Source organism: Lissotriton vulgaris, chromosome 3_1 (genome assembly GCF_964263255.1).
Source record: "Lissotriton vulgaris chromosome 3_1, aLisVul1.2, whole genome shotgun sequence".
Lineage (NCBI taxonomy): Eukaryota > Metazoa > Chordata > Amphibia > Caudata > Salamandridae > Lissotriton > Lissotriton vulgaris.
Genome location: NC_141689.1, coordinates 1,612,134,473 through 1,612,422,830, shown reverse-complemented (window position 1 = coordinate 1,612,422,830; position 288,358 = coordinate 1,612,134,473). Strand labels below are relative to the sequence as shown.

At 43.1% G+C, this 288,358-nt stretch overlaps 1 protein-coding gene across 1 annotated transcript; it reads left to right on the top strand.

Annotated features, from left to right (window-relative positions):
* Positions 1-129,615: 129,615 nt before the first annotated feature.
* LOC147728245 (caspase-6-like) lies at positions 129,616-285,278 on the top strand. The gene is made up of 8 exons (XM_086962092.1): positions 129,616-129,737; positions 184,330-184,371; positions 190,607-190,643; positions 206,738-206,887; positions 226,985-227,061; positions 231,749-231,924; positions 255,749-255,902; positions 283,647-285,278. The coding sequence occupies exons 1-8, from the start codon at positions 129,704-129,706 to the stop codon at positions 283,877-283,879; spliced, it is 903 nt and encodes a 300-aa protein (XP_086818218.1). The 5' UTR covers positions 129,616-129,703; the 3' UTR covers positions 283,880-285,278.
* Positions 285,279-288,358: the final 3,080 nt, after the last annotated feature.

The following is a 288,358-nucleotide window of genomic DNA, read 5'->3' as shown; positions in this document are numbered from 1 at the left end:
GGATTGATCAAGCAATCCTCAAAGCAGATCAAAAGAAATGAGAAGATATCTTATTTGAGAAAAAAGTTACTAAAAAGAATAATGATTCCCCAAGAAAGCCAGATTTGTGACCACATATAGTGTTCAACATGAGAAATTGAGAGGCACTCTGAATAAACACTGGCAAGTGATCAAAAAAGAACCTATTCTAGGAAAATCAGTCCCCTGGAGACCACAAATTACTTTCAGGAAGGTAAAATCATTTAAATAAGCCCTAGTCAGAAATATCTTAAAGAAACCTCGCCCGAAAAGCGCTTGGTTAACTATATGCCAAGGCTTTGTGAAGTGTGTCAAGTGTAAAGCTTGTAAACACGGCATTAACACTGAGACATACCAGACAGGCTTAATTAAGCATCCCAAAAAGATTAGAGGCAAATATAACTGCAAAACAGATTTTGCTGTCTACGTGCTCTGGTGCCCTTGTGGTCTTGAGTACGTAGGCAGCACAATCTTGGAGGTACATAAAAGAGTCCTCCAACACCTGAGAGCTGTAAAAAATGGTGATAGAACGTATCCCGTTGCCCGTCATTTTGAAAAAGTTCCATGACAAAAGTGTACAAGGGTTAACGTACTATGTGATTGATGCGGTAGAAAAGAATCCGAGGGGTGGAAATCGAGAAAAAAAGTTGAGGAGACTTGAGTCACGTTACACCATAGAACTGAACACGAAACAGTCAGGAGGTTTGAGCATGGAAGAAGACCTGTATACACATTTATAGAGTAGTAATAGGTTCTAGTTGGTAAAATATGAGAATATTTAGAACATGAGCAATGAAATGTTTTTAATTCACGTACTATGTTGTTTGTTTGTTAGTTTGAAGCTCCTTTAATTGATATATTAGAAAAGAATGCCATGAGCCCACTTGGGCTATATTGACGTATATGTAACGTATATGGACATAATGCCCATTGGGGCTAAATCATGTATAACATGTATTGGCATTATGCAAAAAATGCACAATAAAAGGTTAAATATGTTATTTGCATTTAAGCACCAATCAATGACATATAAAATCAAATTATGGAGTCACATTAGATATAGTGATTCATATGCCTATTAGAAACCAGAAAAAATGGTACAAACTACGAGTCTTTTCACTAATGCACTGATGTTGTAGTGTGTTTTAATGAAATCACGTGTGAATTGTATTTAAAATAGCCGCAAATTTTTAAAATCTCTTTGTCGGTGAATAAGGGTGCAACGCACTTGAAACGCATCTGACAGCGGCTGAGGAATACATTTCTCAAAGAAAACCACACACGGCTTAATTTCCTTTCTTGGATTTAAATGGAAGGTTTGGTGTTTTGATAATTATATAAATAAATATATATATAAATATATATATATATATATATATATATATATATATATATATATATATATATATATATATATATATATATATATATATATATATATTACCTACTGGCGGTCGCCAGTAGGTAAATATAGTTAGGATTTTTTCCCTATGGGATTTCTGAAAATTCTATGCCTAATAACTTTGGCGTTTGTGGACGGAATTGGCTGAAATTTTCAGGAAAATGGCACATTTTGTTTCTGAGCAGCCCCTGAAAATTTGGGGGGGGTTCGGCAAGGGGGGCCGAGAAAAAAGGGGGTCCCAAAACGCGTTTTTCCCATGTTAATTTCCATAGGGCGGTTGGCCTCACTTTTAGCCCGAACGGCTGAATGGATTTGCACGAAACTTGGCAAAATTGTAGGGACTGTTAGCCCGATGTGCCTTTGCTAGGTCTCAATATATGTGCTCCAGTGGATTTTGAGAAATTAACGTTCAAAAAAAGATATATATCTGTAACAGCGCTCCGGGTAGCGCTCCGGTTCGCGTACTTTTCGCGTAACGGAACTTTGCGATGCGAAGCTGATTGGCTCTCTGGTGTCTGTCAACATTCTAAACAGTCCGGAGCGGCCGCCATCTTGTCTCTCGGTAGGATCGAGAGACAAGAGGAGGCCAAAACAAAGGGGGAAATTACCATAAGGGGGCATAGTAGATCCTCGTTGACCCCCTAGGTTTTATGTGGAGGTTTTAAAAGGGCCCAGCAGGGCAAAAAATATATATATTTTTTTTTTGCGTGGTGAGCGCCTAGTCCGCGAACCGGAAAGCGTTCTGGGCAGCGTACTATAAGGATAAAAGAATGATAGACTTTTCAAATACTGTATGTTAATTGTTTGTTGTTTTTGTTGATTTTTTTTTGTTTTCTTTATTTTTAAAGCATTTTTTTTTATTTTGATTGTGTTTCATAATTCATTAAACTTTCTAACATCTCATTGTCAGAAATTTCAAAATTGTCATTGAATATATTTTGTAGTCTATGAGGGTGTAAAATGTCCTCATTTTTAAGCAGGTTATCCACTGCTTCCACACATTGTAGTAGTTCCTGGTCCCTACTTTCATCCATAAATTCATTTTGATTTTCATCAATGTTTCCTTGGCTGCTCTCTTGCAGTACAATTTTAAATTGAACTTGCTGCTCGCCTTCCATTTTGCCTGAAATTTGGATTAAAAAAGTATATATTAGTAGAGATAGGGCACTGTTGGGATTATTTTAGATAGGCAGTTTTTATCAGTGAATTTATCTTTTGGCAGTGTATAGTATCAGAGTGGAAATAGGACTATAAAAAAGTGTATGTGATTTAACCAAGAGAAGCCTAACTCCATCCATAACTATAACAGAGAAGTCTATCTAAATCTATAACTACTACAGAGGGATAGTATATAACTATCAGAAAAAGTCTACCATATTAAGTTATAGTGCACAATATACTTCAGTTTTAAAAATAACAACTTACCTTCACAAACAAGTTGAAGTGTTTAGTAACTATTCAAATGTAATGTACAACAAGAAGTAGCAGTCAAAATGGCTGTGTTTTCTTCTCTTCCTTTATATATATTCAGGTATATAACCAATCAAATGTCAGGTAATAAAAGTAGAAAATGAAAGTAACATTTTCATTGGTTGTCAATTCCAACACTTCAGATGTGTTTTGTGAAGTAATTTACCTCACGGTATTTAGAGAGGTCTACAGGCTTAATGGCTAAATGGAATTTCAATCAAATTTGTGAAAATGAAAGGGATTGTTATGTAGTATGAGCTAATGTATATTTGGTGAGAGTGTCTCCAGTCGTTTTTCTGTGAATTACTTTCCCACCTTTTTTATTGGACCGCTTCCCGGTATGCGTCCCGGTCCGCGAACCAGCAGCGTAACGGGAGTCCACCATTTTGTGTTTCGGTCGAATTAAGATACAAGATGGAGGGCAAATAATGTTCAGAATGGGTAGAAGGGGGCACGGCAGATGTATCTTGACCCCCTAGGTTTTCTGAGGGTGGCTGAGGAGGACCATATGTGCGGGGAAAAAACATTTTTTTTAGAAATTTTGCGCGGATAGCTTCCAGTTCGCGTACCGGGTAGCGCTCTTTGAGCGAAGTTTGTTGAAAATTAGAGAAAAAAGTTAGAGAAAAATAATAATTGTGAGTGATCAGATGTAGGGTAGCTCTGAGAAGAGCTTTTGGGTTTATGGTACATTTTGGTACTTATAAGTAGGTACCAATGCACAGTCTTAAATTCAAAATGAAAATTCTGTTGCCCTCATCTGAGAAGTGAACTCCATCTCCTCTGTAGATATCTTGCATGTAGTAACGCAAGTTATTGTTGTACAAGGAGCCCATTCCATGGTCTCTCATGTAAGCTGAAACAGATTTGTTTACATGCTTCCTCGCTTTCTCAATTTGTGGACAAAATTGGTTGGACCACCTCCATTTCTGTCTTTGGCATATATTGGAATATACCAAGGCAGTTTGAGGAAAAAGTGCCATTAATTGCTCAAAGGTGTCCTTTAAAAGCATTTCCAGACCTACCCCAGTCAAAGTGCCCAAATCATTACCTCCACAGTGCACAATTAACAGGTCAGGTTTTGGCAAATGCATAAAGGTTTTCACCAATGGTATCAATTGGTGACATTTTAATACTCTTTGGCCCAGCCACTTAATTTCCACATCTTATAAATTGAGGTTAGGTAAATTTCTGTTCTCAGCATACCTTTGAGCCCAGTAGATGTAACTATGTCCAACAATCCAGACATTAAACATGGTGAGAGAAGGTTGGGCTGCAGTCAGATGAAGTGTGGTAATGAAAGGGCAGTTGAAACAGTAGGAGTTTGTAAAGAAAAAAAACTGTGGATTTCCAGTTCTAATGATTCATTAGCAGTGATTGGTGCATTTCCATTTCTGAAAACAGAAAGTTAGGGTGCATGGATGTGTTCTTTGAAAGATGTAATTTGAATGGTCAAGGAAAAAACATTTAATGAAAGATTGCACTGGATACGCAGGTGCACTGAGAGTTCAGAGTTCAATTGAAACATTGTTGTGTGAACTTGCAAACATGAGAGGTCTTTCAAGAGGTGGTTGCTAAGCAAAAAAGGCAGAGAGGGTAGAGGGGGGAAGGGTTTGATTTGAAAAAAGTGAGGGAAGAGTTATGATTGGCTAACATGAGAGATATGTGTAATGAATATCAGCATTTCTGTGCTTTCTATAGCTGCAGACTCTGGAGTGCATCCTCTCTGTTCTGCTGAAGACAATTTGGAGTATTTCTGAGACTGTTTTGAAACTCAAAAAGTATTTGCTAAGGTGAGAAAAGATTTATTTATTTTAGATAGAGAATAGTATGATTTAAGGAGAAAATGATAAAGAAAGCTGTGTTTTTAAAATGTGGCTTTGTCTCAAGTGATATACAAATAGATTTTGTTTCTTTGAGAAATTGTAATTGCATATTCGGTGTAGCATTCTGGCATGCAGTAACACAAGTTATTGTTGTACATGGAGCCCATTCCATGGTCTCTCATGTAAGCTGAAACAGATATGTTGTGTTTAAAAACGATTTTTGAAAACAATTACATTTCTGGATATGTACTGCTAGAGCTTCATAGGTTGTTTGGGTCATATTTATAAGGCATTTGAGTGTCTATGATGTTATTTTTCCCTTTTTAAATGGAAAGCGTTCTTCATGGGGCAAGTTTCTTGTAAATACGCTCCCACCTGTGCTTGGCAAATTTAGATTTTGATTATGGGAGTTACATAGCCATGTTAAAAATGTCCCAAAAATGGTGCAAGGGCATTCAAAAAAACGCTTTCATGTGTCTCAAGGACATTTTTAGTCATTTCCTCTTGAATGTAGGTATACAATTGATTTATATGCTGTGTTTAAAAACGATTTTTTGAAATCAATTACATTTCTGGATATGTACTGCTAGAGCTTCGTAGGTTGTTTGGGTCATATTTATAAGGCATTTGAGTGTCTATGATGTTATTTTTCCCTTTTTAAATGGAAAGCGTTCTTCATGGGGCAAGTTTCTTGTAAATACGCTCCCACCTGTGCTTGGCAAATTTAGATTTTGATTATGGGAGTTACATAGCCATGTTAATAATGTCCCAAAAATGGTGCAAGGGCATTCAAAAAAACGCTTTCATGTGTCTCAAGGACATTTTCAGTCATTTCCTCTTGAATGTAGGTATACAATTGATTTATATGCTGTGTTTAAAAATGATTTTTTGAAATCAATTACATTTCTGGATATGTACTGCTAGAGTTTCATAGGTTGTTTGGGCCATATTTATAAAGCATTTGAGTGTCTATGATGTTATTTTTCCCTTTTTAAATGGAAAGCGTTCTTCATGGGGCAAGTTTCTTGTAAATACGCTCCCACCTGTGCTTGGCAAATTTAGATTTTGATTATGGGAGTTACATAGCCATGTTAAAAATGTCCCAAAAATTGTGCAAGGGCATTCAAAAAAACGCTTTCATGTGTCTCAAGGACATTTACAGTCATTTCCAACTGAATGTAGGTATACAATTGATTTATATGTTGTGTTTAAAAACGATTTTTGAAATCAATTACATTTCTGGATATGTACTGCTAGAGCTTTATAGGTTGTTTGGGCCATATTTATAAGGCATTTGAGTGTCTATGATGTTATTTTTCCCTTTTTAAATGGAAAGCGTTCTTCATGGGGCAAGTTTCTTGTAAATACGCTCCCACCTGTGCTTGGCAAATTTAGATTTTGATTATGGGAGTTACATAGCCATGTTAATAATGTCCCAAAAATGGTGCAAGGGCATTCAAAAAAACGCTTTCATGTGTCTCAAGGACATTTTCAGTCATTTCCTCTTGAATGTAGGTATACAATTGATTTATATGCTGTGTTTAAAAACGATTTTTTGAAATCAATTACATTTCTGGATATGTACTGCTAGAGTTTCATAGGTTGTTTGGGCCATATTTATAAAGCATTTGAGTGTCTATGATGTTATTTTTCCCTTTTTAAATGGAAAGCGTTCTTCATGGGGCAAGTTTCTTGTAAATACGCTCCCACCTGTGCTTGGCAAATTTAGATTTTGATTATGGGAGTTACATAGCCATGTTAAAAATGTCCCAAAAATTGTGCAAGGGCATTCAAAAAAACGCTTTCATGTGTCTCAAGGACATTTACAGTCATTTCCAACTGAATGTAGGTATACAATTGATTTATATGTTGTGTTTAAAAACGATTTTTGAAATCAATTACATTTCTGGATATGTACTGCTAGAGCTTTATAGGTTGTTTGGGCCATATTTATAAGGCATTTGAGTGTCTATGATGTTATTTTTCCCTTTTTAAATGGAAAGCGTTCTTCATGGGGCAAGTTTCTTGTAAATACGCTCCCACCTGTGCTTGGCAAATTTAGATTTTGATTATGGGAGTAACATAGCCATGTTCAAAATGACCCAAAAATGGTGCAAGGGCAATCAAAAAAGCGCTTTCATGTGTATTAAGGACATTTTAAGTCAATGAGGAAACACAGGTGATGTAATTCTGAAATGAGGAAAAGAAACTTCACATTTTTCAATTACATCACTAGTGTTTCCTAAGTTTATGAATGACATTGTGCAGATGAAGTTTAGGTGTGACCACAGATTCAAAAGAGGTCTGCCCTTTGTTCAAGAGTGAAGTGGACATGACTTTCTTCATTGGTAGGCCTTCACATGTATTATCTCCTTTGTTTTCTTCAACAAACGAAAATCTCATCTGCAACCATGTGTTGGCCTCACCTCAAACAAACAAAACAGGTGATGGACCGAATGTGGATCAATGACACACATTCACCCCAGTCCAAAGATCTGGGCCCAAACAAACCTCTAGATAGGCCACACCTTATCGTCATCCTGAATCAATCATTTAAAATGTTAGGGAGAGATTTATGATAGGTGTATGCCTGTTTTGTACCACTGTGTGTCACTTTTGTGACGCAGTGGTGGTGCAAAAGATTTGCTATGTTAAATAATAAGTAGGGTGTTAAGTTTTTGATGACTGTTATTCATTTACTGTTTGGTAATAGTGGTTAATAACATTTTTTATTATATTTTTCCACAGATTCAACTGCAGATCATTTCAAAATTTGAAAAATGCCAACTAAGAATCGAATTAGAAAGGCTAGAAAACGTCAAAGACAGCAAGATCATCTATTATTGCAGCAGTCCTCTCCCCAAAAAACTTGTGAAATCACCAAGAAAGCTCCGGGTAAGAGCACGAAATCATTCATAAGAAATATTTGTAGTAAAAAAAGTATTTCTCCCAAAAATGTTTCAGTCCAGAAAAAGAAAAGCAATTTAAATGGAAAGGAAAGACCAATCAAAAATGTTACTGCTAGAGCAAGAGATAACTCTGTGCATGATAGTAGAAGGAAACAACAGTTTAGGGACATTCGAAAATGAATGTTCCGCAACAGGATAATAGTTAATTTATTAAAAAATATTAAGAAAGGCCAACAGAAAGTGCCATTTTAGAAGAAGAAGAAAAATGTAGAGAAAATTATTGATCATGCTTTCGAAATTAAGCGAAAGTTGTTTATTTTGATAATCAATAGAATTAGGAAACTAAACAAGGTAATTTCTGATTTCAAATCAAATAGTAGATGGAAGAGAGTAGTAAATCATAGTAACTTTTGTGAAGTTTTTTCCGGAGAATGGATGCATAGTTCAAGTTGTGAGGCATTTTTTAATGAGGAGAGTTATTTTCAGGATAATGATTTGGTGTTTGCAGTTGACACCAGTGGTCGAGCTTATGAAGTGAAGGATGGTTGTCCAGTTGAAAAAGAAAAACTTGTGACAACAGAGACAGACGAGGTGTTAGGTAATGAGGTTTTAGGAAGACGTCCTAAGGGTCCTGTGTACATTTGGAAGTGTAGTTCTATTTGCAGTGTGCGACAGGTTTCCATCAATTTGTTTTGTGATTTTATACGGACATTTAATAAGAAAAGTTTGAAGCAGGAAATGAAGTTGTTGCAAGATTTAGATCCTTGCAGAGTAAGACAAATGACAGGTTTGCGTGGTCATTCACTGGCTTGTCTTTCCAGGAGAGTATGCCAGAGTGTTTTTCATCATTTCAGGATGCTAGCAGTGCATCATAATAAAGTGAGAAAATTAGTGAGAATGTTGTATTATGCTAAGAATCCAGCAATTATGCTTAAACAATTATGTGCTGCTCTTTTGCATGGTTCTGAAATAGATGTCAAGAATATTTGTGAAGAAATTGAGTTTTCTTACTTTGGAAGTAAAGATGAGAATGTTCAAATTGACCCAGAAGTAGAGGGTAATGTTGAAGATAATGTACAGGTTTCTAGTACAGATAAATTTCAGAAGGAAATTGCCACGTTTCAGATGAAATCAAGTGAGAGGCCTAATTTCACTTGTGTGTGTTGTCGACGCACTTATTATAAGAATCAGACTTAGTTAGTGGATTTATATGCAAAAAGTGAAAGGGAAAATAATAGTGAATGGAAGGATTTTGCCACATACTTGATGGTAGAAAATTATTTTGATTTGGGATCGGATCAACGTGTGTGTACTTATTGTTGTAACAAATTAAACCAAAACCAGATGCCTGCTAGGGCGGTTCATAATAATCTGGAATTGGTTGAGGTTCCTTCTGAATTGAAGGATTTAAATACTTATGAATCTATTTTGATTCAAAGTATCCATCCCTTTCAGGCTATTGTAAGAATGGAGCCAAAGACAGGGAAGTTGCCTCCATCAGATTTACAGAGAGGATTAAAGGGAAGAGTTGTTTATTTGCCTCTAGATTTGAACAAAAACATTAACACAATTGGAGTAGAAAAAGTGGAAGAGGAACCTCTGGTTATCTTGGTTAATGGGGTTCCGACAAAGAATAAGAAAATATGGCAAGATTTAGTGGATGTTAGGAAAGTCAAAAAGGCAACATTGTATTTGAAGAAAAATAATAAGTACTATAAGAATGTATATGTTGCAGAAGAGGAAGTAAGTGATGAAGAGGATAGCGATTTGTGTGCTGGCCAAATTGAGAAAGTAGAGGCCTCTAAAAGTGAAGAAATATATGAACATTATAGTGTTCATCCTTTGCATTCCAAGGAAGTCATGGGGAATGCAATCGAGTTGTTTCAAATGAAACAAGCCAAAGGGAGTCCCATTAGTGTTTGGGAGGAAAGTTTGGAAGCTCGGTGTTTCCCACAGCTATTTCCAACAGGTCAAGGAGGAAGATATGATGAGCGACCTCATCAAATTCCTGCGTCTGAATACCGGACTTTACGATTGTATGCAGAAGATCCTAGGTTTTGTCAATGCATTCCCTATTTTTTTCATCTCCTGTTTGAAAGCGATCTGTCTGGACTGTCATATGCAGTGAACCACATCTTAAAAAGTGGTATACAGATGCGAAACATCTCGGCAAGTGACTTTATGCATAAAGTCAATGTCCAAGACAGTATTTTGGATTCTCACATAATTAATCTCATGGCGTGTCAGCGTGGTACTAATGAGTACTGGTACCGTCGTCATGGTGATTTAAAATGTATGCTGAGGAACTTAGGAACTCCAACATGGTTCCTCACTCTGAGCTGTGCCGAGTATGGCTGGGAAGACTTACTTGAATTTCTACGAGAGGCAAATGGAAATATTGAAAACATTGAATTCAAGACACCTGGAGAACTGGGTTCTTTGGATCCAGTGAATGTATGCAGGTACTTCAATCATAGATTTGAAGCTATGTTGTCTTTCATCACAAATAGGAAGAATCCACCTCTTGGAGAGGTGTTGGATTTCTTCTGGAGAAAGGAGTACCAAGCAAGAGGTGCTCCTCATATACATATGTTGCTGTGGATCAAGGATGCACCTAAATTTGGAACAGATCCGGATGACTTAGTGATGAATTTCATAGAACAGTATTCTACGTGTGCTGTTCCAAATGCAACGGAGAAGAAAAGCCTAAGAGAACAAGTTCTACGTTTCCAAAGCCATCGTTGTGGAAAGTACTGTCGTCGTAAATTCAGAAACAAGGACAAGTTCTACACCAAATGTCGTTTCAACTTTCCACGACCGGTGATTTCTAAAGGAAGAGTGAACAGTTTGATGTCTTCGCTGCGACATAATGTGACGAGGAAATCACCCAAAAATACATACAATTTGAAAAGGAATGAAGAGTCCAAGTACATCAACGACTACAACCCAGTGATTTTGTCCATGTGGAATGCTAACATGGATATACAGTTTGTGGCTGACAACTGTATGGCTGTGGCTCGGTATGTGACATCTTACATCACCAAAAAAGAAAAGACAGAATTGAAGGATATGTGGGAGGACATTTCCCATGAAAAGAGCCTCAGCAAGAAGTTGTACAGTTTCAGTCTGAAGATGTTGTCGCATCGAGAAATCGGAGCTTACGAATGTTCTGACCGGTTGTCTTCAGCAAGTCTCTATGCCAAATCCAGGAGTATCGTTTGGGCGAATCTTGGTCTTGCTGCAACGCAAAATCGAGTTCTAAAACCTGTCCGGGAAATTGAGTATTTGGCAGAAAAGGAACCAAACAGTACCGACATTTTGAAGACCAACATGTTGTATACATATTATCCAAATCGAAGCAGTCACCTTGAGAATGTTTGTCTATATGAGGTTCTACAAAATTATATATTCAAGAGGAACATCAAAGAAGATATTGAGAAAGGAGTGTATGCTGTAATTGGAAGTGAGGGATGTCTGGTCAAGCAAAGAAAATGCCAATTAGTAAACCATCAGAAATTGAGTGGCGAATCTCCAGAAAAAAAGGAGTTTTTCTATTTAGCACTTTTGCAACTTTTCAAGCCTTGGCGTGCAGAAGAGGAACTGCTTGGAGATTTCCTCTGTTACGAAGACTCTTTCACTGCTGCTAAGGAGACCATAGAATGTCCTGCTTTTCCCAAATATCAAGAAATGTTGACTTTGGAAATTGAGCAGGAAGCAACGATTGCAGCCGAGATTGCCAGAGACAGTTCTCAGGACAGTCAGAGTTCTGTTTCATTGAGTCAGGATCCACTAGGAGGACCTATTATCGAAAATGAAGCTGCCACTGCTATGAATGAAGTGGAAAGAGCCATGGCACATGCTCAGGAGGATGCGGTTAACTTAGAAGACTTGGAAAAACAACTCAACGTTGAGCAGAGGAAAATATATGATGAAGTTACCAAGCAAATTGATCATGGATTAAGTCATGAGAAGAAAGAGTGCTCATGTACGTCGTTGAAGCCTGTCCGACTGTACGTGAGTGGAGAAGCGGGAACTGGAAAAAGTTTCCTTATTAAAGCAATTTCTTGTTATTTGCAGGAAAGGACTGAGTCATCGCTGTCTTGTGTTTTTACCGCTCCTACTGGACTGGCAGCACATAACATTAAAGGTATTACTTTGCATCGTCTACTGATGCTGCCAGTGGAGCATGACAACAAATTACAATACCACAAGTTATCTGGGGATGCTTGTTGTGAAGTTTCAAGAGTCTTGAGGAAAATGAAACTTCTTATCATTGACGAAGTAAGCATGGTTTCCAATGTCATGCTTGCCTTTGTGCATTTGAGAATGCAAGAAGTTCTTAAAACTGAGTATGATGTGTTATTTGGTGGCAAACACATCATTGTTTTCGGAGATCTTCTGCAGCTGACACCAGTAAAAGGACAACCTGTGTTCAAAATACTCACGCATGAAGATACCAGGAAGTGCCTAGGGAGCATTGGCAACGTCAATATATGGTTAAACTTCAATTATGCTGAACTGCATGAAAATATGCGTCAGGCAAAGGATGAAGATTACAAGAATATTCTACAAGATATTAGAATTGGAAAAGTGACCGAGCATGAGAAGGAAGCTTTAAATGCACGATTACTGTCAAATTTATATCCAGAACAAGACATTGTGCCTGAGAATATTTTTCAGAAAATTACTGAGAAGAAATCCGGAATATGTTTGATGCCAACTCTTGCAGAATGTGCCATCTTCAACAACAAAATGTTGAATTTAGAAAAGCAAGAGATTGTGAAACTTGAAGCTATTGACAGAATAGAGCATATGGGATCAACAATTATTTTGTCTGAGAATTTGAAATCAAAATTGGATTCATTAGAGAAGACTATATCTAAAACTGCGGGTTTTGAAAAGACTTTGAATGTGTGTTTAAATTGCTGAATCATTTTGAGAAGGAATTTACATGTTGAAAGAGGTCTGGTAAATGGATCAATGGGTAATGTTGTTGATTTTGAGAAATACAGAAGTAGAGATGGTATTGAATTTTTAAAAATTAAATTTGATGGCATTGAGGAAGTACAGCTAATTGGTCGTTGTTCTGCTAGGTTTTTGCTTGTTAAAGACTTAAACAGTTCGCCGTAAACAGTTTCCTGTTTGCTTGGCATATGCGGTGACAATCCATAAATCGCAAGGTTTAAGTGTAGATAGTGCATTGGTGAATATTGGCAGTTCTGTGTTCAAAGAGGGTATGGCATATGTGGCATTGTCATGAGTTAGAACTTTATCGGGATTGTACTTGATTGATTGTGATGTCACAAACATTTGTGCGGATCTAGATTGTGTTAAGGAATACAATAGGTTAAGAAGAGAGTATGCGCCACATTTGCCTCAATATCCTTTGTTTGAGAAACGTGTGGTAGGCCGTAAACGAAGAAATATCACTAATAGTAGGGAGGTTGTAGCAAAAAGCCGAAAAGTCGATGAACCGAAAATTGTAAGCAGAAAGAAAACGTATTCTGTTGAAGATGTTGTCGGTTTTCAATTTGAAAACAGTTCTGGTGTCAATTGCAATGCAAATGTAGTGGTTAATGTTCTCTTTTCACTAGAGACTTTAAAAGAACAGATTGTGTTCAATTCGGAACAAAGTTTATGCTGTTTGTTGAATTCTGTGTTAGAGAAATGTAGCACTGATCGAACAAAAGTAGAAAGTGTGTCTGAAGTTCGTTATCTGTTAGATGAATGTTCAGGTCAAACAGACTTCTCTGAAAATAATCAGCAGGATTGTCAGGAGTTTTTAATGTATATGCTTGATGTTTTGCAAGATGAGGGTGTAGATGTAGATCACCTGTTTGGGCTTTCTTATCAATGGCAGCATGACTGCGAGAACTGTATGGTATCAAGTACTACTAGTGTAGACTCAGAAAGATTTATATATTTAACTTTGCCAGACAGTAAATCAGTCTCCTTTAATAAGCTAGTAAATGCAGCGGATCACAACATGGAGTGTAGCCAATGTAAATCTGAAATGATGTCAACATTATTTATACGAAGATATGGCCAGTATGTCATTTTAATGATCCAACGATGTAGGCCTGATGGATCAAAATTGTCAACTTTAATAAAAAATGTTGTTGCTTCTCAGCTGTCAATATCAGGAAGGACTTTTGTAACTGTAGCAATTATCTATCACGATGGTCCTTCAACAACATCAGGACATTACACAGCTTATTTAAAGTCTAGAAACGGCTGGTCATTCTGCAACGATTCTGTTGTAACTTAAAAAAAAAAATTGCCGTTTGACCTTAAAAATTCTTACCTGGTGTTTTTAAAACCAAAATTTTAAGGAAAGAATCTCGGGATTTCCTCTGAGGAATTGCAAAAGGTTCATGAAGTAGAGGGAATGTAAGTCTGCAATGCTGTCTAGATTATTGGTCCAAAACTTTTAATTATAATGTCAATTTAAAAATCCAACTATATAAACCTGATGCAAGTAAGTCTTCTTCATAGTAAGCAGTATCAGTGTCATAGGAAAAGTAGAACATGAGTGAGAAAGAAGGGTAAGATATTAGTAGTCCAGGATTGTGAAAGTAATCTTAAATGTTTTCTTTTTGAAAGTTGCGAAAATAGAAAATGACGGGATTTCATTATAAGAATTACAAGAGTTGTAAAACGCTGCAACATGATTTGGCCAAGTGGAAACATGTGGTAGAATGTGAGAAGTCTTTTATTGTATGTAACATATTTTTCAAAACGATGGAGGTTTTCTTTCAGAAAGTGGCGGGCTGAAAATATTTATAGCACAACAGAGTGTACGCTGTTCATAGGACATCCTTCGACGTTATGGAAAGTAAGTTAATTTTAAGGAGTTTTGAATTCAGATTTCTTAGGTTGTATGGGTTTTTTAAACACAATCATTTTGATTGTGTTTTTTTTCCCCCCGCTGTTACATGATGAATACCTTCAAGTCACTGATTTAAGTGAAATTTGATACATTCTGAGAACAGCAAAAATAAACCATTTAACATGTATAATTAATGTTCTACTTTTTGTACTTATGATATACATTTAGAAATGTGAGGTAGATATGGAGAAACTGAGGCTTCTGTAAGTGTCAAAGTTAATGCTTACAGTGCTGCACTTCTGGGTACTGTTTTTTTTGAAAACTGAATAGGCCTCACCTCAAAGAAACCTCTGGAAAGGACACATCTTATTTGCATCCTGAAACAATCATTTAAAATGTTAGACACAATTTTATGAAGGCTTTACATCTCTTTTGCGCTGCTATTGCATCACTATTGTGAGACATCAGCAGTGCAAAAGATGCACCATGTTCCAAAATAGGCCTCACTTTTTCAGCATCAAGATACTGTTTGTTTAAAATATATATCTTTAGGATTGTGTAGGGGACGTAGAGAAGCAGAGGCTTCTGTAAATGTCAAAGTTGTTGAAAAACTGTTTGTTCTTGAACCTTTTCCCTTGTCTTTTCTAATTTTTAAATACATGTTTTAATATTTTTGAAATGTTTGTTCTCTCTTTTACAGATTGAAAGTATGAAAAAAGAATTGAAAAAGTTAGCAAGAATTATAAGGTAAATGTTTTCTACTCTTTCTACCCGCAATCCACTGCTGATGATGTCACTGACCATGTCATGAATGATGTAATAAGTGGACATGACTTACTTCATTGGTAGGCCTTCACATGTATTAATGCATACACTGCTGCACTTCTGGGTACTGTTTCATATGCTGGACTACATCTGCACTATGAGATACCTAAGCAAAGGCAACACAGGTGATGTGATTGTGAAATGAGCAAAAGAAACTCCACGTTTTTCAATTACATTACTTGTGTTTTCTAAGTTTACGAATGACATTGTGCAGATGAAGTTTAGGTCTGTCTATGGACACAGAAGAGGTCTGGCCGTTGTTCAAGAGTGAAGTGGACATGTTTTACTTCAATGGTAGGCCTTCACATGTATTATCTCCTCTGTATTCTTCAACAAGCATAAATTTGATATGCAACCCTGAGTAGGCCTCACCTTAAACAAACTTTTGGAGAGGCCACACCTTATCGTCATCCTGAATCAATCATTTAATCTATCACATTTAACATCTATTAGTTCTACTGCTTCATTTCTTTAATCCTTACTTTCCTGCGTTTGCTACTTCCCTCATTCCTTTCTCTATTACTTAATTATTCTACTCCTTCCAGTATTTTTCTCAGTCCCTCTCTTCTCATACTTCTTCATTCTTATTCACTCATTCTGTCTCTATTAATGTTACTGTTTCTGAATGATCTCCAAAAAACTTTTAAAACAAGAACAGTAAGTATAAGGGAAGGAAACAGACAGTTATGTTACAAGAAAGTCAGCTATAGGGAGTAAACAAAAGATACTGTTACCCGCAATCCACTGCTGATCATGTCACATATTACATCATTCTTGACATGGTCAGTGACATCATCAGCAGTGGATTGCGAGTAACAGTATCTTTTGTTTACTCCCTATAGCTGTCTTTCTTGTAACATAACTGTCTGTTTCCTTCCCTTATACTTACTGTTCTTTTTTTAAAAAAAAATTTTTGGTTCGCTCCCGGTTCGCGTACCGGAGTGCGAACCGGGAAGCGAACTAAAAGAAATAGAGGTTGGCAGAGTTTCAAAAATTCTACCAATTTTTTTATAATGGGGAGGTAGTTCTGAAAAGAACTTTTTTTTGTTTTTGTTGTTTTAAATTTTTTTTATTATTTTTCTGAACATTTTTTTTATTTTTTTTGTATTTTCTGAACATTTTGATATTTTTTTGTTTTTTTGGGGAGAGGGGTGAAACAAAAACGATTCATTGAAAAGGGCTCAACAGGAGCAACGAAAAAAAGAAGAATTTCTTGTTTGGGGCGTTTCGGGCAAACATGATTATTAATAGCTTTCATAATTAGAGTAATGCTACTTTCTCTGTAGCAAATGAGTTGGTTACAGCGCACGCACACTTGCTTCACTTCCCCAAAGTTCATTTGAATGTTTGGGACCATCTCCCTCGCCTCTGGTCCCGACACTTCTTGAAAAACCGATCTTCTTGCCATCGCAGGGGGATTTTGTTGCTCATCACGTAGCTGGGCAGCACTATAGTTGTTTGGGTGCCACCTACTCATATGCCTATGCATAGTGTAATTGCCGTAGCTGTATTTTTTATCAGTCCCCCTTGACAGTCTATCATCGCATATACGGCAAAACACATATCTTGCATTCACTTTTTTTTGCCCCTCAGGAAATTTAAAAAATTGCCAAATGTAGTTCTCTTTTCGATTATACCTCCTGGGCTCCTCTGGCAAAAACTCTGGCTCTTCCTGCTCTTCCTCCTCTTCCTGATCTTCCTCTTCTTGTTGTATGATTACTTCAGCAGGTGGTCCTCTCTTCCTTGGATCTGGTGGAGGTGGTGGGTTAGAACCAGCTGAAGCTACTAATGAAGCCATATCACAATGTTAATAAAGGGTCTTTCTCTCACCAAGATGAAAGTCAGAGTGAGGAAAGAAGGAGGGGTTTTCATCATTTGGGAAAAGTATAAGTTCTAAACCAATGAAAAGTGTTAATTTTAGATCACATGACCTAGTATTACATCATTCGGAAACTAAAAGTGAAATGAACCAATGAAAAGTGTTATTACCGAGTCACATGACCTGCTGTGTTTACGTTTCGCGCTTTGCTCCGCTTTCCGGTCCGCTTCCGGGTCCGCTAACTTGGCGCGTCAAATGACGTATTACGCGACAACGCAAAACGTCATTCTAACGTAACAGTTACGCTAAAGGAACGTTTACCGGTTCGCGGACCGAGTCACAGCTTTAAATTGAGCTAACGGGAAGCTGACCGGTTCGCGGACTGGGAGCGAAACAAAAAAAAAATTTAAAAAAATTGTATAAAAAACATGTAAAATATATTTTAAGATTTAAAGAAGAATACATTTTACAGCTACAGATATTAGCTTTTAAAAACAATTGAAATTCACTTAAAAAACCATAGGTTATAGACCATATATAGTTAGGAATTAGCATTTACAAAACCTTGAAAATTCACTGAAAAAACCATAGGTTATAGACCATATATAGTTAGGAATTAGCATTTACAAAACCTTATTTTACTCATACAAAACCATTGAAATTCCATATATAGTTAGTTGCACTAACTATATATCGCGCACCCGCAATCCACTGCTGATGATGTCACATATTACATCATTCATGACATGGTCAGTGACATCACTGATGACATCACTGATGACATCTCAAATGACATCACAGATGACATATCAAATGACATCACTGATGACATCACTGATGACATCTCAAATGACATCACTGGTGACATCACTGATGATATCATTCATGTGATAATACGATGAACCTCTTCCGACTCTAATATAACCTTAGATACAATCAGTGTAAACAGACACTCACAGACTGTCACTCATCCATGGAGTTACTCACACACCTAGTCAGTCATGCAAAGAATCAATCACACCTCCATTTCCTCAACTATACAGTTATACACACCCTACTTATTCAAACATATACTAACACATATTTACTCTCTTATACAATCCCTGATACAAGTTCACAATGATCCATACAGCCACTCACACATTCACTGGCTCTTATGCACAGTTATTTATATATGTCAACTCTCACATGTACTGTGTTTTACATATGTACTTACTTTGACATGTAGCACTGAGACATCCATTCACTCACCAATACACTCATGCACACAGTCAACCGCCCATACAGCTATTTCCACATGCTCTTTTGAACCCATACATCTAGTGAATCAACTGCTCACACATCTATGCACAGAGTCATACACCTCCCAGCCACCCACACACACACTCAGTCTCCCAAAGAAATACTTGGGCAACCTATCAATAACCCATATAGTTACTCATATAGCTACTTATCAACACATGCAGCAGTTTACAGAACAACAGACATAATGATGCACAAATTAAGACAGTTTAGTCACTAACCCATGCACTCAGTGGGACACATTTAATCACTCACTCATACAGTCAGTCATGCACCTACTAAATCCTTCATCCAGACACTTATACATCCACTCATTCTTCAATATGTAAGACATATTTTTACTTTACAGAAACATACAGTCACTGGATGTTGTCATCAGTGATGTCATCAGTGATGTCATTTGGGATGTCATCAGTGATGTCATCAGTGATGTCACTGACCATGTCATGAATGATGTAATATGTGACATCATCAGCAGTGGATTGCGGGTGCGCGATATATAGTTAGTGCAACTAACTATATATGGAATTTCAATGGTTTTGTGTGAGTAAAATAAGGTTTTGTAAATGCTAATTCCTAACTATATATGGTCTATAACCTATGGTTTTTTCAGTGAATTTTCAAGGTTTTGTAAATGCTAATTCCTAACTATATATGGTCTATAACCTATGGTTTTTTAAGTGAATATATATATATATATATATATATATATATATATATATATATATATATATATATATATATATATATATATATATATATATATATATATATATATATATATATATATATATTTTTTATATATTTACATATTTATATGCTAATCCCTAACTATATATGGTCTATAACCTATGGTTTTTTCAGTGAATATATATATATATATATATATATATATATATATATATATATATATATATATATTCACTGAAAAAACCATAGGTTTCACACCAGTTATAGTTAGGAATTAGCATTTAAAAAACCTATTAAATTCACTGACAAAACCAGTTATAGTTAGCTGGAAATTTTACTGACATAAAACCATTGAAATTCCCACGTTATAGTTAGTTGGACTCACTATAACTTGCGCGCCTGCAATGCACTGCTGATGACGTCACATATTACATCACTCATGACATGGTCAGTGACATCACTCATGACATCACTGATGACACCATCCAGTGAATGTGTGTCTTTCTGAAAAATAAATTTGTTTTATATATGTATTTGTAAAGGTCGATGGAAGAATAAATGTTTAAAAAAGTGTGTAAATGGATGTTTTTTTTAAAAAAAATTGGTTGGTTAACTGGCTTATTAAGTGTATCTTAGTGAATACATATATTAGCGAGTATTGTTTAAATATTTAAATGTTTGTATCAGTGTTTCTCTTTGTGTATAAGTGGCTGCAGGGGTTGGTGACTGACTCACTGTTTGTATGTGTTTTGAAGACAGCATATGTGCAGGACTGTATGGGTGGACGAGTGTGTATATGTGTGTGTTAGTGAGTGAATGACTGTCTCACTAGTGTCTTCATTAGTAACGACATATGTTTTAATCTAGTATATGTGAGTATTGATGTATATAAGTGAGTATAGTATATATAGTGAGAGATTGTAGGAGTTCCTGTTTAAATAAGTATGTGTTTCTATAAGTGATTGTTTAAGAGAGTAAGTATGTGTAAGTTTCCTTAGAAGTAAGGTGGTATTGTGTGTATAAATGTATATGCAAATAAATGGATGTTCAATAGTTTATGTGCATGTGTGAGTATGTGTGTGAGTAACTTTTGGATGACTGCTGATGTGTAACAGGATGTATAGGTGTATCACTACATATGATGAGTGAGTATATATATGAGTGACTATATAGAACTGTTGGTGAATGAGTGGATGAGTATATAGATGGTGGAATTACTGAATTGGTTGTTGTTACTGGTTTGGGTATCTCAATTTTTTTGAAAATGTTTGTTTCTATTTTTGAATATGTGTTTCAAGCGTTACATTACACTGAAATTAGGTCTGTCACTCTGTCACAAGGATGGTGTCATCAGTGATGTCATGAGTGATGTCACTGACCATGTCATGAGTGATGTAATATGTGACGTCATCAGCAGTGCATTGCAGGCGCGCAAGTTATAGTGAGTCCAACTAACTATAACGTGGGAATTTCAATGGTTTTATGTCAGTAAAATTTCCAGCTAACTATAACTGGTTTTGTCAGTGAATTTAATAGGTTTTTTAAATGCTAATTCCTAACTATAACTGGTGTGAAACCTATGGTTTTTTCAGTGAATTTCAAAGGTTTTTTAAATGCTAATTCCTAACTATAACTGGTGTGAAACCTATGGTTTTTTCAGTGAATTTCAAAGGTTTTTTTAATGCTAATTCCTAACTATATAAGACCTGAAAGCCCACCAGGAATCTCCAGTATGCGCCAGGGGACTGCATTGCAGAGAGGTGTAATGAAGCCACAACCCTTTTTACACCTCTCTGCAACGCAGCCCCCGTGCATGTTTGAAGAGGGGAAACTAATTCCCCTTGCATACTGGGGGCCCCTGGGGGCCAATTAGCCCACCTGGAACCTCCAGTATGCGCCTTGGGCTGCATTGCAGAGGTGTAATGAGACTATGCCCCTTGTTACAACTCTCTGCAACGCAGCCCACTGCCGCGTTTGCAGAGGGGGAACTAATTCCCCTTGCATACTGGGGGTCCCTGGGGTCAACTAGTCCACCAGGAGCCTCCAGTATGCGCGAGGGAGCTGCATTGCAGAGAAGTGTAATGAGGCCACACCCTTGTTACACCTCTCTGCAATGCAGGCCACTGGCGCGTTTGCAGAGGGGGGACTAATTCCCCTTGCATACTGGGGGTCCCTGGATCATATCTGCCCAAACACCGATATTCTGAACGATTGTAAATGACTTTTCTTGAGAAACATTTGGATTTGGATTATCATGTCCTATACTTTGGAATTTTTGAAAGACTGACTTTGAGGATGCTATAAATTACTCAAGTCTGCCCGAATTGTGTGGGTAAAATTGATACCTAGTCACTTTTAATAAGAATATACTTATGTCTCGTCTAACATTTGGAAGAAATATCTAGTTATATGACAACGGGATACCGACATAACTTGAAGGAAATAAGAACGCCCTGAAGAAGTTCTGTTGTACAGAACGAAACGTTTCGGCTGGCCGTGGTACATAAACTTAAGGAAAATAAAAGCATTTGAATATACACCAAGATTCAGCGCTTCAATAAGTACTCTAAGTGATATGATTTGATTGGACTCATTGTGAAAGTGGTGCTGTGCCAAACTTTGGAATATTCTCCACTACTCTCTACTACTTACTCTCTCCTACTCTCTACTACTCACTCTCTACTGCTCTCTACTACTCACTCTACTACTTACTCTCTACTACTCTCTACTACTCACTCTCTACTACTCACTCTCTACTACTCTCTACTACTCACTCTACTATTCACTCTACTACTCTCTACTACTCACTCTGCTACTCTCTCTACTGCTCTCTACTACTCTCTACTACTCACTCTCTACTCTCTATTACTCACTCTCTACTCTCTACCTCTCTCTTCTTCTCTCTCTACTAATCTCTACCTCTCTACCGCTACCTCTCTACCTCTTTACCTCTACACCTCTACCTCTCTACCTCTCTCTACACGCACACATATAGACATATATGCATATATATATGTGCATATGCATTTATATATATGTATGTGTATGTATAAAAAAAACAACTAAACATTTTTTTCTAAACAGCTACTTTTAAAACTGTCATTCTTTTTCCCCATGGTACGCTCCCCGGTACGCTCCCCGGTGCGCGTACCGGGCGCTCCCCCCGCGAAAATCAAAATTTTTTTTTTTATTTTTTTGCCCCGCGGGGCCCTTTTATGGCCCCCACATCAAACCTAGGGGGTCAAGGGGGGTCTACTCTGCCCCCTTATGGTCATTTCCCTCTTTGTTTTGGCCACCTCTCGTGTCTCGATCCTACCGAGACACAAGATGGCGGCCGCTCCGGACTGTTTAGAATGTTTACAGACACCCCAGAGCCAATCAGCTTTCTGCGCGCAAGTCGCGTGGCGCGCCCGGTGCGCGTACCGGTGCGCGTACCGGAGCGCTGCTATAGATATATATATTTTTTTGAACCTTAATTACTCAAAATCCACTGGAGCACATATCTTGAGACATAGCAAAGGCACATCGGGCTACCAGTCCCTACAATTTTGCCAAGTTTGGTGGAAATCCATTCAGCCGTTCGGGCTAAAAGTGAAATCGACCGCCCTATGGAAATTAACATGGGGAAAACGCGTTTTGGGACCCCCCTTTTATCTCGGCCCCCGCTTGACGAATCCCCCCCAAACTTTCAGGGAAGGACCGGAACGCCGCGAGGCCATTTTGAGGAAATTTTCAGGCAGATTCGTCAACCGGCGCCAAAGTTATTCCAAATAAAATTTTGAGATTTAACATTGAAAAAAATCCTAACTATAACTACCTACTGGCGACCGCCAGTAGGTAATATATATATATATATATATATATATATATATATTTATTAATGCTCCAAAACACCAGTAACACGAGTCATTCCAGCAGCGGGTGCTGTTTCCGCGGTGGTGCCCCGCGATAACAATGTTTGCTCCAAATTCCCCAAATAATACCCAGCCGGGTTAGAAGGGTTAGAAGAATACAGCACTCTCGGGGTTCCAGTTCTCAGCAAAAGTTTATTACCAAAACAAACGCGTTTTGGGAGGAACTCCCTTCGTCAGTGTTTACACACGAACGCGCTGCGCAGCGTCATTATGTTGGTTCACTGTGGGTGATGGAAACAAACATAGGACTACTATAAACATTCATGTTTACGCGCCATCTTAAATGTGCAAGTTATTGTTTCAAACGACTGTATAAATATTGTTCATTGTTCAGTCATATATCTCACCTCACCATAATCACGCCGCGTATCGGCTCCACGCACACAGATCATGCGTACAAATAAAACAATGTCCATATTGTGGTTGTTATCTTGCCGTGTATCGGCAATTGCAGCCAATTAGGCCGCCAAAAACCCAGGTTAATAGAATATGTCCAGATAGACCCATAATACTACATGATCTCAATACTATACTGACACTGTCTTATATCATTTCAAATAGTACCCTTAGAGACAATTTAAGATAACAACCACAATATGGACATTGTTTAATTTGCACGCATGATCTGTGTGCGTGGAGCGATGTCGTGAGGGTTTTCTCACATCGTTTCTCAGGAGAATTATGTCCATGCGACCTATATACACGAGACACTGTATATGTCAAAACAGAGTGCAAATTGTACTTTTGCCGATACACGGCGTGATTATGGTGGGGTGAGATATATGACTGAACAATGAACAATATTCATACAGTCATTTGAAACAATAACATGCACATTCAAAGATGGAGCATAAACATGAATGTTTATAGTAGTCCTATGTTTGTTTCCATCACCCACAGTGAACCAACATAATGGCGCCGCGCAGCGCGTTCGTGTGTAAACATTGATGAATGGAGTTCCTCCCGAAACGCGTTTGTTTTGGTAAGAAACTTTTGCTGAGAACTGGAACCCAGAGAGTGCTGTATTCTTCTAACCCGGCTGGCTATTATTTGGGGAATTTGGAGCAAACATTGTTATCGCGGGGCACCACCCCGGAAAGAGCACCCGCTGCTGGAGTGACTCGAGTTACTGGTGTTTTGGAGCATTAATAAATACGAACGAGTGAACCGTCGCCCACGTGGATGCCAAAGCAGGACGGAAGATCGTTCTTCTTCTCGGACCCACAGTCGATCGGACAGCTAGGAAGTGCAGGAGTTCGTAAAAGAGCCGCAAACAGCACGCAGTAAGCCTGCATCTCTATTCTACCTTCCTAGTGGTTCGGAGTTGATAACTGTTCAAGCGGCGCAGCAAGGGGCTTCCATAGTAATTCAGCATTATAAAGGAGTGGCATTCCGGGATCGGGAAGCCATAAGACAAACCATTACAACATGTTTAACATGTCAGAACGCAGAGACGCGGCTGGGGATATCTTTAAAAACAAGAATCCTGACATTTCTAAACCACCTCCAAAGGTCAACATGGAGTTAACGAATACATTGACCACCCAGTTTCAGAAATTGGAAAAACTTTATGAGAGAGAACTGCGCAAATGGTGGGAGGGGACATCTTTCCAAGGGTACATTGAGGTACAAAGGGTGCCTAGAGGACTACGGATTTTTACTGTCCCTGCATATGAAAATCCTGATCCCCTCCTGCTGGAAACATGGGCCACACACATAGCCCATTCATGCAAAGGGATGCTTGAAATCTTAGTCCAGTTTGCAGGGAGTGACCGGGACAAGGTGGTAAAGGAGATTGAGGAGATGGAAGAAGAACTCTCAAAGAATCCAGACAAAGATGAACAGGAACAACTAAGGGCAGTAATGAAAAAGAGATTACAGAAATATGAAATGAAGATCAAAATGAGGAAGCAAGAAAAATTTGACCGGGATGAACGGGATTATGCGTTGGGCAGGGTCTTGACCTTTTCCAAAAAATACAATCAGCCACGGAAAGATCTGGCAAAGAAAAATCAGATGCCGGGAGCAGTACCAGAATCAAGAGTCGAAACTTCTGACTCGGATGCTACCGCAAGTGAGGTGTCGGGTGATGAAACAACAGGCCCCTTGGCTGCGGCTACCAAGACTCCTTTTCAGCAGGAGCTCAAAGTAATCAGGGAGGCTGGCTGAGAGACGGCCGAAACAAACCCCCGGAAGGGGTAGGCAAGCCAGACGTGGCGGTTGGAAAGGGAAGAGGCAGCGGGCAAACCAATACGGCATCAAGAGTGACAAGAAGTCAGAGAAGAGGGCAGTGGTAACTCAACCTGACCACCTAACCATTGTAAATTTGTCCCGCAGACCGTTAACATCCACAGAAGAATCTGTTCTAAAACTGGGACTTACATTTTGTCCTAATGTGAACATGGAATATACCCAGACTAGGATTGATCTTTACAAATTTTTTCGTAAGATCAAACTACATAAATTCTTTAAGGTTAAACCTACTGCCAAAGAAGTTAAACATCTGAGAAACAACAAAAAGGATACTGACCTTTTAAACGTCAATGATTTGACCGCATGTGAAGTATTGCAAAATCTCCGATTAGAGAGTAACATGGAAACAAGTTGCTATAAACACTCTCAAACAGAGACTAGCCAACATTGAAATTGATCAGGAAGCACCCAAAAGTGGGTTGAAATTAACATCAACATTTGTCCCACAAATTACTATGGATGCTATTGATACGTTTTCTGAAGCAGTCATCAGGGATCTGATGAATATGAGAACAGAACAAACTTCCCAACGGAAATTTTCCAACATTTCAAAAGAACAGAGAATGGCTATAAAAAAACTATCGGAGGACAATTCCATCGTATGCAAACCCTCCGATAAAGGAGGAAACATTGTCATCATGTCAAGAAAACAATATGTGACAGAAGCCATGCGGCAACTACAGGACGGGACCTGCTATGCAATAATAACTAAGAAAGACTATCTTGAGAGCATTGATATGCTATATGACCTTTTGAAGAAATGGCATGGCAAGCAGATGATAGAACTGGAAGAATATTTATTTCTAAAAACTGTAAATCCAATTCTGCCCACTTTTTATCACCTGCCTAAGGTTCATAAAAACATTGACAATCCCCCAGGAAGACCAATCATTTCCTCTATTGGGGGATTAACTGAGAATCTTTTCACATTTTTGGACCAATACTGTTTTGAGTTTGTACTTTCATTGAAGTCGTACATTAGAGATACATCAGACTTCATTGAAAAAATTGAGAACTTAAACTGGCAACCTACTTATGTACTGCTGACTCTCGACATAACGAGTTTCTACACGTGCATTGAACACAAAAAGGGCCTACATGCCGTAAAATACTTCTTGAACAAAAAACCATTAAAATATGCCATTCACAATAAGATGTTGTTGGAACTAATTAATTTTTGTTTACATCATAACATCTTTCTTTTTCAGGATGATATATACAGGCAGTGGACTGGTACGGCGATGGGGTCCTGCTTCGCCCCCAGCTACGCGAACTTGTTCGTTGGCTGGTGGGAGGAGCAGGTAGCCTGGGCCCCTGAGAATGCCACATGGAACAACAAGGTGGTGGCTTGGTGCAGGTATATTGACGACCTGTTCCTAGTATGGGATGGGTCGGTGGCAGAGGCCAGTGAGTACATATGATTGCTAAATAACAACGACTGCAACCTAAGATTTACGGGGGAAGTTAGTCAAGAAAAGGTCAATTATCTAGACCTTCAAGTGAGCGCAAGGGCTGGTAAGATCCGTACCCTACTATATCGTAAGCCCACGGCAGGAAATAGCGTGTTACACGCTTCTAGCAGCCACCCCCGGAGACTCATAAAAAGCATCCCGTATGGGGAATTTCCTAGGTTAAGATACAATTGTACTCTAGAGGAAGACTTTGAAAAGGCAGCCAGTGAAAGTATGGATAGATTCTCTGACAGAGGATACAAACGGAATCTTCTGAATGATGCCTTGAACAGAGTGAGGAAATTGCCCCCTCTTTGCTCTCTTTGAGAAAAAGTCACGCCCAAATACTGATTGTAAATTCCGCATGATTACCCCCTATTCAGCCAACTCCTTCAGATTAAGATCTATCATGACCAAACACTGGCATATGTTAAAAACTGACCACATTGTTGGTCCCGATATACCGGTTGCCCCATTGATCACCTTTAAAAAGGCGAGATTTTTACGTGATTATATGGTTCAAAGCCATTTAAATCCTATACGTAAGATCAGGGAACATTGAAAGATGCCAAGGGCTTCTTCCCCTGTGGGAAGTGTAAAGCCTGTGCATCCAGTAAACGAACCTTAACATTTGATGTAAGGAGCTGTAAGGGTGGAAAGAGAATAAACAAATTCATGTCCTGCCACACAGACCATGTGGTTTACTGTTTGATGTGTCCTTGCCAATTAAAATATATTGGCAGCACCATCAATCCAGTTAAAACTGAGGGTGCTAGAACACATGCGAGCAATCTCAAACAGAGATTTTTCTTATCCGGTCGCTCAGCATTTTGCAATAAAGCATAACAGCAATAGGGATCTCCTGAGATTTTTCTGTTTGGACTTTGTCCCTGAAAGCCCACGAGGGGGTAATAAACTACAGACACTCAGGAGACTAGAGTCTCGATATATAATTGATTTAGAGACCAAAGCACCGGGAAGCCTGAATATGGGTGAGGAAATTTAATCTCACTTGGGATAATTTAGAAATTAACAATTGGAACGTGATGAACTCTGAAATGTGGTGATATATTTGTGACAAATCTTTTTGCAGCAGTGATTTATTCCTGAATAATGTTTGCTGAAGGAATAATTTGTATTTTTGAAAGATTGATGTATTCGATATGAAGGTTTAAATTGTCTCTAAGGGTACTATTTGAAATGATATAAGACAGTGTCAGTATAGTGTTGAGATCATGTAGTATTATGGGTCTATCTGGACATATTCTATTAACCTGGGTTTTTGGCGGCCTAATTGGCTGCAATTGCCGATACACGGCAAGATAACAACCACAATATGGACATTTTTTTATTTGTACGCATGATCTGTGTGCGTGGAGCGATGTCGTGAGGGTTTTCTGACATTGTTTCTCAGGAGAATTATGTCCATGTGACCTATATACACTAGACACTGTATATGTGAAAACAGAGTGCAAATTGTACTTTAGCCGATACACGGCGTGATTATGGTGGGGTGAGATATATGAACAATGAACAATATTCATACAGTCGTTTGAAACAATAACATGCACATTTAAAGATGGCGCGTAAACAAAAATGTTTATAGTAGTCCTATGTTTGTTTCCATCACCCACAGTGAACAAACATAAAGGCGCCGCGCAGCGTGTTCGTGTGTAAACACTGACGAAGGGAGTTCCTCCCAAAACGCGTTTGTTTTGGTAATAAACTTTTGCTGAGAACTGAAACCCCGAGAGTGCTGTATTCTTCTAACCCGGCTGGGTATTATTTGGGGAATTTGGAGCATTTTACTCATACAAAACCATTGAACTTCGCCCGTTATAGTTAGTTGTACTCACTATAACTTGCGCACCCGCAATCCACTGCTGATGATGTCACATATTACATCATTCATGACATGGTCAGTGACATCACTGATGACATCACTGATGACATCATCCAGTGAATGTGATTTGCTTTGATATTTAAATATGTATTATAAATACACTACTTTGCATTGAAGAATGAGTGGATATATAAATATAAATGTGTGGATGGTGGATTTAGTAACAGTGTCATTGATTGTTTCCTTGACTAATTTGTAGAGTCTCACTATATATAATGTGTAGTTACTAAGCTGTGTGAAAGTCTTTGTTGCTTTGTCTTAATTGCTATGTTAAAGACTATATTTGTTATTGGTTTCCTAACTGAGTATTTATATGGGTAAATGAACGTCTATGTGGTTTATTGGGGGGTGTGTGATTGCCAGAAAATGTGTGAATAGTTCATTCAGTAGGTATATGAGGTTAAGACTACATGTTATAACAGTTTTTTCAGTGAGTGTATATGTTTATGGGTGTGATGGTGATGAAATATTTCTCTCAATGGTACATCTCCATTAAACGTGAAAAAAGGCAGTGTATGTGACAGTCATATCTAATTAAGTGTGCCTAAGACTTAGTGATTGTATGAGTCACTATATGGATAACTGTATACTTGTACTAGTGATTTTATAACACACTAAGTGTGAGTTACTATCTATATAAATAGATGAAGTGGTGTTTGTATAAGTGTGTAGGTGAGTAAATGTAAGTATAATCAATTGTTTGCATAAGTCAGAAGGAAGTCTTTATAAGTGAATACAATGTGTGCTGGTGTGTAATGTTGAAATAAGCATATAAGTATATTTGATAGTGTTCTGTTGATTATTCACTGCATATAACACTGAATCTATAGGTAAGTGATTATATGTGTGTATAGTTCTATGAATAACTGAGTGGGTGTCTATTAGTGTGTCAATGGTTTCAAATATGGCACTTTCTTTTTTACAGTGAGTGATGAAAGATTATACTAGTGTGTGATGAGGTGATTTTGATTGTCACATGGCTGATGTCATCAGAGATGTCATCAGTGATGTCATTTGAGATGTCATCAGTGATGCCATCAGTGATGTCACTGACCATGTCATGAATGATGCACTTTTTGTGACGTTCCGGTGGCGCAGAAGACTGAGTGATATTTATCAGGCAGGACTAAGCCACTTATTGTGGCGTAATCCTGCCTGATAAATATCAGTCCCTTTAACGCAGTGTCCTGCATTAAAGGGGTGTGCAATGGGTGTTGCTGGGGGCGTTCCTAGCAGCATCCATGGACTTGAGTAATTTATAGCATCCTCAAAGTCAGTCTTTCAAAAATTCCAAAGTATAGGACATGATAATCAAAATCCAAATGTTTCTCAAGAAAAGTCATAAACCGTGTCCGTGGGTCATATCCACCCAAATGCCGATATTCCGAACGATTGAAAATGACTTTTCTTGAGAAACATTTGGATTTGGATTATCATGTCCTATACTTTGGAATTTTTGAAAGACTGACTTTGAGGATGCTATAAATTTCTCAAGTCTGCCCGAATTGTGTGGGTAAAATTGATACCTAGTCACTTTGAAAAAGAATGTACTTATGTCTCGTCTATCATTTGGAAAAATATCTAGTTATATGACAATAGGATACCGACATAACTTGAAGGAAATAAGAACGCCCTGAAGAAGTTCTGTTGTACAGAACGAAACGCGTCGGCTGGCTGTGGTACATACACTTAAGGAAAATAAAAGCATTTGAATATACACCAAGAATCAGCGCTTCAATAAGGCCTCTAAGTGATATGATTTGATTGGACTTGTTGTGCAAGTGGTGCTGTGCCAAACTTTGGATATTCTCCACCACTCTCTACTACTCAGTCTCTACTACTCCACTACTCTCTAATACTCACTCTCTACTATTCATTCTCTACTACTCTAGTACTCTCTACTACTATCTCTCTACTACTCACTCCCTACTACTCACTATCTACTACTCTCTACTACTCACTCTCTACTACTCTCTACTACTCACTCTCTACTACTCTCTCTCTACTACTCACTCTTTACTACTCACTCTCTACTACTCTCTACTACTCACTCTCTACTTCTCACTTTCGACTACTCTCTACTACTCAATCTCTACTACTCTCTCTCTACTACTCTCTACTACTCACTCTCTACTACTCACTCTACTACTCACTCTCTACTACTCTCTAATACTAACTCTCTACTACTTTCTCTCTACTACTCTCTACTACTCACTCTCTGCTACTCACTCTACTACTCACTCTCTACTACTCTCTACTACTCACTCTCTACTACTCTCTCTCTACTACTCTCTACTACTCACTCTACTACTCACTATCTACTACTCTCCACTATTCTCTCTCTCTCTGCTACTCACTCTCTACTACTCATTCTCTACTACTCTCTACTACTCACTCTCTACTACTCACTCTCTGCTACTCTCTACTACTCACTCTTTACTACTCTCTAATACTCACTCTCTGCTGCTCTCTACTACTCACTCTACTACATACTCTCTACTACTCTCTACTACACACTCTCTACTACTCTCTACTACTCACTCTACTACTCTCTACTACTCACTCTCTGCTACTCTCTCTACTGCTCTCCACTATTCTCTACTACTCACTCTCTACTCTCTATTACTTACTCTCTACCTCTCTCTACTAGTCTCTACCTCTCTACCTCTACCTCTCTACCTCTACCTCTCTCTACACGCACACATATACATATATATATATGCATATATATGCATATGCATTTATATATATGTATGTGTGTGTATATATATATATATATATATATATATATATATATATACATACTTATATAAACATATATAATCTGCATATCTATATAAATACAAATATAAATGCATGCATGCATATACATATATGCATACATATGCATGTTATTTACATGAAAGTTTGAAAAACATTAATAAAAGCAAAGCTAAAAAGCCACCTCATTACAAACAGAATGGCTTTAACTTAAACGAGGGCGAGATCTATTTCATTTTCAATGCTTGTTTACTTTGGTTCCATCAAGAAGGCATTCAGATGTGTCACACATTTGCCATAAATTCTGAATGTTAGCACTCTAGTTGCTCATTAGATCACTGTAGTAAAGCTACTGCTCATCAGGGAAGTCTGCTGCTGGTATTCGAAGTGCATATTACAGTCTGCATCTCAGAATTTGTTTAATGAAATAGAAGAGGATTTGATAAGTCACTCAAAATGTGCCCTAATTTTTCTTTCTGAAGCATTAATCATACTTTCTATTGCAAAATTAACCCCCTCATTTTGTTCCTTTTTAAATTAAATGTTTTCAGACTTACCACTTCATTCCAATCAAGATGGCTTCTGGTGTGCCATACTTTTGTCATAAGTAAGACAGTTAGTGCTCTAGTTGTTCTTTAGAACACTCTGGGACATTCTGTCATTGTACTTGGGCTACATCTGGGTGATATTTGGGCTCTATTGTCTCTGGTGGCCATCTTGGGAGACTGCATGTCAGAAGTTTTTAATGAAAGAGAAGGGGATTTGAGAAGTCACTCAAAATGTGCGCTAATTTTTCTTTCTGCAGCACTAATCATACTTTCTATGGCAAAATGAACCACCTCATTTTGTTCCTTTTTAAATGAAATGTTTTCAGACTTACCACTTCATTCCAACCAAGATGGCTTCTGGTGTGCCATACTTTTGTCATAAATAAGACTGTTAGCGCTCTAGTTGTTCTTTAGAACACTCTGGGACATTCTGTCATTGGGCTATACTTGGGCTACATCTGGGAGATATTTGGGCTACATTTGGGCTCTTTTGTCTCTGGTGGCCATCTTGGGAGACTGCATGTCAGAATATTTTAACGAAATAGAAGAGGATTTGAGAAGTCACTCAAAATGTGCCCTAATTTTTCTTTCTGCAGCACTAATCATACTTTCTATGGCAAAATATACCCCCTCATTTTGTTCCTTTTTAAATTAAATGTTTTAAGAGTTACCACTTTATTCCAATCAAGATGGCTTCAGGTGTGCCATACCTTTGTAATAAGTAGGACTGTAAGCGCTCTAGTTGTTCTTTAGAAAACTCTGGGAAGCTGCAGTAGAACACAAAGGAATCAACTGACAGTCTCTGTTCTTGTTGGATGTACATGTTTTACTGAGAATGTCAGACTTCATTCTCACATGACTGAGAAAGATAATGTGAATTTACAGAAAATATGCTTTCAATTTAGCTTATAGATCCCCTTCCAAACCAGTGTGGGAAAAGCATGAGATAATAGTTTTCTTTCAAACATGAGTCATGATATCCCAGCAGAAGGCTTTTTCACATGGTAAAATCACCTTAGAACACACTACAATTCCTAAAATGAGTATGGTACCATCAACAAATGATTTATAATGTAACTGAAGTCCTAAAAGCTTCTATTAACCGCAATGCTTTTTAATGAGGCGCTATCATGTATATTGGTCCCAAGATGGCTGCCAACACTTCTTGGATGAAGTGCTGACAGCCAATCAGATCTCACGATGAGATGTGTGGTTAGGCTCCGCCCAGATATATATTAAGGAAGGGCGTAGTTCGCGAAGTAGCGCTACGCGAAGCTACGCGAAGTGCACTTCGCACTACGGGAACTTCACGTAGCACTACAAGAGCTGCGTAGTAGCATGTTCGCAATGTGCAAGAAGTGTTTTCAATGATTGCACAGTGCGGACAAGCATCCGGCGCTGTGCAATCATTGAAAACGGCATCTTGCACAGTGCGAGCTGTAGTTTTCTGCTGATCGAGTAGATTATTACTCGAGCTGCAGCTTTCTCAACGCGAACTGGTAGTTTCTCATTGAGAGCGGTCGCGAGCCTGCGTAACCACTCACAATGAGAAACCTTACCTCCCCGCGTTGAGAATCTCGCCGGGATGTCATTTTGCTTGCTCGCAGTCGCAAACATGACGTTCAGGACCGCGAACAAGCAAAAAATGAGCTCTGCACTATGCTACGCTGCACTACGCGTGTTCGCACTGTGCTACGTGCAGCTCGCGTAGTGCGAAGTTGCGCAAACTTCGCAAACTCCGCGAGCGTAGGGTAGTACTTCGCCCAGGCCTAATATATATATATTTTTTCTTTCGATTTTTTCAGGAACTACTGGAGGGATTTTGTGGGAAAAGTGGGGCCCCTGCCTTATAGGATGAACCCTAGCAAGGTAAAGTAATTTTTTGGAAAACGGAAAGAGCACACCGGGTTATGTGTACTGGTAATTCATGAGTAAATTAGACATGTATTTTATAATAACTCATTTTCCACTCATAAAGATCTGATTGATGTTATTTATTCTTTATGCATCTTTTGATATATCTTCTTTTTAGTTATGTTTATAGTTTTTCTTATTTTCTTTCTTTTTTTCCTATTTTATCCTTTTCATATATATACTTTCACTTTTTTAGTTTACAAAAACATTTTTACATACAAAACCACATAAAATCTATATCCTTTAAAACAACATCATTCCTGTTTGAAACTTAATATAAACGCAGAAATAGTTCCTTCAACGCGTTTCGGCGGTCGCCTTCCTCAGGAAATCTGCCTTGTTCTTTGCTATACCCGTGGCTAAAATGATGAGAAAGCGATACTTTAGTATTCATCTTCTGTACAAATTTATTTTAATTTTCATGTCTAACTTTTACTTCATTGTGTTGTATCTCTATAAAACATTATATCCATATCATTTACATCTGTGCAAGTCCCTAAGCGATCAGTAAGCCTACTGTGGCTAGGTGCTGTCATATCTACATACTTATGCATTTTTATAGATGGTTTTCATATGCATAATAATCATCTACTTCATTTTCTTTGTATTATTCCATACAACAGATATATTTCTGTCTAATTTACATTTTTTTTGATTCATTACATCTCATAGTGTGGCCTATTGCTTGCAGATGGGAGCTTCTAGGATGAAAAGCAAGACTTATCTGGTGTCTAAGGAGCCCAGGGTTGGTTACCCCATTGGGAAAAAAATCCTTCCCTTAAAAGTGTGTCCCGTTTTACTAAACATAACGTTAGTAAAAATAGTAACATTTGCGCTACCTTTTTTATAAGGACGTCTTGGCTTCCAATAGATTTATTTGTGGCAATTATACGAGATTTAGCAAGGAACCGGGCCTTTGTATCTGAAAGAAGGTTGGATGCATCTGTCAATGCCTTTTTCTTTGCTAACAGTTTGTTATATTTCTATTTCGCTGCCTGAGTTACCTCGAGTCGGTTGTCATTGACTGTGAAAGGGTGTATCTCCGTCGTGTGTCCAAAGTGACAACACTACCTCTGTTTTATCCAATGGAGTGTTCTGGGTGTAAAGGTCACTTCCTGCATAGGAGGACACAAGGACATAGAGTTCTATTTGTTTTAGGGTATCCCATGACACATCATATCCCTTATTACAATCTGGCATGTTTTACCTTTATATAGTCAGATTAATCCGTCAGATATACTGCCTTTTTCTGTTATAGTCTGTTTTAATTTCCGGTTACCCATAAAGCTGTGAAGGTCTGTCTTCAGAATAACACTGCTATCTGACCTGTGAAAGGAGGCACAGTAAAGACTACTGGAGGGATTTACACCATTTAAACAAAAGGCACTTCTGCGTATCAGTCCCTACAATTTTGCCAAGTTTGGTGTAATTCCGTTCAGCGGTTCGGGCTGTAGCTGTGTCTAAACGTCCTATGGAAATTAACATGGGGAAAACACGTTTTGGGACCCCCCTTTTTTCTCAGCCCCTGCTTGACGAATCCCCCAAAACTTTCAGGGAAGGAGCAGAACTGAGCTGGCCAAAATTTTGGAAAATTGCACGCAAATTCCTAAATCGGCTCGATAGGTATTCCAAATAGAATGTTGCGGATTTCCTATGGAACTAGATACTAACTCTATACACCTACTGGCGATCGCCAGTAGGTAATAAATTTATATATATATATATATATATATATATATATATATATATATATATATATATATATATATATATATATATATATATATATATATATATATATATATATTACCTACTGGTGGTCGCCAGTAGGTAGTTACAGTTGGGACCTTTTTTCCCTAGGAAATCTGCAACATTCTATTTGGAATAACTTTGGCGCCGGTTGACGAATCTTAGCAAAATTTTCAAAACTGGTGAGGAGCTCCGGTCCGCTCCTATCCTGAAAGTCTCTGGGTGATTCTTCTAGCGGGGGCGTGAAAAAAGGGGGTCCCAAAATGTGTTTTCCCTATGCTATTTTCCATAGGAACCTTTAATCGCAGCTACAGCCGAACTGCTGAACGGAATTACACCAAATTTGGCAGAAAGGTAGACCTTGGTTCAGTGTCATGCCTTTTTGTTAAATGGTGTAAATCTGTTCAGTAGTTTTTTAGATATTAAAGGAAAAAATACATATATATCTGGGCGGAGCCTAACCACACATCTTATCGTGAGATCTGATTGGCTGTCAGCACTTCATCCAAGAAGTGTTGGCAGCCATCTTGGGACCAATATACATGATAGCATCTCATCAAAAAGCATTGCAGTTAATAGAAGGTTTTAAGACTTTAGTTACATTTTAAATCATTTGTTGATGGTCATACTCATTTTAGGAATTGTGGTGTGTTCTAAGGTGATTTTACCATGTGAAAAAGCCTTCTGCTGGGATTTCATGAATCATGTTTGAGAGAAAACTATTTTCTCATGCTTTTCCCACAGAGGTTTGGAAGGTGACATATAAGCTAAACTGAGAACATATTTTCTGTAAATTCACATTATCTTTCTCAGTCATGTGAGAATGAATTCTGACATTCTCAGTAAAACATATACATCCAACAAGGGCAGAGACTGTCAGCTGATTTCTTTGTGTTTTACTGCAGCTTCCCAGAGTGTTCTAAAGAACAACTAGAGCGCTAACAGTCCTACTTATGACAAACGTATGGCACCCCTGAAGCCATCTTGATTGGAATAAAGTGGTAACTCTTAAAACTTTTAATTTGCAAATCTGTGACACATCTGAATGCCTTCTTCATGGAATCAAAGTGAAAAAACTGAAAGTATTTCCTACTGAGGAGACTGTAGGAAATGAGGAAATTAGGAAACTTCATAACAAATACGTCTCCTAAGATAGCCACCAGAGACAAAAGAGCCCAAATGTAGCACAAATATCACCCAGATGTAGCCCAATGACAGAATGTCCCAGAGTGTTCTAAAGAACAACTAGAGCGCTAACAGTCTTACTTATGACAAAAGTATGGCACACCTGAAGCCATCTTGATTGGAATAAAGTGGTAACACTTAAAACATTTAATTTGCAAAGGAACAAAATGAGGGGGTTCATTTTGCCATAGAAATTATGATTGCAGAAAGAAAAATTAGGGCAAATTTTGACTTCTCAAATCCTCTTCTATTTCATTAAAGAATGCTGACATGCAGACTGAAACATTCACTTTGAATACCAGCAGCAGACTTCCCTGGTGAGCAGTAGCTTTACTACAGTGATCTAAGGAGCAACTAGAATGCTAACATTCAGAATTAATGGCAAATGTGTGACACATCTGAATATACACAAGAAAAGGTGTGGAGAGGGAAGAAAAACACATACGAAAGTGTACAAGCAGTGACACATTAGTGTATAGTGAAAAACTGCCCTCACTCACACACAATGTGTGTGACATGCTTCATCATCTGGTCTGCTGCGACGCCCAGGCGTAGCTACGCACCGGGCCGGTGCATAGGGCGGGGGAGCAGATAATACAAGAACAAAGTACAACACAAGACTGAAAGTGACGACAATGTTCACAATCAAAAAAAGACAATCCAAGACTGAGTACAGTGATAGAACAAAAAAATGCAGTAGGAAATAGTGAGATTAAAATTGGCTCCTGGTTACCAAGTATAACTTTAGTAATAGGTTCCAAGGTCAGGATTAAAACTAAACAACTGATGGTAGTGCTAAGGTAGGATATTAGGACCCCCTAACACCCCTCCTTTACTGCTACAGTCAACATGTTTCGACTTATGCGTGCCCTCAGATGATTGGTCACATCGGTCTTCTTCAGGAAGTCTGACTGTCCCAGGCTCATATAGTACTCCCCTTACCTTAGTTTGGTGCTACAAGGGTATTAGTCACTTTTGCCAATCAATTTGGGGCAATGTGGAGGGAGTTCGGCCAACACGGGTGACATAAACTGCAAAAAATCATAACAAATGGCATTCACAATTGTGGACAACACCAAATGTTACCTTTTACTCTAGTGTTACAAGGTGGCTAAATCCCTTGCATAATGCCCCTGTATCTTATGTATAATTCCTGGCCACAGCTGGACAGTTAGATAACCATGCCTAGAACCAATCGTTCCAATGCTTAATAAATAAATGTAGAGACGTCTGTCCCATCATTCAGTCTAGATACCGAATACCTTGTAAGCAAATTATTATCCATGAAAACCCTCAGTTTCACAAAATATAGAATCATGACCTTTTCATGATCCCGGGAGTATAACCATATGTAGCTTGACTACCCGTTCCTTACAAAACATTCGCATCTCACCGAGTTTATTAAAACATTAAACTCGACCTGGCGTCTGGAGGGTGGAGTTCCAGGGTACAAAACATGTGTTTCAAAATAGTAGAGGATCACATATGGGAAATGCCAAATCATGGTAAGTATCCGTTTTCACTTTCGTAAACGTCACATGAAGGACCCTAAAATGAGGCGGATCCACTCTCAATATAACACTCAAGGGGAGAAAAACAGGCCAATACTTGGAAATGCGAGTGCTGCCCATCGAGATGCTATAAAGAAGTATACCCCATAGTTACTCGTTTCTCTAATATCAGATTTCATATTATCGCAACACATCACAATACAAACTAGAGGAAATCCCCCTCGCACTTCATGCAGTACCCTTAAGTATGATACAAACATCCTCGTTTAAGGTATTTCGCATATCTGCCCATTCGGTATAATCGAACGGGGCGAACTCATTGCCCACGCACTCTCTCCATAGCTGTCCGCTCTTAGGGAGCGTCAGGCATGCATCTTACTGTTCCGGTGGATGACTCAAGCACCACTTGTGCCCTTCTCAGTGACGCAGCGGCGATACCAGCGAGATCTTTAGAGCACGCCTATATCGCTGATAGGAGAAGTTCTTGCGTGTTTCGGGCATCGCATGCGCAATGACGAAATCGTGCGCATGCGCGATATAATTGTATCTTGCCTGCAACCTGGGAAATGTAGTTTATGCCCGCATTTGCTCAATGCAGTCAATAAAACAAGGATTATACATGCATATTGTCACAAAACGAAGGGCCCGCAATACAATTATTTGATATGCCCATATCAGCGGGAAAGTCAGCATGTTGGTATAAATGCTATAGGGATAGTTGCCACTCGTACAGTTCCCATCATTCAAACTAGAGTGTACAAAAGATGCAAGCGTATCAGTATTTCTTCTCCTATTGAGGGTATCGTATGAAGTGCAGTTTACCCCAGATGTTAAAGCTACAGTGTGCATGTTATAATGTGAGCATATTAGTGTGATTGCTTCTCCATTTAAGATTATCCTATTAACCGCAATTCTCAATTTCTTCAGAAAGTTTGAGGCCACCGTGGCTAAATCCCTTCAGCACCCACTAGATGGTTAGGTATTAAGGTTTAGTAACATCAGTGTAGTTAAATTCATCTGCTCAGCAAGTACCAGGGTATGTCATTTTTGAGACCATATAGGTGGCTTTTCAGGCGGAACACCCATTTTTGTTCACATAAAAATAGTGCTCTATTTACGTCAGAAGTCTGAAAGTAAGGTTTTTCCTGTGAGTGACCCGCATCTCTGAAATGTGTTGTTAACTGCGTATTAGATCTGCCACATCTAATCGTACTGTGGTGTTTAGTGATGCGGGTTTTAACCCCTTCGATGCTCATGACGAGCTCAGCTCGTCATGAGGTATACCTCTCGCGTGCTCATGACGAGCTGAGCTCGTCATGACCACACCTGTTTACATTAGGGCCCAGCACAGGAGAAGGATACCATCAGCAGTGATGGTGTTAACTTTCCTGTTGGTCATTCCCACATACTGTTTTGAACAGGGGCAGGTAATCAAGTAAATCACTCCCTGTGAATTATAACTTGTATGTCCTCTCTGTTCCCAAGGAGTGGGTAGGCCGATGTCAATACTGTTAGTGTTGGAAGTGAGATGACATACACTTCATGATCCACACTTAAAATGGCCTACGACCGGAGGGAGCCCTGTTTAGGTGGTTCTCATCACTGATCTTTGTGGTACCCTGGGTTTTGTGTGGATCAAAAGGTCCTTTAGATTCTGGCTACGCCTGAAGGAAAACAAAGGTTTCTCCATCTTGAGACTACCTGAATTAAGAATCTTCCAATTCTTCAAAACTGTACGTCTTGTCTGTTGGGAAGAGGTGCTAAAGGTGGATACAGATACCGGTTTCTTAACTCCTGTTCTTATGGTTTTAGTAAGCAAAGACTTTCGATTTGCATTAAATGCCCTTTTCTTCGCCCTTTTGAATATCCGAGGTGGATAGCCTCTCTCAGGGACTTTCTGTGTTAGAAGCATAGCCTCTGTCATAAAATCATTAAGTTGTGAAAAAAACTGTCCTACGGGTAGGTTTTCCCGTAGTGATCGAGGGTGGAAGCTATTAAAAGCTAATAAGGCATTCTTGTCCGTTGGTTTGTGATGCACTTGCGTGTGGATCACCCCGTCCCTAGGTTCAATGTTCAAGTCCAGAAATGGAAGACTGGTTTGTGTAATTGTGGAAGTAAAGTGAAACAAAGGATTGATGGTATTCAACCACTCCAGGAAAGCTTCCACTGATAGTTTGTCCCCTCTCCAAATTATAAGCACGTCGTCGATATAACGACGCCACAGCTTCAGGTGGGTCCCACATGGGCATGCGTTGTCGTAGATGTATGTATGTTGGAAGGCCCCCACATAGAGGCCCGCCAAACTTGGCGCAAAACGCTGCCCATGGAGGTGATAGAATACTAAAAAAAAAAAATTGTAAGAGCTATTTTAGTGAGATGCAAACTAAAGGCCCTGGGTGTCTGGTAGTGCCATTCCTGCTGGAACAGGATATCCTCTAGGACCCGGAGAGTTTCCCTCTGGGGAATGTTGGTATACAAGGCCTCGATGTCGAGGCCAATGAGATATTCCAACTCCCGGTCAAAAGATAAATCCTTAAGGTGGTTAAGGATATCCAGGGTATACCTCAGGTAAGCTGGGAGCTTTTGAACCCAGCTTGAACACATCCAAATGCCTTCTTGATGGAACCAAAGTAAACAAGCATTGAAAATGCAATAGGTCTCGCCCTTGTTTAAATTAAAGCAATTTTGTTTGTAATTATGTGGCTTTTTAGATTTGCTTGTATTATTTTTCAAACTTTCATGTACATAACATGCATATGTATGCATATATGTATATGTATGCATGCATTTATATTTGTATTTATGTAGATATGCATTTTATACATATGTATGTATATATACATATATATACATGCAAATGCATATATATGTGCATATGTGTGTGTGTAGAGAGAGGTAGAGGTGTAGAGGTAGAGGTGTAGAGGTAGAGGGTAGAGAGGTAGAGACGCAGAGGTAAAGAGTTAGAGGTAGAGAGGTAGAGAGTAGTAGAGAGAGAGGTAGAGAGGTAGAGAGTAGAGAGTGAGTAATAGAGTAGAGAGTGAGTAGTAGAGAGTAGTAGAGAGAGTAGCAGAGAGTGAGTAATAGAGAGTAGTAGAGTGAGTAGTAGAGAGTAGTATAGAGTGAGTAGTAAAGAGTGAGTAGTAGAGAGTAGTAGAGAGTAGTAGAGAGTGAGTAGTAAAGTGAGTAGTAGAGAGTAGTATAGAGTGAGTAGTAGAGAGTAGTAGAGAGTGAGTAGTAGAGAGTGAGTAGTAGAGAGTGAGTAGCATAGAGAGAGTAGTAGAGAGTGAAGGTAGAATGAGTAGTAGAGTGAGTAGTAGAGAGTAGTAGAGAGTGAGTAGTAGAGTAGTACCAAGTGAGTAGTATAGAGTAAGTAGTAGAGTGAGTAGTATAGTGAGTAGTAAAGAGTGAGTAGTAGACAGTAGTAGAGAGTAGTAGAGAGAGCATAGTAGAGAGTGAGTAGTAGAGAGTGAGTAGTAGAGAGAGAGAGTAGTAGAGAGAGAGTAGTAGAAAGTAGTAGAGAGTGAGTAGTAGAGAGTGAGTAGTAGAGAGTATTAGAGTAGTAGATATTAGTAGAGTAGTAGAGAGTGAGTTGTAGAGAGTGAGTATTAGAGAGTAGTAGAGAGTGAGCAGTAGAGAGTAGTAGAGAGTGAGTAGTAGAGAGCAAGTAGTAGAGAGTGTGTAGTATAGAGTGAGTAGTAGCCAGTAGTAGAGAGTGAGTAGTAGAGAGAGTAGTAGAGAGTGAGAACTAGAGAGAGTAGTAGAGTATTATAGTAGTAGAGAGTGAGTAGTGGGGAGTGAGTAGTAGAGAGTAGTAGAGAGCAAGTAGTAGAGAGTGAGTAGTAGAGAGTGAGTAGTAGAGAGTAGTAGAGAGTGAAAAGTAGAGAGAGAGTAGTAGAGAGAGAGTAGTAGAGAGTTAGTAGTAGAGTAGTAGAGAGTAGTAGGGTGATTAGTAGAGAGTAGTAGAGAGTGAGTAGTAGAGAGAATATTAGAGAGTAGTAGAGTAGTAGAGAGTGAGTAGTAGAGAGAGTAGTAGAGAGTAGTAGAGTAGTAGAGAGTGAGTAGTAGAGAGAGTAGTAGAGTAGTAGAGAGTGTGTAGTAGAGCATGAGTAGTAGAGTAGTAGAGAGCAAGTAGTAGATAGTGAGTAGTGTAGAGTGAGTAGTAGAGAGTGAGTAGTAGAGAGTGAATAGTAGAGAGTGAGTAGTAGAGAGAGAGTATTAGAGAGTGAGTAGTAGAGAGTAATAGAGTGAGTAGGTGAGTAGTAGAGAGTAGTAGAGAATGAGTAGTAGAGAGTAGTAGTAGAGAGTCAGTAGTAGAGAGTGAGTAGTAGCGAGTGAGTAGTAGAGAGAGAGTAGTAGAGAGAGAGTAGTAGAGAGTAGTAGAGAGTGAGTAGTAGAGTGTGAATAGTAGAGAGTGAGTAGTGGAGAGAGAGCAGTAGAGAGTAGTAGAGAGTGAGTAGTAGAGCGTGAGTTATAGAGAGTGAGTAGTAGAGAGTGCATAGTAGAGAGTAGGAGAGAGTGAGTAGTAGAACATGAGTAGTAGAGAGAGAGTAGTAGAGAATGAGTTGTAGAGTAGTAGAGAGTAGTCAGTCAGTGTCAGTCAGTCAGTGTCAGTCAGTGTCAGTCAGTCAGTGTCAGTCAGACAGTCAGTGTCAGTCAATCAGTGTCAGCCAGTGTCAGTCAATCAGTGTCAGTCAGTATCAGTCAGTCAGTCAGTCAGTGTCAGTCAGTGTCAGTGGCAGTCAATCAGTGTCAGTTAGTGTCAGTCAGTGTCAGTGTCAGTCAGTGTCACTCAGTTAGTGTCACTCAGTCAGTGTCATTCAGTCAGTGTCAGCTAGAGCAGCTCTGCTGACCTGATTCTCTGGCTCTAAAGCAGCCCTGCTGACTTGGTTCTCTCCCTCTAAAGCAGCTCTGCTAACTTGGTTTCTCTGGCTCTACAGCAGCTCTGCTGACCTGATTCTCTGGCTCTAGAGCAGCTCTGCTGACCTAGTTCTTAATAATTAAACAACAGGGGGTGGTGATGGACAGAGTTTCTGAATTAGGCAGAATACTCTCACCCAGTCAAGAGATCAGGGCTTAATCCAACACCGTTTTTTTAGCTCACTGCACCATCCCAGTTCGGAACCTGGCTATATGCAAATTAGTCTGTCCCTGGCCCAGTGTATCATGGGAACAGGGCAAACCAAACTACCAAGCCAATTCTTTCACTGGGAAGGAAACAAGCAACCGGGGACCGGTTTCTGGCATTTCAGCCGTCTTCGGCCCGGCTTGCTTGAATCCTGATGGTGCAATGAGCTAGGGACTCACGTCTGAGTATACCCTTCCACGCTTATGGTGGACAAAATAATTAAACAACAGGGGGTGGTGATGGACAGAGTTTCTGAATTAAGCAGAATACTCTCACCCAGTCAAGAGATCAGGGCTTAATCCAACACCGTTTTTTAGCTCACTGCACCATCCCAGTTCAGAACCTGGCTATATGCAAATTAGTCTGTCCCTGGCCCAGTGTATCATGGGAACAGGGCAAACCAAACTACCAAGCCAATTCTTTCACTGGGAAGGAAACAAGCTACCGGGGACCGGTTTCTGGCATTTCAGCCGTCTTCGGCCCGGCTTGCTTGAATCCTGATGGTGCAATGAGCTAGGGACTCACGTCTGAGTATACCCTTCCACGCTTATGGTGGACAAAATAATTAAACAACAGGGGGTGGTGATGGACAGAGTTTCTAAATTAAGCAGAATACTCTCACCCAGTCAAGCGATCAGGGCTTAATCCAACACCGTTTTTTAGCTCACTGCACCATCCCAGTTCAGAACCTGGCTATATGCAAATTAGTCTGTCCCTGGCCCAGTGTATCATTGGAACAGGGCAAACCAAACTACCAAGCCAATTCTTTCACTGGGAAGGAAACAAGCTACCGGGGACCGGTTTCTGGCATTGCAGCCGTCTTCGGCCCGGCTTGCTTGAATCCTGGTGGTGCAATGAGCTAGGGACTCACGTCTGAGTATACCCTTCCACGCTTATGGTGGACAAAATAATTAAACAACAGGGGGTGGTGATGGACAGAGTTTCTGAATTAAGCAGAATACTCTCACCCAGTCAAGAGATCAGGGCTTAATCCAACACCGTTTTTTAGCTCACTGCACCATCCCAGTTCAGAACCTGGCTATATGCAAATTAGTCTGTCCCTGGCCCAGTGTATCATGGGAACAGGGCAAACCAAACTACCAAGCCAATTCTTTCACTGGGAAGGAAACAAGCTACCGGGGACCGGTTTCTGGCATTTCAGCCGTCTTCGGCCCGGCTTGCTTGAATCCTGATGGTGCAATGAGCTAGGGACTCACGTCTGAGTATACCCTTCCACGCTTATGGTGGACAAAATAATTAAACAACAGGGGGTGGTGATGGACAGAGTTTCGAATTAAGCAGAATATTCTCACCCAGTCAAGAGATCAGGGCTTAATCCAACACCGTTTTTTAGCTCACTGCACCATCCAAGTTCAGAACCCGGCTATATGCAATTTAGTCTGTCCCTGGCCCAGTGTATCATGGGAACAGGGCAAACCAAACTACCAAGCCAATTCTTTCACTGGGAAGGAAACAAGCAACCGGGGACCGGTTTCTGGCATTTCAGCCGTCTTCGGCCCGGCTTGCTTGAATCCTGATGGTGCAATGAGCTAGGGACTCACGTCTGAGTATACCCTTCCACGCTTATGGTGGACAAAATAATTAAACAACAGGGGGTGGTGATGGACAGAGTTTCTGAATTAAGCAGAATACTCTCACCCAGTCAAGAGATCAGGGCTTAATACAACACCGTTTTTTAGCTCACTGCACCATCCCAGTTCAGAACCTGGCTATATGCAAATTAGCCTGTCCCTGGCCCAGTGTATCATGGGAACAGGGCAAACCAAACTACCAAGCCAATTCTTTCACTGGGAAGGAAACAAGCTACCGGGGACCGGTTTCTGGCATTTCAGCCGTCTTTGGCCCGGCTTGCTTGAATCCTGATGGTGCAATGAGCTAGGGACTCACGTCTGAGTATACCCTTCCACGCTTATGGTGGACAAAATAATTAAACAACAGGGGGTGGTGATGGACAGAGTTTCTGAATTAAGCAGAATACTCTCACCCAGTCAAGAGATCAGGGCTTAATCCAACACCGTTTTTTAGCTCACTGCACCATCCCAGTTCAGAACCTGGCTATATGCAAATTAGTCTGTCCTTGGCCCAGTGTATCATGGGAACAGGGCAAACCAAACTACCAAGCCAATTCTTTCACTGGGAAGGAAACAAGCTACCGGGGACCGGTTTCTGGAATTTCAGCCGTCTTAGGCATTTTCCTCCTTCAATGTGTGCTGTGGAATGCAGCATGCATTGAAAGAGGAAAAAACGAGGAGAAATTAAAACATTTCTCCTTGTTGTGCCTCGCTACACCACTTCTAGGGTGGCGCACCATTCACACGTATCTACAGATTTACACTTTCTCGTAAGTCTTGAGATGTGTTATTCCACGGGTGTTGTGTGGGAACAGACACAGCAACACCCATGGAACGCCCCTTCAACGCAAAGTGCCACGTTTGAATGGGTCATATTTTCAAGGAGAGGAAAAGCCACGCAGGATGGCTTTTCCTCTTCTTGTAAATATGGAGGAGTCCCCAGTGCCATCACTACATTAAAAAAAGTGGCGTACTGGTGGCACAGAGGGCTTATAAATCTTCACCATAAGTGCTTAGGTATTGGCAGAATGATACAATAAGAACCTGGGGGCATATTATCAAGGGATTTATCTCCGCTTTTTTGGCTTTAAAAGCCAAGAAAGCGGAGATAAAATTATCTCCCTATAAGCAACAGGGTGCTAACATGCAAATTCGCATGTTAGCACCCTTTTTCTCTAAGCTTCCCCTTGCATCTCTAATGAGATGCAAGGGGGCGTTCCAGAGAAAAATAATAGGAGAAATGTTGTTAAGCGACATTTCTCCTATTATCAAGGATTTCGCTAACCCTGTTAGTGATAAAAAAAAGCAGCGCTAACCGCGGTTAGCACTGCTTTTTTTACACCTGGTATTTTCCTGACTTAGCCATGATATCCTATGGAAGGTGGATATCATGGCTAAGTTTGTGAGCCCTTATTATCAAGCTAACGCCAAACTTCGAGAGATTATCGTTGGTTTTCCAGAGATAATCTCTCAATTGGCAGTTAGCGTGAGGATTTTTATCACTACTGAGATAAACCTTGCTAATAGCAAGTTATCTCTGCGATAATTTCCGGCGATGCTTAGCGTTAAAAAATTCGTTGCTAAGCATCGTTAGCGGTAAACGTTGGTAATATGCCCCATAGTGCTGGATGGCTGATTGACGAACTGCATGAAACTGACAGGAGGTATCCTAGGCTGCATGAGTACTACTTCAGTATTTAGTGAAGTGTACCAATAGTATGTATCTGCTTAGAGGTTTGTAGGGATTGTGCACAGAATATTGTACGTGTACTTGTGTTGGTGCCTAGGTCATTTTTTAAGAATATCACTAGTAACTAGAATGATGACAGTGCTGCAAACAGAGTGCTGATTACATTTATAAGTTCTTAGGTATTGGCTCAATGCCTGAGTCATTCTGCAAGTGCATAGACAGTAACTGGGTTCCTAGAGTGCTAGTAGTTGACAGCAGAATACGTTTATAAGCACTTATGTTTCAGCAGAGTGATTAGATAAGGAAATGCTTCTGTCAGTATGATTGTAGGAGTAGACACAGACTCACAGTGTGATTCCAGACAAGCATGACTATTACCTAGACGTTTGCAGGACTGACTCAGTAGTCTGCAAGGGGTTAAGGGACCGCATACATTGTGCACATTTGACGGTAACACTGCTTGTCTCAATGCCTGATTCATTCTGCAAGTGCATAGACAGTGACTGGGTTCCTAGAGTGCTAGTAGTTGACAGCAGGATAAGTTTATAAGCGCTTATGTTTCAGCAGAGTGATTAGATAAGAACATGCTTCTGTCAGGATGATTGTAGGAGTGGACACAGACTCACAGTGTTATTCCAGAACCAGGTCAGCAGAGCTGTTGTAGAGCCAGAGAACCAGGTCAGCAGAGCTGCTCTAGAGCCTAAGTAGCAGGTCAGCAGCGCTGCTCTAGAACCAGAGACCCAGGTCAACAGAGCTGCTCTAGAGCCTGAGACCCAGTTCAGCACAGCTACACTAGAGGCTGAGAATCAGGTCAGCTGAGCTGCTGTGGAGCCAGAGAAACCAGGTCAGCAGAGAACCTTTAGAAGGAGAGATCCAGGTCAGAAGAACTGCTTTAGAGCCAGAGAACCAGGTGACCAGAGCTCTTTAGAGGGAGAGAACCAGGTCAGCAGAGCTGCTTTAGAGCCACAGAACCAGGTCAGCAGAGCTCTTTAGAGGGAGAGAACCAGGTCAACAGAGCTGCTTTAGAGCCAGGGAACGAGGTCAGCAGGGCAGCTCTAGAGCCAGAGAACCAGGTCAGCAGAGCTGCTTTAGAGCCAGAGAACCAGGTCAGCAGAGCTGCTCTAGAGGCAGAGAACCAGGTCAGCAGAGCGGCTTTAAAGGTAGAGAACCAAGTCAGTAGAGCTGCTTTAGAGCCAGAGAACCAGGTCAGCGGAGCTGCTCTGGAGCTAGAGAACCAGGTGAGCAGAGCTGCTCTAGAGCCGGAGAAACCAGGTCAACAGAGCTGCTCTAGAGCCAGAGAACAAGGTCAGCAGAGCTGCCTTGGAGCCATAGAACCAGGTCAGCAGACCTGATCTAGAGGCAGAAAACCAGATGAGCAGAGCTTATTTAGAGGGAGAGAACCAGGTCAGCAGAGCTGCTTTAGAGCCAGAGAACCAGGTCAGCAGAGCTGCTTTAGAGCCATAGAACCAGGTCAGCAGAGCTGATTTAGAGCCAGAGAACCAGGTCAGCAGAGCTGCTCTAGAGCCAGAGAACCAGGTCAGCAGAGATGCTGTAGAGCCAGAGAAACCAGGTCAGTAGAGCTGCTTTAGAGCAAGAGAACCAGATCAGCAGAGCTGCTTTAGAGGGAGAGAACCAGGTCAGCAGAGCTGCTTTAGAGCCCAGGGACCAGGTCAACAGAGCTGCTCTAGAGCCAGAGAACCAGGTCAGGAGAACTGCTTTAGAGCCATAGAACCGGGTCAGCAGAGCTGCTTTAGAGCCAGAGAACCAGGTCAGCAGAACTGTTGTAGAGCCAGAGAACCAGGTCAGCAGATCTGCTCTAGAGTCTAAGAACTAGGTCAGCAGAGCTGCTCTAGAACCAGAGAACCAGGTCAGCAGGGCTGCTGTAGAGCCAGAGAAAACAGGTCAGCAGAGCTGCTTTAGAGGAAGAGAACCAGGTCAGCAGAGCTGCTTTAGAGGGAGAGAACCAGGCCAGCAGAGCTGCTTTAGAGCCAGAGAACCAGGTCAGCAGAGCTGCTTTAGAGCCAGAGAACCAGGTCATCAGAGCTGCTCTAGAGCATTAGAACCAAGTCAGCAGAGCTGCTTTAGAGCCACAGAGCCTGGTCAGCAGAGCTGCTTTAGAGCCAGAGAACCAGGCCAGCAGAGCTGCTCTAGAGCCTAAGAACCAGGTCAGCAGAGCTGGTCTAGAGCCAGAGAACCAGGTCAGCAGATCTGCTGTAGAGCCAGAGAAACCAGGTCAGTAGAGCTGCTTTAGAGGGTGAAAAGCAGGTCAGCAGAGCTGCTCTAGAGCCAGAGAACCAGGCCAGCAGAGCTGCTCTAGAGCCAGAGAACCATGTCGGCAGAACTGCTTTAAAGTCATAGAACAGGGTCAGCAGAGCTGCTTTAGAGCCAGAGAACCAGGTCGTAAAAGCTGTTGTAGAGCCAGAGAAATCAGGTCAGCAGAGCTGCTCTTGAGGGAGAGAACCGGGTCAGCAGAGCTGCTTTAGAGCCAGAGAACCAGGTCAGCAGAGCTGCTTTAGAGCCAGAGAACCAGGTCAGCAGAGCTGCTTTAGAGCCAGAGAACCGGGTCAGCAGAGCTGCTCTAGCTGACACTGACTGTCTGACACTGAATGACTGACACTGACTGACTGACACTGACTGACACTGATTGACTGACACCTGACTGACTGACCCTGACTGACACTGATTGACTGACACTGACTGACTGACACTGACTCACACTGACTGACTATTCTACTACTCTACTACTCTCTCTCTACTACTCACTCTCTACTAGTCACTCTCTACTACTCTCTACTACTCACTCTCTACTACTCTCTACTACTCACTCTCTACTACTCACTCTCTACTACTCACTCTCTACTACTCACTCTCTACTACTGTCTACTACTCACTCTCCACTACTCACTCTCTACTACTCACTCTCTACTACTCTCTACTACTCACTCTACTATTCACCCTCCACTACTCTACTACTCTCTTCTACTCTCTCTACTATTCACTCTCTACTACTTTCTCTACTGCTCACTCTCTACTACTCTCTACTACTATCTACCACTCACTCTCTACTACTCTACTACTCACTCTCTACTACTCTCTACTACTCTCTCTCTACTATTCACTCTCTACTACTCTCTCTCTACTACTCACTCCCTACTATTCATTCTCTACTACTCACTCTCTACTACTCACTCTCTACTACTGGCTCTCTACTACTCTCTACTACTCACTCTCCACTAATCACTCTACTACTCGCTCTCTACTACTCTCTACTACTCACTCTGTACTACTCACTTTCTACTACTCTACTACTCTCTACTACTCTACTCTCTACTACTCTCTCTCTACTACTCACTCCCTACTATTCATTCTCTACTACTCACTCTCTACTACTCACTCTCTACTACTGGCTCTCCACTACTCTCTACTACTCACTCTCCACTAATCACTCTACTACTCGCTCTCTACTAGACTCTACTACTCACTCTGTACTACTCACTTTCTACTACTCTACTACTCTCTACTACTCTACTCTCTATTACTCTCTCTACTACTCACTCTCTACTTCTCACTTTCTACTACTCTACTGCTCTCTACAACTCTCTGTACTACTCACTTTCTACTACTCTCTACTACTCACTCTACTACTCTCTACTACTCTCTACCACTCACTCTCTACTACTCTACTACTCACTCTCTACTACTCTCTACTACTCTCTCTCTACTACTCACTCTCTGCTACTCACTCTACTACTCTCCACTACTCACTCTCTACTACTCACTCTCTACTACTCACTCTCTACTACACACTCTCCACTACTCACTCTGTACTACTCGCTCTACTACTCTCTACTACTCACTCTACTATTCACTTTCTACAGCTCTACTACTCTCTTCTACTCTCTCTACTATTCACTCTCTACTACTCTCTCTACTACTCCCTCTCTACTACTCTCTACTACTCACTCTCTACTACTCTCTCTTCTACTCTCTACTACTCACTCTCTACTACTCACTTTCTACTACTCACTCTCTACTACTCACTCTACTACTCACTATCTGCTACTCTCTCTACTACTCGCTACTACTCTCTACTACTCTCTATCACTCGCTCTCTACTCTCTACCGCTCTAATCTCTCTACCTCGCTCTACTACTCTCTACCTCTTCACCTCTCTACCTCTCTACCTCTACCTCTCTACCTCTACACCTCTACCTCTACACCTCTAGCCTCTCTACCTCTCTCTACACGCACACATATGCACATATATATATATATATATATATATATATATATATATATATATATATATATATATGTATATATATATGCATTAATATATATGTATGTGTATATATATACATACATATATAAACATATATATAATCTTTATTTCTATATAAATACAAAAATAAATGCACGCATACATATGCATGTTGTGTACATGAAAGTTTGAAAAACACTAATAAAAGCAATGCTAATAAGCCACCTAATTACAAACAGAATTGCTTTAACCCCTTCCATGCGGACGCGATTCCCCTGGTGTGCTGTAAACAACACGAACAGGGGCGGGCCGTGACGAACCTCAGCCGTCATCAGCACACGAGCACCGTAGTGCATGACGGCTGGGGTTCGTCATCAGCATGGAAGGGGTTAACTTAAACGAGGGCGAGACCTGTTGCATTTTCAATGCTTGTTTACTTTGGTTCCATCAAGAGGGCATTCAGATGTGTCACATGTTTGCCATGAATTCAAAATGTTAGCACTCTAGTTGCTCATTAGATCCCCGTAGTAAAGCTACTGATCACCAGGGAAGTCTGCTGCTGATATTCAAAGAGCATGTGTCAGTCTGCATGTTAGATTTTGTAAATGAAATAGAAGAGGATTTGAGAAGTAAAAATGTGCCCTAATTTTTCTTTTTGCAGCACTAATCATAATTTTTATGGCAACATGAAGCCCCTCATTTTGTTCCTCTGCAATTTAATTGTTTTGAGTGTTACCACTTTATTCCAATCAAGATGGCTTCAGGTTTTCCATACTTTTGTCATAAGTAAGACTGTTAGCGCTCTAGTTGTTCTTTAGAACACTCTAGGACATTCTGTCATTGGGCTATACTTGGGCTACATCTGGGTGATATTTGTGCTACAATCAGGCTCTTTTGTCTCTGGCGGCCATCTTGGGAAACCTATTTGTTCTAAAGTTTCCTAATTTCCTCATTTACTACAGTCTCCTCAGTAGGAAATACTTTCAGTTTGCTTACTTTGGTTCCATCAAGAAGGCATTCAGATGTGTCACGCATTTCTGAATGTTAGCACTCTAGTTGATCATTAGATCACTGTAGTAAAGCTACTGCTCACCAGGGAAGTCTGCTGCTGGTATTGAAAGTACATGTTTCAGTCTGCATGTCAGAATTTTTGTTAATGAAATAGAAGAGGATTTGAGAAGTCACTCAAAATGTGCCCTAATTTTTCTTTCTGCAGCACTAATTATACTTTCTATGGCAAAATGAACCCCCTCATTTTGTTCCTTTTTAAATTAACTGTTTTAAGAGTTACCACTTTATTCCAATCAAGATGGCTTCAGGCGTGCCATACTTTTGTCATAAGTAAGGCTGTTAGCACTCTAGAACACTCTGGGAAGCTGCAGCAGAACGCAAAGGAATCAACTGACAGCCTCTGCTCTTTTTGGATGTACATGTTTGACTGAGAATGTCAGTCTTCATTCTGGCATGACTGAGAAAGATAATGTGAATTTACAGAAAATATACTCTCAGTTTAGCTTATAGATCACATTCCAACCCTCTGTGGGAAAAGCATGAGAAAATAGTTTTCTCGCAAACATGATTCATGATATCCCAGCAGAAGGCTTTTTCACATGGTAAAATCACATTAGAACACACCACAATTCCTGAAATGAGTATGGTACCATTAACACATGATTTATAATGTAATTAAAGTCTTAAAACCTTCTTTTAACTGCAATGGTTTTTAATGAGGTGCTCTCATGTATATTGGTCCGAAAATGGCTGCCAACACTTCTTGGATGAAGTGCTGGCAGCCAATCAGATCTCACGATGAGATGTGTGGTTAGGCTCCGCCCAGATATGTATATATTTTTTTCCTTTAATATCTAAAAAAACTACTGTGTTTCGCACGTGTGCATGAGTTGGTTGTGAGAGTGGTGATGTGTGGGGTGGGACCCCTTTGGGCACGTGGTGGACGGGGGCCTACTTGGTCTTTGTATGTGTGCTGCAGTGTGCCACGTCGATCAGGGACATGATCCAGGGTCATTGTGGGTGTGCAGTGTACTAAACATGATTGTGCATGTGTACCATTGTGCCCATATCCCCCGTCCCCTTAGTCCCTGGTTGGTACTCACCCTGTTGATGTGGTGTCAGGTCATATAGAGCTGTGTCCAGACTCCAAACTCCTTGCAACGTCTCCACACTGATGACTGTGGCCACCATTTCCTCCAGCTCCTCCTGTGGCGCAGGACTCCCAGATCCAGTCGCCGAATTTCAAAGGTTTTTTAAATGCTAATTTCTAACTATAACGTCTCTGAAACCTATGGTTTTTTCAGTGAATTTCAAAGGTTTTTTAAATGCTAATTTTTAAGTGCAATAGTAGTTATACCTATTTTTTTTGTACTGAATTTCTACAGTTTTTCAACTGTTAATCTATAAATATTTTATTTAATAAACCACATTATATATTTTTCTGAAAATTGCAAAAAAATAATTTAATACATTTAAAACTGAAATATTTTTAATTCTTTCATTTTTTTGTACCTTAATATATTTATATAATTTTTGGGGGGGAATTGAGCACCCAAAGCGTACCTACCGCAGTGGGTCCGCGTATTCTAGCTGCCATTTTGGAAAGGTCGTGAAGGATCCGCGTATGGTGAGCGATGAGTGCGTGTTTTTTTTCAGGTACGTCATATACGAACAATGTTACGTGGTGTGCGTGACCGGTATGCGACCGGTCCGCGACTCCTGCTCCCATGCATTTGCAACACATGCGTATTACGGTACTCGATGCTTGCGCGGTGGCGGGCCCCACGTGACGTCATGTACGTGCTGGGACGCGCCGGGTGCGCGACTCCCGTGACATTTTTTATGATCTAAAATGATATGTAAGTGTCTTTAATGTATATATTAGGGCAAAAGATTATCTAAGGTATTCATAAAAATAATATATTCCTACTTGTAATAAACTTATATTATTTCTAAATATATTTTTGCGAAGTTGCGTCGGGTGCATGCTTCATGAGAAGAAAAAAAAGTTCAGAACTACCTTATCTGGTTTAAAAAAAGAGCTATAATTGCATGGTAATGTCTGAAAGTTTGGTTGAATGTATGTGTAGAGCATGATTGACTGAAAGAATGCATCAGTACTGTATGGTAAATTTATATGGGCAGATCTATAAGGAAGTGCTGCAGCGCGACACTGTAAGCCCTTTAGCTGCACCGCGCTGCGGCACTTCTGAAGCACAGGGATGTGACATATTTACATGAATATGTCGCAATTCTGTGATCCCTCTGCACTAGCACACAAACTGCAGCCATACAGTGACACAGTCTCCTTTGCACCATGATGCAAGGATATCTGTGTCGTGGGGAGATTGTTTTTGTGCAGGAAGGATATATTTCCTGCACAAAAACAATCACTAAAGGCTTTTTCCTCCTTCAATGTGTGCTGTGGAATGCAGCATGCATTGAAAGAGGAAAAAACGAGGAGAAATTAAAACATTTCTCCTTGTTGTGCCTCGCTACACCACCTCTAGGGTGGCGCACCATTCACACGTATCTACAGATTTACACTTTCTCGTAAGTCTTGAGATGTGTTATTCCACGGGTGTTGTGTGGGAACAGACACAGCAACACCCATGGAACGCCCCTTCAACGCAAAGTGCCACGTTTGAATGGGTCATATTTTCAAGGAGAGGAAAAGCCACGCAGGATGGCTTTTCCTCTTCTTGTAAATATGGCGGAGTCCCCAGTGCCATCACTACATTAAAAAAAGTGGCGTACTGGTGGCACAGAGGGCTTGTAAATCTTCACCATAAGTGCTTAGGTATTGGCAGAATGATACAATAAGAACCTGGGGGCATATTATCAAGGGATTTATCTCCGCTTTTTTGGCTTTAAAAGCCAAGAAAGCGGAGATAAAATGATCTCCCTATTAGCAACAGGGTGCTAACATGCAAATTCGCATGTTAGCACCCTTTTTCTCTAAGCTTCCCCTTGCATCTCTAATGACATTTCTCTAATGAGATGCAAGGGGGCGTTCCAGAGAAAAATAATAGGAGAAATGTTGTTAAGCGACATTTCTCCTATTATCAAGGATTTCGCTAACCCTGTAGTGATAAAAAAAAGCAGCGCTAACCGCGGTTAGCACTGCTTTTTTTACACCTGGTATTTTCCTGACTTAGCCATGATATCCATTGAAAGGTGGATATCATGGCTAAGTTTGTGAGCCCTTATTATCAAGCTAACGCCAAACTTCGAGAGATTATCGTTGGTTTTCCAGAGATAATCTCTCAATTGGCAGTTAGCGTGAGGATTTTTATCACTACTGAGATAAGCCTTGCTAATAGCAAGTTATCTCTGCGATAATTTCCGGCGATGCTTAGCGTTAAAAAATTCGTTGCTAAGCATCGTTAGCGGTGAATATCGCTAAACGTTGGTAATATGCCCCATAGTGCTGAATGGCTGATTGACGAACTGCATGAAACTGACAGGAGGTATCCTAGGCTGCATGAGTACTACTTCAGTATTTAGTGAAGTGTACCAATAGTATGTATCTGCTTAGAGGTTTGTAGGGATTGTGCACAGAATATTGTACGTGTACTTGTGTTGGTGCCTAGGTCATTTTTTAAGAATATCACTAGTAACTAGAATGATGACAGTGCTGCAAACAGAGTGCTAATTACATTTATAAGTTCTTAGGTATTGTCTCAATGCCTGAGTCATTCTGCAAGTGCATAGACAGTAACTGGGTTCCTAGAGTGCTAGTAGTTGACAGCAGAATACGTTTATAAGCACTTATGTTTCAGCAGAGTGATTAGATAAGGAAATGCTTCTGTCAGTATGATTGTAGGAGTAGACACAGACTCACAGTGTGATTCCAGACAAGCATGACTATTACCTAGACGTTTGCAGGACTGACTCAGTAGTCTGCAAGGGGTTAAGGGACCGCATACATTGTGCACATTTGACGGTAACACTGCTTGTCTCAATGCCTGATTCATTCTGCAAGTGCATAGACAGTGACTGGGTTCCTAGAGTGCTAGTAGTTGACAGCAGGATAAGTTTATAAGCGCTTATGTTTCAGCAGAGTGATTAGATAAGAACATGCTTCTGTCAGGATGATTGTAGGAGTCGACACAGACTCACAGTGTTATTCCAGAACCAGGTCAGCAGAGCTGTTGTAGAGCCAGAGAACCAGGTCAGCAGAGCTGCTCTAGAGCCTAAGTAGCAGGTCAGCAGCGCTGCTCTAGAACCAGAGACCCAGGTCAACAGAGCTGCTCTAGAGCCTGAGACCCAGTTCAGCACAGCTACACTAGAGGCTGAGAATTAGGTCAGCTGAGCTGCTGTGGAGCCAGAGAAACCAGGTCAGCAGATCACTTTTAGAAGGAGAGATCCAGGTCAGAAGAACTGCTTTAGAGCCAGAGAACCAGGTGACCAGAGTTCTTTAGAGGGAGAGAACCAGGTCAGCAGAGCTGCTTTAAAACCACAGAACCAGTTCAGCAGAGCTCTTTAGAGGGAGAGAACCAGGTCAGCAGAGCTGCTTTAGAGCCAGAGAACGAGGTCAGCAGGGCAGCTCTAGAGCCAGAGAACCAGGTCAGCAGAGCTGCTTTAGAGCCAGAGAACCAGGTCAGCAGAGCTGCTCTAGAGGCATAGAACCAGGTCAGCAGAGCGGCTTTAAAGGGAGAGAACCAAGTCAGTAGAGCTGCTTTAGAGCCAGAGAACCAGGTCAGCGGAGCTGCTCTGGAGCTAGAGAACCAGGTGAGCAGAGCCGGAGAAACCAGGTCAACAGAGCTGCTCTAGAGCCAGAGAACAAGGTCAGCAGAGCTGCCTTGGAGCCATAGAACCAGGTCAGCAGACCTGCTCTAGAGGCAGAAAACCAGATGAGCAGAGCTTATTTAGAGGGAGAGAACCAGGTCAGCAGAGCTGCCTTAGAGCCAGAGAACCAGGTCAGCAGAGCTGCTTTAGAGCCATAGAACTAGGTCAGCAGAGCTGCTTTAGAGCCAGAGAACCAGGTCAGCAGAGCTGCTCTAGAGCCAGAGAACCAGGTCAGCAGAGCTGCTGTAGAGCCAGAGAAACCAGGTCAGTAGAGCTGCTTTAGAGCGAGAGAACCAGGTCAGCAGAGCTGCTTTAGAGGGAGAGAACCAGGTCAGCAGAGCTGCTTTAGAGCCCAGGGACCAGGTCAACAGAGCTGCTCTAGAGCCAGAGAACCAGGTCAGCAGAACTGCTTTAGAGCCATAGAACCGGGTCAGCAGAGCTGCTTTAGAGCCAGAGAACCAGGTCAGCAGAACTGTTGTAGAGCCAGAGAACCAGGTCAGCAGATCTGCTCTAGAGCCTAAGAACTAGGTCAGCAGAGCTGCTCTAGAACCAGAGAACCAGGTCAGCAGAGCTGCTGTAGAGCCAGAGAAACCAGGTCAGCAGAGCTGCTTTAGAGGTAGAGTACCAGGTCAGCAGAGCTGCTTTAGAGGGAGAGAACCAGGCCAGCAGAACTGCTTTAGAGCCAGAGAACCAGGTCAGCAGAGCTGCTTTAGAGCCAGAGAACCAGGTCATCAGAGCTGCTCTAGAGCATTAGAAACAAGTCAGCAGAGCTGCTTTAGAGCCACAGAGCCTGGTCAGCAGAGCTGCTTTAGAGCCAGAGACCAGGCCAGCAGAGCTGCTCTAGAGCCTAAGAACCAGGTCAGCAGAGCTGGTCTAGACCCAGAGAACCAGGTCAGCAGATCTGCTGTAGAGCCAGAGAAACCAGGTCAGTAGAGCTGCTTTAGAGGGAGAAAAGCAGGTCAGCAGAGCTGCTCTAGAGCCAGAGAACCAGGTCAGCAGAGCTGCTCTAGAGCCAGAGAACCATGTTGGCAGAACTGCTTTAAAGTCATAGAACTGGGTCAGCAGAGCTGCTTTAGAGCCAGAGAACCAGGTCGTCAAAGCTGTGTAGAGCCAGAGAAATCAGGTCAGCAGAGCTGCTCTTGAGGGAGAGAACCGGGTCAGTAGAGCTGCTTTAGAGCCAGAGAACCAGGTCAGCAGAGCTTCTTTAGAGCCAGAGAACCAGGTCAGCAGAGCTGCTTTAGAGCCAGAGAACCGGGTCAGCAGAGCTGCTCTAGCTGACACTGACTGTCTGACACTGAATGACTGACACTGACTGATTGACACTGACTGACACTGATTGACTGACACCTGACTGACTGACCCTGACTGACACTGATTGACTGACACTGACTGACTGACACTGACACTGACTAACACTGACTGACTGACACTGACTGACTGACACTGACTCACACTGACTATTCTACTACTCTACTACTCTCTCTCTACTACTCACTCTCTACTAGTCACTCTCTACTACTCTCTACTACTCACTCTCTACTACTCTCTACTACTCAATCTCTACTACTCACTCTCTACTACTCACTCTCTACTACTCTCTACTACTCACTCTCCACTACTCACTCTCTACTACTCACTCTCTACTACTCTCTACTACTCACTCTACTATTCACCCTCCACTACTCTACTACTCTCTTCTACTCTCTCTACTATTCACTCTCTACTACTTTCTCTACTGCTCACTCTCTACTACTCTCTACTAATATCTACCACTCACTCTCTACTACTCTACTACTCACTCTCTACTACTCTCTACTACTCTCTCTCTACTACTCACTCTCTACTACTCTCTCTCTACTACTCACTCCCTACTATTCATTCTCTACTACTCACTCTCTACTACTCACTCTCTACTACTGGCTCTCTACTACTCTCTACTACTCAATCTCCACTAATCACTCTACTACTCGCTCTCTACTACTCTCTACTACTCACTCTGTACTACTCACTTTCTACTACTCTACTACTCTCTACTACTCTACTCTCTACTACTCTCTCTCTACTACTCACTCCCTACTATTCATTCTCTACTACTCACTCTCTACTACTCACTCTCTACTACTGGCTCTCTACTACTCTCTACTACTCACTCTCCACTAATCACTCTACTACTTGCTCTCTACTACTCTCTACTACTCACTCTGTACTACTCACTTTCTACTACTCTACTACTCTCTACTACTCTACTCTCTATTACTCTCTCTACTTCTCACTCTCTACTTCTCACTTTCTACTACTCTACTGCTCTCTACAACTCTCTGTACTACTCACTTTCTACTACTCTCTACTACTCACTCTACTACTCTCTACCACTGACTTTCTACTACTCTACTACTCACTCTCTACTACTCTCTACTACTCTCTCTCTACTACTCACTCTCTGCTACTCACTCTACTACTCTCCACTACTCACTCTCTACTACTCACTCTCTACTACTCACTCTCTACTACACACTCTCCACTCGTCACTCTCTACTACTTGCTCTACTACTCTCTACTACTCACTCTACTATTCACTTTCTACAGCTCTACTACTCTCTTCTACTCTCTCTACTATTCACTCTCTACTACTCTCTCTACTACTCCCTCTCTGCTACTCTCTACTACTCACTCTCTACTACTCTCTCTTCTACTCTCTACTACTCACTCTCTACTACTCACTTTCTACTACTCACTCTCTACTACTCACTCTACTACTCACTATCTGCTACTCTCTCTACTACTCGCTACTACTCTCTATCACTCGCTCTCTACTCTCTACCTCTCTACTTCTCTCTACCTCTCTCTACTACTCTCTACCTCTTCACCTATCTACCTCTCTACCTCTACCTCTCTACCTCTACACCTCTACCTCTACACCTCTAGCCTCTCTACCTCTCTCTACACGCACATATGCACATATATATATATATATATATATATATATATATATATATATATATATATATATATATATATATATATGTATATATATATATATATATATATATATATATATATGCATTAATATATATGTATGTGTATATATATATATATATACATACATATATAAACATATATATAATCTTTATTTCTATATAAATACAAAAATATATGCACGCATACATATGCATGTTGTGTACATGAAAGTTTGAAAAACACTAATAAAAACAAAGCTAATAAGCCACCTAATTACAAACAGAATTGCTTTAACCCCTTCCATGCGGCCGCGATTCCCCTGGTGTGCTGTAAACAACACGAACAGGGGCGGGCCGTGACGAACCTCAGCCGTCATCAGCACACGAGCGCAGTAGTGCATGACGGCTGGGGTTCGTCATCAGCATGGAAGGGGTTAACTTAAACGAGGGCGAGACCTGTTGCATTTTCAATGCTTGTTTACTTTGGTTCCATCAAGAGGGCATTCAGATGTGTCACACGTTTGCCTTGAATTCAAAATGTTAGCACTCTAGTTGCTCATTAGATCCCCGTAGTAAAGCTACTGATCACCAGGGAAGTCTGCTGCTGATATTCAAAGAGCATGTTTCAGTCTGCATGTTAGATTTTGTTAATGAAATAGAAGAGGATTTGAGAAGTAAAAATGTGCCCTAATTTTTCTTTTTGCAGCACTAATCATAATTTTTATGGCAACATGAAGCCCCTCATTTTGTTCCTCTGCAATTTAATTGTTTTGAGTGTTACCACTTTATTCCAATCAAGATGGCTTCAGGTTTTCCATACTTTTGTCATAAGTAAGACTGTTAGCGCTCTAGTTGTTCTTTAGAACACTCTAGGACATTCTGTCATTGGGCTATACTTGGGCTACATCTGGGTGATATTTGTGCTACAATCAGGCTCTTTTGTCTCTGGCGGCCATCTTGGGAAACCTATTTGTTCTAAAGTTTCCTAATTTCCTCATTTACTAGTCTCCTCAGTAGGAAATACTTTCAGTTTGCTTACTTTGGTTCCATCAAGAAGGCATTCAGATGTGTCACACATTTCTGAATGTTAGCACTCTAGTTGATCATTAGATCACTGTAGTAAAGCTACTGCTCACCAGGGAAGTCTGCTGCTGGTATTGAAAGTACATGTTTCAGTCTGCATGTCAGAATTTTCGTTAATGAAATAGAAGAGGATTTGAGAAGTCACTCAAAATGTGCCCTAATTTTTCTTTCTGCAGCACTAATTATACTTTCTATGGCAAAATGAACCCCGTCATTTTGTTCCTTTTTAAATTAACTGTTTTAAGAGTTACCACTTTATTCCAATCAAGATGGCTTCAGGCGTGCCATACTTTTGTCATAAGTAAGGCTGTTAGCACTCTAGAACACTCTGGGAAGCTGCAGCAGAACGCAAAGGAATCAACTGACAGCCTCTGCTCTTTTTGGATGTACATGTTTGACTGAGAATGTCAGTCTTCATTCTCGCATGACTGAGAAAGATATTATGAATTTACAGAAAATATACTCTCAGTTTAGCTTATAGATCACATTCAAAACCTCTGTGGGAAAAGCATGAGAAAATAGTTTTCTCGCAAACATGATTCATGATATCCCAGCAGAAGGCTTTTTCACATGGTAAAATCACCTTAGAACACACCACAATTCCTGAAATGAGTATGGTACCATCAACAAATGATTTATAATGTAATTAAAGTCTTAAAACCTTCTTTTAACTGCAATGGTTTTTAATGAGGTGCTCTCATGTATATTGGTCCGAAAATGGCTGCCAACACTTCTTGGATGAAGTGCTGGCAGCCAATCAGATCTCACGATGAGATGTGTGGTTAGGCTCCGCCCAGATATGTATATATTTTTTTCCTTTAATATCTAAAAAACTACTGTGTTTCGCACATGTGCATGAGTTGGTTGTGAGATTGGTGATGTGTGGGGTGGGACCCCTTTGGGCACGTGGTGGACGGGGGCCTACTTGGTCTTTGTATGTGTGCTGCAGTGTGCCACGTCGATCAGGGACATGATCCAGGGTCATTGTGGGTGTGCAGTGTACTAAACATGATTGTGCATGTGTACCATTGTGCCCATATCCCCCGTCCCCTCAGTCCCTGGTTGGTACTCACCCTGTTGATGTGGTGTCAGGTCATATAGAGCTGTGTCCAGACTCCAAACTCCTTGCAACGTCTCCACACTGATGACTGTGGCCACCATTTCCTCCAGCTCCTCCTGTGGTGCAGGACTCCCACATCCAGTCGCCGTGGCTGCCTTCCTGTTGGCAGCGGGTTTCTGCTTGGTATGGCTTTTCACATCATGCCACTGCCTCTTGCCCTCCTCCATTGACCTCCTCGACACTCCGACTGTATTCACGTTGTTCACAATGGACTGGCATGTGTCCGTTTGTGTTGCCAATGACACAGTGGAGGTGACAAACAGTTGTTGTTAGTGTTCTATCTCCTCTGTGGTGAATATCCATTTTTCCTGTGGACTGAAGCCGTCTTCCTCTTTCTTTTCTCCTTGGTTCCTTGCTGGTGGTCTGTGGGACTTGTGGGGTTCACGTTGGCCTCTACACTCGCTCCGGGTGCATCCATGGTGCTACGCAGTTAATTTTTTTCTCCCTTTTTTTGTTCTGCTTTAATAGTGCATTTTCCCTCATGATGCATAGGAAATGCAGGCCTGTCGCAGGTTATCGCTGATTTTTGTATCGCGATTGGCCTCATCGCTACTATTTCCGAGTTCATGTTTAGTGTTTTTTTGGCGTCACATTAATTTTTACATGGTCATTTGACACGTTAATGTGAGACTATCACATGGTTCCGCCATGTTGAGAATACAACGTTAACACAGCATTCTTTTCCTGTGATAGACTGCGATATGCAGAGTTGCGTTAAGCTAATTTTGCGATAATTATCACACGTTCTTGAGAATATCCTTCAAAGCTTTCTCTGGGTTGCTGATCTTGTGATGACAGTCACGTTATACTGCAGGAACACAACAGACGCAGACCCCACCCTCTCACTGGGAACCTGAGGCCTCCTCACATAGGAGACCTTAAAGGATTTATAATTTATGATTAAAAACAAGAACAAAAAGTTTTTAGAAACTCACAAAAGGTTGTGAACTACCTCTTTGAAAAAAACAAAACAGGCTCAAGGTTATATTTGAAAATGAAAATTATTCTAAAATTAGTCCTTGTGGAATATTCAGGAAAATGTTAGTTTATTGATCTAAGCTCTGCCCCTTCTTTCAAGTAACGTCAGGCCACATTTCTGCAGCTTATTGACCTCACGCAATGAACACCTGGGACCATATGTATGAAAAATACGTTTTGCGATTCTCAAATTGCGATTTTTAGGGAATCGCAATTAGAGAAGCACAACATTCTATGTTTGTGGGATTTGCTAAATATTTAGCGAATCCTACATATTCTTTATTTGCGAATCACGAATTGAGATTTGCAAATAAGGAATACCTTCCCATTCATCCCTATGGGCTAGAAGGTCCATAGGAATTGATGAGAAGACATTCTCAATTTGCGATTCCCAAATAGAGAATCCCAAATTGAGAATGCAATTTCAAAGTTACAAGGTGTCAATAGGACACCCTTCCCCCCCTGAAATAAGCATGTGTGCACATGTGGCGCACATATACGCCCTAAAGGCATGTATGTACGCCACATGACACTTTGAAAAATGCAAAAAAAGGTACTTTTTTCAAAGAAATGCAAATTACCACCAACCTGAAGTTAGTGGTAATTTGCGATTCCTTAAGCCAAAATTGCACAACTTAGGTGCTTCCTACATTGCATTTAAGCAATCCCAATTTTGAGATTCCTGAAATGCATTAGCAAAATAGGGAATCCAAAGTTTGCAATTCCTTATTTTGCAAGTGGGTTTTTGTGTGCTACATTGCACACTGCCTAAATTGCGATTTCAAACCTCCATACATATGGCCCCTGGTTCTTAACCTCCACTTCAACTCTGATTTTCGAAAGAGACATACATCATTATCCATTCTTCCTTGACGGCAGGAACTAACAATAAGTGGCGAGAATGGATATCTGAAATATTTTTGTTAACAGCAGGTTTAATTGTTCAATAAAATAAAATAATTTTTAAACAGTCTTTTATTGAAGCTGTCATATTCCATAAAGATGTAGTTATTTTCTGTGCATGTATCCTTTTGACTTACAACAGGGCCAGGAAAAATTGTTACTCTGTAATGCATCTACTTTAATAAATCTGTGACCTGGTGGTTCCCTTTGAATTTTTTCAACTTGTGTTGAACTACCACAAAATGAAATGGCACTTAACTGCTCACAAGGAGCCTGCGTCTCTCGCTTGAATCTTGATTACCTGTCGCAGTAGAAACCAGTAGCCCTCAATTCCATTCCTCCCAGAGCTGGGCCCCACTGAGTGAAGAATTCCAACCCCTATTGACACCCACACTGCTGCATTCCAGTCAGACATATACTTTCGTTTATGAAGTTGTCTTTTGAGTCCTGTTTTCTAAAAATATACTTGAGAGAACTCCGGGCTATTGTTCCTTCACTTACAGATGGATTTTTGCCTTTGTTCTACACCAGTTTCTACTGTGAGAGTTACTGGGAAATGTAGATAGGCAATCAGTCAAGATTCAAGTGACAGATGCAGGTTCCTTGTGAGCAGTTAAATGCCATTTTCTTGTGTCGTGGTTCAACAGAACATTTAAAAACTTCAAAGGGAATTACTGAGTCACTGATTCACTAAAGTAGATGCTCTAATTTATCTCACCTTTTTGTAGCTCCTAAATATGTGCTTAGTTTACTAAGCACCATACTCCTGATTTCATAGGTCTATGAACTTAGACCATCTAAACCGCGTTAGAGATATTTTATAGAGGAGCATTTGAGACATCCCTTCAAAATAGTGATTCCTATCCATATGTATGAATGGTTAAGGACTGAAAAATTGTCATTGATGTATGCTGCCCACATCAGACGAAGGCTGGGTGCATCTATATGTTTGAGGAAACCCAGATCGTAATCAACAGGTATGAGAACGGAGCCTATGACGCAATCTAGCAGGTCATGGAGAAGGTGCAAACAATTAGGTTACGATAATGACTTGTTTTTATATATAACGCTTCACAGCTCATTCTGATCCATTTCTAAAGATTGCTAAATAAAAGGCTTTACTATTCAAACTATGTGACACTCAATTCATCGACCTGGAAAGATGAAAGGTTAAATTGGCTTTGTCTCATTCAAAGTCGCGGATTGTAGATCATCACTAGACTTCATCAGTAAGGACTTAACTGACTGATCCATCTTGCTGCCTTCCCCAACAACGATATGGATAGGTTACAGAAAACATACAAGCTTTGGCAAAGTCAATAGGTCCATCCCATAAGAGCTATTGGCTTTGGCATTGTTCTGTAGCTTCGTTGTACAGTAGCTCAAGCAGATGGGCAATGGAGGGTGAGCAGAGAGGCTGATGGCCAGCAGATGGACAGTTGATGGTGGACAGGAGGGGCTGACGCAAGCACACAGACGACGCAGAGTCAGTGAGAGGGGCTGTTGCAAGCCCACAGACAACAGGTGGCGAGTGTGATGAGCTGGGAGCAAGCATACAGACAGACAATCAGGGTGGGCAGGAGCTCCTGAAGCAAGTACAAAGACAACGGAGAGTTGGGCGAGGAGCTGGGGCAAGCACACAGACAATGGAAAGAGATTGGGCAGTAGGGATTGGGGAAAGAACACTGAGGGGTAGAAGTACACAAGAGAGACCGCTGAAAAACACATTTTTGGGAACACAGGACACAGTTGATAGAAGAAAAAAGGTTTATTGTAGATATAATGTAACGGCCTCCAGAGACCAACCTCTCAGCTCCCAAGCCAAGCTTCTTCTGCTGGACTCTACAATCCAGATTCTAGCAGAAGAACCTTGTTGCTAGGAGATGATAGGATTACAGAAAGATGTGCTAGAACATAACACATCTCCCTTGCTAACAAGCAAAATAACATAAAAAACTAAATAATAACATGTGAACTCATTTATACAAATAATATTCCAATTTCTTTGGTCTCACCTTTAGACGTTCGCTTGGAATTCTTTTACAAACTTCTGTGGAATTGTTGATGTTTTCTGAACTATCTTTTAACGAATATTTTACTTCCACCTCATTACATTTCACAACTTTACAAATAGTCTACCATTTTCCATCGGATACTTTAAATTACCTTCAACCTTTAAGATTTTCTTTGGTTCTGATAAGTTAGAATTTCTTTTTTTTCACAATGTTGCCTGGACAAACTCTTACAAAATCTCCTTCGGCAAACACTCTATTACATTTTCCAGTTTTGTCGTTGTGTCTTAATTGATAGCTGTTTTGATATTTAGCAACTTTGGAACGTACATCTTCCTCTTTTATGGTAAACAGTCAAAATATCGACTACAAAATATCGAATGGACATAATATTGAGATTTAAATATAGAATGGACAAAATATCGAATGGACAGAATATAAACATCAAAAATATTGTTTTTAAGGTAAGTAATGTAATATCGAATGTTAAAAATATAGAAAGTTAAAATATCAAAGTATATAATATAGGTTATTAAAATTATCGAATTTTTAATAATATCACATTTTTTATAGTGTTTTTTTATGTTATTATATGTGTGAAAAGTGTGTATTTATGTTATAATTTATTGTAATTAATGAAATTTTTTTTTTAATTTTTGCGTAATTTAATTCTGTAGCGGGTTGTGGGTTTATGGGGGAATAGGGTGGGAAGTAATTTAATTATAATTAATTAAATATGTAAATTTATTTAATGATATTCATTTTTAATTAATTGTTAATTAATTTATATCTGGTAATTAATTACATTTTAATTGGCAATTAATTTTAATTAATTAATTAATTGCTAATTATGTTAATTTTACTAATTTATTTTCTGTAGCGGGTTGTGGGTGTATAGGGGAATAGGGTGGGAAGTAATTTAATTATACTTAATTAAATATGTACATTTATTTATTGGTATATTCCATTTTATAATCTAATGTTTCAGAACGTTCTAAATCAAATGTAGAGATTGCTTGGGAGACTGACCTTGATGTCTCCTTATGTATTGCATTGAAGGGTTTGTATATGGTCCAAACTTTTTAAAATATTTGTTGCTGCACGTATTACGCAATCTTTATTCTTTATTTATCATAGAGTGGTTATTACCCCGGTTAGTATCCATAAGTTTTCTCAAGTTTCCTCACCTTTATGTTGGTCATGTTCCAAGGAAACTGGTACTCTTAAACATCAACTATACAACTGTTCCCCTGTTTTATCATTTTGGACTGAAGTATGGAACATCTGCATGCCAATGTTTTCTTTTTCCTCCCCGTTATCTCTACTGAATGTGTTATTAGGATCCTTATCTGATGATATTGAGATCGTATCTTCTTCTGCTAAGTTATTAGACCTGTTTATTGCTCTTGCATTTAAAGTTATTTTATCGTGTTGGAAGGATAACTCTAAGCTTTCTGTCCATGCTTGGTGGAACTTTATCTGTGATGAACACAGAATCTCTATTGCATCCTCCACCTCTGCCCCTTTAAAAATAAAATCTGATCTACTCTGGCTTCCTTTCACCTCCTACCTTTCTTCCAATCCCCCACCCTTATTGCGTGCTACTAATGCCACGTAATAATTCTTGCTCTTCTTTTTCTTTTCTCTTTTTTCCTTTCTTCTCTTTTCTTTTTTTCTCTCTTTTCTTTTCCCCTTTCCTTATCTTCTCTTTCTTTCTTCTTTTTCTTTTTCGCCTCTAACCCTTTTTTATGATTATTTATGTCATTTAATTGCTATTTACCATTGTACTTTTTACTAATTATTCATGACTCATATTTTTTTTTGTATTACTTAATAAACGCTTAATAAAAATTTCCTAAACAAAAAACAAAAAAAAAGAATTATGTTAATTTTACTAAATTATTTTCTGTAGCGGGTTGTGGGTGTATAGGGGAATAGGGTGGGAAGTAATTTAATTATACCTAATTAAATATGTACATTTATTTATTGGTATTCATTTTTAAATAATTGTTAATTAATTTATATTTGGTAATTAATTACATTTTAATTGCCAGTTAATTGTATTTAAATGATTAATTGCTAATTATGTTATTTTAACTAATTTATTTTCTGTAGCGGGTTATGGGTTTATAGGGAAATAGGGTGGGAAGTAATTTATTTATAATTAATTAAATACATCAATTTATTTAATTGTATTTAATTTGAATTCATTGTTAATTAATTTTTATATGTTTAATTATTAATTGTTAATTTGTAATCAATTTGTATTAATAGGTAATTAATTGTAATAATTAATTTTTATTTGTTATTGATTAATTATTATATTAAATTGGTAATTACTTTTAATTAATTTTTTATAGATATGCATTTATATTTTTTTAAATAATATATGAAGTATTTACTTTCCCTACTGTTGCACTCTCTGGAGTGGGAATAGTTATTTTTACAACTATGCTATCCAACGCTTTCCCTACTGTTGCACTCTTTGGAGTGGGAATAGTAATTTTAACCGCTACGCTATCCAATGCTTTCTCTACTGTTGCAATCTTTGGAGTGGGAAAAGTATTTTTTACACTTCTGCTATCGTACGGTAATAATATTGGATATTATTTAATTATATTATGTTAATATATATATTTTTTTTAACAAATATGATTGTAAAACATTTTTTTATAACTTTCAATAATTATTTAATTATTATAAGTTCATTTAAGTATTTTTAAGTATATTTCAGTAATTCATTTTTAATATTAATTTAATTTAACACTGTTTTTAATAAATCGATATTTTTATAAACTATATTTTTGTAAACAATATTTTTTTCTCGATATTTTTGTACTTACCTGTTTGTATATAGAAACTTGATATTCTGTCTGTCGATATTTTGTCATCGATATTTTTGCTACTCGATATTCTGTCCCTCGATATTATGTCAGTGATCCCTCTTTTATATCCTTCCTACCACTCCTACCCATCCCTGCTGGTACAACTGCAGTACAGAGAACTGTACCTTTTAGTAGACAAAAATGAGTTTCCCCAGTTACAGAATTTGGAGTGGTTAGGTAGTTCCATAACATTGTTCTTACCTGTGCTCTCTAACACATATTTATTGATACAGCCAATTGAACGCTCTCGCCAAAAACACGGTTGAAGCGCTCAACCAAACCATTTCCCCTTGGATGATAAACCAGAGTTCTCAAATGTTTGACACCCCACTTCCTGATAAATTCGCTGAAATCTTGAGAAGTGAATTGTGGGCCTTTATCTGATAATATTTCTGCAGGGCATCCTTCCCTTCTAAAAGCTTTTTCACAAAATGCAATGACATTATTGGTTATAACTACGGTAGCAAATCCTACTTCTGGCCATTTTGAATAATAATCAACCATCACCAATGCATACTTTTCCAATGTTCCTAAACCTTCAAATGGTCCACATTTGTCAATGGCTGACGCATTCCCATGCTTTTCCAGGAAGTCTCATGGGTGTTTTGGGAGAATCTCTGAACACATCAGATTTATCACTACAAGTACAAGTTATGCATTCCCTCACAAACCTTTCTATACCTCTATCCATGTTTGGCCACCAAAAGTCCATTCTGGCCTTTTGTTTGACAGTAGACATTCCTCCACGACCTTCATGTAGCAATCCCATTAATTTTAGTCTCAACGAAACAGGTACAACCAACTTGTCACACCTTCTAATCCCACCAGTTACGAAAGAAAGTTCTTACCATACATCCTTTACATTAAAATTTAATTGCCCAACTGCCATCCAAATCACTTTAACTAAAGTAGGATCAGCAGAAATAGCCTCTTTCCAATCATCTTCACTAATGGCCTGACATACATCTACGATGTTATCTATCACCCATTCTTCATCTTCATTAGTATGTTCCATCTTTCATCTACTGGTAACCGCAACAAACAATCCACATTCACATTTTTCACTCCAGGTACATATTTTAAATCAAATGAGGATTCTTGCAAATGATATATCCATTTGGCTATGCGTGGGTTTGCTCTGCCTGCACCTGTGGTGGTGAAAATGTCTAGCAATGGCCTGTGATCAGTACGAAGTTGAAATACTGTACCCCACACATAAACACAGAAATGTTGTACGCCCCACTAACAGGCTAATGCTTCCTTCTCTATGGTGGAATATGACAATTCTGCACTTTTTAGAGTATGTGATGAGAAAGCGATAACCCTCTCTTTACCATCACACTCTTGCATCAACAGAGCTCCTAAACCGTAACCACTGGCGTCTGTCACAATAATGGACTTGTCTTGAGTATTGAATGACTTTAAAGCAGTAGCGTTTGCTACAGCCTGCTTCACATCTTCAAATGCTATTTGACATTCCTTTGACCATTGGAAATTTACTCCATCCTTCATGAGGTCACGTAACAGATGTACCATTTCAGAAAAATTATGTAAAAATTTAGCATAATACTCGGCTAAACCGAGAAACGATCTCAACTGATTCTTGTCTTGTGGTGAAAGAGCTTTTTCCAATTCCAAATCTTCTAGCAAATTTAATTTTGGTTTGATACCCTTGTAAGACAACGTATATCATAAATATTCTACTTCTCGCTGACAAAATTTATATTTTTGTAAGATGATGGTGAGACCAGCTGCCTTGAGTTTAGTCAGTACTTCGCTCAAAGCGTCATCATGTTGATCCTCACTCATACCCCATACTAAAACATCATATTGGAATACCAATGCATTCTTAACATCCTTCAATATTTTTTGCATAATCCTCTGAAACATGGCAGATGCTGAGGCTAGTCCAAAAGGCATTCTGATGAATGAAAATGCCCCTGTAGGTGTGATGAAAGACGTTAAGTGCTTCGATTCTGGTTGTAAACATACTTGATAATAAACACTAGATAGATCTAAAGTAGTGAAATACTTCCCACCAGCAACACTAGATAGCATTTCATTTATGCGAGGTAAGGGATACCTATCAACTCAAATACATTTATTCAAATCTCTCAAATCCACACACATGCTGATTTTGCCGTTGGGTTTGTGTGCGATAACAATTGGACTTAATCAATCTGATGCCGCTATGGGTTCAATTATTTTCTCCTTGGATAATCTCTGTAATACTTCATTCAACGTCCCTCCTAATGTCATGGGCACATTGCGTACCTTGCGTACCTTTGGTTTAACATCCTTCTTTACTATAATTTGATGCTCAAATCCTTTAAGACATCCCAGTTCTTCCTTAAATAAATTAGGATAATCCACTACCCATTTGTTGTCTTTATGAACATTTGTCAATCAAACTTGAAAAGGATGATTTGGGTTACAAAAAATGCCCAAATTGTTCTGCTCCTTCCACCCCAACAAACACGTTCCAGTTTCTACCACATATATCTTTGCTATGGTACTTCGAGTGTACATTGTCATTGAAATATCCCAACACTGGCAGTTTCATTCAGCAGTACCCTTGCGGTTCAACATCAGTAGGAATCAATTTAGTGGATCCCATCTTTTCCCAACTATACTTATCTATCAAGGTAAAAGGGGAACAAGAATCCGCCCACATTTGCACATCAGTATTATTTAGAGTTATTACACACTTGGGAGGTACATATATTTCTAATTTACTGTTTTGCAAGATATTGGTATTGTCTACCATAACTTCTATATCACAGTCATCCTCAACATTCACTTCGTCCCTCGAATTCCCTTCTCCTCCCTTTCTCACCTCCCCTGCTCCCTCCACTACTTTTCTCTCTCCTTTCTCTCCCCTCCTAATTGTATTGCCTATTTTTTGGGATTTATTGTGTAATTGTTGAACTTTTTATGTTACATTGTTGATTCTCATGTAAAGCGCTCTGATACCTCCGGGTCTAGCCAGCGCTATATAAAACTCTTTAAATAAATAAATAAATAAAAATCACTATGGAGCTATCTATCATATTTACCGTTTTCTTTTGTTTTGAGTAATCATTAGCTTTACACACTCTTGAAAAATGACGACTTTTCCTGCATTTATAACAACAACCTTTAGCTGTAGGACCATGAATGGCATCAGCATTGTGCCTATAGCTTCCACATCTATAACAAGACTTTTTATAATTCTCTTGCTGTTTACTCACAATGTTTTTGTTGCCCTCACTGTCTATTTGGGAGATTTTTTATATATGAATTCAACACACATACTTTAATCATACCTACTTTCCCTTTAGTGTTATTTTCAGCTACTTCTTTTTCATATTGTGAAGTATTTCCAGTGCGCCTAGCAATTTCTATAGACTTGTCTAAAGATAGATCTTTTAAATCTAATCATTTTTCTTGAACTTTTTTGTTATTAGTTCTATTTATAAGTTCATCTCTAATTATATTGTCTCTTAAATCTTTAAACTTGCATGTAATAGCTAACTTCCTTAGTGCAGACACGTACTGTTCATTTTTTTCTCCTTGTTTTTGGGAACGAGAAATAAACCTGTGTCTTTCTACGACTATACTTAACTTCTTTCCATAGTTATCAGCTAACGGTGCTAAGGCACTTTCGTATACTCTTCTCCATCGTCGTCTGAAGAATCATCAACATTTCTAACACTAGGATGAAAAGGTAACATGCTCAAAACATTTCTTCCTTCCACTCCTAGAAACAGTTTTAAAATAGCTAATTTCCTCCTAGCAATAAACACATCCTTACCTATTGCTTCCAAATATGTGGTGAAGGATTCTTTCCAATCTTCCCATTCCATGCACAGAGGACCCAGTTCTTGTAGGAATGTTGGTGCAGGAGGAATAGATTACGTAGCCATTAATTTTTATGATGTTAAAAATAACTTATTTCTAGGTTTTCTAGGATAACTTTTCAGAATGAATACTATACAACCGTTAACCTAAGTACAGCTTTACAAAATTGAAAATGAATTTTCTATTGACAATATCAAAGTTTGTTTATAACTTTAGGAAAATGTACTTTATCAAGAGTTCCCCATGCTCAGGTTTGAACAGTCACACCAAGGTTTCCAACTAGTGCCCTTGATCAACCCAATGCAGAAGTTGCATCTATATTCAACTGAATGTCACTTTCAGAAAAAATTCCTTATGTGCAAAGATGAACAGTCACCTACAAAGGTGTAACACACAAAGGTGTAACAACCGGAGTTTCCTTCTGTGGTAACACCACCCACAGGATAATTAACATTTCATTTTTCCTACGGCTTTCCAGTCAGCCTTCGCTACCAGATAATCTGCCTTTCCCAGTGAGCTTCCGTTACAGAAATTATTTGGACAGAAAACTGTATTATTGCTCATCCGGTTGAATAATCCTGAAAATAAATTGGAAATTACCAAACAAATACAAATAAAATGGTGGCACACACACTGTCTGGTCACGACGGTGCGTACGTTGTTAGATCACGATGTGATGCAAATTTTGCTTGTTTCGTTGCTTTGCAACTATGCTGTGACGTCCTCTCAAAGCGCATGCCCACGTCTTCTAACGTAAAACGCTTTGCATCTCACTTCTCCAAATCCAGGATACAGGGTTCCTCCATGCGGGGACCTTAAAGGATTTATAATTTATCATTAAAAAACAAGAACAAAAAGTTTTTAGTAACTCACAAAAGGTTGTGAACTACCTCTTTGAAAAAAAAGAAAAAAACAGGCTCAAGGTTATATTTGAAATAAAAATTATTCTAAAATCAGTCCTTGTGGAATATACAGAAAAAGGTTAGTTTATTGATCTTAGCTCTGCCCCTTCTTTCAAGTAATGTCAGGCCACATTCCTGCAGCTTATTGACCCCACGCAGTAAACACCTGGGGCCATATGTATGAAAAATACGTTTTGCGATTCTCAAATTGCGATTTTTAGGGAATCGCAATTAGAGAAGCACAAAATTCTATGTATGTGGGATTTGCTAAATATTTAGTGAATCCTACATATTCCTTATTTGCAAATCACGAATTAAGATTTGCAAATAAGGAATACCTTCCCATTCATCCCTATGGGCTAGAAGGTCCAAGGAATGAATGGGAAGATTTCTCAATTTGCGATTCCCAATTAGAGAATCGCAAATTGAGAATGCAATTTCAAAGATGCAAGGTGTCAATAGGACACACAGCACCCTTGAAATAAGCATGTGTGCACATGTGGCACACATATACGCCCTTAGGGCATGTATGCGCGCCCTAAGGCACTTTGAAAAATGCAAAAAAACATACTTTTTTCAAAGAAATCGCAAATTACCACCAACCTGAAGTTAGTGGTAATTTGCGATTCCTTAAGCAAAAATCGCACAACTTAGGTGTTTCCTACATTGCAATTTTGGGATTCCTGAAATGCATTAGCCAAATAAGGAATCCAAAGTTTGCAATTCCTTATTTTGCGAGTGGGTTTTTGTGTGCTACATTGCACACTGCCTAAATTGCAATTGCAAACCTTCATACATATGGCCCCTGGTTCTTAACCTCCACTTCAACTCTGATATTCGGAAGAGACATACATCATTATCCATTCTTCCTTGACGGCAGGAAATAACAATAAGCGGCGAGAATGGATATCTGAAATATTTTTGTTAACAGCAGGTTTAATTGTTCAATAAAATAAAATTATTTTTATCAGTCTTTTATTGAAGCTGTCATATTCCATAAAGATGTAGGTATTTTCTGTGCATGTATCCTTTTTACTCAAAACAGGGCCAGAAAAAAGTGTTACTATGTAATGCATCTACTTTAATAAATCTGTGACCTGGTGGTTCCCTTTGAAGTTTCTCAACTTGTGTTGAACTACCACAAAATGAAATGGCACTTAACTGCTCACAAAGAGCCTGTACCTCTCACTTGAATCTTGACTGATTGTCTACCTGTCGCAGTAGAAACCAGTAGCCCTCAATTCCATTCCACCCGGAGCTGGGCCCTACTGAGTGAAGAATTCCAACCCCTATTGACACCCATACTGCTGCATTCCAGTCAGACATATACTTTCGTTTATGAAGTTGTCTTTTGAGTCCTGTTTTCTAAAAATATTCATGAGAGAACTCCAGGCTATTGTTCCTTCACTTACTGATGGATTTTTGCCTTTGTTCTACACCAGTTTCTACTGTGAGAGTTAATGGGAAATGTAGGTAGGCAATCAGTCAAGATTCAAGTGACAGACGCAGGTTCCTTGTGAGCAGTTAAATGCCATTTTCTTGTGTCGCAGTTCAACAAAACATTTAAAAAATTCAAAGGGAATTACTGAGTCACTGATTCACTAAAGTAGATGCTCTAATTTATCTCACCTTTTTGTAGCTTAGTTTACTAAGCACCATACTCCTGATTTCATAGGTCTATTAACTTAGACCATCTAAACCGCGTTAGAGATATTTTATAGAGGAGCATTTGAGACATCCCTTCAAAATAGTGATTCCTATCCATATGTATGAATGGTTAAGGACTGAAAAATTGTCATTGATGTATGCTGCCCACATCAGACGAAGGCTGGGTGCATCTATATGTTTGAGGATACCCAGATCGTAATCAACAGGTATGAGAACGGAGCCTATGAAGCAATCTAGCAGGTCATGGAGAAGGTGCATTTAATTAGATTACGATAATGACTTGTTTTTTATATATAACGCTTCACAGCTCATTCTGATCCATTTCTAAAGATTGCTAAAAAAAAGGCTTTACTATTCAAACTCTGTGACACTCAATGCATCGACCTGGAAAGATAAAAGGTTAAATTGGCTTTGTCTCATTCAAAGTCGCGGATTGTAGATCATCACTAGACTTCATCAGTAAGGACTTAACTGACTGATCCATCTTGCTGCCTTCCCCAACAACGATATGGATAGGTTACAGAAAACATACAAGCTTTGGCAAAGTCAATAGGTCCATCCCATAAGAGCTATTGGCTTTGGCATTGTTCTGTAGCTTCGGTATACAGTAGCTCAAGCAGATGGACAATGGAGAGTGGGCAGAGAGGCTGATGGCCAGCAGATGGACAGTTGAGGGTGGACAGGAGGGGCTGACACAAGCACACAGACAACGCAGAGTCAGTGAGAGGGGCTGTTGCAAGCGCACAGACAACAGGTGGTGAGTGTGATGAGCTGGGAGCAAGCATACAGACAGACAATCAGGGCGGGCAGGAGCTCCTGAAGCAAGTACAAAGACAATGGAGAGTTGGGCGAGGAACTGGGGCAAGCACACAGACAATGGAAAGAGAGTGGGCAGTAGGGATTGGGGAAAGAACACTGAGGGGTAGAAGTACACAAGAGAGACAGCTGAAAAACACATTTTTGGGAGCACAGGACACAGTTGATAGAAGAAAAAAGGTTTATTGTAGATATAATGTAACGACCCCCAGAGACCAACCTCTCAGCTCCACAGCGAAGCTTCTCTGCTGGACTCTACAAGCCAGATTCTAGCAGAAGAACCTTGTTGCTAAAAGATGATAGGATTGCAGAAAGATGTACTAGAACATAACACATCTCCCTTGCTAACAAGCAAAATAACATAAAAAACTAAATAATAACATATGAACTCATTTATACAAATAATATTCTAATTTCTTTGGTCTCACTTTTAGACGTTCGCTTGGAATTCTTTTACAAACTTCTGTGGAATTGTTGATGTTTTTTGTTCTATCTTTTAACGAATATTTTACTTCCACCTCATTACATTTCACAACTTTACAAATAGTCTACCATTTTCCATCGGATACTTTAAATTACCTTCAACCTTTAAGATTTTCTTAGGTTCTGATAACTTAGAATTTCCTTTTTTCACAATGTTGCGTGGACAAACTCTTACAAAATCTCCTTCGGCAAACACTCTATTACATTTTCCAATTTTGTTGTTGTGTTTTAATTGATAGCTGTTTTGATATTTAGCAACTTTGGAACGTACATCTTCCTCTTTTATGGTAAACAGTCAAAATATCGACTACAAAATATCGAATGGACATAATATAGAGTTTTAAATATAGAATGGACAAAATATCGAATGGACCGAATATAGACATCAAAAATATCGTTTTTAAGGTCAGTAATGTAATATCGAATGTTAAAAATATAGAAAGGTAAAATATCAAAGTATATAATATAGGTTATTAAAATTATCGAATTTTTAATAATATCACATTTTTTATAGTGTTTTTTATGTTATATGAGTGAAAAGTGTGTATTTATGTTATAATTTATTTTAATTAATCAAATTTGTTTTTTTAATTGTTGCGTAATTTAATTCTGTAGCCGGTTGTGGGTTTATAGGGGAATAGGGTGGGAAGTAATTTACTTATAATTAATTAAATATGTAAATGTATTTATTGGTATTCATTTTTAATTAACTGTTAATTAATTTATTTCTTGAAATTAATTACATTTTAATTGGCAATTATTTTTAATTAATTAATTGTTAATTATGTTAATCTTACTAAATTGTTTTCTGTAGCGGGTTGTGGGTGTATAGGACAATAGGGTGGGAAGTAATTTAATTATAATTAATTAAATATGTACATTTATTTATTGGTATTCATTTTTAAATAATTGTTAATTAATTTATCATTTGGTAATTAATTACATTTTAATTGGCAATTAATTGATTAATTGTTAATTATGTTAATTTTACTAATTTATTTTCTGTAGCGGGTTGTGGGTTCATAGGGGAATTGGGTGGGAAGTAATTTATTTATAATTAATTAATTAATTAATTAATTAATTAAATATGTAAAATTATTTATTGGTATTTATTTAGAATTAATTGTTAATTAAGTTTTTATGGGTAATTAATTACATTTTAATTGCCAATTAATTGTATTTAATTGATTAATTGCGAAATATGTTAGTTTAACTAATTTATTTTCTGTAGCGGGTTGTGGGTTTATAGGGGAATAGGGTGGGAAGTAATTTATTCATAATTAATTAAATAAATCAATTCATTTAATTTTGTTTAATTTGAATTAATTGTTAATTAACTTTTTAAATGTTTAATTATTAATTGTTAATTTGTAATTAATTTGTATTAATAGGTAATTAATTGTAATAATTAATTTTAATTTGTAATTTTAATTGAATAATTATTATATTATATTAAATTGGTAATTACTTTTAATGATTTTTTTATAGATATGCATTTATATTTTTTTAATATTATACGAAGTATTTACTTTCCCTACTGTTGCACTCTCTGGAGTGGGAATAGTAATTTTTACCACTATGCTATCCAACGCTTTCCCTACTGTTGCAATCTTTGGAGTGGGAATAGTAATTTTAACCGCTACGCTATTGAAAGCTTTCTCTACTGTTGCACTCTTTGGAGTTGGAATACTAATTTTAACCCCTACGCTATCCAACGCTTTCCCTACTGTTGCACTCTTTGGAGTGGGAATAATAATTATTACCTCTACGCTATCCAATGTTTTTCCTACTGTTGCACTCACTGGAGTGGGAATAGTAATTTTTACCTCTACGCTATCCAACGCTTTCCTCACTGTTGCACCCACTGGAGTGGGAATAGTAATTTTTACCTCTACGCTATCCAACGCTTTCCCTCCTGTTGCACTCACTGGAGTGGGAATAGTAATGTTTACCCCTACACTATCCAAAGCTTTCCCTACTGTTGCACTCTTTGGAGTGGGAATAGTCATTTTAACCCCTACGCTATCCAACGTTTTCCCTACTGTTGCACTATTTAGAGTGGGAATAGTAATTTTTACCCCTACGCTATCCAATGCTTTCCCTACTGTTGCACTCTTTGGAGTTGGAATAGTAATTTTTACCCCTACGCTATCCAACGCTTTCCCTACTGTTGCACCCACTGGAGTGGGAATAGTAATTTTTACCCCTGCGCTATCCAACGCTTTCCCTACTGTTGCACCCACTGGAGTGGGAATAGTAATTTTAACCCCTACGCTATCCAACGCTTTCCCTACTGTTGCACTCTTTGGAGTGGGAATAGTAATTTTTACCCCTACGCTATCCAACGCTTTCCCCACTGTTGCACCCACTGGAGTGGGAATAGTAATTTTTACCTCTACGCTATCCAACGCTTTCCCTACTGTTGCACTCATTGGAGTGGGAATAGTAATTTTTACCCCTACGCTATCCAACGCTTTCCTTACTGTTGCACTCTCTGGAGTGGGAATAGTATTTTTTACACTTCTGCTATCGTACGGTAATAATATTGGATATTATTTAATCATATTATGTTAATATATATTTATTTTTTAACAAATATGATTGTAATTTTTTTTTATAACTTTCAATAATATTTAATTATTATAAGTTCATTTAAGTATTTTTAAGTATATTTTAGTAATTAATTTTTAATATTAATTTAATTTAACACTGTTTTTAATAAAGTCGATATTTTTATAAACTATATTTTTGTAAACGATATTTTTTACTCGATATTTTTGTACTTACCTGTTTGTTGATAGAAACTTGATATTCTGTCTGTCAATATTTTGTCATCGATATTTTTGCTACTCGATATTCTGTCCCTCGATATTATGTCAGTGATCCCTCTTTTCTATCCTTCCTACCACTCCAACCCATCCATGCTGGTACAGCTGCAGTACAGAGAACTCTACCTTTTAGTAGACAAAAATGAGTTTCCCCAGTTACAGAATTTGGAGTGGTTAGGTAGTTCCATAACATTTTTCTTACCTGTGCTCTCTAACACATATTTATTGATACAGCCAATTGAACGCTCTCGCCAAAAACACGGTTGAAGCGCTCAACCAAACCATTTCCCCTTGGATGATAAACCAGAGTTCTCAAATGTTTGACACCCCACTTCCTGATACATTCACTGAATTCTTGAGAAGTGAATTGTGGGCCTTTATTTGATAATATTTCTGCAGGGCATCCTTCCCTTCTAAAAGCTTTTTCACAAAATGCAATGACATTATTGGTTATAACTACGGTAGCAAATCCTACTTCTTGCCATTTTGAATAATAATCGACCATCACCAATGCATACTTTTCCAATGTTCCTAAACCTTCAAATGGTCCACATTTGTCAATGGCTGACGCATTCCCATGCTTTTCCAGGAAATCTCATGGGTGTTTTGGGAGAATCTCTGAACACATCAGATTTATCACTACAAGTACAAGTTATGCATTCCCTCACAAACCTTTCTATATCTCTATCCATGTCTGGCCACCAAAAGTCCTTTCTGGCCTTTCGTTTGACAGCAGACATTCCTCCATGACCTTCATGTAGCAATCCCATTAATTTTAGTCTCAACGAAACAGGTACAACCAACTTGTCACACCTTCTAATCCCACCAGTTATGAAAGAATGTTCTTCCCATACATCCTTGTACATTAAAATCTCATTGTCCAACTGCCATCCAAATCACTTTAACTAAAGTAGGAACAGCAGAAATAGCCTCTTTCCATTCATCTTCACTAATGGCCTGACATCTTATCATCTACTGGTAACCGCAACAAACAATCCGCATTCACATTTTTCGCTCCAGGTACATATTTTAAATCAATTGAGGATTCTTGCAAATGATATATCTATTTGGCTATGCGTGGGTTTGCTCTGCCTGCACCTGCGGTGGTGAAAATGTCTAGCAATGGCCTGTGATCAGTACGAAGTTGAAATGTTGTACCCCGCAAATAAACACAGAAATGTTGTACGCCCCACCAACAGGCTAATGCTTCCTTCTCTATGGTGGAGTATGACAATTCTGCACTTTTTAGAGTATGTGATGAGAAAGCGATAACCCTCTCTTTACCATCACACTCTTGCATCAACAGAGCTCCTAAACCGTGACCACTGGCGTCTGGACTTGTGTTGAGTATTGAATGACTTTAAAGCAGTAGCATTTGCTACAGCCTGCTTCACATCTTCAAAGGCTATTTGAAATTCCTTTGACCATTGGAAATTTACTCCATCCTTCATGAGGTCGCGTAACAGATGTACCATTTCAGAAAAATTATGTACAAATTTAGCATAATACTCGGCTAAACCGAGAAACGATCTCAACTGATCCTTGTCTTGTGGTGAAAGAGCTTTTTCCAATTCCAAATCTTCTACCAAATTTAATTTGGTTTGATACCCTTGTAAGACAAATTATATCCTAAATATTCTACTTCTCGCTGACAAAATTTACATTTTTGTAAACTGATGGTGAGACCAGCTGACTTGAGTTTAGTCAGTACTTCTCTCAAAGTGCCATCATGTTGATCCTCAATCATACCCCATACCAAAACATCATCTTGGAATACCAATGCATTCTTAACATCCTTCAATATTTTTTACATAATCCTCTGAAACAGGGCAGATGCTGAGGCTAGTCCAAAAGGCATTCTGATGAATGGAAATGCCCCTGTAGGTGTGATGAAAGATGTTAAGGGGTTTGATTCTGGTTGTAAACATACTTGATAATAAACACTAGATAGATCTAAAGTAGTGAAATACTTACCACCAGCAACACTAGATAGCATTTCATTTATGCGAGATAAGGGAGACCTATCAACTCAAATACAATCATTCAAATCTCTCAAATCCACACACATGCTGATTTTGCCATTGGGTTTGTGTGCGATAACAATTGGACTTAACCAATCTGATGCCGCAATGGTTACAATTATTTTCTCCTTGGATAATCTCTGTAATTCTTCATTCAACTTCCCTCCTAATGCCATGGGCACATTGCGTACCTTGTGTACCTTTGGTTTAACATCCTTCTTTACTATAATTTGATGCTCAAAGCCTTTAAGACATCCCAGTTCTTCCTTAAATAAATTAGGATAATCCTCCGCCCATTTGTTGTCTTTATGAACATTTGTCAATAAAACTTGTAAAGGATAATTTGGGTTAAGAAAAATGCCCAAATTGTTCTGCTCCTTTCAGCCCAACCAACACGTTCCAGTTTCTACCACATATATCTTTGCTATGGTACTTCGAGTGTACATTGTCATTGAAATATCCCAACACTGGCAGTTTTGTTCCGCAGTACCCATGCGGTTCAACATCAGTAGGAATCAATTTAGTGGATCCCATCTTTTCCCAACTATACTTATCTATCAAGGTAAAAGGGGAACAAGAATCCGCCCACATTTGCACATCAGTATTATTTAGAGTTATTACACACTTGGGAGGTACATATATTTCTAATTTACTGTTATGCAAGATATTGGTATTGTCTACAACCATAACTTCTATATCACAGTCATCCTCAACATTCACTTCGTCCCTCGAATTCCCTTCTCCTCCCTTTCTCACCTCCCCTGCTCCCTCCACTACTTTTCTCTCTCCTTTCTCTCCCCTCCTAATTGTATTGCCTATTTTTTGGGATTTATTGTGTAATTGTTGAACTTTTTATGTTACATTGTTGATTCTCATGTAAAGCGCTCTGATACCTCCGGGTCTAGCCAGCGCTATATAAAACTCTTTAAATAAATAAATAAATAAAAATCACTATGGAGCTATCTATCATATTTACCGTTTTCTTTTGTTTTGAGTAATCATTAGCTTTACACACTCTTGAAAAATGACGACTTTTCCTGCATTTATGACAACAACCTTTAGCTGTAGGACCATGAATGGCATCAGCATTGTGCCTATAGCTTCCACATCTATAACAAGACTTTTTATAATTCTCTTGCTGTTTCCTCACAATGTTTTTGTTGCCCTCACTGTCTATTTGGGAGATTTTTTAAATATGAATTCAACACACATACTTTAATCATACCTACTTCCCCTTTAGTGTTATTTTCAGCTACTTCTTTTATATATTGTGAAGTATTTCCAGTGCGCCTAGCAATATCTATAGACTTGTCTAAAGATAGATCTTTTAAATCTAATCATTTTTCTTGAACTTTTTTGTTATTAGTTCTATTTATAAGTTAATCTCTAATTATATTGTCTCTTAAATCTTTAAACTTGCATGTAATAGCTAACTTCCTTAGTGCAGACACGTACTGTTCATTTTTTTCTCCTTGTTTTTGGGAACGAGAAATAAACCTGTGTCTTTCTACGACTATACTTAACATCTTTCCATAGTTATCAGCTAACGGTGCTAAGGCACTTTCGTATACTCTTCTCCATCGTCGTCTGAAGAATCATCAACATTTCTAACACTAGGATGAAAAGGTAACATGCTCAAAACATTTCTTCCTTCCACTCCTAGAAACAGTTTTAAAATAGCTAATTTCCTCCTAGCAATAAACACATCCTTACCTATTGCTTCCAAATATGTGGTGAAGGATTCTTTCCAATCTTCCCATTCCATGCACAGAGGACCCAGTTCTTGTAGGAATGTTGGTGCAGGAGGAATAGATTACGTAGCCATTATTCTTTATGATGTTAAAAATAACTTATTTCTAGGTTTTCTAGGATAACTTTTCAGAATGAATACTATACAACCGTTAACCTAAGTACAGCTTTACAAAATTGAAAATGAATTTTCTATTGACAAAATCAAAGTTTGTTTATAACTTTAGGAAAATGTACTTTATCAAGAGTTCCCCATGCTCAGGTTTGAACAGTCACACCAAGGTTTCCAACTAGTGCCCTTGATCAACCCAATGCAGAAGTTGCATCTATATTCAACTGAATGTCACTTTCAGAAAAAATTCCTTATGTGCAAAGATGAACAGTCACCTACAAAGGTGTAACACACAAAGGTGTAACAACCGGAGTTTCCTTCTGTGGTAACACCACCCACAGGATAGTTAACATTTCATTTTTCCTACGGCTTTCCAGTCAGCCTTCGCTACCAGATAATCTGCCTTTCCCAGTGAGCTTCCGTTACAGAAATTATTTGGACAGAAAACTGTATTATTGCTCATCCGGTTGAATAATCCTGAAAATAAATTGGAAATTACCAAACAATGACAAATAAAATGGTGGCACACACACTGTCTGGTCACGACGGTGCGTACGTTGTTAGATCACGATGTGATGCAAATTTTGCTTGTTTCGTTGCTTTGCAACTATGCTGTGACATCCTCTCAAAGCGCATGCCCACGTCTTCTAACGTAAAACGCTTTGCATCTCACTTCTCCAAATCCAGGATACAGGGTTCCTCCATGCGGGGACCTTAAAGGATTTATAATTTATCATTAAAAAACAAGAACAAAAAGTTTTTAGTAACTCACAAAAGGTTGTGAACTACCTCTTTGAAAAAAAAGAAAAAAACAGGCTCAAGGTTATATTTGAAATGAAAATTATTCTAAAATCAGTCCTTGTGGAATATACAGAAAAAGGTTAGTTTATTGATCTTAGCTCTGCCCCTTCTTTCAAGTAATGTCAGGCCACATTCCTGCAGCTTATTGACCTTACGCAGTAAACACCTGGGGCCATATGTATGAAAAATACGTTTTGCGATTCTCAAATTGCGATTTTTAGGGAATCGCAATTAGAGAAGCACAAAATTCTATGTATGTGGGATTTGCTAAATATTTAGCGAATCCTACATATTCCTTATTTGCAAATCACGAATTGAGATTTGCAAATAAGGAATACCTTCCCATTCATCCCTATGGGCTAGAAGGTCCAAGGAATGAATGGGAAGATTTCTCAATTTGCGATTCCCAATTAGAGAATCGCAAATTGAGAATGCAATTTCAAAGATGCAAGGTGTCAATAGGACACCCAGCACCCTTGAAATAAGCATGTGTGCACATGTGGCGCACATATACACCCTAAGGGCATGCATGTGCGCCACAAGGCATTTTGAAAAATGCAAAAAAACGTACTTTTTTCTAAGAAATCGCAAATTACCACCAACCTGAAGTTAGTGGTAATTTGCGATTCCTTAAGCCAAAATTGCACAACTTAGGTGCTTCCTACATTGCATTTAAGCAATCCCAATTTTGAGATTCCTGAAATGCATTAGCAAAATAGGGAATGCAAAGTTTGCAATTCCTTATTTTGCAAGTGGGTTTTTGTGTGCTACATTGCACACTGCCTAAATTGCGATTGCAAACCTTCATACATATGGCCCCTGGTTCTTAACCTACACTTCAACTCTGATATTCGAAAGAGACATACATCATTATCCATTCTTCCTTGACGGCAGGAACTAACAATAAGTGGCGAGAATGGATATCTGAAATATTTTTGTTAACAGCAGGTTTAATTGTTCAATAAAATAAAATTATTTTTATCAGTCTTTTATTGAAGCTGTCATATTCCATAAAGATGTAGGTATTTTCTGTGCATGTATCCTTTTTACTCAAAACAGGGCCAGAAAAAAGTGTTACTATGTAATGCATCTACTTTAATAAATCTGTGACCTGGTGGTTCCCTTTGAATTTTTTCAACTTGTGTTGAACTACCACAAAATGAAATGGCACTTAACTGCTCACAAAGAGCCTGTGCCTCTCACTTGAATCTTGACTGATTGTCTACCTGTCGCAGTAGAAACCAGTAGCCCTCAATTCCATTCCACCCGGAGCTGGGCTCTACTGAGTGAAGAATTCCAACCCCTATTGACACCCACACTGCTGCATTCCAGTCAGACATATACTTTCGTTTATGAAGTTGTCTTTTGAGTCCTGTTTTCTAAAAATATTCATGAGAGAACTCCAGGCTATTGTTCCTTCACTTACTGATGGATTTTTGCCTTTGTTCTACACCAGTTTCTACTGTGCGAGTTAATGGGAAATGTAGGTAGGCAATCAGTCAAGATTCAAGTGACAGACGCAGGTTCCTTGTGAGCAGTTAAATGCCATTTTCTTGTGTCGCAGTTCAACAGAACATTTAAAAACTTCAAAGGGAATTACTGAGTCACTGATTCACTAAAGTAGATGCTCTAATTTATCTCACCTTTTTGTAGCTCCTAAATATGTGCTTAGTTTACTAAGCACCATACTCCTTATTTCATAGGTCTATTAACTTAGACCATCTAAACTGCGTTAGAGATATTTTATAGAGGAGCATTTGAGACATCCCTTCAAAATAGTGATTCCTATCCATATGTATGAATGGTTAAGGACTGAAAAATTGTCATTGATGTATGCTGCCTACATCAGACGAAGGCTGGGTGCATCTATATGTTTGAGGAAACCCAGATCGTAATCAACAGGTATGAGAACGGAGCCTATGACACAATCTCGCAGGTCATGGAGAAGGTGCAAAAATGTAGGTTACGATAATGACTTGTTTTTATATATAACGCTTCACAGCTCATTCTGATCCATTTCTAAAGATTGCTAAATAAAAGGCTTTACTATTCAAACTCTGTGACACTCTGTGACACTCAATTCATCGACCTGGATGGCTTTGTCTCATTCAAAGTCGCGGATTGTAGATCATCACTAGACTTCATCAGTAAGGACTTAACTGACTGATCCATCTTGCTGCCTTCCCCAACAACGATATGGATAGGTTACAGAAAACATACAAGCTTTGGCAAAGTCAATAGGTCCATCCCATAAGAGCTATTGGCGTTGGAATTGTTCTGTAGCTTCTGTGTACAGTTGCTCAAGCAGATGGACAATGGAGGGTGGGCAGAGAGGCTGATGGCCAGCAGATGGACAGTTGAGGGTGGACGCTGACGCAAGCACACAGACAACGCAGAGTCAGTGAGAGGGGCTGTTGCAAGCACACAGACAACAGGTGGTGAGTGGGATGAGCTGGGAGCAAGCATACAGACAGACAATCAGGGTGGGCAGGAGCTCCTGAAGCAAGTACAAAGACAACGGAGAGTTGGGCGAGGAGCTGGGGCAAGCACACAGACAATGGAAAGAGAGTGGGCAGTAGGGATTGGGGAAAGAACACTGAAGGGTAGAAGTACACAAGAGAGACAGCTGAAAAACACATTTTTGGGAACACAGGACACAGTTGATAGAAGAAAAAAGGTTTATTGTAGATATAATGTAACGACCCCCAGAGACCAACCTCTCAGCTCCACAGCCAAGCTTCTCTGCTTGACTCTACGATCCAGATTCCAGCAGAAGAACCTTGTTGCTAGGAGATGATAGGACTACAGAAAGATGTACTAGAACATAACACACATGTATTCTTGTAGAGTGCTCAAACAAAAGAACATATTAGAACCTGAAAAATGAATGCATTCATTCTCCAGGGAAGGGACAAGCACACGAAAAGGAAGGAAGAATATGGAAGCCGAAGAATAAGAATTAGGCAAATGAAAGTAAGAATAAATCCAACCAATAGTAAGTAATGGGTGGCTTCTTAGCCCCCTCTTAGGTAACAAAAAGTCTTGCAAGTGACAGCTCATCTCTGTGTTAGAACTGGAGGTCTCTAGTTGAGAGAGATATGTACCTTTGTCCAAGTAGGGACCCTTGCTTCTAATCAGGGTAAGGGGGGATACACACTGTAGATAACCCCTGCTCACCCCCTTTATAGCCTGGCACGAGCAGACAGGCGTCTCCCAAAGGCAATGTGTAAAGTAGTTGAACTCAAAACACCCAGTAATACAGTGACAACACCACAAATAGACAACACCCCAGTTTAGAAAAATAAAGTATCTTTATCTATACCAAACAAGACCAAAACAACAAAAACTCAACATACATATATCAAGAATATGACTTTAAAAAGGTTTCAAGAAACTTGGTCCATAGAAAACTATGGATGTGTGATTTTACACAAAGTACCTGTAGATACGGCAAAATTCACAAGACCAAACAGCCGAGACTTCTGAGATTGGTGCACAGGACTCGGTGTGCGGCGGGTTCTGCAGCAGCGGGCAGGCACAGCATCAATTCTTCAGCCGCTCAGCAGAGATGAGTGGAAATTCTTCCCGCACTGCGGTGCTGCGTCGGAAACAGGCGCTGGCAGGGCGATGCATCAATTTTCTTTGTTTCTTCAAGCTTTTTCAGCTTCCAGTGACAGGAACAACCTCCAAATGATTTGTAAAAATAGAGAGGGACCCCACTATCCAAGGGGATAAGGTACCACAATTAGACTATCCATCATGATGCAATATTTTAAACTAAATCTAAAAGGCACTGAGTGATACAGTTGATATCTTTGAATCACGGATACTCCGTACCTCAGACCATGACCGAATAGATTAATGATTCTATGACAAAAGTGCTTGTCTACTGTATTCTCCCGGTTTTGTCTGTATATGTGTACACTTTATCTAAAGAGAAATGTGATTGTCTACTGTATTTTTTATATTGTTGTTCAACTTTTTGTCTATGCATTCAGAGGATTCATTATTTTCTTAATTATATATGAATTACATTTTTAATTGTCACGGTGTGTTTTTTAAATAAGTTTTATATTTGGTGTATCAAAGGTTTTTATCCGGTACAGATACTGTTTCTTATAAATAAAGAAAAGAATTGTACAGTCACTGGGTCCTAAGTAGATGTCTCTAGGGTCTAGGGAAACATTTGGTATGATGACTGGAATTGGAAGTAAAGTATGAATTGGCTGTGAGATTGAGTGAGAGATACCAAAAGGGAGCTTTTTTATATGACTGGAGAACTTCCAGAGGCCCAGAAGTGGAACAGGCACCTTCTGTCAGGTCAGAACTCCCAGCAGTGGAGTTCACCAAGCTGATGGTCAAGTCTCAGTTCAGTTCAAGAGTTCTTTATTCTGTGATTAAAAACTGAACTGAACTGAACTGGTGGTCAAGCCTTTGTGTCCCTGAGATTTAAAATCAGGAAGGCATCACACACAAGCTCTTGAAGAGTCTGTTTCAAGCAGGGTCACAGAAAAGTTCCAGTCTTTGTCCTTTACGTGGCAGAAGCAGCAACTGCAGGCCAATCCCACACAGCACACAGCAAAGGGGCAGTACTACTCCTCACAGCTCTCCAGCTCTTCTGATTTACAGGCTTTGGGCAGACACAGTGCACAGTACTAGGGACTTACCAGTAATCAAATATGCCATTCATGGATAACCAATCAGAATAACAATGTACACAGAGAGCAAATGTACCTTAGCACTGATTAGCAGTGGTAAAGTGCCCGGGGTCCTAAGCCAACAAAAGCAGGTCAGGAATAATGGGAGGAAGAAGCAAAAAACTTGGAATAACCCTGCAAAAAGGCCATTTCCAACAACCTGTCTTAGGTGACACCTAAAAATGTTCACACAAATCATGAATTTTCTTATGTCACCGTGTAGAATAAAATAATGCTTTAATACATTTCAAAGCGTTGTGCTTCACCCACAAAACTTACCCAAGTTAAAAATCCACCTACTCAAATTTTGAGGTAGACATTTGGGAAATCATAGGCGTGGATCTATAAATATTTACACAAATCAGTCTATGGTCACAATTACTTTTTCATGAAACAGATAAACCGCTACCATTTTGTCAATCATACATGTTTATTTTCCTTGGAATATCAGCTCGTATATTTCTCTCTCCGGTGCTTTCAGTTTCCCCAGGAAGCATGCAAATAGTGAAATAAGAAGTGAAAGAATCAGAATGATTGACAGCTAACCTTTTCAAACAAAGCTGGTTGTGCTGGATTTACAGTCCCACAAGAAATTCCTCAAATGCAATTTGAGCTTCTGGAAACTCGTACAGCAACTTAGACAAGTTGTCAGGTTGCATAATAACAAGCATGTAGAGCTCTAACGCAAGCAAGGGTGCCCCACTTCTGGTTTGATAATAAAAGACAGCCAAAATAGGGTATAGTGAGCCCCTCAGACCTATGGGTCGCCGTGCCACTCACCGGACCACCATTAGATACACCCCTGAATCCGACACAGATGAAGATGTCTTTGTAAAAGTCTTTATGATGGCTAAAGTCCCCTTTTTCAAATGTGTCCTGTCTCTTCTTTCCTGGAAAGTATATTTTACTATTCGTTTTGTCATATTTTTCATTATGTTCTTGTGTAGAGGTCTCAAACAAAGTGGCTATTAGGAGTGTGACATAGTAGAACCTGTGGCAGTCGATTTTAGTAACAAGGGGAAGAAAAAGGGAATTCAAGAGTCAGGGCACCTGGAAGTGTAGGAATCTTTCCCTACATTGTTTGATTTTACCAGCCAATGAACACCATCTCTTTTCAGGCCATTCCTAGGTATCCAGAATCTGGGCCTGTTATATCCCACATATTGCTGCTGAATGGTCATTAATTAATACAATCAAAACAGAAGGGGTTAACTCCATGAAGCGAGATTAAACTAACTGCACATTCGAGCCTGTGGGCATGGGTAAAGTGTGCCATGCCTGTCATAGGTGTGGAAAGAAGATTTTATACATCTATTCAAAAGCTTTAGTTGTAAATATATATAAGGGGCGATTCAGCTGACATTTCCAATGAAAGAACTTTGAATTGTATAACTTTAGGTGATTTTAAACATGTGGCCTTGCACCAGGAGTAAGTAAGAACCACATTTTCAGCTGAGGGAAAGGAGCGCCTAATCAAAAGTAAGGATGAACAAATTACAGTACCAGACAGCAGTGGTGTAACGAAACTTGAGGGGGCCTCCCTGCAAGGTACACGGAGCCTCCCCCTCCCCCCCCCCTCCTCCAGACTCAATCAGGAGCTCTCCGGCCAGAGTACTGTGCTGAGGGGTCCGGCTGCAGCTGGGGCGGATCCCCCCCCCCCTGCCCCGCCGGGTGGGGGCTGGGGGCTGTGTTATGCCACTGCCAGAGAGAGGGGACAGCTGCAGGCTGCCAGGGCCTAGGAGGACACCATACCCAATCTTAGAAGTCACCTCTCCAGAAGCACAAGACTCAATGGAGGCAGCCACTGTCACGGCGCAGGGTTCCATCTCCAGGCCTCCCAGACACTTTACCGCTTCTGTCAGGCGGATTACATAATCACAGTTAGATGACCTTTTATATTTAGATTTCCATTGATGTTTGCAGTTGTTGAAAGGAGTGGGTGTGGGGTGACACCGCAGGCCCTGCAATGGGAGGTCTCAAAGCCCTGATTACGTCCAAGGCGCGGGACTTCGACGACAGAAAAGGAGAGAACACAGTTGGGGATGTCATTTCTGGCAGCATGGGGCTTCTTTTCAGATTCATGGCTGGATCGTTTTAGTGATAATAGCTTAATCCTATAAAAGAATCGGATGGTAGTTTTGCCAGATTCCCCTGTAAACATGGAAAACGTGGTTTCTCCCACGGTGGTGATACGATGACGTTGCAATGGCCATATTGTGACGTGCTCTTGGGATAAAAGGCTGGTAACCAGGGAGCCGCAGCAGTGCAGAGAAGGAACCCGACCGGGACTAACACTACTGGTGACGGGAGCTGGGTACACTGAGAAGCTGGAAGCTTCAGGGGCCGAGCAGGCTTAAAAAGTGGGAGCAGCACAGGGTGGGTGCAAGGGAACAAGGTGAGTACATGAACCAAGTGAAAACAACTGAAAACCAAAACCAAAACTAAATTGTAAACTTCCTTTAAATCCCCATTTACCTTAATCCATAATTTCTTCACTCCCATTCTTACAATCTCAGCCACTCCAACCTAATCCTTCTTTTTCTAAAACATTCCCTTCCTTTTTCTCCTTTACCTTTTATCACCACCAACCACATCCCCCCCCCCCCTGTCTCTCACACCAACCTTGACCTTTCCTGGTCTCATCTCCCAGTGCCTTCACTTTCCTTAACCAACCCAATACATTCCTATTATTCTCAACCACGTTTTTCTCCCATTTCTTCCCTCTACCTCTCCCTGTCCCTAATTTCACACGCCTTTCCTTTCCTTCACTTTCCATCCTTTCCTATCACTTCCTGTTCAGTTATCTCCGTTTCCTCTCATCTTCCTCATTCTCTTCTCTTCTCTTCTCTTCTCTTCTCTTCTCTTCTCTTCTCTTCTCTTCTCTTCTCTTCTCTTCTCTTCTCTTCTCTTCTCTTCTCTTCTCTTCTCTTCTCTTTCTTCTCTTCTCTTCTCTTCTCTTCTCTTCTCTTCTCTTCTCTTCTCTTCTCTTCTCCCCACTCCTCTTCTCTCCACACCACCTTCGCCACCCCTTCCCTCACCCCTGAACCTATTTCCTCTACTTTCCCTTCCCTCACCTTCTCCCTCCCTGCCCCTCTTCCTCTCTCTCCCTCGCCCACTCCCCATTGCCTTAATCGATCTCTCCCCTGACCCTCCCATCACATCTTCCCTCCAGGGACATCTAAGGATTTGAGGGGGCCTGGGCCTGGGAAAACCTATTTTGGACCCCTTTTTCAGACAACTTTGAAATTTAAAATCCATTTTCATCCAAATTACCCCGATTGAGTCATAACTTAAAATTAAAAAAACAGGAAAAAAATGAAGACACATATTAGGCAATTGATTATTTTGAATCCGCACCATCAACATACCTCCTTTTCTAGAGTTGCCCTTAGACTGCCTCGGTTCACATGCAGCACACAGATAGCATGGAAGCAGACCATGGGGCAGCCCTGAATGAGGCTGTGGTATACCTGCCAACATTCTATAACCAAAAGAGGTTGGATTTTTCAGATTTCTACCGTACTATTTTGCATAATGGTGACATCAAAGAAATGGCATCACATGACCTTTAACCAGACCATGAGATCACAGGAAATGACCACATAACACTTGTAGCACCCACAGGAAAATACTATGTGGCCTTTGATTCAGAGGACATCACCACGGGGTGGAAGAACTAGGCAAAATTTATAAAATGTTATTGTGCACCATAGAAACCCAAGTACACTAGCTCTATTGTCTTTTTCTGTGATTTCAAGAGTAAAGTGGAGGGAGAGAAAAAAGTAATCAGAAAGGAGATAGGGCTAGAAATATGAAGAGAGTTGTTAGACTTGGCTTTTTTAGTGGTATTACCCACAGCCTTTTTGCTTTTGGCCTCCTGTTTTTGACCATGTTTTCGTTGGTTTTAGGACTCTGGGAACTTTACCACTGCTATTCAGTGTTAAAGTGCACATGCTCTCCAGGTAAATTGTGTTTATGGATTGGTGATTCCATGATTGGCATATTTGATTTACTGGTAAATCCCTAGTGCAGTGTACTGTGGGTACCCAGGACCTGTAAATCAAATGCTGCTAGTGATCTGCAGCAATGAATATGCCACCCACATGAGTAGCCTATAAATGTAACTCAGACCTGCCACTGCAGTTTCTGCACGCAGTTTGTAACTGCCATGTCGATCTGGCAAGTGCACGCACTTGTCAGGCCCTAACCTTCCCTTTTCTTACATGTAAGTCACCCCTAAAGTAGGCCCAAGGTACAGGGCCTGCTTTAGTGCTGGTTGCGCACAGTGCAACAATGTTTGTTGGCACCCCCCCCAATGACCACCTCAGTCACAGACTCCATCACTACCACCCTTTAACAGCGCCCCTCGTCTCCATAACCACAATAAATTAGTTTTATAGTGCCACCCGTACCAGTGTAGGGTGTCATTTTACATCACTCACACACAAAGACAATCATACATGTGTAGAACAGTGTATAGGGAATGTTACATAAGGCGCAGTATTATGAGCTGTAGGAGCCACCTGTCATCCATACTGGTAGGCAGTACAGTTTAAGTGTGCTTGGTCTGCAGAAGCACAAACTAAGAATGAAAAACTTAACACCATGGTTGGGGGGTTCTTTTTAATAATAATAATTAATTTCTACTCTAATAAACCCAGCCAATCACAAGCCAGACAGTCAATTCACAGTCACTGCACAGACATGCCAATTTCTAGAAGTGGCACTTCCACACTAGACACAATTAATCCGCGCACATCATCACGCAGCATTTAATCACACATTTCGCACATACCAAACTCGCCCCTGCACTCCCCACACATCAGGAACTACCATGGACACACATATTCCCCATGCATTCCTATGGGAGGGCAGACCAGTCTCACCATACATGCACAGAGAGCGCACGCACTTTACACTGGACCACAGTGAAAAAGTGCACAGAGGCCTAAAATCACCAACACCAGGTTACAGAAACAGGCTAGGCAAATGCAAAAAGTTTCGGGGTGAACTTGCCAAAGGGACCAAGTTCAACACCTGGTCTCACCGCTGCATGACCGTCACCAAGCCGCTGCCTGCACCACGACTTGAGGGCACCGCACGCCGCACTGCTCCGCTTTACACTGCGGCGGTTGCCACGAATGGCCCGCACCAACGTGTCGGCCATAACACAAATGGTACTGTTTGCGAGTCTGTTGACATCCCCGACCAATGCTGTGGGATGGAACTGTTGGACTCTGTTGTTTACAACATTGTGGTAGCACCGGACGGAGCTACCGACTTCAAGGAACTGTGAGGCATATTATCAAGAACTGCGATAAAATTATCGCCGCTTTAGCGGCAGTTTAGCAATAATATGCCCTTGTGAATTTCCATAGCAGCCCAGGTTAACACCAGAACCTGGGCTGCTATGGGAATTCACAAGGACATATTATCAAGCCCATTATTGCCGTCTTAGAGCGGCGATAATTTTATCGCAGTTCTTGATAATATGCCCCTGTGTTTTTCAAGTATTCTTGCAAAGTGTATACTTTTAAAGTACTGTATGTTGGAGTTTTGTTATTTTGGTCATGTTTTGGATACATAAAAATATTGGATATTTTTGTACACTGCTGTGGTGTCCTTTGTGTTTTCACTTTTATTACTGTTGGTTATGTGTAAATGCATTATACACTGCCTCTTAGATAAGCCTAACTGCTCGTGCCAAGCTAAAAAGAGGATGAGCAGGGGTTATTTTAGGAGTGTAACTGCCTTGCCCTGACTAGGAAGAAGGGTCCCTACTTGGACAAAGGTACCTACATCTGCCAACTAGCCCCCTTTTCTAACGGGAGTGAAAAAAGGGGTAGGGCGAGAAAGGTGGTACAGGGCGGAAGAGATGAGAGGCAGAAAAGACAGAAGGGATGGAAGCAAATGAAAAGAGGAAAAGAAAAGAGGAGCAAGGATAAAGGACGGAGATAAAGACGATTTTATTTATTTATTTATTTATTTCATTTCTAAAGCGCTACAGCTACCCAACAAAGGGTTTCCCGGCGCTGATGATTCAGTGCATTAAGACAGTCAGGTTTCTAGATGTTAAACAGCCAGGTTTTTAAGGCCTTCCTGAATTTCAGGTGATTAGTTTCATGCCTAAGAGTCAATGGAAGAGTGTTCCAGAGGGAGGGTCCAAGGTATGAAAAAGATTTGCCGCCCATTCTCGCCAGCCTGATTTTAGGGATCACAAATTGGTTGGCTGTAGCTGAACGAAGGGTACGGGATGGACGGTAGGGCTGAACAAGGTTTTGTAGGTATTTGGGTGCCTTGTTGGTTGAAATCCTGTGCATAAGGCATAAGGATTTAAATTTTACCCGATTCTCGATTTTCAGCCAGTGCAATTCGCGGATATACTTGGTGGTAGGTGTGGAGATGGGGATTTTCCACAGCAATCTTGCGGCGGCATTTTGCACCGTCTGTAATCGTCGGGTAATGGCCTTGTTGGCCCCGAGATACAGCACATTGGCGTAATCGAGCCTGGAGGTTATCAATGCATTGATGACTGATTTTTGGGTATGTTTAGGCAACATCCAACAGATTTTCTTCAACCACTTTAGAATTGCAAAGCAAGTGGATGATGTCTTCGTAGCTTGTTGTTTAAGACTTAGTGATTCATCGATGATGACTCCGAGATTACGGGCTGATTTGACTGGGATCGGGGGTGTACCCATCACATCAGGCCAGTGCTGGGGTCCCCAGAGTTCCTTGTTTTTGCCCAAAACAAGTAACTCTGTTTTCTCGCCATTAAGTTTGAGAAAATTTTTTCTCATCCACTCAGCGATGTTAGTGAGGCCAGTTTTTAGTGACGAGGTGTTGTTGGGATCCGAAGATGATAAAGAGAAAATAAGCTGGGAATCGTCGGCATACGAGAACATGAGTAGACCAGACTTTTCTATCATTTTGGCCAGTGGACTCATGTAAACATTGAAAAGCAGTGGGCTCAATATAGAGCCCTGCGGAACTCCATGTTTAAGGGTCATAGTATCAGAGCATGCTGATTGGGAAAAAACTTGGACGATTAAACAGGGGAGGAATTTTGAAAGAAGAAATTACAAGTATAAATGAGAGTGGATATGTATATTAAGAAAAGGGGAGTCAAAAAATAGGGCAAGGAGGATAAGAACAGAGAGAAACAATGAGAGAACAGAATAAAGAGAGACATAAAAATAGGATGGAACAAGCAAGGCGTGGGACTGAAGAAGTTGATAAACGTGTAAAAGGTGTTGGAAGGGAGGTTGAAGAGAACAGAGAAGGAAAGGAGACCAAAGTGAGCGGAAGAATAGGGGTGTGAAGAGCACAAGTGGGAAGAAAGTTAAGAAAAGGTGAAGGATGGAGTGAGATATTGAGAGTAAGCCAAGGATGACCTATAGAGAAAAAATGAAGAATTAAGAGTAGGTGCAGGGAGGGGGAGAAACAGTGATACGTAAAGGAGTGGGCAGAGGAAAAAGAATACTGAGAATGAGGGGCCATTGTTTTAGATGAAGCCTCCAAATATTCTCAAACTTTATATCCCCTCATTAAGATGTTCAAACATTGATTAAATAGATTTGGACCAGTGCCTGGTCATTGCTTTGATCCAACAACTTTGAAATATGGCTGGGTTGAAGTCTGCGCATAACCATCATTATAACAAACTCCTCAATTTATCACATCAGCTGCTCAAATGAAAGAGAGGAAAATGGCCCCCACGTTTCTGAGAATTTCTGTGGACACAGGTGCACAGAAACTGAATTACAATAATTGGGTCTCAATCCTGAGCAAACATATGTAGTTAATTATCAAAAAATAAGTTCATATGGCCATATTAGTCCAAATTCAATCTTCTTCTTTATTTTCAAGAAGTCATCAGTTCCAAAAGACACAGGTGATTCACAGATGACTCATGTTATCACATTTATGTAGCCAACACGTGTTTCGTCTTGGGGGCATCACCCACCGACTTCCTCAGAGCAAATCGTCAAAAGCAGAATCCGTCACTTCCCATACAAAAGTATCATGGCCATATTCAACAAAAACCTGTATCCAATAGTATTCAGGATATCGGTTATAATGAATAAGCAAACCTCTATCCGCTAGCGTCCAGGATAACGGGTATGATAAAATTGTAAATCAGTTAGATGGAGAGTGCTACAATTAAGATGTCCTAATTGGGGCACTCTCCATCTAACTAATTTACAATTTTATCATACCCGTTATCCTGGACTCTAGCGCATACAGATGGATATCTTAATTGGAGCACTTTCCATCTGACTGATTTAAAATTTTATCATACCCGTTATCCTGGACACTAGCGGACTTACTTATTCATTATATCCGATAACCTGAATACTAATAGATACAGGCTTTTGTTGAATATGGCCATGATACTTTTGTCTGGAAAGAGACAGATTCTGCTTTTGATGATTTGCCCTGAGGAAGTCGGTGGGTGATGCCCCCAAGACGAAACACGTGTTGGCTACGTCAATGTGATTGACACCCAATTCTTGGCATTGCTTTGATCCTTCTAGACCTGTGCATGGTGGACCATTCCATTCTGTTATCCGTCTAACAACGGCAGAACTAGAGGGTAATGTGCTCAACTGGTCCCTGTCTTTTCTTTCCAGAGCCTTGCAAGCCTTAAAGTTGGATAATTTTATGGCCACAAGAATACCAATTTCCTGACAGGCACCGTAGGTCTTTGCTCTCTCATCCTACCGATTAAATATATATTTTGTACTCATTTGAAAAGCCCTTTCTAATTTGGAGTTTAAAATTATATGTAAGCTGAGGACACACAAATAAAGTGAACCTTCGGGGGACCTGTAGGGCTTTGCAGAGCTTGCCCAAAGATAAAGCATGACATCCCTTGGGATGTGTGAGGGCAACAAGAGGCATGACTTTTGACTGTCTCCTGTTGAACAAGCATAGTACCTAGTTACTCTTCTTTCTTCTCTTGACAGACACTTTTTGTGTCTCATGAGGAACAATAACCCTATTTTTGGATTGATCCTTTAGGCCCCCGGATTGTCTTCAGCTCGCCCATTTCAATCAATGCATTGGCTCCCCATCATGCAGAGGATCCATCTGAAATCTATCTGCACTACATTTAAAGCTGTTCATGGTGCAGCTCCTAAGTTCATCCCTGATCGCTTGACAAGGCATATCTCTAGGTGCACTATGCTCTCTTCATCTGACTTTAGTTGATTGTCACTACGATCATGAGGGCCAGGAGTGTAGGTTGTTTCTTTTTGTATGGTGCCCGGAAGCTCTGTAATCATCTGTCTCACTGGCTCCATATGGAATCTGATCAAGTTGTTAGATTCTGTTTGAAAGTTAGCCTCATTTAGTGTTCTGCACTTCAAAGTTCAACACATATTGTTTTACTCACCAGTGAGCACCAAGAACCCTGAAGGCAAATGTGCACTCTAAAAATACAATTAACACAACCTAACAAGACGATGTATAACAGGATGAGGAAAAAACTAGTCTAATTTAGTCTGATTGGGAATGGGAATAAACTACAATGGGATTGGTTTACTCACTGGGTGTCATTTCTTTCCTTCTGGAAGGTCAATGTTTACAACAATGAAACATCATTAAAGTGTTACCAAATGTGCTGGGTGTGGACACTGTTTTGCGGCTGGAAAGGGGGCTCTCCTGCTTTTACCTCCAGTCACTGATTTTCCACGGCAGGTGACAGCATGATTTGCTCCTTCCTCTCTTTCCTACACCATCAAGGTGTCATTGCAGAGGCCCGGTGAGCGTGCAGCACTGCCTTCTGAACAGTTTCCCTGAGCTCACTCCCATCTACTCTCACTTATGAGATTTTTAAAGGCTAGTAGAGATCCAGCCACCTAAGTGCACTGGGTCCCAGCAGACCTTGCTACTGCTGCAGGCAACAGGAGTGGGAGCAGTAAGACTTTACCTGATGCTGAAAGTGATTTAAATAGACAGGTACATTGAGCTGCTGATTAGCTGCACTTCTGCAATTTGATAGGTAGAGTACAATCATTTCTCATCAGGGACGCCCAATACCTGAAAGGTAGAGTACAAGCATTTCTCATCAGGGCCGGCCAATACATGTAATAGGAGAGTACCAAGACTTCTCATTAAAGGGCAGATGCTGTGGGATAGTGATCACCTGCAATTAATTACATTTCAATCACTCACTACTTATGTGGCCATTTCTTCTCACACCCTTTGTCTTAGTCCCACTCTGTAGTGCACAGATTGATATAAATATTTCTGAGGACCAGATGCCAGATGAGCTCTTGCACAGAACCCTTGAGCACCAAGGGGTGTTCGGAGAGAATAGTTTAAGTGTGAAAGCACTGGGTTGTGCAAAATTTGTGTAATTTGGTTTATAGTAATTTAAATATATTTCAAGAAAATTACTTGAAATTTTGGGTAATCACACAAAATGGCAAAAAGGCATTTTAGCACTATGTTTTATCAAAAATACATCCTCACATCCATTTTGGAATCAGGGACGCAATTAATGCTAAAAAACGGCACCAAAAACTACTGCGAATGACAGTCCCTCATATTCGGCTGTTCCTTCTTTGTAATTTTCCTACAAATTTAGGCGATAAAGCTTAATTGCGTAATTTCAGGAATTTTGCATTACAAACATAATGTGAAATTCCAAAAATTATGCAGGCTTAATTGACATTTTATCCAGACCTAGAAAACTGTTGCTTCACCTCTAGGAATTCTTAGTAACAACAGATCAGTTCAGGGGAAGGATGCTTAGCAGCCACAGACAAAAGAATACCCTCTTTAACATAACATGTGGGCCAGAGAGCCGCCCAGTGGACTTAACTACCTGGATTCCATGCCCACCTTACAGTAAGCCACAATTATTAGCTTAGTGAGCAGGGTCTAACAGACTTCTTAAACAATAAAAAATGAAAGAAGGAAGTAACTGTTTTTTAAAGTGGTTATTACACCTTGACTGTTGCGATAAAATTAATGAGGGGCGCTGTAGTGACCAATTAACAAGAGGCCGCCTTCAGAGGTGGGGCCCTGGGCCAGAGCCCACTTTGCACATGCCTACAAATATCTCTGGTGGGGTGCCATAGAGTGGAGTGTCATAGAGTAGAGCATCATAGAATGGACTGTCGTTGAGTGGACTGTCATAGCGTGAACTGGTGTTAAGTGAAGTGTCGTACAGTGGAGTGGAGTGGCTTAGACTGTTGTAGAGTGTTGTAGAGTGTTATAGAGTGGAGTGTCGCAGAGTGGAGTGTCATAGAGTGCAGAGACTGGAGTGGCATAGAGTGGAGTAAAGTGCAGTGGTACAGAGTGGGGTGGAGAGGAGTGCCGGAGAGTGGAGTCTTGTAGAGTGGCGTCTCATAAAGTGGAGTGGCGTGGAGAGCCACTGAGTGGAGTGTTGTAGAGTGTCATAGAGTGGAGGGGAGAAGAGTGTCATAGAGTGGAGTGACGATAAGTGGAGTATGCATGGTGTGGTAGCGCACTTCCATTAGACAACAATTTTCCATTGGAATGACCATTACATTTGCACATACAGTTTTTCTGATAGAACTATAAAGTGCACAAAGGATAATATGTGGAAATGGCATCACCTAGTGTATTGATTCGTTTTGATCGTATTAAAATATTTGTTTCCACCGCACTTCATAATTACAAAAAATGTGCTTCATTTGTGCTATGCTAATTCTGATATGGTCTGAAATATTTGCAGATTTCTTTTACATACATTAAAAACATGTGTGTGCTAGAAAAAAAGCTTTCCTGTCCAACTCTCAGTATTCAGCAAAATTGTCACATAAATCCTCTCACTTTGAAGTCAGTGAAAGAAAAGTAAATACCAAGCTCCCATAGAAGACAGGGCCTGACATTTGAACTCTGCCTGAATGCACCGCAAATATGAGAAGATACGAAGATAATTTAAAGGCCTGTTTACAGAAACAAGCACTTGTGGAAGATATAAGGAGTGGTGGTAAACAGGGTGTGATCCACAGGAGGGACAAATACATGCTGGACAGCCTAAAATAAATAAATCCAGCAACTAGAAAGAAAGTAAATGTGAGTTTCAAACCACAAAGCTAATGGTAACCAATGTGAGGTTCTTTGGTTTCCGACTTCGTCTCGTATTTGGCCGCCATTTTGTGTCCCGTCGCCATTTTGTGTTGCCCTCACTCAGGCAGCACGGCGAACGGAGTGGTTTTGCCTTTCCCAGCTGCTACATGTCTCTTCTGTCAAAAAGTAACCCCCTGCCCTTGTTTACGAAACCGATGTCAGGGTCTGGCCGAGTTCACGAATCCATGTCTAGGCTGATTGATCCATGTCTCGACTGACTGTTTGGGTCTCCCTATTCTTTCCTTACTTTATCTTATCCGACTGGCCTTCGCTATTCTCTCCTTGTATTCTCTTGTTACATAACTATCCTTTGAGGCACACCAATACGTCCTGCCACCCGCAAATTGGATTGTAGGCACTAGCACTGATTAACTTGAGGGGAGGGGTGAACACAGGGTCTGAAAGAAGGGCGTATTTGAGATACTTGATAGCTTGTTTTCTAACTTTTTCTATTGGTTAGCCTTGTATGCATTGGGGTCATACATTGTAAATATGTGTGCTATAATAGATTGTGCGCCACAGAATAAAGTGGCAGTCTCCTAAGACCCTACTCTGTACTTCTGGGACAACTGTGCTTAGCTGCAGCTAATAAACCTGATTTTCTACGCCTATCAGAGTGTCTTGTGTCTCTGTCCGACAAGGCAGGTGAACTCGGAGATTTAAGGCGTGCCCTTCGCCACCAGGCCCATAAGGCCCTGGTTCTCCAACTGGTGCCCAACGTGGGGCGGCTTCAGTGGTAGCGGTTCAGCCCGAGGGTCGTGAGGAGCCTCGCAAGAAAATTCCAGAGGATTCGCGAACCACGTCCAGCGACCCCTGTAGGTCGAAGTGGACCGAAGGTCTTTTACAGCACGGCTACTCCTTCCCGACGGCTGCTGACGACTGCTGCCCTGACTGCCGCCCTGCCTTTGGTGATGACTGGTATTGCGAGACGTTAGCCGGACGTCTGTTGGCGTGAGAGAACACTTAGTTTAGTATTCGTGGGTAGCGCCCACTTCTTTGTTTTGTTTTTGGGTTTGTTATTCGACCATTGCAATAGCCGAAGCCAAGGGGTGAGTACGTTTGTGCTGTGTTTATTGCTTTAACCCCTTGAAGTTTGTAAGCGGACCAGTGAATTAAAGATGCCTGGCCTTAGCAAGTTTAGGAAGTTTTGTTGTTTTGGTTGCAATAAGGATTCCCGGCTGGAGGACTCTTGTCCAATTCCTCCGGTTGGAACTCCCACTTATGAGCTTTATTCGAACCATGGTGTTGGCCCTATTGCCTTTAACGAAACATGGATCCGATACACAAAGAAAGATGGTGTTCTGCAGTGGCCACAAAATGGTAGCTTTGAGTCTGACATATTAGACAATCTAGAAGCAATTTTGTTCAAAAGAAAAGCCCGGCCGGCAATGTTTGACTCTTTCCGCCTCTGGCGTAAGGAAGCCAAACAGAGAGAAATTAAACAGGCAAAAAGAGATAAGAAAGCGCAAGGTATGACAATTATACAGGCTGCTCAGCAGTTTAAAGATAATGAGATTGATCAGGCGATTGAAGTTTCAGAATGACAGCATCGTATGGCAATAGATACATGTTATCCTGTGTTGCCTACTCCCCCACAGAGTAAGGATCTTGACGAAGATCCCTTAATGTCCCATTTGTTGAGATTGCCTCCGCCCTATGTACCAGGTGCTAATGCACCCCCATCGTTACCACTTGTCCAGCAACCTGTTGTTCAGCCTGTTGATCCAGCTCTTCCACAATTGCCCCTTCCAGTGTTGCCACCCCCACCTCCTTTGCCACCGACTTCTGTACCTCAGTCTCCTTTACCCTCGGTTCCTCTTGTAACTGTTAGCCCCTCTCCTGCGGTGCTTAACACCTTGTCTCCCGTTTTATTGTCAGATTCTCCCACAGTTCGTAAACGATTGGTCGATACTGTTTTTGGCCTTTTCTCCCCCTTCATTGAGTCTTTTAACATGACTCCTGCTCTTTCTCGAAGGCAATTCCGTAGTCAACTCCCAGGTTCCGACGAGCGAGTTATATTGGACTCTCTTGCTCACAAATGGATCAAGAGTGGTCCACAGTATAGCGTACACGATATCCTGAGCACCTTCCTCCATTGAAATGCGCCCACGCAGAGGTATGTTTTTAATGTTATGTGTGATACTCTTGTCAAAGGATGGGAGGATATGGATTTGGATTTAGCTCCCCAGGGTCTGTTAGACGTACAGGCTAAGTTTGATAAAGGACTTATTGTGGGTTCTGAAGTTGAAGATGCCGTAAAAACACTTGTCTCTTTCAGGTCTTTATTTTCTTCTCAGGCTTTTCTTGAACCTGATCCTGTGGTTAAACAGAAAGTGAAACATTATCCTATGAGAGAAGTTCCTCCGTTATGGAGAGAAGAGGTTCCACAGGCAGACGCTGTTCTGCGTGTCCCTGCTCATTTCCAGCGTATATGGGTACATGTCCCCTGGAAACGATCTGAAGTTTTGGCGCTTAAACAGTCTTTACCGGACCCTCGTAAAAATCCTGCTGGGTATTATAAAGAGCTGACCCAGACTGTTGATGCGTGTATTATGAATTTGGCCGATATTGATATGCTAATGGGAAATATAGTCCCACAAGCGTTATAGGCTCGGATTCGTAGGGAGGACCATGACCAAGCTTTAGGTGGTAATTTGGCTGCTATAACTGCCACGGATGCAGCACAAGTAGGTGGTGCTAAACCTGATGATTTGATTGCACAATTGTCTGGTAGGATCATCACTTTAATGAAAACAATGATGCCTGCCTTACGTGTTAATTAGGATAAGCTAGCTGCGTGTAAACAGAAGAAAGATGAGAGTATCTCCGATTTCTTTACTCGTTTTGAGGAGACGTTCATAGACCATAGTGGTCAAGATATGAGTATTGAGGGTGGACAGCGATTATTCATGGATAAAATGGTATTTAATTTACTTCCAGAATTATCGCATAAATTGAAAGACTCCGAAAGTTCGCGGGCCGTTTCTTCATCGATATTAGCCACTGCTCTGTATTACGAGAATAGGGATAAGGAGGACAAGGAGCTGAGTGGTCGCTCCCCTGTGGCTTTGGTATCGTTGTGCAGCGCATTGTACCGGAAACTGATTGAGATCTATTGCCTGCTGTGTGCTTTTGACTGCCGCTTTGTGTATTTGCATTTTAAAATTGCCAGCGTGACTTTGTTGCTGAATTTGCGTTTTCCCCCAAGCGCTCTTGCCGTGCTGACCCCTCCGCCTCCATTTTGTTGTTGTTGTCCTCCTCCGTAGCCCGCCCCGCCTCCCAGCTGAGCCGCCCTCCCACAGACAACAAACAGCGCTCCCTTACCTGGAAGCGCTGTGACTCGCTCTCCGCTTCTGAGCTGAGTGGTCGCTCCCCTGTGGCTTTGGTATCGTTGTGCAGCGCATTGTACCGGAAACTGATTGAGATCTATTGCCTGCTGTGTGCTTTTGACTGCCGCTTTGTGTATTTGCATTTTAAAATTGCCAGCGTGACTTTGTTGCTGAATTTGCGTTTTCCCCCAAGCGCTCTTGCTGTGCTGACCCCTCCGCCTCCATTTTGTTGTTGTTGTCCTCCTCCGTAGCCCGCCCCGCCTCCCAGCTGAGCCGCCCTCCCACAGACAACAAACAGCGCTCCCTTACCTGGAAGCGCTGTGACTCGCTCTCCGCTTCTGAGCTGAGTGGTCACTCCCCTGTGGCTTTGGTATCGTTGTGCAGCGCATTGTACCGGAAACTGATTGAGATCTATTGCCTGCTGTGTGCTTTTGACTGCCGCTTTGTGTATTTGCATTTTAAAATTGCCAGCGTGACTTTGTTGCTGAATTTGCGTTTTCCCCCAAGCGCTCTTGCCGTGCTGACCCCTCCGCCTCCATTTTGTTGTTGTTGTCCTCCTCCGTAGCCCGCCCCGCCTCCCAGCTGAGCCGCCCTCGCCCCTCCCCCTCCACCATCCATATATGACAGCTGTTCCCGCGTGCAGCGTTAACGGGCAGCGTTCGCGCCCCTTGCGCGCCGAAGGTGCGCCAAAGGTAAGCCCGTCTACGCCCGTCCGCGCCTGGACCGCGCCCAGCACCAGACCCCCTGGCCCTCGCATTGCCCAACCATCCCGCATTACCTACGATGCCACCACCCTCCTAGCCCTTAACCCCGGCCGTCCACCCAACTGCGTCCAAGCCGCTCCTGGACACACCCATGGACCTTTCTCATGCTACTCCTGCAAATTCATCGGCTCCGTCAACAACTCCGCTACGATCACACCTCAGATTCCCGACCCCAACCACCTACAATGCATCTTGCTCAACTCCCAATCGGTCCACAAGCACGCCATTGACCTCTGGAATCTACTAGACACCATCTCTCCGGACGTCGCCTTCCTTACAGAAACATGGATGAACGCCTCCTCCGCCCCTGACATCACCATTGCCATCCCAGAAGACTATAAGATCATACCCAAGGACCATACCGGCCACACAGGAGGAGGAATCGCTATCGTCCATAAGAAATCTATCCACATCTCAACCAGCTCTGATATCAATCTCGCCAACTCTGAACACCTTCACTTCCAGATCCACATCGACCCCAAGACCACACTCAGAGGCACCCTCCTTTACAGACCACCAGGACCCCACGCACAATTTAGTGAGGACATCACGGACTTCATCACTCCACACGCACTCCCCTCCAAAGATTACATCCTCCTGGGAGACCTCAACTTTCACCTTGAAAAGAACAACGACCGCAACTCCACCACCCTTCTGGACAACCTCGCCAACCTCGGACTTAGACAACTGGTCACTTCCCCCACCCACATCGCAGGTCACACTCTCGACCCTATCTTCACCTCCAGCAATCATGTCTCCTTCAGCCACACTACGGCTCTCCTCTGGACTGACCACAGCTGCGTTCACTTTACCTACAACAAGCCCAAACCCAACAACCACCCCCAACCAACTCTGCAAAGAAACTGGAACAAAATCACCATCGAACAGATCTCATCGCTTCTTCTAAACCCCCCAGCCCACTCCTCAAACCCCGACCAAGCCGCCTCCAACCTCTCCCTTTGGCTATCCAACAGCGCCGACATCCTAGCACCACTGAAAAAGCGACAAAGCAAACTTGGCAGCAAGAAGGCCTCATGGTTCAACGATGATCTTAAGAAATCCAAGAAACTCTGCCGCTCCCTTGAGAAGGCCTGGAAAAAAGACCCAACCACCAGCACCAAGGACGCCTTCAAAAACGCCACCCGCATACACCACCAACTGATCCGAAAGGCCAAGAAAACCGCCTTCAAGGAACGACTAGATAACAACGCCCACAACAGCAAGGAACTTTTCAACATCGTCAAGGAATTTACCAATCCCTCGGCCAACTCTAACGACATCACCCCCTCTCAAGCACTCTCCGACTCCCTAGTCTCATTCTTCCACAACAAAATTGCAGACATCCACAACAGCTTCGACAACCAACCCGGAGACCAACCCTCCCAACCATCTACTGGACCTGCACCCCCCTTGAACACCCTTAATGACTGGAACCCTATCTCCACTGAGGACACCATCCGCCTGATGAATTCCATCCACTCAGGATCCCCCACAGACCCTTGTCCTCACCACATCTTCAACAAAGCAGACTCCATCATAGCACCGCACCTCCGAGACGGCTCCTTCAAATCCGCCACCTTCCCAGAAAGCTGGAAACACGCAGAACTCAGCGCCCTTCTGAAAAAACCCACAGCGGAACCCACCAAACTCAAAAATTACCGCCCCATCTCGCTCCTTCCATTCCCGGCCAAAGTCATCGAGAAAGCAGTCAACAACCAGCTCGCCGCCTTCCTCGAAGCCAACAAATCCCTCGACTCCTCACAGTCCGGCTTCCGAGCAAAACACAGCACTGAGACCGCCCTCATCGCAGCAACAGACGACATTCGAACTCTACTGGACAATGGAGACACAGTCGCCCTCATCCTCCTCGACCTCTCCGCAGCCTTCGACACAGTCTGCCACAGCACCCTTCTACAGCGCCTCAGAAACATCGGAATCCAAGGAAAAGCACTGGAATGGATCACCTCGTTCCTCACCGGAAGAACACAGAGAGTCCGCCTTCCACCATTCAAGTCAGAGGCCACTGAAGTCATCTGCGGTGTGCCACAAGGATCTTCACTCAGCCCCACCCTTTTCAACGTATACATGAGCCCCCTCGCGGCCATCGCACGCCATCGCACGCCAACACAACCTCAACATCATCTCCTACGCGGATGACACTCAACTGATCCTATCACTCACCAATGACCCTAGCACCGCCAAAACGAACCTACACGAAGGAATGAAAGAAGTAGCCGAATGGATGAAACACAGCCGTCTAAAACTGAACTCAGATAAAACAGAAGTCCTTATCTTAGGTACCTCCCCCTCTGCATGGGACGACTCTTGGTGGCCACAAGCCCTTGGAAAAGCACCCATCCCGACAGACCACGCACGGAACCTGGGCGTCATCCTGGATTCCTCACTTTCGATGAACAGACAAGTCAACGCCGTCTCTTCATCTTGCTTCAACATTCTTCGCATGCTCAAAAAACATTTCGTTGGATCCCCACCGAAACTAGGAAAACGGTCACCCACACTCTGGTCACGAGCCGACTGGACTATGGAAACACCCTCTACGCCGGTACTACAGCTAAACTCCAGAAAAAACTCCAACGAATCCAAAACGCCTCAGCCAGGCTCATATTAGACATCCCCCGTAAAGAACATATCTCTGATCACCTGAAAAACCTCCACTGGCTTCCCGTCAATAAGAGGATCACTTTCCGGCTCCTAACCCACGCACACAAAGCACTCTACGAAATCGGACCAGAATGCCTCAACACACGACTGTCCTTCTACACCCCCTCCCGCCAGCTACGATCATCCAACCAAGCCCTTGCCACTGTACCCCGCATCAACAAAACCACCATGGGAGGTAGATCCTTCTCCTACCTGGCAGCTAAAACCTGGAACTCACTTCCCACTTACCTTCGCCTTACCCAGAACCACCTAGCATTCAGAAAGCAACTTAAAACGTGGATATTTGACAAGTAATTCCCCACCCCTCCTCAAGCGCCTTGAGACCCTCTGGGTATGTAGCGCGCTATATAAATTCTTTGACTTGACTTGACTTGACTTGACTTGAGAAAAAGACTAAAGAATTAAAAACGAAGGTTCTTTGGCAACAGGCTTATCTCCCTCGTTCTACTCAGCGCCAATTTCAACAGCCTCCACAGTTTCAGAGGTTGTTACAGAAACCTGAACCCTTTGTTCCGCGACCTTTGCTAGGTCCTAATCAATGTGCCTATTGTAAGGAGGGAGGTCATTTTAAGAATAGCTGTCCGGTTTTATTGCAGCGTAATGGTGGATTGTCAGGACCGCAAGGTTGTGGTGGTTTTCAATCAGCACCTAGAGGTAGAGGGCGAGGTGCGTTGTCTCAGGGACAGCGTTCTTTTCCCCCTCAGAATTCTGTGAATTATTTTGACCAGCAGAATACTTAGTCTGCACAATATTACAATGACGATTATGGTGTTGAAAGTGAGAATCAGGATTTTCACACTAGCTAGGACAGCCATGGGCAAAGCAAGGGAGTCGTATCAGTTCCAATGGATCAGAATGGGCCTTATGTTAATGTTGTTGCATTGGGTGTTTCAGAGCCATTTCTTTTGGATACTGGTGCAATGAGAAGTTCTATCATTCACTCCAAACTCCCTGGGGCACCTTTGTCTGGCTTAACAAATGTTTCTGTAGGATTCTCTGGCGCCCCAGTTAGCAACCCGGTTTCCTGCTTTTTGCCTATCTCCATTGGTCCTTATGATTTGGAGGCCCACTCATTTTAACGACTGGTTGCGGCGAGAATTGGCTGGGTTTGGATTTATTGAAATGTCTGCATGCAACATTGCAATAAATAATAATAATAATAAACCATTTTTAAAGCGCCTGGCTACACAAAAAGCAGTGTGTCCCCGCGCTAGATGCTGCTAATTCTCAGGAGGCACAAGTTAAGGAGAAAAGCCAGGGTCGGAGAGGAACGAGAGATTTAGATAAGAGGAAACAGAAGCGTTTTAAGTTTTCCACGGAATCTGGTTTCTGAGGGTTCATTCGGAGGTCAAGCGGAAGTTCATTCAAGTGTTTGGCAGCCAGATATCTGAAAGAACAACCACCCATCCTAGCTCTGGTAATACGAGGGGGTTTGAACAGCATCGCTCCGGTCGTTCTCAGATTCCGGGTGGGGCGGTGAACAGTGAGGAGCTTTTGCAGATAACCTGGGCCTTTGCCTTGGGCGATGCGGTGCGCGAAGCAAAGAGCTTTACATTCAATTTGTTCCTTGACTGGGAGCCATTGAAGCTTTGCTAGAGCAGTCTTCCCAGATGCTCTGCAAGGTAGGTTAAGTACTAGGCGCGCAGCAGCGTTCTAGACGCACTGAAGTTGATGTAGGCCTTTTTTACTCAAACCTAAGAGCAGAGCATTTCCATAGTCAAGGTGGGGAGTGACTAGGGCATGGACAATTGTCTTTCTAGCGCTAATGGGGAGGAGATCTAGAACCTTTCGAAGAATTTTCAGTATGCCGAAGCACTTGCCTGTCACTTTACTGACGTGAGACTTATAGGAGAGATCAGAGTCAAGCATTACTCCAAGATTCTTGACAGAATCTGCGGGAAGGGTAGTATTGCCCAGTTCAGTGGGCCACCACATGTGCGACCATGCTGAGGGAGATTTCCCAACAACCAGCAGTTCTGTTTTTCCGCCATTTAGGCGCAAACAGTTGTTCATCAATGTTGCCACTGATGACAGGCAGTTAGAAAAGTTAGTGGCATCTTCTCTGTGGTCGGGCGTAAGCTTGAACATCAGTTGGGTGTCATCAGCATAGCTGACCAAATCCACCCCAAACGCTTCCACTATGTGAGCCAGGGGTTGCATGTAAAGATTGAACAAAGTGGGGCTCAGACTCGAGCCCTGTGGTACCCCGTGGCTCAACTTCCTAGGGGAAGATTTAAAGGAGGGACAGTGCATCTGAAAGCTCCTATTAGCCAGGAAGGATTTTATCCAGGCATGTGCCGATCACTCCACTCCCATATCTGAAAGACGGGACAGCAGCGTTGTGTGCAGCACGGTGTCGAAGGCTGCACTAAGATCTAATAAAACCAACGCTGCTGTCTGTCCTTCATCCACCATCTGTCTAAGGCACTCAGTAGAATAGAGGATGGCTGACTCCGTAGAGTAGCCGGCTCTAAATCCCAATTGTGTGGGGTGGAGGAGGGATTCCTCCTCCAAATATTTCATGAGTTGCCCATTGACCACCTTTTCCACGATTTTCGAACAGAAGGGAAGAAGGGAGATGGGACGAAGATTTTGGAGTTGGGAAATATGGACATTAGGTTTTTTTTTTTTAAAGGGATGACCTGGGCTGTTTTCCACGCATCGAGCACCTTGCCTTCTTGGAGAGACAGAGCGACGCTATGAATCATCTGATCGATCATGCTCTCCATGACTCCTTTACAGCTTACAGGGGGACACACGTCACAGGGAGAGGCAGACTGTATGCTGTTAGCAATATTTAATAGTTCCTGCCTTTCAGGTACCTTAAAGCATGTAAGATGAGATTTCCCGATATAATTATCTCTTGCTTCTACCTGTTTACTCGAGAGATCAGCGTTGTCTGTGAAGGTGGCATGGATTTTGTCGACCTTGCCGACCAAAGAAATCAGCTATGGAGTCACATAGCTCGCTGGAGAAGGTGTCTTGGGCTTCGAGTCTAGACGGGACCGTAAGCTCTTTGTAGATGGCAAAGAGTTCTCTAGTGGGGTTGACTGCTGATTCTATTCTGCTCTTGAGGTGGGTACTTTTCTCTGATCTCACTAGTTTCTGATATTTTTTTAATTCTGTTCTATAATGTATTTTGCACTCTGGATTATAGCTTTTCCTCCAGCTCCGTTCCAAATTTTTACATTTGGCTTCGGCTACTTTGAGTTTTTCAGAGAACCAGGGGGCAGTTTTGGTTTGTCTTGCGGGAGATTTGAGTGTCCCGGGTGCTACTGTATCCAGCGTATTGGACACCCATTTTTCATAACTGCTCCACGCCTCCTGCAAGGTATTGCTAGGGGGCGGGGGATTCTCCAATAAGGCAAGTTTAAATGACTCTTGCTTGAATTTTCTCCAGTCTCTGCGCTTCTGAGGTAGGGGGTTGCAAAATCTAGTATCTGAAGGCATACCTTCTATTTCAAATGGGATAATAAAATGATCAGACCAGATAGTTCTGACCGGGGAGGAAACCTTAATACCCTCCCAATTAGCAAAAATGGGGTCCAAAAGATGGCCCAATTGGTGCGAGGGGGATCTGGATTGCAAGTTAACCCCAAGGGATTTCAGTGCTGCAGCCACAGCCTGTGCCTCCCCGCACTCCATATCTTCAAAGTGAAGGTTTAGGTCACCCAAAATGAGAATTTTTTTATATCGGAGTGCCGGTTGAGTTATCAGTTCCAGAAGCTGGTCGCCGAACTGTGCTGCCCCTCTGGGCGGGCGGTATATTAGCAGTCCGTTAATAACATTTGTATGTCCTGCTTTTATTGTAAAGAGACCACTCTCACTGTTAGGTAGCATGGCTTTCAGTAAGGTGCATTCTAGATCTGACGTATAGATGAGAGCTAACCCCCCACCTCGCTGCCTCTGTCTATCTAGTCTGAGTGGGCAGTAACCTGGAGGAATGGCTTCAAGAGCCTTAGGCGACGATGCTTCGTCTAGCCACGTCTCGGTAAGGAACAGCACATTAGGGCTGTTCTCCATCAATAATTCATATATCTCTAGTTTATGTTTTTTCATAGATCTGCAATTTATTAGCGACATTTTTAGCTTAGGTGTTTCCCGCTTGTCCCTCTTAGATAATTGAGAAGTGTAGTTGCAAGTCTCTCAGGAAAGAGGTAAAGAGTCAACCTGTAAAGTATGGTAACAACTATCTTCAAGTTTCGGACATAGAGATAGTAATTCTTGTCTGGTATAGTGTGAGCTGTGTTATCACAACAAATAATACCTGGGGGTCAAAAATAGTTAGTCAAACAGAGTGGATCACAACACCAATACTACACAAAAGACACCAGTGAGGACGTCATGCATGTTAGTGAATGCAGGCCAAGTAGAGGCTCAAGAGCATATGGAGAAATAGTTCCCATCAGAAGCCACACTGTACCGCCCTCTTTCTCATCATTTGGGTTCTTGTTACCCAGGAGACAAAACGGCCGGTCAGATGTTACCGTGACCGATAGATGTGGTAAGTGGGTGGTGTATTATGTACAAAGATTGAAGTGGCTACTGAAAAAGCAGTGTTGAGGTGATAGGAGTGAGAGAGTGAGGGAAATGAAAATAAAATTAGGTGAATCGGGTGGACAAACAAAATTTATTAGTGTCTCCCAATCCCTAAAGTTTAAAAAGCAAGTGTAAGTGCGGGTTTTAAATAATATCCGTACTTAATAGTGGTCAACATGTTTCTGCATTACATAGAACATAGTTTCAAATGCATTCTTCAGGACCTTATATAAAAACACTGCTGCTTGTAGTAATGAAAAATTAAGAACAATATCACCTGAACTTCAGGTACGTACTCAACCGTATACTGTTGCATCGCACGGTATTGGATCCACACAGAGAGACAAACAAACAAATAAAGAACATGAAGATATCATATTCCAATGGTTTATATACTGTAATGAGTACACATTCACATGTATTAGGACAAACATTCCGCTTCGCAGACTCACCCATATATGATGGTTGAGAGGCTTCACCCCACCTGGCTGCAGCGCAGGTATGAGGAGCACCGCTCTAAAAACAATTCACAAGTAACTTTTAGAGCTGAGGAGAGTAGGGATATTTTTGGCTTCTCTCTCGGAGGCCGAAGTTTCTGATTCAAACGTGCACCTCAAGGCTATTGTGAGAGTCCCTCCATTTATAGTCAAGCTTTGAGATCTCAGCTGGATGCTTTTACTTTGGTCCGAGGTGCCACTCTTATTCAGTACGTGGACGATTTGTTAGTTGCTGCTGATTGAGAGGATGTTTATAAGAATTTGACTGTTTCACTTTTGCGTCATTTGTCTGACCTACATCACAAGGTGTCACCCTCTAAATTACAATATTGCCGCCAAGAGGTTACCTATTTAGGTCATCTCTTGTCGAAGGAGGGAAGGCGATTGACCCCAGAATGTATTCAAGCAATCGCACAAATGTTTGTACCATCCACACAAAGGGCGGTGCGTGTCTTTCTGGCATTACCTCTTATTGCAGACAGTGGATTCCAAATTTTTCTTTGTTGGCTAAACCTCTGCTGGCACTTACTCTGAAAGACACACCCCAACCTCTTCCTTGGACTGACGAATGTCAGAAGAGTTTTTCTGACTTAGGCAGTGCCTTGTGTTCTGCCCCTGTGCTAGGTACTCCGGATTACAGTAAGCCTGTCACACTCTATGTGCATGAAAGAGAAGGTTGTGCGTTGTCAGTTTTAACGCAACAATTTGGAGACAAATAGCGGCCATGTGCCTATTTTTCGGCTACATTGGATCCAGTAGCCAAGGCACTGCCTAGTTGTCTTAGAACTACAGCAGCAGCAGTGATCTCCATTCGTCAATCTGCTGGATTGGTACTAGATAACACTCTTGTTGTTATGGTACCACATGCAGTGGATACTCTTTTGAACAGAACAAAAACACAACATCTCACGAGTGCCCGTTTGTCTGGGTATGAGCTGACGCTCTTGGCTAGTCATATACACATCAAGCGATGTAATACTTTGAATCCAGCAACACTGTTACCCATTCCAGAAGAGAAAGACACCCAAGAACAGCATGATTGTTTTCTCCGTACAGAGGAGGAAACGAAAGGCAGAATAGACTTAAAAGATAGACCACTCGTGGACCCGGATGGGATCCTATGAGTGGATGGGTCTTGTTTAAAGCTTCCTAATGGCGAGACGACTGCGGCCTATGCTGTTACCACCTTGTATACAGTAGTGGAGACAGCACGCATTACACAGAATTCAGCCCAAAAAGCTGAGCTGATTGCACTGACAAGAGCGTGTGTGTTGGCAAAGGGAAAGAGAGTGAATGTTTACACCGATAGCCAATACGCCTTTGGCGTGGCTCATAGTTTCGGTCACTTGTGGAAGGAAAGAGGATTCTTTACTTCCCATGGGACTAAGATACAGCATGGTCAGTTGGTAACTGACCTTCTTGAATCACTTGCTTTGCCTACGCAAATAACAATAGTGAAGTGTAGTGCACATAAAAGGATCACTGATTATGTGGGTCGCGGGAATGCTTTTGCAGACGAGGTAGCGAAAGAAACAGCGAGAGATGCTACAAGTCGCATGTATGTTGCAGGCCCTGCAAGATGGGTCAGAGAAGGAGGAATGTGTGAGGACACAATAGAAAGTGTGAGAATGATTTAAGAAGAGGCTACAGAGAAGGAATTGAGTAAGTGGAGAGAAAGTACGGGAATGTTGGACGCAATAGGGTGTTGGACGGAATTGTCAGAACACCAGCGTTGGCTGTTACCAGGCGCCTATGTACTGCCTGTAGTTACTATGGCGCATGGTCCAGCCCATATCAGTGCGAAAGGGATATGCAAACTTCTGGCTCCAGTATGGCAGAATGAAGGAATCCCTAAATGTGCGGAAAATGTGGTAAAACATGGTGTTGTTTGTTTGATGCATAATCCAGGAAAGGGAACCCCAACTCCGGCAGGTTATTTTGCTCCCCCTACGTATCCTTTTGAGGTATTACGAATTGATTACATTCATATGGAACATTGTACTAACCTTAAGTATGTTCTGGTGGTGGTGTGTGCCTTTTTCAGATGGATAGAGGCCTACCCCCTAAAGGATAATACTGCTTTGTCCACTGCCAAAGTCCTCTGAAAGGATTTCTTCCCGAGGTTTGGTTTGCCGCAAAATTGTCTGGAGTGACAATGGAAGTGAATTTGTAGGCCAAATTATGCAGAAGGTATGTGCGGGTCTTGGTATTAGGCAGAAATTCCATGCGGCAAAACCCTCAGTCAGCAGGTTTGGTAGAGTGCTATAATGGCACCCTCAAGCTCAAACTGGCAAAGATTCAGGCCAGCACGGGTCTTGCTTGGCCCGATGCTTTACCTTTGGCACTTTTATCTATGAGAACAGTTGTACATTCCCGTTTAGGACTCAGCCCATGCAAGGTCGTTTTTGGGCGCCCAGCTAACGTCTGGGGAGTCCCTCGACCTAAACAGTTCTCTGATATTCTGCATCCTAAGTTGATTGACTACTTACATGACCTCACCTCTAAATTGCATGTTCTTCACCAACAGGTTCAAAACGCTTTGCCGGAGGCCTCTACAGATCCAGGTCATTCCATCCAACCCGGAGACTGGGTCTGTCTGAAAAATTTTCAGAGGAAAAAGAATCTGGAACCTCGTTGGGGGCCGCCTCGGCAAGTTCTTCTAGCAACACGTATGGCAGTAAAGGTCGCCGGAAAGAAGAACTGGATCCATGGCGTGCATTGCAAAAGGGTACCTTTGCCTTTGCCTTTTGACCAGTGGGTCCGCAAGGGTGTAGGTGATAGTGAGGGTGAAAGGGTCCCTCGGTTGGTACCTTTCAGTAGTGCAAGTCTGGATCGGACAAGGTCTTAGAAAGAAGACGGCGACGTGTTGCAAGAAGCTTTACCATCACATTTGCGATTAAATACAACAAACTCAGAGACTTTGTTTCGAGAGCAAACGGTACCTGACAAGATCCGGTACAACCTAAGACCTAGTCTGATTAAGAACAATTGAACTTTTTCTCTTTTCTTTTTCTGGTTACACTTTTGAGAGACATTCTTTTTTCACTATCCATCAAGTTGCAGGGTTGCGGTAGGAGTCTTAGGCTGTGACCTGAGTAGTGACAGTAGGTCTGCAGGACTTGCAGTGTCATAGGATGGCTAATAATCACAACTAAGTGATCCAGGAAGATTACTGTGAGCCACGCTTTAGAGAATGGATATTAAAGTGGAAAAGAATGATAAAAAGCAAGAAATGAAAAGTAAATATAAGGAATTGTTGTTTAGCCCATGTGGCGTAACCTTGTGCATTTTAATATGTTCATGTATTTTATTGGCTTGTGTGGGTTGGGTTGTCCACACTGTGCAGCAAGCACCTGTTTCTACTTCTGTTTCTTTTCCTTTTTTTACTACTGCCTCTCCGCATCAGTTCCATACACTCTCAGAGCACAAGCAAATTAGGAGAAGAGAATACTTTAAAAATTCATTCATCCAGTTGTTACATCAGCATCAACTGGTAGTCAATACTAGTGACTGTTGGGTTTGTGGACTCATGCCCCATAACACAGAGAGAGGGATGCCATATTTAGTCCTTCCATTTTCCTACGAAGGTTCCGCTTGGGCTTATTTAGCCATGTTTTCTAATGCATACCAGAATCAACTTCGATATCCTCCTGGTGGTCCATATGGTGGTGGAGCAGATTTTAGTCATAGTTCTTTGATAAAGGGAATAGTGGCCATGGCTAGAATTGCCGAAATTGGTAAGATTCCCATTGATGAGAAACAAGTGTATGATGGTTGGAACGTGACTCGTTACATTACTAGCCTCACAGATAAGGCTAGACGAAGGAGTTCCCCACCAATATGGACCGTACCTCATCGAGGTAACTTATGTCTGCAGATAAATGGTCAAAATATTAAAAACCAACAGGAAAAGAGTGTTTGTTCTCATACATACATTTATTCACCCGATATTTCTTCACCGTTAGTGCCATCTCAAGGCACATATTTTGTTTGTCACGACAGAGTCTACACGTGGCTTCCCACCTATTTTTCAGGAACGTGTTATGTGGCTTTTCTTCTCTCTCTGACATACACTGCTCCTTCAGGTCATCACAGAAAAAGATATGGCAGAGAGGTTATCGATTCCGAAGACACAGCAGGACAAGAGGAAGAAGACTTTATCAAAGGGTTTCTTCCTTTCTGGGGCCCAATGGCCGATAGCAGAAACATTAGACAGTTCGTTCGTGTTGTTGAGGCTACAATAAATGTGACTTCTGGAGCCTTGAGTAATCTAACAGCCGAACTTCAGGCGGATCGCCTTATGACTTTCCAGAACCGAATGGTTCTAGACATTGTCCTTGCAGATCGTGGAGGAGTCTGTAAATTGATCGGGTCTAGTTGCTGCATTTATATTCCTGACAATGCCCCTACGGTATACCAAGCCATCTCTAAATTGCACGTAATTTCTGAGTTTATTCACCAGGACACAGGAGATTGGTCTGTGATGGGATGGTTTTGGGGACTACTGTCCACATGGGGATGGAAGGTATTAACCATCCTTGGAATGGTTTTGGCCATCATTTTTTCTTGTTGTCTTTGTTTACAGTGTGGCCCTGCCATCTGCGGTCTTGGTGCCACCATGTGTGTCCCAAGGCCGTGTGTCACAGAAAACAGAGAACATTAAAATGATGTAACAGCTTGACGACCTCATGACCATTGACATCGACTCAGACTAACTTGAGTCCTTTGTGTTTTGCCTGAGTAATGGCAAAAGGAGGGTCTGAGGTTCTTCGGTTTTCGGCTTCGTCCCGTATTTGGCCGCCATTTTGTGTCCTGTCGCCATTTTGTGTTGCCCTCACTCAGGCAGCTGGGCGAACTGAGTGTTTTTGCCTTTTCCAGCTGCTACGTGTCTCTTCTGTTAAAAAGTAACCCCCTGCCCTTGTTTACGAAACCAATGTCAGGGTCTGGCCGAGTTCACTAATCCATGGCTAGGCTGATTGATCCCTGTCTCGACTGACTGTTTGGTTCTCCCTATTCTTTCCTTACTTTATCTTATCCGACTGGCCTTCGCTATTCTTGCCTTGTATTCTCTTGTTTCATAACTATCCTTTGAGGCACACCAAATACGTCCTGCCACCCTCAAATTGGATTGTAGGCACTAGCACTGATTAACTTGAGGGGAGGGGTGAACACAGGTCTAAAAGAAGGGCGTATTTGAGATACTTGAAAGCTTGTTTTCCAACTTTTTCTATTGGTTAGCCTTGTATGCATTGGGGCCATACGTTGTAAATATGTGTGATATAAAAGATTGTGCGCCACGGAATAAAGTGGCAGTCTCCTGCGAACCTACTCTGTACTTCTGGGACAACTGTGCTTAGCTGCAGCTAATAAACCGGATTTTCTACGCCTAACAGAGTGTCTCGTGTCTCTGTCCGACAAGGCAGGTGAACTCGGAGATTTAAGGCGTGCCCTGCACCGCCAGCCCAATAAGGTCCGGTTCTCCAAATGGACGGAATGCATTCCCAGGAAAGCTTTCCGAAGTCCCCAAAAACTCTATTCGCAACCAGAGAGTTGTGCAGTCTGGTAGCATTCCACCTAAAATGCTTAAACAACTATTTTAAATTGTGAAGTTGGATTTTAGTTAATATTAAATTAAAGTATATTTTGGAAAGTTACCATTTCCCTACTTAAAGCTTCTGGTGACTAAACTGCATTAGCTCTCCATCAGTGGCCCTGCCAGGAATTAGCCATGATGAATGGTATGAAAACTGATCCCAGAGTAGGGACAATTGCTTCGGGTGTTGGGAGGTGTTTTTCTCTTCTCCTGACAGGAAGATCGGTGGGCTGGGCCCAGTAACTTAATTTACTTCAAAGGAGATGCCCCTATAACAGGTAAATGTTTGGAGTTGGAAATGGCCCTCTCTGCAGGGTTACCCCCCAAATGTTTTGCCTTCCTCATCCTACTTTTTGCAGAATTCATTTTTGGTGTCCTTAGGACTCCCTGCACCTTACCACTACTAACAAGTGCTAAAGTGACTGTCCTCTCTCCTTAAAATATTGTGGTCTGGGCTTATACCCAATTGGCATATTTTAATGTATTTGTAGGTCTGTAGGAAAGGGGCATTACATGTGACCAGGGACTGTAAATTAAATGCTACTAGTGAGCCTGCAGCACTGATTGTACCACCCGCTTAAGTAGTGCTTTAAACATGTCTCAGGCCTGCCATTGAAGAACCTGTGTGGGCAGTTTTAAACTGTCATGTCAACCTGGCAAGTTAAACCCCTCACCAGGCTCAAACCTTCCTTTATAATGCATGTAAGTTTACCCTACCGTATGCCCTAGACAGCCCATAAGGCAGGGTGCAGTGGATTTAAAAAGCAGGACATGTACTTTTAAGTTTTACATGTCCTAGCAGCGAAAAACTATTACATTTATTTTTCACTATTGCAAGGCATATATCTCCCATGGAATAACATTGGGATTACCTTATTACATTTTAAAAACATAATTTCCAAATGGGAAGATATACGTTTTTCCTGGTTGGTGTCTCTGGAATTCCAATATAAAATCCCAATTTTAAATTACAGATCTGAAATGGCCCCTTTTAGAAAGCTAGTATTTTCTTGCCTTAGCCATTTGTTGCCTTCAGCTGTCTCAGGCCACATGACTGGGTGTAGTTAGCAGGTGGGCTTTGTGTATTCCCATCTAGTCATCCACACACAATGGGGGCTTAGGTGTGACTGAGAGGATACTGACAATATGCGAGGGAGGTGCTGGACCCAGCCTCACTTACATATAAATAAACTGTATCCTGTCCCCACACAAAGGACTGCCTGCTCCCTGTAGCTATCTGGTGCCAGGGCAGGAAGGGTAGGTACTCTGTGTACTTCAAAGAACTGTTTTTGAAGTCTTCCCCACTTCAAAGGTACAACTGGGTATAAGTACTAGACTGCAGACACCACGTCTTCAGTTCACCTCTTGGCCTGTGGATACTCTGCCAGGAAGAAAGACTACTGTGCTGCTGAAGGACTGTCACTCTGCTGGACTACTGCTCTGGAAGAACTGCTGTGCTGACCTGCTGTCTGTTGCCCTCCTTGCCTGGGTGACAAGGACTGGACCTGCATCACTTGAACCCAGAACCAAGAGTGACTCAAAGGTTAGTTGGCTGGCCTCCTGATCTGAAGCCTCAAGGACATAACAGGCTTCCAGCTTCTTTGCATCTGCTCTGGACTCTGCCAGCTGTGAGTCTACCCTGCTAAGTGGTGCTACCCCAGTTCTGGACCCTTGGAATTGGGTCATTGGTGCTGGTCAGCAGAACTGACGTATCTTCTCTGCTGAGCGGTGTATCTCATGCCGAGCCGACACATCTCGGCTGAGTGGCGTATCCTCGAGCCGAACCAACACATCTCCTCGGCTGAATGGTGCATCCTCGAGCAGAACGACACATCGCCGCTGCTGCATCAATTAGGTAGGCCCAGGTTAGAAGCCCAGCATTGCCCTCGCAGTCTTCAGAACTGATGCATAGCTGCCAGCGTGGCTCATCTCCAATGCAGGTCCTTGCATCTCTTGTCGAGAGCAGCTCGATGATGGCCTTTGCATTGCAGTTCTTCGGAACGGATCCAATGCCAGCTGCGTGCTGCAGCCTCAACACCCGGGCTTCACATAACAAGCACCGTAGAAAGGATCCTCTACGACAATGCAATGGGACCTCGCCTACAGCTTGCCCCATCTTGGAACAGACACGTCCTCTCGATTGCATGACATTTGTTCTCCTCGGATCACTGCAACACTCCACAACCAGGATTTAAGGTACTTTGTTCAGTGGGCCTAACCTGGTCCCCGTAGTCGGCCCACACTCTATTGTGGCCAGCCTGAACTTGTGATTTTTGTCCCAGTCCTGTGCGACCAGATATCCCTTGTTGGTGCTTTGTGCTTTTTGTGTCATTTTACCCTAAATCTTTAGAATTCAATGTCTTAGGTTTCCCTGATTATATTTGTGCTGTTTTGGTCTTGTTTTTTTTTTACAATCTACTCTATTTTTTCAGACCTGGTGTGGGATCTTTTTGTGTGGTGTTTTCACTGTTTTACTATTTTAAGTGTTGCACATGTACTTTATTCATTGTCTTTAAGGTAGGCATGACTGCTCTGTGCCAAGCTACCAGAGGTTGAGCAGAGGTAATTTGTGGTTTGCTTGTGCCTTACCCTCACTAGGATTCTGGTTGCTGTTTAACCAGGGCTCACACCACAGTCAACCAGTAAACCAGTTTCTAACATTTTTTGACACTTCTTCCCAATCAGGCTGGCACCAAACCTAGTGGTGGGAAAGCTACCCCCAGAACTGGTTTGGAGTGACCAGAGAGAATACGTCTGCTCATTACCCTTGCCATACCTCTGGGGGGCACACAGGATATGCACAAACAGAGAATGGTTTCTCTCTTTGTGCATGTTAAATTTTGAGACACTGTGGGATTATTTACAGGAGGGCAAACAGGAACAGCTGAAAAAGTGGTAGGGTTACTCCTAGTAACATTTACTCTATTTCTTAGGGAAGAGTCAGGAGTCACCCACTAGATGGTAACAGACATAAACGTGGCACCTCCTGGGACCCTTCTTTATAGAACACTCTGTGGATCTTTGGAAGAACAGAAGAAGGGTGTTGCTGCTGTCTACAAGCTGATAGGAGCGCTGAAGGATAGGAACTGCTTTCCCTAGTACCCAAGACAAAAATATGGATTCGAAGGATCATTTGGCTTACCAGCGTAGGTACTTTGCCACAACAAGCTGCAAGGGGCATTTTCCTTGACCAGCTGACCAGTAACAATGGGACCTGACTTTGAATCTGCTGGTGACCTCTGCTTGAGTGAGTTTTACCCCTAAGTGCTGTATATCTTGTCCTGAAATCCTGGTCTGTGTCAAACTAGACTTGTCCTACCACCTCTGAAAAGCTGGGACGTAGAAACGTGTTGGGTTTCCAGACCTCGGAGGACCGGGACGAACCACCCAGCCTATTGGCCCAAGGCACAGCCTCGCTGGGCTGAAGAAAGGTTTCTCCCTCCTGGAGTTTCTCTGCAGTGGCAAAACTAGTTCAGCTGGCCCTCGACTAGTAGGTATCAGGCCTCAAGGAACCCATCAACGGATACAGCCTACCGCCGTGTACTGCTGAAGGATTATGACTTAAATTTCACAGATTAGGTCACAAGATAAAGCTATTATGTAACCATTGACTATCATTGAACCTTTGCGTTTTTTGGTACCATTTGCACTTAAATCATAAAAAATTAATATCTCTGGTACCCCTTAATGGATTTGTGTTGTTTTTGTTTCAATGTATTTATTAAATATTACTCTATTTTTCTAAGTTGGTTTGGTATTTTTATTGCTTGGTGTTTTATGATGCTGCATCACATAAATATTTCACTCTCTGCCCTAAGTTAAGCCTGTCTGCTCTGTGCCATTCAGGGGGTGGAGCTCATGTTAATTTTGTGGTTTTAAGGGTATACCCTGGCTTGAGATGTGATTATTCCTTAAGGTAGGCAGTCCGCCACCCCAAATAATAATTCAGGCCACGATGTAGGTAATCCCAGATTACCGATTCTTAAATACCGAATCATACCGATTTGGTAATTAAGAACAGGCAAATGGGATGTAGGTAATTTTACCGAAAAAATTACCGAATCGGTAAGTTTTGGTAATTACCGAATCGGTATTTACCGATTCGGTAATTGCCATTCATTCCTATGGTCCTGGTGGCCCATAGGAATGAATGTCAATTACCGAATCGGTAAATACTGATTCAGTAATTGGGGGAAACATTGAAGGGTGGCAGGGTGTCACTTTGACACCCTGTTGCACCCCTCAGTTTTGCATGGGTGCACATGTTGCAGACATACATGCCCTAAGGGCATGTATGTCTGCAACATGGCACTGTAGGAAAAGCAAAAAAAAAGCTTTTTAAAGGGTTTTCATTATTTACCACCAACTTCTAGTTAGTGGTAAATAACGAATCCTTAACTGAGCAATGCACTAACTTGACTGCTTCCTACATCCTGGATTCAGTATTTTACCGAATCGGTATGTTAAGAATTCGGTATTTTACAAAATCCTTAAATTACCGATTCGGTAAAATACTGAATCCTTAAAAAATGCCACCTACATCTGGAAAGCCCAATACCGGTCGGTAACGGCTGAAATTCGGTAATTTTGGCCTTTACCGACCGGTATTGGGTGACCTACATCTGGCCCTCAGTTTCTTACAATCGTCGGTTAAATAGGCATTTTTAAAGGATTTCTTCTTGTACTTTGTGTTCTAGGTTTATATGTCAAAAGACCAAAATACAGGATTGCATTGCTTTTTTAATTAGCATAGACACAAAAATATAGGGTAGGTTGGTAAAATGCCAGTAAAGTGCATAACTGTCAAGTTTCCCAGGTCCATGCTACGCTATGCTAAAGGATTTGTAGATTGCATGACCCCCGCAGGCATGACAGTGCTAAGAGGAGAGGTATGTACAGCAAAACAGTGATTGGGTAGGTTCAGACATCTAAAAGGTCAAGGCTAGGAGAGTCAGGTTTTAATGGCTTTACGAAAGCACAGCTCGGAATCCAGACATCTAATGGCCAAGGGGAGAGAATTCAGAACTTTGTGACGTTAAAGCTAAAGGAGTGTCCTCCTTTTCAGGCTCTTCTAATTGTGGGGACAGTGACCAAGTGCAGGTTAGAAGAGCAGAGTGCTCTCTTAGGACCATAATGGGTGACAAGCTGCTGAAGGATGAGACAGCTTTTCCCATGAAAGACTCTATGATCAATACACAGAGACTTACATTCAATTCTTTTAGCAACAGGAGCCAATGCAGCTCCCTCAGCCCTTGCCGGCCTGGTTGGGACCTGGGAATGCCCAGGAGCATGCCTGCAGCTGCATTTTGCACCACTTGAAGTGGTGGCCTGAGGGGCACCCAGGAATAAAGAGTTGCATTATTGCAGGCGGGAAAGAATTAAAACCTGAACTACCACTCGTCTGAAGGTCTGGGGAGGAGCAGCAGAATCTTGGCCCTCATCCACAGCAGACCAAAACAACTAGCTAATATTTTGGTGGCCTGGTCTTTCATAGAGTCATAAATCCACATCCCCAAACTTTTTATAAGTGCCTTATTCGCTATGGGGGACCCATGTGAGAAGGCCCGGTCAGATCGTATTGTGCAGGGGATGTATTCCTGAAAATCATTCATTACATTTTAGCTCCACTGAGCTTAAGATGGTATTGATTCATCCAGATGGCTATCTGCTCCCAGCAGGGTCCATGATTAATTAAGGACACATCAAAACCAGGTGTAAGTGAGAACAACAGCAGGGTGTCATCCAAATAGGAGACTGTAGACATCCGAAAGGAGAAACAATGTCTCCCAATGGTTGCGGATAGATGTTTAATAATATGGGGCTAAGTGAGGACCCCTTCAGGACGCCACAGGTGAGAAGCAAGGTATTTGATGTGCACCCCTTGTCAAAAACCTGAAATTTAGGCCCCTTTAAAAAGAGCTGTTCAAGCCCAGAGCTGTTCCTGTGACACCAGCCTTACCAACCCTATCCAGACGTAAGGAATGGTCCAGTGTCAAAGGCCGCACTGAGACCTAGGAGGGATCACTGGCAGAATATCGACGGACAAAAGATCGACCTACAGAAAAATCGACGCTGGAATATCGAAGGCAAGAATATCGACATCCTAAATACAACATGGTAAGTACAAACATTTTGAAACCAAAATATCGATGTAAAAAATATTGTAATTAAAAATATCAGGGTTTTTTTGTAATAAAAAAAGTGTAAAATAAAGTAAATAATACTTATAAACGAAATAAACATAGTTAAAAATATGTAATAATGTGTAAATTTAATAAATAATACATATACAATAATATAACCTTCATTAAACATAAATATAAAATATATAATAGATACTTACTAATAAGTTTTAATAATTATTTTAATAACATAAATTATTGAAAAATATTATAAATTACAAATACATCTACACACACAAAACAATAACATAAATAAAAAGTAAATAATTATATTTGATACATTTTTAAAAATTAAATATACTTCAATATTTTTAAAATTAATAATATACTACGTTATCAAAAATAATAATAAAAATATGAAATAGCTAAATAAATAAAACTACTATTCAAAGTCCCAAAAAAACGACAGTACTGATAACATTAGATAGCGTAACACTTAAAATTACTATTCCAACTTCAGAAAATGCAACAGTAGGGAAAGCGTTGGATAGCGTAGGGATAAAATAACTATTCCAACTCCAGAGGGTGCAACAGTAGGGAAAGCGTTGGATATCGTAGGGGTAAAAATTACTATTCCAAGTCCAAAGGGGACAACAGTAGGCAAAGCGTTGGATAGTGTAGGGGTAAAAATTACTATTCCAACTCCAGAGACTGAAACAGCAGGGAAAGCATTGGCTAGCGTAGGGGTAAAAATTACTATTCCAACTCCAGAGGGTGCTACAGTAGGGAAAGCGTTGGATAGCGTAGGGGTACAAATTACTATTCCGACTCCAGAGGGGGCAACAGTAGGGAAAGCATTGGATAGCGTATGGGTGAAAATTACTATTCCAACTCCAGAGGGTGCAACAGTAGGGAAAGCGTTGGATAGCGTAGGGGTAAAAATTACTATTCCAACTCCAGTGAGTGAAGCAGTAGGGAAAACATTGGATAGCGTAGAATTTAAATATAACATACTTATAAATAATTTATTTAAAATAATAAATAATTTAATTTTTAAATAACTCTACATCATTTACAAATACCCATTCATAATTATTAAAAACATAATTACAATTGAATAATTAATTAACAATAAATTAACAATAAATACCAATACATATTAATTAATAAATATTAGTCACCAAATAATAAATATTGAACAATAAAATATTTTTCATTACAAAAAAATATTAAATATTTAAAATTAATTCACAATTAAAAAATATGAAACAATAAAATGATTTTTCATACCAAATAATACTTTTTATGAAACATTGATTACCAATCAATTAAAAATATGAATTGCCAATTAACAAAAATAATTACCAATTAAAACATTATTTTCCAATTACTTAACCAATTTAAAATATTAATTACCAATTAAAAAATGTAATTATCAATTAAATTAATTAATTGCCAATTAATAATTATTTAAAAATAAAATAATTATCCATACCAATAAATACAAATAAATAATTAATTAACTACAATTAAATTACTTCCCACCCAAATTCCCTATAAACCCACAACCCGCTACATAAATAAACACAAAAATTAATTAAAATGAATTTATAATTCCTAAAGAATAAATATTAATGTAGTATATTTAAATTACTTCCCACCCTATTCCCTTATAAACCCACAACCCGCTCCGGGACTAAAACATAAAATTTATTAAAAAATAACATTATTAATATATAAAAATAGTATACATATAATTTAAAACAAGTAAAATACCTAACAAAAAACATATTACACATGCATAATAAAATACATAACAATAATACAAATATCGATATTAGTAACTTCGAGATTAGTTATATCGATATATATGCTATCGATATTACTAACTTTGATATTACTTATATCGATATAAAAAAATCGATATTACTTATCTTAGGGTCGATATTCTGTCCAACGATATTCTTGACCTCGATATTCTGTACCTTCGATATTTCCAACTCAATTTTTTTGTAGGTTGATATTTAAAACTCGATATTTAGACCACCTAGGAGTATGATAGTCACAGTAGCTCCTTGAACCAGTCTCATTTTGCCTCTTCCACCATCGCTAGAAGGGTGGTCCCGGTAATGTGCCTAGGAGGGAAACCCGTTTGAGTTTTGTGCAAAAAAGAGTTGGCCTTCTGAAAGTCAGAGAGGCATCTATTTACATTTTTTTGCCACTTTACCTATAACTTGTAATATCGAAATAGGGCGTATATTTCCCAGGCAGATGCGGTCAAGGTTGAGTTTCTTCAAAATAGTTTTAACCATCACATGCTTCCAGGGCTGAGGCACAGTCCCCGTATCCAAAGACTGGCTAATTATTTTTAGCAGAATGGGGATGATAAATTCCTGCTCAGGATCAATATTCCTAAGGGGTCTGATTTAATTTTACTAAAAAGAGCAGTAAGCTCCTCCAATAAAATGGGGGGGGGGGATTAAGCCAGAATAGAGGGACACCTATCCCTGTATTATTGAGGTGGGTGGAATGATCACCTCTACTGACTTTTTCAAAGGATTAATAAATATCAACATTTTTGAGTTCAAGAAGGAGGCCAACGCAATACATCTATCAATTGAGGGTTTGTATAAAGGAGCGCAGGAAGAAGAATCCAGCAACAGTGTAGTAATTTTGAGCATTTCTCTTGGAATATTCCCCTCCTCATTGATCCTGCTTTCGAAGTGGGACGGATTTCCGAGTAGTAGACCCCAGCTTTCTCCCGATATATAAATGTCTCCGATTCCACATAATCCTTCCTCAAATCTCTTTCTGCGTGGTAAATTCTAGTCCAGTTCAGGTTGTTTTTCTTTTAATTCTGGCACTTCAGTCCTGTTTTATAATGGAATAAACAACACTACAAGTTCCAGATTTCAAACATGAAAAAGATACCAAGCCTGGAGAAGCACACCATGGGGCACATTAGGATGGCGGGCGGACTTTGTCCGCCCGCCATCCTGTCTTAACAAGGGACCACCCGCCATAAGGGCCATTAGGATGTGCCCACCACAGTGGCGGGCGCATCCTGCATCTCTAACATTGTGGCGGGCGGTGCACTCAGCACTGCCGCCACAATGCCAGGGAGGCATGTTGTGCATGGAACTGCAGGGAGGTACCATAGGTACCCCCCATGTGCACACCCATCCCCTGGAGTCCCTGGGGGCCTGCAACAGGCCCCCAAACCAGACTCCTCATGCCTTTCCATGGCGGCAATGCCGCCGCGGAAAGGCATCTGCTGAGACACATATAGGACCCCTTTCTGCCCGGTCGACATGTCGACCGGGCGTAAAAGCGGCGGACGGTCTTTCCTTCCCCCGCAGACACCTCAGCCATGTTAATATGGCGGTGGTCATTTCTGAATGGATGGCGGGTGGATCGCCCCCGCCGGGCCGGCGGTAGCTACAGCCGGGCCGGCGGGGGCGATCCGCCCGCCATCCTAATGGGGCTCTCTGTATGGACCAGAGAAACTTGATTGGGTTGAAGGTTGTATGTGATAGAGCGCAAAATTTGCTCTGTCAGTTGTAGGGGTGCATTATAAACATGAGTAGTTTGCGCCCGCATATAATCTTTTATTGTGTTAATATTGGGTCATTAGATCGTGTAATGTAATAATGTGAAAAGTGAAGTGTTAGGTATATTTCAATGTATACATGAAGGAAACAATGTGAAAGTACATGTGGTTAGATGAAAACGTTAATGTGTAGGGCTCACATGTTTGGTTAACGAAAATATTCACAACTAGAGTGCTTATGTAACGAATATGCACGGTAATTATGTTCATTTTTACGTGTGCTCCATGAAATTAGATGTAATTTCTTATGTTGGCCGAATTCTGTAGGCCTAAAGTGTCTTTCTCCCTGAGACTCTTTAGAGAAGTTTGCTAGTAAAATCCATATGTATGCAGAGCTTGCCTTTCACACGTTTCTGTTGCAGGTGGAAGAAATTCATCCTTGTTAGAATAATGTCTTTGTTTTAGGAGTTAGGCTTAGGGAGGAGAAGATACATTAAAGGGCGAGGCTGATAATGTGGGATGGTTTTCTCTCTCACCAGAGAAAGCCTGGGAATCAAGGTCATCGAGCCAAGGCCTAGGAGCATCTCTTCCGCATGGAAAGTTACCTACGAGGAGGTGCCTTGTGTGGATGGGGTGCTATTACGTAGTATTGTGGGATGTGCTTTTATCCATTCTTGTATTAAAGTTACGGACAGAGTCTGGGGGACTTCTGACTTGCCATGAGAGAGGGAGCATCTTAAAATGAGCTCTGTAGCTTTATGCTACTTGACCCATCCAAAGTGAATGGACTTCTTAGGAAGCCTTCATTTGCGGACACCTTTACAGGACTTGCCTGGGGAATGCTAAATAGGGATGTCACCTTAGTGGTAGTGAAGGGACAGATTAAATGCTTTTCACCTACAAACCTCCAATAATGAAGACTATTGACATCAATGCCATCATATTCTGTGTCTTGATTCTGGAATTGGTCATTTTGTGCATGTTACATCGTCTTAACTTCACTTGTAGGTTTGGCTTTGTATTAGTTTCAATGCATTTTTACACCCTCGTCTTGAGGTGTTTGTATGTCCAATTGTTCTTGCCTTTGTAATAAACCTACTACATTTTGGATCGGAATCTGTGATTCTTCGGAGTCATGGTTCATTGGAACTGTAATGCTTATCTGGCTAATCATTTTTTCTCCCCATCCACACTTTCAAGCAGACGAAAAGGAGATATCGGCCAGGGGTTCCTGAGTAAATCTAGAACATGGAACCCGGCTCCATCATATGCATTTAATCAAACATGCACTGGTATTGAACTTACTGTGCAAGATAAGTGTTTGTCAATAACGCTATGTAAAATGTTCACTATAAACAAACCAGAACACTTTATTTTCCTGTTTTCCTCTCGCTTTTTCTCACTGCCCAGAACCCTTTCTTTTCATTCACCCTTTTAACTTTCTCACTTTTTGATGTTGTTTTCACTTTGTGGCTTTCAATTTCAACCCCTGCCACTTTTTCCATTCTCTTTCCCTCCTGTTTATTTCATTTTTTGATTTTATTTCCTCCAGCAAATATTTTTGTTGTTTTCACTTTATCAATACATTAATTTAATTTTCCTTTATTCTACGTTTTATTCTTCGCATTAATAGCTTTTTTTTACTGCCTGTCTCTACTCGTGCCGGAATGGACCGTGCAGAAACTGTCAGGTAATTTCTAGCATGAGGTGAGTTTGGAATGACATTGTCTCGTGTATCCCCTAACTCAACACCGGCATAGAGGCGGCTCAAGGCGACGAATGTCGTTCTCTGAAGCGTATCAGGAGGTGCGGTTGAGGGGAGGGTGGAGTCTGACCAGGAAGTAGTAAAGGACTATATCTGCCTGACTGACAGCTCCCTCGAGATCTTCTGGAGAGCGAGTGACCGAAACAGCAACAGCATGTCAGAGCACCAAAGGAAGCAGCGCTCGGAAGGTAAGGGCGAAGCAGAACCTCGTTGGCTCACGCCTCTTCCAACAACCCCCCACACCCGTTCTTTCGATCACCCTGGACCTGCACTCTCGGTTTAATTCTGTAGGGAAGTGCGCCCATTCTTGCTTTACTTGGCGACTAACACCCTGTTATTCGCGGGCGCGCTTTCTGTGCACTTCACTGCATTCAAGCGCATATCATGTGAACTCAAAAGTACGATATGTCATCTTCTAGATATCAAAGCAGCCAAGGCACCTGGAAAGGGAGATGAAGCTTTATACTCGCTGGCCAGGATCACACACAATATTGTCAAGAAGTGAAGCTGGGATTACCTTTGTCCCGGGAGTCAAAGACAGAGCTAGCAGGCTGCCTTTTTGGGCGAAGGGCGCGTTTGAACAGGTTTTTCAAGCTTGTTTTCCCCCCAGTCATACTTAGAGAAAATTCCCTTAATCAAATTACACTCACTGTACACCAGTCAGATAAGCTAGATACTGCATGCACCATATTGAAATACATACAAATGCACACATCAGTACTCTCTGACATATAAAATGTAGCAGCATGTATTTATTTCATTAGTATGTTTTTTATATAGTGCTGGCGTCTTTGTGGCGCTATAACAACTATTTTCTAGCGCGGTAATTATCATTGTATCGTCGTTGGAAGAAAGCTTATGACCATCCGGAATTGTGTATGCTGTTTTGTCCCTGGCATGTGTATAACACACGTTCTGCCATTATTATCCCACAGAGGTGGTCAAGCCAACATATTAAAATGGAGCCGAGCCAAAGTTTCTGACGAGCCCAGTTAAGAAAATGTTTGTCATGTAAATTGGTGCAATAAACATGTAATAATAATAAAGTAGTATCTTCAAAATTCCAAAAAGTGCATTTCATTAACATGCGAAAGCGTTTCTCCTTAGTACATCGGATTGGATCACTCTATTGCAGGCGTTTATTTAGATTGAAAGTTTTAAAACATGAACGTACAAATACTCATGACCCCCCCCCCCCTCCCATAATGACATTTCTGAAGCAACAGGCAGGTCAGTTGTCATGTGCTTCCTACGTGTGGCTCATTTTCTTATTATATATGAAGTAACGTCATAGTTTATTAAATCAAACACGAGTTGTTTTTGTACAGGTCACCTAACGAATTCATGTATCTCAAGATGTCCTCATGCACAATTATGAAGAAAAAGAAGGCATGGTGAAATATAAAATTTGCTTAGGATAGCAAACCAGGATTGATCGATCCGAGGTGATTTCTCATTATGCAATTCAGCCCATAGATAGCTTTCACTTTCGCTTTCTATTTTACATCAAACGGTAACGTTTATACATTCTTGACACAGGAGGTTAGAGCGTGGGTAGCAGGCAGAAGCCACGTGAAAGCTCTCCTCGTTTTGGGCTCCAGGGTCCAGGGGGACCCAGAGCTTAGTCAAAGCCAGGCACCTGCCTTGAGCCTGCAATGTCTCGCCCTCATCTGTTAACTCACAGACATTACCGCCTAGATAACTTAGGGGCATATCATCAAGCCCCGGATATAAAATTATCACAGCTTTAGCGTCCGTTTTCAGACGGAAAGCGGTAATAATTTTAACGCTTTATCAGCAAGGTCACGCTATCTATCAGGTGAATCCTTGCATTATCGCCCTTTCCCCAAACGCCCATCTTTGCATCTCTAATGAGATGCAAAGTGGGCGTTCCTGCCTTGACATAACTGGAGAAATGCCGCTAAGCGACATTTCTCCAATTTCAATGGGCACGCTAGCCTGCAGAGCGACAAGCAAAGTAGCGATAACCTCTGTTATCGCTACTTTCCTTAAACCTGCTTCAAAACTGACTTAGCCATGATATCCTATTTAAGGTGGATATCATGGCTAAGTATGCCTTGCTTTATCAGCAAGCTTTCGCCAAACCTTGTGCGATTATCGCTGTATTTCCAGCGATAATCGCACAATTGGCAGCTTGCGCTCTGAATTTTATCGCTTTGGAGATAAGCGTTGCTGACAGCACACTATCTCCGCGATAAAATTCAGAGTTGGCCAGCGATAATTATCCTCGCGCTAAGAGCGCTGAGCGATAATTATCGCATGGCCTTGATGATATGCCCCTTATTACCTTAGAACGGTCATTGTGAGGAATCCGTTTCTGCAATTGTATGACTTATCAGGCTTGCCAATATCTTTTTACTCTTGTATTGTTTGCGTGATAATTTTTATACGCTTAAAGCAACCACAAATTAATGATCACATTTTAAAGAATCCTACAAAACAATAGGTCTGGTTTTTATGTCTCGACTAGACAGCACACGCTGTCTCTTCGAGACTTGTGTACAACAAGGGGCTTGCAGCCCGCCCCTTGCATACCATTGGTTGAATGTATTGCCCCTCTTCTTTGCTGCTTCGTAGTTGGCCAGCATGTGTAAGTCCATGTTCCTGTTCAAAATCTTTTATTCGATTAAACGTTTTGTTAATCATAAAAAGTACATCATAATTATTAAAACATAATCACGTAAAAAACACATTATTATTATTACAATGTTACAGTACTTTTAAAACATATAAAACATAAAATCACATCATCTACATAGTTGATACAAATTTTTCAAGGATTTAGGTCGTCACTTCTTATTGTTTTACGGATTGTTATACATGATTTCAGAAACATGGCTACGTTTTTTGCCACGTATTGCGAGTCGAGCTGTTGCAATGCTAAAAATGCCGGTCGGCAGGTCCTCAGTCCCAACTGGCGCAACACTGGGAGTACCCAGCGTTTGCGCGTTGTAGCATAAAAACGGCAAAAAAAGACTACATGCATGGTTGTTTGGGACGAGACCTTGTCACATGGGCATTTCTCCAAGTCGTGGGACCAATTTAATGGGTTTGGAAAAGTCACCAAACGAAAAAACAAATTAAAACGTAACCTGGTTAGAAGATATTTTTCGTGATTAGATAAATGGTATGTAAGGTAGGGCTGTAGACCTTGTGACACTTGAACCATCAAAATGTGAGTGTTAGTTTGCTTGGGTACTTCGCCGCTCAAACGAAGTTCCCTAAGATGGTTAAGACAGTGACACTTGAGGGTTTTTCTGCTTATCTCACTAATTAGTGACGGCTCTATGACATATTGGTTGAGGTCCAGATCTTTCAAAAAGTTGACAACATATGCCAACCAAGGAATATTTTTCCAGGATGTCAATCCTAAGCAATCTAGGATCAAGGCACGAGTGAGATGACATTCTGGCTTAGACCAGATACGGTGCCATAGGAGCATTGGTTGGCATTTGATGTAATCAGCCAGGTAGTCAATCCCAAGCTCTATATGGCATCCGTATGTGGGGGCGCTCTGTGGAAGGGCCAACAGATATTTCACAAAGCCATTTTGGATTTTTTGAAGTTCAGTCGTGTTTACATAGCCCCATACACCGGCTCCGTATGTAGCAATGCTCTGGCATTTTGCTTGGTGAATTTTAAGTAATACGGGGGGGATGGTTTACCCATTTTTCTAGAAAATGATAGAAGGGCAGAGGTGGCACGTTGGTAGAGCAATTTTCTAGTTACCAGAGCCCTTTTCCACGTCAGCTGTTCGTCTATTAGAATACCCAAATAGGGGTATTCCCTGACACGTTCCAGTTTGGATTGCTCGATGCAGAGATGTTTTGAGCTTCTCACCTTGGGCCCTGTTTGCATAACAAAGGTCTTGGTCTTATTCACCTTTAACCCAAGTGAGAGCATGTAGTTGCAATACTTATCCAACTGTTTCTGGAGCTGTACTAGGGACCTAGCGAAGATTACAGAATCATCAGCATAGAGTAATGCTGGGATAGGGCGATGATTGATAGTAGGTAAATCCTGACTCCCTTCAAGCATGGCTACTTCTAAACCATTTGTGTATAGATTAAACAAGAAGGGAGCCAGGACACAGCCCTGTCTAACTCCGCGGGTTATTGGGAAAGGAGATGTTAGTTCGCCGCCCGTTCCAAATCTTACGCAAGCAGAGGCCTCAGAATAAAGCTCGCGCAAAAATTTGATGAGCGGTGGGTCAACTCCCAGCTCCTCCAAGATAGACCACAGCTTAGCGTGGATTACACAGTCAAACGCCGCGCTAAGGTCGACGTAGACCATGAATAGATTACCCCGTTTAACTCTCCTTTGGTAGGGGAACCAACTGACCCTGTATTTTCGGTGAAGTAAGTTCTCGTACCCCTTTTCAATGCCTTGGCTACTGTCGGTTCTCGAAGGTATCCTGGGTGGAAAGGGTAAATGCGTTTATGTGTCCGTTCTTGATTGGAAAGAGTCAGTGTTAGCGGGGAATGATCTGAGACCCCTCGTGGACGGATTTGAGCTTCGGTTATTGCGAGGAGGCCCCCCCCCCAGTGTGAGGAGGTAGTCAATTCGTGATAGGCTGTCATGAACCGCCGAGTAATATGTGTATTGTCGGTCGTTTGGGTGGGACCGCCTCCATATGTCGATCAACCCCTGCGCTTCCATGAAGTCATGCAATCGGGAGGGCCCCGGTGTTTGTGTGCGCACAGGGAAGCGGTCCATTGAGTTATGTGCCACAGCATTGAAGTCTCCCCCTAAAATAAGATCCCCCTCCGGCAGGTCTAGTAAAAATTTTCCCAATTCTGGGAGGGCCGTGGCGTGCAGTGCCGGCGGAATATACACCGAGACCACGTTCAGCGGTTTTCCCTCCCATTGCCCATGTGTCGCCGCAAAGCGCCCCTGTGTGTCCGTTTTAGTGGATTGGGTTATGAATCTTGATGATCTGTGCATCAGTATTCCCATGCCACGGGACCCCTTTGTAAATTCAGAGTGAACAATCATACTGTACCCCTTCCTATCTAGGGCCCGTGTCGCTGCGCCAGTGAGATGCGTTTCCTGGAGTAGGACCAGAGCGGGATTCAGTCTCTTTAAGCCTTGTAGCACTAGCCCCCTTTTAATTTTGTCTCCCAGCCCCCTTACATTCCAGGACATAAGGTTCAACGGGGATGCCTGCCCTACATTATCGTCCCCTCCCACCATGCTTGGTGAAATGTATTGTGTGGTCAGGATCGTTAGGCGCCAAGCCTCTTATGAAGTTAGCATGAGTGCTATGCCGTGGTACCGCTATTCTACGCGCTTGTGTCAGAAGTGTCGTGTCTAAACCCTGAAAACTAACAAAAGACCCAAAACCTGCTCTCCCCCCAACTCCCCCCCTCCCTGCCCTCCTGCTCAACGGACTTATAACTGCCCGCCCCCCCAACTCAGCAGAGTGCCCGCTCCCAACCCAAAACATAGTACTTGCTCGCTGGGGTGAAGGACTCTCCGGAGTCGGCGGCCCCCTCCTTTGGCCGCGGAGGTCCTCAGCCCAGTGTCCAAGGCGGCATTGTCGGACAGCATTACAGTCAAGTCAAGTAGACAATATCCGGGGATCACTGTTCTCTGTCATCGCCCCCATCCTGAACATCATTTAGAGGCGAGAGTGGCTCCGCTTCCTCGCCGGTTGATTGTGAGCCCCGCTGAGACCCACCAGTGCGGTTTTTCGTCTGCCTGCCGGAGCGGCGAGGGAGGCCCGCCGTCCGCCACCCCTCCAGCCAGTCCTGTGCTGCCTCCGGGTTGTCGAAAAACCAAGTCTTGTTGTCGGCCACAATCCGGAGTTTGGCCGGAAAAAGCATTGAATAAGGGATCTCTCTGGCTCTCAGTTCTTTCTTTACCTCGAAGAAAGTTCTCCTCCTCCGTGCGACCTCGGCCGTGTAGTCCGGAAAAAAGGCTAGCGTGGAGTTTTGAATCCTGATGGGGGGTGAGGTTCTTGCCGCCTGTAGAATGACATCTCGATCCCTGAAATTAAAGAGCCGTGCTATAATCGGCCTGGGGTTAGCGCCCGCTTGCCGGCGCCCTCCAGGGACTCTGTGTGCCCTCTCTACTGTGAAAAAATTCGAGAGTCCCTTAGGCTGTAGATGCTGTTTGATCAGATTTTCCACATACAAATCCATTGTCCTCGTGTCTTCCGATTCCGGCACACCTATTATACGTATGTTATTGCACCTCGAGCGCCCTTCCTGGTCGTCAACCTTGTCACGCAGTTCCTTATTTTCTTTCGAGACACGTTCCATACTAATCTGCAGTTCCGACACATCTCGCCTCCGGTCAGTTATAGTGGCTATGTGTGTTCCTCTTTTTGCAGCTACCTGTGAGGCCAGTGGGGTGGGTCATCGGCTGCTAGCCACGCCCCCCTAGACTAGAGCTTTTAAGAGTGGGGCCAAACTGAACTCCTGTGCTCGCTCGTTGTTCTTTATCCAAAACAGATGCATTTGTTTCGCACCAACATTGGGACAGGAGATGTACACACGCACGCCGTGCGCGTGCACATCGCCTGTCCGGGCGTGTGGAAAAAGCTGTTCGCAGTTTGAAGCGTGTTCACAGACCAGAATCTCTGCTCGTGCACTGGTCTGTATCACTTGGAAGGAAACACAACGACAATAAGTCTCGCTGGCGGAAGCGCTTCGCGCTGCAACGCCAGGTGAGACCTAAAAAGGAGAAAGCGGAGGAATACAAAGCAAGAAAAATAGTGACTATGGTAGTAAGCAGAGATGAAGTACCCTTAGACGCGAGACAAAGAGTCAATGAGTGTATGGGGTAGAAGAGATAGGCTTGAGGTGGAATCCAGACTATGCAGCCTTAGTATTTAGTTTCATGACCTTTGATAGTGCTGGCTGTGGGTTTCTGAGCACAACTTTGGGCCCTGGCACTTAATATTTTACAAATTAAGCACTGGATAATTGGTATCTTGGACTTAGGATGATAGAGCATGCCACCTGTTATTGATCCCAAGGGGGTTTCTATGCACATTTATTGGATTTTTTCCTAAGGGCCTGCAACAGGAGGTTCCCAAAAGATAATCCAGCTAATTCAACGTTTGAACGTGCAGGCCAGAGCTCGGTAATTGATTACCTATTAATCAGCATTGTTAACTGGCACAAAATTTTAGATTTTAGTATCATTCAACGCACAGAAAGTGACCATCATCCTTTGGTCGCTCTTTTAGATATCAGTTGTAATGATGCAGACTACGGTCCTATTCAATCTTCGAGTCTCGATTATAGAGTTAGAGATGGAGGGAGGCGCATCCGCTGGGCTAAACTATCTCAATCCCCAGAAGCGGTGGCCAGAATTTATAAAAGTATTATTCCATTGCTGGAGAGGGCATCCATAATCTCGGATAACCATACCAACAATGTATATGGAGAGGATTTTGGAGAACTCCATCAGGAAATGGCTGCGGTTCTGGTGGGCTTCTTCTTCAATCCTAAAATTATGAAGCCCAAAAATAACGGGGATAAGAACCCGTGGTTCAATAAAGAATGTAGGGTAGCAAAATGTACCCTCTTATCTACCATTAAGGGGGGAGAACAGTCACGCATCAAGGAAGCGAGGGCTGTTTTAAAAAAAAATTTATCCTAAATGCCAAAAAAGAATGGGAAGAGGAAAGATGGAACTCTATCAAATCCGCACTGGAGGTAAAAGATGCGAAGACCTTCTGGAACCTGGTTCATACCGGGAAGCCAGAGGGAAAGGCTAATTTGGGTCCATCCATCTATGAAGAAGCTTGGCGCTTACACTTTAAAGAACTTTATTCAAACTCTATAGTCGAAGCGAGCGAGCTCCCAAATTGTCTCTTAAATCTTGACCCTTCATGGGATACTCCACCCTGCACCTTGGATGAGGTCCAATTGGCCCTTCTTAAGTTGCAAGGAAATAAAGCGCCTGGCCTGGACAGGATCCCAGGTGACTTGTATAGGGAGGAACAAAAAGTTTGGGCCCCATATTTACAAGCACTTATTTAATGCCGTCTTGGGGGGTCTACCTGCTCCCGCCACATGGCTGGGGGCAGAGATTATCCCCATTTATAAAAAGGGATCACTTATGGAACCAGGAAACTACAGGCCAATAAGCCTTATAGACGTATCCCAAAAAATCTATGCAAGGGTTTTACTAAATCGTCTCCATGAATGGATGAGCGAACAAGATATCATTACTCCTTTACAAGCAGGATTCAGGGCAAAAACCTCCACTATTGATCAGTTGTTTAGGCTCCAGTTATTACACTGGAAGCATGTTACATTAGGTGGTGGTTGTCTATATCTAACCTTCGTAGATCTGAAGTTGGCATTCGACATGGTGGACGGTAACCATCTCTGGAGCATTCTCTTGGACTTGGGCGTTCCACCATATCTGTGTCATCAGTTTAGGCTTCTCCACGAAGGGTCCTTCGCAAGAGTAAGGTATGGCAAACATGGGCAACTGACCGCACCCTTCCCCGTAGAAAAGGGGGTGAGACAAGGTTGCGTTTTAGCGCCTACCCTTTTCTCCCTTTTCTTAAATGGGTTGATTGATGATCTGCTAGCCATAAAGGATATAGACTGCCCGAAGTTGGGGTCGCGAAGTTGTCCCGCCCCTAAGTTTGCGGACGACACGATGCTGCTCTCAAAGTCATCTATGGGCATGCAGCGTGTCCTAAACGCGTTTAGTCAATTCTGCAGAAAAAGGAATCTTGTGATTAACATCAACAAAACCAAGTATATGGTTTTTAATGCGAACACCAGAAATTGTCACCATCCATTAATGGAGGATTGACCCCTGGAAAGGGTGTCTGTGTTCGACTATCTGGGTCTCACATTAAATGATAAAATGGGCTGGGGTCCACAGATGGACAAGGCCAATTTGAGACTGATGCAGGCTATGGGGGGTATTCTCAGAGTGCAAAATAACTGCGCCGTAAAAACGATAGCCCCTTCGCTGGAAATTTATAAGGTCCAGGCAAGGGCGGCATCGCTATACGGGGCAGAACTATGGGGACATAGGACCTGTAATTCCCTAGCTCTAACTGACAATAATTTCATTCGACAAATTTTGACCCTCCCAAAATCAACACCCTTAGTACCACTCAGGATGGACCTTAATATTCTCCCAATATTCGATGTGGCAGCAATTAGACCGCTGTTATATTGGTGGAGGTTGTGGAGCACTCCTGAGCTAGGGTGCTATGGGGAGGAATTGAAAGAGGTAATGAAATTGTTGGGGGCTGGCAGCATACCATGGTTATCTTTTATTAGGAACTCTTTTGGTGCGATAGGCATGGAACTAATCCGGAGGATGGATGCTTAATGACACCAAAATGCTTATTGAAAGCTGCGGTTAGGGAGTACAGAATGACGGAAGCTTTAAGGTCATCCACAACATCAAGTCTTACATCTGAATTCTTTGACTTCAAGTGTCACTATGAATTTGAAAAGGTACTAGATTCTATTCAGCCATTACGAGCAAAAAAACTTTTCCTTCAATTCAGATATGGTACCCTACCTTGTTTTTGCTTTTACCAATAAGTGGGCTGGAGTACCAGAACGACTTTGCCCCGGATGCCTTGAAAAGGAGGAAACAGTTGCGCACGTAGTCCTTATTTGTGGGGCTTACAATCTGCCAAGGCGGAAATGGATAACGCAACTGTGCAGGAATTTAGGAGTTAGGAATCACTTAGATTTCCTTAGGATTTTAAGAACTGATTCTAATCCCTTATATGTGGTTGCAATAACAAAGTTCCTATTTTCCATGTGGCTGATCCGTAGAAATCTATTATAATGGTGTATGTCTACAGCTGGAATGGTGCTGCTACCGTTAAAGGATTATAGTGTTTCAACCCCTAATTGATCCCATGGCTAGAGAAAGTATAGTATTCTCCCTTTCCATCCAGTATGTGACCTGGTGATTAATATTTATTTTCCCATTTAGGATTTTAGAATTGTAAATATATCATATTTTAAAGAAAAAAGTTTTTATATTTATGTATTTTAACTTTTTAACCCGTTGGCTGCTTCCGCTTTTTTGCGCAGTGCGGCCGTTTTAAAAAACAGGCGCGGTCGCGTCGTCCATTGGCCGACGGCAGCACCAGCGAGGTAATGCTGCCGTCGGCCAATGGCAGACGGCATCAGCCAACAGGTTAATGATGTTTGGTACTTGTATGGATTACGCCCGAATTGCCTTTGTCTGTGATAAATACCCCTCCTAAAACCTATCCTCCTTATGTAACCGAAGAATTTGACTGTACTTTTATGGTATGAAAAAACCGCCATAAAGTTTTCAAACAAAACATATTAGATTTGTATTCGCTGTTTTAGATAGATGGTATTATTATTTTACCTCCTATACATTGGGGCCGATTCCGATCCTGGAAAAAAAACGTCTGTGCGATTTTCATCCAGAGCCATCGCCGTACGATTCGTACCTGTCCGTCTGAGTCGCGTAGTACGATCCGTATTCCGTCAATCTTTCCGAATCGTCGTGATCCGTATGTATTGCAAGGCTGAAACAGTGAACCGTACGACTCGTACACATGCCGTACGACCCTAAGAGTACGATCCGGACCGGGGTATGAGGACGCGATTCATACGGTCCACGTCAGGTAAGGGCGATTTGTACGGAAAAGCACACAATCACTTACACACCGTACGGTGCGTACACCCCATGATAGCAGGGGTACAGTGCGTACCCCTGCGATCTTGGGGTGTACACACCGTACCCCGCGATCGCAGGCTGTACGCACCGTACACCCAGCGAACATGGGGTACAGTGCGTATACCCCAAGATCGCGGGGTACGGTGCGTACACCCCGTGTTCGCAGGGGTATGCACCGTACCCCTGCTATCATGGGGTGTACGCACCGTACCCAGGGGGGGAGCGTTCTGTACCTGTTTCGGGGCGAACTCTGCTTTTACGGCTGTTTTCAGCTCCCGTAGAAAAAGGGTTGTTCGGTGCGTACCCGACACGAATCGTACTTGCCGGGTCGGAAAAAGCAGCCGCGAACCGTACAGATGTCGCGTACAGCGAGTTCCGATGGAGATTCGTATGGGGATTTGATTTGTACGGTCTTTGTACGATGCGTACAGAGTCCAGCTCCAGGTACGAATCGTACTTCGTCGTACGTATGGGGGACGTTGCAGGGTACGATTCGTACGGGAAAAACGCTCTGAACGGCTATTCGGAGACGTTTTTCCCGAATCGGAAGCGACCCCATAATGTAGTTGCACATGAAAGCCTCTATATTTCAAAATTCACTTGGTTAAGCATTATTGTATTTTTCAGAATAAATGTACCACCTCTTCTGCAACGAGACTTATTGTAATGCCTCAAATTAGATGCCTTTTTTTCAAATACTGAATTTTCCTTGTGTGTTTCTTGCCTTAAGTGCAACCATTGGAACTAAGTCTATCAAAGAAAAACGACATGAAACAGAACAAAAAACAAGGAAAATAGGCAGATCAGAATGCCAGCGACCTGGTCTCCTCTGGCTTTCATAAACCTTGAAACCAATAAAGAATAATAACTACTGAAAAAACCTTTTCTGGGAGTGTCAGTTTTTTTGTGGCAGAAATGCTTTTCAAGCTTCCGATTTGCAGGTTGTGCTCCTTTGGCCTCTATTTGCTGCAGTATACAAATTTCAATTGCACAATATACCCAGTACACAGTGTACACCGTAGTCATTGTACACACAAACTGGAAGTAGTACTTATACGCAGAGCAATAAAGCTGTGTGCTAATGTAAATAAATGATTAAAAACAGGTGGTGGTAAACCCTTTCCTGCGCATACGTCGTGTAACCCTCACATGGAAAACTCACAGTTTCGCGTGGAAAATCCAGATCTTGATTCACTGAGTCAAGATCTGTAGATTTTAACACTCACAGATGTCACAACCCCAAGCAGAATGTTTACATTTTTCCACTTTTGTGTAAGACAACAAGGGTGGCGAAGAGAGAGTTTGTACAAGTGTAGGCTGTTCAAAGGGCGTCAACACCCAGATAGTTTTAATCAACGAAAGAAAGGCACCCCTTCTATATGAGCCACATCACGTTACTTTCAGAATTAGAACAAATGTGCGTGCGGGGGGTGCAGTTGAGAAGTGAATGAAGTCACTTAATATTTGATGGATATCATCAAAATACAGTATGATCTAATTTGAGTATAGTTAACACAGCAGTATAAAGACAAGGAACTAAAATGTGCTCTCCATAGCAGAAGAGGTGACACGTATGAAGCAAAACAAAGTTAAAAGGCAAGCAGGTAAGGCTATTCCAAATCATTAAAATCGTTAGACATGAGAAAGGGGTAAAAATTGAGATCAAGGAGTATGTTGTCATTTAGTTTTGAGATAAGTAGAAGTAGCCAGATGCTCATGGGCTGCTCTTCTGTAGGCAGGGATCCAGTATCCCCTTGATTTTGTCATAGTGAGTGCTTAAGGGATGTGATATCAGCACAACATATGTAACTCACCCAGGTTCACAAAATGGGTATTTAATTGCATTTTGCCAGTTGGGGAAGGATGATTTCAGGTACTATGAGTAGGAGTAAGTCTAGTAGGAAGAGGGTGGCTACCCCATCCATTTTGTAGTACACTTTGGATTGCATAAACTCCCAGATGTGGTGTTATGCTTAAGGACAACTTAAAATAGCTCACTAATTAGCTGTGCTACCGCAGAGTGTAAAACTGGCTTGCAGTTAATTGTTAAATGTTAGAGGCGCCTAATGATCCTTGGCAGTGCAGCAAGTGTCTGAGATTAAGAGGCCCTGTTTACGTGGCCTAGGAAGTGTTCAATAAGTTCTAAGAAATGTTAGGAAGCTGGAACTTGTCTTGAACTTTCAAGAAAGGAGTTCCATATCCGGAACGACTGATCCTGAGCAGGCATCTTGAGCAGCTCATTCTTAAGTTTGAGTTCTGTTGACGCCTCTTATTCCATACTGGAACCCGGAGACCACCAATGAATTATTATTGGCATCCGGGAAAACCCACTAAGGTATTATTGGAATGCAGGTGCCTTAGCTAAGCATTTCTGATCATGTAAATAGCAAAACAATTCCATAAAACTAGAGAAACACGGATTTGTGAAATAAATACACAAATGATGACATTTTGGGTTTCAATTCCGACTGGCTGATTACGATACAGCTGGTTGGAATTAAAACTGACCGGTCATTCCAGTGGGCTTCCTAGGGCCTCAAGGAGCCCATCGGCCAGTCAGAACTGGCCCATAATCCATATAGACGACAGTTTACCCTGTCTGAATTACGAAGCTCAGTTTGGGGCAGGGTTTCCATGCTGACCTTTCCGACATGGAAACCCTGTCGGAAAGCGTGTTTGGGGGACCCTAGCCAGTTCCCTTTCCCTTGCGGCCTCCGGTTGGGGGCTGTGGGGGCACAATCCCTGCACCTTGTGGCAGGCACCTTGAGGTGCCTGCCACGCGTTGCAAGAATTAACACAATCTCCCATTGCTCTATGGGAGCTTGTTACACAATGGGAGGGCTGTCGTCCCGTTTCCGCCACGCTGACAGTCGCAATAGGTTCCAACCAACATCGTAATAGACCCATTTATATTTAATTCATAAACAAATACATAAAACATTTTTTTTTTATTTCAATGGGAAGGGTGGAGCTTTTTTAAAATTCAATTGAGGCCACTTATCGATTCTATATTCTGTTTGATGTATTTGCACTCCTCCCACAGTCGATCAGAGGATACTAACTTAATTTTGTAGCCTCCAATTGCAAATTTCTACACTTTTAAAGAATATTAAAAAAAATTCACATTTTACTTCTGAATTTATATACACTTTATTAATCTGTTAATGTTATTTAATTTTCTAAGCAGTTGTGGATCTCGGAGAAGAGTTTCCCTGGACCACAGGTGAAGAACTGCTGGTCTAGAAATTATCCAAATGAATTTCACGTTCCAGTCTCCCTGTCCTTCTCTAATATATTTTCGCTTTTGGCAGAGGTCTATCTTTTAAAGTCAACAAAATGTGAGGCTTCCTGCAGCCTCATTTCTTTCAAGGGACTGATGCCTGTGAAACAAATTGATTCCACTAGAATTGAAATCTGAGTGTTTGAAAATACTTTTCTGTGTTTGAAGGAGGGTCTGTAAAAAATAGATGTATCTGTCTATTACTTAAAGAAACTTACTTACTACTTTCTTAAATCAAGCAGAGCTTTATGACTCCTTCATCTTTGTTACCACCCTCTTGCTTCCATGGGAAGGGTTATCTGTGCCCCCATCTCATCTAAAAAATAAGCATTCATCTGACATCTAGATGTTGCTCATTTTCCATCCCCTGGTGATTTTTCCCAACACACAGGCCCAACTCTTCTTTTATCCACCCTGCCACACCTGCAGATCTATTCTTGATATCTTTTTATGATTAAAAAACACGTTAAAATTATCCAACTAAATGGCAGTCATTTTGAAGCTTGGAATGATGAAAGGCTAGCAATGGTTCGACCTTGTGATCTTATTTCATATGTATGTTACACTGACTGGAGAAGGTGCAGCTGGCTGACAGACAAACATGCTGTGTTTGTAATGCAGACTGTAGGTATTGTTTTGTAGACAGACACTGTGAAGGAATCTGGGCGAGGCTTCCTGAGTAAACGACTTGCTGCGGTCTTTGCTGGGATGAGTCAGCCAAAGCTTAATCATAAAACATAGACAATGCTATTAGTAATACCTGTATTTTTAGATATGCCATTAGCCATTCCTTTTGATTTTACTAAAACTGTGTGCGTGTTCAAAATCAGGGTTTGTAGAGCGCGGCTACTCACCTGTGAGGGTCTCCAGGTGCTGGGAGGGGGCTGCTGCTGCTCCGTCTATGCTCTGGTGTTTAGTCGTAGATGTCACTAGGCAGCACATGCAAAAGTGTAGATAGTAGTGGTACTTATCAGGAGACTGGGGTAAAAGGCGGTTTCCTGCAGCAATCATTCTTTTTGTCATCGGTGACCTTCTTTGAAAGTTGTGCAGAGCTCCCTCTCCCTCCAGCCTCACTCATGTGTTCAGGCAGTTGAGGGACTCTTGCATGAGAGTCCACAGGACATCAAAATACAACCTATGAGCACCACAATAGCTGTTTTATCAACAAACATGATACAACAATAGTGATGCCGAACTAGTGGGCAAGTTGCAGGCGGCAGTGTTATGATGGTGAGTGCTGCGGAATGCATTGGGCCGGGGAGGGGTCTACATTCGGGGTATCCTTGGGGGATCAGAGAGAATCAGTGTTTCTTTTTCAAGCTGGGCAAAGTGTCCTGGAGTCCTTGGTTGCTTCAGCTTGCATATGTTTTTTTCTTTTGTTTACATAGAGCCTGTGCAAATGACATTTTGGCTCTTGGATGTGACCAGGTCATAGCTGTCTGGATGAGTTGTGAGTATTTGTTTCTAAACTATAAATCTCTAGTTTGTGTTTGGCTCTGAAAATTAGGACCAGGGCCTCCAACTGTATTTTTACCTGCAAGGGGAGCCATTTGAAGTCTCCATGGGTTGAAAGAAGTTGAGCGGAAGCATTGGAAACCTTGGATCATCCCTACTTCAATATTTTTAAGATGAATTGCAGCTACTGAATTTTTCATTTTGATCGGACAACTACTGTCGGTTCTGTGGTCCAGGCGGTCAGAGTTGAAAAGTGGGCCACAATGTGGAAATTTGCAGAATAAAGAAAATGGTTACTTCTTTTTAGAGCTTTCTGGAAGATGCATGTGCGGATGGATGGAAGATCTGTCTGGTTAGGGATACAGTACCGTGGAGATGGAGCCCATGACTTCTCATCAGCTTTTTGATGGAGTGAATTGCTTACCTGACGTTAGAGGTGGCAGCACCTTGTGTTTTCTCGATAACTAAATGCGGTGAATAAAAGCATTAGTAGAGTTTTTCTGGCATTCCATTTGAGGCTGAGCAGCAACTTTAATTTCTTTGTCACAGGAATGTGTTTAGTGTCCATCTCACATGATTACCTTGCAAATGGGTCACCATGAGTAATTAAGAAATGATGGCAATAGTGTGTGTATTTTACCTATTTAACGTACACATACCATAATTTGTGCCTTCCGCCGTTCTCAAAACTCAATTTTGGTCCTATCTGAAATGATGTTGGGCCTGCATCAAGGCGAAATGAAGTTAGACCTCCGAGACAATAAATACAACTTATGGGCCTACTCCATTAACTATTTTTGATTACTAAATGGATATTATGTCCGAATCTGTTGTATTAAATGACAAAATCAATCATTAGTTTTTCATATTTTTCAAATTATATTTCTCAATTTGTGCATCAAGGAGCAGACTATATGCAAATTGTACAGTTTTTAAACATATTGAATGTATTTACACGAACAAACAGCTAAAACCTCTTCATTGCTGACAGTGAGAGTGAGAAACAGTTCTCAGTGAGTGTAAATGACAACTTCATATGCACTCATTGTTTTTATTAAGGTATGTTGTACTAAGTACATTCTTAGTGGTCAAGAAACACGTTTTAATGTAGAACAACAGGGTTAAATGCAAGTTCAGTAAGTGAACAATCACCTGGGGATTGTACCTATCAAAGTATGTCCAGAATAATGTAAAGGACACTCAGTGGCTTTAATTTGACTACATGTTGGTAACAGTTGACATTTGTTTCACCCTGCCATAATGTAATCTGAACCGAAGTGGGCCTACATTAAATAGGGTTGTCTCTCAAATAAATCATTACACCGTATTGGTTCATATTCATAACTTGAGTTTTGGAACATCCCATGAAACTAAGTACTGTTTGAAAAACATATTATTTGCCGTTCATGTCCCTGTGGGCTTTAATATTCCAGATTCAAATGCATTCATTAAAAAACAAAAAGTAAATTAAAAGAAAGATAAAAAATGAACATCAAACTGATGGCAAAGAAACATAGTCATGCATGGTATCAAATTCAGTACACCAATGTGCATTGATATAATTACTTCAGCAGGGGATGGAAAGTCTAGTTGAAAGTTCAATCACCTATATGGAAAGCTAACTCCTCATCTTTATTAAGCCCCATGGGAATTTTGTCCCTACCACTATACTGAAATGAGACTCAAGTCTTTTTAACAGTTTCACTCTGTCACCTCAACATTAACTTGGCTCAACTCTGCCAGTGGCAAAGTTCTGTAAAAGTCAAGGTCACCATTATGTTTCTCATTAAAATGACCAGCAGCAGGGTATGAACAATCACCATTCTAAGAATATTAGAGCAATGCGGGGCTAGTAAAAATGATGTTTGAGGATATGTATATCTTCAAATAAAAGCTTGTCATTTGTTTAAGAAATTCTTTTTTCCCCTTCAAATGCTAGGTTTATATTTACTAAATCATGGAGTTTGGTCTTTAAATACCAGCTTGTCCTTTCCATCAAGTACTCATATGTTGCTCATTTCTCACAGACACTGTCAAGGACGGCAGTCATATGCCAGTGGAAACCATAAAATTAGAATTCATGGTGGGCCACAATATATGAGAAATATCATAATGGCTAGTAATAAGTTGCACACAGCATGGAATGAGGGCCACCACACTCCGGGTCTCTCACAGTGCCTAGAATGGCCACAACTTGCCAAGGCGTTCCTTCTTATTTGAAGGTCACTTTAATGAATAGAATCACTGAAATACGAGCAGTGAGAGCTGCCTTATGCCGGAGCTGTCATAATACATAGAATACCATGACAGAATGGGACCAAGACTAGGCCCAGGTACCTTGAAAATTGTGGCCAACATCTGCAGATCACAACTGTTTGACGATCCCATCCTTTCGCAAAGCATTGTATTGATTGAGGGAGATAATTTTTTGGTTTGAACAAACAAAAACGATAGTTATGCAGTAGGAGACAACATATCAGAATATCCTGCAGTAATTGTGTAGTGATAACAAGCGCTGAAGAGGGCGCGCTCAGACAGAATTCCTGAGGATTTAAACGTAATTAGACTGACGTCACAAAGGATTATAATTTTCAAATAATGCACTGGCTATACTTTAACTCCTACATCCCCAATCTTAGCTAGGGTCAAACACATGTTAACATCTATGAAACACTGGCATATCCTTGACTGTGATAAGGACCACTTGCCCTTCCCGGTTACTGTCTATTAATGGCAATGCAGGGTCTCCAAGTTTACCTTTTCTCCCTCAAAACTGGAGTAGCCATGTTCAGTCCCAGACCCTAACCATCACTTCACCTGGTGGGTTCAGAGTACTTTGTGCTCATCCCCAAGTTCAGCCGCACCACATCCCGGCTGTTCCCTCTCCAGGGACTGTGGGCAGTGAACCAGCTGCTTGCAACTGGCCCTTCTACCTGGCTACTTACCCTTACTATGATTCCCAGGACTAAGACTCAAATCAGGGGCCAGTAAGAGTGGCCAAGAGTGAGGCACCTTCCCTTCTGATGCTTTCTTTGACCCATGACATGATCTGAAGCATGTGTCAGGGTGCGTGGAGCCCGCTGCAGAAACACTCTCTCTATCCCAGTATATATATATGCTTTGCTTTAGAGTTCAAGGGTCAACCATGAGTAGAGGAGGAGGTGGTTTGGCACAGGTACATTAAATTATGTCAGTAGGAAGAAAACTCACTCAGTGACGGAACTGATGTGTGGACACTGATCCACTAAAACTTTTGTCCTTTCAAGGGTGTCATAAATAAGTACAATTGTTATTGTTATTGTTATTGTTATTTTTGATTTGTAGCGCGCTCAATCACCTACAGGCCTCTAAGCGCTCGGGAATCGATGGTAAAACAACAACTTTGACAGTACAGAGGGCATCCACTAGCCTACGTGGCTCACAGGGCTCTCCTGAACAACAGCGTTTTCAGCCCCTTTCTGAAACGTAGGAGGTTTCCTTCCTTTCGTAGTGGCTCAGGTAGTGTGTTCCATAAATGCGGAACCAATACCGAAAAGGCTCTACCGCCCTTGGTGGCAAGTTTGTACCGAGGGCGCACTAATAGCTGAGAGTCTGAGGACCTAAGAGCTCTCTTTGGGCTATACATTGCCAGGCGATCTTTGATGTACGCAGGTGCCATGCCATAGATGGCTTTATGGGCGATGCACAGATTTTTAAATTCCACTCGCTCCTTAATGGGGAGCCAGTGGAGGCTTTGTAGCAGGGGGGATGCTTTAGTGTGTCTTGGCTGTCTGAAGATAAGGCGAGCGGCATCATTCATCACCACCTGTAGCCTGTTTATCAGGGTTTTTGGTAGGCCAAGGTAGAGGGCATTTCCATAATCTATGCGTGAAATCACAGTAGCTGTGACGATGGAACGTAGCATAGATTGGGAAATGATAGGTACTAATTTCCGTAGCTGTCGGATGATATTAGTACAGCTGCCCACCACTGAAGAGATTTGGCTGACCATAGAGAGGTCACAGTCCAATTTAATCCCCAATTGCACGGTATAACGTTAATTCTCATTTTTGTGTGGACAGAGACATTTTATTTGTGTACTTTATCACTGTGTGAAACACAAGCACACTGCAGCGTGGAGAATGTTTTGAGGCAGAAATGAGGGGCTAAAGGGTGCCATCTGATATCTGCCTTTGGTTCCTATGATTAAAAAGAACAAAAGGAAGGGTGAATGCTTCCCGTCTCTAGTCTTGCCTAGCTGGTATCTAAGGAAGCTGGGCAGGGCAGGCATTGCCAAACATGGGCACCAAGGACGCTTGCAGACACTAGCACAGCAACAAAACAGAAACTGCTGGTGTGGGGGAAGCAAACTTTAGGTGAGGTGACACTGCATGGGTGGCTGACAGGCACAGACTGCAGTATCCAGCAGGTCGTTAGCCACCCACCTCCCTTTGAAGCATAGAGAGGCCTCTGTGCTTCAGTGATGTCAATGCGCCCATGCAGAGTCTGATTATGACTAGCTGCCCTAAGTACATTTTATGGGAATAAGCGTGGGCTATTCGTGATCGGACCCTGTGAATGGCTACCAGGGTTAGCCAAGTAGCCATCTCCATGGTGGGAGAACCTCTATTGGGCCTCGCGTCTGCCCAACCAGTGAGAAGCATGAATTGAGCTGCAGAGCAGCAGTGGCTCCCTGGTCCATGCTGTTAAGACCCATCCTGTAGGAGAGCAGGGAAGGCACACTTCATCCTGAGTCTGCCCAGGCCGGATCATTGTCAAAATTTGGTACAAGACAGTTGGCCCACCCGACATTCAGTGGTGTCCCAAGCATCATAAACTACTTTCCTGTGTGCGAACCCTGTTTTGCTTGGCCTGCTCAGCCTTAGCCCTATTGGCCCAGGCTGATGTGGCCGTACAAAAACAAAAACTTTAAGTGGTGTCCTTCGGCTGGCTCCAGTTAGAGGTATTTCAACTGTGGATCGAGTGGCCGTGCGGATAATTCACCCCTACTAGAATAAACTAATGAGGCTGTCTTGCGTCTGGGTTGTCAGCAGCCCCCAATATACTTTAGAAGGCCTCTATATGCCAGGACCACTATAATGCCTAAATTGTTAACAGTATGCAGATGTAAACCACATTAATGCCTAGATTTACCCACTGTTAAGGGGCACTTTATGCCATGGCAACTATAAGACCTAAAATAATGACAATGGGTCAGGGCGAGCCCCCTCATGGCACTGAAGCCTAAATCAGGGTGTGGTTGGCTTCCAGATGCCAGGTTGGCTACCATCAATAAATTGGATTATCACACCTCTTGTTTACAAAATTAAAATATGGTTGAACTGTGGAATGAAGCGCTTTGTCAAAAAAAATCTCCAAATGCGAAGGAAGTTGGAGCTTCTTGGCTGACTTGCCACCTGATCCAGTTTTATCTGTGCCATATTATTGTTGATTATTGCCTTCCCCTCTCCACTTCCAGCTGTCGACAAATCTAAGGGGTCCTGAGTGCAGCAGTAAGAGGAACCAGAGGAGCAGCAGCACAATAACCTTCTTCATGCAAGCCCCATGCGCTTACACATCAGTGTGACTAACATTGCTGAGCGTGCACTTTGTGACCAATCACCATTCATCTTCTAGTATGAAGCGCATTGCAGGCCCCATGCTTAGTGCCAATATCGGCATCACTTCTCAGTTCTCATGCAGCAACATACATAAATAGACCACAAGACACCTTCTCAGTTTTCGTGCAGCAAAATACATAAATAAACCACATTACACTTTTGTTAGTGGAGAAAATTGCTGCAGGTTTATTTGCATAACACATTTATGCCAACATGGTGGGTTATCTTACAGGCGATCCAAGTGCAGGCTAGCCCCTCTGCCGCCTGCCTGCCTGATGAGCCAAATTACACCGTGACCATCGCCAATCGGTGGTTACCAATTTCGGGAGGGGCCACCCCTCCCATCAGTGGACCGCCAGTCCACGCACTTACTCACGCCCATCAAAAGGGGGAGTAGCATTCCAGGCAGTCCCCGGTTGCTCAGGCCCACAACTGCCCATAGGACTAATGGGGCGCCGTCACTCTTCCAGGATGCTAAGGCATCCCTAGGTATCCGTGGTTTAGCACCCTTAATGTGCTGCTGCATATAGTACCCTTCTGTACCTTGCATACTCTGGACCGCCCTGTAACTCCTCCTACAACACAAAACAATAGGTAAGATTCTTCCCCTCCCCTTACCACACTCTGGCCGTCTGCGGGGTAAGCGGTAGGGTGGGAAACAGCGAGACGGGCAGCATGCAACGTGGGCAGGTATTTGTACTCTTGTCCTCCCCCACCACAGCCAAAAGTGACGCTGCTGATGGAGCCCCTGGTCCCTAGACCGGGGGCACTAGTACGCTGACTTGTGTGCCTTCCTGTGGCACTAAAGCGGCCGCCGTGTTAGGAAGGTCCCCTGTGTGGACCCCGGGCAGCCTGACATTCAGTCACACTGAGTTTGTGAGCATGGAGTCTAACAACCCTTGACTGGTATCTGACAACCGCGCATGTACGTATCTGCACATATGGTGAGGCCGAGCTGCACAATGAGGCTTAGCGCATGTTAAAATACGTGCATCTGCTGCAGCTCTGCACAGATGGTAGCACTCCAATACTCCTTCCTCACTGGAAGAATCCAAAGAGTAAGACTGCCCCCTTTTACATTGGAGGTCAAGTACCTAATATGGGGAGTCCCGCAGTTTTCATCCCTCAACCCCACCCTGTTCAACGTATTCATGGCCCCACTCGTCAATTTAGGTGGTGCAGTTCACAGTGTGCATGTCTCTATGATCACGACATTGACCTGTATCCTGCTTATTTTTCTGTGCTTCCCTGTTTGTAAAAATCTCAGTTCCCTTTAGGAGGCCTAGCAACAGGAGGGCGGCAAATACATTTTGTAATATTACTTCTTGGACACCTGCTCTGCTGTCAGTCAGTCAACTATTTTCATTACAAAAGTCAAAGATAAACTATACTTTACCCAGAGATAAAAACATTCACAGGAAAAGCTAAGTTTGATTCCACAGTGTGCAAAGGTGGATGAAGTGCCCAAGTGTGTGGTGGTATGTGGTGTCCCTGTCTGGCTTCTGGAAGTCTACACTCCCTTTGCCAAGTTGGTAGGGCTCTTGGTGTGTTGAAGCCCTTGGTGGTCTTCCTGCAGAAATTAGAGACTGTCAAGATAGGAGCTGCTCCTCAAAGCAGGGTGGGTACTTGGAAAACCAGTTTGTGCCACAGTATGGATGACTATGGATCCCGCAATACGACGAACTGAGAAGGTGCAAAGCTGATCAACAGTTAAGCATTGGCCACCAGCAATGATAAGCCCGGTAGTGGCTGTTAGACAGTTTGGACACTTCACCTGGATGCTTGCTATACAAAGGCAATACAGAAGTCTGCAAATCTCTGTTTACACAGTATAACTAGTGACCGCTAGGCACCCCCACACTTTCGTGGGGAGAAGAATATTTGGGAGCAGTGTGGTACCCAAATTACACAATATTTGAGGGAGAAAAGCAGGATGATGGTGGAGATCTAGCTTGTCCTGCAAAACAATGAGCAGACTGACCTGAGGCAGGGCAGGACACCAAAGAGCTTAGAACGTAGTGCTCACGCTGCCTCCCTGCTGTCATCAGATGATGACGGGTCTGAACTCCATCTTGAGTCTGAGAGGATAGCGGTCAATGGTTGCAGTTTACAAAACTGTGTTTCAGCTGATGTTAAAGTCTAAATTTGAGCTCAGGCCACGGTCCTTGGGGAGACCCTCGCCGACATTGAGGCAGTGGTGGGAACAGGAGCCATTCCACAAACTGGTGAGACCTCATGATCATGTTTCAGATCGCACTTTCAGCAGGTTTCTGGTGGCACAAACACCTCAATGAAGAGCTCCTGAACTTTGAGTGATCCTGTGGATTATCAGATGCAGATCTTGAGTGATCCCGTGTGTTATCAGATGCAGATATTGAGTGATCCTGTGTGTTACCAGATGCAGAATTTTGATCCTATGTGTTATCAGATGCAGATCTCGGGTGATCCTGTGTGTTATCAGATGCAGAATTTTGATCCTGTGTGTTATCAGATGCAAAATTCTGATCCTGTGTGTTATCAGATGCAGAATTTTGATCCTGTGTGTTATCAGATGCAGAATGCTGATCCTGTGTGTAATCAGATGTAGAGCTCGAGTGATCCTGTGTGTTATCAGATGTAGAGCTTTGAGTGATCATGTGTGTTATCAGATGCAGAGCTTTGAGTGATCCGGTGTGTTGTCTGATGTAGAGCTTTGATTGATCCTGTGTGTAAGCAGATGCAGAGCTTTGAGTGATCCTGTGTGTTGGGGATGGAGAGCTTTGAGTGATCCTGTGTGTTGTCTGATGTAGAGCTTTGATTGATCCTGTGTGTAAGCAGATACAGAGCTTTGAGTGATCCTGTGTGTTGTCTGATGTAGAGCTTTGATTGATCCTGTGTGTAAGCAGATGCTGAGCTTAGTCATCCTGTGTGTTATCAGATGGAGAGTTTTGAGTGATCCTGTGTGTTATCAGATGCAGAGCTCGAGTGATCCTGTGTGTTATCAGATGCAGAATTGTGATCTTGTCTGTTATCAGATGTAGAGCTCGAGTGAACCTGTGTGTTATCAGATGCAGATCTCAAGGGATCGTGTATGTTATCAAATGTTGAATTTTGATCCTGCATTTTATCAGATGCAGATCTCGAGGGATCCTGCGTGTTATCAGATGCAGAATTTTGATCCTGGGTTTTATCAGATGTAGAGCTCGAGTGATCCTGTGTGTTATCAGATGCAGATCTCGAGGGATCCTGTCTGTTATCAGATGAAGAGCTCGAGTGATCCTCTGTGTTATCAGATGTAGAGCTTTGAGTTATCCTGTGTGTTGGGGATGGAGAGCTTTGAGTGATCTTGTGTGTTGTCAGATGTAGAGCTTTGAGTGATCCTGTGTGTTGGCAGATGGAGAGTTTTGAGTGATCATGTGTGTTATCGGATGCAGAGCTCTGAGTGGGCCAGTGTACTATCATGCAGAGACGCTGTGGGCCTGATTCACAAAGGCCTCTGCACTTGTGGGGGAGGCCCCGCAGTCGTGGGGGAGTCTCCACACTTTGGCCTTTCTGAAAAAGCCCCTGAGTATGTAGCACATTGTAACATGGTTTGAGCGAGTGGGTATTATCAAGAGCAGAGGTCCGAATGAGTTTTGATATTAGCAAACACATAGGGGCAGATTTGCAAGCCCCTGGTGCCACTTTTGCGTCACCTTTAACATGGGAAAAGTGACACAAAAGTGGCGCAAGGGGCTTGTAAATATTCCCTATTGTTCTTAGTGGCTGGTAGATGTAAAGTTCTCAGAAAATGTGGCATTTTGATTAGATCAGAGAGGAACAAAAATTACATTAAAAAAGAGCTCCGAGATGCCACAAAGGTGACTGAAGCCCCACAAGATACTGCCCTAGTGAATGCCAGCACGCCTGACAATGAGCAGGAAAGTGATCTGGTAGCTGCCTCGCCAACCAACCAGATGAATATAGCTTCAGGGACGGTACAAGCAAAGAATCTAGAAGGTCTAGCACCCGGACAGAGCTGTACCCTCTCGCCCAGTGCACAGGTCTATGTACCAAAAGACACAGCAACAGTACAGGCTCCTACCCAGGGAACACATTCTCTGGGTACGAGGAGGCAAGAGTAGATCTCAGGCTGTGCCTGAATATTCAAAGAACAGACATGTGAGTGACACTGGGCGTTTTCTAGAACTAAAGCAATGTAGGGTATTGTAGAAAAGATAACAATAACATATGGCTGAGATACCCGCCACCCCCTCTCGACGCAGTCCCCAAGGATGGGAAACAGAAACGGTTCTGAACTTTTGGAAGGCGGGAGGGAGTGACCCTCCCGGCCGTATTTATTAAAATATGAAACAAAATCAAAACATTAAAATAACAGTTTCATATTATGTACAATTTCATTTCCACATTACGATGTTTGGCTAACCTTAACATATTTCTAATACAAAGGTTCTCCTAGCCGAACTAACATCCTACAAAACATTTAACTTGAAATTGTACATCCTAACGTTAAGGGCCAACGGCAAGGTCGTAACCGGTGTCAGATCCCTAAACCAGAAATACCCCCCCCCCACTTGGGAGGGGCGACCGCACAGAGGCTGTACCTCAAATGCATCTACCAATTTCCCTTGACTTGACGGGGGCCCCAATGAACTCGACGCCATTTAAAGGTCGTCCGAGGACTCGTGTGAGGTGTCTAGAAGGTACCGTAAACCCCCTCCCCACTCCACACAACTTACCACATCTGCCGTCGCAGGTGTCCTGGCCCCGGGAAATTCCCCAGGAGGGGCCCGTAGCCCCTCCTATCAAGGAAGGGGCCTTGACCGCCTTTCCTTTTCTTTCGGCGGCCCATCCTTAGAAGGGACCGCCTCCCCGTTGAGGGGCCAATGGCCACCTCCCCCGGGCGCTCCCATCTGTAATGGGTGACGCCCCCCCATAGGGATCTTCCAATTACTGCTCACCGATCATGACCTTACCGCCCGACCAAAATAAATACGACAATTAACTAAATTACTAAATTAAAAAGACAACCATAACTACTTCACATATGATTACTGATCAACACTAGTGCAAAAACTTTATTCGAAAAACATACTCTAAATGAACATTCTCTTTATTGCATATACAAATAACACGTCAATCATCACAACCTGTAAGAAATAGAGTTACCACATCACAACTTTATTTTAAAAACCACTTGCTGTCTTCAGGGGCTGGTGGGTGGGTCAAAATTGGCTCTTCGTTCCGTCTCGAGCTCACGTGCAGCGGGGAGGTGCAGCTTCAGAGCACAGGAACAAGAGGATGCTTTCTTGGCTTGTTGCTCCTTTTATCCGTCTTCGGGCGGGCGTAAACCCGCCTCCGCCTGCCTCCGGGGGCGTGGCCGGCGGCGTCAGCGTCTAGGACAACCCACTCCAGGGCGGGAAAAGGCGCGCCCCGGCTACGCCGCTTCGGGCATACCAGCCGAGACTCGCCTCCCGCCTAAGATGGCCTCCCGGGGGGATCGGGGTACTCCACCATACGTTCGGAGGGACCGAGTGGTCGCCCCTTTCCATATGGCTGAGATACCCGCCACCCCCTCTCGACGCAGTCCCCAAGGATGGGAAACAAAAACGGTTCTGAACTTTTGGAAGGCGGGAGGGAGTGACCCTCCCGGCCGTATTTATTAAAATATGAAACAAAATCAAAACATTAAAATAACAGTTTCATATTATGTACAATTTCATTTCCACATTACGATGTTTGGCTAACCTTAACATATTTCTAATACAAAGGTTCTCCTAGCCGAACTAACATCCTACAAAACATTTAACTTGAAATTGTACATCCTAACGTTAAGGGCCAACGGCAAGGTCGTAACCGGTGTCAGATCCCTAAACCAGAATTACCCCCCCCCCCACTTGGGAGGGGCGACCGCACAGAGGCTGTACCTCAAATGCATCTACCAATTTCCCTTGACTTGACGGGGGCCCCAATGAACTCGACGCCATTTAAAGGTCGTCCGAGGACTCGTGTAAGGTGTCTAGAAGGTAGCGTAAACCCCCTCCCCACCCCACACAACTTACCACATCTGCCGTCGCAGGTGTCCTGGCCCCGGGAAATTCCCCAGGAGGGGCCCGTAGCCCCTCCTATCAAGGAAGGGGCCTTGACCGCCTTTCCTTTTCTTTCGGCGGCCCATCCTTAGAAGGGACCGCCTCCCCGTTGAGGGGCCAATGGCCACCTCCCCCGGGCGCTCCCATCCGTAATGGGTGACGCCCCCCCATAGGGATCTTCCAATTACTGCTCACCGATCATGACCTTACCGCCACAGGCCGGATAGTTGACCGGCTATCCGGACCCCCCACAACAACTCCTGCCTAAAGGTCATGTTTTAAACTCTTTAGCCAAGCTATGAGGTCTCCTATGAGTAACTCATTCCCCACCCGGGACAAATGGACCCCATCTCCCAAATACATACTGTCCCCCTTGATACAACCATGCGGAATAGAATGCAGTGCCCTTGAACGAAACAATCTACCCAACTTGTTATTTACTTTCTTCACTGAGTGATTCAGAGCAGAAACCGAAATCGCCCCCCGCCACACTTTTCGTGGAATCATATGGGACCATGCAATTGTGCACCCTGGAACTCTTCTCGCCAACCAACTTACCGTGGAAAGCATTGCCTCGAGAAGCAGTCGTCTACCAGTGGTCACCAAATCATTACCCCCAAGATGGACTATGATTATAGACGGCGGTGACCTTGTCCGCCCTAACAAACCCTCGAAAAAGGATTGAAACTGGTCAATACAGAGCCCGCCCCTTCCGTAGAAGGTCACCCTGTACCCGTATTCCCCAGCCTTGTGAATCATGTCACCTGCTTTGAATACGTCCGCGGCACGCCTCACGTATGAGTGGCCCACGACCCACACCACTTTTTCCGCAGCCGGTGATGTTTGACCGCTGGTTCCCAGGTGTCGGGTCGACTGCACAGTCCGCCCCGCCTCGTAAGCTTGCGAAACTGTAAACCAAACAAAAACAAGAAGCGTGAGTACATGATAGCCGCTTCACAACATGTGCAACCGCACATACCTTTTGTAACAATTCGAGGACCAACGCCCCAAACGTTTCACTTTTTCGACACTCAGACCCCTGGCTGTAGCCTCAGTAGCAGCCCCTATCCGAAAGGAATGGGTCCCAAACTCGCCGGGGTTCAAGCCCGCGGCCGAAAGCGCCATTGCAAGCACCCGCTGGAACTGAAACCTCGTCAGTGGGGTGGCATCAGCGTGCCTCAACAAGGTCCCCCCCCATGATGACGCCCTCTGCGCTAAATATTCCTCTAAGCAAACAACAGGGCACATGGGAGATCCGGGAATCCGATGTATGACTACACAATCCCCTATCGCACCGTGATCGGCCTTGGACCTGACAAACGAGACAGTCATTGTCTCCCTTTTTACCTGAATGTGCTCTCGGCACAGTCCCCCCACCGTATCCCGCTTGTTCTTCGCCACCAGTTCGCTGACCCGCATTGCCCCATGGAATGCTAACGCAAAGGCGGCCTGGAATAACACGGTTTCATACTGGGATGAACATGTCGCAGGGAGTACGGATAATAACAGGGCCAACCTATCCAGACCTATCGGGTGCCTCTCATCTACTCTGCGACCCTCAAGGCGTTGCCACCCACGTAGCGCTTTCTGCACCACAAAAGACGCTGTCGGGTCCTGGATCCCATGAGCCCTTGCCATAAAGGAAATGGCGGCCCGATGCCTCTGGGCCGTAGCTACTGATTTGCCTGCCCGATGTAAAGACAGCAAGAATTTTACGACAAGCTCTTCCTGGCCCCAAAGCTCCCCCCTAGCGGAACCCAAAAAGGACCAATAGGAACGGAACGCCCCTTCATATGCCTTCCTTGTCCTGGGTGCTAAACTCTCTCCCACGAGGTTTTGTAGTTCGGGGCACCGAGAGACCAGAGAGCTTCGGGAAAGGGTGCCGCCACCGGGTCCGCTGTGGGCAGAAAACCCCAGAAGGCCTGCATACGGAAACGAGAAAGTGCATCAGCCGCTTGGTTCAGCACCCCTGGGACATGTCGCGCCCTAAAGAGCACATTCAACTGCATACACAACAATACAATTTCTTTAAGCAATCTCAGAATCCATTTACAACGTGCTGCCTGACTATTGATACACTCAACCACGGTCATGTTATCAGACCAGAACACCACAGAGTGATCTCAGAACCCCTCAGGCCATGTTTTCAAGGCCACCAAAATAGGGAAGAGTTCGAGGAAAGCAATGTTACTTGTCAGCCCGCACTCGTGCCACCATGACGGCCATTTCTGAGCCGACCATTGCGTACCGAATATGGCGCCAAAACCTATACTCCCCGCTGAATCTGTCCACAGCCCCAGCTCCTCGGAGGACACCGCCGGCTTGTTCCAGACAATTCGACCATTGAAATCCGCCAGGAATGCCAACCAAATGCGCATGTCCTGGCGAATCTCTGCCGAGAGCCTCGTGCGGTGATGTCCCTCCTTAAGGCCGACCATGGCTTGTGCAATCGAGCGGGAAAAGGGGCGGGCCATTGGGATTACTCTAAGGGCAAAATTCAACTGGCCCACCGTTTGTTGCAATTGATGCAGGTTTACCTTAGTCTCTCGAATACATGTTTCAAGAGATGCCCTGAATTTCAACACCTTCTCTTTGGGCAACCGAAAACAACCTTCCTCTGAGTCGAGCTCGATCCCCAGAAACTCGAGTGAAGTCGAGGGACCCACAGTCTTACCTGGTGCCAATGGCACGCCAAAGTGATTCATTAAGGCACAAAACTCTCTTAAAGCCTGTCCACATTCTGGATCCCCGGCTGCCCCCAGGAACAGAAAGTCATCGAGATAATGCATCACATGCTGAAAACCCGTCTTTCTTGTGAATACTCATTGCAAAAAACAACTGAACTTTTCAAAATAAGCACAAGATATGGAGCAACCCATTGGCATACATTTATCCATGTAATAGCGACCCTGAAACATGAAACCAAGGAGACGCTGATCGTCTGGGTGTACCGGGAGCAACCGGAACGCTGACTCGATGTCTGATTTGGCCATCAGCGCTCCGGGCCCCAGGCGATTCAACATGGCGACGGCCTCATCGAAAGATGCGTACCGCACCGAACACACTTCCGGGTCTATCGCATCATTCACGGAAAGACCTCGTAGGGCTGACAAATTATGCATTAGCCTAAACTCACCCGGGTCCTTCTTGGGGACCACCCCTAAGGGGGAACAAACAAAGTTAGCAACCGGTGGTAAATCGAATGGACCGGCAACCCGCCCTCGAGTCACCTCTTTCCCAATCTTTACCTGTACCACCGCCGTATGCTGCAGGACCGACAGTTGGTTCTTACAACTAGTTTTACCCTGAAAATCCCCCACTGGAATGCGGAAACCATACGAAAACCCGTCTCGCAACACCCCAGCGGAGACATGATCCGGGTATTCATTGAGCCAAGGAATCATTGCCATGGTATCAACCGGGGTAGGTAAAGGCGCCCCTCGGACTATTTCAGACCTGTTTGGCGCTTCCCCTACCACTGTTATCACCCGTTTTGGCTCTGCACATGGTCTCAGGATGAGAGGACTGTCCACACCCCCCACATTCGTGTCTAAACTTGCATGACCCCTGAGGCCGTGTACATTTTCCCCTGTTAAAATTCCAACAAATCCCCTTTTTACCTGCGTTGCCACTCGACTTCGAGTGATGCTCGTTACCTGCACCCGTCCAAAAGGGTGTCCCAGCGGTTTGGCGGGAAGACTCACCCCCGACACCCCCCGACAATGGTACCTTTAACATGCCTGAATTCTCCATTTTTTGCCAAGAAATGGAGTCATAACAATCCCAAGTTAGAGCTGGGTCGTGCTCCTTAGCCTTCCTAAAAATATTGTCATAACAAAACCACTGATTGCCCTCGTACGCTAGAGAATACTCCATAATCCGTGTCTGATAAATAGGCAATTCCGTCAACAACTCAGGCCTTCGCTCACCCATAATGGAGGTGAAAATGCCAAACGCTCTGCCCCAAGTACCTATGTTCTCGTCGACCTTAAAGGCGGCCATTTTTGCGCGCCAAACACTCGGATGCATAAGCTCTTTTTGGGCCTTCACATGCTCGATCTCGTAATAGTCAGTAAGCAAAGAAAACATGTTCACATACTTATCAGCCCAAATCTTTTCCTTAATTTCGAGTGGAACATGCTGGGCCACTTTCTCCCTTCGTGAGGGTACAGACCCCTCCCCCGCAATCGGCAGTAGCCGCTTACCTGAACTAGGTGCTGTACTTGCTGCCGAACTCGCGCCTGCTGCAATCTCAGCCACCGGAACCTGTGGGGGAACAGAAGATGGTGCCTTCGCAGCCTCTCTAGATTCCCACAATTGTCTCATTACTGCCCTGGCGTCGTCAGCCGTGGTGCCCTCACTATCTTTTCCCAACCACGCTGCCAGTTGTGCAGCCAACTCGGGAGGCATATCTTCCCCGTTCACGGGGGTGACTACCACGGGGATCGGATGCCCCTCCTTCGGAACCGGGATTGGCTCCTCTATCGGTGTATCGGGAACCGGGGCCTCCCCCCCAGGTGCCCCCCTCTTGGACCTCTTGCCTCTCCCGCTAGGGACTACTCCCGGCAATGCTGGTCCGACAATTAGCTTCGGGCCTCCCTCCCCGTTCTTCACCGCCATCTGTTTCTTCAACTCGGCTACCTCCTTTACGAGCATGCGGAGCATCTGATCGGTACCGACCCGCTTTCCGACCTTCTTGCCCGGCATTCTCCAACGAAGATATCTGTAAAACAAGAACAAAATTACAACGCTCAAAATTGGCTCTTCGTTCCGTCTCGAGCTCACGTGCAACGGGGAGGTGCAGCTTCAGAGCACAGGAACAAGAGGATGCTTTCTTGGCTTGTTGCTCCTTTTATCCGTCTTCGGGCGGGCGTAAACCCGCCTCCGCCTGCCTCCGGGGGCGTGGCCGGCGGCGTCAGCGTCTAGGACAACCCACTCCAGGGCGGGAAAAGGCGCGCCCCGGCTACGCCGCTTCGGGCATACCAGCCGAGACTCGCCTCCCGCCCAAGATGGCCTCCCGGGGGGATCAGGGTACTCCACCATACGTTCGGGGGGACCGAGTGGTCGCCCCTTTCCACAAGATACGTTCATGATGGAGAACATTGCAGTGTGTCTGTTTTATCCGACTCTGCTGTGAGCAAAAAATACAAATGCAAAACATACTTTCTTTGAATATTTTCGCGGGCCAGCTCAGGTAAAACTTGTCTGAAAACTGTTAGCATTTCATTGAAAGATTGAGCCTGCTTATTGAAACAGTGACAGATTCAGAGTGCACCTAGCCTCCTCTTGCGTCCTCTTTCTTCTTTCCATTTCCTTCTGCCAAGGAAGATTGGCTCAAGCATGATTTGTGTCTGACTCTCTTTGTAATAACACTGTAATAATGAATGCTCGTTCCCAAAGCAATGTCGGGTTAGTGGCGATGCTGGCCTCGTATTTTGAAGATTTGACACTTGCAAGACCCAGGAGCTCACTTTAGGTACCTTGTTGCATTTTCATGGCAGTTTTTTTTGGATTTGTGCCGCTGTCAAATTGGTGTTTAGAGCTTGAATACTCCTGAGGCGTGAGCCGGGAGAGGTGAAAGCCGCTTTTGCACATTTTCTATGTCAGATTGAATTTACCTATGTATATGAGTTTTTAACCCCTTCCATGCTGGGCCGATTTTGCTCGTGTGCTAGGCTTTTAAAGAATCAATGGCTTTATGATGGCCCCCAGCCGTCATGAGCACACGAGCACCGTAATGCATGACGGATGGGGGCCGTCTTCAGCATGGAAGGGGTTAATGTCGTGGTGAGGACAGTTACAGTTAGTTTGTGGGCCCGGGGGGGGGGGGGGTAATCTGACCAGGGTAGCGGTTTAGTCTTTCTCTATTAGGAGAGAATACATTTTGGGACGGCGCGAGCGCGCAGCCTTGAATACTCCTGAGGCGTGAGCTGGGAGAGGTTGCCAGAGACGCTGTAGTGGTCTTGATATTTTTATAAATAATAAAGCCGATTTTGCACATATTTTATGAAAGCCGTTTTTGCACATTTTATATGTCAGATTGAATTTGCTTATGTATATGAGTTTTTAATGTTGTGGAGCGGACAGTTACAGTTAGTTTGGGGGCTCAGGGGGTAATCTACACGATTTCCCGTGGAGGTCCGCCATTTTGGACGACGGAGCAGGGTAGCGGTCTAGTCTTTCTCTACTGGGAGAGAATAAATTTCGGGATAGCGCAAGCGCGCAGCGGGCGCGCCGAAGGCGTGCCAAAGGCAAGCCCGTCTGCGCACGTTCTGCGCTCTGTGCCAGGACCCCTGAAGGATTTTTGACCAGTAAGGCCCCTAACATTTCTTATGACCGGGATGCCCTGATTGGGTTCAGGGAATCCGTCGGGGAGGGGGACTGTTTTCGATTTCACCCTGATAGCTGGCCAGCCACTATCACGGAGTCCTGCCCGGTCTGTAATAGAGAGATTCCTAAAATCCTTATGGCTCCTAAACAGGGTTTAGGGAGGGCGAAACAGGGGCCAAAAGGGGAGGAGGTAATAACCTATAAATGTTTATCCATAAACGCCAGGTCCTAGTGAAACAAAGCCTTGACTGTGTAGACCTTCTAATTGAGAAAGAAATAAAAATCGCATTCATCACGGAAACATGGATGGATGCGGCTTCAGGCCCAGATATAATTAAGGCCACCCCCGTAGACTATCTATGTTATAGGCAGGATAGGCAAGGAAAACTAGGTGGTGGCCTGGCGGTTATATACCATAACTCTCTAAAGGCTATTTTCCAGCATATTTAGATAGAGTCCTGCGAATCCCTCTCTATTAATTTTACTCTCTCCAATCACCAGTCGTTTAAAGGTTGCCTGTTGTACAGACCTCCTGGGGCAAAAAATGCTTTTTTAACCTCGGTGGGAACTGTTTTAGAGGTAGGTTTATGCGAGGAAGCTTTTACCTTGATTTGGGATTTTAGTTTTCATCTGGAAAATGTAAATGACCCCAAGACTATGGCTTTGTTAGAACTTATGGCGGGAGCTGAACTAAAGCAACTGGTGGTGGGACCGACACATAGCGCAGGACATCTTTTGGATGGTATATTCTCTAACCTTCCAGCTTTAGCGTTCACTGGGACATGGCCAGTTGCTTGGTTTGATCATGTGGCAGTAAGATTTGAAATAAAATTTAAGAAACTCACTTATGTAGAACATGGCCGAACTGGAGTATAGGTGGGTAGAGCCTAGAATAAGCTGGAAGGGTCAAGCTTGGAGACGCTTTTACTGGCTTCCAGGGAGGAGCTCCCATCAGAAGTGGAAGAAGCCGCCCTGGCCTATACGGGAAGGTTAGAGCAAGCTTGTGCCACGTTAGTCCCGTTAAGTAGAGTTCGCTCTTATAGATCTTCCCCCTCGGCCCCTTGGTACACAGATGACCTCAGAAGGCTTAAAATAGGTTGTAAAAGGTTGGAGAGGGAGTGGCGGAAAGGCTACAAGGATTCTGACAAATCGAATGTGAATCGGAGCCTCCTAGAATATAAGAAAATGATCTTTCGGGCGAAACAAGAGTACTTTACAACTCGGATTAATTTGGCTAGTAATTCTTCAAAGGAACTATTTAGAACAGTTTCCTGCCTCACATCCCTGAAAGTACTGGGACCTCAACCGAGTTTAGAGCTTTGCGAGGCTCTCGCCAAGTTCTTCCTGACCAAGGTAAATACCATTTTTAAGGTCTTCCTGGTTGCAGATAGGAGCGACCCACTTAGCATGAACCAGAAGGCTGGTGTTGGAGAGTTATAGGGACCCAAGTTAGTGCAGTTTACGCCAGTGAGCTTGGAGGAGACAAATAAACTGCTTCTTGCGGTAAAATCAGGTTCCCCCGATGATCCGTGTCCGGCAACGGTAGCCAGGATGGCATCTGTACCTATTGCCGCAGCATTAACAACAATTTTCAATAATATGTGTGCGACGGGGCAATTTCCTTTGTGTTGTAAACAAGCTTTGGGTCTTCCGCTGCTGAAAAAGCTAATTTGGATATAACGGACCCTAATAACTTTCGTCCTATTTCTAGGCTTCCATTGCCAGCTAAATTAATAGAAAGAATGATGAATCTCCAACTCAGCTCTTTTCTTGGTGCCACCCGGGCCCTTGATCCCTCCCACCATGGGTTCAGAGCTGGCCATAGCACTGAATCCGCTCTGATTAACCGCTTCGCCGCGGCGGCTTTTCCCGCTGTGCGCGGCAATTTCAAAATTACCGCGTTACGTGACGAGCTGGCCTTGTCATCCGCGCAGGACAGGTAAGCGCGATGACGAGCCCAGCTCGTCAATAGCCTCGAAGGGGTTAAGGCAACGGAGGAAATTAGAGAAGTGTTGGACCTCGGAGGCAGCTCGGCGCTGGTCCTATTGGACTTATCCGCTGCCTTCCATACGGTACACCATGTGATTCTGATGGACCGGTTGAGGATATGTGGGGTACAGGGGAAAGCATGGGACATCTTGAAGGCTTTCTTATCCAATAGAGAGCAGTATGTGGCAATGGGTGATTACGCATCAAAACCTTTTGTGTTGCCCTCCGGTGTCCCGCAGGGCTCTTCCCTAAGCCCCACCCTGTTTAATATATAAGTTACCTCGCTGGCTCCCATTGTCAGGTCGTTTGGATTTGATTTGACTTCTTATGCAGACAACACACAAATTGTGGTGTTGGTGTTACCTGGCAAGGAAGACGGAATAGCCTTGCAATTTCAGGAATGCATGTTGGCAGTAGGGAGATGGATGGCTGATAACTGTCTCAAATAAAATACAGCAAAAACTGAAGTCATTATATTTGGCGCAAAGAAGGACTTCTGGAGCCCTAGCTGGTGGCCTGAGGAGATGGGTTCTCCGCCCCTTCCGGTTGCCAAGGTTAAGAACCTGGGTATCTTGATTGACGATCAACTTACCTTCAAGCCCCAGGTCAAAGCCGTAGCATCATCAGTATATTTTATACTTAAAACGATTCGGAAGATCCTCCCGTTCCTTCCGGAAAGTACTAAAGAAACGGTTTATACTGCATTAGCGCTGTCCCGCCTAGATTATTGCAACAGTCTGCTCTTGAACGCCCAACAGGGACTGCTCAACAAAATGCAGTTGTTGCAAAATGCAGCAGCGAGTCTTCTGACCGGCGTTCCGAAGTTTGCTTCCATCTCTTCTCAAATCACAAAACTACACTGGTTGCCAGTGCAGAAGCGGATTTCTTTTAAGGCCCTATGTCTGGTCTTTAAGGCCTTGCAAGGCCTAGGGCCTGCCTGCTTGAGGGAGTACTTTCAATGGTATACTCCCCCTAGGCATCTAAGATCTTCTGGGTTGCGGCTGGTTAAAGTTCCTCAGGTAAAGAAGGCCCGGTGGGGAGGTAGGAGCTTTGTGCTGGGGGCTGCGAAGGCTTGGAATGCCCTGCCCCTCGCTTTGAGGATTATGACAGATTTGATGACTTTCAGAAGAAGCATTAAAGCTTGGTTGTTTAATCAATAAATCCTTGCCGGTTCCTTCTGGAGTATTCATCTAGCGTCAGGACTCCTATGGATAATAGCGTACTGTATAAATGCCAAAAATAAATATTAAATAAATAAAATAGTGCGCAGTGTGAGTAATGGCACGTGTTGTCTGCGTTGGAAATCATAACTAGTTAATTTCAGTGTTTTTTTCTGCTTGAGCCAGAACCATAACTCCGTTTTTAACTGTGGTTTCCCAGTGAATTTCATTGTTTTTTATGATATATGTATTCTTAAACCTCCACTACGCGTGTCCTTTGGCTGTGTGCAGGAGTGCATAATTGCAGGGCAGGGCTTGGCTGTGTAGCAGGCCCTGCACCCTACCTGTATCATGCCCCCAGCCCCCACTGCACAGGGTCATGGCAGGCCACCTGTCCCTGCTGTGCACGGCCACAGCAAGTAGCCAACGTCCACTGAATATGTCCTTTGGCTGAACTGTTCCTGTTGGAGAAGGATCAGCGCTGATTTGCTGGGTTGACTCGGTCTAATCTGAGGTGGCACGGTGAGCAATATAATGATGGACTGGGAATTGGCCCGAGTAATTACCAATGGCTGAGATTAATTCAATACTTTCTTGTTTACTTCATTGCAATGCTCTAGGTGTGACAGTCATGCCCAGATGTGTTTCCTGTGCTCACTATGCCACTGAAACCAAGTTGCACCTGAATGAAGAGGCAAAAAATGGTCTTAGGTTGCTTGTGTTCTGGTTCGGAAAAGATCTGCTTTTTGGCAGATCAGGCTGAACTGTTCGTATTGGAGTAGGACATAGGCTGATTTGCATATGGCTAGGTCTAATCATCTGAGATGGAAAGGTAGGAAAAATAATGGTGGACCTATTTTTACCTGTGAATGAGAATAAGTCAAGCATTCAACTTATCAACACTTTTCTCTTTACCCGATTCTGATTAGACGGATTTTGCCTGGTTTGTGGTTTGTGAGTGACTAGTTTCAACCATGTTCAATCGTTACTTCTTCATATATAATTGTAACGACCAGATTTTCGGACCAGATAAAATCAGCTCACCAAGACACCACCAACCCAGCTGAAATGCAACCACCTCCCTCCTCAGGACCCATCTATCCAGGCACCTGGGTACCTACCTGAGGATGGGGAATTAGCAATATACAAGCTCATATCATCAGAAACACCACTAAATCTATAGGGATTACTAGGAATACTCACTGATTACTAAGGACGTCCATGCCCTACACCACACTCATACCTTATAGTCTCGCAGCAACTCAGACCCAGACTATGCTACCCTCCTACTCATAGTGAAGGGGGCAGTCCCAATAACTTACCATTACACACTGGCCGCAACCAGTGCTCTCACAAGCCACAATCCTGTGGGTATAAACACCAGTGTCCCCCCTGGTGCTCTCTATATTTCATACATACACAAGCCACAATCTTGTGGGTATACACACTGACCACCATCAGTGCTCTCATTAACGCCACTTTCCCTAGAGGCGATCTCATTACACACCAGTTTCCCCCCTGGTGCTCTCATTAACGCCGCCTTACACAACGACGATCACTTTCCTATGAATACCTTCAGCTCTCTACCTGACTAGAAGACAAGGTTACCTTTACTGTATAAAAACAAGAGGTACACACTATATGCAAAAGTTATTCCCTGATTTAAGCGCTCCTCCTCCCTTTTGATCCATCAGTTACCATTACAGCATCTGGCTAGTAGAAAGGTTAGCTTTATCATAAGAATAACACATGCACACTGGTTCACTAAGAACTGGGGTTCCTTTATTACAATAACAATAACAATATAACACTATACTATAACACATAGCCTGAAAAGTAAAAGGGGAATAGACACATACACAGATCTGCGGGGTCTCTGTAAAGCTTTATTACTATAACACATCCACATGTAATTGACTGTAAATCGCTAAAGAGGGAATGTATTATACTGCACACCGCTGAAAGAAAAAGATTTAGCAATACAGTAAGGACAAGGTTAATGTTTAAATGTAAAGCAAACTATATTACAGGAAAGGTATCACCTGATTAGTATGAAGTCTTGCTCTAGCTGTCATCTGGGTTCCTCTCTCGTCTGTGCCTTAGCTCGTCTCAGATCCTTCCCTGCACTCTTGGACATGCATCTGCGCTGATCACTCTGCACTGGATTCCTCTCCCCCACAAACTCTCTCCACCTTCCAGCTTCAATCTAATAGTTTCTGCCGCTCTGATAACCGTTCGCTCCACTAGCTTCTTCACTCTGTCTGATTATCTCAGCTCCAATGTCCAATTCACTCCAGCTGCTCCCACAGACTAATCCACGATATAACTTCAGTCTCTTCCAAAAGGCATCACTTCAGACTCCAGCTGATCACAACTCCTTCTGATAAGTAACTGCTTCTGACTGCTTCCTTCAGTTCCAAACATCATCTCACTTCTCTCTGTTCAAAACACCATCTGCTCACAACTGCTTCTGACTTCTCTCTCTGGTTCCAACTCACTGACTGTCTTCTCTCTGTTCCAAGCATCGACTGTCTCTTCTTCTCTCCTCTGCTCCAACTGACTCACTGACTCACTGACAAACTGACAAACTGACAAACTGACTTCTCTCTGTTCCAAGTATCGACTGTCTGACTTCTCTCTCTGGCTCCAACTGACTAACTCCGCCTCTGCACTTCACTAATATGGAATGCTCTCTCCTCATGGAAAGTTCCAGCCAGCCGCCTCCTCCCACCGATTCCATGTACCAGGCTCCTTGCTCTAGACGCTCCCACAGTGACCAGCTGCTTGTTTCATCTAGAGACTTGAGCCCAGAGACACTTCCTGATTAGATTCAGCTCTGGCCGGTTCTCTCCAGTTTGCAAAGGGCGAACAACACCTCATAACTAAAACATCACCTTTACCCAGCAAGCATCTCAGTCTGCAGGGACAGAAAGCAAAATGGAGTCTCTCTAGTTCTGGGCCTTGTAGGCCTGAAAAGGATGAAATAACACTTAGCTCTGTCAGAGTACATACACAAACCATACCAATATGTAATATAAAGTCAGGACTACAGGATCCACCCTCTACTATAGGTAGGATGATGAAAGGACACATAATTATGTCAAAGCCAATAGGCAATAGATGCATTAGAGTCAAGAATAAGGGATCTATCATCATATAAAGCAGCTATCCTCTAGTTTATGCTTCTAGGTCTGGAAAAAGGCCTGAAAAGGACCAACACAAGCCAAGAATAGAGATCAGGATGGTAGCAAGCTTAAAGTCACCATCACTCAGAAATAGAGCCAAAAATACGGTCACTACACTCCACCCTTGAATTTAACTGGCTAACATCTGTAAACAACAACAAACAAATAAACAAACATCAACATAATCTATCAACAAAACCAAAAACCAAAAAACTCCCTAAAATGAATGACAACTTAAGGAAATACCACCTAAAACCTTATGTAGGGAATGTAAATCTGACAACTAATTGAAAACAAACCAAGGCACCCTTGACCTGAATGTTGAAATGTAACTAAGATTGATCTGATAACAACAGAAACTAACCAAAGCACCCTTGAACTAAATGTGCCTCAACTTCTAGTGATAACTCATGAAATCTATTGATGTAGGGACATGTTTGTGGAATAAAAACAACAAAGGGCCTAAATGAGGCCTACCTACTTCGGTCAACTTAAGAAAGGATTTGGTAAAATCTGACAAATAAACATGACAAAGGGTCCTCAAGGTCTGGGCAACTATTACTAATAGATGTAGGACATAACCTGACTAAAAGACACACCTCCCAGGACAACTTAAAGTCTAAGGTGACCACCCTTGGAACTAATCCCACTGTTCTAAATAAGAGTTGATGGATCAAAGTGAAAGTGTAATAACAGGAAAACAAGAACAACCCAATTCCTACAAAAAAAGCTGGTGTAGCACTATGCATATCAAGCAATAAATCAAAGAAAGTTATCTAAGTGTGGTGTATATATTCTTCTAAAAGATCATAGACTTAAACTTGGGAAATTGAGTAATAGTAGACCATGCCAAAGGCAATAGGTAAAGGTCATAAATCATCTAACTCAGGAAACAGTTTGCACCTAATCCCTCTGTATCAATCTGTGGAACACATGTGTGCACCATCATTTAAAACATTGCTTTCCCTGCATTAACAAAACTGTTTTAGAGAAAACAGGAAAACTATGAAATAGGTAAAAGATAAACAAGTGTAAAATCAATCTGTATCAATAATGAAATAGCGTAGCATACTAAAATCAAAATATCATGTATCACAGGGCATCAGATTATTAAAGCAGCTCACTAATCACTCTATGACATTCAAATAATATCCGTTGCATAATTGCATTAATGTGGCACTGCATCTTTTAAACTGGAAAATCAAAACCATGAACAGGACTGAGAATTTTTTTTCAAGTGGGGCCTGTGTATGGTAACTGCAAAAGAGGCATAATGTCCATCTGAAATAGAAACATGGGAAAAAAATGCAAGACTGAAGAAAGCAGGCCAAGGAATTACATTCCAAACTCCTTTCGAAAAGGAACATCATTATATCCAAATAAAAAAATGGGTTCTTTTTAGATAACTATTGGCTTTGTCAAGAAAAAAAATTTTCTTTAGGGAATCCAGAATTTTAACCTGACTGCTGAGGCAGCCAACTGCAAATTGTAATGTAAATTGAAAACTTCAGTCACTATAAAAAGTTCTCTTCTGTAGTTGGTTTCTTCTTAGGAAAACAGTTCATTCGTATCGGCCATGATCCTCCATCTTCATCTGTATCCTGTGCCAAGAAAGCACATCCTCCACTCTGGTCATCCTGGTACGTCCGCTTCCGGTCTGGGTCCAGGCTCGGGGGGTTTTGGGGGTGGGGGGCACTCACTCCGAAAATAACAAAACACATCACTCCAAAATAAGAAAATCACACTCATACAGGGCCCCCACACGTCAGCCATCTGAAACGAGAAACAAGCATCATCAATCTTGCAAAAACACATTTTCCATTCAAAAAGCACCCCAAGTGCTTTTAATTTTTGTAAGAAACCTCCTAATTCCTGAAAAGAACTCTTCTAAATCCAAGGAATGATTTAAATATTCTACCTATACCATATTCCTTAATTTTGTTTGGGCAAAATCTAATTTTGTCATACACAGCCAGAAGGGCTGGGGCCTAGCTACTCCTCATTCCTTTGAGAAACAGCCCCTCCCTCCAGAAAGATGTCCGCGCTCAGAGTTTTGAATCAGCTCCAACCATAACAAGCAGGAGCCGGGCTACCTTGCGATGTAATATTGAATCACTGCCAAATGCTGATCTCATTGCAGGAGCAAAGCTCCTGCCAATTATTCTGTTCAACGATTCAAAAAAGGGGGTGGGGGTGGTGATGAACAGAGTGTCTGAATTAAGCAGACCACTCTTACCCAGTCCAAAGATCAGGGCTTGATCCATCACCGTTATTTAGCTCACTGCACCATCCCAGCTCAGAACCTGGCTATATGCAAATTAGTCTGTCCCTGGCCCAGTGCATCATGGGAACAGGGCAGACCAAACTACCAAGCCAATTCTTCACAGGAAAGGAGACAAGCTTCCGGGGACCGGTTTCTGGCATTTCAGCCATCGTCGGCCCGGCTTGCTTGAATCCTGATGGTGCAGTGAGCAAGGGACTCATGTCTGAGTATACCCTGCCACACCTATAGTGGCCAAAAACGATTCAAAAAAGGGGGTGGTGATGAACAGAGTGTCTGAATTAAGCAGACCACTCTTACCCAGTTCAAAGATCAGGGCTTGATCCATCACCGTTATTTAGCTCACTGCACCATCCCAGCTCAGAACCTGGCTATATGCAAATTAGTCTGTCCCTGGCCCAGTGCATCATGGGAACAGGGCAGACCAAACTACCAAGCCAATTCTTCACCGGAAAGGAGACAAGCTTCCGGGGACCGGTTTCTGGCATTTCAGCCGTCGTCGGCCCGGCTTGCTTGAATCCTGATGGTGCAGTGAGCAAGGGACTCATGTCTGAGTATACCCTGCCACACCTATAGTGGCCAAAAACGATTCAAAAAAGGGGGTGGTGATGAACAGAGTGTCTGAATTAAGCAGACCACTCTGACCCAGTCCAAAGATCAGGGCTTGATCCATCACCGTTATTTAGCTCACTGCACCATCCCAGTTCAGAACCTGGCTATATGCAAATTATTCTGTCCCTGGCCCAGTGCATCATGGGAACAGGGCAGACCAAACTACCAAGCCAATTCTTCACCGGAAAGGAGACAAGCTTCCGGGGACCGGTTTCTGGCATTTCAGCCGACGTCGGCCCGGCTTGCTTGAATCCTGATGGTGCAGTGAGCAAGGGACTCATGTCTGAGTATACCCTGCCACACCTATAGTGGCCAAAAACGATTCAAAAAAGGGGGTGGTGATGAACAGAGTGTCTGAATTAAGCAGACCACTCTTACCCAGTCCAAAGATCAGGGCTTGATCCATCACCGTTATTTAGCTCACTGCACCATCCCAGCTCAGAACCTGGCTACATGCAAATAAGTCTGTCCCTGGCCCAGTGCATCATGGGAACAGGGCAGACCAAACTACCAAGCCAATTCTTCACCGGAAAGGAGACAAGCTTCCGGTGACCGGTTTCTGGCATTTCAGCCGTCGTCGGCCCGGCTTGCTTGAATCCTGATGGTGCAGTGAGCAAGGGACTCATGTCTGAGTATACCCTGCCACACCTATAGTGGCCAAAAACGATTCAAAAAAGGGGGTGGTGATGAACAGACTGTCTGAATTAAGCAGACCACTCTCACCCAGTCCAAAGTTCAGGGCTTGATCCATCACCGTTATTTAGCTCACTGCACCATCCCAGCTCAGAACCTGGCTATATGCAAATTAGTCTGTCCCTGGCCCAGTGCATCATAGGAACAGGGCAGACCAAACTACCAAGCCAATTCTTCACAGGAAAGGAGACAAGCTTCCGGGGACCGGCTTCTGGCATTTCAGCCGTCGTCGGCCCGGCTTGCTTGAATCCTGATGGTGCAGTGAGCAAGGGACTCATGTCTGAGTAACCCTGCCACACCTATAGTGGCCAAAAACGATTCAAAAAAGGGGGTGGTGATGAACAGAGTGTCTGAATTAAGCAGACCACTCTTACCCAGTTCAAAGATCAGGGCTTGATCCATCACCGTTATTTAGCTCACTGCACCATCCCAGCTCAGAACCTAGCTATATGCAAATTAGTCTGTCCCTGGCCCAGTGCATCATGGGAACAGGGCAGACCAAACTACCAAGCCAATTCTTCACCGGAAAGGAGACAAGCTTCCGGGGACCGGTTTCTGGCATTTCAGCTGTCGTCGGCCCGGCTTGCTTGAATTCTGATGGTGCAGTGAGCAAGGGACTCATGTCTGAGTATACGCTGCCACACCTATAGTGGCCAAAAACGATTCAAAAAAGGGGGTGGTGATGAACAGAGTGTCTGAATTAAGCAGACCACTCTTACCCAGTCCAAAGATCAGGGCTTGATCCATCACCGTTATTTAGCTCACTGCACCATCCCAGCTCAGAACCTGGCTACATGCAAATAAGTCTGTCCCTGGCCCAGTGCATCATGGGAACAGGGCAGACCAAACTACCAAGCCAATTCTTCACCGGAAAGGAGACAAGCTTCCGGTGACCGGTTTCTGGCATTTCAGCCGTCGTCGGCCCGGCTTGCTTGAATCCTGATGGTGCAGTGAGCAAGGGACTCATGTCTGAGTATACCCTGCCACACCTATAGTGGCCAAAAACGATTCAAAAAAGGGGGTGGTGATGAACAGACTGTCTGAATTAAGCAGACCACTCTCACCCAGTCCAAAGTTCAGGGCTTGATCCATCACCGTTATTTAGCTCACTGCACCATCCCAGCTCAGAACCTGGCTATATGCAAATTAGTCTGTCCCTGGCCCAGTGCATCATAGGAACAGGGCAGACCAAACTACCAAGCCAATTCTTCACAGGAAAGGAGACAAGCTTCCGGGGACCGGCTTCTGGCATTTCAGCCGTCGTCAGCCCGGCTTGCTTGAATCCTGATGGTGCAGTGAGCAAGGGACTCATGTCTGAGTAACCCTGCCACACCTATAGTGGCCAAAAACGATTCAAAAAAGGGGGTGGTGATGAACAGAGTGTCTGAATTAAGCAGACCACTCTTACCCAGTTCAAAGATCAGGGCTTGATCCATCACCGTTATTTAGCTCACTGCACCATCCCAGCTCAGAACCTAGCTATATGCAAATTAGTCTGTCCCTGGCCCAGTGCATCATGGGAACAGGGCAGACCAAACTACCAAGCCAATTCTTCACCGGAAAGGAGACAAGCTTCCGGGGACCGGTTTCTGGCATGTCAGCTGTCGTCGGCCCGGCTTGCTTGAATTCTGATGGTGCAGTGAGCAAGGGACTCATGTCTGAGTATACGCTGCCACACCTATAGTGGCCAAAAACGATTCAAAAAAGGGGGTGGTGATGAACAGAGTGTCTGAATTAAGTAGACCGCTCTTACCCAGTCCAAAGATCAGGGCTTGATCCATCACCGTTATTTAGCTCACTGCACCATCCCAGCTCAGAACCTGGCTATATGCAAATTAGTCTGTCCCTGGCCCAGTGCATCATGGGAACAGGGCAGACCAAACTATCAAGCCAATTCTTCACCGGAAAGGAGACAAGCTTCCGGGGACCGGTTTCTGGCATTTCAGCCATCGTCAGCCCGGCTTGCTTGAATCCTGATGGTGCAGTGAGCAAGGGACTCATGTCTGAGTATACCCTGCCACACCTATAGTGGCCAAAAACGATTCAAAAAAGGGGGTGGTGATGAACAGAGTGTCTGAATTAAGCAGACCACTCTTACCCAGTCCAAAGATCAGGGCTTGATCCATCACCGTTATTTAGCTCACTGCACCATCCCAGCTCAGAACCTGGCTATATGCAAATTAGTCTGTCCCTGGCCCAGTGCATCATGAGAACAGGGCAGACCAAACTACCAAGCCAATTCTTCACCGGAAAGGAGACAAGCTTCCGGGGACCGGTTTCTGGCATTTCAGCCGTCGTCGGCCCGGCTTGCTTGAATCCTGATGGTGCAGTGAGCAAGGGACTCATGTCTGAGTATACCCTGCCACACCTATAGTGGCCAAAAACGATTCAAAAAAGGGGGTGGTGATGAACAGAGTGTCTGAATTAAGCAGACCACTCTTACCCAGTCCAAAGATGAGGGCTTGATACATCACCGTTATTTAGCTCACTGCACCATCCCAGTTCAGAACCTGCCCATATGCAAATTAGTATGTCCCTGGCCCAGTGCATCATGGGAACAGGGCAGACCAAACTACCAAGCCAATTCTTCACCGGAAAGGAAACAAGCTTCCGGGGACCGGTTTCTGGCATTTCAGCCGTCGTCGGCCCGGCTTGCTTGAATCCTGATGGTGCAGTGAGCAAGGGACTCATGTCTGAGTATACCCTGCAACACCTACAGTGGCCAAAAACGATTCAAAAAAGGGGCTGGTGATGAACAGAGTGTCTGAATTAAGCAGACTACTCTTACCCAGTCCAAAGATCAGGGCTTGATCCATCACCGTTATTTAACTTACTGCACCATCCCAGCTCAGAACCTGGCTATATGCAAATTAGTCTGTCCCTGGCCCAGTGCATCATGGGAACAGGGCAGACCAAACTACCAAGCCAATTCTTCACCGGAAAGGAGACAAGCTTCCGGGGACCGGTTTCTGGCATTTCATCCGTCGTCGGCCCGGCTTGCTTGAATCCTGATGGTGCAGTGAGCAAGGGACTCATGTCTGAGTATACCCTGCCACACCTATAGTGGCCAAAAGCGATTCAAAAAAGGGGGTGGTGATGAACAGAGTGTCTGAATTAAGAAGACTACTCTTACCCAGTCCAAAGATCAAGGCTTGATCCATCACCGTTATTTAGCTCACTGCACCATCCCAGCTCAGAACCTGGCTATATGCAAATTAGTCTGTCCCTGGCCCAGTGCATCATGGGAACAGGGCAGACCAAACTACCAAGCCAATTCTTCACCGGAAAGGAGACAAGCTTCCGGGGACCGGTTTCTGGCATTTCAGCCGTCGTCGGCCCGGCTTGCTTGAATCCTGATGGTGCAGTGAGCAAGGGACTCATGTCTGAGTATACCCTGCCACACCTATAGTGGCCAAAAACGATTCAAAAAAGGGAGTGGTGATGAACAGAGTGTCTGAATTAAGCAGACCACTCTTACCCAGTCCAAAGATCAGGGCTTGATCCATCACCGTTATTTAGCTCACTGCACCATCCCAGCTCAGAACCTGGATATATGCAAATTAGTCTGTCCCTGGCCCAGTGCATCATGGGAACAGGGCAGACCAAACTTCCAAGCCAATTCTTCACCGGAAAGGAGACAAGCTTCCGGGGACCGGTTTCTGGCATTTCAGCCGTCGTCGGCCCAGCTTGCTTGAATCCTGATGGTGCAGTGAGCAAGGGACTCCTGTCTGAGTATACCCTGCCACACCTATAGTGGCCAAAAACGATTCAAAAAAGGGGGGGCACTGGGACAGGAACAGACTAATTTGCATATATCCAGGTTCTGAGCTGGGATGGTGCAGTGAGCTAAAAAACGGTGTTGGATCTAGCCCTGATCTCTTGACTGGGTGAGAGTATTCTGCTTAATTAAGAAACTCTTGTTGTTAAATAAATTATTCTGTTCAAGCATCCCATATCTCTAGTCAGGGAAGCTTTCTGTGCCTACTGTATTTATCTCACTCCAAGGGCCAAGCATCTGCCAATTATTCTGTGTACATTACTGAGGGGAAAACTATTCATTTGCAAACATCCTTTATCTGAAGTCAATGAAGCTTTCCGGGCCGACTGTAAGGAAGAGCAACTTGACCCCCCCTTATATAAACATTTCTCTGCCGAAAGAACTGAATCATAGCCAAGAATAACAAACTGGGTGTCTCTGCTCTCATAAGTCACCCACGGGGCAGGTCCTCCACCCTTTCAAAACTCTGAGTGCTGAGAACTGCTGAATATTTGCCAAAAATAAAAAAAAACAAGACAAGGCAAGTCTGCTTTAGATGGACGCTCCAAAAAAGGCCTCGCCTTTCAAAACACTCATGGGAGCCTGGCTCATATCAGTCAAGGTCAAAGCAAATTCTTTCTAACTTAAAACATACTCGTTCCCAGACTTCAAACACTGAACCATTATTTCTAACTAATTTAAGGAAATTTAGACATGGTAAAAAGCATCCTAAAAACAGGAATTAATAAAGACATATTTTTTTTTGTAACCTAGACACATGCTAGCATTCTTAAATAAGAAGCAAAATAATTCTGTAGAATTCTAAAACAAACTATATATCATAATGTACTGCTACTTGCTGAAAAGGAAAATATTATAATAACATTTCATGCAGCAACATAGGAAATCACGGCACATTTCTTAAAATAACATGTGAAGCACCATCAATTTAAAAAAGGGAGAAAAAAAAAGTTATACATGTAATTTTGCAGTGCATAACCAAGAATTCATAATTTGGTGCGCAAGCCTTTCTGTTCTAATTATTAAAAGGGACCGATTTATTTTTGCAGATAGCCTTTTTTTTTCCTAACTGAGTGGGTTTACTCACACGCTGGTCTGCTGCATATCAGCACAAAATACAGAAACATGTGCATTTGAACTTTAAACAAAAGGGGCAGGGCAGCTTGCTTTAGGGAAATAATCACTTATATTTTCTAGATGTGCAAAATACACTACAGAACAATTTTTTTAAAAGCACACGGTTGCATTTCACTGATTAAAGCACATTCTATAGCACATTCTATGATGGGTCTGTTTTATTTTTCAGAACCGGTGATGATTGCACCCTCCGTGCTCAGCTGAAAGCTTTTTCCTAATCCGACTGGTTGATTTACAACTTTCCGACCTCCGAGTCAGACACATTAAATCATGTGTTCAAAGGCAAACCCACACACACTCGTGGACGCATTTCAAACAGAATGTTAAATGAACACTGTTTTTTTTCTCCGTGCAAGATGTTAACCGTCCGTCAGCTAGCTGTCAAAGCACATAGGGGAACCCTGCAACTAATAAAAAGTCAAATCAAACCATCATTAATCTAAACAATCACTGACTTTTAGCGTCAGCTTTTGTAACCATGCATGTTAAACAGCATGTTAAAATAAATACTACCGTCTCAATCTAAGATATTAACCCTTTGGCAGCTCAAACACAATCATTCCCCAATGTCTGCAGATACATGGGAAATTCGAGAACTTATCTCTCCACGTTTTCATATAACACGTGCGCACATCTTCAAAACATTTTCTCCAAGCACTTGAAAGAGATCCAGCTCTCTCCTGCCTAACGTAATGATAGCATGCTATGTACAAGCCATATTCACATGGCGCTATTCACAAGCCATATTTACAAGAAACTCAACAAGTCATAATAATGACATGCTCTTTACAAGGCATATTTACAAGGCGCAATTCACAAGGAACTCCAAATGTCAAAATGAGAACATGCTCTTCACAAGCCATACTTACAAGGAGCTATTTGCAAGGAACTCCACAAGTCATATTACACTGAATACATTTCACATTTCACAGCATAAGCAAATGCAGCATGCCATTTAATGGGCAATTTACAAGCATTTTTCACACACATATGTACAACTGCATCAACACCAAGATGTAATTGGCTCCCTCACGTAATATCACCCTTCAAGCCTGTCATTTCAAACACCAAGATGAAAAGCATTTCTTCCACCCTGCATAAGTCAAATGCCATGATGTACTGCAATCTCCTTACAGTGCAACTGTTCAAGCCCATAGGTCAATTGAAAAGTAGATTTCGATTTTCTCAAAAACATTGTACAATTATAAACAAATAATATACAAAATGAACTCCGTACGTGCCGAGTGCAAACCAACAAGATAAAAACAATACACCACTGATGCCAGATGTAACGACCGGATTTCCGACCAGATAGGATCAGCTCACCAAGACACCACCAACCCAGCCGAAACGCAACCACCTCCCTCCTCAGGACCCATCTATCCAGGCACCTGGGTACCTACCTGAGGATGGGGAATTAGCAATATACAAGCTCATATCATCAGAAACACCACTAAATCTATAGGGATTACTGGGAATACTCACTGATTACTAAGGACGTCCATGCCCTACACCACACTCATACCTTATAGTCTCGCGGCAACTCAGACCCAGACTATGCTACCCTCCTACTCATAGTGAAGGGGGCAGTTCCAATAACTTACCATTACACACTGGCCACAACCAGTGCTCTCACAAGCGACAATCCTGTGGGTATAAACACCAGTGTCCCCCCTGGTGCTCTCTATATTTCATACATACACAAGCCACAATCTTGTGGGTATACACACTGACCACCATCAGTGCTCTCATTAACGCCACTTTCCCTAGAGGTGATCTCATTACACACCAGTTTCCCCCCTGGTGCTCTCATTAATGCCGCCTTACACAACGACGATCACTCTCCTATGAATACCTTCAGCTCTCTACCTGACTAGAAGACAAGGTTACCTTTACTGTATAAAAACAAGAGGTACACACTATATGCAAAAGTTATTCCCTGATTTAAGCGCTCCTCCTCCCTTTTGATCCATCAGTTACCATTACAGCATCTGGCTAGAAGAAAGGTTAGCTTTATCATAAGAATAACACATGCACACTGGTTCACTAAGAACTGGGCTTCCTTTATTACAATAACAATAACAATATAACACTATACTATAACACATAGCCTGAAAAGTAAAAGGGGAATAGACACATACACAGATCTGCGGGGTCTCTGTAAAGCTTTATTACTATAACACATCCACATGTAATTGACTGTAAATAGCTAAAGAGGGAATGGATTATACTGCACACCGTTGAAAGAAAAAGAATTAGCAATACAGTAAGGACAAGGTTAATGTTTAAATGTAAAGCAAACTATATTACAGGAAAGGTATCACCTGATTAGTATGAAGTCTTGCTCTAGCTGTCATCTGGGTTCCTCTCTCGTCTGTGCCTTAGCTCGTCTCAGATCCTTCCCTGCACTCTTGGACATGCATCTGCGCTGATCACTCTGCACTGGATTCCTCTACCCCACGAACTCTCTCCACCTTCCAGCTTCAATCTAATAGTTTCTGCCGCTCTGATAACCGTTTGCTCCACTAGCTTCTTCACTCTGTCTGATTATCTCAGCTCCAATGTCCAATTCACTCCAGCTGCTCCCACAGACTAATCCACGATATAACTTTAGTCTCTTCCAAAAGGCATCACTTCAGACTACAGCTGTTCACAACTCCTTCTGATAAGTAACTGCTTCTGACTGCTTCCTTCAGTTCCAAACATCATCTCACTTCTCTCTGTTCAAAACACCATCTGCTCACAACTGCTTGTGACTTCTCTCTCTGGTTCCAACTCACTGACTGTCTTCTCCCTGTTCCAAGCATCGACTGTCTCTTCTTCTCTCCTCTGCTCCAACTGACTCACTGACAAACTGACAAACTGACAAACTAACTTCTCTCTGTTCCAAGCATCGACTGTCTGACTTCTCTCTCTGGCTTCAACTGACTAACTCCGCCTCTGCACTTCACTAATATGGAATGCTCTCTCCTCATGGAAAGTTCCAGCCAGCAGCCTCCTCCCACCGATTCCATGTACCAGGCTCCTTGCTCTAGACGCTCCCACAGTGACCAGCTGCTTGTTTCGTCTAGAGACTTGAGCCCAGAGACACTTCCTGATTAGATTCAGCTCTGGCCGGTTCTCTCCAGTTTGCAAAGGGCGAACAACACCTCATAACTAAAACATCACCTTTACCCTGCAAGCATCTCAGTCTGCAGGGACAGAAAGCAAAATGGAGTCTCTCTAGTTCTGGGACTTGTAGGCCTGAAAAGGATGAAATAACACTTAGCTCTGTCAGAGTACATACACAAACCATACCGATATGTAATATAAAGTCAGGACTACAGGATCCACCCTCTACTATAGGTAGGATGATGAAAGGACACATAATTATGTCAAAGCCAATAGGCAATAGATGCATTAGAGTCAAGAATAAGGGATCTATCATCATATAAAGCAGCTATCCTCTAGTTTATGCTTCTAGGTCTGGAAAAAGGCCTGAAAAGGACCAACACAAGCCAAGAATAGAGATTCAGGATGGTAGCAAGCTTAAAGTCACCATCACTCAGAAATAGAGCCAAAAATACGGTCACTACAATAATGGAACACAGAAATACATGCTTTGTGTGAAGATTTCTTGTTAACCTATCCATGTGGTTGTGGGGTGAGTCAACAAAATGGCTCTGTACATTAAGTGCTTGCTGCTGGCATTTTGAGTAATCTACAGTTCAGTTTTGAATCAGTCAAAGCCATTTCAGCCTTTTATCTCTCCAGCTTGATAAATTGAGTAGCATTCATCTGGAATAGTAAAGATCGATATTTACAACCTGTAGAAATGCAGGAAACTGAGCTGCTAAGCATTACATCAAAATCCAGTAATTATCGTAACGTGATATGTAGGCACTTGTTCTTTGTCATGTTAGGTAGCGTCGTTGGCTCCGTTCTCCTTCCTGTTGACTGAGGTTTGCTTTTGCATGGAACATATTGATGTAATCCAGCCTCGTTCTAATGCAGGCGACATATAACACCGACAAGCAGCCAGCTTTTGGGGAGCGATGCCACGGGCGGGACTACCTAATAGGCTCTAAACATGCGACAGCCACCTGCGCTCTGAGGCTTCAGGTGCAAACAAGTCAGTGATGTAGCAAAAGCACCCCGGAGCCCCTCTAGTGCAGGGGGCCCGAGCTCCTTGTGCCCACTGCGGCACTGGCAGGTCCATGGCCTGAGAGCTTCGGACTGGGTCAATAGCGTGGGAGGTAGCCAGGCGCGCAATGCCCATTGGGCTCAGTGGGCTTCAGCCTCCCCCGTCGTGTATGTCAGCCCGGGCTGAGACAGCTTCCCGGGCACTCACACCTGAGCACTTCACAGGTCTTTAAAAGACCATTTACTTGCTAACGAGGCTTTGTTGTGTTTTCACCCCTTCTTAGAGCCCCTGCATCTTCACTCTGCATATTGTTCGAAGAATCAGCCCCCCCGCCCCCCCCCCCGAATTTTTAGTAGCCCACCCTCCTCGAAATTTGACTCTAGTTGCGCCTCTGGTGGTGGCCCTGGTTTTACTTTGCAGGGGGGGCCTCTAGTTTCGCTACACCAGTAAACTGAGTCCCTTTGGGTCATGCGCTGCTCTTCATACAAGTAGCTGGGCAGCTCAGATCAGTGGTGTATATGCCGCGGGTATTTCACCCCAACACGAGCATGAAAAGCCCAAAGGCCTGGTCTCACCCTTTCCCCTCACCCTCCATTCTCCTCAGAGTTCCTCGTTACTGAGCCCTGCAATACATGCAATCTTGTGTTAATCTATCTCTTCTCTGTCTTCCCTCCACTGCGTCGCTTCATCCCACGACCTCTTCAGTTCCTCGTTTGATCAATCCTACATCCTCTGAGATTATGCCCGTAATAATGTTCTCAGTATTTGATCCAAGACATTACCTATTCATTGTTCTTCTTATATTATAAAGCACCCCTATACTTCACAGTACAAGCGTGTGCTGTAAAACCATTAAATACATTTTAAAAAGTGTATTAAGGCTTTGACTGAAGCCTTTTGCGTCACTCAGAATGTGATCTGGTGAAGCAGAATGAGAGGAGAACCATCCTGCTGCCTGAAATACAGTAACACCCTCTACCTAGATCTTCACTAGGGTGCGATTCCCAAAATGGAGGCTGATACAAATTCCCGGTGTCCACTTAACTCTCAGTTGGACTATTTTTACAGTCACCTACTACATGCAAAACCTATTCACAGTTATCTTTCATAAAGCAGTATATAACTATGTTCCAGGATTTCTGTAATCTTCCTTTATTTTATTTTTAAGAAATATTCCTACAAGTCCTCTTTGTTCAGCCTTAGCGAGACTACAGAAGGTGCTAGCCGTCTGTCAGGAAGCACCACTGAACCTGCCCTTTCTTCCCCAGTCTCCAGGATTTGTATTATCTTTTGCACTGCTCTTACATCCCAGTAAAAAGTGTTATTTTCACAATGACCTCAAAACCTAGCTGTGCAGTTTTTCAATTTACTTTCCTCTCTCCTGATAGAGTTCTTGCTTCTAGTGCCAGGATACACCCCTGGGTCGCTGTTCACATTTTGCAAGTCTCTTTTCATTCATTTATTCACACAGTGCCAGCAACTCGGTAAAGGGGTAAAAGTTTTTTAAAAGGCACATATATTTATTTTTGAATTAATATTTTCGTGCTCTTGACAATTATTTTGAGCTCTTTTTGTGATGTTTACACGTAAGTGATCTTATGTTTTTGTATTTTTTTGTCCATACAAGGGAGCAAGGCGGGTGCGCCACTAGTTCTTCAGATGGACCGAAGCTGAGGGCCGTGCTCTCCACAGAAAGGAGGCTAAGGGCTTTCACATATATTACACATTACCTGTTCTTGCAAACACTGAGGACTTCTCCCACGAGATAATTCTCATTTCACAATCCACCTCCGCCATAATGCTTTCCCTGGCTGTGAATTTTGCCCGGTGTTCCCGCACTGTGCAGTCCCCTCCCCCACACATAGAAGATGGAACCCATTCTCAACTCTCTGGAACCTCCACTTACCCTCGCATGATTACGTTTAAATCCGCTAAACACTCACAATCAAGAAGAGCCTGACAAGACCAGATCTGTTCACACCACTCCCCTTGTTCTTTTCCTTTTCCTTCTCCATCCCTAGTTTTAGTTTACGGTTTTATGTGAACCCTCCTTGGGTTATTTTATGGTTATGACTCCTTTATAGTTGCTAATGTGCTGTAACTACTGTCCACAACACATTCAAGACAAGTGTCATAGTCTGGCCTTGGAAAAATACCCTTATAATGAATATTTTAATTATACTCTGTTCTTTTGGGTTTACCATGGAATTCCTGTAATATTATACCACCATTACAGTATGTAATACAAAATGCCAATAAAGGGACGAAGGAGGGACTGACAGAGTCATTGTTTTTTCTAATACCAGCTTTTCATATTATTGTTTTCAATAAATGTTTAAAGAAATGTTTTTTATGTATAAGGATTATTATCCAAGGGCGGGCTATAATTGTCTATGTTTTACATTACAGGAGCTATTGAAACAGACAGTCAACGAGTGCCGGGATCCGAAGGTGCAGTATACAATTATTTGGGGATTTGGCGGGGCAGTCCCTAAAGCGTCAATATAGTTATTGTTCTTAAATTCCAAATTTACTAATTTGACAAAAAGACTACCGGATCAAGTTCAAACCCGACTGTCCTAAAAGAAGGTGATTGTATCAAATGACATCATTGTCATGTCTCCAAACAGCAATCCTTTGACGTTGGGGCTCCCTGAGCCTTATTTTCCAATATGTTGAAAGTAATGGAATGTGGTCTGTTTTCAGTGTCACCACCCATGTGACCTACTTTCAGCCTTTCGGGTACCCACTACCCCCAAAACAGCTCTAACTCCTCTAGATCTAAGTACTTGTAGAGACACATGTCAATGGTTCGATTTAGCAGCATGAAATTATAAACGTGAAAAAAGTGTTAATACACAGTCAATTAGCCAATAATCCTCCTTGTCACATCATAATCCACGGATAGCTATATAAGGTTAGTTAGTTTATTACATAGGCAAGAATATCTGGACATAGAGACACCGGGTATAGAAATACAAAGGAATTAGCATGAAGCCAAATCTATGCATCCAATATAAATGGTGCAGCATGAACAAAACTATTAGTTCCAGAAGTAGGATACAGAGAATCAGGAAGTATGAGTTGAAATTTCCCTGCATCAAAGGTTGATGAATGAAGAGCCTTAAATTTATCCCTACTCTATCACTAAGATGAAATCCTTACATGAGCTCAAGACAACATCCCGCGATGATGCACTAACATTAAGGAGCCTCTTTTTTAGTTCTTTTTTACTAAAATTTTGAATATCCTCAGGGGTCATAAGATTCATGGCCAAATTACATTCAATTAAAAGACCACAAATATGATTTAGCCCTACATGAGCATTTCAGTGAAAAAACAGAAAGGTGTCAGTACGTGTAGACTTCCTAAGAAGCCTCTCCATCATCAATAAGTAAGTAGCATAAAGCCACTATTGCATGAGAAAGAGCTAATTCTGGGATGCTCCCTCTCCGAAGGCAAGAAAGAAGTGGGCCTGTCCCTAATTCCAACAATCTGTTATTCACAAGTAGCTTTCCCATAATGCACAGCGTGAGCATATTCAACAATGAGCAGTCATGGGAGTACTTTTCAACTGTGTTCTCTGTGTACATCCCTCGTAACAATTCATCCTTGGCTACCATGCCTTCTCCCGTGTGAATCCGTCTATGTCTTTATCACCTCCAAACCATGTAACTGTATCTTCTTTTCTCCTTACCTGGATGCTAAAATAAAGACATTACACTTTCCCTAATGAATACTTCTTCACCTGCAATGTAAATGTGAGAAAGAACAGATTCCACAGTGCACATTAAATTCAAACTATTAATTCTAAAGCGAGAGTTGTCAGGGACTTGCATTTCAGGCCTATGACTTTAGCTAACATAAGAACGTATCACTCTAAGCATTAACAGATTTACATAACTCTATGGTGCTTCGGCTAACACATCTTACCATTAATAGAAATGCTAATCACATTTAGTATATGAGTAGTGTCAACTTCACAACACATGTTTTCCATGTTAATGTTTCTTTCTATTTATATTATTTCCTATGTTAATTATCCATACTACTTGTCAGTAACCTAAAATACGTCACATAGTTACATTAAAAAGTTTCACAATTCTAACACCTCACGTTAATATAATTGCATGATTATATGCGAGTGCGCTCTACTCGTGATTATGATGCACCCCTACAAATGAAATGAGATTTCCGCTCTATCATATATATGAAGTACAATGGTAATATTTTCCTGTGGGAGTAATGTTTTGTTATTTGTCTGCTTAATTTGCTAAAACGCAACTGCCGTTAAAGTATAGGTGCATGTTCATCAGTTAAATAAATGTGTAAATTTACCATTTTACAATTTCATTTATTCTCAGAACAGTAAATACCAATAAGATGGTAAAAAATAAATATGGATAATTACAGACAGAAATGTAAAAACAAAATAACATAAAACTGTGAGCCCTATTAATCAGTCACTTACCTCTCATTTTCTAAAACATATTCATTTTGTAGCTTTTCTGCAATTGATATGTTCTTGCTGCCTAGTCTTCACTCTAGTGGCATGTTGACTCCGGTGCATAAAGCTTTTTTTTCTACCTGTGCTGAAGGAGAAGACAGGGTTTTGTTACAGATCATGCATGCAAATTATGCTTACTGCCTTTACTTCTGAAAACACCAACATTTTATAACTTCCTGTTCCAGAAACATTAGGGGTAAGGGGTGACTGAATGACTAAAACACACAGGACCCTTCTCCAACAATTGCGCCATTTCATACACTATAAAACCAGCTTCCATCTTAATTTTATTAAAAACCTGGGTCATTTGATTGTAGCCCAGCACCTATTTAATAGGCGGCGCTTCATCAAAGGTCTCCTCCTGGTGTTTCAATTTATTCTCACATTTTAAATTTGAGGGCAGCACCTTACATTCAACCACACATGCTTACATTTCTAAGCTTTATACAGTTTAAAGTTGTCACATACAAATTGGTTCGTTTTTTATCATTAGCTCCTGTTAGAACTGGGGGTCTCTAGTTGGCTGAGGTAGGTACCACTGTCCAAATAGGGACCCTTGCTTCTAGTCAGGGTAAGGAGGATACCCTCTTTAGATAACCCCTGTTCACCCCCTTGGTATCAAAGGCAATTTGTAAAGTGTTTGTACCAACACTCACAGTAACATAGTGAAAACACCACAAACTGGCTCCACAACAGCTTAGAAAAATAAAGGTAATTAATCTAAACTACTCAAGACCAAAACGACAAAAATCCAACATACACAGTTCAAGAATATGGTTGCGAAAGAGTTCTTAAAGTTGCGATCAAATAATCCACAGTCGCGTGAAAAGTTCACGGTTGAGTCACGTTTAGCCAACAGTACCTTTAAGTGCGACAAAGTTCCAAAGCAGAAGCTGGTGCTGTGGAAAACAAGCGATGCATTGCTCCTGAGACCATGGGGAGGTGTTGGCGACAGTCCTGCTGCAGCAGCGGACGTGTTGCGATGAATCCGGTCTTTATGTGGAGGAAGGCGATGACTTGTATGGATTCCGGTGCTTAGGTTCCGTAGGAATTTTGTTCTCGCAAAGGCACGATGCGATGATCTGTAGGGGCTGCGACGATCTCCGGTACGAGGATGCGTGATCCAGCGGCGATCTTCCTCTTGCAGCTCCTCGATGCGATGACTCTACGACAATGTTCGCAGCGACGTGATGCGGTCCGCAAGCAGGCGGTGCAGCGATCTCACCCAGCGATGACGGGCTCTGCGACGATGCTCGCAACAATGGTGATCTTCCCGCAAACAAAGGATGCAACATCTCCGGCAGCGGCAACAGGCGCTGTGACGATCTCGGCCTTCGTAGAGGCGGGAATTTCCTCGTGCTGTTTGGGATGCACTCCGCAAGCCAGCGATGCAATAACTTTTCTGTGGTAAAGTCTCTCAAATCTTGGTTTACCACTTTCCAGCACAGGTACACCTTTCAGAGGCACCACAACTGGCCCAAGCACTCTAGGAAGGACAGAGCTCTCTCAGCAGAGCTCAGGGAAGCTGGGGGTGAAGTCCTTTTATTCCTGGGACTTTAAAACAGGGAGCCAGCTCACAACAGGCCCTTGGAGATTCCTTCAAGTAAGGGAACAAAGCACAAAGCAAAGTCCTTCACCTCTCCTTGGTAGCAAAGCAACTGCAGGTCAGTCCAGCATCACACAGCATGGCAGTCCTTCTTCTTCAGTCTTTCAGCTTTCTCCTTGGCAGAGGTTCCTTCTTGTTTCCAGGATGATCTAATTTTCTGTAGTCAGGGGCCCTGTACTCATACCCTTAAAAGTATTTGTTCCTTTTGTACAGGAGGTCTCTGAGCCCGGTCTGAACCAGTTCTGGGTTTTCCTTGGGCACTTTGTTTTCCTGGCCTCTCCTTTCCTTTCAGATAGAGGGGCAGGGTCGTCAGCCGCCCAGCAGAAGGAGGAGCCAGCATTGTGGAGGGAAAGCACAGCCCTGGAGCACTTTGTTCACATGATTAATTCTCTCCTTCCACAGTGCAGGGCAGAGACATCAGACGCACCAGTGGGGGTGAAGCCAGCACTGTGGGGGGCGGGCACAGTCCTATTCAGGCCCATGTGCTATCCCCTCCCACCACTCAAGATGCAGATGCAGACATTCAGCCTAGAGCTGACCCAGCCAGCCTCCTGGGGCTCCCCAGCCCCTGTCACTCTCAAACCAAACAGTCATTTCACAAACAGGCAAAGGCACACAGAAAGGTCAGACAAGAGAACAGCTACTTTCTAAAAGTACTGTTCTAAAACACAGGATTTAAAAAACACTTTTCCTGCAAGATGTGTTATTACATTCTGAGTTCAGGGATACCAGACTTTTATGTCCTATCTTGCTCCTATGGGGATATATGCTGGTAGCCACTGTAGCCAGCATTCCCCATGATAGCCTATGGGCAAGATAGCCTTACAATAGTGAAAAACGAAAATGGCTGTACTTTACCAACAGAGCATGTCACCTGGACCATTACATGCTCTACCTTTCACATACACTGCACCCTGCCCAAGAGGGTACCTTGGGCCTTCCATAGGGGTGACCAATGTGCACAGAAAGGGAAGGGTTAGGCCTGGTTAGTGGGGACACTGACCAGGAGGACTTGGCAGTTCACAGACAGAACAGGCACTGCTGTGGCAGGCCTGAGACAACATTTTTGGGCTACTCATGTGGGTGGCACAATCAGTGCTGCAGGCCCACTAGCAGCATTTGTATGACCAGCCCTGGCACACTCAGTGCACTTTACTAGGGACTTCTTGGTGATACATATATGCCAATCATGGATAACCAATTACAATAACAATTTACACAGAGCATATGCACTTTAGCACCGATCAGCAGTGGTAAAGGGCCCAGTGTCCTATTGCCAACAACCACAGGTCAGGAAAAATAAGGGAGGAAGAAGCAAAAGGTTTGGGGATAACCCTGCAAAAAGGGCCATTTCCAACAGCTCCTTATTTACTTCACCCATCAGGCTGAAGCAGTATCCAAGTATCTCAAGTGAGGTGTTAAAAACAGTTCTTGTCATGATAATGTTTTGATCAAGAAACAAATTAGCTTTCATTATTTTCTAACATATCTCAACAGCTGTCAGTATATGAATAAATGTGGATTGTGGCCTATCTAACGACTGATGAAATATGAAGAAAAACGGTTTGTTTCTTGTGAGTTGGAGAAAAGCAGACAATAATATTTAGTTGTGAATAAATAAATACCAACTTGTTTCTGCATCCCGAGAAATGGTCAGTAGAGGTCCAACTCTGAAGGAACCTCCCTTCAAGCAAACAGGGTAGCCCTGTCCCTGACCTCTCTAGCTGAGAGCCTTCCTGTTTTCTTGATCTCTCAAACAATGCCTTGCCTAGCTCTTTACTGCACCAAGTTACAATGACCTCTCATATGGACTTGTTCACCAGGTGACAGTTATCCACATCAATGCGTCAATGATAGCTTCTTCCTTGTAATTGGTTTGGGGCGCTCCAATCAGCAAGAGTTTCCATGGCTACAGTGCAAAAGTAAATCGGTCTGTACACTGATCTTGATTTTTAGAGATGGCCTACGGGTGATGCCTCTTCATTAGCCAAACAACTTCTGCATTCAGCAACTTTTGTTCATGTGCAAGAAGAATGTTGATCGCATTCATAGTCGCTTATGGAGGCAGCCGTTCCCCGTGGAAGGACTGACATTGGAGCCGACCACCGCACTGCAGAATTCCATACTCATCTTCAAAAGCTGTCTCCTTGCCAGTTTCTTTTATCCATAACACTCCTCTTTCTGAAGCTGACCCAGTTGGGCACTCATGTTGGCCATGTTGTAAAAACTGTCGGTTCTAACTGTTTCTTGGCTTTCTGATCCAGCGCAATCCGATGGAGAGTCAAGGAGCCTTGCCATCATATGGAATATAAAGTAATTACATAAGTGAGTGGCTCTTATGAGTGCATCATAAAGAACGTTGTGGTCCACCTAGAGTGTTTTTGAGGACCTTGGGTTTACTAGCGGCAATAAAGATTTAATTGATTTTTCAGAAAATTAGATTGAATGTTAGGGGCTGTCATACTGCTGTTTGATGTACATCGCCTCATATATGCTGAATTTTGTCATGAAATGATTTGGAGCAGCAAAATGCAGCATTGTGTAATTTTCTCCATAATTTTTCTCTGTTGCAGATGGGGGCATTACTAAAATGGAAGTAGTTGATGTTAGGTAAGATGCGCGTTTGATAAACTTTGCTTGCATTTATTTTCCCAACTATTTTGGTTTGTTGTAAATTGTGTATGTTCGAAACGAGAATTGATTAAAAAATGAGAAAGGTCTCATTGTGGATTTATGTCCCACATCTGCGGTTCTTAACGTGGCATACCTGACTCCTATTCAGTGGGACCGGAACTGAAAATGAAATAATATTAGCAGATTAATTAACTATGAGGCACATGCCTCAAGCGATTTAGGAATCGCAAACGGTGCGAATCGCAAAATTCGGCCGTTTGCGATTCCCAAATCACTATTTGGGATGCATCAACCTAAAAGTGAAGAAATCGCTATTTTAGCGATTTTTGAAAGTGCGATTGCTTTTAAGGAATCGCAATTTTGCGATTCCTTAAAAGCAATGCATGAAACTTAAAAAAATTGCGATTTCGCAATTAGAGAGAAAAAATGACCATGAGGTTGGACCTCATGGTAATTTTGCGAAAAGTTAGAAATATGCAATTTTGTTCATATTTTTAACTTTCATGTTGTGCACACACATGCCCTTAGGGCATGTGTGTACACAACATAAGTGCAGTGTTTGATTTCAGGGGTGCAACAGGGTGTCCTTTGGACACCCCTGCACCCTTGAAATCTCAATCTCAATTTGCGATTAGCTAATTGCGAATCGCAAATTGAGATTGTCTTCCCATTCATTCCTATGGGCCTCTAGGCCCATAGGAATGAATGGGAAGGGATTCCTTAATTGCGATTCGCAAAATGCTAATCGCAAATAAGGAATTCTAAGGAATCGCAATTTATTTAGCGATTTCTTGATGCATAGGCATTTGCGATTCCTTAATTGCGATTCCTTAAAAATCGCAATTAAGGAATCGCAAATGCCGAGATTGATGCATGTACCTGTATGTTTACAAAAGGTAAAACTTTTAAAACATGTAAATGCTAGTTAGGGAGTATGAAATTAGAGGATAAATATTTCGTTGGTAGCCTAATCTCAAGACGGGGAACAGCGCAAACACAGCAGGTGGAATATAGGGGCATATTACCAAGATTAAGTGATAATTATCGCTTAACACGGTTAGCGGCAATATTATTATCGCCGAGCTCCATCGATTTTTATCTCAGATAAACCTTGCTATTAACAAGGTTTATCTCAAATGAGATAAAAATCAGCTGAAATGGGTTAATATCGCTGAAAAGTCAGCGATATTCATGCATTACCGAGCTAATGCTCTTAGCCATGTTATCCACCTACCCTTGGATAACATGGCTAAGAACTGCTCTGGGCAGGCGTTAGCATTTGGAGATATTCACGCTTAGCGCGAATATTTCCAAAAGTACCCCTTCGTAGGTAATAGGAGATAGCAATGTTAGCGACTGTTTACAGTCGCTAACATCTTGGCGCGCCCACTTTGCATGTCATTAGCGATAAATATCGCGGACATGCAAAGTGGGCCCAAGATGATCGCTATCTCCTACTAGCTGTCGCTAACTGGTGTTAGCGACAGCTAGGTAATAGGGCAATAAAATTATTGCCGCTTTGGTGGGAAAAATTCCGGCTAAAGCGGCGATAAGGCCCTTGGTAATATGCCCCACTAGTGTGAACGATTGATGGCATTAACAGAAGCACTTGTGTGCGCTGACAAAAAGAGAAAATGCATTTGGAGCAAACAAGTGGTATGCATATTGCTTCATCTTTTAGAAATAAAACTACATTTTGAAAAGCTCCAAACTTCCCATTAAAACGTCGATTCGTGCATGTTATTTGGTATTGAAAATAAAATACAATATTTCATAATAATTTATTTGTTTGAGGTATACATATTTCTGTTTATTGTATTAAGGTTAAAATCTTAGAGTTCAGTACAACTTCCAGTAAAAATTGAGTGAGGGCCACTGAAGCCAAACGATTAAAACCCACTGTTCTACATTGATATCTCGAATCACCATCAAATGTGTTTAACGTAGGTTTTCATTAGAACTGTGCTTGAGAAGTCAACTGATAAACTCCAGTTGGGTCTTCAAAATGACCAACAAATATGCATATTGTTAGAAATGGGATCTCTGGTTGGCTGAGGCTTGCGCCAAAGCCAGACAGAGACCACCACTCGGCACGAGCAGTAAGGCTTATCCCGGAGGCAATGTGTAAAGCATTTGCGCACACACACAACAGCAACAAAATCCCAGGTCCCCCCCAAAAGGAACTCCACACAAGGTTATATCAAAAATAGTCTTTGTATTCTCAAAACAAATTAGAATAATAATCACATTCTGTAAACGGTGCCAACTAGCACTGGGCAATATTTACAAGGGATTATGTACACATGACAGGGCCACGTGGGCCACTGTCAGAATTAGCACTTGGTAAAGAAATAGTAAAATAGATAACTTGGTAAAAGTAAAATAGGCCATACAAAGTACAACCAGTAAACACTGGTAATCACTGTACTTTGCAACAGTCTGTGACATGAACTACATCATGCACGGTATCCCACAAGTCTAAATACATTAACCCCCTAACGACCTAAGTGAAAATTACACTAGGGGCGTAAATCACACAGGGAAGTATAATCTCCCTAACACAAACCAAGATAGGTAAAACAACCCCATAGTCATAAACCATATTTTAGAGGTATCAAAATAAGGGCGCCAAAACATACTATACACAATACATTTTCTAGCACCCAAAAAAGCATTAGCACATAAATCACATTAGGGCCTTGCACCCTATCAGTGTAACAATCCTCCTGGCCAACTGGCCATCTAAAAAGGGGACTCAAATGCCTTATGTCCAGAGAGTCAGGGCTGCTGCCTAGGCAGCGAAAGTCAAGGTTGCGCCACTGCGTCAAAAACTAAACATTGCAGCTGCCCACTACTGGCTGGACAGCTGAGAACAATACACTGGAGACCTAAATGCTGCAGCTGACACTAAGTGCTGCACAGCTGTGGAAGGCCAAGTTAGGGCGAAGGAGTGCGTCTCACTCCTCGGTTCAAAAAGAACATGTCCCCTGAAAGAAATACCTAAACGGTGCAGCTGCCCACTACTTGCTGGGCAGCTGTGAAAGTAAAACATGCGGCATGGGCTCTCACTGGCCCGTAGAAATAAAACTGCGACCAAACGTTAGAGCCACCTAGGCTCTGAAAGACACACATGGCCCCTTAACTAGTTATGCGCCCAAAATAGAAGAACTTGCCCCAAAGCACTGAGGCATCCCATGGGGATATCACAGGCCTCTCGGGCCCCTCACTGGACTCTCTGAAACAATCACTGGCCCTTCGTTGGAGCCTTCTAGGTTCTAAAATAAATAATCACATGCCCCCTTCGATGGAGCTGCCCTTAACTGCGGCTCAACTGGGAAGCACCACTAAGGACAGGGAGGCAAAAGGAATGGGGAGGAGCACTATGGGGGCTCCCAACTCAGCCCCCACTCAAGCTTAACTCACCGGTTAATGCGGTGCTCGCTCTCTCGCTGGGGCGGCTCCGCCTGGTGTCCTGCTGCAACCACCGGGACTCGCAAGGCTCCGGTCTTCTTCCTGTGCTGTGGGACCGGCAGCACTTCTCTTGCAGCATGGGGCTTCCCTTTCACTCTTGGGAGCCCCGCGCTGCCATCGGCGGCCTCTGCCGACCTTCCCGTTTCACCCGGGCCTCCTCCTGGGAGCCCCGGGACTTCTTACTGACACTCGAGGAGGCGGGTGGGCTCATGTCTTCCTCATGACGCAGCAGAGCTTCCCCTCTTGCCGCGGCGTCACTTACGCTTCTGTCGGGTGGCCCCGCCCTCAACCAGGCGGGCTGCGGCGGCAATCTTGGCAAAGTCGCGGGGTGGGCACCCGCGCATTTGAAGACCAGCACAACAACGGGGTGCGCACCCGTAATTTAAATACAGGACAAGGATGGCGGCCATAATGCAGGGTGGTCACCTGCACTGAAAATAACCAAAATAGGCGGCCATGACGGAGGGTGGGCACCCGCTAGGAATCAACAACAGCGGGGGAATCCCTGTGATGGGATTCCCTCGAAAATGAGTGCAGCGCCGTGCTGCAGGCTAACAAGAGAGGCTCTTGGTAAAATAAGGGCAGCGCTCCGCAGGGGAATCTCAGCAAAGCACACCCAGGGTGCCTAAAGAAGCATAGAGTCCTTAAATATAAAAATGAAGCCAAAGTCTTTTTAAGGGCCTGGAAATGACAAGCAAAGCAGAAGGGTCCTAAGAAGAAGTCCTCCAGGCATCCAGCGGCAGGGCAGGGCCCAGGGAGGCATGCCTTCCCCTGAGCCCCAGCAGCAGCACGCCCCTGGCAGATTCCAGTCCAAAACAAGAACAAGAAAATTTTACATGGGGTCACAGCCCCTTTTTATACACACATTTCCTTTGTTTCCAAAAGGTGCAGGCAAGGGGAGAACCAGATGCAACTAGTTCTGGAGAACTTTGTTTTGCTCAACCCCTCTCCCTATTCACAGGACAGGCCAGGGACATCAGACGCACCACAGGGGGTGGAGCCAGCATTGTGGAGGGAAGGCCCAGCCCTATTCAGGTCCCAGGTGAAACTCCTCTCTCCCATCTACATGCAGATCTCCTCCCTCAACACCAGGCAGACCCATCCTGACTCCTGGAGCCAAGCACACCAGCCAGCCCCTGTCAATCACAAGCCAGACAGTCAATTCATATTCACTGCACACAGAAATGCCAACTTCTAAAAGTGGCACTTCTACACTAGTCACATTAAATCTCCGCACACCGTCACACATCATTTAATCTGTATAGTTCGCACATACTGAACTCGCCCCCTGCACTCACCACACATCAGGAACTAACATGGACACTCATATCCCCCATGCATTCCTATGGGAGGACAGGCCAATCTCACCACACGCACTCAGAGAGCGCACGCACTTTACACTGGGCCACAGTGCTAAAGTGCGCAGAGTCCAGAAATCACTAACATTATGTAATATTAAAAAGCAAAAAGTTCAAGGGTGAGCCTGCCAAAAGGGCCAAGTCCAACACATATGCTAATAATCCTCACTTATATCCTTTGTGTCTGAACCATCCTAGATATTATTTATATCTTGAAAACCAGATTGGATTTTAGTATCTGGTGACTAGACCAGCTCAGGCCTGGTGTTCATGTTCTCTGGAATAGGACCGGTCTGATTCTGGCAGCTTTGAGTTAAGCCTCCCTGCCAGAGATGACAGTACTACAATAATGCTGATTTGGAAAGGTACCCTCCAGGCTCCAGAATACCAAATCTTCATCTGTTTAATGTAATGAAGGCTAGGATAGAAGGATACCTCTTATTTCAGCATGCATTATTGAGTGCATGTTACTTACAGAATTAGTCCCCCACCTCCGAAAACCAAAAGGGGTGGGTTAAGTAGTAAGAACTTTGCTATCCATGTTTAAGTGCCTAGTCATTTAAGTGCCTAGTTTTCTGCTTGTTGGTAAACTATCAGGTAAAGATGGGTCTATGGAAAGAAACTGGAAATTGTTTCTGCAAGAACTAGGGAGACAACAGAGAGACACTTACTACAGTTAACAAAGATATATATATATTATATGTATATATATATATATATATATATATATATATATATATAATTCACTGAAAAAAACATAGGTTATAGACCATATATAGTTAGGAATTCGCATTTACAAAACCTTATTTTACTCACACAAAACCATTGAAATTCCATATATAGTTAGTTGCACTAACTATATATCGCGCACCCGCAATCCACTGCTGATGATGTCACATATTACATCATTCATGACATGGTCAGTGACATCACTGATGACATCACTGATGACATCTCAAATGACATCATTGATGACATCTCAAATGACATCACTGATGACATCACTGATGACATCTCATTTGACATTACTGATCACATCACTGATGATATCATTCATGTGATAATACGATGAACCTCTTCAGACTCTAATATAACCTTAGATACAATCAGTGTAAACAGACACTCACAGACTGTCACTCATCCATGGAGTTACTCACACACCTAGTCAGTCATGCAAAGAATCAATCACACCTCCATTTCCTCAACTATACAGTTATACAAACTTTACTTATTCAAACATATACTAACACATATTTACTCTCTTATACAATCCCTGATACAAGTTCACAATGATCCATACAGCCACTCACACATTCACTGGCTCTTATGCACAGTTATTTATATATGTCAACTCTCACATGTACTGTGTTTTACATATGTACTTACTTTGACATGTAGCACTGAGATATCCATTCACTCACCAATACACTCATGCACACAGTCAACCGCCCATACAGCTGTTTCCACATGCACTTTTGAAACCATACATCTAGTGAATCAACTGCTCACACATCTATGCACAGAGTCATACACCTTCCAGCCACCCACACACACACTCAGTCTCCCATACAAATACTTGGGCAACCAATCAATAACCCATATAGTTACTCATATAGCTACTTATCAACACATGCAACAGTTTACAGAACAACAGACATAATGATGCACAAATTAAGACAGTTTAGTCACTAACCCATGCACTCAGTGAGACACATTTAATCACTCACTCATACAGTCAGTCATGCACCTACTAAATCCTTCATCCAGACACTTATACATCCACTCATTCTTCAATATGTAAGACATATTTTAACTTTACAGAAACATACAGTCACTGGATGTTGTCATCAGTGATGTCATCAGTGATGTAATTTGAGATGTCATCAGTGATGTCATCAGTGATGTCACTGACCATGTCATGAATGATGTAATATGTGACATCATCAGCAGTGGATTGCGGGTGCGCGATATATAGTTAGTGCAACTAACTATATATGGAATTTCAATGGTTTTGTGTGAGTAAAATAAGGTTTTGTAAATGTGAATTCCTAACTATATATGGTCTATAACCTATGGTTTTTTCAGTGAATTTTCAAGGTTTTGTATATGCTAATTCCTAACTATATATGGTCTATAACCTATGGTTTTTTCAGTGAATTTTCAAGGTTTTGTAAATGCTAATTCCTAACTATATATGGTCTATAGCCTATGGTTTTTTCAGTGAATATATATATATATATACATACATATATCATCTGTATATCTATATAAATACAAACATAAATGCATGCATACATATACTTATATGCATACAGATGCATGTTATTTACATGAAAGTTGGAAAAACACTAATAAAAGCAAAGCTAAAAAGCCACCTCATTACAAACAGAATGGCTTTAACTTAAACGAGGGCGAGATCTATTGCATTTTCAATGCTTGTTTACTTTGGTTCCATCAAGAAGGCATTCAGATGTGTCACACATTTGCCATAAATTCTGAATGTTAGCACTCTAGTTGCACATTAGATCACTGTAGTAAAGCTACTGCTCACCAGGGACGTCTGCTGCTGGTATTCAAAGTGCATGTTTCAGTCTGCATGTCACAATTTTTTTAATGAAATAGAAGAGGATTTGAGAAGTCACTCAAAATGATCCCTAATTTTTCTTTCTGAAGCACTAATCATACTTTCTATGGCAAAATTAACCCCCTCATGTTGTTCCTTTTTAAATTGAGTGTTTTCAGACTTACCACTTCATTCCAATCAAGATGGCTTCTGGTGTGCCATACTTTTGTCATAAGTAAGACTGTTAGCGCTCTAGTTGTTCTTTAGAACACTCTGGGACATTCTGTCATTGGGCTATACTTGGGGTACATCTGGGTGATATTTGGGCTACATTTAGGCTCTTTTGTCTCTGGTGGCCATCTTGGGAGACTGTATGTCAGAATTTTTTAATGAAATTGAAGAGGGTTTGAGAAGTCACTCAAAATGTGCCCTAATTTTTCTTTCTGCAGCACTAATCATAATTCATATGGCAAAATATACCCCCTCATTTTGTTCCTTTTTAAATTAAATGTTTTAAGAGTTACCACTTTATTCCCATCACGATGGCTCCAGGTGTGCTATACCTTTGTAATAAGTAGGACTGTTAGCGCTCTAGTTGTTCTTTAGAACACTCTGGGACATTCTGTCATTGGGCTATACTTGGGCTACATCTGGGTGATATTTGGGCTACATTTGGGCTCTTTTGTCTCTGGTGGCCATTTTGGGAGACTGCATGTCAGAATGTTTTAATGAAATAGAAAAGGATTTGAGAAGTCACTCAAAATGTGCCCTAATTTTTCATTCTGCAGCACTAATCATACTTTCTATGGCAAAATATACCCCCTCATGTTGTTTCTTTTTAAATTAAATGTTTTAAGAGTTACCACTTTATTCCAATCAAGATGGCTTCAGGTGTGCCATACCTTTGTAATAAGTAGGACTGTTAGCGCTCTAGTTGTTCTTTAGAACACTCTGGGACATTCTGTCATTGGGCTATACTTGGGCTACATCTGGGTGATATTTGGGCTACATTTGGGCTCTTTTGTCTCTGGTGGCCATTTTGGGAGACTGCATGTCAGAATGTTTTAATGAAATAGAAAAGGATTTGAGAAGTCACTCAAAATGTGCCCTAATTTTTCATTCTGCAGCACTAATCATACTTTCTATGGCAAAATATACCCCCTCATGTTGTTTCTTTTTAAATTAAATGTTTTAAGAGTTACCACTTTATTCCAATCAAGATGGCTTCAGGTGTGCCATACCTTTGTAATAAGTAGGACTGTTAGCGCTCTAGTTGTTCTTTAGAATACTCTAGGAGGCTGCAGTAGAACACAAAGGAATCAACTGACAGTCTCTGTCCTTGTTGGATGTACATGTTTTACTGAGAATGTCAGACTTCATTTTCACATGACTGAGAAAGATAATGTGAATTTACTGAAAATATGCTTTCAGTTTAGCTTATAGATCCCCTTCCAAACCACTGTGGGAAAATCATGAGATATTAGTTTTCTTTCAAACAATATTCATGATATCACAGCAGAAGGTTTTTTCACATGGTAAAATCCCCTTAGAACCCACCACAATTCCTAAAACGAGTATGGTACCATCAACAAATGATTTATAATGTAACTAAAGTCCTAAAACCCTCTATTAACTACAATGCTTTTTAATGAGGTGCTATCATGTATATTGGTCCCAAGATGGCTGCCAACACTTCTTGGATGAAGTGCTGACAGCCAATCAGATCAGATGTGTGGTTAGGCTCCGCCCAGATATATATCTTTTTTTGAACCTAAATTACTCAAAATCCACTGGAGCACATATATTGAGACCTAGCAAAGGCACATCGGGCTAACAGTCCCTACAATTTTGCCAAGTTTCGTGCAAATCCATTCAGCCGTTCGAGCTAAAAGTGAGGCCAACCGCCCTATGGAAATTAATATGGGAAAAACGCGTTTTGGGACCCCCCTTTTTTCTCAGCCCCCCCCTTGATGAACCCCCCCCAAATTGTCAGGGGCTGCTCAGAAAAAAAATGTTCCATTTTCCTGAAAATTTCAGCCAATTCCGTCCACAAACGCCAAAGTTATTAGACATAGAATTTTCAAAAATCCCATAGAGAAAAAATCCTAACTATATATACCTACTGGCGACCGCCAGCAGGTAATATATATATATATATATATATATATATATATATATATATATATACATATATATATATATATATACATACATATATATAGAAACACATTGGGAGTTGCACGGATGGTGCACTCTGTAAGAATGAACTTTCATTCTTTTCAGCAAATGTATTTTACAATTATTTTTCTGCATTTTGTATTTTACGTACCACACTATAATAATGATGAAGAAAGATGCAAAATAGTACTTTTTCTATGTCCATCTTTGCGCACTGGCACTTTAAAAGGAGGTGTATTCCACGACACTGTTGTCATGTGATCAAGGCAGGGATCTGCCGAAACGCGTCGTGGCTGACATGGTTGCACTTTTAAGCTAAATAAAAGAAGAAAGCACGAAAACTGGGTCTACCTCGTCTTTGCTGGTGTGTGGCGGCTGTTCTCTTGTAGAGACGGAGGCGAGCTCTTGCAGTATATTTCGCTGGTTTGCTTTTCCCAGCGACGTGGACCCCCTCCCAACAAGCGGTGGAGCAGAAAGAGGAAAAGCAGCGGCAGCTGAGTCTCTGCGTAATCCGTGGAGTAAGGCTTCCATTCGGAAAGCACCGGAAACGGAAACCTGCCCAACCCCCTTCTGAAGTGGAAGTTTTGCCGAGGTCCGAGGAGGAGAAGGCGTCCGTGTGAAGCAGTCTGGCGCAGCTCGGAGGAGCGAGTGTAGGACGGCGGAGACGGACAACGAACCTCATCAGGTACCGGGCAACCCGATATGGATCAGAAGGTGGGAGGTATGTGCTGAACCAGTAACCCGCGCAAGCAATAGGAGAGCGGAGGGGGAGCCGATAATCGGCGAGCCTTTCTTAAAGACATCCATTACGCGGCGGGCGAAAAATTTAATTAAACAAGCAGATTGTAGGCGCAACCATGTCAGCGGCAACAGTAAAGGATCGTGAGAGCGCTGCAAAAGAGCTGTTCTCAAACGAAGCAACAAGACCAAAAAGCAAGACCTCAGGCTCGGACAAAACCGTGCCGGAGGGCACAGATTTAAAAGACAAATACAAGGCACTCGAAAAGCTGATGCGCACTGAAATGGTCAAATGGTGGGAAGCGAAGTCCCTCAGCCGATACTTAGAGGTGAACAGGATCCCCAGAGGGCTACGAATAATGATAGCACCCACATATGACACTCCAAATCCGGTACTAATGGCGGAATGGGCGCAATGCAATCTAGACTCTTCAAGGAAATTAGTTGAGTTATTAGTGAAGCATGCAGAAATTGACAGAGGGGAAATCCTTCAGAAAATAGATGCACTGCGCAGCGAGATTCAAACAATGAGTGACCCACAAACCTCCAAAGTAAAATTTGAAGAGGAAATGGAACGCAAACTGAAAAAGGAGGAAGACAAAATAAAAAACCGTAAATCGTACAAATTTAGAAGGGACAAAGAGGACTATGAAAATGGGAGGATTTTCACATTTTCAAGGAAATATGACTCCATGAGAAAAAATAAATCAGGAAAACCAAGCACTGAAAAAACGGGCCAAAACCCGCAGCCCTCCAGCTCTGCACAACCAGAGAGAGAACCTCAAACAGAGATGTCTTCGGCATCAGGCTCCAGTGTATACACTGAAAGTGGATCCGAATATGAGGATGAGGATGCCACAACACTGACAATGGGTGAGGAGCTTGAGTACATCAGTAAGACAAGAAGGGACACCTTACGCTCAGCAGGTAAACCACAACCGGCAAAAAACGGACAAGGAGCAGGCGGGAGCGGAGGGCCGCCCAGAGGAAACGCAACAAAGCGAAGGGGGCGGGGCAGGGGTGCTTGGAACAACAAACGGGGGACCAAAACGTAGAAGCACAAGAAATGAACACGGATTCGAACACGATAATAAACCTAGCAAACATTGATTTGACAATGGCTGAGAAACAACTGCTGTCACTAGGTTTATCGTATTGCCCTGAGAGCAATTTTCACTATACAAAAACCAGGGCGGATGTGTTTAAATTTATACGTAAATTAAAATTACGAAAATTTCACAAGACACAGCCTACTAATAAATCAAAAAACAAGGGTATACAAGAAGATCCACTGGCAGACAATGTAAATTTGGCAGCGGGAGATTACGAGCTGTTAACATCTGTCCAAGGAATAATAAATACCCGAATTGTTTCCCCAAATAACATGGAGTCACAGAATGTAGAAAGTTCCCAAGATTTTCCAGTTCTCAATTCGCAACAAACAAGGAGTCTGGCAAATAAGAAACCGGATACACCGTTTAAAAGAAAATCTAAGTTTGTACCAATTACAACTAAAGACACAATTGATGTTTTCAATGATACAGTAGTTGCGCAAATCAAGAAACTACACACTAAGATTCAAATGACCAAGAAAAGAAGGACAAAGGAACAGATTCAATATGACAATCTAATGGATAAATTAAAAAATGAAAATCAGGTGGTGATAAGAAATTCGGACAAGGGAGGAAATATTGTGCTGTGGCCTCTTGCACAATACCTCTCTGAAGCAAACAAACAGCTCAGCGACGTCCAGTGTTACCACCATAGCTCACCCATCAAATACAAACAGGTGCAAGATGAATTGGCTAGTAAACTACTGGCATGGAAAAGTTTGGGACTTTTGGACATGGAGGAGTTCAAGTTCCTAAAAAAAGAATATCCACGAACGCCAGTAATTTATTTCATAGCCAAAATACATAAGAACAAAGAAACACCCCCAGGAAGACCAATCATCGCGGCATGTGATGGACCCCTTGAAAATCTCTCACAGTATATAGACTTTTTTTTACAAGAACACGTGCACCAACTAAAGTCATATGTGAAAGATACAGGGGACTTCCTATCAAAAATAGCCAAGGTCAAATGGGAAACAGGGTATCTCCTAATAACCCTGGATGTTTCCTCACTTTACACTTGTATCCGTAATAAGGATGGGGTGAAAGCTATACAATATTTTTTATCCAAAAGATCTATTGAATTTACAATGCACAACAAAATGTTAATGGATATGCTTTTGTTTTGTTTGGAACACAACTTTTTCCTCTTCAACAAGCAAATGTACCGTCAGGTTCAGGGTGTCGCCATGGGGGCCAGCTTCTCCCCCAGTTATGCCTGTTTGTTTATGGGCTGGTGGGAGGAGTTGGTCCTCAAGGAGAAATATCATGACATCTGCACAAACAATATAGTATCTTACCTACGGTACATCGATGATTTGATCATTGTGTGGAAGGGCAGTAAACAGGAGGCGCAGACCTTCATAGACAACATCAATGTCAATGACATCAACTTATGTTTTACATCTGACATAAGTAATAAGCAAGTTTCCTTCCTGGATGTCCTAGTTAAAACTGATGAAGGCAAGATAAAGACCACCTTGTACAGAAAACTGACTGCAGGGAACACCCTTTTACACGCTAGTAGTGCACATCCCAGCCATCTAATCCACAGCATCCCCTATGGGGAAATGCTGCGGTTACGCAGAATATGCAGTGATGAAGGGGAACTCAGGAGGCATCAACAGGAGAGTAAGTGTAGGTTTCTGGCAAGGGGCTACAGTGCCAAGGTAATTGATGCGGCAATGGCCAAATCAAGATTAAAATCGAGAGAGGAACTCCTACAAAACGCAGAAATGTTGACGGTAGAAAAGACTAGTAGCATAACAATGTCTGACGAGGCACCTAGACTTATTATGAGCTACAACCGCCAGCATAGGGAACTGCGAAAAATTATCCAACACAACTGGCATCTTGTAAAAGAAGATCCGGTTATTGGAGACTCTCTTCCAGAGTACCCCTCTATTACCTACAGAAAAGCAACATCGATGGGGGACGTACTAGTAAGATGTAGTCCAGAATATAAGGACAGTACAGGCTTGTCCCTAGCGCGCAAAGGGTTTTATAAGTGCTCCAGCTGTAAAGCCTGTTCCTTTGGAGTGAATAAAACTTCCTTCTTAACAGCTTTCAGCTCTAAACCACAACACATCAAGTTTCACTTGACATGTAAAAGTGAATTTGTGGTATACATACTTGAGTGCACTTGTAATTTAAAATATGTAGGCAGTACTAAGCTTCCAAGCCACAAGAGGATATTACAACACATCAGGGCGATCACCAACAACGACCCCAATTATCCCGTGGCAAGACACTTCCACGAAGTCCATGGTGGAAATCTGAAAGACCTAAGATATTACATCATAGACACAGTCCCCGCGCAGAGAAGAGGAGGGGATAGGGAAGGCATGCTTCGTAGGCTGGAGACACATTACATCCTGTCTTTAGATACTAAGCAGCCAAAAGGTCTTAACATGACGGAAGATTTGTACACATTTTTAGAATGAGTACTGGACAGTATTAGCTTATAAGAAACAGCGCATTCTTGCACATTTTTCACCAGTTCAACATATTAGGATGTATATAGTTTGATTTTCCATTGGTTTCGGGTTGTAAATATCTAATGAATTGATTTTGTATTATAAATAATGAATTTTACATGATGATAAAGGCAAATGTAAATATATATATTTTTGATACTCCGAAAGGGATTTTAACTATTTATGCAATTTTAATGAAACCATGAGTGGATTGATCAAACACCATTGTATATTAACTCGGTAATTGTGATCAATTGTGGGAAGCACTCGTATGGACATTTGTATTGAGTTGCATTTATCTATTAGGTTAGAACCCTTGGAGAGTGAAAGACGTATATATGATATTTACCTAGTATTTGTCTTGCAATAACATAAGAAACAACTAAAAAAAAATTTTTCTGAACTGCTTTTTGGAAAGGTATCGATATGTGTTTATAATAAGTTTTTGAAAAAATATTTCCGTTATGCACATGGGTTATCAGTTTTTGTTTATTGAAAAAGAGTTTTTTCTTTCTATCACATTTTTGAAAAATGTTTTAGCATAAATTCTCTTTAGTTAGATTCACGGTGATGCACTACAGTATTAAGTGAATGGACATTTGAAAAATAGTATATTTTATCTTACTGTATTATACAGGATACACTTTGTAAGAATGAACTTTCATTCTTTTCAGCAAATGTATTTTACAATTATTTTTCTGCATTTTGTATTTTACGTACCACACTATGATAATGATGAAGAAAGATGCAAAATAGTACTTTTTCTATGTCCATCTTTGCGCACTGGCACTTTAAAAGGAGGTGTATTCCACGACACTGTTGTCATGTGATCAAGGCAGGGATCTGCCAAAACGCGTCGTGGCTGACATGGTTGCACTTTTAAGCTAAATAAAAGAAGAAAGCACGAAAACTGGGTCTACCTCGTCTTTGCTGGTGTGTGGCGGCTGTTCTCTTGTAGAGACGGAGGCGAGCTCTTGCAGTATATATATATATATATATATATACATATACATCTGAAGAAACACATTGGGAGTTGCACGGATGGCGCACTCTGTCAAACGTGACCGATATGATGTCCGCTGCATTGCAAATGCCATAGGATATAAGGATATAATACTCTAGTAATACAGTGGGTGAGACATATTCCAGTTTTGCAATTGAGTGTCCCCTCCACCAAATCCTAAATAAGGCCCTAAGTCCTAACTTGTCATATTCTGGACAGGGTAGTGTGTCTGTATGGCATGGGCAACAATTTAGAACTAGAATGTGGTACTTACAGTATATAAGTGAATACAAACCATATCCGCCTTTACATGAAATGACTTACTGAGGCCTATACTAGCGACCATAGTGAAAAGAGTACTCTAAATGAAGCCCAAACCCCCTGTGAACAAAATACTTCTCCTTTGCAGCTGGCTTATAATTTGTTCCTCAGGCAGAAGGGAGAAGCAGGGTGGGATTACAGAAGGCAGCACCGCCACACTTTTAAAGTATGGGTAGTATCATTCTCAAGGAAAGAAATACCTTGCACCGCTCTAACATGCATATGCTGAAGACCTCCTACTTCCCAAAGCAGTCAACAAATAGACGTGCCATGTCAGGAAGAGGCGCTGGCCAACATTATCAGTTGTACCACTCGAGCGGTAACACTGATACTACTGATTTGGCCACGTTACACCACATGCGTTTAGAACGCATGCCATTACAATGAGGTCATTACAATGACCGGGTTGTTACATCACAAACCATTACAACGCAAGTCATTACAACGACTTGCTGTAGGAGGCGCTCTGAATGTTGGAATATTATAATTTACTATTCCAACTCCAGTCGGTGCAACAGTAGGGAAGGTGTTTGATTTAAAATCCAGCACCTTCTACCCCCTACAGCAAGGTGTTGTTATGGCTTGCGTTGTAATGGCATGCAATGTAACAAAATGGCTGATGTAATGAGCGCGTTGTAATGGAATGCGATGTGTAAACATCATTGTAAATGATGATTCCCAATACCAATAGGACTATGTCATGATGCTGGCAGTGCTCCTGTAGATGGCCAGGAGGTAGCGTTACTTGTATTAGGGTGGGGCATTGACTCATTATATCTCAGACCCTTATGTCTATGTAAATTGGATTTGAATTAATGTTCATTTGTTTACATTTATTTTCCACCCAAGATATGAGCGCTTCAATCCTGCAGAAGAGTACAAAATGAACAATAAGAGGAGAGGAGTGGCACTGATCTTCAACCACGAGCGGTTCCATTGGTTCCTAACCATGCCTGAGAGACGCGGCACCAATGCTGACAGGGACAACCTCCGACAAAGGTGAGGATGAAAAAAATAAAACACAAGAACACAATGAAATCTGTTTGTATAGAGCACTTGTCATCATTGTAATTTGACTTTACATGACTGAAAACAAAAGTTCATATAACTGAACTCAGCAGGACTAATTTGATATCACCCTCTTAAGGATGAGAGGCTGAGGAGGCCTACTAGAATGTATACATGTAAACTGGTAAGCCCTTTTCTAGCACGCCCATTACCCCACTTACATATTTTAGCATCTAAAAGAAGAGGAAGCAAAGAAACAACCTGTCACTGTCTACACAGCATTTCTTTTCTTGAACAAAAATGTAGAGGTTGATTTAGGACACAGGTCTCAGAAGTCAAGATTCAGAATAAAGTGCTGTTGGTGGGTAAAGTGTCCCACAGAAAAGAGAGGGTCAGAGCTTTAGAGGGCCAGCACCAAATGTTACTACCTATTGGGCCTTCTTAAATCAACACTATATCTCGGTGCAGCAGGTCTGGAATGTGACCCACATACATCCCAAATAGGTGGTTAAAAACCACCACAATTAACCATTACAAATTGACCCTGCACCCGAGAGGGATAAGTATTCAAATTATATAATTATCCTAATGTATAATATTTCAAAAAATGATACAATGTACTGAAAATAGAATGGCTTCCCAGAAAAAAGTATCACAGAATCATATATCTTGATTGTAGCTGGAAAGAGTCTTTTTATTGAAAATCACTTGTTCCTTTAAAAACACCCCACAATTGCTTGCCAACGCGTTTCATCCCTCTTGGGACTTCTGTAGGGCTTTTTCACAGTCTATGTCTGCTGTCGGTATTGGATGTGACTTCAAGCCTTCTTGGGAAGCCATTTTATTTTCAATACATTGTATCATTGTTTGAAATATTATACGTTAGGATAATTATATAATTTGAATACTTATCCCTCTCGGGTGCAGAGTCAATTTGTAATGGTGGGTAAAGTGTTCTGCATGGCGCAGAGCACATTGTGCTAAAGTACACATGGCTAGTTGCAGAATTGAAGTGAGGGCGCATGCGCCCAGCTCCTTGTTTATTGACATGATCACCTGACTGGTGACGTCTGTCAGGGATGGTGGTGGGCTTTTTTTTCTTCTTCTTAGTTTTGTATAGTGCGGACTTGACCCAAATGTATCAGAGCACTTTACATGAGCATCAGTTGCGTTACACACGGACACATTCATTTTTGTTGGGAACGGGGAGATTAAGTGATTTGCCAGGAATCTCAAAACGTTGAGCAGCCCTGCTAAGACTCGAACCCAGTTTCCCAGCTTCGAGGTCTACTGCTCTAGCAATAAGGCCACATCCTCTCCTCAATAGTCATAAAGTAGAGCCATCCCTCTTGGAGAAGGGATGTACTGTTACAAGTCCTTGTGGACACTATAGATGACATGGCTGAGAGTGAAGAGTGTGCAGGTTTTGTGAGTCACACACCAGTGAATCCCCAAGTGATTTAATCCTGCAGTACTCTGACATCAAAGGAACCCAAAAAGTAGGCCCTACCCTTGTGTTGAGAATGTCCAAACGCCAAGGAGGAGAAGACTAGACAAGGGATCTTATCCCAGTGGAAAGTAGTCTCCACAATGGAGTTTTCCCATCCACTTTCGTCGTCAGTCTTGTGAGCTCTGGTTTTTTCTCTCTATTATGGGGAAAAGTGTATACAGCCCCCAATATCAATACAGTGAGATGGGAATCAGTGGCATAAATACCCAGTCTCAGTATCCACTTTTGAAGTGAGCTGCTCTTGAAGAAATGTGAAACAATCTGCAATTCGCTGGTGTCATCTCCATTCCGGGATAAACACCTACAAAATTAAGATCTAACCCGCTTAGAGTGTGGCAGACCTGTTAATGTAATTTCAGCAAGGTTAATTTCTAATTCCACCTAGTCATTGTAGGAGTACGTTGGCTCCAACGAATGTTTACATTACTGGGACGGAACATGCTCATACCAGAGTCAGGGCCTGTTTTCCATGATCTCTTTGACAGGCGGAAGGGGCAGGACCCGCGCAGAAGAAATTGGCCCTTATAGCATGCAGACAGGTTGAGAAAGAGTCTTCTGTTCTGAAGCCAGACTCTAACAAGGCAACTAAATCCTGAAGATTGGGTGTTGGCCTGGTGAGACAGGCCTGGGCCTGGGAAACGCAACTCCCAGCACCAGTAGCAGCTCATGGAGGGAGTGGTGCGGGGCAGTGGGGTGAGGCGGGGGATGGGCAGGGTGGGGTAGTAAAATATGGCACGAAGCGCACGAAGATAAGTAACAAAAAAAAATACATTGCGCGCGCTGCATTGCCGATGGCGTTGCAAGGCACGCAATGTAATTTGTTTTATTTATTTATTTATTTAGTTACTTATCTTCATGCCGACGTATGCCGTATTTTACTAGCCCCACACTGCCCCTCCCCAGCCCCACCCCACCACCCTGCACCACTCCCTCCACGAACTGCTACTGTCCAGCACATAAAATTGCACCCTTTAGGGATGTAAGACTAAATGTGCTAAGTTTGCCCATCATAATTGATGGGGGATGACAAAGGGAGAGGGGCAGTTGACTAGCCCCTGGGCAGAGGTTTCAACTCCAACTGGCAGAACCTGTTCCCAAGTTGATTAAAAAAACTCCTTCCAACATGGCTGCCATTACCCAGCAGTCACTAGAAAAGGGAGGAAACCTCTCATCCTGTTCCTTTTTAGGTCCAGCCTTACGCTGTCTGGAAGATTTGTGGTATGTACTTTGTGGGGGCTTTGGAGCATTGCCCCACGACTTGCCTGCTTCGCCTTTTGCTTAGGGACTACGGGGCATATTATCAAGGGGGTTTATCTCTTTTTTGGCTTTAAAAGCCAAGAAAGCGGAGATAAAATTATCTCCCTATTACCAAGCTGTCGCTAACACCAGTTAGTGACAGCTAAAAGGAGATAGCGACCATCTTGGGCCCCGCTTTGCATGTCAGTGATATTTATCACTAATGATATGCAAAGTGGGCGTGCCAAGATGTTAGCGACTGGAAACAGTCCCTAACATCGCTATCTCCTATTATCAACTTTTGGAGATATTCGCGCTAAGCGCGAATATCTCCAAAAGCTAACACCTGCCCTGAGCAGTTCTTAGCCATGTTATCCAATGGGAGGTGGATAACATGGCTAAGAGCATTTGCTCGATAATGCATGAATATCGCTGACTTTTCAGCGATATTCATGCATTGCGGCCGTTTTTTATCGCATTTGCGATAAACCTTGCTAATAGCAAGGTTTATCTGCGATAAAAATCGCCGATGTGCGGCGATAATGTTTGTCTCTAAGCAAGTTAGAGACAAAAATTATCGCTAGTTGTTGGTAATATTCCCCTACTTTTTTTCTAGCAACTGCCTCTATTTAATTGTCTTGATAGAAAACAACCAGCAGAGGTCAGTAAGATACCAGAATCGCTTTACCTAAGACAATTTGCTTCATAGCTAAAAACCTATCATGTGAGGAAAGCGCTCCTCCGGTTTAACCACACGTGCGTGTCTGGCCTATGCAGTATCATTCAACCTTTTTTGGGGGGCCATTATGAATTAAAGTGAATAGTTTGACAAACCACCCAATTCAACATGGCGCGCACCCTCAGTACGTTTTACTGGTTACGGCACCCAGCTTTGTTTCATAATGGATGCGATTAATGAAAATGCTCCAGGGCCTTCTACTGCTCCTTTCATGTAGGAGTGGGCAGAATTTGCATAGTCGCGTTACGCAAATCTCTGCAAAACGGTAAAAAAACTCCACGAACACGCAGAAATTCCACAAACACGCGGATTTGCTTGTTCGTGATGCTTTATTACTGTTTGCAATCGCTGTTTGCGTGCTTGGGTGGAAATATCTCGCGAACATGCATTTTGAGAACGCCAACAAGCAAAAAATTTTGCAAAGCCGCGGGACGCAGAATTTTGGGCAATTTTGCGATCTCCGCGAAATGCGAAATTACCCAAATTCCACACATTATGCGAGCGGAATAGAATTTACCGCCCAGGACTACTTTCATGGCATCTATACAATTCATAATTGAGAGAGCTGTAGAGGCTGCTTTTAAGAGCAGAGAGGGGGCTACTTTTCCTAAGGTGCCTTTTATTCAGGAGATGGAGGAGGTCTGTATATAGAGGCTAAAATAGAGGAGGAGAGGAAGATTTATACCAGGAGCAGAGCTCTTTAATTTGTTTCAGCATTTAAGGGACAATATTGGTTTGCCTGTTACTGAATCAGTGGTAGGGGAAGAGGACTTTCACAGTATATGCTGTAGTGAGGTCATGGGATTAACTGCAGACATTGCTAAGTTAGCATTAGTTAGTATATGCTTGGCAGCCATTTTGTCGCTTTTGCACGTGTTACTATATGGCTTTATTCTTGTGGATAGACTGCTGGTGCATTTTCGCATAAGAACTGTCTATCTTCCACACATTTAGCTCTACACTGTGCTCCTCGTCTGCACAGCGTGTTCAAGGTCGAAATCAATGTATGCTGTTGATTCACTTTGGTCAGTGCCACGCCCATAGACTCAACATAGAACACAGCTGCACTACCGAAAGTCGGGTGCTTTTAATATGGCATTTGCATGCATGAAAAGGCACTTCGAGAGATTCATTCCAACAAAGAAGAGCTGCGCTTGTGCTGAGATGTGATTCCTTGCATCTCGACTTGGATGTATAGGGTACCCCGACAAAGCCCAGAGGTCTTCTATAATTATAATAAACTAGCTTATAGCAAGTGGTAAGGCGCTGTAGCCCTGTTTCCGCTGTCATTATAATATGGTTTTCCCTTTTGTGCTTTATGGAATTGTAACCATGCTGATTATATTGTTCTAATGCATTTTGCTGCTGGTATTGGCTCATGTACTGCATTATAGAGCATGTTAGTTAAACATTTTAAACTACACTATGTCTTAGTTTACTCACATTGTGGTCAAGTATGAGTGTTTTAACGAAAGAGTGTTCTTCTTACCGCGATTCCTGAGAGGGACGGAGTGACAAGTTCTAGGATGTCTAATCATTGGTAGCTTTGCTGTAGTATGGAGAATGAAGCTAGTAGGATTGGGGTTGGGGTGGGTTTTCTGATACAGCACTTTACACCAAGGTCCTGGTTTCCTGTGCATAGTTCTGTGTATGTGCAGAATCCCTGCAACATGCAACCTGAGCCTGAGTCCTTATCTATGCATTCTTCCATACGGCATATGTTGGAGAAAAAAAGTGGAGGGATTTAGATACGTCATAGTTTCCTCGTTTTTCTGGACAGACTTTATCCTGTGGCAAAATTTTCAGAGGACTTTCTGGTGGTTGATAATCTACAGGCGGGCCTTTTATCTCAAGGCAATGTTGTGGCCTTTTGAAGCACAAGACATAACCTCTTGGCGACTGAGGAGTAAGGAGTACTCCCTTGTTAGAGTCACAAATTACATCAGCGACTGTGCCACCTCATTGTTAGCGATGTATGCGAGACCATGTCGGCAAACTAAACTGATGTGACACCTTGTTGGGTCACAAGTTTTGAATTCTGTGGAAGAAACCGTTGTGACACCTTGTGGGTCACACACATTTTTGGATTATGTAGGATTGATGGAACATTCCTGTTGCAGGGCGGACCTTCGCAGGCCCTAGTTGGACCATAATGTGGCCAAATTTGAGAACATTCCAGTGTCCTACAGACTGGAGTTATTACGCTCCGATTGGTCCTAGGTAATGTGTTTTAATCCAGAGGAGACCCTATAAATTATCGTGGGTCAAAACGTTGACATCTTCTCCTTGGTTCAATATATCTATTATGTTTTGGATATACCTACCCCGTGAGCGGAGCCCAGAAGTCCTTAGATCGAGAAGTCTCTGGTAACTCCTCCACATAAGTCTCCAATTGTTCCCTGCAGTACAGCAACTCACGGACCCACTTCTTTACTGTCGGGATAGTTTCGCTACCCCAGCATTGTGCAACTGCGCGCTTAGCCATTAGAAGAGAAACAGCCACCAGTCTGCGATTGCACGGTTTCAAGCATTCCAACCAAACAAGTAGGCAGACATCCACCACACACCTCACAGTCTCCAGCACCACATCAGTGAGCACTCTGGTAACCTTGTGCCAGAACGCATATATGCCTGCGCAGTGCCATGCTAGTTGCAGAAAATCTGCATCATCCTGTCCACATCGAACGCAGTGAGCATTCTCCAGCAGGCCAAATTTGCATAGCTGGAGAGGCGTGTCTTGAATTCTGAATTTAATTATTTATGTATTATTCAGTTAATTAAAACCATAACAATATTACAAACACTAATTTTTAAAAAAGAGCAATTCGCATAAAAGTTACCTCTCTAAAAACATCTTAAAATGTATGTAATTATAAAATATACTTCAAGTTTTATCATTGTTCATATTTAGCTTGTAGTGCTTGTTCGTGAATACGTAAAAATGTAATCAGTTTACAGTTCATTTGGGGGTCAGTGAGGTCCAGTCTTCTTATGATAGCTGTCCTGCACGACTTTATGCCTCTATCCAGAAATGCTTGCCGTTTTATTGTGGTTCGTGCTGGTTGCAGTATCTTGCAATGACATACAAGATTAATCAGATCTTCCTTTTTATAGCCACAATGCCGGCAATTTTCATTTTCCTTATATTTCCAATGAGGGGCTTCTGCAAGAGTGGGGAACTGTCCAAACCTTAATGTTATTAATTTCCTCTTTATATAAATGGAGTAAGTGGAGTACAAATAGGCTGCTTGTTTCAGTGTTTTATAAGTGTTGATCACTATCCATGAATGACTTCTTGTTGAAAAAAGGTCTTTATCAACCAGTAGCGAGTGGAACTTTGCAGCCTTGTTTAGTGTTAATTTGAATGTTTGGTAGGACATTTGTTTATACCACAACTCACTTGTGCAGGTAGCCTTTAATGCATATTCAAAAAAAGTGTATGCTGGCGAGTGTTTATCTTGTTCCATTTCCTGCCACAGAGATTCGTTAAGACTGTTTTCCTCTACGTTTTATTTTCTTTGGTACCATACTTTAATGTATATGTAAAGTCTGCCCAGTGTTTCGTTCATGAGCCTGAACTCCAGGCACATCTGCCCTGGTGAGGCAGTTTTCGGGAGTTGAAGAACCTTTTTGTAAATGCGCGCCATTAGTTTGTTTAGGGTTTCTGAGTCCTTCCCGTGCATTGCAGAACTGGTGTATGATAGTGTTGGCAGTCCTTTGGCTGCAATTATAGTTAATAATGGTTTCAAAGACGGTCCCTCCAGTTTCTTTGCAAGTATTTTAAGGGCGAATGTTATTGCACCTGCTCGCTGTGTCATATATTTTTTCTGATCGATAAACAATAAGGTATCGTCGATATAGAATCCTAAATATTTGTAGCACAATACTTTCTCCAGTGGATTGCCTTTTAATCTAATATGTTGAGTCGAGGCTGTTCAATTTGTAATAAGCATTGATTTAGTTTTTGAAACATTTAATTCCAACTTATTTACCGACTGAAATTCGGAGAGTTAGTTTAGTAGTCTTGTCAAGCCTACCTTGGTCAAGCTTAAAAGAACGATATCATCTGCATAGACAAGGTGCGATAATTGTAGTTTTCCAAGCTTCGGTGAGTGTGAGTTAATTTCTTCTAGCTGACTTGAAAGGTCTGAGATGAATAAATTAAAAAGGTGCGGGTCCAGTAGGCACCCCTGCTTCAGACCTGTGTTGATATACACTTTTCTGGATATTCTAGCTCCATTCCCAAGCTTCATGCGAACCCAGGTATTTGTGTAAAACAGTAGTAGTAGGCCCTTCAAAATTCTATCTGGTATACCCCAGCATTTTAATTTAGACCACATGAGTTTCCGATCTACGCTGTCAAAGGCGGCTTTTAAGTCGATGTAACACAGATGAAGATCTAGTTTTCTATTTTTGCATCTTTCAGCAATCATTGAGATAGACAGACTATTTGTAATAGTTCCAATACCCTTCCTAAATCCGGTTAGATTTTTTGGTATTAGGTTACTTTCTCTAGACCAAACGGCTAGGTCTTTAAGGATTAATGAGGTCTGTAGTATAGCTTGTGCAAATATTTAAAGTGGATATTGCAGAGGTTGCAGTTCGTCGTCAGGCGGCTTGTCAGTGTGCAGCAAAACTTCCAGGCATCCAGTGTAAATGAAGCCCCAAGTTCTGCATACCATTTGTTGTAGGAAGGAGTTTCGGAAACGTCCAGCTCCCTCAGAGATGTGTTATACAGCTTAGTTATCATGCCCACACGAGCTTCACCTACCAGCACCGCCTTCAGTGCCAGCAGCGTCCTCGGTTCCGTTGGATAATCAGGATAGATATCCCGGACAGCCTGCCTCATGCATACATAAGTGAACCCTAGCATCATATTGTGTGCCCGCCCAGCTTGCATCTCTGACAGCGGGCGGAACTGGCCGTTCTTATAGAGGTGGGCCAGCCGGGCAATCCCCTCAGTTCTCAGCACACCTACTGTGGCCTGCTCCTGTGTGGAAGAAATATGCTGGTGAACTGCAAGCGGCAGAGCAGGAGCATAGAAATAGTCCAATTGTGTCCTTCGAGCAAGACCTTTCCATGCCTACGCAGTGCATTGAACAGGGCTGATTTCAGTCCGCAGACCACCCATTCTACCCGTAATGGCCGCTGCCACAAGCGGTACAGGTTGTACCAAATCCTCCTCCACAGTGATGTATGGCTGGAACCACTGCGGGAAGAACCAATAATGTGCAAACTGCACCTGGGCACATAAAGAGTGGAGCCTCATATCAGGTGCTTCAAAGCCTCCACGGTCAAAGGGCTGGACCAGCAGGCTCCAGCTGCATATAGGTTTCTTGCCCCCCCAGACAAATGACAACAAAGCTGACTGCAATGTATTGAATAAGGCGGCATTCAGTCGAATCGGAATGTTGACAAACTGGTACAGTAGTTTTGGCAGTACCGACATTTTGGGAGCCGCTATTCTATCCACCAAGAAAAGTGGTAATTTTGCCCAACGAGAAGCCTGATCAGTGATCTTAAAGATAACCCTGCATAATTCGAGGAGATCACCACCTCAGGATCTCTATGCAGCCATATGCTGAAATATCTTACCGGATCAGTAGACCCCGTCAAAGGGAAATCTAGATCTATTTCTCGGGTACCAGCCGTTAAGGGGAACACCGTCGATTTCATCCAATTGATGGTCAGACCAGAGTATTGTTCAAACTTTATATATATTCGCAGAGCAATTCCGGTAAGTAAGTAGCAGCTTCGCAGATGTACAGCAGCATGTCGTCAGCATACAGCTAGACTATGAGTGGCCGCTGATGAAACCGCCACGCCGCCGGTGCATTTCGCTACCGCAGCTGACACGCCACAGGCTTTAGCCCCAACGCAAAAAGTATTCGTGACAGAGGGCAACCCTTCCGCGTCCCTCTACTTATTGGAAATGTTTTAGACACCCAGTCATTCACACGGATCCGAAACCACCGGCATGGCATAGAGGAGATGGACCCATTTGAAAAAAGTGGTGGCAGGCCCATGTGCAGCAGCACAGCAAACATATACTCTCACTGCAGATAGTCGAATCCCTTAACGGCATCAAGCAGCACCGCTACAGCTTGAAAGTCTGACTCAAAGTAGTGCAGTGTGGCGAACACAGTACGCAGGTTATGCGTCGTCGATCTGCTGGGAACTAAGCCAGACTGGTCCGGGAGTACCAGGTTAGGAACTAGGGGCTGGAGTCTACTAGCTACCATCTTTACCAACATTTTGGCGTCAATATTAATAATGGATAGGGTCCTGTAGGAGTTGCACACATTCGCTGCCTTATCTAGCTTCAGAAGCATCACAATTAAAGCCTCTTGGAGGGAGGGAGGGAACCTGCCGGTATCATAAGCCTCCGCAAAGACGTCCAACAGTCTAGGGGCTAGATCATCAGCGTAGGTCTTATAAAATTAGCTTGGGAGACCATCAATGCCCGCTGCTTTGCAGGTCGGGAGCGACATGATAGCGAGTTTTACATCATCAACATCAAAGGGCTGCATGAGATATTCACACTGATTGGCGGATAGCCAGCCCAGCGCTATGTCATCCAAATAGCGGTTGATTTAGTCAGCTGTCACCGTAGATCGACCCCGATATAGATCAGTATAGAAATCGAGCACCACCTTGCTGATCTCTGGGGTTCTGAAGGGCTCATCTCTGTCTTTGTCTAGCAACTTGGTGATGTATTCCAGCCCTCTTGGCTCAGCTAGTTTCTGCACCAGGGAAATGCTGGGTAGCACTCCCTCCCCATAATAACGGGCCTTGCTTCGACAAGATCTATGTGCCAACTCCTGATCTACGGTCTCATTGTGTTCCGAGACCAAGTCACAAATCCATGCCAGCTTTTCTGGAGCGGAGCTCCGCTCATAGTCATGCTCCAATGCGGATATCTCAGCAGCGAGCTTATTGATTCTACTGCGTAGGTCTTTCAGGACCCCAGCCTGCGCTCCAATGCACACATCACGTAGTGTGGCCTTAATTGCCTCCCAGAGGACCCCCGTGATTTCCACCGTGCCAGCATTCTCCTTAAAATAATTGAGAATCGCCTCGCCAATTGTGCACTTAAAGACCGGATCTGTCAGTGAGGTTTGTTGAAAACACCACGCAAACGGGGCCTCTCACCCCCAGGTACCCGCAGTTGAAGCAACACTGGGGAGTGATCAGAGAGAGTTTTAGCTAAATGTTGGACATCAAGCGCCCATGTGCAGACAGCCTCTGAGACCAGCCAGTAGTCCAAGCGGGACCATGTACCATGTACCGTGGATATGGAAGTGCTTTCAAGTGCCTCAGGATAACGCATACGCCAGACATCAAAAAGGTTCCCAGCGTCTAAAAGCCCCAGTAGCGTGTCGGTCGCCTGTCTGCGTCTCACCTCCCCGTTGCCCATCCTATCCGCTTTTGTGTCATGGCAGGTATTAAAATCGCCACCCCCCATATAATTTCAGCGGAAGGAAACCTAGCTATTCGGCGCCAGACACCCGCAAAAAAAGAGTGGTCGCCCATATTCGGGCCATACGCAGTAACTATCAGTACTGCCTCACCACCAAGCTTACCATGCACGAAAGCCACATCACCCTGATCGTCGTTTCAGAACTAAAGACTGTAAAAGAAACCCCTTTCTTGATAAGGATCAGCACCCCACGAGAGTAGGAGGTGTAGGAGGAGGCAACCCTGACCCCCGCCCACCGCAGACCCACCCTGTGCTCAGCTGTCTTTGTAAGGTGTGTCTCCTGCAGAAAGGCTACCTGGACATCTAAACTGTCCCGCTGGGCCAGAACAGATCAGATTTTCTTGGGGTTGTTTAAGCCACGAACGTTCCATGTGACAAGCTTTAAGTTACCACCTGTACCCTGCAGTTAAATACCTATACGAATCAACAAGACATTTGAGTGCAACAGTGCATTTCCAGGGTTCAATGTCAAGCCATGAGAAAGTGCCGTTCCAGCTCCCCCTCCACCCCACCCCGACCCACATCAGCGATGCCAACTTGCTAAAGCCATCCCCGCCCTGAAACAAAATACCTCAAGATCGAAAACCAACAGCTTGTATCCACTAGGGAACTCCCCTGTGGGGGGAATCAGAGAGCTACTAGCCTCCTAAAAGTAGGAGGTGGCTGAGCAGAACTTATACTTATGCTAGGATATAAACACACAGTTGGAAACACAAAAGTGCAACTCTGCCCTTCAGCAGGCGGCAGCTCGCTTTGCTCCACTAGCAAGCGGCCTACTCACAGATCACTCTTGCTATACCACCCTCAGCTCGAGCATATGCGCAGTGGGTGTGGGACTCAGCCCATCACCCACAGGGGACTCATCACCCCACCTCCATCAGTACAGAAGGTAACCTAGAACCATATGATGCAGCCTTGAAACATGCCCTGTATGCAGGAAATCTGTCAGACACTAACAGAGCATATAATCTGCTCGACGTTGCGAGAGACTTCCGCACAATGCGACAACTACAGAGGCGACATTCAAGATGTGACGGCAGCAGCTCCAATGGCGCTGCGCTTCTCCGTGGATGCGAGGCGCTTGTCTTGATGCTGTGAAATACGACAGCTACAGTGGCGACATCCACGATGCTACAGCAGCAGCAGCAACAGCGACACGCTTCTTCCTCTTGAGTCACCGCTTCCAGCTCCTTGTGACACGCAGTCCCTCAGAAGGCCCAAAACAGCAGCAGGCACTTCCCAAGGAACTCTGGGGAGTTGGGGGTTGAAGTCGGTTGTCCCCGAGACTTTAGGAGGAGGCAAGCTCTGTTCCAAGCCCTTGGAGATCCTTCACAAGTTGAAAGCAAAGTACTCAAAGTTCCTTTCTCCTTCCTTTGGCAGTCAGGCAACCACTGCAGGCCAATTCCCCAAGCAGCACTTCCGCTTAGGGATAGTCTCTCCTCAGTTTCTTTAGGTTCCTCTCCTCAGTAAAGGTTTCCTCTTGTTTGTCCAAAAGTGATCTAATTTCTTGGGATCAGGGTCGCAATATTTATACCCCAAAATCCTTTGTCCTCTGAGGGCCAAGGGGCCTTTGCTCAGTCCAAACCCGTTCTGTAGCACTCTTTTAACATGACTCCTTCTTTCCTTTCACAGTGCATAGCAGAAACATCAGACGCCCCCTACAGGAGGTGGATCCAGCATTGTGGAGGGAAAGCACAGCCCTGGAGCACTTTGATGACAAGATTCCTTCTCTTCTTTCACTGTGCAGGGCAGAGACTTCAGTCGCACCCCAGGGGCTGGATCCGGCATTGTGAAAGGCAGGCACAGCCCTATCCAGGTCCCAGGTGCAACTCCTCCCACCCATCTAGATGCAGATCTCTCTATTCATCAGAGGGCTGACTCATTCTGTCTCTTTGAAACACCCCCAGCCCTGTCACTCAAAAACACCAGACAAGGAATACACAACCTAGCAGGGCAGGCTTGGATAATTAGACCAGAAAATACCTACTTTCTAAAACAGTATTTTCAAACACAGAATGTTAAAATCATCTTCACTAAAAGATGTATTTTATCATTCTGACTTCAGGCATACTAAACTCGAATTTCTACCATGTTCCCTGAGTCAGGTAGGATTATAAGATGTAATAATCTAACTGCCCATTCTGGCCTGTGGAGAACAGGTAGCCTTGCAATAGTTAAAAACGAAAATGACTGTAATTCACTATTAGGACATGCCACACACACCAGGGCTTGTCCTACCTTATACTTACAATGCACCCTGCCCTTGGCCCTACCGTAGGGGTGTCTGACATGAAAAAAAGGGGAGGTTTAGGGTCCAGTCAGCATGGCAGTACTAGACTGCACACAGGCTCTGCAATGGCAGGCCTTAGACACACTTTTACAGGCTGCTTCTGTGGGTGGCACAACCAGTGGTGCAATCCCACTAGCAGCATTTGGATTACCAGCCCTGGGCACTCCTGGTGCACTGTACTATGGTCTGACAGGTAAACCAAAACTGCCAATCATGGAATCACTAATTCATACATTCATTTATAATAGGGAGAGCATATGCACTTTAGCACTGATCAGCAGTGGTAACGTGCCCAGAGACCTAAAACCAACAAAAATAGGTCAGACAAAATACAGGAGGAAGGCAAAACGTTCAGGGATGACCCTGCAAAAAAGGGCCAAGTCCAACGCTCATCATTCCCTCGTGTTTGTTAGCCAGAACCTACCGTGTGGCAATATTTTCGGAGGAATTTCTGGCGGTGGATAACCTAATTGCTGGCCTTTCATCCAAAGGCAATGTTGTGGTGGAAAATGCTTCCCCTACTCAACAGAAGAGGGCTCCTGTAATACAGAATATGGAGAACGCAATACCAGGGGAAGAAACAAGAAAGGAAAACAAGATAGTCAACTCCACAATAACTGCTTGGGTGTAACTCCAAACTATATCTAAGGGGAAAACACCACTTATTTATTTGGTACAAATAGATTCATGAGTCAGACATTCTCAATAACTCATTTATTGTGAAAATATTAACAATTTTTTCATTCATCGTAATACAGAATGCTTAATGAAAAACATGACATCTTCCAATTCAATGAGTCAAAGGGAGATGTACAACTCAAAATGATTTAAAGCTAAACAGAAGAAAAAGAGGAAAAAAACAGAACATCCCACTCAGGGTAAAAAATCACATCCATACTGACATCTGCCATACCATAAACTCTCTATCCCATTCATCCTCTAACATATAAAAAATAGGACTTAATATCCCTCTGACTCATGATATAAAATGTTCATCAAAATGTCCCATGAATATCAATCACATTGCCCAACTCAGCATTACAATAAATATTTATATTCATGTAAATATACTTATTTATGAGACATTCATGCAATTATAAATTCAACATATTCTCTTTCAGTGTAGACCCAGGATGAACATCCAGGTGGAAATTTGCGCCGACGCGCATGTCAGTGTAGCTCAGATGTGAACCACTTTCTTCAGGGCGCTAGAAAATGCACAGGAGAGCTGGCAGGAGCCCCACCTTAACTGCTCTATCTCGATTCTCTCTCTACCTCACATCTCCCTCACTTTCTCCCCCCTGTACACCCCATCACTCTTCCTCTTACTACCTAACCTCTCATTTCCACACCTCCTTGTTCCCTCATATTACCTCTGTTCCCTTTCCTTCACTGCTCTAAATATCTCGCTCCTTTCTGTTTATCTCTATTTGTCTACCTCTACCCCTTTTTCTCTGTCAACAACTCCTCTGCTTGTCCCATACACACATACACATATCTTTGTCTTTTCCTCCACTTCACGACACTTGCTACTGTTCTCTTCAAGTCACTGTCTGTCCCGTGTATTCTGAGCAGTCTCATCTCTCTTAAGTAGGGCCCAGGTAACTGTGTAGCCAGAGAAGAGCACAGATATAAAGACGAGAAGAGGAGCAAGGTAGTGGAAGAGAAATTCGTAGATAGATATTAGATTTTAACTAATGGAATGGTGAAAATCGTCAGAGCAGTGCTGAAGCAAGAACTCCAGTAGTAAAAGGGGATATATTTATTATTACAAATATTTGGTAACAAATGCTACAGTTTCAATCCCTATGTTTATGTGTATATATATCTTACTTTGTTATTCTGCATCTAACAAGCCACTGTTAGCATGTTTTTCCTACAATGCAAGTAACAAGGTAGTTAGACTGAATTCCACATAAAATGTTGTTGCATGCAACAAATCTGGTTCTAACTGAAAAAGAAATGGCTTGTTCAAGCTTTCTTTTGGGACTTTTGGACTGGCAGATACCAGGCAGCTTGAGCTAACGTCTGTTTTTTTAATGCACCCCTTTTTAGAAACTTTCGCATGCAATTTAAAATTATTCGACATCACGAGGGCTTGATGAGCCAACAAGGGGTCATAAATTCAAAGTTTCTCCCAACAGGGGACTCGAAAATATATCTTACCCAGGACCCCACAAATCCTTTAGATGCCACTGTAATCGCATAGGGTGGCATTACCATGCTTAGCAAAGGCAGGACTAGTTTGCAGGGATTGGGAAGGCCAGAGGTCAGGAATTGATTGCGAAAGGATACAGCGCTTTCGTTTGCTTCAGTGCCCTCTATCATGGACCACTGCCATATTTGTCCGTGGTACCAGACCCCAAAATAAAAGAGTCGGAGCTAAGAGACCATACATAACCAGTGCTTTTTGCGAGGATATTTGCCTCCCTAGCAAAGGGACATTTACCCACCCTCCTCCCCCCTGACAAGAGGTTGCATTTGATGCTTGTACAGTCGGAAGGCATCCAGTTGCTCTGGTTGCAGTCTAGAATCATCTTACCTTAGAACCGACCCTAAAAAGAAACAAAATGCTACAGAACTTCATGCTTACGTTGTCAGAAAGGATACACATGGTCCAAGCCACCACGGTTTGATGGAAAGAATAATTAAGATGTTTTACTTGTATTCTCCTTCTTCTGTACAGAGAACTAGGTCTGCAGAAAGTGCCTTTCGACAGGAAATGTTTGCATACATTGCTTCGTTCCTCCTTTGACCCGCCCCTGATGACTTCTCCCGTCTGTCATTCTTGTGGCAAATGAAGTGGGGCACTTTAGCTAAAAGAAATGCTGATGAACCTAGTTGCCTCGATGGGACATAAAAGGAAAATTGCTTCTGAAAGTAGGCAGGACCATGACCATGGAAGGCATAATAGGCAATAACAAGGGATTTGAATTTGACGCGATCAGCCACGAGAAGCCAGTGGAGTGAGCGGAAATGTTCACGCACGCTACTCCTCTTGGCGATTACAAGGAGAAGCCTGGCGGCTGCATTCTGGATGACCTGGAGTCTATTCAAAGAGTATCCCGGGAGGCCCACATACAAAGCGTTGGCATAATCCAAACGGGAGAGGATCAAGGGACGGATGACCGTCTCTTTAGTAGGCCTAGGGAGAAGAGGAAGAAAGCTCCTTACTATTTTTAAGGAGGCCAAAGCAACTGCCTGAAAGTTTCTTTACCCGGGCGGAAAAAGAAAGGCTATCCTCAAACCACACTCCCAGGTTCTTCGCGGATTTTCCATTGGAAGTTGGTAAGCAGAACCCAGGAGGCCAGATCGTATCTCTGAAGCCAGAGGGAATTTACGATAGAGGAGTATCTCTGACTTGTCTTCGTTACATTTGAATTTAGTGGCAGCAAGCCGCTCAAGAACCGAAGACAAGCAGCGCTGAACAATGAAAACAGAATTCTCATCCTTTTTCCAGGTGAACAGAAGGTGGGTGTCATCTGCGTAGGCAATCACCTTAACACCCAATTCCTCTGCCAAGTAGAGCAGAGGAGTGACATAGATGTTAAAAAGAAGGGGGCTAAGTGAAGACCCCTGCCGTACCCCTGTGGTGACGGGCTGTGGTGCTGATGCGACCGGCTGCAGCCAGACCTGTTGACCCGCTCTTCCAAGAAGGACCTCTGCCAGTCCCAGGCAGAGCCTTGGACACCAATCTCAGTAAGCCGGGCAAGCATCAGTGAGTGTGGGACCATGTCGAATGCTGCCGATAGGTCGAGCCTTACTAAGGCTGCTCTCCCACCGGCATCCAGACACTGGCGAATGGCCTCTGAAATCTCCACCAGTGCTGTATCTGTGCTATAAGAGGAGCAAAACCTGACTGTGTTGGATGCAGGACATCTGACCCTTCCACAAACTCCGTAAGTTGTCTGGTCACCACCTTTTCACAGACTTCAGCTAGGCTGGGCAGGAGGGAGATGGGGCGGTAATTCCCTGGGATCAAAGGGTCAAATTGGCTTTTTCAGAAGGGGGGAGGACTTTTGCCTGCTTCCAGGCCTCTGGTACACAGGCCTCAAGAAGGGAGGCTTTCATGATGGTATAATAATCTCCGCGGTTAGCAATCTAGCCGTGCAGGGGTCAGCGGGCGAGCCCAATTTCCAGCCCTTCAAGATTTTAAGAGAGTTAGGCAGATCCCCTGAAGAGAAAGCACACAGAAAGTGCTTGGGAGTAACAGGCATAGGGACACCCAGCAAAGGGTCAGAACGAGGTCCAGGACGGGCTTGAAAGCCGCCTGAATCGTGCAGATTTTATCCATGAAGAAATTGGACTAAGTATTGCACCAGCCTTCGGTGGCCTGGAGTGAGCTCAATTGTGCTGACTGGGACGTAAAACTCTGGACTATAGCAAAGATCTCCTTGGATTTGTTATGTGCCTGTTCAATTGGCCACCTCCAAGGAGAAGTAAGTGAGGCAGTAGCCTGACCAGGAGACTGGTAGAGGGTCTTCAACTGTGATTGAGACGTTGGAGCAAATTGGTTCAAGAATATGCCCCCCTTGATGTTTAGGAAGATTGACTCATTGAGAAAGTTGGGCAAGCTGAAGAATGTCGCAGAAAGCAAGGGAGTCATTAGAGTCAGACTGGTCAAGATGATTATTCAGATCCCCCAGAACCATATACTGGAAGAATCGAAGCACCCGCAAAGTCACTGCATCGCCCCATGATAGTAGAAAGGACCTGGCAGGGCCAGGGGGTCTATACATCAGAAAGCCTTTCAACATAAAATTGGCAGAAAACCTGATACTAAAGTCCAAAGCTTTGCAATCAACCCATGCATTAGTGTCTCCCCTAAGGAGGTCCCATTTGTCCCTGTACATAATAGCCACTCCTCTCCTCAAGGTGGTCTGCTCTGGCGATCTTATAACCCTCAGGGGTGACCAGTGTGACAATCGGGTCTGATGTATAATCCAGCCGAGTTTCTGTAATAAACAGTAAGACCACAGGTTTATCAGAGAGGAGCTCGAAAACATCTAAGTGGTGTTTCTGTAAAGACCGTGCATTAATCAGAGCCGCCTGGATGAGAAAGCAGGAATTTGACCAGAAATGGGGGAGTCTGAGCACAACCTGAAGCCACACACAGTGCAGATATTGTCCTGACCAAACAGCAAGTCTAACCAGCAATGAGTTACATGCTGGTGAGCGAAGTGACCAAAGTACCTTACTTGTATAACACACCCTATCCGATGTGACAGTTGGCCAACGAGCAGAGAAACTGTCCCTGGCCACTTCCGGGACGCTGATGGGCGCAGTTCAAGATAGATGTTTGAGCCTGTCCTTGCTGTGCACATGGTCAAAATGATTTACAATCTCCTCAAAAGATTTTGTGTCAATATGTTATAGAAAGTTAGACACAGACAAGACTTTAGTATAAACTGCTGTTTCTAAAACTGCCCCAAAACAACATTCTGTGCACGCTTACTTGCATTTGATTTTATTCTTGCAGTGGAAATTATCACCAAAACTAAAATTGTCCTTGCCAACACCAACCAGCTCCCTACCTCCTGTTTCTTTTGGGAATTATCAGTACACGATAGTTCCATTTTCACAGAAAAAGTTATATAATTACTTCCCTGGCGTTCATGAAATTCACAATTTTTTTCCAGGAGAAAATCTGCAAAGTTGTGAAAGTGCCATGTGCCTTGTAGTACTTATGGCATACTTTACGGAATTTATAGTATGACCATGCAGTATCATTTTTGCAGTGTAAATGCAGCTCCGTATTCTAGTACTGACATTGCACTTCAGAGCTGGTTTCTGTTTTGTCTCCACGGGGAAAAGTAAAATTCCTCCTTGCGTGAAATGTATTCAGCTCATAACTGTACTGTACCATAATATGTGAGATGATTGTTTTAAAGACTGATGAATTCGTCTGTTTTTAATTCTTCTGTGGGGTATGTCTTATTGTGTTTATCATGTATGTTTCTCATTGATGAGTTATATATAAAGAAAGATTTTTTTTAATGGAATATATATTAAAATATAAACGCTTTGTCACTCCTTGTCACTGTCTTTTTCTGGGAGGTGTTACCTCTTCCACCACCGGCATTGTTGTACTAAAAGGTGTTGAACCGTACATTATGGAAGGGAGTGGACCTGTTTTGTATGTGGCATGCCCATTGTACATGAGGCTGCTAAGGGAGGAGGAATCCTGTGGTGTTGTCTCCTAGCTGAGTTTAACCAACAGCGGAGCACTCTGCTAGACACCATTGCCAGGGCCGGCCTTAGGCATGTGCAAGCTGTGCACCTGCACAGGGCCACCAAACCCCAGGGGCCACCACACCAATATATATCCTTAATATATTTATCCTCTGAGGATGAATACATATTTGTGTGGCAGCCCCTGGTAGGGATTTGGCGGCCTCCGGCTCAGTTCCACTTCTAAACACCCTGACCCCCCCCCCCCCCTCTTTACTGGCCTCCGCGCTCTGCCCCAGCCGGACCCCCTCTTCCCGGGCCCCCTACCTACGCTCCCTGCCCAGGGCCACCATGACCCTAGAGCCGCCCCTGCCATTGCCTTTAGGTACTGACTAGCAGCATATCGTATGATGGTACCCATAAATTCACCCTGATGGTATTCTGCTGCTTTTAGTATAGTGAGCACCCTAACATATTAAGCAAGTGTGATCTTGGATCTTACACTACTGTACGCTAATTTGCATTAATTAAAAAACCATTCGGTTACTGCTTAAAACTTTTCACAATCCTCTTGCCTGCTGTATGATGTTTGCTAGGGACACACAAGAAATGTCTAGTTTTAAATAATTGTAAATTAACATACCTGTATTTTTCCTCCACAGACTTTCGGAGCAGGGCTTCGAAGTGTCATGCTATGACGACCTCAAAACTGTAGATATTCATCAGACAATTGTAGATGGTATGTCCTTTTTCTAATGCATCATACACCTGTGCTCTGCACACTCTCGCTCTGCTATCTTTGTTTTTAAAGCTATCTCCCTTCATAATCCAACACGACAAACCTAGTTTTACTAAAGTTACCTGTCACAGTCCCTCCTAAAAATGCCTGTGGTATGTACATTTAGGGCCTCATTTATGAGGCCGCGCATCACTTTTACGCTGCCGGTGCGTCATTTTTTGTGAAGCACCAGTAGCGTAAAAAATGTGCCCTGTTGCACCATATTTACAAAGTGACGCATCTAGGTAGATGTGTCACTTTGTAAACCCCTGCGCTACATTATATCTGCGCCAGGTATATTGTATGCAGGGGGGGCGTTCTGAATGCAAGAAAGGGTCATAGAAGTGACACAGTGAAATCCATAAGATTTAACTGCGCCACTTCTAGGACGCAAATGCGTAAATTTCTTACGCCTGCCTCAGAGCAGGAGTAAGACTGACGCAGGCCCTTTCACATGGGGCTTGCCCCATGTGAAAGAACGCATTACTGGAGTTGCGTCACTTTTGTGACACACTCCAACAATGCGTCACTTTTGCGCCATACAGATATGCCAGAAATACTGACGTATCTGTAACTTCTTGCACAATGATGCGTCATACTGTAAATATGACGCATCATTGGTGTCGCACGGAGGGCGCAATGAAAAGTGAGGCATTGCTGTTTTCACGCAGCGGTGCGTCACTTTTCATAAATGAGGCCCACAGATTCTAAAGATTGCATTATATACATCTCTTGAAAACCACACATTTAGTATATGGCGTGCAGCTGGGATTCTGAGCATTGACCGAAACAATGAAACACACCCTCTTTCTCAACTAAAACCTAAGAAACACCTTCTGAATTATTTGGAGACCTTGTGTTGGGACCCTGAATCAGAAATAGTTTATGTACATTTAAAGGGTTAACATTTTCTCATCTACATGTTACTTTCACCTTTATGATCAAGGTGTGTGCCATCCGTGGTTCTGGTATGTCATAACTTCTATGAAAAATGACAGAGCTCCTACAACAAGCACATTTGAAACTCCAAAGCAGCATTCTTTCAAAATCATCTGGAACCAATTATTAATTGTCCTAAAAAACTTTTCGAAATTGTCAAAAATGAAACAAACAAGGAAGGCAATTCCCCCTCTTCTGACATCAATACCATACATAACTGGGAAACTTTTGCCTTCTCCTTTGCCGAGAAAACCATGCTATTCAACACTTCGATCCATAACGCTTTGAAACTCTTACCGTGTTCAACCCCCCTTCACTCCATCATGTTCCAGAAGAAGGCCCGATAACCTCTGCCCACCAACCTAAAAACAATACCGCCTGGTCAAGCTTCAGAACCATCAGTGAAAGTGACATCTCAAAGCTTCTAACATTTCCGAAATTCTCCAACCACTTCAACGATCCCCTTCCCTCCAAACTCCTCAATGAGTCCAGACACCTCCTGCTCCCTTATGGCCTAAGATTATCAATGCTACACTGACACATAGCTCCATATCTGATTGCCAAAAAAGCAGACAGCTTACTCCTATCCTAAAAAAAAACAGCGCTGACCAGTCTATCCCCAAAAATAGAGCCCTATCTCCAACATTCCAACTTGGCTAAACACCTAGAAAAATGTGTGCACATACAGCTTCGCAATCACATGGAGCAATTCCATCTCCTGAACCAATGCCAATCCAGTTTCAGACCGGGTCATAGCACCGAAACGGCCCTGGTCCACAATGTTGCCGATGCGCTACGCTCAATTGAGCAGAATGAATCTTGCTTACTAATCCTACTTGACCTATCTGCTGCGTTCCCCACTGTGAATCATGAAACCCTTTTGAACCTATTAGAACACGGGATGGGTCTCTCCGGTATCATTTTAAAATGGTTCTCCTCCTTACGTCACAATAGATCTCAATGCATCCTAATCCATCCGGCATTTTCCAATCAGTCGCCAGTTTCACTAGGCTTCCCCCAAGGTTCCACTCTCTCCCCAACACTGTTCAACCTATACATGGTGCCCTTGGCCGAAATCCTCAAACTCTCTCAGATCTCCTATCACATGCATTCAGATGATACTCAACTCTACATGAAAATTACCTCTATCGAGGACATCAGCACCCTTAATAACACCTTGACAAAAACGCAACATTGGCTGACTCGTAACCACCTCAAACTCAATGCCCTGAATACAGAATTCCTATTGATTTCACCACCCAGTTTCGCCCCTAATATCAAAGACTGGCTTCCACATCTTTTTGCCTTGGACTGTGCCCCCACCCCCACATCATTGTCCAAACTAAGGGCCATATGTAGGCAATCTAGATTTACCGATTCTAAAATACCTAATTTTACAGATTCGATATTTCAGAATCGGTAAATGGTATGTAGCAAAAAATTCATTACATTTTACCGAATCGGTAAGATTCGGTATTTAAGAATCGGTATTTACCGATTCAGTAATTCCCATTCATTCCCATAGGAATGAATGGGAAGCCATTCACTATTACCGATTCAGTAAATACCGAATCGGAAATAGGGGGCACATATTCAAGGGTGGCAGGGTGTCACATTGACACCCTGTTGAACCCTGAATCATGCATGTGTGAACATGTGGCACACATACATGCCCTAAGGGCATGTATGTCTGCCACATGGCATTTTTGAAGAAGCACAAATTTGCTTTTTCCAAGGTTTTCGATATTTACCACCAACTTGTAGTTGGCGGTAAATAACAAATCCTTAACTCAGAAATGCACTCACTTGAGTGCTCCCTACATTACGAATTTGGTAATTTACCAATTCGCTATTTTAAAGAATTCGGTAATTTTCTGATTCCTTAAATTACCAAATCGGTAAATTACCGAATCCTTCAATCCTGCCACCTACATCTCAAATGCCAAATACCGGTCGGTAACGGCCGAAATTCGGTAATTTCGGCCGTTACCGAACGGTAATGGGCTACCTACATATGACCCTTGATCCCTCAGAATAATCTTGGATAATACTCTCTCCATTCAAAAGCACATCAGTGCCGCCACCTGAGGAGCTGACCTTCAACTACATGCATTAAGGGAACTAAAACATGTCCTTCCCACTGCAGATTTCGAAACGTTTTTGAGTTTGAATGCCACCCAACGTGTGTCATTGAAAGTGACACCTGACAAGCTCACCGACGCTCGCCCATTCTTGCTTTATCTCACCCATCATTCCACATTTCTACTGAAATGCCTACACCTTTCCTGTGGGCTCCTCTGTTCTAGCTAAAGCTCCCTTAGACCCGAATAAATAATTTCCATCCGCTCTGAGACTACTCGCATTCTATCTGCAAAATTAGACCATGGTTGTGCCACGCTCTTAGGCCTCCCAAAACACAAACGCACTCCGCTGAAGGCTACCTTGAAGATGGCAGCACGGCTCATCAGTGGTCACAAAAAAGAGATCATATCTCCCATGACCTCCATTCTCTGAAATGGTTACCCTTAGAGGCCAGGATCCGTCTCAAAATTACCTGTAAGACCCATAAAGCTTTGCATCACAGAAACTGACCCTATCTGGCAGAAACCGAACTTCCAGGTAAGCACAAGGGGCCCGATGTAGTTTGCAAATACCGGTCGGAAACGGCCAAAATCGGCCGTTTCCGACCGGTATTTGGCACTTTGAGATGTAGGGGGCCAGTATTTACCTATTCGGTATATTAACGAATCGGTAAATTTACAGAATCTGTAAAATACGAATCGGTATTTTTACCGATTCGGTATCTCCCAGATGTAGGTGGGACTCTTCTGAGTCCCACAGGCCTTTCAGATTCGGTATTTTAACACCCAATCCAATTGGGTGTTAAAATACCGAATCCAGGTGTGCATGCACATGTGTGCATGCACACCTATGCCATGTGACAGACAGACATGCCCTTAGAGCATGTCTGTGTGCCACATGGCACACAAGCAAGTATTGGGGGTGCTAGAGGGTGTCAAAGTGACACCCCCTGCACCCTTGCAGAAATCGGCAATTACCGAATCGGTAAATACCGATTCGGTAATGCCCATAGGAATCCATGGGCATTACCGATTCGGTATTTACCGAATCGGTAAATACCGATTCCTTCCGATTCGGTAATATTTAAAATAAAATTACCTACATCTGCCCTTCTCTTTTTTACCACTTCTTAAATACCGATTCGGTATGAATCGGTATTTATGAAGTGGTAAAAAAGATTTACCTACATCGGGCCCAAGATCCTTACTACTTAAGCCACAAAAATTCAACAAAAAATCTGATGCCCGACCTTCCACACACCGCCCAACACCTATCAGACTCAGCTTTTCGAATGACTATGTGTGCCTGTTTCTGTTCTTCTTAATAGTTTGACTTTATTTTTTGCTTATGTAACCTTAGCTGCATGACCTAATCCACTTATATATACATAGCAAATCGTTTGTTGTTTTAATTCATTTTGTTATTATTGTAAAGCGATCTGTCACCCGAAAGGGTCTTGTTCGCGCTACATAAAATGCTTTTAAATATAAAAAATCAAAATGGTGAGCTCTTTAGTACAATAATCCATTTTATATCTGCATACGTTTGGGGTGGGTTATGTTATCATATTTGATCTGGATAGTTTGGTGCACAGCTAAACACATAGCTGTATGTTTTTATTCCTTAGCCTCAAATGCTGATTATTCTGATGCTGACTGCTTTCTGTGTGTTTTCCTGAGCCACGGTGAGAAGGACCACATCTTTTCCTATGATTCAAAAATCGAAATTCAGGCTCTGATCAGCATGTTCAAGGGAGACAAATGTCCGAGCCTGGTGGGAAAACCCAAAATATTTATAATCCAGGTAAGGAAGTCAAATTTTCTTTAACATAAGTATAGCAGCTGATTAGAAGAATGCATTTGTAAATAGACATACTGCACTGAACTGGGTAAAACTGCTGAAGACCTATTGCTTTTGTTAAATTAAAACATTATTAGACAAGAATAAAAAGGCAGGAGACCACAGGAGTAGAAGAGGTGCACAGCTTTATAACCAAGTACTTAATCTTTAAATTAAATTAGGACCTTAGTCAAGCGATTGCCTCACATTTTGCCCAAACCCTGCAAAGTTTCGGTTGAGTAGAGCTATAGCGGTACATTATTTCTCTTGTGACGAGTGTGCCACACTTAATTGGCCTTGACAGTAACCCAACCTGTTTGATCCTAGATATTATTCAGAAGCCGTAAATAGGGATTGGCAAGAGGCAGATAATTTTTTAGTTTAAATCAATGCCACCCAACGTGTGACATTGAAAGTGATTCTGACATCAGCACCGAGGCTCGCCAATTTTTGCCTGATCTCTCCCATCCTTCATCATCTTTATAGACATACTAACATTTTTCCTGGGACTCATCCGTTCTTGCTAAAGCTCGCTTAACCCTGATGAAATACTTTCCATCCTCTCTAGGGCTTTGCGATTGTTGCCCTGGTGCTGACATGAGGTGGGGGGGGCGTAATTTTTGCAAGTAAATTCTCATTTTAATCCGTTGAGTGCTAATGACGAGCTCAGCTCGTCATGAGGCACGGTTGAGCTGCACTCATGACGAGCTGAGCTCGTCACGGCCGTTGGAACGTTCGCACGCAGGGATAATTTCCCCACTGTGCTGAACGTTCGAATAACTGGTGTGGCCGTGACGATCTCAGCTCGTCATGAGTGCAGCTCCGCTGTGCCTCATGACGAGCTGAGCTCGTCACCAGCATGGCAGCGGCGCGTGCGGCCCCCCTCCCCCTGAACAGGAGGTGAAACCCCCCGCAGGGAAGGGGTTAAATGCACTTGCTGCCGCGTTCCCGGCCTCCAGCAGTTTTCAGTCATCTATTAACCCGCTCCGTGCTACCGTCGTCTTTCCCAGTGCTGCGAACGGCCAACGGCTGTCGCAGCCCCGGCCACTTATTAGAACACCCGCACCGCAGCGGAATTGCTGCCACGGTTAAGGCGTTAAAATGTCAAGATAACTCAGGTGATTAGTTGTCTTCCTGGAAAAAGACCGGAGCTTTGTCTAGTGGCTGTTTTGACTCATCCAAAGGTAGTGCAGAGGGTTAAAATGCCTGCTGCTAAGAACGTGTACCACACAGATAAGAAAGTGCATGTAATGTAAATAGGTCAGGGGGTTACTGCTTCTGCAGGAGAGATCCTTTTGTTACTTGTGGTTTGTAAGTCAATGTCCTAATATAGAACCTTGAGCTATTAACTGTCATCAAAGAGCTGCATGCAAACTGCAAGGTATATGTTAGAGCTATGTTTTTTTGCCCAGTCTTTCATTATCCTAATCTTGCCAAAAGGGTTCATTTGGGTAGAAAACAATTCTTATTATTAAAGAGAACCCCTAACAATGCTGTTACATTTTAAATGTTGAATTTGTGCTTCTCCAGAATAAGAACTCTTAAACTATATTGCCTACCAGTATCAATGACATTTTACTCCTACAATACACCTTGTATTCCTGTCTGATGTAACATTTTCTATACACTGATTTACACACGCATGATTGATTGTCTCTGTGCAATGTGTGTGTGATGCAACGTGCTCTGACACCAAACACTGGTATGAGTGGTGCTATAAAACTAAATGAATCCAAGAGACAGTGGTTCTGGAGACTTGAGAGGCAGTATTAAAGGGTGGTGGTAACAAAATCCGTGGCAGAGGTGGTCATTTGAGGGGGCGCCAACAAACATTGTCGAACAGGGCCCCTCCAGTGAAAAAGCTGGCCCTGTCTGAGACTACTCACATTCTATCAGACTACTCACATCCTAGCTGAGACTATACACATTTGCAATGTAACTCGCCCACCTCACTGAGACTCCATCATTTTTACTACAAATCCCCATCCTCCCTGCAAGCTCCACAATTCATGCTTAGACTCTCTTCATTTTGGCACCCACAGATTTGGTGTGACTTGCCAAACCACATGCAGAATCACTTTTGTTCTCTTCATTGACACTTTCATCCTCAATCTAACTTCTCCATTCTTACTAAGACTCCCATCGTACCGAAAAGATTGCGTCCATTCTCACTGACACAACCCACAACCCTTCGGAGCTGCCTCTCATCCTCGCTGAGACACCATACTTCCTCACTGAGACTACTTTCACCCTCGTGGAGGGTATGCATATTCTCAGGGAGACTTCCCAAATCATCGCTAAGTCTCCCACATCCTTGTTGAGACTTCGAAACATCCTTGTTGAGGCTACTCACAGCCTTGCTGTAACTCTTCCCCACCACCCCTTGTACTTCATCAGTCATACTGGTAGTCCTCCATCCTCCCTTGGTCTCACCTATGCTTTCTAAGACTCCCACTTGCCTCATGAGAAATCCTCCATAATTGTGTGCCTCGCCCATCCAGTGTGACATGCTTATGATCCCACATTCAGTGACACTTCTTGAGCCTTCATGGAACTCCCCTATATTTGCATTATGCCGATATTGGCATCCCCCATAGCAGTAAATAGTTGTGCTGCATAAAATAATACAGTCCACACAAGTTTTTGTTGGAAAAAGTTTACTGCAGGATTATTACATACAAGGAGTTTGCCAACTTGGTGTGTTAACTTACGGGCGATCCAAGGGCAGGCAGCGGTGGCTCACCTAAGCTGCCCTGCCCACCTGATGAGCCAACTGCACCGTGGCCACTCCAATTGGTTCTACAATTTTGTGGGGGTTATACCCCTAACATATCATGGACCACCAGTCCATACCTTTTACTCATGCCTTTTAGGCGCGGAGCGTAACCATGCAAGCCCCCAGTTGCTCAGGCTTACATCCGCCCGAGGGACTAGCGGGGAGCCGTCGTTCACTACCAGAGTCCTGCCATAAAGACTCCTGGGATTTTGGCATAATGCACCCTTATTGTGCTCCTGAAAGGTTACCCTGCATATCAATTAGCCTCAGTATCGCCCTACGAGTCCACCACAGACCTGGATGTGGCCGCTGTCCTATCCAGGGCCCCCATCATGGCAGGCTTCATAACCTCTTGCAACGTGTGATTACCAGTTCTTCTAGCTGGATACTTCCCATCTCCCTCTGAAGGTTTCCAGTCCTTCTAGCTGGACACCTCTGAATGTGTACCCCGTCCCTATCAGGGAAATCTAGTGGTGTATCCACTCAAGAGACCACTCCTTATTTACCAAGCTCTTTGTATTTTATTATACTTTGTATTAAAGTTGCATCAAGCCCTCCTGCCTGATGAGCTTGTACATGGCTTATTTACCCCATCGAAGGCAAGTCTGCCGCCTCCACTTAAATTGTGGACTACTGTTCTGTTTTAACCATCGTTTTATTTACTCATCCATAGGCTTGTTCAATGGCCTGCCCGGAATTGAAAGAACTGCTCTCTACTTTAACCACAGTTCAGAGGGAAATCCCTATGGTGCAATGTGCAAATAAGGGCCTACTTGATGGGTGCTGCCGGTTCGTGCATTACCCATCACTGCTCAGTCACTGATATCAGAATACGCTGGAAAACATATTGGAGTTTGCCTCCCAGGCCAACGGTGTAATTGTTAACAAGTCATTGTTTGTGGCCCACACATACCCTTATCTCTGCCAATTGGCCTCCTCCTGTATAGGAGTACCACGCCGGGCAGGATTCTTATCCAAACGGGAAAGAAAGACCACTGCTATTCGTAACCATGGTTATGTCTGATTTAATCCATTGTGCACTGCGTGCAATATGTGCCTTACATCCTTACATTTAGGGTTGACTAAGCCCTTGTTTACCCCGTACTTGATTTTTCCCAAAATGGGGGTTCCAACTGATAACCGTGTACTGCACCAGCAGTGGAAATGTACCTGCTCCTTCCAAATTTGAATGCACGCTGTGTTCTAGTAACTGTCAGCATGAGTGCACTGAACCCTTCTTTCTCCACCTCATTGGAGTCCCAGCACACGCTTTTTTGGAATAGCAAACTTACGCAACCCCTTTCTAAATACCCACTATTTGTGGGTTCCTGGCAATGTACCCTTCAGACAGCGTATTGCCTGTCTCCCCATATCCTGCTTCATTACATGACCATATAACATGCCAGCCCCTCACCTTCCGACTGCGATATTTAGCTGCTGTGATGCCATGCTGATGTCCCCTCATAGCGCAAGTCGTGCACTTCCCCAACTTCTGCTAATGTGTACCATGGACCATGGAGCAGACAAGTGGGTGGGACAGCTACCTGCCTTTTCTTGAATAATTGGACATGCCAAATGTTCTAATACATTGTAGCCTTTTGTGCTTTAACACCTTGTTTCCCCAAATTTTTGGGATAGCAGCACACTTGTTAAATGGCAGCTTCCGCAATCAGCCTAGCTACTATGGCTATCTGGGCGGGCCAGTTTTTGCTTAACCGAAGCAACCTGTAACATGCCCTTAGTTCCAGAGTGCACATACTTTGCTGAACTTGACCAGACATATGCACAGACCTTTTTGTTTGCTAAACCATGGTGAACACATTCATAGTGTCAAATCTGGTTTGAGGGACTATATGTATTGTGCACACTATTGCAGTCACTACACCCTTTTTGGAGTGACAACTTACGCAGCCCACCAGGCTTGCTTAACTGCAGTCTAATCCCAGATGCACACTACCTGCTAACCAGCTGTGACCCTTGGTGCTTAAACCAGCAATAGACCTAGTTCACATAGTTATCCCTGGAATTGATTGCCCTCCACAGAATCAAAGCCTGTTTGGTTTACCTTCTAGTCACCTTATAATTCATGTTGTAACATTTTTACCCCTCCTAGTCAGAGATTCTTGCTTATTTTTTTTTTTTAAGTTTGAAGTTTTTTCTTGCTTATTTTTAATCCAATGATAATATCGGAATTTAAGATTCCCAGTTTCATGTTTTGCCACAGCCCACATTTTGTGGGCCTGCTTGGACCCCTCTTCCTCACTGCAAGTATACATCGTTACTTAATACAGCTTCCCAATGCACTTGCCTGTCACTCAAAGACACCTGGCAACAACATGACGCACTGCAGCTTAGTGAAGAGGGTTTTTGAGCCAAACGTACCCCAGTCCGTGTTTTCAGCATTTATCCTTCATAGAGGCTCTAGTTTGTGTGAAGTGTGTGTCAATGTTCTGGCAAGGCATACCCAATAGCCTGTTCCACGTTGGTGACCATCCTACTATGATATGTAAAGGCTCAACTATACAATGAGCTTAGAAATATGTGACATTGAGAAAGGGTATACTTTCCATGTATCCATCCTTTCTTACAGGAATTTTGCCTGTTCAGTTTAATCTGTGGTGTTTGCCCCCAGGCTTTCCGGGCTGCTTTCGGCTAGCAATGTGAGCAGTTGCTAATATTAATGAGGGAATCTCCTGGGTGCAACTTGACATTTTTACACCGCCCACCTTAATATGCTACGTTGTAAGCGATTAGGTACCTAACTTATATCTCATCCCCTTGAAAAGATACAACAAACTGCTTTGTTCATGAGAACCTTCGTAAGCACAAAATTTACCAAGGACCTACCTCGAAATGTTTCAGCGGTGGGGCGAGGGAGGAACACAAGAGACAGGCAGTGTGCCAAATGAGAATGGCTCTACACAGCCATGAGACCAGAGATACACATCCTTAACCCACAGATACACCTCTGAGGTATGCTAACCTCCCTCAAAATCTGCTTCCCCATGCTCCTGAACTGGGAACATATTGCATGGAGCTACAACCCCTCAGTCTCTGAAACTCTCAATAATATCAGCTGGATGAAGATGCGACTAAATGCATTACCTTTATTTGTCCAGGCCTATTGAAAGTAGATCTTATTTCACAATTCAGAGTCTGGGTGATCTTGAGGTGCGTGGGGGGACTAATACCTGCCTTCTAAGAAACAGACGTATTGTTTTAACCAATTATATGGGACACATGCTGCAGGAAATGGCCCTTTTTGCATTCTAGGCCAAGGTGATACACCCTGTTATGGAGCCCTCCAAAGGGACAGCCAGCTGTAGCTCAACAGACAGGTGCAATTGTATCCCAAGCCTGCTGCATGGAATTTGGGTGAAAGTGCTGAGTCAGGTGATCAATGAAAGGTGCCCTTGCCCACACTTATGGTACTTGTCTGCATGATTCAATTTGTCCCATAATCCCCTTAAGGATTTGTCCATGTGCAGCTAAATCCTGTGCTGTTTATCTGATCTTCCTCAAAGGACATTAACTGCTACAATATGAGTGGTGCAGTGACAATATGTCGGAGTCCAACTGTTGAAGTTTTATGTTCTGATGCAGTCCCATTTATGTGGATCCAACTGGAACCCCTCCGGCTAATTTGCATGACTTTGGTACATGGTCCTGGTCTCTTGGCGTACTTGTATGCGACTCAAGTCAAACTAGCCCCAACCGGGCGTGCTGCTGCTGGCCGAATTCTATTCATGACGGCCCACCTTCTACTGGGATGGCCTTAAGTAATGGAAGCCCCTATAATTTGCTTGACTATATTATGTGATCCTCGGCAATTGTTTGACATTCTTACTTGACTTTCCTTTGACATAAGGACACCTTGCAATCCATGTGATCAGGGTGTCCCCTGTGGTTGCCATATTGAGCAATGTTGTTCATCAATAATGACAACCCTAAAGGTTCCAACATGATGCCCTCAAAAGAGGCCAGCTATGCCCATGCCATGTGCCGTCCTGGGAACCTGACAAGAGCCGCAAGGAGGGGAGCATTGTGTGTCATTACGCTGCATGTATGTACTTGGCGATGTGATTTTGTTGTTCCTATGAGGAAATGACAATCTGAATTATCACTATCATAATATTAAAAGTGGGATAGCTTTAATACTAGTGATTGGAGCGAGCTGGTGGGTGCCCTGGGTCTTCTGCCCACTAATCTCCCATGTTCTGTCTGGGTTTTAAGGCACCATAATCCCACACCTCATAATACCCCCCATCTTAGACTTTCACTAGTTTGCTTCCCAACTGATAAGTTTGCTCCACTTTTGCAATCAAACTCTGTCGTCCTTTTGCCTCTGCGAGAAAAGGAGTTATTCATTTTGGCCCTCTTTAATATTACTCCTCAACACTGATGTACCTGAGCTTAAAATAAAGGACTTAAACTAGTCCTTCCCCATATCCTGATCTCCACTCATAATCCAACTGTGAGAAAGATTTCATCCCTTCATTCTATGCCAACCTGGCTTCAGCGTTGGTGCTCTGTGAACTGTTGATTATACATTTCGGCTGTGAGGCAACTTGCCCCTCCAGCTTAGACCAGCTGGAAATGTCGAACCTAGAGGTTCTCTCTTTGGCATTGTATTACAGCCTTTAATCTGAAAGCTTAGCTTGGCATGGTGTGCCCCATAGGCCTGCCTCTCCTGTCAATGTATCCATCTATTTAATCACCCCATAACATTAAACTATTGACTTTTTCTCAATGGTTGATAGCTGCATAAGGTAAATAAGCAACTATGGATTCCTTGTAAGAATATTGAAAATGCTTCAGTTCTGAAATGAGTCTGTGCCAGATCTATAATGAGTTTCTTAGAAGTTACATCACAGTCACAAAATTCCACCCAAACTACAACTTTATCGCAGTGTTACTCCAGTACACGCATGCTGCACCTGGACTACCGCTGACACTCCTAGGGCCCCTAGAAAGATTATTCCAGGAATATTTGTATCGCACCACGAAGTGCCTTTTATACAATTGCATGAAACTAGAAGAGTTGCTCCAGTCTTCCACATATGTTCGTGAAAAATATCGTAATAGGAAGTGCATTTTTGGTTTGTCCCACCTGCTAAGGAAATCCCATTTGCCGTACTCCCTACCTTCCTCACTACCTATCATCTAAATCTATCTTACTTTGATCACCACGAACGCGGTATGTTGTTCAATAAGTCACCATAGCTCACAACCCCCTTGTGAGAAGTCGGAGGGCCCTGTGCTTCAGTCTTTGAAGGGCTCGATGAAGAGGGCCCAAGAAGATAGCTTGAATAGATGATGATAGGAGGCCCAGGGGTCTGGTAGTTCCCTTAAGGTTACAAGGTCTAGTTTCAGAACATGATGTATCTCTTTCCGAATCTTGGATCTTCTTTTTGAGAAGTAAGAGCATAGACTTCACGGTGTCTACCGTGAAACCCAGGAACTCTAGGGACCTAAAGGGAGTCATGATGGATTTCTTCCTGTTTATAATAAAACCTGTACTCTCTATTAAATCCACAGTAGTGTTCAAGTCTTTCAGAATTAGAGAATGGTCTTGAGACATAATGAATATATCGTCTAAATAGATTATGTGGCGAACACACCTTTCTCTCAGGGCCGTGGTAATGGCCTTCATTACTTTGCTGAAGCACCAAGGGGCCGAAGATAGACCGAAGGGAAGAACTTGGAACTGATAAAGGTTATCGTCCATGCAAATTGAAGGGTTGCGATTCCTCTGCCTTTGGAATTGTGAAGTAGGTGTCCTGTAAATCTAGCTTCACTAGCCAGTGGTTTTCTAAAAGCATGACCCTGAGGAGATGGATAACCCCCATTTTGAAGTGATTGTAAGTGAGATATTTCTTCAATTCTCTTAGGTTTATAACTGGTCTCCACCCTTTGTCCTTTTTTTACCAGGAAAATATTGCTCAAGAAATGTTTTTGTTCCCATGGAACTTCTATGATCGCCCCCTCTTTAACATTGAGTTTACCTCCTATGCCACAATATATTGCTGCTCTAGTGTCAGGTTTAAAACTTTGGGAGTTAATACTGGAATGGACTTTTCCATGAAATCTACTCTGAAACCCTGAACAGTTTCTAAAACACAAGGGTCGTGTGTAATTTGTTTCCACATGTGTAGAAAATGTTTTAGGAGACCCCCTACTCTATGTGTTAAAGAGGAAGAAAGAGGAGGAAGGGCACTTACTTGAGGTGCTGGAGGGGTTAGCGCCTCTGGTCCTAAAGCCTCTTGAGCGGGAGGATCTACCTCATTGAGGGAAGAATGAAGGGCTAGGCTGGAACGGACGACCAAAACCTCTTTTTCTGCAGAAGGGTCTCTGGAAGAAGCGGCCAGCAGAATGACCCCTTCTGCCGGCCCTGGCAAAAACACTTGGGTTGGGCACACGTTAGCTTGCGCTTTGTGCAGAACCATAAAGGTTGCAACGTACTTTCCTAAATCTTTAATCATATCCTCCCCAAAGAGGAGGCCATTAGGGTTGGATAAAGATTCCTTTTCTGCCATGTCGCAGAGCTTGGGATCAATTGTGGACAAAACCACTTTCCTTCTCTCGGTATCGGTATTTAGAGAAGCGTTGGCATTGCAGAGGAGGATTAGTGTTCTTTGGCTCCATCCTCGTAGGAGGTCAATGTTGGGTTGCGAACCATTGATATAGCTCTCCTCAATTAAATCAATCATATGGCATAATGGGCCGATCATGTCAAGCACACGATCCTAACAACTTTTAAGGGAGCGTTCTATACCTTTCCTGGGATCCCTGCCCAGTTTGAATAGGAACTTGATGAGTTCAGGATCCAAGTTAGGTGTAAGACAGTATTTATCTTGGATAACAGGGCATGGGCATTCTGCCTCCAAGATGTTCCTTGCCTCTCTTTCAAGGGGGTTCTTGACCCAACTTTTAATAAACTCGGCCACGTGTTTTTAAAATGGCTGTGCTTGAAGTTGCATTAAAAGAATAATGCATAATGGTAGCCTACGGTCTTGTAATGAAATTCCCAACTCCTACCAAACCCCAACCCCCTTCACTGCGGAAATCTTCATCCTCCTCTTGCCCCCCCCACCCCCCCTCAGTTGCTCCCCGTTAATCCCCTCATTACCCATGGATGGGTCTTCCCTTCAGCAGAATGGCACTGATTCGAGAGTGGTATCTGTTCTTCCAGACACCTATGACTTTAAAGGGGAATGGGATTTTGTCTATGCGTGGTCAGCTGCTGAGGGGAGGTCTTTGCTGCCCCATCTTTCCATTGCATCAGTACAGACTCCAACCATTGGTATCCTGTTCCAAAGGGCTCACAGTCCTTCATGTGGGTCAGTGGATCCAAGGTTCTTATGGGACCATGGACGGTGGCTTTACAGTGGGCAGGGGAACCATGCCACATCCATGTCTCTAGTGTCCAACATCTCTAGAAAATGTTAAAGCTCGCCTGGCTCTGTGAATGCTCTGTGTTTCCTATCACTAGTGGGAAACATTGTGGCAGACTCAATGAAGCCAAAGCAAATGTTCAGTTCCCGAAGGGCAGGCCAGAAGGTTAAGAAGTTTTTCTGCTTCAGCATGGTGTCCTGGGAGAAGTTTAGCTGCAATGTATATTTTTGAGTTTTTATACAGGAACGTGCCATCATGCCGTTTGGCTGCTGTGATCAACTATCAGGCCTGTTGGTGGCGCAGCAAGAAGGTTATCATTTGCCACAGGAATGTACCAGAGTGGGTCGAGCGCACTCAAATCCTGAGGGTCCTTTGAAATTTCAGAAAGGGTGAGAACATCGGGTCTGTTACGTCTGTAAGAGAAGTGGTGAGGAAACCTTCACTGTCACTGGCCACCTATGGGAAACTGCATGGGGAAAACCGGTTTTAGGAGCCCCCTTTTTCCAGCCCCCGCTTGACAAATCACCCCGAAACATTCCAAACAGAAGTGAGTGGCAAAACTAGCTTTGAAAGTTTTGTGAAGGTTCATCAAACTGCACCAGTTATTAGCAAAACAAAAACACTTTTCTTATGGAAACTTGGTCCGAACTATAACTACCTACTGTAGGTAATATAGTATAAGAGGGAGAATGCAATTCTAAAGTCATTATAGTCATCAATGTCCTATTTAAAGATTGATACTTTTCTACATGACCATAGGAATATACAAGAATGGCTGAGTATTCCCAATTTGATTGGACCTCGCCATTCTACTGCATGCCTTCACCAATTTAGAAACTCTGTTAGTCAGTTCTTGATCAGTGGATGGTAGCTCTATGATATTGATAGCTTTGGAAAGGAATGAAACCCATATATCAATAAAATGGTGAACCTGATCTTTAAGTCTATAAATTAGTTGTTCAAGGGCTGCCATTATGCCCATATCATCCTCCAGTCTTTGTAGGTAGGAAATGTAGACATTTTCCAGCATCAAAGGAGGCCATCCATCTTCTCTTGTGATTGTTCGAGCTAGGGACATCATGTGTATCGTGTGGAATTGTTAGTGCCCAAAAAGGAGCGAAGGATAGTGCACTTGTGTTTTTAATAGCTTTTGAAACACTGTTCCAATGCATCTGAATGAGGGGGCACGATCATAAGATATATATATATAATGTCCCCACCAGGGAGGTGACATCGCCGGCATGCATCTGTTGTGGACTTTTTTGCTCTATGAACTTGTGGGGAGTAAATTGGATTCATGTAGCACCTTTAAAAAACTAAACTTGATGCGCTTGGTGAGACCACTCGTCTTAAGACTATGTTTTCTGGATCTGGGCCTGCCATTTGTGTAGTAATAGGCCTTTTTTAGAGATCAAAAAATCATATATCCAGATATTAGCTCCCGGTAATTACCCTATTTCCCTAGATAGTCATGTTTTGAGGAATTTTGCTGCTTCCCGGCTGTTCATAAAGTTGGGTTTATTCTGTATTTTGTTAGTGGCATTCTCCGCTCTCTGTTGCGGAGGGAGAATGCGCTATAGTAGCAATTTTGTCAGTGCCTTTCTCGGGAGACAAATCCTACTTTGTGCGTCTAGTTGGCCATCACATGAATTCATCAGTAAGTCCGACTATCTTTTTTAAAATGGTCTGGTGCATAGACATGCCACAGGCTCAACAAAGGTACACCAAAGTCAGGCCCATCTGCGCCCGCCCATGTCTAAATGGGGCCAGGAATTATGCCCGTTTGTCCAGGCATTACTGACTGTATACTTTTCCACACTTGCTTGCCCTTCGCCCCACTATATCAGCCAGCTGCAGTCACTCTGTGAATCTCGGTAAGGGGGAAGATGTAAGGATCCACAAGCTATTTTCACAGGAGTGCCAGGAACTGATGATAAGCCCAGCCCCTCCCCCTTAACACCAACACGCCTACCAGACCATAGCACGTGGAGGTGAAAAGAGGGAAAGGAGGGAACAAAACAAGGGAAGGAGGGAAGAAGATACCTTGGACCGGGAGTCTCTGTAAGTCGGATACTGGCACTGTAAGGAAAGAGGACAAATGAACAATGTTCAAAGTAGGAAAAACTCCACTAACCTATGTTTCCCTGTTCCTCACCTCCCCTGTTTACTTTACCTATAGATAAGAAACAACACTCCTCTCTTGAACACCATACATCCCTTGTTAACTGCCACAGCTAAACTCTCTACATTTCTTGCTATGGGTAAATCTAAAAGAAGAAGAGACAATATATATATACAAGAGGTATGTACCTAATCTCATGAGAAAAATATCCACTAATACCGGACTTACCCTGATGTGCAATAACACTAGTAAAATAACTCATAAATAGTGGCAGGCGCCTGTACCGGATCTTCTGAGCCTCCTCAGCTGCAGCCCCTGACAATTCCGACACACCAAAGACTGGTCCGTTGATGCCGCAAATGATAACTAATGGCCCGGGGGAAAATGAATACAGGGTAACTCAGGCGGACTACTAGTCCCACAATGCCCCAAAAAAGACCCCGCGCCTGCTCCACCCAAGTCCAGCCGGCCAACGGGAACCAAGTATGGCTGACGGGCGGAACCGGGAGCAACAAGCGGGAGTCCTAGACAGGAAGCAAAGTAGAGAGCTAAGCCGGTGCTGAGGAAAATAATATGGAGATGCGAGCACCACCTTAATTGTCCAGAGCGGAAACGCTATTGGTGCAAAGAAAAGGTCGCCAGGAACGAAATAGAAGCCCCCTTGATATCCGAAAGAACATCGAAGGGGTCAGGTCAACAGAGGAGCCGGAGTCTTGCTGGCAGAAAGGAACACCGGCACGGAACGCACATGAATCAGGAACAGATACGAAAACGGGCTGTGAGCGGAAGTGACGCGACAAAATGAGTGCACGAACACTAGAGCGCGAAGCGTCGGAGTTTAGGGACGTCAGGCTTTTGACTACTGCCTGACTCTCTCGCTCATGCGCACAGCGGCGTGGCCATCTTTATTGATGTTTAGCGAATTGGCAGGCGTGGTAGAAGATAGCTACAAGGCGTGCAATTTTGCAGTATGTCCTGTGAACAATAGGGGTTCCAGTCGGAGCAGTTTGAAGGCATTAAAACTGTGTATGTTTAGCTTTAATTGCTGCTCTTTGGTCCCACAATGCTGATGTTCTTGATTTTATTATGGATCATGAACCTGATGCTTTATTCTTAACTGAGGCCTGGCTCAGGCAACATGCCAGATCTGTCTCTTGTACTTCCTGCAGCTTACAGTTTAAAAAGACTTGATAGAAATCTCTGGGGTGAGGGTTTTGCTGTCATTTCTAAAAAGGCTCATTCCTGCACTTTGGAGCAGTTTACTATCCCAGACTGTGAGAGCACTCTGTTCCTGACTGGCTTCACCAAAAACGTAACTTTTCTGGAGTACTTGTTTATTGTCCTCCCAGTTGGGAGAAGAAGTTTTTGGAGGCGATAGTGGAGAAAATTCATACCGTACGCATTGGAGTATGGCAATTTCAATATCATTTGATATTTGAACCTGTTCTTAGATTCCAACATTTTGGCTCATGTTTTACATTTAATTAGAGATATGTAAGTCATTGGATCCTGTGTATTCCAACGTATCCCTCTAGTGTGTGCAAAGTCGCGGTCCTCTTGCTTGGACAGACCACTTGGCGGTTCTCTTGGCCGTAGTGAAGTAGACCATGTGTAAGCAGACAATGTTACAAATTTGAAGAAACAAACTTTTGCAGTTTGCTACAGCGCAATATACCAGAGTGTCCAACACTAATATAAATGACGCGTTGATGAATACCGATGCTTGGAATGTCTCGGCTCTGGATATACCTATCCCGTTAAGGACGGATAAGCACAAAAGTAAACGGTTGCCCAGTTGTATGGCAATCATTTAGTTGAGCAAAATGAACGCTGTCAAGTGCTTTAACATACATGGCGAGAATCATATGACTCTAATGCTAAAAAGGCCTACTTGTCAGCTATTAATATCTACCATAAAAAGATTAAGAAGGAGTGTTTTAATTTTTACGCTGTGAAAATTGAGGGTAGTCAGAACTCAGCAGAATAAACTTTTGCTATTGTTCAAGACATTATAGAGGCAACTGACAATTCTCCTGTGGCTGATGCATCTAACAGGCAGTGTAATATGCTTGCAAATTTGTTGGTAAAAAAAAGTAAAGGATATTTGTTCTAATTTCTCCATTGACAACACTAATTCTAAGCCATTGCTGATCATGGTATCGAAAAGGAAGCTCCCGTTTTGCTCATGCGTAGAAGAATTTCAGCCTTTCAATTTAGATGGCTTACAAAGTCTGGTATGAAAAGTAAAATCTGATCAGCCAATCTCTCTTCTGCTGTATTTGGCGAACGTTTTGGGTACATTTGTTAATTGTCAACTGGTAAAGTATTTGGGGTAACATAATCTATTGCACCCATCTCAAACTGGATTTAGACCGGCTTACAGTACTTTGTTCAGGGTGACAGAGTAGCTCTGCCAGTTGTGGACATGGGTGGGTCAGGTTCTTTGATTCTACTAGACCCAAGTGCAGGCTTTAGACACTGTATTCCATAAGGCTTTATTAAGCAGACTAAGTGAGATCGGGATTCAGGGCAAGGATTTTGCCTGGCTTACTTCTTCTCTGGACAATTGTTCTTTCCAAGTGATATCCCAATTGTTTTCCTCTACAAAGCGCCAACTGGAGTTTGGGGTTCCTCAAGCTTCGTCTTTAAGCCCTACACTGTTTAACACATATGTTCACCCTTTAGCAAACATTGTAGAATCATTTAGGTTGTCATTGGTGTCATATGCTGATGACACTCAATTGACTCTGTTATTGTTGTCTCCTGCGGAGAGGGGCACCTCTAACTTCAGGAGCTGCATGACTTCTGGGGCGCAATGGATAAACTTGAATTTTCTTAGGCTAAATGCTAATGCCTTAATGTATTGGGAAAACCTCAGGCTCCTGAACCAGCAGTTAAAAAATGTCTGAGTTTGGGTTGACAACAAATTGTCCTTTGAATCACAGATCAAAGTGGTGAAATCTTACTTGTTCTGGTTTGCTGAGAAGTCGGATGAAAATTCTAGGCTTTTTTCTCTCCTTGAGTTCAGAGGAAGGTTGTAAAGGCCTTAATTATTTCACACCTAGATTACTGTAACATCCTATATCTGGGCTCCACGAAGAATGTTAACAAGCAATTGCAGATCATTCTAAAATCTTCTTCAGAGATGTTATGCCATCTGCAGAGAGTACACTCTGTATCATCCTCTGCATTGACTTCAGATGGAGAAATCAGTTCAATTTATGGCTTTATGTGTGGCTCGCCACATTCTTAATAACTTGGGCGTGCCTATTATTACTTCTTTGCTCCAGCCTTCTCACCCCATGATATATTCTTTGCGTCTTCCGGGTCCTAGCCTATGCAATAAACGTCTGACCAGCCTGCGAAGAAATACCAATTATCTTAGATTCAGGAACCATCTTAAGACCTGTCTGTTCTAAGTTTCTTGACCTTGTGTCTTTTAGTGCTGTTTGCATTAGGTGCGCTAAGAAGCCCTCCTAGAGAGAGCCATGCGTGATATAAGTCTGTGTAATAACATAACATAACACGTGCACTGTGGCCAGGGTTCTGTCCCCAATTGGGGTTGTAGTCATTGTCTCATTTGTAGGTACCCCCAAAACTGGTTACAAGATAGCTTAAATTCAGACATAATATTTGCAAATGCTCTCTATTATTATTAGGTCTGATATCATTGATCCCTTTAGCGCCCCAGTCCTGCCGTAGAAAAGGTGAACTGTCTATGGTTAGTTTGGAATGTAAGAAATTGTTTTCTCCAGGACATTTTTGCATCAATAGCAAAATATTGTGCATTTCAGCTGAAATAAGTTTGGTAGTTTTATGTTTTGTTTCCTTTTATGCCATAATATAGGCACTGCTCAATTCTGGCCATGCAGAAGTTTCCTTTTGAGGGTTTAGATGATAGTTGACTTTGTAAAGATAATGTGCCTTATAGTATGTATATGTGGTAAGCATAGGTCTCCAGAGGTAGAAGCAGCATAGAGATTTTGTGAGGCAAGCCGAGGCGGTGTCTGATCACAGACACATTTCCATACAGGGGAATCAATCATGTTTAGGTTAGCAGCTGGGATTTTAAGGGGCATCATTCCAAAAACATAATCAAATCCAGATCCAGCACAATTTGGATGGTTTGGCCTCTACCCCAAAAGGAGAGTTGTAGTGACTTCCCCTGACTGAGCTCTATTTTTTGTTTTTTCTAATAAATTAATTTATACCTAGAGAAGAGTGAGAAATCATTTATGAGCTGTATGAACAATGAGGGTATTGGCATGCTAGGGTTAGGCAGCATCAAAAAGATGTAATTTGTGTATAAGATCAATGTAAATTCTCCTGCTGCCGTTGTGATTCTTGCCACTACTGTTGATGAACGGATGGATATGGCCAAGGGTTCTAAATCTAGGTACAAAAACAGTGGAGATAATGGGCATCCCAGTCTCATGCACTTAGTTATCAATATGGTTTCTGAGATAAAGCCATTGTAGTTATTATTATCATTATTAATTTACTTGTAAAGCGCACAATTGCCAAAAATGGGTCCTGTGCAGAAGGGTTAGTATACAACCATTAGATCATTGCTTTCATCAACGCCACATTATCACATGGTTGTGAATAGATATCATCACTCCACCCAGTCAGACGCTTTCTCTGCCACAAAAGGTAATTATACTGTTTCATCTTTTATTTGTCTAATTTGACAGAGTAAATGCATCAAAGATTGAGTAAGGCTCCAGGAGCTGCACTGCAGTATGAATCTGGCCTGATTTTCGTGAATTAAAAAGTGTATCACTTTATTAAGTCTTGTAGCCAATATTTTGATTAGTATTTAAATTCTAGGTGAAGTAAGCATGTTTCCATGGTCTCTCCATAGATCCCTGACAAGAGTGGATTGAATGCATTTGTGTACTTTTACAAAAAATCAACCAGAAAGCCGCCTCTCCATGGAGGTTACCTGTAGCCATGGCCTTTATTGCCTCTTCCTCTTCTCTTTCTGTTATATCTAGATACAGGGTCATATTCTCAATGAAGTGGCGGAGAGAGGCGTTAGCCTTCTTGGCTTAACGCCTCTCTCCGCCACTTCGGAAACCCGAGATTGCACCCTATTCTCAAGGACATGGTGCAGGCTTGCTTTCCCCCTATGATAGTGCTAAGTTTCACAACTTAGCGCCATTGCAGGCACCCTTTCTCCAGAGTGCAAGGGTGTCTGCAAGCAGGGAAGTTTGTTTATGTACAAGAAGGTGTACCTTCCTGCACATGAACAAACCTAAAATGCCAGTTTGTAACTTACATGTGTGCTGCTTCAACATGCCATGGTTTCTTATGTACAGGACACCTTCCTGTACATAAACAAACCATAGTATGTTGCTTTTCCATGTGTGCTGCACAAGGCAGCACACATGGAAAAAGCAAAAACGAGGCGAAATAAAGCATTTCTCTTCGTTTCACCACCTTAAGACCAGATTTTTCCTGGTCTTAAGTTTGGTGCTACCTCCTATTTACGCTGCCCTTGAATAGGAGGTAGCGTCAAACTCAATGGGTGTTGCGATAGAACACCCACCGCAATACCCACTGCAAGCCCCTTTCACGCTAAAAACAGTGTGAAGTGGGCCCTATTCACAAGGCAGCGTTAAGCCGTGTTAAGCCACTTTACGTGGCTTACCGCTGCCTTGTCAATAGGGCTAAGCCCCTATCGCCACAATAACGTCACTGAAAGTGACGTTGTGGTGGCGATAGGGGCTTGACAATATGCCCCATTGTTTTTCACTAAATTGTAATTATAATGTCAGAATCTGTATTTTATTCACAAAAGTTTCTTCACAAGAGAACACTTCTGGGCAGTTAGTGCGATACAAATTAGTGTAAAAGTATGCAATGTTATTTATCTTGGTTATAGGATGTGACAGAGTTGTACTAGCAGCATTATGTATGGCCGAAATAATCAATTGGGCTCCTCTTTGCCTCAGTTACCATGCTACGAGGCATTGTGAGTTTTCAACATGTTTATAGGTTTTTCTTTTCATGTGAGTCGGGGCCTTTTCTGCTGTTGATGTCGGCATAGTATTGAGTTTGGACTTTTTTGTTAATTAAGTATTGTAGCAGGGCTGGGGAAGACTTGGCATGGTATACAACCTACATGGTGCAGTTCTCAAGTTCTAGACTGATCTGTCTGGTACAGCTTCCGCAAGGCACTCAAATCCCTCATGAGCATTCACCTTAAGTAGGCTTTCCCCGCTGCCTGCTATAGTTGCAGGGAGTTTGCACAGACTTTAACATCCAGCTATTCACAGATTAGATCCCATCATTGCTTTTTCTATTACTTAAGTTTCATGACATTTAATCGCCACTTTTGTGCTTCAGGTCAGACCAGTTGCAGGTCTAACGTAAGGAGAATGGACACATGGTCGAGATATTACTCACTCTAATCTCACATGAGGGTATCTTCGGGTTTAGTAGATAGAAATATATCCTCCATTCAGAGCAGTGGGCTGGTGAGAGGTATTTAAATTGTTTTCCTGATAAGTGCAATAAGTGCTAAAGGTCTAACAGAGTGGTGTGCCCCTGTCATCTCTCTGTGATGTCCGGCTGCCAGTTGTATCCACAAGAGGGTCTAAAACCATGTTCCAATCACCCCCAATTATTCATTTGCTAGGACCAAATTCAGTGAGCAGTTTGTTCAATGTGGAGTGCCAGGTCCGTTTAGCACCTGTGGGGGGCATAAATAGAGTCAATCACTATGGTACTGTCCATGAATTTCAGTCGGTCAAAGACTTATCATCCTGCTTCATCAATCCAATTCTTTTGTACTCGAACTATGAGTATGTATGAGGATAACCACCTCATTCTTCCTATTGGTGGTGGATGTTTCTTGTATTCACCCTGTTGAATGCAAAGAGCCCGAGGAGGGGATCCCTCTCCCCATCCAGTCTTGTTTCAATTTTGCCGACTCAGAGAGATGAGTTTCGGGCAGTAGGACTATATCTAGTCTTTTAGGGGAAGATTTACAACCCCTATGCGCCACCAGGAAGTCAGTTTTTGTGACGTACTGGAGGCGCATTTCACTTATCCATATGTACAAGGAGAGGAAAAGCCACCCTGCATGACTTTTCCTCTCCTTGTAAATACGACCCCTTCACACGCAGCACTTTGCGTGGAAGGGGCGTTCCATGGTTGTTGCTGTGGGTGTTCCCACGCAACACCCATGGAACAAGACACATTTCCAGATTATATTTTTTTAAACATCTTTTCATTGAACAAAAGAAGAAACATTACACAACTCAAAACTGACCAGAGCGCATTGAGTGACTGCAAATATACATGTAGAGAACATAGACTTCCGTGTAAGACCAATAAAGCAAAATGTAAAGAATGGGCTTAGGCGTCTTCCGATTCCACACTGGCAGGGTCCACATCGGGTGGTGTACAAATGTCCCCACGATAAGCATTCCAAACTACCCAGACCTTACCCCACTTGCGGGGCTGCCCCCTCGACACATACACAGACCTCTCCCGGAACATACACCAGTCGAGGTCCTCCATCCACTTTCCAACCCGAGGTGCCCGAACAGCACCCCAGAGTTGTGCAATATTACGTTTGGCTATCGCACAAGCAAGAGTGACCCAGAGTTTGCCATGACTCGAGAGGTCGGAGGGCTCCCAAACATTCAGCAGAAAACGACACACCTCCAATTCAATTAGCACACCCCATACTTCACTCATCTTCAAATGTATCCTCGTCCAAAAATCACGGACCTTCTCACACTCCCACAGAATATGAAGGAACGTTCCAGGCATTCCACACCCTCTTCGACAATCTGCAGACACAGCCAACCCCATCCTCAACAATCCAGAGCCCGTGGTGTAGGAACGGTGCAGAATTCTGAGTTGGACCAAACGAAGTCTCATTGGGACCGCCACTACTCTAGGGGATGACACCGCCTCCCTCCAATCTTCCTCATCCAGAACTAATCCATCCGCCACCCACTGTTCTCTAAGCTGCACTATGGGATCCTCAGTATGATTAATGAGTTTTCTGTAGGTCAATGATATTGCTTTGGTAGGCAAATAACCATCCAACAGTCGGTCCTCCAGCGGAGAGGCAACCGGAGGTGTCTCGCCCCTAGGGACTACAGCACGTAAAGCATGACTAACCAGAAGGTATCTAAACCGTTCAGTATCATGCAGCTGGTACTTGGCCTGCAATTCATCAAATGTCAACACTCTATCCTTACCCCACACATCTCGCACCTGTGAAATTCCAATCAAATCCCAACGGTCAACCCCTTTTGTTTTCCACAGATTACCCAACATCTCCGAGCTCCACAAAGGCGTAGCCAGCGTTATTCGCCCGCCCATTTAAGGGCCCTTTTAGCCTTGTGCTATAACCTCGTCGCCGTCGATGAAGGACCCAACAAAGGGAAGCGACCATTCTTCGCATACAACACTCTAGTATACTCTCTCCCGGGCACTTGGCCATGGTCCATCGCAAAGCCCGGGTCTACCGGCGAGCCATAAATTGCATGATTAATAGGAGCCAACTGGGACGCCCAATAGTATTTCCTGATATTAGGCAAACCAATGCCCCTGTCATACCAGGGCAACATCAATTTTGATAATGCAATACGCGGCCTCCCATCCCACAGAAAGCCACGCTGCAAAGATTCGATCTCGTTAAAATACGACGGAGGTACCGGGTCGAAGGAATTCTGCAGAGCGTATAAAAAGCGCGGGAGAGCCAACATCTTAAAGAGGACGGCGAGGCCCACCAAGGAAAGTGGTAATGCTTTCCACCTTGCGACATCACCACGCAGTCTGGCCAATGGGGGTAATAAATTCAATCCAAAGCGTACCCTGGGGTCCTTCGATATCTGAATCCCCAAATAACGAAAACTAACCAACTCCAGCTTCACCGGGCAATTCACTGGCACTCTGGGTGGTTCGCCACTTAACACAAAGAGGACCGACTTCGCCCAGTTGATAGCGAACCCAGAGTGTCTCCTGAAAATAGCAAGGATATCCATAAAAACCACCAGGGAACTGTGAGGGGAGGTCACCAGTAGCAAGAAGAGCCAGAAATGGAGAAGATCAGACCCCCAGGGACTGAGGTATGGCCCCTGGAAGGTAGGCGACCTTTGACCTTTTATGAAACCAGCAACGAAGCGCGTGGGGCTCCGCCGCCAGTCTGTAATGGGCCCCCGGGGTGTGTTAGGTCCCGGGGCTGCCCCCCAAAGAAGTAAAGCCAGGATGCACTGTCGCGCACCCTGTGAAACTGAACCCGCAGGATGCCAGGAGCCAACCCTGGCCCCCGCTGAACACTAAGCCGGGGAGCGCCGTTGCGCCCCCGTGAAGAGATGAGGGAGGAGGGGCCCGGGACCCCATCTCCAGTCCCCGTGTGAGGAGGCGGGGCGGGAGGCGCCATCGCCCCCCTCCCGCGAAGAAGACTGGAGCGGGCCCGGGACCCATCTCCGGGCCCGAAGTCAAGCCGGGGAGCGCCGTCGCGCTCCCCGCGGAAATGCCCAACCGGGGGCCAGAAGCCCACCCTGGCCCCCTCCGAAGGTGGAGGAGGGAGGAGCAATCATTGAGTGTTATTTATGCGCACTTGCAAATGTTGATTACTAGCCCACACCACCTCCCTTGCGTAAGCCTTAGACTGCTCTGCAACGCTACCCTCTGAGAGTCAGGCGCTACAATTGGGTGTTTGGTTCTCAGTGAAGGACAAATGTAGTCATGTTATTTGTGCAGGCCTCACAGATGCTGCCTCTTTATCCACACAAGTAATCAAAAAGCAGGACTATAATAAAAATATATATTTACATAGAAGAGCGTTCAGTCAGCCCTCTGCATCATTGTGCCTTTTCATGTATCATTCGCATTTTGAATCCATCCATGTGAGAAAGTGGGTTTCTGTTGCAGTCCCCCCCTTTTGGCTTGATTTCTGATGCACTTTGACTTGATGTGCCCTGGGTCCCAGCCAATCAGTCTCCCAGGGCCTGTGTTCTTTCCCCAATACTACAACCCAACCTGCCTGAATTTCTTCTAAGTGTCGATATTCAAAACCTACAAATATTCCTTAAAAATCACTGGTGTAACAAAAACGATTTCTTTCAACTGTTTACAGGAAATGCACCAGGGCTGAATCCAGGATCCAGCCCTGAGTAAGAAAAACATATGTAAAGTGATTTTATTGCATTTATTTAAAACTTCCCGTTGAGCTTAATGGTATTTTGTGTTTAACTTGTGTTGCATACTGTAACAACTGTATCTATTGCATTCCAAAGTCTATTGCTATTAGAAAGTATTCTATTGCATCATATCATTCTGAGAAAGTATTTATGATACCTACTTGTGGTTCTAAAATAAACAACAATATCATTTTATATACAAAACAATTGGCCTAGAGTTCAGTTATTGAGTGTGTGAGACCATTTGCTGACTGAGTGTGTACAACAAATGCTTTACACTGTCCTCTGATACTGCCTTACTACTCAACCAAGCTACTACTTTAGAGAGTTAGCTTATATCTAACTTTAGCCTCTGCCATACCTCTGGGGACTGTGGACCTCTGTACCTTACTTTGGTCCAGTATATACAGAGCCATTCTCTTACATTCCACAACAGTATACAGTTTGTGACACTGTATCAGACCACTACATCTACTACCTCTTTTGCCCTGTGTGTTTCCTGCGGTACAAAAGGGGGTGGTGATGGACGGAGCATCTGAATCAATCAAACACTCACACCTAGTCAAAAGATCTGGGTTTAATCCATCACCGTTCTTTAGCCCACTCTGCCACCCCAGTTCAGACATGGCTAAATGCAAATCAGTCTGACCCTGTGCCTCATGGGAACAGTCCAGCCCGAACTGCCAAACCATGTCTTCCCTGGACCGGAAACAAGCTTCCGAGGACCGGTTTCTGGCATTCCAGCCGTCTTCAGCCCGGCTTGCTTGAATCCAGTGCCAAAGTGAGCAAGGGACTCACGACTGAGCATACCCTGCCACACTTATGGCGGCCAAAAGTGGTACAAAAGGGGGTGGTGATGGACGGAGCATCTGAATCAATCAAACACTCACACCCAGTCAAAAGATCTGGGTTTAATCCATCACCGTTCTTTAGCTCACTCTGCCACCCCAGTTCAGACATGGCTAAATGCAAATCAGTCTGACCCTGTGCCTCATGGGAACAGTCCAGCCCGAACTGCCAAACCATGTCTTCTTTCCTGAGCATCTGTGCACAACCACCTGAAAAGGAGTGTACTTCAGTGCCTGGGCTGGGGTGCCTGGTCAGCTGGGCCACTCCTTTATTTATATATTTTTTATCTTTGCAATTTTTTCTCCAATATTGCAAATACATAAACAAATACTTTCTCCATTGTTGACACCAGACCTATTAACTTTGCCAATGCTTGTTTCCAAAACTGATCTGTTGGAACTGTCTTGTTCAGGTACTACAGAGCAAATTAATGCAACCTCCTGTGCTGACAAAGCTCTTTTTCACTTCTCTCAGGCTTGCCGCGGAGACAAGTCTGACGATCCAGTCATTGAGTGCGACACAGTTGACAGCTGCATAGAGCCACAGAATGAAATTCAAGTCGACGCAGCTGCCGTGTACACATTGCCAGCTGGAGCAGATTTTCTCATGTGTTACTCTGTGGCCGAAGGTACAAACACTTTAATAATATTTTACAGGTATATATTAGTATTTATATTAGCGCAAATCAAGGTAAGGAGCAGCGGAGCTCTATGCATTACTTGTGGGAATCTGAAAGGAGCTACAAGATTATGTACATCAGGTGTGGCTTCCACAAATAAAATACATACTATATATGATGATGCTGTGGTTTTTACTTGCTGTTGCAGATAGTGATTCTTTTTTTATTTTTATTCATGAACAGTACTTTTAATTTTATTTGTATGTATATTTGCGGTCGTCACATATGGCATCAATATAAAGCTTTGGATTAATTATGTGAGGTTGGCCATAAAAAAGATTCAAGCATGGTAACTTGCATGTTGATTACCCACTAGGGGTTAATGAAATTGTTAATTTATGAAGGACATCGTGGTTGTCCACAGACATACTAAGAAATGGGCTAGGTAGGTCACTTATAGGATCATTCCCTTGCAAACACATGAAGGTGCTGTGAGTCTATTAGATGCTGAGATCAAAACATTCAAGTAGCAATGGGTTCAGTTATAGATATAACTGTGTTTATTTATTTATTTTATTTTTAAGGTTTTGTATAGCGCGAACAAGACCCTTACGGGTATCAGAGCGCTTTACTGTGCAAATGTAAGTGATTGAAAACAAGCATAGAGAGCTATAGGTTACTCTAATACAGAAGGTTCACAAATCTATACTACTTTTATAAAGAGAGAACACAACCCTTTTGGCAAGGTAAACTCGGGAACCACAGCGCCAATCCACGCACCCGATACATCCTTGAAATTGTCAGGGTGTGTAGATGGACATAGTCTACATAAAATAAAAATCAAACGTAAATTAAAGAAATTAACTTTAAAAACAAAGTAGTCCCCTGAAAGAAGCGCCGGCCGCGATGTCTGCGTCATGACATCGAGAGCGCGGGGAGGAGCGGCGTTCAGGAGCAACAGGAAGAGCGGAGGACTTGATCGCGGGGAGGAGCTGCGGACAGCCGGGGAGGAGCGGCGGACAAGCGGTAATGACCAGCGAGAGCGGCGAGTAAGGTATGTGAACCTGGAGGGACGGGCTGAGGGACGTGACCAGCGAGAAGCGGAGGAGCAGTGGAGCGGTAAAATCAGCAGCGCGAGGAGGAGCGGCGAGTAAGGTAAATGAACCTGGAGGGACGGGCCGAGGGACGGGCGGATGGACGGGCCGTGGGACGGGCGGAGGGACGGGCCGAGGGACAGGCGGAGGGACGGGCCGAGGGACGGGCAAGCCTGAAATACTGCCCCCAGCCCCCTTCTGCCCCAGGCAACGCTGGGGCGGGCTGCTAGTACTATATAAATTGATACATTACAGATGTATGTGGAAAGTTCAAGTAAAGTTAGCCATGAGAATAGCTTTCACTTCTTTTTTTAAGAATTCAGTAGACGGGTTATGTCTCGTTTCTGGGGGCAAAGCATTACAAATCCTGGGCGCTATTCCTGAGAAGGCGCAGTTGTATGTTTTCTTTTTTACGAATCGTTGTGGTTTCAATAGGAGATTATTGGACTCCTATTGGATCTGTTACCACATGAGAGCACTAGTTTCTGAGCTAGATAACTCAGAGGTTTGTGATGTAATGCCTTGTGTGTCATTCAAACAATTTTTTAGATGAATTCTCACCTCGAAAGGTAGATAGTTGAGGGCTCGCAGGTCAGGGGAGATATGACTGTTTCTTTTGGAGCCTGTGATGAGTCTGGCAGCTGCGTTGAGTGAAGCTCCTAGAGGGGCCGCTGACGAGCTGGGGAGGCCACATAGAGTGACACTCCCATATTCCACTCTAGGGATAACTAGCGCTTGAACTGCCTGCTTGAAGTCATTTGCTGGCAGGAAGGGTTTCAGTCTTCTCAAGGTTTTCATTTGAAAGTTTGCTATTTTTGTAGAGGTGCTAATGTGTTTATGCATATTTAGATTTATGTCCCGGGTCACTCCAAACGATTTGGCTGAGTCTATAATGAGGGGTTGGCCTTTGAGTGCTGTTAGGTGGTTCATCCACCTGAGGATGGTGGACGATTGGTTGGGGGGAGCAATTAAGAGGAATTCCGTTTAGAGGGTGTTTAGTTTCAGATGGTTTTCGGCTCTAGCCAGCTCTGCGTTTTTTGAAGAGTTGAATTGAGGGATTTGATGTCTTCAAGTTAGTGGATCTTTATTTAGAGTTGTGTGTCGTCTGCGTACATGTGGTAATGAACCTTCAGGGAGTTGAGCAGTTCGGTGAGAGGTTCTATGAACAGATTGAAAAGTGTGGGTGAAAGGGAATATCCCTGCAGTACTCCTAAATTAACTGGGATGGGCTTGGATAAAGATTGATTAACCTTGAAATTTTGTGATCTATTCTATAGGAAGGAGGTAAACCAATTTAGCACGGATCCAGATAATCCCAAACTGTATTTCAAGAGATCAGTCAAGTTGTTGTGTTTAACAGTGTCAAAGGCCGAGGATAGGTCAAGCAAGATTAGTAGACAGGCTTCGTTTTTGTCAAGAATTTTTAATGCGTCATCTCTCATGCGGGTCATGTCTGATTCAGTGCTGTGCCCTGCATGGAAGCCGGATTGGTATTGGTGAAGTAGGTTGAATAGGGCTATGTGTTTGCTAAGCTGTGTGTGGACACATGTTTTTTAAAAGTTTGGCCAGAGTGGGGATGTTGGAAATTGGGCGATAGTTATTTAGTTCCGAGGGGTCCACTATAGGCTTCTTTAAGATAGGGGATACATACCCTGCTTTCAGGATTTTTGGGATGGTTCCTTGATGGAGAGAGGTGTTGATAATCTTGGTCCATAGAGGCAATAGCAGTGGGGTTAAGTCTTTATATAGTTTGCGGGCAGAGTGAATTGGCTGGAAGTGTTCAGGGCTGTGAGCGTTTTTAATATAGATTCTTCACTGTACGTGTGGCAGGAAGACCAGGACGCGTGGTTTTTGAGGTCAAACTTTGCGGAGCATGTGGATGGGTTCCTAGCGGGAGTCGTGAAGTGTCCATGTGAGTATCTGATTTTAAGTCGTTGAGCAGGTCCGTCTTTATGTTTTCTGTCTTCATAGTAAAGAAGGCAGCAAATTCCTCGCAATTGGGAAGTGAGCCTGGGTTAGTTTGTGGGTGATGGGGTGCGGCCTTAGATTGAGATTTGATTAGTTCAAATACCTTTTTGGGGCAGTTCTTGGCATGGTCTAATTTCTTGCTGAAGAAGTCTGCTTTTGATAGTCTTACCTTTCTCTGGCAGGCATTTCTCGTGCTTCTTAATAGCTTGAGGTAGTCAGATGATGGTGACATTCTCTATCATCAGTCAATTAGTCTTAGAGATGGTCTGTCTTCATTTAGTCTACCATCAAACCAGAGTTTTGATTCTTTTGTGGGGACTCTTTTCAGTTGTAAGGGAGCTAGTTTGTCTAGTACAGTGTTCATGGAGGGGAAGTAGTGATTAGTCAGATGTTGTACATCCGATAAGCCTATGGGTGGATGCAGGATGTTCAGAGTAGAAGTTGTGAGTAAGTCGGAACCGACTTTTTTTAGGTTCCTCTTCTAAATTTTTGTTCTCGTGGGTTGGATAGAAAGTAATTTAATTGTTACATTGATGCAATGTAATGATGTGGTGGTCAGACCAGTTGCAGGGTGTAATCGATTCAAGCTGAGTGGAGTCCACTTCGGAAATTATAAGATCAAGGGTTGGGCCTTCATCATGTGTGGGGCTGACACAGATTTGGGTAAGTTTAAGGTCAGCGAGGAAAGCTTTTAGGCCCTTGAGTCCTGGGTCATCTAGGTCATCCCAGTGGAGATTGACGTCACCAAGGAATATTTGTGTATTTTGTTGACCATCATTTGTAGCTATAATATCCATGAGATGTTCGATGAAGGTGAGGTTATCCCCTGGTGGATGGTATAATGCGTGTAGTGAACAGATTGGTTTATTATTGCTAGTTATGTCTAAACAAAGGTATTCACAGGAGGATAGTACTGGTTATTGGGAGCAGTTCACTGAGATATTGCTATGATGTATGCAGGCAATACCTCCACCTGGTCTATCGGATCTATCAAGTCTTGTGATGTTGTGATTTGGGAGGACTAGTATGTCTAGGATGGGCGTGGAAGTTTCGTTTAGCCATGTTTCAGTCAAAATAAGTGGGTCCGGTTCATTAGCGAGAATGAGGTCCGCTATGTCGGCTGCATGTCTCAATGGCAGCCTACAGTTTAGAAGAATACATTTTAGCTGCAATTTGATGGTTGTTGTGGTGGGTTTGTGTATGATGGGGACTCTTGTGAGGTTGTTTTCCATTATACCGCTAGAGATGTGTCTTGTGACTCTATGTGTATTTGGGGAATGGAGAGGATTAGAGAAGGTTTATGCAAGTTATCAGAGTGTGCGGTATTAAGGGGGGGAAACAGTGGTTCATAGCAATGGAGTAGTGTGGTTAAGTCTTTAACTGATAGCAAGTTTTTCCTCCAGACCGGACGGGATAGAGCATTGGGGATGGGTATTGTTCTGCACCTTGGGGGCTCCTTTTTTGGGGGGCTTGCGTGCATCTGCTGGGTAAGTTTTGAGTGGTTGATGTGGAGGTATGTCATGGCTTTTGGCTTGGAGCGCGTGACCATGGGTTGTTATAGAATCAGGGCATGAAGAGTTTGGATGTCCTCCTTAACTTGTTGTAAAGATAGTAATATCTCATCAAGTCTAGGGTCTGGTGTCGGAGGTAATTTATCTAATGAATGGGCTGTGATTAAGGGAAATGTGGTTGAGCCATGTAGGTGGTTTGGAGGGAAATCGTAATCTGGTTTGTTGTTCAATAGTTTTCCTGTGTGGTTATCCCCTGAGTGAGAGGGTATGAAGGCGGGATTTGGTGGAGTAAGAATGTGGGTTATATCTGGGATGGTCAGATTGGTGGTGGGGGGAAGGGGTGGGAGGGGGTAAGTGTGTGGAGTGAGATTGGCACAGAGTGAATCTTGGTGGTGCAGGAGGCGGAGAGGGAGTGGTGGAGATGGGTGTTATCTCGCAGATATGAGGAGGTAAGGGGGTGGGTTATTGGAGGTGTAGCAGGAGGATTGATGGGGAGTGGGGGTGTGAGCGAAGGCGGGATGGGAGGAGGAGAGGGTGTGGGGTGTGATAGAAATAGTAGGAGTATTGATGGTGCTGGGGGAGTGTTGTATCTCCATGGGTGAGGGTTAGGTGTGAAGTTGGGTATAAGTGAGATGGGACACCGTGAAAGAATGCCTTAGTGGGGATTCAGACAGGTCAATGGGAAGCGTAATGGGACTGTGATCGGCTGGGGAGGTGGGATGAGGTCTTACAACATTTTCCTTGATGAGAGGGAAGATGTTATCGTGTAGGTTTAAGTTATGGTCCGAAGATTGGATAAGGAGGATACATTATTGTAGATGGTGATTGTTGCTGCGGCTTTGTAACATGGGGAGGGAATGATAGATACTGTGATACCATGTGCTGTTTTCCTAGTGGAAACAATCAAGAATAGGGTTAAAACGGCTTTCCTCCATTGAGCTCTTTTAGTAAAAAAGATGGTATCATTAGTTTTATGTCCTTTATTAGTTGAGAAGTAAGGGTCAGAGATTGGGTTTTCGGGATGAGATTTTTATATATTGTGTTTAAAGTTTTTAGCTATTTGTTTTGTAATTTTGGGGGGGTATTTAATGGAATAAGTGTGTAGACCAGTGAGCTCCATATTGTGGCAGACGTTTGTAAGGGGGTGGAGAAGGGTCAGTAGGGTAATCACTCCTTATGCTTGTGCATGTAATCACTCCTTATAGAATGGGACAATGTTAGTATTGGACATTGATAATGTTTTCTTTGTTATTGGCCCTGCAAAAGGCTGTGTTTTGAAGCTAAATGACCAATTTATGTACCTTTGCAATTCTTCGTTATGCTGTATTACTTCATGTCACATCTGCCTTTTATAAGGTCTGAAAATAAAATCAATACAATTTGTTATAAAAAAAAGTAAATTATGAAGGACATAGGCAGAGGACATAAAATGAGGTGCCTGTAGGAATTGAGAACACTTGCACAGCAATACTTTACAAAGTACCCACTATTAGAAAGATGTTATGTATTGAGACAATCCGTATGGTTGAATAAATAAATAAAAATAGATAATGATGTCCTCGGAGCAATAGTCGTAAGTAAGATTCATGCATGCTATATTAGAGAAACTAATTTTAATTTCATCTTGAATAATAATGAAAATATATGCCATGCCTGCACATACGTGGAATGTGAGGACTGTTTTAAACAAACTCGAAATGAATACATTTTTTATGAGTTAGGAAAGTGAAAAAAGTTTGAAGGCAACGACTTGTAAGGAAAAACGTAAACAAAAATATGAACTGAAATAATGAATTTATGTAAAATATTGCTTCTATGTTTATGATTTGAAAGGTAAAAAACAAAAAATTAACGAGGAGAACGTAAAAACGATACTAGTAGTGTGATCAAAAAGTCGGTTAAAACGCATTGAAGTATTGGAAGATTGTTGCAGTGATATATTTATATATATATCTTAAGGGCCTGATTTAACAAACTTCCATTCCCATAAAGTGGTCGCAAATAGCCCACAAACTTTTTGTGAAGGGAAAATAATTTTGCAAACTGACCTAACCTATTTACTAATAAGTCGGTTCACAAAATTCCAAATCGTAGGGGATTTACCTCATCAATACTCACTATGATTGGATGCCATCACAGGGATTGTCATCTGCTGAGCATATCTGATCAACCCAGCTCAGCTAAAAATAATTAACGGTGGTAGAACCTTGTACTTCTCTTCTGAGGTTAAAGCCAAGGAGTATTTGGACGCACAAAGGGTTTAGCAACAAACTGAAGAGTAGAGGCGACCAGGGATCTAATGGTTAAAGATGAGTTCGAAACCCAACGTGTTGATAGACTAGAATAAGGAAACTGGTTTAAAAAAAAGAAATAATTTAAAGAGGACTAAAGATGACTTTTTGATGGACAATGATTGTGGGGGGAAAAGGGGGGAAAAAAAAGAGGGGGATGGTTATCAGGAGTGGTGTGTGGGGTGTGGTGTGTAGGGTGGAGGGGACATGGGCGCAACAGATGGGGGTTCTAACATAAAAGGGTTAGGTTTTGTTTTTCTTTTTGTAGGTTATCAGAAATCTCCTCGGCCTCAACTGCGAGCCATCACGTGCACAGACCAGCAGGTCTGAGTGCCTCTGACAAGAGGGGGTGGGGGGGGCTGGAGGGGTCAGAGGGGGTGAAGGGAGGGAAGGGGAGGGGGGGAAGGAGGAAAGGGGGGAAGCAGAGGGGGGAGAAAAGCAAAAAGAATCGAGATGGTAATTGGCAAGGAGTTGGTATTTAGCAGAATAATGGATAAGAGCAGGCAGATTGGATGCAGCAGTAACACCAGCGATGTCACACATTAAGATCTGTACTAATAATGCTGGGGGGCTAAATGACTGGAAGAAACGGCAGAGATTGAGCAATTTCGCTAAGTTTAATAATATTGGTATATTGTGTATACAGGAGACCCATCTGCCTTGGGTAAAAAGGAATTTATTGAATATGAATGGGTATGCCCTATTAGGTTGTTCGTCGCAATCGTCAATGACAAGGGGGGTCGCCATCATGGGAAAATGGAATGTGGGGGGTGTGAGAAGCACCAAGTCTGACGGGACTGGCAGATGGGTTCTAGTAGAACTGAATGTAGGTATTACATTATGTGTGGTTTATGGCTCGAATGAGGATGATCCAACAGTATTTGATGTTCTGGAGGAGGAGTTGGCAGATTGGGGGACCCCCATTGTTATGTGTGGAGATATGAATATCTCGGTCGATTGGAGGCAGGGATTTAAATATACGGGACGTAAACCCAAGGTATTTCGGGCATTAGGTTCCTTACTGAAGTCGCATGGGCTAGCTGATGTCTGGGGGGAAAAAGAGCCCGCTGATCCAGGCTTTACTTATTTCTCGCATCCTTGCCAGAAATACTCTAAGTTGGATTACTTTTTTGTCTCGGCAGGGGAGCTATGTAATGTTAAAGTTGCTACGCTTCCCAGAACAGTATCTGACCATAATCCTTTGATACTACTATACCAAGTGGACAATATCTCGAGGAAAGCAACAAGGTGGACATTCGAAAGGAAACTGTTAAATGATGATAGGTTTGTAAGACACCTTAAACAATGGGCGAAAGAGTTCTTTGACGCCAATAGATATAGCTCATCCCGTAATGGGGTGTGGGAAGCCTTCAAGGCCTCCTTAAGGGGGGAAACGATAAGTTGTTTTGCTAGGTTAAGGAAGGAGGATAGAAATATAGTAGAGATGCTTATTTTGGAGTTGGCGATGTCAGAGAAACGGCATATTGAGGAAATAGGGCTAGGCCAGGATGGTAGGGTAACGGCGAGAACTATGGCTGTGATCAAGGGAGATATTCAGAGGGTGGTTACACAAAAGGAAACCCGAGAGTATCAGGCGTCAAGGGCAAGGCGCTACGAGACAGGGGAACAAGCTGGAAGAGCGCTAGCACTGCGGATTAGGCAAGAAAGTAATACAAATATTATCCCCAGACTAGAGGATAATGGGACAGAGTATTCAGACCCGAAAGAGATAGTAGGAGTGTTCCAGAAATTTTATCAAAAATTATATGACCAGGAGGCGGGGGGACCAGCCTCATGTCAGGGGTTTGGGGCTGCATGCCCGGTTCTAGATGATAGAAGTAGGGAGGAGCTGGACAAGGATATAACCATTGATGAGATAAGGAATGCAATACAGGATCTAGCAGCAGGGAAAGCGGCGGGCCCAGATGGGATCCCGCTGGAAGTTTATGAGAGTTTAGAGGAGGAAATTGCTCCACTACTGCTTGACTTATTTAATGGCATAATCTTCTCCGGGGAGATTCTTGATTCCTGGAAAGAGACCAACATAGTGGTGTTTCATAAAAAGGGGAAACCAGAGAAGAACCCGGGTTCCTATCGGCCAATATCGCTGATTAATGCTGACACAAAACTATACTCTAAGGTTTGGGCAAAGAGATTGGGGGGGATCATTGGCCGGCTCGTCTCCCCGTGGCAGCATGGATTCGTTCCAGGTAGAGGTACCACCGATCACACCTCGCGCGCGATCTCGCTATTTGATGCTATGGCCGCCACGGGGGGAGAAATGGCCATGATCCTCCTCGACGCGGAGAAAGCCTTCGACCGCGTGGTATGGGAATTTTTGTGGGATGTCCTCGTCAGAAGAGGCTTTGGGGAAAAGTGTCTGAAAGCCATCAAGGCAATGTACTCAGATCCGGTTGCTAGGATTACAGCTATGGGTATGCGTTCGGAGGAGGTGGTAATTAGGAGAGGTACTCGTCAGGGATGCCCCTGTTCCCCAATACTGTTCTCACTTTATATAGATCCCCTGATTAGGGAAATCTTAGCCTCAGACAAAATCTCCCCAGTAACAGTAAATGGTCATACTACTAAATTATTGGCATATGCAGATGACCTGGCAATTGTTACCACTAATCCGCAGACAGCAATGGTGGAATTGTGTCAACTGGCTAAAGCATATGGGGCCTGTTCCGGTTATAAGTTGAATGAAGAAAAAACATTAATAATCAGTACAAACAATATCTATAAGGCTGATCAGAGGTTTGTGGGGTCTGCAGTATATCTCGGGGTGAGGATTAATGCGAATGTCGATAAAATTATACAGGAGAACTATGTACCCTTGATTGCGGCAATTGAAAAAGAACTAAAAAGAATAGATGTATTACATTTATCCTTGATCGGTAGGGTGAATGTACTGAAAATGGCAATGTTCCCTAAACTACTGTATTTATCCCCTTATTAGTTGAAGAGGGCTTGTTGAAGAAAATGGAAGCTGTTTTCTCACAATTCGTGTGGCAATACGGTAAAATACGTAGGTCACTGGCCCGATTATCTGTACCTCTGGAGGGAGGGGGACTGTCAGCACCAAACTTGAGGCTGTATCATTGGGTTTGTTTAATGATGCAGATGAATGTCTTATTTAAATATGAAGAAATAGGCCTGCTGGTTGGTATTTACAGGACCCCCACCATATATGAGTTGTTAGTAGGTGAAAGAGCACTGGAGCTCTTTACACGAGAAGTCAGCTATAGATATTACAAAAGGATTAGAAGCAAGGTGCTGCTTAGTGCCTGGGGGACTTGGAAGTCAATAATGAGATTCTTGAAGATACCAAAAACCAATAGCACACTAGATCTCTGGAGGTCAAATCCTTTCGTTCATCTGGGTCAGAATAGCAATAGCAGGATATGGAAGGGGCTGGGTGTTAGATGTCTGGGGGACGTTATGATTGGCGATGAGATAATGGGGTTTGATACACTACAGCAGAATTATGGCATACCAGCCAGCCAATGGCTAATATATAGACAACTGGAACAAACAGTCAAGTCAATCAGACCCAGGATTGCAATTCAGGAGATTAACCCAATTGGGGATTATGTAAGGAAAGGTGGTAAGAAGATCAGAATTGGTTATAGCTATCTTCAGCAGGGTTTGGGAGACGACATTGAAAAAACTGAATCTTCTTGGGCTCAAAGAATTGGGGATCCAGATGTAGACATTGATTATGCGTTGGCGTTGAATAAGAAAATAGTGAGAGCGTCAAATCTGAAGGCCCAGCAGTACAAGACTATTTTTAATTTGTACTTTACTCCTGCCAAGTTGTTCATGTGGGGTAAGAGAGAAAATGACAGGTGTCCTAGGTGTGATCAAGGCCCTGCAGACTTACAGCACATGTTTTACCACTGCCAGAGTCTTACACCAGTCCTCAAAGAAATTGAACGGTTTTTAGCGGGGCTGCTAGAGCAACAGATTACTCTATCCCCAACGACTGTTCTGATCGGCGGGGATGGTAACTTGAAGATAGAACGAGATGTCGAAGCTTTTATTTTTCTGTCCATGGCCGTTTTTTGGATTTTAATATCGGCTAGATGGAAAGACTCTGTAGCCCCCACGTTTCAGATGTGGATAACAAGGCTTCTGGGAACTTATAATATAGAGGAATGTTTGTATGATTTTAAAGGAAAGAGATCGAGGGAATTCGGCAAAAAGATCTGGGCTCCCCTCAGAAAGTGGAGAGAAATTAGATAAGTAAGATTGACGTGAAAGATCTATTGGTTTTAATTGATCTAACTGTTTATATTTAGCATTGTGTGGCCTTTGTGTCTTTTTAACCTGGTTTTTTATTGTTGCAAATGTAAGATGTATGTATCAATTTCAATCCCTGATCTTACCCTGCTGTTTTATGTACTTTGATACCCGGAACCATCTCAATAAAAAAAAAAATAAAAAAAAAAAGATTGTCATTTGCTGGGGTGAGTAGATAACCAAGTCTGTGTTTGTATTTAAATAAAGTTACAAATTTTAATGCAGCCTGTTTTCAATAAAGGAAATAGAGTTACATTTAAAAAGAAACTTTTTTATTTAATTTTATTTGAGAGTTTACCCCTGGAAAACTGTCTACTTCCCAATAATGTTTGTTTGTTACTTTAACAAAGGGGAAGGTGTCCCGATGGGAATGGGTTACAACCTGAACTCAGGAGTCAGTAACCTTTCAATATTTTTCTACCAGAACAGGTACCATAACAAATCGATGTTTAGGCCAAGATGGCGGCAACATCAAACGTGTAATATGGAGCTTTGTAGTGGTCCCAATAATTATCTGATATTTATCCTCTCCACCCTGCCGAATATCTGCAGCAGGGCTGCCCGGGTGCCTCCTGCGGCCCTGACTCGACATCTGAGTCCCCAAAGGTGATAGAAAACACTGTACTGGCGTGCAGCCTGTCGTGAGCCATGGCCTGGCTGGGGCTATGTACTGGTTGTCTGTCGGCGATTTGCTGCGGGTCACAGAGTGAGCTGTTACTGGCTACCCGAAGAACACTGCAAGAGCACAGGGAGCGTGGGGGCCCATGATCGCTGTCTCCACTCGGCGTGCAGCCCCAAAAACTGCGGGGCTTTCTGCCCCTGACCAGTACCTGTGAGCAGCGGGGCCTGCCATGGCTGCTGGAACTGACTGCTGCTGGGCTCTGACGATTGTGGATGACCCTGTTCCCAGTCCCTGCCTGAGAACGTTGAGCAGTACTGGTACCCGGAGAGGGACCCAGTGCCTTCCACCGCTTATTCCCCTGTGGGCGCGGACAAACTTGGCTGGCTCTACCCTGCACTGGCGATGAACTCTGGCACCCAATTGAAAGTACTGATCACTGCTGCACTACTGGTGACCAAGGCCATGAGGTGAGTCGCCCTGCTGTGCTTCTACCCATACTGCAGCGCCTCTAAGGTGCGGGTGGACCCGTGGACACCCTCCTTGCCTCCAACTATGCGCAGCTCGGCTGCGCTTCAACGTAGGACACATGGTGAGCCCCCACACCCTGATCCTTGGGCTGCAGACGCTGCAACTCCGTAGAGCGGGCGGCGCCCCTGACCCAGGCCGGGTGGGCCTTTGGAGAACATTGATGCCCACTCCGGTCCTGGGCCCACCAGACAGGGGTACATTTACTAGCCCAACGCCGAACTCTCCTTGAAGACTGGGCCAGCTGACCTAAACCCACAGGGTCGACACACCACCTCCAACTCCCTGACTGCGCCCTGGGAGGCGCAGCCTGAATGTATCCTCAGTCTCTCACAGATTGTTGCATGTAGGGATTGCCCGCTTCAGATATCCCACACGATCCCCAGGGTGTTCCCAATCTCCGGCACGGACCTGGAGTGCCCACATCGGCCTGCCCATTGGACATGGGAGATGCTGACGGGTGGTCCACCCACGGATCGCCATCCCAACTGGGAGATGTGAGCTGGCGCATTGGTAGCACCCCCACCAGGAATTATCACACCTGCTTGGCTGCCCCGCTGCTGCACGCTGCTCACCGGGATCCTGGTTCCTCCAGTCGTAGCAATCCTCCTGCTGGTCGTTGTTACCTGCAGACTTCTCTCTGTAAGGACTGGACCACACCTAACACCAACACTTGCCCCCCTACTCCGAAGCCAGAGATGGCCTCTGTTTGGTCTTTTGTGCCCTCGGCTGAACATTGACCCCATCAACACGACTTTCCTGCACCCTGAATCAATCCCCTGGATAGTTGGGATATGGCAGGCTGCCTGTGTGACCTGCAGGACCTCGGTAACGGCTCCCCTGTGGCCCTCCAACATAGAACTTCCACGCCTTTAAACCCCCTCATTCGAATGCTGCATTGAGGTGGGTAGGAACGTCTCCCGCAACCCCAGGTTCCACTTCACTCGGTTTAATTACATTCACCACACTTATGTCTCCCCTTGCCGTATTTGGCGCATAATCCCTAAGCTCTCCCAGGAATGTCCCCAGTGTAAATTGCAGAATGCAGATTTAATTCACATGGTATGGGATGCACACCATTATCACTGGCATGGAAAGAAGTCACGTCAAAAGTGGCGGAGCTGTCAACACACCCTCTCACCCCCACTCCCCCTGGGCAGAACACCTCGATGACCTCACACCAAGGGACAAAGCTTGTTCCATTGCAGTGTACACCATCCTCTGAAGCTCCCCCAAGTGGCCTGCATCACACTATGGGCATGATGAAACTCAAAGGAGCCAGTATGCAGGACATGGGGGGGGGGTTGGCAAACCTGAAATAGACCCAACACAAGGGGACAGGACCCTTGTGAGCCTTTAACTTGAAAAGACCCACCAGGCTCACTCCACACTGTTTGACAAAGTACTCCAGGCTATTTTGGACACTAAGACCTCTCGGGAGGCTAGCATTGACTCAGTCTCAGTGGAGGTAAACCTACTACGAGCTGGTCACTGCAATCTAAGGTACGAAACAAGTTTGCCCCCCCTCATCTTTGCCATCACATAGGAAGCTGTGGGCTGTCAGCTCCGCCAGTGAGCAGTGGACAGGTCCATACGTGAGTTGGACTTGTACCACATAATATTGCTATATGCTGACGATGCCTAGATCTTCCTGTGGGATGTGGCATCATCCCTCCTGGACCTGATGCAGATCCTGGATGGCTTTGGCACCGACTCTGGCTTAGAGGTAAACTGGCCCAAGTTGTGATTGTTTCCCCTGGTGCACGTATCGATCAACGACCGGCTGGCTCTCCCGGAATCTCACCTGCATTGGTGCTACCACATCTTCAAATAACAAGGCATGCAGATATATCACTCCGAACGGGACCTCAAGGAGGGTAATATGGATAAGACTATAGGATCCATTCGCTGCTAGCTTCCCTCCTGGCATTCGCATCCATTATCCCTGCTAGGATGGGTCACAATCTCTAAATTGCTCATACTCCCCCATCTGTTATATTTTTTCACAACCCTACTATTGTACTCCTTAGGAGCTTTTAACGCTACCTTCATGGGTTGTTGCTTAAACTAATCTGGAGCAACGGGAGCTGCCAATTTGGCAGCGCCCACTCTGAGGGACAGCTGGGGCTCCCAATCTTGAGCTTTACTACACCGCAGCACAATTACAGTGGCCTATGACCTGGCTGAGCACCCTGAATTATTGTTTGTACGCACTGCATTGCAGGGAACAAACATTTATATTTGGCAGTCTGATCCTACCATCCTCCCTGCGCTTGAATTCTGACAAATGGCAGTAGAACACTCCTGTTGGCATAGGTATCTGCACCCCAAGGGCCCAACCCTTCCCTATTTTCCATTGATCCCCATTTGGGATTTGCCGTTACTAAGGTGGACACCAAGAGGTAATGACTTCAGAGGATGTTTCAATCACACAGGCGGGTGATTTCTCCAACGAGGGCACGTTTATGCCATTCCAAGAAATGGTTGAGACGTACAGATTGAATGCTGGTCATTTCTCAATATATTGCACTGTACAATGGGTGGTCCACGAGACATGGGGTATCGGGGAGACTAAACCGGCAATGTCACAGGCTTTATATACACTGTTGACAGCTGACAACATACAACATGCCATTGCAACGAAAGTGCGTGCCAGGTGGGACGCAGTGTTACAATAGCCACTTTCTGATGCAGCTTGGGCTCGCGCCCTGCAGTTGGCTAAGAATGTCTCCCGCAACCCCAGGTTCTGTTTCACTCAGTTTAATTACATTCACCATACGTATCTCTCCCCTAGCCATATTCGGCGCATGTTCCCAACGCTCTCTCCATAATGTCCCTGGTATAAATTGCAGAATGCAGATTTCATACACATGGTATGGGCATGCACACCATTCTCACTGGAAAGAAGTTGCCTAAACAGTGGTGGACCTGTCCACACACCCTCTCACCCCCACTCCCGAATCCTGCCTATTGGGATTACGACCCCGGGTGAAGGGAGACAAACACTTACACCACTTCATTGACCTGGTCTTTGTTCTGTTTAAGGGGAACATAGCCATGGCTTGGAAGTCATCTGTTCCTTCAGAGATTCAGGGATGGCTTTGCGTGCTGCTGACATGGACCAGAGCAGATGCACACACTCTTAGACTACTCCGTATGTGGGTGGATTCCCACACTTGATGCGAAGGCTAGTGAGATACATTTGAGGGCAGTTGAAGCCAAAACTGATGAATGACCACCTTCAACACACAGGTAATGCATACAATCCCTTGTGGTACACTGAAAGGCAACACCATGAGGATCATACTATCATTCCTCTTTACCTGCAATGCTCCTTAACCCTCGCAACACTCCCACGCATCCCCTGCAACTGCTCTCACCTATGCACGACCACCCGACTGTGCAGTGCTTCTCCAGCGTCCCAGTCACCACTTCCTTCTCTGTGGCACGCCTGGCCATTTACGGACCCGCATATTTGACATTTCTATGTAGACGCACACATTCTCGCTGGCATGAGCTACCGGTCACCGCTAAAAAATGTGAAGTGAGTGTGAATGGACTCAGCATTTCATAATCTGTATCTTACGGGGCTCAGAGCTCTCAAATTGTTGTACTTTTATTCTCTTCTTCTTCTTTTCCTTTCTCTCCCCCTATCATTCTCCTCCTCCCTTATCTCTTCATACAGTCGAAGGCCACACAGTACATCCTGTATTTTTTTTTAAACAAACTTTATTGCCTTATGTACAGCATGCATCAAACTCCTTTAAGGTAGCAGTATAGATTAGACAGGGGCAGGCAATACGACATATTTGACATGCTGATTCTGTCAGTACCCTCGCCGGGCCCCATTTGTACATGACAACTTGGACGATCACATTATTTTCCCTTAGCTATGTACCAAGTATGTTGGATATACCCCCCTCCCTCACCCCAAACAATAAGGCATCAACCACAACTGCCCTACCCTCCCCACCCCGCACTGCTGTCTCTCCTTGAGTATTGTTCAGTTCGATTAGTATGCTCTCTGGTACTCCAGGCGTGGATAGTGGTGCTGCACCAGGACCTTCCTTTGTGACCCGCTTCCTTACCAGTGTTACATCCTGTATTTCTTCAGGGCTTTACTGGCCTCACCTTTCTGCCGTGAGGGGTACAGCTCTCCAGCACCAGCGCACGCCGTGAGGGGAATGGCCAGCACTTTCCAGATCGCGCCGTGAGTGAAACGGCCAGCATGCTGAAAATCGCGCCGTGAGGGCAGCGGCAGAACTCCATCCCCCAGCAGCCCCTGCGACAGTGACACCGCACTCGGACCCGGGGGTAGGTCAAAAGGCTTGGCCACCTCCCGCAGCGCGGGACGCTTCAGGGCTTCACTGGCCTCACCTTCCTGCCGTGAGGGGAACGGCTCTCCACACCAGCACACGCCGTGAGGGGAATGGCCAGCACTTTCCAGATCGCGCCGTGAAGGAAACGCCAGCACGCTGAAAATCGCGCTGTGAGGGCAACGGAAGAACTCCATCCCCCAGCAGCCTCTGCGAGAGTGATGCCATACTCACGCCCGGGGGTAGGTCAAAAGGCTCGGCCACTTTTCGCAGCGCGGGACGCTTCAGGTCTTCACTGGCCTCACCTTCCTGACGTGAGGGGAACGGCTCTCCAGCACCAGCGCACGCCGTGAGGGGAACGACCAGCACTTTCCAGATCGCACCGTGAGGGAAACGGATAGCATGCTGAAAATCGCGCCGTGAGGGCAACGGCAGAACTCCATCCCCCAGCAGCCCCTGCGACAGTGACGCCGCACTCGGGCTTGGGGGTAGGTCAAAAGGCTTGGTCACCTCCCGCATGCCTGGGCCAAGGGCGGGCCCGTCTGCGCCCGTCAGCAACAGGAAGAGGCAGGGCAGGGCCACCCCCTTGAGCAGCTGCATTTTCTTCTAGTTTTGCAGTGAATACAAGGCGTAAGACTCTTTCTAACTCCTATGCCCGTAACAACTTGTTGACTCTGCTACAAAGCTAAGAACACTTGTATGTTCCTTTTTTTATTTGGACCATTGCGGGGGCATTGACTGAGCACTACCATGGAGGGAAGGACTGGTTACAGACGAACTGGGCGACATCACTGTATTAATTGAGACGATAGTTGGTCTGTTTTCGGATTCTGATCCTTTCCTGAACCGGCAGGGGTGTTTATTTACATCTGGGTAGTGGTGGTACAAGGCATATTTTGCAAGAGAGCTGTAAGGACACTTGCTGGGAAAATGGGATAAAGGGTAGTTGCCAACAAAAACAAACCATCATGTGAGCCTCCAACCTCTGCCATAGACAAAATGCTCCAGAGGGCCATCAGGGTGGTGTCTACAGAAATAGAATGGACAGAAAGAAGGTTATCCCTTACTCTGGATGTTTCCCCACTAGAGTCTAAGGTGACCCGCCACCAACTATCATTAAAATATCGCAGCATAGTTCATTATCACTACCCCCTCTGGTCACTCTCCTATATCGCCAATTGGGGCCGAAGATAAGCAAACACATACCATGATACCCTCGCCGTGACCTGTTCGTACCAGGAAGCAACCAGTTAGAGATAGCACGCTTACTAACTCAAATAAAGGGAAACGTAAAGCAGCATTAGGAAAGGGTCCAAAAAACTAAAAATCATCTGTGATCAACCAGGTTGACAGACCGGGATCTGATGAATCAGAGCAGATAAAGGGCAATTCTCAAATTGCCAACTCAGTTGTAGAACAACCACCATGGGTAAACAATCTAATGGCTGACCTTGTAATGAAATTAAGAGCTACTATTAAAGAAGAAATAGCACCTCTAGTAGCCCGTTTAGAGAGATTGGAAAGAGTCTGGGAGGGCTCAGGAGCCATAGTGCAAACCGACCCTGTGATGAGGAAAGCAGGGGGATAGTCTGATAATGGAAATTCAGAGGCTGCCCATGGCTTAACACACACACAAGGTGGGGGGGCACACACAATCGAGATCCCCCCAAACGGTGGCTCGCAAAGGGAGTCGAGCACTAAAACTACAACAGCTACCCAAGATCTTAGCCATAGGAGGAGTTCAACGGAAGCAAGTGGAGGGGTTAAGGCTAAGACTATGAACAAGGAGGCTACTAGTAAACAAGCCGCACCACTGACCCAGGTTTCCAACAGTGAGAATATGGTGTCCTCCCTCCCTAGCATTAATCTTCCGCCAGCATGTGCCCCTTATGTCGCCATAATGTCAGGCATCCCTCCAATTGCCCATAACACTAAAGAATCTCAGCCTCACCTCAGGAACAAATGTTTATTCTGGCTTGCAAGGTTTAGGCATTTTGGGTATGCCCGTGCAGGGGAGATAATCATGGTCCGCAGAATAGGCTGGCTGGGCGATGCTCGAAAAACTGAGGCCGGGAAGCGCATTGTGATTAACTTTAATAACTCCAATACCTTAAGCAGACTGTTATCTACCCCTAATACAGGGCATCATACACCCACAGGAATAAGTCTACGCTCGTTGGATTATTTCTACCCCCAACCAAACTCCAACCATAGAGACAATGCATTTCCGTTAATCCATCCAGTGGGCCCTGGACCGAGTATGGAAGGAAGGTGTAGTAACCCTAGCAGGCGCCCTCTGTACAATATTGCAGTAAGCAATAGATATGAAAATATGGAAGAGGTTGACAGACTAGGGAGGGGTCACCTTAATGGCAATATTTGTGAGAAACAGCATCCCGACCAATTTACTAAACAATAGTGTTCTGAGAGAGGTGCGAATGGAGCTAGTGGTGGGGTGTTAGACCACTGTCATAGTTCAGAATCGGAGGGTGGCCAACTGACTGAGGAGGCTGTTTCCATCCTTCCTGAAACCCAGTTGAGCTGTATTGAAATGGAAGCGACCAGTGTAGTACTTGGAAAAAAAGCTGGGGTCTATCAGGTTGCACATCCCTCCCCCATTCCTTCCCCCAGGAGGCACCAATAGGGGTAGGATTGAGGAGTAACGATCTACAAATTCTATCGTGGAATCTAGCAGGACTGAAAAATAAATTCATATGTCCAGACTGGGGTTTTTTTGCGGACAATTAAGATATTTGCCTATTCCAAGAGACCTCTGAAGAACATCAGAGGGTAGGCTTCCCGCCATTTAACATCTTGGCTACTAAGGAGGGGAGGGAGCGCCTGTTTGGTGGACTTACGATCTGGGTGAGCACGCATCTCGGGTGCAAGGCAGAGCAGTTGGTAACTCCTATTAACGATATTCAATGTGTACTACTGACATTCCCCGACAAGAAGAAAATAGCCCTAATTATGTCTATTCTAGGCCTGTGAGTAACAGACTAGAATCTGCCACCATAGACCATCTTGGCCACTATATCCCAACCCTAGATCCAGAAATGTTGATGATTATAGGAGGTAACTTCAATTGTCAATTCGAACCATTAACTGACAATTCCCAGGAGGTTGCCTCAGAAGAAGACCTTTACTGGTCAATTCCTGATCCACAGATCACCCCAATCAAAGTCTGGTCCCCTTTAGCTAAGCAAATCTATTCATTTACTCTGTCCCATTGATTGAGGGCTTGCAATGGGAGGACACAGTGTGACCTTCCTGGTAAATTCACATTCAATCGCGATGGCCAGCTTTCGCTAATTGAGTATATCATGGTGGAAACGAGAACCTGGGAGAAAGTTCAAGACTTCTATGTACAACAGAGACAGGACAGTTATCACAATGCTCTGATTGTAACATTGAAGCTGGGGAATCTGGGCTCAATTAACTTCTGTCCATATCCGACAACTAGCACTAGTGCTCTAGTAACCACCAACAATCGAAGGAAAGTCAGATGGAACCGTGTCCAGCAATCTCCCCCCAAAGTGGCAAAAGTGTATCAGCTTCCAATACCGATGATAGGCAGAATGAGGGAGTTGGGACAGGTAGAGGCACCCATAGAGGACAGAGATAAAGCTAAAACAATTCACGAGGAGTAAGTAGCAAAGTTGACAGATGTCTTTTACAGGGAAACATCCAAGAGGGAAATAGATCGACCTAAATGCTCCTGGTATAATAGCAAATGCCGCAATGCAAAACAAGAGCTTGTGCAAGCGGTGAAAGCCAAAGATAGGACAAATAATAAACTAGCCAGAATAAAGCATAGGAAAATCTTGCATCAGGAAAAGAAAGAATGGGAATTAGAAAGGTGGGAGGCCCTCGGGACTGCTCTGAAGGATAACTACCTTAAATTGTTCTGGAGGCTAGTTATCACTGGGGAGGAGGGGGGACGTGCAGTTATAGAGCCTAATATTACGTCCGAAGTATGGGAATTACACTTTGGGTCTCTGTATGACTGCGAGGCGGAAGGACCCCTAAGACCAGATATCTCGAGCAATATCTTGGAGTACTGTCAGGAGGGAGACGGGGACATTTTATTGATGGAGCTTCAAAATGCTTTAACTAGCTTTCTCCCCAATAAAGCCCAGGGTTTATACAAACTCCCGGGGGACCTCTTCCGGGAGGAGCCCATTGTTTTGGCCCCTTATCTGTGTGCTTTATTCAACGCTATTTTGAAGGGGATGAACCCCCCAGACACCTGGAAAGGTGCAGAGTTAGTACCCATATTTAAAAAGGGTTGCCCTCTTCTACCTAATAATTATAGACCCATCAGTCTAATTGATAACACCCAAAAGCTGATGGGCAGAGTCTTATTGGTCCATATACAGGGTTGGATGGAGGAGCAGGGAATATTGACCCCCTACCAGGCCGGCTTCAGATCAAGTATATCAACTATAGACCAGATATTCAGACTACAGCTACTCTTATGGAAAACGGTGAAGATGGAGGGTGGCAGCCTCTATCTTATATTCGTTGATCTGAGGTCGGCCTTCGACCTTGTGCCTAGAAAGAAGTTGTGGGAGGTGCTTGATGAGCTTGGGGTTCCTCCATACCTTCTTAATGTGCTGGTGAGAGGTTACACATAGACAACTATGAGCAGGTTAGATGCAGAAAACATGGGGAACTCTCCTTGCGCTTCCCTGTCAGATAGGGGGTGAGACAGGGATGCGTTTTAGCCCCCACATTATTTTGCCTATACATCAACTGGCTTAATGCTTTTTTAAACAATATAAAAGACAGCGATGCCCCAAAGCTTGCCACTGGGAGGATACCCGCGTTGATGTTTGCGGACGATATCTTGTTATTGTCCAAGTCCCCTCTAGGTATCCAACGCATCTTGGATGGGTTTGCACAGTTTTGTAATATGAGAGGTTTGGAGATTAAGCTATCTAAGACCAAATGTATGGTCTTTAACCCTCCAAAAAGCATGCGTCCAAACTCCTCTCTTAATGGCACCCTCCTTGACAAAGTAAAGACCTTTGATTATCTGTGTATCACATTGCCTGAACAATTTGGGTGGGGCTCCCAGATGACCAAAGCACAGCTTAGGCTCACCCAGACAGCGGGGGGATAATAAAAATTCTGAGATCATCCGTTTTCAAGCCAGCGGCCCCTGTAGTGGAGATGTACAAGGCCCAAGCAAGAGGGGCTACATTATATGGAGCGGAGCTCTGGGGGCATAGTTCTTCTATGGACCTTGTGAAGCTAGAAAATAACTTCATGAGACAGCTCTTAGGTCTACCACGCAGCACTCCTCTAGTTCCCCTCCGCACGGACTCGGGTATGAGGCCGATTGACCAAGAGATGGCCCTCAGTCCCTTGACATTCGGGCGGAGGCTTTGGACAACCCCCAAGCTGAACCTGTATAAAGAAGAGCTGAAGGAGCTCCTCCCCAGGCTTAATCCCAGTAGAATACCATGGCTGGCCCATATTAGGAGTCTTTCGAACAGGCTTGGGAGGTCAGAGCTATGGTTGTCTCCTGAGCTATCCTGCCCTACGATATCCAGGGCGGATCTCGTAGAACATTTCAGGCAATTCAATCTACCGTCCCTACAGGAGAGCACCAGAGAGGGCAAGTTGACAATGGAGTTTTTACAAGTAAAAGAGGTGTATACGATGGAACCCTTTTTAGATGTAATCCAGCCACCTATGGCTAGGAAATTGTACTTGCAATTCAGATTGGGGAATTTACCTTTGGCTGCATACACTAGTTCATGGGCTCCCGAGAACTCGAATATGTGTCCCGGTTGTAAAATAACAGCTGAAACCGATCTGCATGTGTTGTTCTTTTGCCCGGCTTATGTGTTACCCCGCAAACGCTGGGTAATCCAACTATGTAAAAATGTAGGGTTCACACGCTGTGCAGAGGCTTTTAGAGTTTTAAAATATGATTCTGATCCTCCAATTGTATTTGTGGTATCTCGCTTTTTAAATGCCATGTGGCACACCAGGAGAGGACTTTTAAAGCAACTTTAGGGGAGAATTAATTTGATGAAACCCCTTGTTCATTTTTAGAGTGGAGTGTAATGTTTTTCTTTTTTTTTAGAAAACTGAATGAGAAAGTTTGTATTTTTTAAATAGCGTATATAATATGAAAGTGTCAATATTGTATATTCTGTGTAACATTTTGGGGATTTTCTTTCTTGTACTTTTATGGCCTGAATGGCCGAAATAAAGTTTTACAACAACTTATTATGAACTGCACAATGTATCTGACATATCAAGGCTAAATATGTACCTTGATGCTTTAATATACACGTACGTCTTATGCTGAGAGCTCCACTGACATTTGTTGCAATTTGTGTTGTTAATAAAAACATTTTAAAAAAATTAAAAAGGGGAGAAAAAAGTAAACAATTCAGAAAGGAAGAAGCTAAAGGGTTACATTTGCAGGTAACAAATTTCAGCAAGGGCCTGGGGTGTGTTTAGCTGGCCTCTGATAGGCGATGATGTCATAATCTATTGTAGTAATGTTCTTAATCACTCACTAACTTGTATGGCTCCGTAACCCGATATGTCGGCAAAAGGGACTCTACCAATAGACACAAACCTTTTAAAGTAGACCACAACTGACAGACATGCGCACAATATTGAACTGAATTCCAAGTAGTAAAACTGATAAAATGCTCACACTTGTACTGTATTCAAAGCCATGACGAAGTTTTCTGTTGTCATATTTTTTTTTACTAAGAATCCTTTATACTCCTCATTGCAGTGATGATTTAAAGCTTGTAATGCTGAGGTGTTTTACTCATAGGTCAGTAGCACCATAAAGTGCTCCCTAAAGATGTTGGTCTGGCGCATGCTGATCTGTGTCTTTGCTGCATGTATGGTTGTGCTTACCTGTTATAAAACATAATTTTGAGTCAAAAACGAGAACTGAGTTAACACGAAGGTCGAGTGCAGTAAAAAAATGTAACATTTACATAAAACTGACACACCTCCCTCATAGTCCCATGGCAGTGAGGCAGGGTAGGATCTGGCTAAGTGGTGTGGTGAAAGAGTTCTGTGTGGTTGTGATTTTTCTAAATAAATAAGGGGTTGAATCGGAGGGTGCAAATGTATCAGTGCGATCACTCATTCTGATCATTGCCAGTAACATTGCCGAGGGCTTAGCTGGGAACTCGTTTCTCTTTGAAATTGACACCATCAGTTTGAAAAGATACTTTTTGCAGTTGAAAAATAAAAGATTTAAGAGAACTCCAACAATCAAATAAAGCGAGGGACCACACTAGATTCAACCCAGAGAAGAGCTAAAGAGATGGGCTAAGGGTTGCACCAGAAACCCTACTGGGGGAAATACAGGACCTAAATTGTGTCTTCTGAAATAGAGAAAGGGAAGAAAACATAGGATAGAGGTCTCTAAATATCCCTGGAGCAAAAATACAGTACATGCAATGAGCTAATTCCAGCTGAATCGTCATTGCAGTGCGGTGGATCACGAGAGACAGTTTGTGGTGGATACCTCAGGAGTAAGATAGCTTTACAGAAGAAGATTCTAAGTATGACACCCCCTTCGAGCAGGAAACATTACCATCATATTTAGAAAAAGGCATTGTGGGCCTACCCCCCTCACTCACCTGTGACCAGTCCCCCGACTGATCACTGTCCTTGAGGACCTGGCTCTAGCTCCTCGAGGCACCTACCTTGTTTCTTCTGTCTCTCTCTTTCCCTCGCCCTCTTGCCTTTTTTCTCTCCCTGTGACCTTTGTGACTCTTTCCTCTGCTGTCTTTTACTTGCCACTTTTGGTCTTCATTCTTCAATCAGGCTGTGCCTCTATTTTGTCTGCTTTTACCGTTTTTTCGCTTTTGTGCCTCTGTATTGTCAGGTTTTTCCCCCGCTTTTGTGCCTATGTTTTGTCAGCTTTTACTTGTTTGTCATTCTCTCATTCCTCTGTTTTGTCTGCTTTTGTCCATTCTTGTGCTTTTGTTTAATCTGCTGTTGCCCCTTGTGCCACTGTTTCTGTCCTATCTCGTGCTCCACCTGTGTTCCTTCCTGCACTCCTTTCCTGCCCTGTCTGCTGATCCTCCCCGCTCCTTACCTGCTCCTTGTGCCCCCACTCTCTTCCCGTTCTCCTGACAGCTGTGTTCTCCTCAGACCCATGCCATACACTCCTCCCCTCTTCCAGCACCTACTTAATGGTGGCTGCAGTGCAGTACGCCGAAGGAGTGCCACAGGGTAGCCTGTCTGTGACTCGACTGTGCCCAAGTGCCAGAAAACCTGGTCCTCCCCTGGACCACCACTACCCTCCCGCATGCCCTCAACCCCTGCCACCACTCAACACTGCTGCTGCACCACACAATACAGAGGGAGCCTTCACCTGAACCTCCTACACACCAATATCATGAATGCTCCATAAAAACCCTCTCACTCAGCAAACACACAACGGAGATCTGGGAGCTCCTCATGGAAAAGTGGCAGACGCAGCATTGAGACATCGCTGTAACCGTCCCTGCTGGATCATCAGGAAAGACTGCCAACAGAGACCCAGAAGAGTTTTCACCATCTTCAAGGACACCTTCAGTTGCAAAACCTATGCAAAATCTGGAACCTACGCAGGACACATCCTGGATCCTGACTTCATGTCCTTTAAAATAACTGTCAACACATCCACACTAGTCAACTGGACTGACCATGGCATGGTAAGTTTCGCAATTGCCACCCATCATCTCACAAGAATCTGCACAACGGGCCCAGGACACCTACACTGGAGCAAATTAGCTGAGGTTGATTGGGCTTCCGCTCGCCACAAGAACCAACTGGAGCATACAAGCCATCTAGCACACGGCATTGACACGTTCAACAAATGGATCACTGCCTGTGCCAACACCCTGCCCTCCAGCAAATGAAACAACGTAGCAAAAACAACAACACAGGCCTTCTTGTATGCACCTCAGAATGATCAAAATATACTGCAAACAACAAGAACAGGGGTGGAAAAAAACAAGCCAGGAAAAAGTAGAAAAAGGCATATTCAAATCCACCCTGAGACTGTTCCACCAGCAAATCCGGAAAACCAAGGAAAGACTCTAGTCGAACACATCAACTCCAGCTCCAACAGCAGCAAAGAAATGATCACCTATGATCAAGGATTTCACTGCGCCCACAGCAGCCGCTAGCAACATCAACTCATCTCAAGAACTGTACTTTTTCTTTAGCAAGATCACTACCATATACAGCAACTTTGCCCCACAACTGGATCCTTGAACCTTGCCGGAAGCCTCCTGGTGACAGACAAAGGCCACAAAACACCCTTATAGGGCACTAAGTACAGAGGAAATCACAGTAGTCATGAAGACCATACACTCTGAGGCCTCGCTGAGTCCTTGCCCCATCACGCCATCAAAAAAGGATCAACCCTCATCAGCAAGGCCCTCCCACACATCCTCAACACCTCCATCAGCACAGCCAACTTTCCAGAATCCTGGAAGCACGCATCCTTTAACACCCTCCTGAGGAAGCACCCAGGCGACCTAACCAAACTTGCCAACGACTGACCAATATCCATTCTTCTGTGCCCAGCCAAGGTCCTGGAGAAAGCCTTTAATAGACACCTCTTGGACCACCTCGCCAACAACTAGCTTCGCAATGCCACTCAGTCAGGCTTCAGATCGAACCACAGCACTGAGAACAACCTTGTTGCAGCTGCAGACGACTCCAGATAAACCTTGCCAGAGAGGAACTACAGCCGCCATCCTTCTAGACCTTTCTGCAGCATTCAAAACCATCTCCCATCCCATTCTGAACAGAGAACTCCAGGACATAGGCATTCAAGAAAATGTCCTCCAGTGAATCTGCACAAAAGTCACTGGAAGACCCTAACCCGTCAGCATTCTACCATACTCCTCAGAAGACAGAAACTCCTTTGTGGAGTCCTGCAGGGCTCGGCGCTTAGTCCCACCCTTTTAAACATATACATGACCCCGCTGACAGACGTCATCCGTGCTCACAACATCAACATCCTTACCTACGCAGATGACGCACAACTGATATTGTCCCTCTCAGACAAAACACCCAGCACCAGGCACAAGTTTACTGCATGCATGACCAAAGAAGCCACCTGGATGAAGTCCAACTGTCTTTAGTTGAACACGGGCCGACCGAAGTGGTGATTTTCAGGAAGGACATCTTGCTGCGAGACTTCACTTAGTAGTGAACTGATTTTGCATCTGTTCCCATGCCTAGTACGCAAGATAGAAACCTTGGAATAAATGTTGATAAACTGAAAACGTCCGCTCCTGTTAACTCCGTTTCACACCCTGAAGATGTTGAAGAAGATTTTCAAGTGGGTACTGAACAGCTCCAAGTTAATGGTTACCCAAGCCCTCATCACCAGCAGACTGGACTACATGAACACCCTATACACAGGAATACCCAACCAACTCACAAAAAGATTCCAGACAGCCCCAACCACAGCAGGCAGATTAATCTTCAGTCTCCTATGCCAGACCTCCATCACACCTCACCTAAGGGATCTCCACTGGCTCCTGACACACAGGCTTGCACATTTTAGACTCCTCCCCAACATGTGCAAAGAACTTCACAACACAGGCCCTGCCTGCTTGAACAGCCAAGTACAATTCTCTCACCCTTCCAGGCACCGCCATTCTGCTGGACTCTCAGTAGCACACACACTACTCATACACAAAAGTAAATCAGGAGGTCGTGCAACAACCTCCCACAACTCATCAGAGCCTCCTTCTCCCTCTTGAATTCCGCAAGAAGCTGAAGACCTGGCTTTTTAAGTAATTACCCTGCCAAGGTTAACTCCACACACCTGCTTCTGTGCCTGGATACTCCCATAGGAGATTGAGCCCTATACAAAGTGCAGGTAATATAAGTAAATTGAATCAATGCTTTGTGTATCCCTGCGCAATGCGCACCCATGCAAAACATTAGTAAATAAACTCCCATTTATTTATTTGGTTAGAACCTCAGTACTTCCATTAAAAGGATTCCAACAGCATAATCTAGGAATAATGAACATTACTTGCTTTGCAACTGGTATTAATTAAGCTTTAGACCGCTTTCTCGCACCTCTTTGTAACCCTCTTATTCTGTGTTTCCTCCAAGGTTACTATTCCCACCGCGAAACGGTGAACGGTTCCTGGTACATTCAAGATCTTTGCAACACAATGAAACAATATGGTTCCTCCCTGGAAATGCTTGAACTACTGACCCTGGTGAACCGGAAGGTGTCTGCACGTCGAGTGGACGTGTGCAAAGACGAAAATGCAATTGGAAAGAAGCAGGTGCCCTGCTTTGCGTCCATGCTCACTAAAAAGCTATACCTGCGTCCAAAATAAAAGTCAGGTTGGGTGGCACCTTGCTGATACTTGTTGCCCTGTGTGACTTAAAAAGGGAAGACATGTTTTTATGTTTTTCAGTTAACAGGTTTTTTTTAGTACATCAAGACTGATTAATGTTTTCTTACTCGACAGACTAAAAGGCATGATAAGGTTATTTGGGACTTCTTGGTGCTAGGAACTGTTAACGTGTGCAGGAAGTTAGATGGTCGTTTTTGATAACCAGACTTATTTGACGTAATTGCTCTTTCCCCAGGGCTGAATTCTGAATTCTGAATATTACATGATATTTTACATTTTATACCGTATAATGTTATACCGTTGGTCTTCCTCTGAGCAGCTTGCAGTCATGTTTAGTACTTCTTTTTTAAATCATGTTTCAATGAAATGGCACCTGCACTTGTATTTTATTGTATTTGCATTTATATAGGGGTTACTACCCTTGACAAGGCGTCCACGCGCTTTTCCTGCGAGTAGCACGCTACTCAGGTACCCATAAAAGATTAGTGGTGAAATAGTATAGTGAAATATGAAAGTAATTTGACTGGTGGACCTGTTAGTCTGTTATTTAGATTGAAAAGTATAGTGGAGGGATAGAAGAGGGAAGGATTTAGATTTTTCTGTGGTGGGAGCTCATAGCAGTAGGAGGAGACTTGGGGTAAATTTAATGGGAGGTGGATGGGGGAAATCCATAAGGAAGGGTTTAGAAAAGCTTGTTTGGGAGATCTGAATAGTAAAAGAGGTAAGAGATAATGCAAGGAAGAGTAGAGTAGGGAAGAGTCTAGAAAGGGTTATTTTTCGGATAATAGTAGTCGTATGGGTTTTGGAATGAATGAGACAGTGGAGGTAGAGGATGTATTGATAGAGGTATTGGGTGAGAAATAGGGTAGTGCATTGGAAAGAATAGTAGAATGAGGTTTGAAATGTGTCAGAGTTGAGGTAGGGGATGTATTGAGAGTAGTATAAGGGGAGAATTAAGGTAGTGCATTTTTGCTTTTGAAATTTGGAATCTCTCAGGAAACTAGTAAACCAGAATCTGAAAGTAGCATACCACTGTGACATGAGCCACCGACAGGACATATTTACTCTGCTTCATTACATGCAAACGTCCATGTGTGAAACAAATGTAGAAACTGAGTTTCTGTAATAATGGCAATACACTGTACAACCCACTTCAATGTCTGCCCTGACCACCTGGTGGCTGGACAGTTTTCTATTGTACCATTTCAGAAGATATGTGTAAATTGTTGTGTTATGGTGAAGTCATTAATTTGGTGTCCTATAACTGACTCAATGTTTGCAATCAACTGAGGAGAATGGGAAAAATTGTAACATGTAAACTTTTTCTTATCAAAAAATATTTTTATGAATACAAAATAAAGTATTTTTTATTGCCTTACTCAATTTCCTTGCGTTATTAGGTCAGGCTCTACCCTATCTAAGACCTTTTGAGTTTACCTAAATTCTATGTATATTGTAGTTATAGTGTTTGTCAGCCAGCCGTCTTCATCCATTGGTTTGTTATTGTGTCATACCGCTCACTACAGCGACAGCATGACACAGTAGTTAAGCCAACTCCCACTGCACAGAGAGAGTTCCGCATTCTGCCATTTAACAAGGAGTACATCAACACACACATTAGACCCCTTAAGAGCCAGAGGCTGCAATGGAAATTAGTGTTTTTGAGCCGAAATATGTACTTTTGGTTTTAGCTACTATTTTTCTTCATATTGGTGAGGGCTAATAACTTACTCCATAATAAGGTTTTGTAAAACCCAAAGGAAAACAAACAACCTTACAGCCAAAGGGTTGGCAGCCAACACCAGACCTTTTGGCTTTGACACTTCTTGTGTTGCAAGTTGCAAATGTTCATAAATGTTATGAAAATTAAAACAATAGGGAAAACTTTCAGTGGAGGTTTGCAAGTAAAGTAACCCCTCCGATTAGGGTATACACACCATACAGCCCTAGTTGGAATATCAGCTTTGTAGGAATGTTCACCTCAAATATTTATTTTGACTTTCCTCATGCCAAGATTATCATTATTTAAAGATACTAACACTATTTTTGTCTATTAATCTTTTTATCGTCTTATTTTTTCAGGTTATCTATTTTCACTCTTGCCAGTAAAATATAACCACCCCAAGGGATTAAATAATGTCCCATGAAAACATACATGGACTCCTTTAGACATTAATCGAAAGCCTGCACCCTTAAATAATTGTAGTGGACTCTTTTTCTGTCATTAGATGCACCCACACATTCTAGTTTAGATATACAATGTGTTTAAAGATGTGCCTCGTATGCTTGTGTGTGCATCATCATAATGCTATGATTAATAAGGCACTTACAGTTGAGAGTTACAAGTATCATAGCACGGGAACGCCCGGTTCCCGTGCTCTCTTACCATGGCTGTATATATGTAGTATTAAAGCCCATCAGTCAAAAACAAAGTCTTTCCTAGTTGTGAGAAACTGGCCTTTTGTACCAAGCAAATGAAGATTCAGCTCCATGAACCCCTCATATGCAGAGTTGTTTAGAATATTCTTTCCTATCCGCTAATAGTGATTTATTTCACACACCAGTCAAATGTCTTAACTTGTCATACAATCCTTCTTGCAGTCCTATATCTGATGACATATAAGCCCATGTGTATATACAATATATATATGTGTGTGTGTGTGTGTGTGTGGGTGTGTGTGTGTGTGTGTGTGTATGTACATCCATATCCATATCCATACTGATATAATAGAGAGAGCCCAAACCTTTGAGGCGGGTAATCTCAGGAACCACAGCACCAATCACAACACCCAATACAGCGTTGGAAAGGGCAGTTGCAGCAGACGGACCTAGGCTATGCAGACGCCCACCATATACATTTAAAAGGTAAAAGAACCGTGCCAGCAAAGTAGTCCCTTGTGGGCGTGTCTGCGTTGTGCTTGGGGTGTGACAAACGCTGGGGGCGTGTGGTACGTTCCGCCCTTCATGCCATATCTCATATTGTGTGCTAATCCCACCCTGCTCCCTTAAAATACCCCTGCACCCCATAATCATAACCCACCCTTACTACTTAAAATACCCCAACACCCTTAAAGACTAACCCATCTTAACCCTATAAATATACCCTGTACCCCAAAACCCAAACCTATCCCTAAACCCTAAAAATACCCCTGTACCACAAAACCCAAACCTAGCCCTGAACCCTATAAATACCCCTGTACCTCAAAACCCAAACCTACCCCTGAACCCTAAAAATATCCCTGTACCCCAAAACCCAAACCTAGCCCTGAACCCTAAAAATACCACTGTACCCCAAAACCCAAACCTACCCCTGAACCCTAAAATACCCCTGGACCCCAAAGCCCAAACCTAGCCCTGAACCCTTAAAATACCCCTGTACCCCTGTACCCCAAACCGACCCCTGAACCCTAAAAATAGCCCTGTAACCCAAAACCCAAACCTAGCCCTGAACCCTAAAAACAACCCTGTACCCCAAAACCCAAACCTACCCCTGAACCCTAAAATACCCCGGTACCCCAAAACCCAAGCCTAGCCCTGAACCCTAAAAATACCCCTGTACCCCAAAACCCAAACCTACCCCTGAACCCTAAAAATACCCCTATACTTCAAAACCCAAACCTAGCCCTGAACCCTAAAAATACCCCTGTACCCCAAAATCCATACCTATCCCTAAACCCTAGAACTACCCCTGTACCCCATAACTATATCTGAACCCTTAAAATGCCCAAACACCCCAAAACATATACCTCAGTACCCCAAAACATATACCCCTATACCCATACTTACCTTATCCAAACATTAAAAAAAAACATGCTTTTACCATTCATGCATTTACAACGAATTTCGTTGTAAATGTTTGAGTGGTAAAAGTATATAAAATGTAATGCCATGAGTTATAATGGCATTGCGGAGTCATGGTACTTTCGTAATGAAAGTATGCGGAGTGATTGTATGCGGAAAGAAAGTTGCGGAATAATGGGCGTTTACCCTCCCCCGGTAAGTACATTGGTGGCACGGAGGCCCACATCTCCAGCAACATACTCATATTTTTTCACCACCAATTTGAAAAATGCACAGGTCTCTCTCATTGATGACCAGCACCGACATACACTTTTAGACACACCTCCCGCCACAAGTTCTAGAATTGCGAAATTTAGAGCTGGGGAGCTACGTTCGAATCTCGGCATCAGCTCAACATCCTGTGATTCCAGGCAAATCGCTTTGTCTCCCCATGCCTACAACAAATGAATGTGTTCTTCTGTAATGCAAATTGTGCTCATGCCATGTTGTTGAGTTTGCGCTATATATTATTGCAAGGAAAAATAAAGTAGAGAAACTCGAGTTCATACACTACTGAACGCGCACTCTTAAGTGCATCAGCAGTGCACTGTGAATCGTAGCATTTCACAGGCCTGTCACAGATAAGAAATGCTATCAAAACGAAATCCTACAAAACAA

Excerpts from the sequence above, each read along its gene's own strand:
- LOC147728245 (XM_086962092.1), top strand. The coding sequence starts at position 129,704 with ATGTCAGAGCACCAAAGGAAGCAGCGCTCGGAAG. Across the intron at positions 206,888-226,984 it reads AGGGACAACCTCCGACAAAG|ACTTTCGGAGCAGGGCTTCG; the intron begins GTGAGGATGAAA and ends TTTCCTCCACAG. Across the intron at positions 255,903-283,646 it reads GTGTTACTCTGTGGCCGAAG|GTTACTATTCCCACCGCGAA; the intron begins GTACAAACACTT and ends GTTTCCTCCAAG.